The 242,500-nt window shown below is 39.7% G+C and overlaps 15 protein-coding genes, 2 long non-coding RNA genes, 3 other non-coding genes and 3 pseudogenes across 21 annotated transcripts in view; 14 read left to right on the top strand and 9 right to left on the bottom strand.

The window, feature by feature from the left end:
• The first annotated feature begins 4,669 nt into the window (after positions 1–4,669).
• LOC145460182 (E3 ubiquitin-protein ligase RNF123-like) lies at positions 4,670–51,329 on the top strand. Its single transcript, XM_081444922.1, has 39 exons — positions 4,670–5,038; positions 5,120–5,224; positions 5,755–5,834; positions 8,001–8,110; positions 8,591–8,645; positions 9,933–10,018; positions 11,337–11,423; positions 11,715–11,782; positions 13,006–13,131; positions 13,984–14,083; positions 14,853–14,954; positions 16,004–16,129; positions 16,448–16,540; positions 17,482–17,555; positions 18,209–18,305; positions 18,822–18,897; positions 19,643–19,707; positions 20,913–20,987; positions 21,436–21,559; positions 22,778–22,838; positions 25,011–25,051; positions 25,834–25,988; positions 26,549–26,632; positions 26,835–26,942; positions 28,428–28,605; positions 38,899–38,973; positions 40,195–40,282; positions 41,036–41,123; positions 41,893–41,959; positions 42,397–42,420; positions 42,744–42,883; positions 43,276–43,371; positions 43,999–44,088; positions 45,221–45,296; positions 47,197–47,281; positions 47,712–47,845; positions 48,980–49,077; positions 49,826–49,914; positions 50,537–51,329. Exons 2-39 carry the CDS (start codon positions 5,157–5,159, stop codon positions 50,646–50,648), a joined length of 3,501 nt encoding a protein of 1,166 aa, XP_081301048.1. The 5' UTR covers positions 4,670–5,038; positions 5,120–5,156; the 3' UTR covers positions 50,649–51,329.
• Trnat-ggu (transfer RNA threonine (anticodon GGU)) lies at positions 26,144–26,216 on the top strand. The gene has a single exon. It is a non-coding gene; the product is annotated as a tRNA-Thr (tRNA).
• Positions 29,285–31,698, bottom strand: LOC145460213 (carbohydrate sulfotransferase 10-like). Its single transcript, XM_081444955.1, has one exon. It carries the CDS (start codon positions 31,654–31,656, stop codon positions 30,868–30,870), a length of 789 nt encoding a protein of 262 aa, XP_081301081.1. The 5' UTR covers positions 31,657–31,698; the 3' UTR covers positions 29,285–30,867.
• On the bottom strand, positions 36,942–38,647 carry LOC145503357 (carbohydrate sulfotransferase 14-like; annotated as a pseudogene).
• A 3,751-nt stretch (positions 51,330–55,080) lies between the features above and the next one.
• Positions 55,081–66,126, bottom strand: LOC145503356 (carbohydrate sulfotransferase 11-like). The gene is made up of 2 exons (XM_081482823.1): positions 66,048–66,126; positions 55,081–55,904 (listed from the first exon to the last, which is right to left on the bottom strand). Exons 1-2 carry the CDS (start codon positions 66,124–66,126, stop codon positions 55,081–55,083), a joined length of 903 nt encoding a protein of 300 aa, XP_081338949.1.
• A 13,114-nt stretch (positions 66,127–79,240) lies between these two features.
• Positions 79,241–81,918, bottom strand: LOC145460236 (uncharacterized). The gene is made up of 3 exons (XR_014039817.1): positions 81,693–81,918; positions 80,988–81,045; positions 79,241–80,595 (listed from the first exon to the last, which is right to left on the bottom strand). It is a non-coding gene; the product is annotated as an uncharacterized LOC145460236 (long non-coding RNA).
• Positions 81,919–86,583: 4,665 nt separating this feature from the next.
• On the bottom strand, positions 86,584–89,259 carry LOC145502746 (polyadenylate-binding protein 4-like). The gene has a single exon (XM_081482105.1). It carries the CDS (start codon positions 89,194–89,196, stop codon positions 87,886–87,888), a length of 1,311 nt encoding a protein of 436 aa, XP_081338231.1. The 5' UTR covers positions 89,197–89,259; the 3' UTR covers positions 86,584–87,885.
• Positions 89,260–90,411: 1,152 nt separating this feature from the next.
• Positions 90,412–101,395, top strand: LOC145502968 (uncharacterized). Its single transcript, XM_081482386.1, has 9 exons — positions 90,412–90,570; positions 92,288–92,583; positions 93,106–93,137; positions 93,794–95,556; positions 96,694–96,765; positions 97,120–97,313; positions 98,088–98,165; positions 98,812–98,888; positions 99,750–101,395. Exons 1-9 carry the CDS (start codon positions 90,517–90,519, stop codon positions 99,953–99,955), a joined length of 2,772 nt encoding a protein of 923 aa, XP_081338512.1. The 5' UTR covers positions 90,412–90,516; the 3' UTR covers positions 99,956–101,395.
• Positions 101,396–101,514: 119 nt separating this feature from the next.
• Positions 101,515–103,406, bottom strand: LOC145503355 (uncharacterized; annotated as a pseudogene).
• Positions 103,407–112,628: 9,222 nt separating this feature from the next.
• On the top strand, positions 112,629–119,758 carry LOC145460122 (uncharacterized). The gene is made up of 2 exons (XM_081444854.1): positions 112,629–112,911; positions 118,875–119,758. Exon 2 carries the CDS (start codon positions 118,903–118,905, stop codon positions 119,620–119,622), a length of 720 nt encoding a protein of 239 aa, XP_081300980.1. The 5' UTR covers positions 112,629–112,911; positions 118,875–118,902; the 3' UTR covers positions 119,623–119,758.
• A 9,285-nt stretch (positions 119,759–129,043) lies between these two features.
• LOC145502872 (uncharacterized) lies at positions 129,044–133,748 on the top strand. Its single transcript, XR_014051397.1, has 3 exons — positions 129,044–130,117; positions 130,591–130,709; positions 133,533–133,748. It is a non-coding gene; the product is annotated as an uncharacterized LOC145502872 (long non-coding RNA).
• A 1,390-nt stretch (positions 133,749–135,138) lies between these two features.
• Positions 135,139–139,555, top strand: LOC145502935 (uncharacterized). Its single transcript, XM_081482345.1, has one exon. The coding sequence runs from the start codon at positions 135,684–135,686 to the stop codon at positions 138,039–138,041; it is 2,358 nt and encodes a 785-aa protein (XP_081338471.1). The 5' UTR covers positions 135,139–135,683; the 3' UTR covers positions 138,042–139,555.
• A 1,520-nt stretch (positions 139,556–141,075) lies between these two features.
• Positions 141,076–146,798, top strand: LOC145502937 (uncharacterized). 2 transcript variants are annotated; one of them, XM_081482347.1, is made up of 2 exons: positions 141,076–143,195; positions 146,262–146,798. In XM_081482347.1, the coding sequence occupies exons 1-2, from the start codon at positions 141,645–141,647 to the stop codon at positions 146,292–146,294; spliced, it is 1,584 nt and encodes a 527-aa protein (XP_081338473.1). In that variant the 5' UTR covers positions 141,076–141,644; the 3' UTR covers positions 146,295–146,798. The 2 variants fall into 2 exon arrangements, with proteins under 2 accessions (XP_081338473.1, XP_081338472.1); XM_081482346.1 differs by lacking the exon at positions 146,262–146,798 and having other exon boundaries at positions 141,076–144,510.
• Positions 146,799–150,848: 4,050 nt separating this feature from the next.
• On the top strand, positions 150,849–152,903 carry LOC145502933 (uncharacterized). Its single transcript, XM_081482343.1, has one exon. The coding sequence runs from the start codon at positions 151,302–151,304 to the stop codon at positions 152,901–152,903; it is 1,602 nt and encodes a 533-aa protein (XP_081338469.1). The 5' UTR covers positions 150,849–151,301.
• Positions 152,863–167,627, bottom strand: LOC145502931 (putative helicase MOV-10). Its single transcript, XM_081482341.1, has 16 exons — positions 167,608–167,627; positions 167,367–167,514; positions 165,043–165,481; positions 164,178–164,693; positions 162,933–163,194; positions 162,039–162,193; positions 161,513–161,707; positions 159,863–160,010; positions 159,042–159,209; positions 158,814–158,914; positions 158,070–158,265; positions 157,683–157,838; positions 157,191–157,466; positions 156,033–156,209; positions 155,065–155,153; positions 152,863–154,721 (listed from the first exon to the last, which is right to left on the bottom strand). Exons 3-16 carry the CDS (start codon positions 165,465–165,467, stop codon positions 154,520–154,522), a joined length of 3,066 nt encoding a protein of 1,021 aa, XP_081338467.1. The 5' UTR covers positions 165,468–165,481; positions 167,367–167,514; positions 167,608–167,627; the 3' UTR covers positions 152,863–154,519.
• Positions 167,628–167,665: 38 nt separating this feature from the next.
• LOC145502932 (GRIP1-associated protein 1-like) lies at positions 167,666–220,811 on the top strand. The gene is made up of 33 exons (XM_081482342.1): positions 167,666–167,773; positions 167,849–167,915; positions 169,741–169,802; positions 170,223–170,249; positions 170,429–170,479; positions 170,697–170,753; positions 171,241–171,367; positions 171,631–172,113; positions 173,222–173,277; positions 174,213–174,332; positions 175,149–175,196; positions 176,748–176,779; positions 178,747–178,794; positions 179,533–179,578; positions 180,617–180,670; positions 181,444–181,521; positions 182,352–182,398; positions 182,717–182,762; positions 183,425–183,463; positions 184,319–184,414; positions 184,690–184,785; positions 185,914–186,018; positions 186,590–186,631; positions 187,238–187,351; positions 187,696–187,806; positions 188,136–188,267; positions 189,047–189,146; positions 190,574–190,622; positions 191,083–191,140; positions 191,752–191,859; positions 217,178–217,271; positions 217,584–217,738; positions 218,329–220,811. Exons 1-33 carry the CDS (start codon positions 167,732–167,734, stop codon positions 218,467–218,469), a joined length of 2,931 nt encoding a protein of 976 aa, XP_081338468.1. The 5' UTR covers positions 167,666–167,731; the 3' UTR covers positions 218,470–220,811.
• Trnah-gug (transfer RNA histidin (anticodon GUG)) lies at positions 193,335–193,406 on the bottom strand. The gene has a single exon. It is a non-coding gene; the product is annotated as a tRNA-His (tRNA).
• On the bottom strand, positions 193,869–193,940 carry Trnam-cau (transfer RNA methionine (anticodon CAU)). Its single transcript has one exon. It is a non-coding gene; the product is annotated as a tRNA-Met (tRNA).
• LOC145502934 (uncharacterized) lies at positions 206,401–207,676 on the top strand. The gene has a single exon (XM_081482344.1). It carries the CDS (start codon positions 206,401–206,403, stop codon positions 206,896–206,898), a length of 498 nt encoding a protein of 165 aa, XP_081338470.1. The 3' UTR covers positions 206,899–207,676.
• A 3,929-nt stretch (positions 220,812–224,740) lies between the features above and the next one.
• Positions 224,741–226,248, top strand: LOC145460522 (uncharacterized; annotated as a pseudogene).
• A 4,375-nt stretch (positions 226,249–230,623) lies between these two features.
• Positions 230,624–233,817, top strand: LOC145502735 (uncharacterized). Its single transcript, XM_081482094.1, has 2 exons — positions 230,624–231,477; positions 231,615–233,817. The coding sequence occupies exons 1-2, from the start codon at positions 230,654–230,656 to the stop codon at positions 232,678–232,680; spliced, it is 1,890 nt and encodes a 629-aa protein (XP_081338220.1). The 5' UTR covers positions 230,624–230,653; the 3' UTR covers positions 232,681–233,817.
• A 2,153-nt stretch (positions 233,818–235,970) lies between these two features.
• On the top strand, positions 235,971–237,131 carry LOC145502043 (uncharacterized). Its single transcript, XM_081481343.1, has one exon. It carries the CDS (start codon positions 235,971–235,973, stop codon positions 237,021–237,023), a length of 1,053 nt encoding a protein of 350 aa, XP_081337469.1. The 3' UTR covers positions 237,024–237,131.
• A 4,344-nt stretch (positions 237,132–241,475) lies between these two features.
• Positions 241,476–242,500, top strand: part of LOC145502652 (uncharacterized) — a 2,390-nt gene continuing 1,365 nt past the window's right edge. The window contains exon 1 of the mRNA XM_081481996.1: positions 241,476–242,500. This exon is cut by the window's right edge and continues 370 nt beyond it. Within this exon, the coding sequence (XP_081338122.1) occupies positions 242,198–242,500 (303 nt within the window). The 5' untranslated portion in view covers positions 241,476–242,197.

Genomic DNA, 242,500 nt, shown 5'->3' with positions numbered 1-242,500 from the left:
GCCCTAGAAGCGAAGCTATCCATTCGGCTATTTGTCTCTCCACAGGGGAACAATATGGCGTCACGTAACCAATTTAAACCAATAAGAATCGGAGAATATTTAGTGGTGAAGTATAATACGTTACTCTAAATTCTAGAATTCCTTTAATCGATGAAGGTAATTTTTGCTTTGGAGACTTAAGACCTACCTAGCCCCTTTATAATTAGTGACCTTTAAATGTGTATTTCAGAGGTTATGTCAGTTTACATCAGCACTCGTGCCCGATGAAGGCAGTCAAATGCTATGTTCTGGGATGTAAAACAGTGACTCCGAGAAACGACATGAGGACACAGCTATATGATGCTGCCGAGTCCCACTAAGATTTACAGCATGGCAAAAGACAGAGATTGCCGGCAATGATAAAAGCAAAGGTAAGGAGTCAAAATGGCATTAATTTATGCACATGAGTAACAGTAACAGTAAGATTGCTGAACAAAAAACATAACTACAATATAAAAATACTAGCTTGTACAGGAAACTAATAATGAGGTGATGAATGAGAAGGAAGAGATGGTAATCTCGTTCTCGTGGCAGATCGAAAACTTCCATGCCCATTTCGCTGCTTTGATGGAAGAGAGTTCGGATCCCCTATCAAGTGGACAGATCAGAGAAAATACACATGGAGAGCGATTTTGACCAAGGACCTCAATTTGTTTCTCCAGCTGGCGAGTGCTACCTTTAATTTCCAGCTACGGTGGAGATAAGGTGAGCAGATCTTCCGAAACAATGGCGCTGTCTGTTTCTTTTATCATTGCGCACGATAATACACGTGTACCTATTGAATAAAAATTACAGGGGTCTTAGATCACAAAAGTTTGCATATTGCCTAAAAGGAATATTGAAAATCTCTCTAGTTTAAAGAAAATTGTCGAACAATATGGACTAGCATCCCATTAAGGGGAAGATAGAAATACTCCTAGTCGCTTCATGCGGAAACCGGGAGAAGCACCAGCCTGATGAGTCACTTGGCTGGTATGTAGACTTTACTTTAACATAAAAGCTGATGGAAATTTAAATCATTTCTTTTAACACAGAATGGTGCTATTGCCTGGAAATGAAGATGAAACAATTTTCATTCTCTAACCAACAACGCTTAAGGAGGGCGAGATGTGGGGTCGCAACCTGTCAAACTTAAACAAATGGGTGGATGGCGACGGGAACATTTCAGTAAAGTTTCTCGTTTTTTATATGTACCTTTGATGTCACGATCACCTTTTACCTATTTTAACTTTAAGCATGGTACAATTCGGTGAATAGAGAATTATGGGCGCGCGTCTTCAAGTTTCTATCAGTAAAACGATCACAGTGGGCTTTTGCCAAGTCAATTTGTACATACTTGATATAGATCTTAAATTTAATTGGGTATGAAATAAATAAAAATCAAATCAAGCGGTAGGTGATAATCGTCACGCCTTGAGTTCCCCAGGGAAGCGAGCTACATCGTTTATATCAGCCGAAATAGTTGTCCCGCAAAATTCAAAAAGGGTTTTGTTGGAATTCCCAGAAAGACAATACGTTAAACTAAGATTCCGGTGAGGAAAGTCGTGAACGTCTGAAAACGATACCTTAAAGTGATCGTTGTCTTTTAGAAAACCGCGCAAACTTTCGCTTTTGTCCTTACTCAAGAGCACATAGTCATAGCCCTCTTGGACCTTCCCTTGGGATAGCTTCACCAAGATTGGAAAGACATCGAATCTCTTTGTCAAGGTCTCCAATATCTCGGCTAATTGAAGGTGCTTTCTCAAAATAGTCTTTTGCTATGTCACATTCACCAAGAGACTGAAACACAGTTTTTAAGTTTCCGTAAGCTGCTGCTTCTCCTGCTCTGTCATCAGTTTCTCTCCTCATGGCAAGTGCTTTCTTAAAATAATCATTTGATTTGTCATACTGACCAAGAGACTTAAACACAGTTTATACACAGTTCCTAAGTTTCCGTAATCTGCTGCTCGTCCTCCTCTGTCACCAATTATAATCCTGATGGCAATTGCTTTTTCAAGATATTTGTTAACTTTTTCATATTCACCAAGAGATTAAAACACAATCCCTAGGTTTCCGTAAATTGCTGCCTCTTCTTTTCTGTGACGAATTTCTATTTTTATTACAAGTGCTTTCTTAAGATATTCTTTAGTCTTCTCATATTTACCAAGAGATTAAAACACATTTCCTAAGTAAACGTAATCTGCTGCTGCTTCTCCTTCTCTGTTACCAATTTCTATCCTAATGGCGATTTCTTTCCCAAGATATTCCTTAGCTTTGTCATATTCACCAAGAGATTTAAACACAGTTCCTAAGTTTCCATAACAGCTTCCTTCTCCTTTTCTGTGACCAATTTCTATTTTTATGGTAAGTGCTTCTCCAAGATATTCTTTGAGCTTTGTCATATTCACCAGGAGATTGAGACACAATTCCTAAGTTTCCGTAACAGCTTCTTTCTCCTTTTCTGTGACCAATTTCCATTATGGCAAATGCTTTCCCAAGATACTATAGTCACCAAGAGATTGAGACAAAGTTCCCAAGTTTCCGTAATTTGCTGCTTGACCTGTTCTGTCACCAGTTTTTACCCTGATGGCAAGTGCTTTTTCAAGATATTCTTTAGCTTTTTCATATTCACCAAGGGATTGAAACACAGTTCCTAAGTTTTCGTGATCTGCTGCTTGTCCTGCTCTGTCACCAATTTTTATCCTGATGGCAAGTGCGTTCTTGAGATATTCTTTTGCTTTGCCATATTCACGAAGAGATTCAAGCACAACTCCTAACTTTCCGTAATCTGCTGCTTCTCCTTTTCTGTCACCAATTTCTATTCTGATCGCATGTGCTTTGTCAAGATTTTCTTTAGCTTTGTCATATTCACCAAGACAAAACACATGGTTCCAAACTTTTCATAAGAGAATGCTTCAGTTCTCCATTTCTGTTGCCCATTTCTCTCATGATTTTCGTGGCGATCTTGTAAAGTTCTCTTGCTTGTGCGTATTTGAATTGCTGTTCACAAATGTTGGCTAGTATTAACGTGATCTTTCCTTTTTTGCTGTTTCGCCACGCTCGCAATGAATGTCAAGAAGTTTCCAGACGTATTTTAAGGCATTTATATAATCAATTACAAAACAGTACACTTTCCAAAGGGTTTTGTGTATAGCAATGTTAACTAAATTGAAAAATTTGTATTCTTTTTTCGGCACTTTATTATTTAGGAAAATCAAGCATTCTTTGCAGACCTTAATGGCTTTGAGACCACGACCAGTGTTGAGAGGGAACGTTGCAACAACCAAGCCAACACAGATGACTTGTAAAATGTGTTCTATGTTGTTCATAGCTTTCTCGTCTCTAAACCCTGCGAAAAGATGATCTGGAAAATCAAACTTTATTTAAATGTAAAATAACATTATGTCTTTGCATCTTTTCCACCCAGACGTACAATTTAATACCGGTGATCTTGACAAGCCTAAACCTATCTAGGAGAAGGGTGGGAGGAAAGCGGGAGAGCAGAAATACTCCTAGTCGCCTAGTGGTCCAAGCTCACTATGTTTGCGTCATTATCACTTTACGAGACAAATATACAGTATAACAGAGTGCATGGTTAATAATTACCTTCGTTGTAAGAGATCGTATGGAAAATACTGCAGTTGCTGTAAAGTGTGCGAAATTGGCAATAAAAAATTTTCCTTTAAACTCGTCTAAGTTGTAAGTTGTAAGATGCGTTGGAAGATGTCAGGGCACTGAGAAAAATTCTTTTTAAGTCATCGCTTAGCTTTTCCAGAAAAGATATTGTTGAAAATTCCAGTGTCACCAGCAAGCCCGGTGACTCCTTCTTTTTATTATTTTAATAGAATATTATTATTGAGAGGAAACGTCAGGAAAAAAAAAAAAATTCTACGGAGGGAAATTTGCACTTTATGCAAATTGTCGTTTTACCAAGTTTACAAGAAATCGTCTCCGTAAAATTATTTTAGAATTGTCCTGCATTTTCCTTTTCAGATGCCAAAAACTATTGGTCACCGGGTTAGTTTTTGGTTTTTAGTTATTAGTGACATAAGCTAAAAATCAGGTCTGGAAAATTCTTTTGGAACGTTGCTGTATAGCTAGTTTCTCCGAGAAAAATAATAAGTAAATGAGGTCAAGTATAAATTATATAATCAAACCCACAGTAATAAGGTCAATTATTGTATGGCTGTGTCTCAAAAGGACTGGGAACTACCAAATTCACGAATTGGATTGGCTGAAATCGATATTGACCGCGGTTTAGATTTTCCCATCTGGACCGGCATCCAGACCGGTTTCATTTTGCGTTGAAAAAGTAGCAAACTAAAACACAAAAATGTCCATCATTTTCGTTTATTTTCCTCTCAATCATTTATGGAAGTGCCAAAAAGCCTGATGACACACACACAAAAAAAAAAAAAAGAAAAAAAAAAGTAGAGAGGACGAGCAAATTTCGCAGGTTTAAGTTAAGCTCATCGCCGTTCGCAAGCAAAATGTCAGCTAGTACAAACCAATTACATTAAATGAATTAAAGTTTTCTCCTTTGCCATATAATAAACATCTTATGAACCGAGCTAAGTCAATCTGTATGGGAGAATCTTGACCTCGGTCGTGTGTACAGACCTCACTGCGTTCGGTCTGTGCTCGCGACCGAGGTCAAGATTCTCCCATACAGACCGACTTAGCTCGGTTAATAAGAGCTAAGTATAAATTATATAATCCAAACCTACAAAAATATTACAGAGGCACTGCTCTGCCTTTTTGTTTTATTCTTACAAAGTTACGAACTGTCAAAAACCTGAAAACTGGTACGAGCCACCTTAAATCTAATCTTCCGTTTGCCGGGGAGCTGCGCTGAGAACGGTCGGTAAATCGCGCGCGGTCTGCGATGTTTACCTCACGTGACCAGTTGCCCCAAAAAGGCCTGGTAACAAAACATCCAATATGGCGGCTCGGTGAAAAGTCTGCAGAATATTTTTGCACATATCTTATTCTTAAACCACCCAAGCCTCGATTCATAATGGTAAAACTTTGTTAAAGACTATCTAAGGCCGATTATTCAACGTACGTCTGAAAAATTCGTTTGTCGGAGTGGTGATTTTAGATTTCTCGCGACAATCTTCGTGGAGTCTTCGAGCTACATGGATGTTGATCAGTTCTTGTCAACTGTCTTCCCATCGAAAAGGGACGAAAATATCGCCACCCCGAGGTAACTAGCAAAATTTCATAGTGCTTAATTTTTCCTTGAACTTTTATTAGTGCAACGGAGGGACGTGAGATCACTTTGCAAGGAAATTAATCGTGACAAAATCACTCGTAATCATATAACTTGCAGTGCAGAATTTTTTTTTTTTTTGTAATTGCTTACATGCAAGCTTATTTCATTTAACCATTACTCTTATTTCTATGCGTCCATGAACATCCCTATAGTTATGTATGATTAGCAATTTTTTTCTAAGATCAGTCATCCAGAGAAATTAAAATGCGTAATTTAGTTTGTAAGGAGCTCGAGTACCATACATGTACAGATGTAGGACAATGTGATAAAAGTCCTTTTCTGTAGCCCAGGGAGAGTGGATTTTTTCTGCTGTACTGGGAAACTAACATTTATTTGAATATTTACCTGACATTATTAACAAAAGGCTTTCAGGTTAGCATGCACTGACCCCAACTTGCTCATCAAAGGGTAACTGGCAAAATTTATGTTTTGTTCACCCTGTGATATTCCCGCTTTTGTAGACGGCCGTTATTGGAGTATGGGACCCTTCAGGATCATATTGAAGAAATTCTTGCTCAGTATGACGAGGAGCCTAAACCAGGTATGTACATCCATTATATCTGATAATACTTATTTTAAAATAAAATTATTACTCCTTAACATGCTCTTGTTAAGTTATTCAAATCAGTCATTATTAATGAATGGAAAGAAACAGAATGATGAGAATTAACCCTTTGGAGTCCACATTAATTTTTAAGGATTTCAGAAAATTTTGACCCAGATAATTTAAAACATCATTTGTTTTTACCTTTTTAACATTATCAGGTTCTGCAAAAAACATTCCGATCCTTGATAATTGCATTTTATTTTGAGTGCAATTAGTAACGTGTCTGATGAGACATGAAACCATCATAAGAGTTAAATTTTTAACAATTGTGTCACGCCATACTCAAAATAGAAAAAGTTATTAACCTTGAAGGCCAAAAAATGAAAATGAAAATTCCGATAACTACACAGAATGATAGAATAACTATCAAGGATTATTCTGACACCTCAGTTGATATATTCACTCAACTGTAAGACTTCCTATGCCAGACTTCACAAAACTGGGTACTTGTGTGACAAATCACTTAGTCTTAACAGATGTTACTGAATATCATTGTTTTTGAACTTGAGCTGGGTTAAATGTTTTGTCCACTTGGAACCATCAAAAGAATAGTTATACATGGCTTTCCTGCTGCTCTTGAACCGTAAAGATCTAGCTCCTCTGCTTTTTCGTCCCCAATAATGACATTCTCAAATAAATCTGGCTCCCGAGGCGGCATTTGTGTGTTAAATCATTGTCATTGTCACTTTTGAATTCTTCTATGTCAGATTCAAAACCATTGACTGGAATAGCGAAGTTTCTATGCAAATAGTCAAGTATTTCTTGAGCACTCGCTATACTTCACAGACCTGCTCATGTTTATAAGTGGTCTTTAAATCATGTCTTGTCACCAAAAGCAAAAATTTGCAAAAAAAAATGAGATGAAAACAACTCTAATCGGACTGAAATGGTGTCTCCATGTTTGTTTTGTCTAATTTGGCCGTTTGGGAGCTGGTAATGACTAAGGGGAAGACTGCTGGTTAAAGGAAGTGCTGGTTATTCTGCTGACCGATATATGGGACACTGGCCCCCAAAGGGTTTTAAAGGAATTCAGGCTGGGATTATGGTGCATTTTACATGTTACAGAGTTGCAAATAAAGCAGACTAGAGATGCATTCTACAATGTTTAGTTTTAACCCCTGAATAAAGTGACTTGGGCCTGGTTGTTCAAAATGTGGATAACGCTATCCACCAGATAAATCGCTATCCACCGGAGAAGTATTGTCAAAGCAAACCATGCTATCTGCTGGATAGTGATTTACTTTTTGAACAACCAAGGCCTGTATATAACTATGTACGTAAATCTGAAATATACTTCATGTAATAATTTGTACAGGTTCCTGAAGTAAATGGTTCCAAGATTCTAATACCAACCTCATAGAGTAAAATAATCAGAAATATGCCAGGATTAAGAGCAGTCAATTATTCAGATATGGGATGAATTGCAGCCTAACAGTGATTTTGTACATGCTGTGACTTGTTTTGCTTACATGTACATTTGTTAATGGCAATACACTGCAAGTAATCTTAAACTACAGGATATGTCTCTGAATGGTCACTGTAAAATAGGCCTTATCATGGTTTTCAACACCATGTAGACGGGTATGCAATTAAAGTAATCAGAAATTGCAGTGTTTATATGGGAATCTGATGGATTGGGTAGGTGCGGTTCGCGGGTAAAACAAATTACAGACAAATACAAATGTATGGGAAATTAGAGAAATTAACTGAGCATGTTCTAGCCAAGTTACATCCTTCAGACTTGGTGAATACATGTACAGTCTTCTACCCAGTATTTTAATGTTGAGATTCACAAATTGTGTAGAATTCAATTTTGGAAAAAGTTATTTGCCATCGGATTCCCATACAAACACTGTAATTTCTGACCACTTTGCCTACCCATCAAGATGGCATCAAAAACTGTGTTAAGGCCTATTTGAGGTTACTGTAGACCTTCAAGGGCTGATTTTGTCCAAAATATTTTTTCACGCTAAATTCACGACTACTACATGTACTTAATTTAAAGTCGAGGTAAAAGAAATTGATTTAAAACTTAAAATGTGAAAGAGTTAAAATCTGTGACTATACTACTGTTGTCTCTAATACCTGTATACTGTCTAGAGCTGGATGCTGAAGAAAGAGCTTTAACAGATGGAAGAATTGGACCAGAGACAGTAGGAATTGATAGAGCTAGTCTTTGTGGCTCTATGAATATTAATGATGGCATCGAGGTACATGTACTTCAAGAAAAGTATTTCTTTCAATAATATTGCTGGCTAATGTTTAGTTTTGAGTACATGTAATTTCGAGTTTGGTGTGTTTGTCACTCCACGCTTGATGCACAAAGTGGGTGCTTCAATCTTAAATTTTGAAGATGTAATTATTAAACTGAGTGAAATCCCTTTTGAATGGAGACTCTAGGGCACTTCCCTGACCCCAGTTGTTCAAAGGGTGGATAGTGCTACTGAACAGCAGGGAGGTGATGTCCTTTTAATAGAGGGTTGTTACATGTATGACTGCCTAATTACAGTAAATAATGTTAACAACTAACATTTTGCAGTTTATCTATTATTAATAATGGTAAAGCATTCCAGATCGACAGTGTTGAATTTGTCCCCTGTCAACGATAAGTTCCCCTTTTTGAGGTTATAAGATTGCTGTGGCCAAATTAAGTTAACAGATGTCTTGTGTAAATTTGTGTTGTTTACTAGATTGAAAGCAAAAGCAACTTCGGCAGTGTTAGAGCAAATCTCTGTGTTTGCAAAGGTATTCATGAATTCCTTGATAATATATGATTAATATATGTAAATTAGTTTAGGTAATTGGACGGTTTCAAGTTCAATTTGGAATTAATTTGCACTTGTGAGTTTTTCAAAAAGCTGAAATTGCACTCGCCGAAGCGGCTCGTGCAATTTCAGCTTTTTGAAAAACTCACAAGTGCAAATTAATTCCAAATTGAACCAGAAAAACCGTATGATTACTTATTAATAACATAAACATGAAAATATTTGCGTAGAGGAAGTGCCAGAAGACCTTTCTTGAAGCCATGTTTTCTCATTTGAGAAAAATTTTTTCAAAGTTTCTGCACAAAATTTTTGTCCTCATTGTACCTAATATCATTGTCTTCAAAAATTTTCTATTGTCTTTCAGCCAATCGTAATTCAGGATTACGATGTGTAATTTGCACTGGTGTTACACTTTTTACACTGGTGTTACATTTGAACTGCCTTGCCCTCAGCCAATCAGAACTGAGTAATTTTTTCATGTATATTATCAATTAATAAATTATGAAAAATAATATAGATGAGTCAGTTGCAATCTACTGTAAACACTTACTTATTAGATTGCAAAATGGAATTTGTAAGTAAACTTAGAATATAGCATGCACCTAAATTTATACTAACAGTATTCATGACTGTGTATTATTTTTATAAAATATACAGTCATTTTCAAGGCCACAAAGTGTTTTGCTATGAAAAAATGCTTGAATATATATCATGTTCTCATCAATGTAGGGGGCAGAGGGCTTGTTTAATGAGGTAGACCGCTGGCACTAATTGAAGTGCCAAATGGGCAAGCCTCTAGGAAGGGGCATACTCCCCCAGAAAAATTTGAATTGGCATGCTCTGAAATGCCATTTTAAGCATTCTCTTGGAGATATTTTGCCCCAAAAAACTGTTTTGGAAAAGGTCAAACTACCAAGAATATTAAGAGATTACAGAGACTGTCTTTTCAATTTTTTATATACATGTAGTGCTAGAGTAACTGAAAACATATACCACACCCTGACCCCGTGCCCCATCTCTATCTACAGACTTGACTTGACTGTCCTGAGACAAGGACAGTCAAGATTCAGTTACGTTCCAAAACAGGTGTTTTCTCCATACATGTATGTAAATTACCACTTTACAGGCATTACACGTATTTCACAAAAAGTACATGTAGACAACTAAGAAATTGAACTTGCTGTTTTTTAGCCAGCAGCTGGCACTTAATGAGAACCCTGGAATATATAGTAGTTAAATTTTAGTTTCTGATTGTATTGTTTTCAAGGCAGGTGGATGTATGAGATATTGTTAGGGTCCAAAGGGATCATGCAGCTGGGATGGGCGACTTTGCAGTGCAGGTTTACTAATGAGGTCAGTCTGGAAAAATGATGTGAGAAAAAAAGGTCACCTTTATCATGATTCCAAAAATTTAATGACTAAACTTGCACCAGGCCAATGGTTATTTGAAAGATACATATAACAAGTTGATCTGATTTGAGAAGCCAGGAGGTCAAATCCTCACCATGATTTTTTTGTTGTTGTTATTTCTATTCCCCCACTGAATGGTTTTTGAAATTTTGAAAGTCAGGAGTTATTAGGGGTGACAAACTGCAGGATGTTTTTTTAAATTTATTGAAGGAGTGTGTAAAGCTCAACTGGAATGGGGGTGCAAGCTAAACAAAAACAAGGGAAACAACAATGAAAACAACACCTCTTCTGTGAATGTTTGGTACATATATACTGTACAGTGTATGTGTGATGATTCGAACAATTTTAAACTCTTGATAATTTACACAGTTGAACACTGCTATTTCAAACTCTCAGGGGAAGTGAAAAATACAATCAATTGTACGGTGCACATACATGCAGTTTGAAACAGTGGGAGTTTGAAATAGCCTATAGTAAAGGACTGAAGGGCAAGTTCGAGATAATGGGGAATTCAAAGTCTAACTAAGTTCGAATTAGCGGGATCCAACTGTACTCTTTTAGCATTAAATCTAACAGCAGCAGCAAAACTCAGTCTACAAAAATTAATTCAGAGTGTGGCTGGAGTAAAACTGCTGGCCTGGTGAATTTTTATTAACTTTGAAGGGAAGCGCGGTGGCCTCATGGTTAGTGCGCTCGTCTCCGGATCGAGCGGCCCGGGTTCGAACCCTGGCCGGGGACATTGTGTTGTGTTCTTGGGCAAGACACTTTACTCTCACAGTGCCTCTCTCCACCCAGGTGTATAAATGGGTACCGGCGAACTTAATCCCTAGGGTAACCCTGCGATGGACTAGCATCCCATTCAGGGGGGAGTAGAAATACTCCTAGTCACTTCATGCTACAGAAACTGAGATAAGCTCCGGCCTGATGGGCCACTTGGCTCGTATACAGACTTTACCTTTACCTTTTACCTGGTGAATTTTTATTCTTGATAAATGGTGGACATTTTCCACTCTCACTGACACTTAATACTGTATCTCCTGCATAAACATGTAAATTTAGCATTCCTTGTACATAAGGAACTATCTAAAATGTACATGTACTACATACACCATGTAGATCGCAGCATTATTTCAGATAAAAGTACTGTATATAATATGATTGTTATAATAAATACCTTATAGAATAAGATGGCAGATGACTTTGATGAGTTCCCTTCTCAGTTCTGCAACTAATAGTGTTATGCTAACCTGTTTCTCCACAGGAAGGTGTCGGTGATACCAACGACTCCTTTGCCTATGATGGCCATCGGGTTAGAAAATGGAATGTATCCACAGCAAAATATGGAGAGGTACCAGAATGTGCTCTAAGTTTTATTTCATTTTAGTACAACAAGAAATACCCAATATTTATCACTTACTGTAAAAATATTAAAAACTTTCACTGCCACATGAGTTGCTTACTATAGAAACAACTGTTTATCATGAAATGAATTTGTTATCGCAAATAGATGATTGACTTATTGTACTTGATAAACTACAGTGATTATATTAAACTTTTGTGAATGCTACAAAAACTTTTATATTTTCTAATTTTATGACTGTAAGAATGAAACTTCATTTAAAATTGTTTCGATGTTCAGGAATGGATGGCAGGCGATGTTATTGGATGCTGCATCGATCTAGATGAAGGCACAATTTCTTACAGCAGGTTGGGTGACTTAATGTAATAATTGCATTAGCTTCCTATAAAAAACGATTTCAAAAAATATTTAAGCAGAAAAATTAATGCAAGTAAAGTAACATGACGTTTCGACGACTTCATGTCAAATTAATTTAATTTATTCATTTGACAATGATGACATGAAGTCATCGAAATGTCAGGTTACTTTACATAGTACGTTAATTTTGCTGCTTAAATTGCATTAGCTAGTAGATATTGTTACAGATATTGAACAGATACATGTAGTAAAGGGTTTGAACCCAGGAGTATCAATAGTTCATCTTGTGTGAGCATGTGGGCAAGGGTTAACTTCTAAAAAGAACTGCAATTGTCGATGACCAACAACAGTTCTTTTCAGATCTACATGTACCCTCACCCGGATGATCATACAAGATGAATTATTATTACAGATATTAGTAAATAATTCAATTAATTACAGACAACGTACATCTGTAACCCTTTGAATTGAAAATCACCTAGCTGGAAATGAAAAGATTTTGGTATGGCATAATCATACCCAGCTTCTGTAAAAGAATGACTTGGCATATTTTCCATAATAAATAAAGTGTAAGGATTGGAGCCAATCCAAGGACATGTAGTGGCAATGTAACTATTATATAAATGACCAAATACAGATGAATATCAGGTGTTAATTATTATTATTATAGTGTTAATTGTAAAATGATAACTGAGATGCATGTAATACTGGTTGACTGAATCTTTTTTCTACAGTAGATGAACTGCGAATGTCATTTGGCATCCATGACATGCCAATGTTCTTCAGAACCTTTTTTGAATTAAAGTGTACATCAAGAAAATCGAAGACTGAAAGACTCGCGCTTCAAAATTTTTTAACAATGACATGTAGATCTTGACTGAATGCAAGTGATGACAAATTATAAAATCCAAGACTTGCTGAGATGCCATGATCCTTGTTTGAAAATCTGCAACTCATGAGACTTGCATGTACATGTAGTGATCTAGACTCTGAGACAGAAACTACTAGAAAAATGAAACTTTGCGGCTCAACATAAAGGATTCCATGATTTTATACGTAATAACCTAAAGCTACCATTTAAAACCCCTAATGCAAATTAGTGGACCCTTAACGTAACATTTTTATTTACAAATTTAGCCTACCCACTTTTTAAAATCGAAGTGGGTGTTGGTAATGCTCTACCTTCAGTTTTTTTTTTTTTTTCTTCTCCAAGGAATGGGCATTCTTTAGGCATGGCATTTGACAATGTGCAGTATGGTCCAGGTCTTGCTTATTTCCCTGCAGTCAGTCTTTCTTACGGCGAATCCTGCCAGATGAATTTTGGGGCAGCACCTTTCAAGTATCCTTTTGTCTAATATTTTGAAGTGTTGAACAGCTGAAGTGAAACATCGTCTTTTAAACATTAATTCTTATGTTATAGTTTAACTTCACAAGTAAGCAAGATGAATCAAATCCTGTTCCGGGATTGGCTACGCAAGTGGTAAGATGGAGTTTTCTTGCCTGCTTGTGATTACCCGCTGTATCCTGCAAGAAAGTGGGGGTACCTGAGTAAAATAAATTGATTGTTCAGTCACTATTCAGCCATCTAGACCTTATACGTGGTCCATAACTCATGCAAATAGTTGCCTTACCTACTTGTGCACAGTCAAACAGAATCTACAGTCTTAGGCTAGAATAGGACCAAGTCAAAATTAAGGCAAATGCACTGGTCAATACTTTTAGAATGGACTGACAGTATTAAAAAGCTGTTTGGCTGAGTGGTCAATGCATTGGTCTTCAAATCTAGTGGTCCTCTTCTGACCTCTACCTGGATTTGTTTCATGGTAGCTTTGAGTTCAAATCTTCGAACACAATAGTAAATAGCCAACTGGTTTGCCTCCAGCCAGTTGGGATTCTCAACAATGTTTAGTTTGAATTATTTGTTTTTAGTAGTTTGCTTGGCTCCAGTAGCCTTTGTGCTATAAACACTGCCAAGGGAAGATAAAGGTTATTATAAATTCATTTGTATTTTGTATTTTGTATTTTTTTGTCTTTTGACAAAGATAAAATCTTTCTACCTGCCTCTTGTCACATATATTTTTTTTAAAGACAGAAGAGATGCTGAGAGTTCTAGGCACTGAAATTAAATTGTAGTTATAGCCTGAATTGTTCCATTCAAGAGTCAGCTGGCATTTTTCTTAACTGTTGAAAGATTTCCTGTTGAAGATTACAAGCCTCTTCAAGATCCTCCGTTCTCAGATGTAGCCAAAGCTATGGAGCTTACTTCGTGTTTAGAGAGACTTTTACCAGCTGTAAGTTTAACCTTAGAGCTTTCTTAAATTGAGAACTTTCTAAATAAACAAGCTTGACCCAATTTAGACGCTGCTATCAAATGAACATTTTCATCCTTGTTTTTCATGTGTCATCGTCACTTCAAATATCTGGTCGACGTTTTCAAATTCTGTGATCATTACATCTTGGAAAAATCGCTAATACGATTAATAAGAACTTACAGTACCACACAATGCATTCTCTTGATCGTTTATTAGACTTAACACGTACAAGACATTTTAACCGTATTTTAACATCATGTTCTAGAAGTGTCAGACTATGACTACAATTTAATTTCAGCATTTTAACATCATGTTCTAGAAGTGTTTTGTGCAAAAGCGAAGGTACTTAGTCATAACTTAGCAACGCTTTGACCAAACCGGCAGAAGAATCGCCATGGTAGCTCCCCTTAGTTAAGGAACAGTTGCTAAAATTTCAGCTTCCTTTCTTTGTTTTACGAAAACATCCATACCCCTCCCATGGAAGTTTTCAGTTTAACCCCCCCCCCCCCCCACCCCCAATGGCCCCTCTGGATATTCTGGTTGTGTTTCGTACTTTCCTTAAAAAACTTTGGCTTTTGAAACCTCCCCCTTGGAATTTCCAATAACCTTCCTTGTATGGATATTTTTCTGGCACTACACAATATACATCCGATCTTTCTTGACAATTTGTTTCCTACGATAATTATTAACATAAGATAACTCCTCGGTATGTATTATCGCTTATTTTCTTGTTGTTTTTATCTCACAGCCAGACAGAGTTCCTTGGTTACCGCCTTCTCTTCATGGTCGCTCTGATACTCTAACTCTCCTTACCACTGCGCATGTCTTTGAAAAACTGGGGCCTCTGTTGGTAAATAATTGTTATGCTATTTTCTGACATTACTAACAGTCTTAGGTTGCTTGTTTTTTTGGGAGAGTAGTAAGATATGTAGCGAGCTAAACACACTAAACGGTTTAAGCCCTCAAGCACATGTCACGTAATTTACTTGGTGCTTAGCTTCTAGCAGTTTGGCCATTCAAGAGAAAAAAGGAGGAGTTGTTGGACATAAATTAAGCCGCTGAAAGTGAACTTCAGTTACCCAATTTATCAACTGCATGGTGTAACCATCAATGTAATAAAAGATATGAAGTTCTCAGTTTTTACTCGGGGAGTTTATAGAACAAAAATTATTCAGATTTTCGACTACAAATACAACATCACTTTTATGAAAGATGAAAGATGAGTGGGATTTCATTTGAGTATCGAAAAGTAATTGTACTTACTACACTACACGATTGGCTTAAAAAAACTCGCGCCAATTTTCCATCCAATCAAAAGTAAAACCAAAACCGATCGTTACTCGTTCGCACACGTTTTCCCGCGCTTCCCATCAGTTACCTGTAACTACTTCGAGTTTTGATTGGTTGACGGTATTGTCTTTGTCCTTTGTAATTGGCTAGAGTGATAACTTTGGTTTTGGTTTTACGACACTCAATTGAAAACCGCTCTAAACATGCGTTCTGTTTTTCCTGGGGCGGGGGAAAGGTTGAAGATGCTCGCCGCCTCTTCCAGAGGTATAAGTAAAGGATTTTGGTCTCATGTAGAGTGTTCATGAAGAAAAGCCACAATTTTTAGCTTTCAAAGTATTTTTAAGGGTGCACTCAAAGAAATATTAACAGGAAAAAAAAAAAAAAAAAAAAAAACGCTTTTATTTCCGTTTTTGGGCTCGATTTCTGCGGGTAGCCACGCTCAGATTAGTTTCTAGTAGGGGTTTAATTTAAACTTTCCGACGATTATCCCCGACCTTTTCATATGAGTTCCACCTCCCCCCTCCTTCCCTGGGCTAAGGAATCTCAATCTCGCAGGGTACCTACTGATTGCTCGATGTAATCTGTACTTTATGGTGCGGTATTTTATAGACTGGAGGTTATGTGGTGGAAGAGGTACTCCTGCCGTTTTTGCTCAAATCCTGCTCTGGAAGTAATCCATTGGATCATCAGCCAGGCGTGCACAAAATACTGGATCTTATGTGGGTGTGCATGGAGGTGAGCTCATACATATTGTAAACACGTAGCAAGATTGACGGAATCTTAGTTGAATAAAGGTGCAGCATTTGCTGTAATAGCGAGGTACACGTAGTGGAATTTTCACAGGTGGGCAGAACTATTTGAACTGAACTGGGCAATTTGCCTGGTGCCCAGCTCTTAATGAAACCCCTTTATTATATGGGTCCGTAGTCTCTTACCTGCCAAAGTCGCCATCTGCAAAGTTCCAAAAAAGTTTTCTTTGAAAGCTTAGTAACTTTTTGTGTGAATTTTAGTCTCATTTTCTTATGCGTTTCCTTGTTGTTGGTTTGTCTTTAGGAATTTGAAATCGAACCATGTCTGAGCCACTTGCTGAATGCGCTTATCAAGGTTTACTGGTTTCAACCGGTTACGTTGGATTTCAGGTCACAGGTATGGGTACCGAACATCTCAGTGTGATTTTTGCGCAAACCATTAGATAATGCGAGAGAACGACTTTCTTACTTAAACTTCTTCCAATGGTCAGTCTTGAACATTTATTTATAGACAGCAGCCACTTTATAGAAGGTGCCTGATTGGTTAAACGTTGTCACTCATTTCTATATATCGTGACTGCATCCGTCGCTTATCCAAAACACGCGGAAATTCTGATGTTGTCGAGCTATGACGTCTTATCTTGTGACGTCATTGTTCATGAGCTCAAGAAATGTGGGAAATTTGAAACTGGTTTGGTTTCAAGTTCACAGTGAACTTCAGAAGAAAACCACTCCAAATGAAAAGTTAGCACTTTCAAGATCCCCCAGGACCCAAAACTTAAAAGAGAATGGCTTATAAAAATGAAAAAAAGAATGCTTCATGCCCTCGAAGCATTCGCGCGTTTGTATAAAACACTTTACCGAAGACAGCTTCGAACAGAATTTTGTAGTAAGGAGTTTGTTGGGACCCTCTTTCAAGCTTCGTGAACTTGTAGTCAAGAAAGACGCGGTACCGACGATTTTTAACTTCACTATAGAACGTTGCAAGCCGGCAATTGGACAAAAAACAACGAAAAACAAGCGAATAATGTCCGCCGAACAGCGGGCGAACTCCTCTGCCATTTCCAAAGTAAAATAAGGTTTGTATTTAGGTCCAAAACCGTCCCCACGAAAGACTCACTGACCCAGAAACGCACAATGTTCAAGACAACAATGACGTCACAAAGCAGTCTCAGTTCCATTCCGTCCGTTAAAGTGCGAGGTCATTTCGGAAACGTTTACGTGAAGCCATCGGCTGTCTTCGTACGTTAAACATTTTTACTCCTTTTCACGGCTCAGAAAGAAAAATATCCTCGTAAGTTTCCTTTTACATGTTTTCTTTTCTCTCTTCATCTCCAGGTTCGTTGTCTGTCCTTGGCCCTTGCTATCCTTAAACACGAGAAGACTCGCAGGCTTTGGATTGCTTGCAAAGCATATCCTTTGTCAGTGAAATTAATTAACTTAAGTGGACTATTTTGGTTGTAAAAGAACAAAGCCCACTGCATGCCCCACATGTCGATAACCTGATTCCTGCCTCTTTTGTTCAGAATTGCCACTCTCCTATGGTTGCGCTCGCGTTATGAAGCAAAAATGGTAGCCGTTTGGAATACATTATACGTCCCATCCGGAATCACAAGGGACTTTATACCATGACATAGAAAATACAGCCAATCAGAATACAGGAAAGCTGTTGTACACTTGACGGTATTACACCTAACGCTCCGTTATTATTACGCCCAACGTTGGCCACTGTATATTTTATAGCATGGTATGAAATAGTTATGCAACGCTCTCTCGTGGTATACCATGCATACAAATGCTTGTATTTTTTTGTTATACACACGAAACTTTTAGAAGATACAAGTGACTCGTGGGATATTCCATGGTGTACCATTGGAAAACATTGCATAACTTGGATGTATAAAACAGGCAGACTATCTGTTTTAAGCTTATTTGCCATGACATGCACTTGTGTGAATGTTAAATGTAAAAGTGTTTTTTAAACTTCCTTTAAACTTACATGTAACATTGCGCTTAATTTTTTTTCTTCTAGCACTAGTTGTTTAGTTTCCTTGACTATGTAAACTTTTCCTCAGAAGTTTAGTTATTTTATGCATATCAAACCGCCGGATGACAACATTCTACAGTCGTCGTTTCCTTTGGTTTGGTGGGAAAGCGACGATGTGAGTACAATACGCTAGTTATTAGGCCGTCGCGCTGCTCATAGAAGCTCTCATGCTACTTGAAATATCGGTCATATTCCCATCCCTCAAACAACCGATCTGTAAGCCTCGTATGCCACTTTGCATGGAGTTGTTATATTCTGCCGTGTACAAATCCTGTGGGGTACTCCCAGAAAAATCTGGTGTGGGTGTGCGGCCAGTTTCCCAAAATCCTTACTCTATTTAAGACCAAAATCTGTAATTTTCCCTACCCTATCTATGACCTGGCCAAAAATGGGATATTCTATTTAAGACCCGATCCCATACTATAATCAATACTCTGTTTCAGACCTGCCTTAATCTTAGTTTTCTAGTTCAGACCGATGTTAAAGGCATTGTGAAGAGCTTTTGTTCAGGCAGGCAGGCAGGCACGAAGGAAATAAATATATAAATAAATAAACAAAGAAAGAAACAAACAAACAAACAAACAAACAAACAAACAAACAAACTTATGACTTATTTTTGAATCTCTTTCAGGAAACTTCTAAGCCAAGTGAGGCATCTAAAAGAGAATACACGACAGCCTGTAATAAACTTAAAAATAAAATTCAAGGTATGGAATATTTGTTAGAGATATAGAGCACTTGTGAACTTGTTTAGTTAGTACAGATCTTTTAGATTGATGTCAAAGGAAAGCCTAAGACTGAGAGTCGGTTAGAAGGTTATTCCTCTCTCGCGAATTACTATAAATCTAATAGCGTTCTATCACGAGCGCCGTTCTCTGATTGGCTACGCTACTCACTATCTGTTCTGTGATAGATAGTGAGTAGCGTAGCAGTGTGCCCTTGTTAACAAAATGGCGGCCGCTTCTTTTCGTTTTTGAAGTGTATGTGAAGAGGTGTTAGATAAAGTTTTGAACGACTGTTAGATTTATACGATAGAAATCTCGAACTCATAATCTAATTGATAAATAGTATCGTTGGGACTTCATGTTCGTGACAAAACTGAATTGTGTTTGCGAGGATGAACACACCCTGGAGTGTACAAGTGCATAAGTGAAGTTGCAGTTGTACAGGGCTCGCACAGGAGCGATAAATCTGAAGGCAATGGCGTTGATATCTGCGAAAAAAATCTGGAATTTTATTCAAGCTTCTGCAGGTTTATTGTCGTTTTAAAAGCTAAGTATATGTCTGCAAGCAGTTTTCATGCCGCTCATTACATTTTAAATAATTTTCTTGGAACAAAATAATGAAATTGTTGGCAGGGGTTTTAAGTTTTTTTTTAGGATAGTTCTAAACACGAATTTAACTTGTTTTCCTAAATATACAATCCAGTTGTTAATCGTATTGTCATTTCAGTGTTGGAGAATATTCAGGTGGAGATTTGCAAGATTTTGTTAAAAGGCGATGATCGACCCACGCAGGTAACTGGGGCCCGTTTCTCGAAAGCCCCGGAAACTTTTCGGGCCCGTAAAGCCATTTTTAGTCCGTGTGTATCTAAAAACGGAGAAGTGTATACACCTGAAACTTCTTAATTGAAGGGAGCTTCTCTTCATATTAAAAATATGTGAATAAAACAGCGCTGTAATCGTAAGGTTCGAGATTTTGCCATAGCTTTACGGGCCTGAAAAGTTTCCGGGGCTTTCGATAATACATTTTCATTTTAATTTTATAAACAACGCTAAAACGCATCGCACACTCCTCGGTCGTGCTTGTAAATAGCCAACTGGTCTGCCTCCCACCAGTTGGGATTTTTAAGCCTGTTATGTTTATTTGCAATATTTGTTTCATTCAGTTTAAGTGGCATGCCTGAAAACTAGCGAGTTGTAGCGAAGTGCATCGACCACTATAAATATTCAACGTTTAACATTTAACAATGCCCGGTTTTAAATATGAAACATAGCCGCAAAGAGACGTCTGAAACTCTTTATATTTTTAGCCGTGTTAAATTTGCCCTGAATTAATTTTAAAAAAAATATCGGCCTGGCCCGGGCAGTTCGAAAGGTGGATAACACAATCCACTGGATACATCCCTATCCAGTGTGTTGACATAACAAACCATGTTATCCACTGGATAAATCACTATCCAGCGGATAGCGTGGTTTGTAACACTTATCCACTCAGAGATTTATCCAGTGGATAGCGTTATCCAGCTTCCGAACAACTGGGACCAGGCCTTTCATAAGACCAAACTAGTTTAAAATGAAAAGTCTGAGATTTTTGTTGGTGAGTTCAGTTTAAAATCGACTATTTTGGACTTTTAAGCCTTTTGCCATTCTCATTCCAATTTCTTATATTTGGGGATATTTTCCAGCCCTGGGCTTTGCGTTTCCGATCTATTTGTCCTCAAAGGCTCTACACACTCGCTGCGGAATAGTGATTTCGTATTACCACGGTTTAGAACTATAGCTATGGCAAACACTCTGTTAGTTATCTTGGGCCATTCTTATGGTCAAAACTTACCGAAAATCAAAGAGATTCAGAGTGTAATCATGGTCGTAATTAATTTCAAATCGGCGTCGCGCTGGGCATTCGTTCGATCTTGAAATCACTCGCGCGATTACTCCCTGAATTTTAACTCCACTTGGTCCAATTACTATTACTAACCACGTTCCTTTGGTTTTTACAGGACTCCAAATCAACAAGAGTGCTTTTTCTTGAAAAGTTTAGAAAATTCCTTCAGGAAAATATGATGACTATTGCGGTAAGGTGGACTTACGTTTCATCTCATTTCACACATAGTTCTCTTTTTTAAATGACATTTTCCTTAGCCATTTTCTCCGTTCTCGGCTTTCATTACTTTATCATCACTCCAACTGGAACCATCAGCTGTGTAATTTTCCAAAAATGAGCTCTCATCTCGAACGTTGTGCGTTTCTTTTTTCCTGCGAGCTGTCAAATATCACTTAGAACTACAAAGATCCGACTGGTGTCTGCCATTGGCTGATTTTTCAAATCGAATCTCGGGCTAATCTCAGCTTCAGACTTCTTGTGGGCGACGACCACAAGAGCTCTAGGAACGAGTTTAATCTCAGAGGCCTTTCTCCCTGGAATATGGAACTTAGAGACGTCAGTTTTCATTCAATTTGTTATCAAAATTGGAGATGGTCAAGGGCATTGTACTGTATTCTGACTGCACTCTTTCCGCACAGCTTCAGCCGTCCAGCGCATGCGCAGGACCAGTGATCACGTGTTTCTACCACAGACTGGTGCAAGCAGTCCGCTGGCATTGGGAGCAGTGGGCTCATGAAAACAAATCTCCAATTAAAACTAAAGGTATGTGTGAACCTGGAACCTACTTGTCAAAAACGTAACTGCATGTGTTTGTTTACATCATGTGACCTTTCCTTGTATTGGTGTACTCCAACCACAACTGGATAAAGATTTCAAGTGAACCATTAGTTAAATCGATAAATTGAGCACATGTTGCAACCAAGGTAAAGCATATTAAGACGGATTCTGCTTAAAGTTCGAGCAATAAGTGCAAAAATTCTTCTCTAAAAATCTACTCTAGTTCATTTCTCAAGCATTCTCCAGAAAGTTAATGTCAAACCTCGTAAGAATGGTTAAAGCGTGTGTTACTGTGTTTTTAACTAACGCGAAACGTCTGTTTTAATTGAAATATGGATAACTTCAAGTTCAATTTTCTCTCGCGGGGTCAGCTTGAGAGCTTAAGTCTCGATAATTTCCTTTTAGCTGTATTCAAAATATTGCCATGCCATGAGATTTAACTTAATTATTGCCATTATTGCTCGAATGTTCTGTGGAAATCCTCGTAATTTTTTTTTCTATCTGCTCAGCTTGTTCAGTTTTCTTCCTTTTTTTAGTAGTTTTTCTTTTTGCTTAATTAAGTTCATTGTTTTATATGCTGTATTTTTTTTCTTTTCTTGTAAATGTGGCAAAATACAATGGTTGGTTGATTTTTCGGTTGTTGCCAACATTTCCTCAACACCCATTCAAACAACAGGTTGGGATGGTATAGATGGGGTTAACTGACAACTGACAAACACCGGGAAATTTAAATTACAACAGACATTTGTTCTCAGATTTACTTACAACAAACCCAAGGGCTTAGCCCTTGATATTCGTTTGATATTCATTGCAATATTATTATTTTAAGTCGGTAAATATTAATCATTTACAATTGGACCCTCATACTGTCTGTTACATGATCACCCATTGAAGGCCACGCGCTTCAGCCGGGTCACAGAGAAAATCGAGATGTCAGCTGTTATTTTATATTCCCGGGATTTTCGGTTGACTGGTTCGCTTTTCAAAAATTCAACAACTTCTTGAAACCTATGTGGGAAATTTTCTTGCCCGGCATTTGTCACCGTTTCGAAATTTTCGGAATTTTTGGTTGAATTGAAAGTGTCCTAGGAGAGGTTATAGGTCTTCAAACAACCTAAGGAAACCTGTCTCATTCTCCCCATTATGTGGTTGTCAATTAAGCTCTAATGATTTATTTGTCTGATTTGCTTTGTTTGGGTTTAGATGCTTACATCCCCAACCACGTTTTCCTCGACGACAAAGTTCACTTTTGGGACCTTCCAAGGTAACATCATACACAAGATAGATAATTCCAAAAAAACAAAGTTTGCGAAGCTGTCAATATAACCGTTTTGGAAGCTTTGCACTTTTAAAAATATAACAGGGGAAAAAAAATTACTCTAGTTGTGTTGATGGAAACATTATTGCTTAAATTCTTCTTGGTTCAGAAGAATAAGGGGAGGAAACTTTCTGGATTTTAAATTTGCCATATTCGTACTTAATCCTCCGTAAGAAAAAATACGGCGACTGGTACATTTACCCATAATTCTTAGCACACGTTAACATAAACAATGCTCATAAAATCGAACAGAAACGTTCTAACATCGTCAAACCGAGCAATCACAATGTCATTAGCACAGGGACAAATATTGCAAGAAACATGACTTTCCCTGTACCTTATGGGCTGTGCAAGGTTCGCATGGTATTGTGGTAAAATGTACAACTGCCATATTTTTTCCTTAGGAGAATTTCGCGATTTCGGCTCAGCTTTTATTTACGAGGTTTAATTTCGCGGTTTCAAGAAGGCAAAATGAAAATAAAAAGAGCCTTAAATTTCGCGAAAGTACGTCAACAAAGGTTTTATTTTTATGAACTTTACAAAGGTAATGAATCCTCAATATACCGTACAAGCACAGCCAGTAATTCGCTTGTGCAACACTTTTGTGAGACTTCTATTTAAGCGGACACCCTCGGGACACTCATTAGTGACCGCTTAATACAGGGTGCCCACTCCACTAAACTGGTTTTAATATGTTGTGCAATGATAGTTAACTAGTAACCCTTTTATAACACGGTGTAAGACAGTGTAACACAGTGTAAGACCAAAGACTGCTCACAGCACAATGTCCAGTTAGTTGTCAATGCATCAATCTGGAATAATCTACTTCGCTTTAAAACAACATCGCTGAACGGCTTTTAGCAAAAAGCCCTTGAAAAGTCTGCTTATTGCAGGTTTTGTCAGGTTTTGTGCAACAAAATGGCTTAGTATTGGTGTTTGCGTCCGCCTAACAGAGGTGTCTGCTGAATGCAGTTTATTTTACAGTAAATGTGGGGGGAAAAAAATTTAGGGACTCACGCTGGTGTCTGCTTAATAGAGGGTGCCCGCTTAATATGAAGAGGGAGGAATAAGGGAGGGTCGTTAATCTTGGGACTTTTCGGTGTTATTTAGTCCAGTTCTGGCCCTCTCTGTGTCATGCAACGCTACGTTCCTAAGAGTGTACCGTTGCGTGACAGAGAGGGTGAAAACTGGTCTTGCTGTTGTTTAAGGACGTTCGCGCTAATTGTTTCTGCGCATCCTTACTGTGCACGCAAATTCGTACGCCACGTCATGCATGAGAGCGCGCGCTAAGTAATAAAATGAACAATGACAGGGCAGATGGCCAATGCTATACCTTTGCCTGGATTTAACGATCTTGGACGTTCGATGACCCCTATTTTTCTTTTGATGGATCGTTTTCTCTACCGATTTCCTACGTTTAGCGAAAAAATGAAGAAAATCTCTGGACTAAAAGTTTGAATTTTTTGCAAAATGCACCATCGAATTCCGTTCTTTTTAGCTCTTCGTTTATCTGTGCGACAGTTTCAAATGCTTCTTGAAGGGTTAAGTTTTGTGAAAACGTTGGTAACATTTGGAATTATTTACGCAACAGACCCACTTCTACAAAATATGACTAAGATCGTTTGCCTCCGTTGACTCACCTTCGATATTTTTAACTATAAACCCCTGTAGACCATGCTGAATTACGTGCACCAATTTTTCGAAATCAGCCGAGTAGTTTTCCACGCGCTTTATCTCTGAAAGCAAGTCGGTGACTTCCAATTTTTTTTTACATTTCTGACACAAGTAACTCATTATCTGACTGCAGTAAAAATTTTTAAAAAATCTATCGACTGGAAAATTTTCGCGCGAACGTCCTTAAAACGATAGCCAGCAAATCATAACACTAGTATAATAGGATAAGGATCTATCTCAGTCATAAGTTGTCCTTAAATTTTCGGCGATTTCTTAGCTATCGGTTAACAACCCATTTCTCAGGTATCAATTAATTTTGCAGATCTCAGATCTCACCCGGTAGAAACCGGACCACTTCTCAGCTGACAGTTGATATAAACATTTGACCAATTCAAACTCCATCCACACCCTCATAGATTGCTCTTTGTTGTTGTCTTTCCATAGACTCGGTGGCGTGCTGTCACATCTCAAAAAAGCCTACCCTGGTAAGTCACATAATCCTGACATCGCTGCGTATTGTAAAATGATATTGGGAATTTGTAGGCCAACGTTGCGCTAATTTTGTTCGGTAAAACACGTTGTGGGAGACCTGGGATTGAGGACCAGACCCCTTTGTATGCACCTGCCGCGCGATCATAACTATTTGGGAGAAAAATTGTAGTCGGACCAAAGTTGAAAACTTTCAATTCTTTCCAACTCGGAGGATCTAAGGAGTCTGTTGTTTTCCGTCTGCTGATCGTTTCCTTTATATATCATATTAGAATAAATCTACCAGCGTTCTATCACGAATGGCGTTCACTGATTGGCTACACTACTCATTATCTATTCTATTGCAGGTAGTGAGTAGCGTAGCAGTGAGCGCTTGTTAACAAACTGGCGGCCGCCTCTTTGCGTTTTCGAAGTGTCTGTGAAGAGGATTTGGATAAAGTTTTGATCAACTAGTAGATTTATACTAATTAGAAACAATATTAGATTACTCGCCCTCGATTTCTATGCGTGATAGTTGACTCGGGCTGCGCCCTCGTCAACTATCGCGCGATAGAAATCTCGAGCTCATAATCTAATTGTTAAATAGACCATTCTAAGTTAACCTGAGCATGGGTTTACATTAAAACACTCGATCCGAAATTTCACTCATTAACCTTCAGGGCATCGCGTCTCACTAAATTAACTTTTATACGTAGAGGTTTTACACTCTTGAACAGTGTTGTTACAACTTTCATGATTGTCTCTATCACTTTTAATTGACAATTTATTCTCTTGTCAGATGCCATCGAAACATCAGCCAACCGAGTGAAGTCTGGTGAGGCGGACGAACAATCTTTGACTTGCGAAGATCGCAATCTCGAACCCTCATTGGTTGAAATGTTGGATGGCGTCATCATGCTGTACCACATTGCTGTGCACAAGCAGCTATCGAAGGTACGTTCTTGGGTCCGAGTTTCTAAATTTCATCAAATTAGGAGCTAGATCTCGTTTCAAAACCGCAGTTCAAATATATGGTTTTCATATATTCACTTGTATTCTTCACCATCTACGGGTATATAACGAACTCACAACATGACCAGATCCCAGTTGGCTTGATAGCTCAGTTGGTAGAGCACTGCACCGGTATTGCAGAGGTCATGGGTTCGAATCCCGTTTAAGCCTGAATTTTTTTCAGGCTTAAATTTGACAACTGCTTACGTTGTGTAAATAGCTGCGATGATTAATAATGTCTTCATGAATTAATTTGGCAGTCTACTTTCGAATTAATTACACTATTTAGTGACTGGAAGCCACATCAGCTTAGCTAGTTTTCATGCGGTCCTCTATCCTGGTCGAATTGCAATTTAGAGTGTTGGTTGACTGTTGCAAGCTGTGATGAGTTGATGGGCCAGCATTTCATCCAGGGGTAGGGAAGGGGCGGTTACAATACATGTCCTCTAGTAGTGAAGGTCACTATGGGTTATGTGTAAACAAAGTTATTGTTCTCATTTCAGGTGAGAGCGGTCCGGGACAATATGAAACAAAACATCAAAGCTCTGGAAGAAACAATGGGGAAGATCAGACGCTGTGAAGCAGAGGTATAAACAACTTTATATCAATAGTAATCCACAAGTGATTTCTCTCTCTCTCTCTCTCTCTCTCTCTCTCTCTCTCTCTCTCTCTCTCTCTCTCTCTCTCTCTCTCTCTCTCTCTCTCTCTCTCTTCCATCATTGGTTAAGGTAGGCCACGTGGTAACTTTGTACCGAGCTATTAAGAATGACCCTGAGTGTTTGCTTTCAGAGAACAGACGTGCTAACAGAACTGCAAAGATCTAAGAGAGTATTCATGCAAGAAAGCACGAACTGCGCAAGGCACATGGCTTGGGTTTCCACTCTTATTTTCACTAAGGTTCGTATCTGTGTACAAGGACTGCATCACACGTCACAAGCTTCTTGTGGCTTTTAGCAAAGCTAAGCCACCTTTTTTGCGACTTAAATCGCTACTCGTCCAGCAGCAATATCGTTCTAGACTCCGCAGTCCTAATTTTGGTCAGCACCAAGAATATATCTTTTTAGCTTGGGTGGTTTGTTTTCCCATCACAGACCACGTGATGTTTTCTCGAGAATAGCTGGTTTTCACGTGACGTCACTAAAATTCAAACAACAAAACTATTGATCTTCCTGCGATTTTACTTTAATGATGTATGAGAGCAGCTGAAAACTAATATTCATACAAATTTTCGCTCCGAATAGGTTCTTAGTTTTGTGATACACTACGCTTGAATTTCTAAGCTTTTGCGTGACGCTACATTTACATGACGGCCTAGAGAGCTGTCATGATCGTTAAAAAAGTGACTTATTTCGGGGAACTTGACTATCTGAACAGTTCATGTCTTAGAAAAAAGTATTATTTTAATGTTTTAGAGTTTCTCGAGAAATACATTTACGCTTTTGTAGCAAAACTCAGTGACAGATGTTTCTGTTGGTTTCCGGCCGCCATGTGGGTGCCCATACGGATGGGCACCAACATGGCGTCTCCATACAAATCTCTGTAAATTTGGGTAAAAAATTTCTTCGCATATCTCGCATAAGAAAAATTTCTGTGACCAGAATTTTGGCGAGAGTCTTTGCATATTTGCCTTCTTTTATTTCCCAGATTCTGGACTTTATCTATTGACTGGTTTTGTTTTTTTATTTTGATCTATTTTGAATTCCGTGACACTGAAAACGAGCAATTGTTCTTTAATCCATCTACAAATTATTTATTAACTACAAGCGGCTACTTGAAAATTTGAAAGCAAGAATTCTCAAGATTATGATCACATGGTCTTAATTTGGGAAAGAAACCTTCCGAGCTACCCCACCAACCCGTGCTTCGAGGATTTTTTTTTGATCTCGCTCCAATTTGCGCTCGGTCAGAATGCAGAAAAAGCTCTTCGTACGGGGACGCTTGCTACGGTGGCTAAGCTTGTAGGTTCTATGGAGACCTCTCGGAGAAATTGGAAGGTGAACCAGCATGTTATGTGTACAATCAAACCACAACCAGGACTTAACGGTTTCAGTTTTTTGATTTGCCCAGAGCCCCCAGGCATTCGGTCACCGCTGACCGAAATAGCGTGGGGTCTGGGGATGAGAGTGGCCTGTCAGGAACAAGCTGGAGTATTTAGAGCACCCACGAAACAGGTGTGGGGATCAAAATTTGACTCTGTTAATATGGGCATGCTTTTTATAAACGCTCGGTAATAGATGGTTCGAGGTGCGAGATGGTAACCCTCATACTGAGTATCACTTGATATATACAGCATTTTAGATGACGAACTTCTATTTTCTCGTTACCTGCTTGCTAGGCATTATATTGTTATTCTAAGGAGAACTCGACTTTTGATCACTCTAGGAGAAACAGAACGACGTTCACTGGATGTTGAATTATATTGTGTCATCCCTGGAGCGGGGATCCTCTAAAGAACCTCTCTTTGAGTTCACGCCTGAGTTCTACATGGAGGCCGCTATCAATGCGTTTCACGGGCTCAGGCACTACTTCCATCCTACTACAAACTTCGACGATATTCCAGGTACAAAGTCTTCTTTTCTTTCGGAATCTTGTAGGCTAGTGCTTCTACTGGTCATAATCTTGAGTTTCAAAACATGGGAATCTTGCCTCATAAGCATACGACTTGGGGTAGAATTGACTCCGAAAGTTAAAATAGCTTTAGAAGCTTAGTCACAGGCGAAAGTCATGGCTCTATGTGAGTACTATTAAAAAAGATATTAGCTATCAAACACTGCAAAATTGCTGGGTGGCAAAAGCGATAATGATAATTGTTGATTTATTCTATTAATTCTCATGGAAGCAAAATTGTGAAACGAGTCGCCTCCGAAAGTTCAAAGAGCTTTTGAAGAATAAGTCCTATGTGACTACTGTTAAAAGAGATATTAGCTCTCCAACGCTGCGAAACTGCTGAGTGGCAAAAGCGATAACGACGCTATACGATGTTTGTAGTTTTTAAACCCGCATCAATAGCTTGAACTACCTTGAACTAAGTGCCATTGATTTGTGTAATGTAGACGTTGGTTGGGTATAGCGAACTGTTGGTTGAATTTTTCAAAGAATGAAGCTAGATGTTAGCTCGGCCTGTGTAACTCGAGGGGAGGTTTGTGTAGGGGCCCTTAGCTGCTACGACCAAGGCTAAACACTGGTAACGTCACTTTTTTCAATTTAATTACCTTTGCCAACTCGAAGTTGATTATCAGCTAACTCTTTCAGCTGCAAGGAGCTAAATTCTTGTAAACTCTACCTTTTTAGTGCGGTCAAACTTCAAAAAATCGTCGCATTAAACCCTAAATAATTCTGCAATCCATCGAAACAAAGCGTTTCTATACATTGGAGTCCCGATTTCTCGAACCCTCATTTTCTCAAACCTCTCGATAACTCGAACCAAAAGTCGTTTCCCCTCCTCAGGCGAACACTGTAATTTTACCCCCGATTTCTCCGAACTATCCGATTTTTCGAACCAATTTTCGTTTCCCTTGGAGGTTCTATAAATCGGGATCATGTTACACCGTATGTATTCATGTTGCAATGTATAATCTTTCTGAACTTTAATTTATGTCTTATTTCTGGATACTACGTGTTATTTCTATTTCCGTACGAATACCTTTGGTTAAAGTTCAAGTTCAAGGTTCATTTCAAAGTTACCACTTAACACACGAGGGGACAAATTTCTGAGACCAGTCCCGGAAACAAGTCGGTGGAACAAGTCTCTTCATGTGAACTAGTCACAGATCTAGTGGCAGGGACTAAAGGTTGGTTTTTCTGACTTGTCCCACGAATTCAAACTGACTTGAACTGTTCGTGTGAATTTTTCGTGTGAACTGTTCGTGTGAAGTGTTGGTAGAAAAAGTAAAATTCGAGTTTGGCGACTTTGTATCATAAAGTAAGCATCTGTATCCCAAATTAAGCCCCGCAATAGGCCTCTTTAGTTTGGACGGTTTGTTTTCCCATTGTAGACCACGTGATATTCTCTAGAGAATTTTATTTATCCATCTTAAAATTATTCATTCATATAGATCGTTTTCACTGTCACGCAATAAAAAATAAATCGAAAACCATTCAGTGGATAAAGTCAAGAAATTGTGATCTTATAGGAAATAGATAGAGAAGATACTTCTCCAAGTTTAAGGTTTGTACGTTTTCCCAGACTGCAGATATTTGTCGAAATGTTTCGCAAAAATTTACCGAGCCCAGTATGGAAACGCCATGTTGGGGCACCTCTGTGGTACACCAATATGGCGGCCGGAAAATAGTGTGAACATCTAGAACTTATTTTGCCTATCTAGGCGACTGATTATCTGTACTGAACAAACAAACATTTACATAAACACTTTTCCTAATGATCTAACTTCTAAAAAAGCTAAAAATCATGAGATAGGTATACATTTTTCGATAAATGCGATCGTAGCTTTGTGTCACGTACCGCCTAACTCTGAAATTCAAAATACGCTGGGTTTCAAACGAAGCACACTATTGAGCTGTAACATTGTAGACATATATAAATTTACCCCCTCTTATGCCTGATGGGGATAAAAACTTTGGTGGCTCTTTAGTTTTCGAATTTATAAAATGATGACGTCACATGAAAACGATCTATACATGAGACCATTTAAGAATTTGATAGCAAGAATTCTCAAGAGTATCATCACGTGGTCTGCAATGGGAAAACAAACCGCCCAAGCTAAAGAGGTCGATAATGTTACATTCTGTTTATACTTATCTCAACTTAGCTAGCCTTTTTGGCTCTAGCTCAAACTCAGAATTGCTGAGAATCGTAGTTTACTTACGTTTTGAAATTTGTTCTTTGCTTGGTTTTATTGAGGAGGGGTTGTACATGACCCAAATAATCATAGCCAAACATTTCAAAGTCATTGCGATACTGCTCGCCCAACTGCTTGATATACCGAGGAGGAACCTGGGAATAGTACTCCAACACTTCATCCGAGCCGGTTGATTTGTGGATTGGCGGGAAAGTTACGCGGTCGTCAATTCCCGCCATTTTTAGTAGCAGAGGTGCGTCGTCTTTCAAAGTCTCTAAGTGACCAATGAAATCGTAATCAATAACACACGGATGACAGAGCTGCTCGTATTGTCGCCAATGTTGATCCCGCGGCACATCATTGGAAAAATACTGAATAAACTCAGCGAAGGTGATATTGATGTTATTATAGTCTCCATTGGGTTTATAATCATGTGGGCGGTATGCTTTGACGATTTGTTTGCGAGTTCGTTTGCCGTATCTCCTATCCCTTCCAATAATCTTATCTTTGTAAGCAGAAAGCAAGCGATGCAGGGGTTCCCGAACGAAGAGAAACTTGAAATAAGTTTGAATGCGCTCAGATCTTTGCTTGTCTGTATATTGAGATAAGCGCGGCCACAAATTCTTGCGATGGATCTTTTTTATGTTCTTGTCGAGTCCACGAAGATCCCCTAACACTCGTTTCCACGTTGTTGAACTCACTTTCGGAATTGTACAGTAGATGATCTTGTTTTCATCGTCCACAGTAATAAAGTGTAATTCGCTGGAATTTGGCCTCGTCTGGTATGAATGTGTGAGACAGTATTCTCTCATTAGCTTCTTCCTGGCAATCTGTCTTCCTGCAGCATCTAAAATGTGGACAGTTTTTTGGTGATCAGTTGTTTTTTTTTTTGTTTTTTGTTTTGTTTTTTTAATGCCTAAAATTCAGTATCAGCGCTTGTTATAGGCTGCTTGCTAAATTTCTTTGAAGTTTCGAAAGTACATGTTAACCTACTAAAAAGATACACATTTCAGTACGAACCGTGCAATTTTCAAAAACGGAGATCAAAACATACAGTTGTAAATTCGAATTTTATTTACTATCTGCCGGTTGCGGCCTGCGGGTTGCCGCTAATCTTGAAACTGCTCAGTATGACTGTCAGGTGTGATTGGATTAGCGGGGATTGAGTGATTGATTGATTGTTGATTACTCTTGGAAATTAAAGAAAAGCTCAAACGCTTTTAAGGTTTTCAGTGTTGGTTGATTGCCTAGCAGCATCTAAGATTTGCAATTTATTTGGGAATAAAACGCGTTATACGAGTGTAATTAAAAGAAAATTTATTAACACAGACACTAACACGCTTATGATGCAAATTGGTGTATGCTCATTTATTAGCATATGCGAACTGTACTAACCTTTTTTAGTGTCTGTCAATGTTTTACTATTGTTCTTATATATTATATATTTGTATTTTAGTATATATATTAATGGAACTGACCGTAGTCAACTTATCTGACCGTGCCGTAAATAATATTTGCAGGTAATAATTATTAGTTGTTTACCTCCATTTCAATGAATACTAATGATTTGAGTTTACTTGCAATCGAATACAAAAGCATTGAATATCCTAAAGTTGATTTTAGTGTTTCATTTCTTAACTTGTCGAATCTATGTAAAAATGTATGTAATGTCTGTATGTAAAGAGTTATAATAATAATAATAATAACAGTGAAGACTGTGTTAAATTTTGGTTGCTCAATGCACGGGCATTTCTGAACGAGTTCTTCTGAACTCCTTGGTGTTCCGTGAGTAAACAAATGATATATTTACATATTTGCTGTTGATGAGATAGGGATTCGAGATTTTTGTTTAATATGCCAAAGACGCGTCCAATCTTTTTGGCGGCTTTCCTATTTGGAAGTGGGGCATGAACGTTCAGAATTTCCGCAGAAAGATTCGAAAACCAGTGTGCAATTAGATACTTTACGGCCAAAAGGTCCACAATACGTCTTTTTCTTTAATTTGTTGTTAACATACAAAGCCTAGTGGCGGCTTAAAAAAAAACCTTTGTGTAAAATTCGCGTTAGAAAGCGTTTTCCTGGTTGCGAAATGAATAATAAATCAAAAACTATTGGATGGATGAAGTCAAGAAAATGCGATCTGATAGAAGATAAATAAAGAAGAAACTTCTCCAAGTTTTAGGTCTGTGCGAAACTACAGATATTTTTCGAAATGCTTCGCACAAATTTACAGAGCCCAGTATGGAACCGCCACGCTCGTCCGTACTACACAAATATGGCGGCGGGAAAATAGTGTAACCATCTAGAGCTCACTTTTGGTTATCTAGGCCACTGAACATCTGTACTGGACAAACAGACGTTTACATAAACACTTTTCCTACTACTTTCACTGCACAAATGTCTAAAACTCACGAGGTGTGTGTATATTTTTCGACAAACGCAGTCGTAGTTCTATGTCACACACAATCACAACTCTGAAATTCAAAATACACTCGTTTGCAAACAAAGGACGCTAATGAGTTGAAAAGTTTTCAACGTATATCCAATTCACACGTCTTATACCTGATGAAGATAGAAACGCTGGAGGCTGTTTGGTTTTGGATTTTAAGGTATCGTGGTAGGTGGATTTTTACGAAAAATGCGATAAATCTTTTTTTGGCTCTTCAAATTGAGAAGACTGAGATAAATATTTTGCAAAAAGAATGGGGGAAAGGGCTTTTTTACTTTTTAAGTTAAAGCAAAAAAACTATTTTTGAATATTATTAACCCCTTACAGCGCGTTGACACCTCTAATTAAAATTCACCGCCAGGTGTCACAAGCAACGCGAATTTCATTTGTGCACGCCACAGGCGGCCGAAGCTCACAATGCGAGGAGTTTTTTTTTTTCTTTTTTTTCTTTTTTTTTTTTTTTGATCTTTATGCGAACGTCCAGCGCGCGAAACGTGACACGGTTACCGCCGACATCTACTATTACATAACGACCGAGTTTGGTTACGCGAAACGTGACCTTCGCCTTGCAGTATGTGGTGGTGTTGTGTTACAACGGTTTGAATTTATAAAGGTTTGTACGGGGAAAAACGGTAATCGACATTATAGCTGAAATTTTGGTATTTTTGCAATAAAAATGACTCACCTCAATGCCTTGTTGTCTTTTCTATTGTCATCTCGCTTCTCAGCTCGATCCGAAGCCTTTTAAGCGAGTTATCGCTTAATAGTTTTCCTCTACTAAGAAAGAGTAACTCTTTTTTTGTAGAGGAAAACTCGCATTGTGAGCTTGGGCCGCCTGGGTGTACGCGAACTGTTCTTGATCTGGTTGTTTCATCGCAAGTTTGGCTTTCGTTCTTGTCAAATTTTCTGTATGTCAGGACGAAAAATTCTTGTCCATTTTTGTCTTCGAAGAGGCCGAAGAGGCGAAAATCTGCTGGAACCCACAGGTTTGGCGTCGAACAAGATCTTTGGCTCTGAGCGACCGTGGTTCGCACTGTAATCAAGAAGAATGGTTGAAGGAACTCGAGGACACTAGTCCCGCCAATGAAGCTAAAGGACAAAATACAACAAGTGCTAGTCGCACGAAATTGTTGTAGAACGGACGCGATTCCGAAACTTCCACAACGAGAGAGTCAAGCGCAGATGTAGATGTTGATAATGTAGACCTCAAGATTTCCTCTTTTTCATGCTTTTTGGCTTCACGAGACATGGTTTTCAAAAAAATGTCTGGAGAACAAAGCAGCCTAAACTTAAGCAACATAATACCAATGCCGCCGACGACATCTTTTAAGTAAAAGTGGTCACAGCAGTTTAACATGTAGTTTGTCCCTTCTCGGACGACTTCACTGCGACGCGGGTTTCCGCGCCAGAATGTTAGTCGTCTGTTTATTTCAAGTTGTCATAACCCATTGTTGTGGTAAACTGACCCATGCCGACATCTGTCAGTGAGAAGGGGATTTTTAACACCTATTCATACAAATCTCATAAAAGGTTTTTCGTGTTTTTCTCGATAAAATAAAACTGCATATAAGGATGAACATTTTTAGTTCGTTTACCCGCGTCTTCCGATGGAATTGGCCGAAAATCGGCAGGTATGTTCTAGGATACCTCCTTCGAAAAAGCGTGTCGGGCTTTGTTTAATTTCGCTTCAGTTTCAAAGTTATGACCTCTTTTGTAGAAGGAAACGTCCGCATTAAAACTATCAAAGTTTAGGAGAGTGTAGAAAAAAAACCAAACCACATCTGGAAAATCGCAGACACGATTTTTGAGGGTGATGTGTGAGAGAACATTTCCGATGTAAATCGCGCCGCTCCGATAATTCACGCGCGGAAGCGAACCAGTTAAGCGAAGCAGTGTTTCTGAGTATTTCTTTTATATCACTGCGACAATATTTTTTTAGAAAATTTCAAAGATATGATTGTATTCTATAACTATTAAGCTTTCAGAAAATGTATAGGTTGATGGGGTTTTCTTTCAAAGCTTAAAAGCGCCAGCACAAGAGCGCGATTTCCAAACACTGTCAATCCACCTACCATGATACCTTAAAACTTTATTACATCTTGTGAAAACGATCTATCATGAGTTTACCGAACTGTAAAATGAGTTGAAAAAACTAGTAATAGAACTAAATACGATGTTTTACAGCGACTGTGGTCAGCAATGAGTTTATATGAGTTCCTTATTCAAGATGTCAAAATCCTTACCTAAATTACTTTCCACTCGATTGGACGTCATTATCCAACTGCCGTAGTAAGGGAACAGTGCGAATGGTAACAGTATGAGGAAATATTTTCCAGCTCCAAATTTCATCTTCATGGTTGGGCTTAAAAACTTGCTGTCAGAATAATCAATGTAATCTTGTGATTACATTTACTCGTCACGGTTTAGTTGATTTACAGCATGTCACGTGTTGTTGGTGTTTCAGTTTAGGCCAATGAGAGATCAAGAAGAGGCATTAGCATTATTTCTGTCAATCAAGGACCTTTTGATGTTCAATCGCTTTCTGTAAGGTGTTGCTGGTGTTTTAGATTAGTCCAACGAGACTGAGAAGCCATTTGAATCCCTTCCTGCCAATCAAGGTTTTTCTGATGTTTCTATAGCAACGGCGTTTTCAATGGCTTTTTATCACCGCATCATTTACGATATTATATTTCAATAGTAGATTTTTCACTTTAAAAGGTTCAAAGTTTCTTCACACATCAACGTTTCATCTCTGTCCATTAACTGTATTCCCGGAATATAATTAATGGACTGAGATGAATTCCGCGTAAATCATGATTTTGCTGTTTGTTAGGTTAGGTCGTAAGAAATTGTTTCTTTCGTTATTTAGGTAGAATACGATACCTGTGAAAATCAGATTTTTACTTTTGATCTTTTTTTGTTGTTGTTTGTTTGTTTGTTTTTTTCGCTCCTTTCGCTCAGGAAGTGAATGTTAATTTTGTAACCGGCATAAGCTCTTGCTTTCTTTACCAGCGCGTTAGTGAGTAAGTATGTCCGGCTGAACGTGGCTCTAGTGTGTTTATCGACGTTTGGCGCCTTTTCAGTGCTTTTGCTCCTCAACTTTTCGAGAAAGACAAGGAGAGGTAGATTTTTGGGGGAGCGGCGATGGGGATTGTTGCTAGGATGGTGAGGTGGAGGATCAAAAGAGAGAGGTAGACGGGGTTATTTCAAATCATAAACCAGCCAGCGTTCCACAGGGAGGAGAAGATTCATATTTGTCAGTATATTCAGCTATGTAAGTGATGAATCTAAGTGTTACGGTAAGCATCTGTTGAAGTTCACTGCTTATATATGGAGTATTTACTCGCGCACCCCCATTCTCTCTTGTATAACCAAATACGGAAATGTATGATCAGCGCTCAACCTTGCTTACGGCGGCTCCCTGCAGTACCTAGGGCAGTTAACACCGTACTCTCTTATCGAGACGAGAATTCTGAGATTATTCTTTCTCACTTTTTGTAGGCCCTATTAAACAAGTTTTCATTTCTTAATTTTAAAATTTTAATTTAAATTGTTTTAGCTATATATTTAGTTTATTAGAATTCTAGGTTTTTTTTTATGTTAATTCATATCGTATATATTTTTTTAATTTGTATTTTTTATCTCGCACTCCTCATTTTCGGAACAGCCATTGTTTTCCTGCTTATAATTTCGCCTTTATAAGGAATTGTCTCTGGGCTCGAGAAGCAGAACGGCTAGTCTTTCGAAGATTGTTTCAAAAGCTTTTTCACAGGACCAAGATATTCGTAGCCGAACATTTCAAAGTCATTGCGATACTGCTCTCCTAAGCGATTTATATACTTCAGGGGAACTGTTGAATAATACTTCAACACTTCAGATGGAACGGTTGATTTATGGATTGGCGGGAAAGTTACGCGGCCGTCAATTCCCGCCATTTGCAGCAACAAAGCCGCGTCCTTCTTTAAGGTCTCTAAGTGACAAATGAAATCGTAGTCAATAACACACTGGTGACAGAGTTTTTCATATTGTCGCCAATGCTGATTGCGTGACATATTGTCGGAAAAATACTGAATGAACTCTTTGAATTTAACGAAATTTTTTCCCTCTGGCTTAAAATCTTGAGGTCGAAGAGCTTGTACTATTTCTTTACGGAGGTCTTTGGTGTAGCTGGAAATTTGTAGAAACTTTTTCTTGTTGGCTGAAAGTAAGCGTTGTAGTGGTTCACGAACGAAGACCAATTTAAAATGAATTGTAAGTCGTTCGTTCCTTTCTTTCTCAGTGTAATTACTTAAACGTTTACACATAATCCAGCGGTTGATTCCTGGCTGAATTTCGCGAGATTTTGCTATCACTCTTTTCCGTGTTGTCTTCAAGTTCCTACCTTCGGGACGACACAGTAGATGAGTTTTGAGTCGTCGATCCGAGGCTTTCGGGTCAAAACTACAAATTTTTTAAGTTTCCTTTGTCTTTCAATTTCCAAAAGAGACTTGGATACAAAGAAAACACCACCATGAGAGTCAAGCCCGTCAACTGTTTTGTGTCAGTTATCTGTTCAAATTTACTAATGTAGACTACTTTGATAATATTATGACGAAATTCATTGTCAATAACAGGATAGACGGGTGAAAAACGGACGTCAATTTGTTTTTTACAATAACGAATTATTAAACTGTCCGCTTTCGCTCGTTCATAAATTATAAATTCATGTGTCTGTCCTCTTACTGACAGTGAAAATTAACTAATGAGCGCGAGAGAATTTCTGCAGTTATTGCAAAAACATGTTTTGTTTTTACTTATGAGTGGATGACCAAGTGGCGTGACTTTTGCACGGCAATTGGGTAGCGTGATAGTGCAACACCAAAGTACAAAATGCATATTACTTTTGACACTTACGTGAAAATCGTTCTGTCACCGGGCTTAATGTATAGAAACAACGTACAATAAAAAATTTGAAGTGAAAAAAATCACTGTGATTCACGTTCTCACAAAACCCAGAATTTGTTGAATTCAGGTCCATTGCTTTTTAAACATTTTTTTATTATTTCAAATAGTCGTGCATACTTCGCATCATTATGGGATCATTGTGAAGACTTTTTTATCGCCTCGAGGACAAAGCGTTTCTTTGTTGCTTTGCTTCTTTTTACTGACAAAGTAAACGCGTCATAGAGCTCAAAAAGCGAGTGGTTTTCTTGTAGTGAGCATGTGGGAAGTTGCTTAGCAAGGTGTTTTCTGCTTGCATGGAAACATGCCAAGTTCTCGTTCCACTTCCAACTGAATTACACGGATATTTATTGTTACAAACAGACAGGGCTCCACTCAAACCCAGTCTCTTGAGGTGTTCTTGCTGACGTCATTGCATAACGCTTTTTCTCGCGACCCGAAAGTTTGCGTGACGATCTTGAACAACAACAACAACAACAACAACAACAACAACAACAACAACAGCATTTATTTATACCAGAAAGGAAATAAATTTTGAAAACTTTTTCACTGCCTCACTTACATTGCGAGCTTTTATCTTGTCTACAGCTTCTACGATTTATGAATTCAGTTCTCACCAACAGACGTTCCTCCTGTTATTTTTATTTTTTTTTTCTCTCGTTAGATGCCAATGGTACTCTTCAAAAAATGGCGGTCTTTTTGTGCACGCACTTTATCAACCAAAAAATTATCAATCCAGGTACGTTGCAAGCAACAGCTTATTCTCAATTCACTTGGTCGTCTTTCTCCTTTTCTGACATGTTGCCTCGGTATTTCCCGTGGTCCCGTGCTCCCATGTTTCCATACCCCAAGCTCTCTGATCAGCATACTCTCATGCTCCCATGCTCCCATGCTCCCATGCTCCCATGCGCCCATGCTCCCATGCGCCCATGCTCCCATGCTCCCATGCTCCCACGCTCCCATGCTCCCGTGCTCCCATGCTCCCACGCTCCCATACGCCCATGCTCCCATTCTCCCATGCTCCCATGCTCCCATGCTCCCATGCTCCATTCTCCCATGCTCCCATGCTCCCATGCTCCCGTGCTCCCATGCTCCCATGCTCCCACGCTCCCATACGCCCATGCTCCATTCTCCCATGCTCCCATGCTCCATTCTCCCATGCTCCCATGCTCCCATGCTCCCATGCTCCCATGCTCCCACGCTCCCATACGCCCATGCTCCATTCTCCCATGCTCCCATGCTCCATTCTCCCATGCTCCCATGCTCCCGTGCTCCCATGCTCCCACGCTCCCATAAGCCCATGCCCCCATGCTCCCATGCTCCCATGCTCCCATGCTCCCATGCTCCCATGCTCCCATGCTCCCGTGCTCCATTCTCCCATGCTCCCATGCTCCCATGCTCCCATGCTCCCATGCTCCCATGCTCCATTCTCCCGTGCTCCCATGCTCCCATGCTCCCATGCTCTCATGCTCTCATGCTCCCATACTCCCATGCCTCCCTATTCCCATGCTCCCATGCCCACAAGCTCCCTGATTAACTTGCTTCCACGCTCCCATGCTCCCATGCCCCCATGTTCCAATGCTCACATGCTCCCATGCCCACAAGCTTCCTGATCAGCATGCTCCCTTGCTCCCTTGCTCCCATGCTCCCATACCCCCATGTTCCCATGCTCACATGCTCCCTTGCCCACAAACTTCCTGATCAGCATGCTCCCTTGCTCCCGTGCTCCCATGTTACCATGCTTCCATACTCTATGCTTCTATGCTGTTATGCTACCATGCTTCCATTCCCCCAAGCTCCCATGTCCCTATGCTCCTATGCTCCCGTGCTGCTTTGATCCCATGCCCCCATGCTCCCTACCCCCCCCCCCTTCCTTCCTTCTTTCTTACCTCCCTTCTTTCTTATCATCCTTTCTTGAGGCTTGTACCAAATGTGTGATCATTTTCTCTTTCACCCTTAGATTTACGGGATGTTATTATTCAAGCTTTAGCTGCATTTGTCTGTTACCCAGACAGTCTTGCAGCACTGGAGAACATGCCAGAAGCTCTGTAAGTCATTTCTGTTTTTTTTTTTAGTTTAAACCGATCAGTAACCAAATTTGTTGTTGTGGCTGGTGCTGCTGTTGTTGTTGACGATAATTGAAAACGATTCCTAAAGATAAATGTCTGAGAATCTAAAGCATTCATGAAGCAAAAACTGCTTAACTTCTTCGTGTGGGTAATGCGCTGACCTAAGGAATTTAGTTTGTTGTCAGGGATTTGAATTTTAAATTACATGAGTAAGATGCGACCCATAAACTGGGCAAATTAATCTTTTGTACTAAATCGTTTAAGACTCGAAAGACAAACATGTAAAACAGGACCTCCTATTGATTTTGAAGAGTGATAAAGGAGTACGATGACTGAGATAAACAAAGAAATCTAGTTATTACAGTAAGATAAGGTAAAGTCTGCATACCAGCCAAGTGGCTCATCAGGCCGGAGCTTATCTCGGTTTCTGTAGCATGAAGCGACTAGGAGTATTTCTACTCCCCCTATACAATGCGATACTAGTCAATCGCAGGGTTACCCTCTGCATTTAATTCGCCAGTATCCATTTGTACACCTGGTTGGAGAGAGGCACTGTGAGAGTAAAGTGTCTTGCCCAAGAGCACAACACTATGTCTCCAGCCAGAGCTCGAACCCAGACCGCTCGATCCGGAGTAGAACGCACTAACCACGAGGCCACCGCGCCTCTTCAAGGTTGTTATAGTATTGTATGAAAACTGCCCTTTTAATTTAATAATTTCGACAAACAATCAGGTTGGAAAAATGTGTTCGTTCTCTTATGGCGGCTTATGACAAACGATCTTGGGTTCAAACAACATGGATTCTGGTGCGAATATGGAAGGTGAGTTAAATGAGTAAAAAGAAAACTAAGAACCAACTTACAAGTGAGTTGGCAGCCTTTATATTTATCACCCCGAGTAAATTCTCCCATCTAGCACACAGAGACATATGCGGACACCAGTAACGAGAAGATGTATTTAAATACAGAAGAGGGATGGACAAGATGTTGTGAATTACTCACAGCCCGTAGCTTTTACCCCTAGTTCTTGCCCCTTCGTTGGTGGTCGCTTCCTCGTGGCGCATTTTCTCTTGTAAGATATTATCCAATGTTGAATTTCTCTAGTTCTCTGAACGCTTTCCATTCAACCAAAAATTCACAAAATTTTGAAGTTTGGGAAAATGGCAGGAAAATTTTCTGAGAGAGTTTCTAGAAGACTGGAAATTGCTGAATTTGCGAAAAGCGAACCATTCAACTGAAAATTCTGGAAATTCCGGTAGGGAAATCAAATAGAATGGAGATTGACGGTACGAAATTAGCGAAAAATTTGTGTATACCTCGCGAGGTTGTCCTCTATTTTGGAAATTACAGAATATACTGCACCATGCGTCGCTGGAAATTTCCGGAAATTCAAACCAAATTATTCATCGGAAGGAAAGCGTCCTTCATTTTTCCCGGTTCCTGCCACCTTGAGAATCTGTCTTCCCACATTTTCCCATCTACCATTTCCCATAGAGTTCCCCCCCCCCCCCCCCGCCCTCCTTGATTCCCATGTTCCTCCTTCCCTCCCTCCTAAACAGAACTTTCATGTTCCTGTTTGTTTGGGTAACAGGGCTGTGGATTTGCGTTTCGTTACACGAGTTCGCCAGACGTCATTACGCTGGGATTGCCTGAGCAAGGTGAGTTGACAAAGTGTGTTTTATTTACGCGGCATTATCTTGCATGCGATGTTTTTACTTAATAATTGACAGATAGACACTGGAATAGCCTACTACCAATCCAAAGTGCCATCATGTGGGAGGGAATCTTTTTGTTTGGGTGTTTTCATCCTTCTACATCTAATTCCTAGAAAAATCACTAGCGATTCTTCCTTAAGACGTTTTATCCATGTGCTTGGGTACAGTGCTTCGACTTTGCTCGTGTACCAATAGGCCAATTTCGACATATTATAATACTCACATGGCTCCGAGTCTTGGATGAAATGACTCATCCATTCTCACAGCACGATGCGATTTATTTTGTTATATTTTCCTAAGCCTCGGAGCCCAGTTAGAATTTTAATCAATCAAAAATGGCTTACGAAACCGTTCTGACATGCACTTTTTTGCATTTACAGGCCATTTGCGAGCCAGTCTTCAACGTAAGTATTTAATGAAGTTTCGGCGAAGCTCTTTAAATTTACAGTGCAAAGAAAATGGCTCAGAGAAACGCTTATATGTTACAAATTCTGCCGCATAAATGAAGTCACTAAAGACTAGAGACAACTGTTCCTGTGTTTCCAAATTTGTGAGGGCTTGGTTTTTCAACGCTAAGGATCCTTGAAATTGACAACTGTAAAATATTGCTAAACGTTTCAGCCCTCACGCTAGTACTTCCCTCCTGAAGCTCAAATGAAGTAACTTCGTCCTAATTCCCAACCTTTTTTCCCAACCACGCTCAGTGCTATTTGCCTTTTTATTTCAGCTCCTCATCCTTCTAAGAAATGCCAGCGACTCTTTGGTCAGTTGTGCGTTAAAGACAACCAACTGGCAAACGAGTTTCTTAACGGCCTGCTAAACCAGTTGAACTGGTCTTTCTCGGAGTTTATAGGAATGTTACAAGAGGTATGGTACTTAATCAGTTTTGTGATGATAATCTCAATGATCAAAACGTTTAGTGTGCATAGTTTTAACTGCTTTTTTGCGTAACATTTTTTAAAATCATTTTTATTTCTTGGAAATTACCTTGAGGTTGCTATTTTTACTAAATATTACCTCTCACCAGCAAGAATGCTATTTTTGAAAATTAGTACGAAAAATGCTTTGCAGATATTTAAAAGAAAAATTGTATAATGAGAAATAAATAGTTCGTGGCAAGTCTGACACGGCGTTTTGCAGTCTCGGCCTAGAGACTCTTTAGACGCCTTCAGTGCCATGCTTAACGAGTTTGCTGTTAAATTCTAAAAGATCTCTGATTGTAGATAGCAAAATTTGTAAACATTTTGTATATGTTATAGATTCAACAGGCCACTCATCGCATGGAGACTGTACTGGACTCCCGCCAGTTACGAACATGCGCAGTTTGTTTTGATTTGACTGTCGGGTTAATGCGGGTGAGTTGTTAATTCCTACTCTCGATCTTTTCAGGGAGCGTTCACACTACGCCGGAGAAATTTGAAAATGTGGCTTAATTTCTACGGTCAGGCCTACCGTCCACACTAATCCGTCACGAAAACGGAGCTTCTCGAAAACGCTCTTCAAACTGGAGGAATTTGAAGACGCCTGCTTTTCGTTTTCGTGCGGACAGAAAACATTTTGAAAACGGAGCTTTTTGAAAACGATGAACTCATGATAATCATTTCATTTCCCTTCCCGAGTTTTTTTCAAACACAAGTCGAAAACGACCGGTGATTGTTGCGTTTTTGAATTTCTCCTGCGTAGTGTGAACGGAAAACATTTGATGCGTTTTCAGAGTGAAACCTCCGTTTTCAAATTCCTCCGGCGTAGTGTGGACAATAGTTTATACTCGACGTGTGTTGGCATTTAATTGTCGATCACACAATTTTTTTTCGTCATCGAGAAACGGGGAAATTTGTTGTCGCACTTTTTTTTTTGGGGGGGGGGGGTGGGGGTATTTTTGTGAAAAGGCTTATTTTATCGTACGATATTTATCCTCCGCGAATACATGAAGGACCTTGAATTTAACCGTAGTTGTTCATGCTTGTGTTGTTTACTCTTAGGTGCTAGAGATGGTCGCCACAGCTGCTCCTGAGGTGTTCACCGACTGGAAACGACAGTCGGCTGAACTTCACATCGCTCGCCTTTTCCAGGTAAATATACAGAAGCTTTGCAATTTCTCCTTAAGTTTGCAAGTTCGTCGCTCTTAATCTTCCCAAGCATGACCATCTTTCTGGTTTACTATTTACCTCTTCAGATTTTCTTCCAAAGTAACATTTGAGATTTCCGGCTGTCGACCTGCGGCTGGATTAAAAGTTTTTCAAACAACTTGTTTAAGTCATCTTTGGTGTATTTTTTGTGATGTACAAAATCTCCTTCAGGTTAGAGAAAATCTCAAAACAGGAGTTTACTAATGTAGAGAATTACACCTAGGGGATACCAAGGGAAGATAAGGAACCAAATAGTTAATCTCCATTAGACCTTATAACTAAGGTCACTAACGGTTTCCGGAAACCCCAGCGACGGTCTAGAAATAGCCATTTCTGTGATACCCGCGGATTTTACTCACGGGTGCAGCCCAAACGGCCTTAGGCGCGGTTTCAACTTCCGCCGCGAAAACATCTACACAGCGCGCGTGGTAACATCCGCGGAATGACCTTGCACCATCTCTAAAACTCACTTGAGAGGGAGATTGAGGGAGATTAGGAATAAAGCCTATCTCTTGTCAATAGGGAGTTTAAGAAAACCACGACGGCAATGGGAACGTCGCTAAATCAAGGATTTAATGAGCAGGACAATGGCTGTGCACGCGCGTTGTAATTCTCGGTACAATTCTTTGTCGGCCTCTGCAAAATAGCAATGGAAATGACCAAATTCTGCGTTGTGTGGGGAACGTGAACCACGACGGCTAATTTGTTTAAGTCTTTATTGTGATTAATCGACTTCGTCCTCGGCGTCGCCGTCGTGGTTACTTAAAGTCCCTACCGCTTGACCAAAAAAGGGATTGTGGACTACCAACCAAGAACGTTTGTAAGATGCGCCAGATGCGAGAAATCTCATATAAAATAGGAATAGAGGGGAAGTGGCGCGCTTTACGCTGAATTACAAAAAGTGTGTCAAGGTACACAGATCTATAGACAACCAGCTATGAGAGCTAGACGTGTTAAATGCGACTTTCGACAGTAAATCCGTTGCAGCTATCCTTTACGTCTCATGGCATTTTTGGTGGAATCATGAAATGATCTAGATATCGATTATACTGTATTGTTGTTTTTCTTTTTCAAGTTGCTAACTCAGGTGCTTAATCGTGTGACAGCCAGTTCAAATCTGTTTGAGAACGTAACGAGGCTTCATCTACCAGGTAATGTACAAAACGAATTATTGTAATGCTTTCAGTAGGGTTGCCACAGGTCAGGAAATGGTCAGGGGAAAAGAAAAATTCTTCAAAGTCAGGGAAAAGTCAGGGAATTTTACTTTGAGTGAGCGAAAAGTGACATTTCAAATAAAAGTCAGGGGAAATTAGAGTGTGACTACTCGAATCAGGCCACTTGGAAAGAGTTAATTAACCAAACAACGTGAGAACAAAAGATAGCGATCTGTTTCTCAAAGAAACCAATAACATTGAAGAATACGAACAATAGTTCTTAACAAAATTTAAAAACCAACAAAGTGCGAAGTGTTGCGAACCTCTAAGGTAACTTTGCCATTGTTGATTGGTTAATTTTGATGCTAAATTTTGTATGCTTTTCAACAGGTTTAGTTTAGACTTTTGTATTTTAGACACTTAATGTATATTCTAGACTTTTATTTTTAAGAGGACCGTCCTGAAAACCACCTCTAGGTGATTGGAGGCCTCCTCTTAAAATATTATTAATTATTATTATTATTATTATTATTATTATTATTATTAATTATTATTATTATTATTATTTATTATTATTATTATTATTATTATTATTAGTTGTCGCAAAATGAGTTTTTAAGCTAAATTTTTCGAGCGAGATTTACAATTATGATAATTCGCCGTGAAAGGAGTGTATATAACGCAGAGGAGTCGATAGTGTTTATATTTTCACGTGAAACAGACCGTTACTTGCCGTCACAAGAAGCTACCACTCCGTTGTTCTCAGTTTACGTTTTGATTGATTAGTGTTCTTCTGGGCGGCCCGATTTGAGTTGTCGTAGCGTAGAATAACTTTACAAGGGTGATTTACTACCATCGAAGGCTGAGAGAAACATTTTGGTTCAATGATGATGGAAAATTTGTTGAGAACTTATCATTCTTAATAAATGCATGGAAAGGACAGCTGTAAGGGAGGCAAGAAGCCGCTACAGTACTATATCTGACGTTTTATATTTAGTATTTGGTCAAGTAAATTTTAGTTTCATTAGGAAAAACAAGAAATATAAGGAGTAACGCAATTCGACGTTTCGATGTGGCAACCATGTTTCATGTTATACACTGTATTTCTTCCAAACAGGAAAAGATCAATTTGGTATCGCAAAAGTGGCAAAACATTGCCCGTTTTAAGTTTATCTTGCCGCAAATTGCTCGAGTTCCGTATCGTCGCTATCATGTGAGAACTAAAATCGCCACGTACAGCTTAGAGGGGCTATGAATCAGTATAAAATGTGAAATGCGCAGCTGCTTAATGATACGGAGGCCTGGGTCATAGCCTCGTCGAGGTACTTTTTGTAATAGATCAAACACGAGAGAAAGTGTTTCATCGGGATATCCCAACATCGAGAAGAGAGTTGAAAACACGATGCACAGCGGAGTATTTTAGACGAAATTCGAGGTGTTTGGATTGCCGATGAAACGCTGTCCCGAGTGTTTGATATATCTTCTCAATCGGAACAAAAACTAAGGAGTAGACGGAGAAGTAAAATCGTCAAAATCTATGCTAATTAAGACCGGGTATCCGAACCACCGTCACGGCCATGATTTTTTTGTTTTAACTTGAGGAATTATAAATGAGTTTCAGAAGTCGTGTTCTCGGAAGAGGGGAGTTTTTTGTGTCTTTCCACCCAGGCTGTCCAGATGGTTTGCATAAGCACAGGCGGTTGAATTGTTAGAGAAACCTCAAAGAAATCTTGGAGGGGGAGGGGATGAGCAGAGTTCAATTCTTCTAGTTTCTGTTTGCTAAGATCAAGATCAAACTCATGCTTAGAAACAGACTTTTCATCTTCATTTTAGTATTTTTTTGTTCTTGTTTTCTTTTTTTTAATTTTATTTTTCTATTTTTTCTTATTTTCCTCAGGACTGGAAACAGTAGATAGGTTTCCAATTCTTGGTGCTGTTACTGGCATCCTGCTGACGCTGCTTATGGAAGGCACAATTGAAAGGTTTGTTTCAAACTTCAAACGTTGTTCATCCAAAAAAGTGCTCAAATTGGAATGGAATGGTCACTCGCTAGAATTTCAGTCACACACGTAATATTTAGAATGACCTTGAACATACAGCAATACTACATGAAAGTACTGCTCGATAGCTTTCATTTGATTGGTCACACACTAGGGTTTTATCCACAGACTTAAAGTTACAGCCACATTGTGCAGCATAATAAACAGTACCACATGAAAGTACCACTCAATAGCTTTCATTTGAATGGTCACACACTAGGGTTTTAGTGACAAGACAAGAGCCACCTCCAATGATTAATAATTACTAATAATTATTGTTATAATAATAATAATAATATTATTATTATTATTATTATTATTATTATTATTATTATTATTATTATTATTATTATTATTATTATTATTATTACAGCAAGGAGAGAGCCACTTCAGCCCTGTTAGCGGAGCCTGGGTACAGTCTGGACACCGTGTGCTTTTTAGTTGGCGGGAAGACAGCTGCTGGCGAGAAATCGTCTGAATCATCACAAAAATTCTCCTTCAAAACATGTACTTTTAAAAATTGTTTTTTTGTTTTGTTTGTTTTTCCTCTAAACAATTTTAGTTCTCATGTTTACAACCATGCGCGCCTTGCGTTGCCACTCGAGAACGTTAGGAAGTTTTTAAATAATATTTGACCTTTTTATTTTGTGTCTCATTTGATCTGGTCAGCCACAAACATGCGGTGATTCGAGTTTAGCAAGTCAAAACCTAACTATGGGAGGGGGGGGGGGGGCTGGCGGCAGTTGGCATGGTGATACATCATCTTTTCCACCCACTGGGAGGAAGTCTAACCTCAACCCGCCCAATTCTGACATTTGATTGGTCAATTGAAGCAGATCTTTAGAAAACTCGCAAACGGGAGGATGCTTATACGAAGAGTCAGTGATCAACTTTCTCGAGTATCAACGCGAGGTGTGCATCTTTTAATGACTTTCTCTGTCTTGGTTTTGTCTAGTTTGCTGCTTCTCTAAATGCCGTAAATCGTCGAGTTAGCGTCCTGGCGCATATTTCAAATTTAGGAGAAGATGGGGGCGCTTATACGAGGGGAGGCGCTAATTCGAAGATTTATCGTATTAATTGTTTTAACCAAAACGTAGTCACCTCTAAGTGGCAGATCCACTTTTTCGGCGAAGAAATAAGGCATGACCAAGTGATTTGTGAAGTGCGGTCCGTAGATCCTTCCGGGTCCAGTTATTTACTGGTCTCCACCTCGTGTACAAGTCTGAAATTGCCATTTTTACCAACAAACATCGACGAAGAGATATTTCAAAAAATTCAAGAAACATATTTCATGTTCGTTTTGGTTAATGACACATCAAGTTTTGTTTTTCTTGCGTGTCAGTATGATGTTTCTTAAAACATCACGCAATGTAAACTCTAGGCAAAATTTGCTTCCATCTGATGATATACCCTTAGAGTTATCTCCCACATTTCATAAAATTGTGTTTTTTCTTTCCTCCGAAAAGAATAAAATTGTTTATCGAGATAGAACTCACTGAATGTTTTGAACAGACTATTAAGTATATTGAGCGCCATTAAAACTGATTTAAACCTTTGACAGTTGGGTTGAGAGTTTCCACGGAGAAATGAAACTAATATGCGCAATAGCCTTGGATAAATTCATGCTTTACTATTTTACAGTGGTAAACAAAGACGTAACGACAGAGGAGGTACAGCGTGTCGAAGATCTAGTGATGTATCTTGACGGGCAGAACTCGGAGACTGGGCTCCAGAAACAGGTGCTGTTGTTGTACTGCTTTACGACTCGTCACGTCAGAATCTTGTCAATCATGATTGTGCTAGAACGTGCTGTGATTGGCTATTAAATCACTTTGACGTAATCCCCTTTTTAGATATGGTTCGAATTTTGGGCTAAGGAAAGCGTTGTCGTTCGCCATTTTTATTTCATTACGATACATGCTGAAAACGTTGTAAGATTTAGGCCTCGTAATTCAGGCGACATCTTTTTGTCGCACAACAACGTTACATTTTTAGTCGAGAAGCGCTGTTGCGCATATTGCAGTACGTGTTGCAACTTACGGCAACTTGTTGCGCTAAATAGACACGAGTTCAATTAGGTGCGATATTTTGCTGCAACTTGCAACAAGGGTTTAATTTAAATACGTGCAATAACGCTTTTTAACTTTCTATGGAAAACACTTTTGTGATATATTGAAAGAAAGTGTCATTTTCTTTCTTCCTATTGTTTGGCTTTTTTAGCCCGTTTTTGGGTTTCTTTGTTTTCTGTTTTATTTCTTCTTTGTTTGTTTGTTTAAAAGAAAGCTGTATAGTTGTACAAGCTAGTACACAATTTTGAATCTTGTGATCCGGTGTAGTTTGAAAATTTGGATTTGTTGATGCGTTTTTAGAGTGAAACCTCCGTTTTTAAATTCCTCCGGCGTAGTGTGGACGGAGCTGTCAACCACATAAATTGTGGTCGGTAGTTCGGTAATGAGACATTTACTCAATGCGGCTCGTTTCCAACAGGAATCCGTGGATGTCGATGAATTATGTCCCATCTGTTGCGCAGTCAAGATCTCCGTCAGGTTCATTCCGTGCGGTCATGCATCATGCAGGTTGGTGCACGTGACAGTGGGTACTAGAGATGTCATTAGTATTAGGCGTTAGAAATATATTACTTTGTTTGTTTATTTGTTTATTTATTTATTTATTTATTGTCCTTTTTTGTTTTTGTTGTTGTTGGTTTTTTTTAGCAATTGCGTATTGGTCAGGGCATTATTTGTTGTCTTGTAAAATTTTTGGTTTACGTCATTAGAAATTTCAATAAAATAGAAAATAAAAAAAAAATACAATGGAACCCACAACAACCTTAGATGGTTTTCATGCGGGTTCTCTATCCTGGTGGAATTGGAATTTGGAGATGTTGGTTTTAGTGGGGGGAAGTGGGGGGGGGGGGGAGGGGCGGGGAGAGAGAGAGCAAAACTGGAGAACCCAGTGAAAAACCCTCGGAGCAAGGCGAGAACCATCAACAAACTCAACTCACATATGGCACCGGGCCGGAATCGAGAATCGGGAGCAGGGCGCTCTCATCACTGCCTCATACGTGCTCCCCAATTCCAATAACACTGAAATGAAGAAAAACCTTGTGAGTTCTCTCAAACGCGTAATTTTTAATTAAATGGAACTTTACTTCAGACGGTAATCTTTTCACCCGCAGTTCTTGTTTTTTCTTTGTAGATCCTGCATATCTCGCCACCTAATGAACAACAAAGAATGCTTCTTTTGCAAGAATATCGTGAGCGAACTAGAGGAGATTACTGCTGAAGCTGGTGCCGGCAAGAAACAGTGAACTGTAGAAATTGCTAACTCAATCTGCTTGATGCTGATAACTTAAACAAGGCTTGTAAATATGTTGTCGCTGGTTATATTTTTGAACTGCGGGAGTAAAATGAACTTGCTTTAACCAAGCGAGAAAGGAAGCAAGCAGGTTCCGAATGTTCGAAGGCTGGATAATGCTATCCACCGGATAAATCGTTATCCAGTGGATAAGTGTTAACAAAACAAACCACGCTATCCACTGGAGTGATTTATCCGGTAGATAGCGTTATCTACATTGCAAACAACCCGGGCCAGGTGGCTACGAAGGTTGCCTGGCTAGCAATTAAAAGACGGCACCTGGAACTGGTCGATTGTTGAAAGAGGCTTCGACGTGGCGTTTTTCTAAAGTTTGTCACAATTAAGAGGAACAAGTGCAATAAAGACGTTAATTAGTTTTAGGAAAGTTTCTTCAGAAGATTAGAATTTTAATTGGAAGGTTGTAAATTGTTTGAATAATTTACAACCTTAGAAAGTGTCATATTTGGACATCATCAGAAGTGCTCAGCTTAAACATTTTCGGAGGTCGTCGGGTGGTCTTGCGAAATCTCGAAGTAGTTTTTTTTGCCCTTGACGATCAGTATGCGACGAAGCATATCCTATATCTAAAGTAACTAGTGAGACAATCTCAGATAGTGCAGAATGCAATGTATAGCTCTGGCACGACAGTCACACATGTCGTGTTCACTACCGATTTGAATTTACTTTGGTACCTAGGGCTTTTTCCCTTGCAGAATATGATCGAACAGAAGGGGGAGGGGAGTGACCTGCGATGGACTAGCATCCCGTCCAGGGGGAGTAGAAATACTTCTAGCCGCTTCATGCTACAGAAACCGGGATAAACTCCGGCAGCTATGAGTCAGTCGGTTCCAAGGCTTCTCTTCAAGACAGCTTTCAAATTTTACGGTGGTATTTTACGTTGATTTTTGTTCATTTCAAAATTCAATAATACGTTGAAGTAGCAAATGTGACAATTTTACTTTTCACGCCAACGTTTGTGACTTGATACTTTTGTTTTCCTCGCAAAGGTATGTAACTTAAAACCCTTGTTTTCTCGAAAACTTTAAATGGAAGAAAGTAAATATCTTATGAGAAAATGGAACAAAGTTAAATATCTTATGAAGAAATAGAAGAACGATTTTCTTTTATTCAAAACTTTTCACCGATAAACAAGAAGTAATTTAATTATTAAATAGTCACGGAATACCACGTTCTTATACAGTTAAAGAATTTTTGTCTCCTCACTCCCAATAGAGATACCTTTTATATCTTTATTTTGTCGAATCGCAATTGCTAATGTTTCTATAGTAACTACAAAGAGGTAAGGAGAGAGCGGGTCCCCCTGTCGTACCCCACGTTCAAGCTTAAAGTATTCAGATGAAAGTCCGTTGTTTATCACACAGCTTTGTATGTTTCTGTAGAACGTTTTAACCCAATGGATGAAGTTAGGGCCAAAATTGAAGGATTTCAAACAATAGAGAAGAAAATCCCATTCTATGCTATCAAATGCCTTTTGAAAATCAATCAATATCATTAGTCCCGGAATACTTTCTTTTGCAGTGAAATCCATAATATCAAAAACTGATCTAATTGTTTCGTCGATATAACTGTCTTTCACGTATCCAGTTTGGTTATGGTGTATAATGTTTGGAAGAACATTTTTAATTCTTGTGGCGATCACCTTAGACATAACTTTTGTGTCAACGTTTACGAGAGAGATTGGACGCCAGTTCTCAATATAAGAACGATCTTTTCCTTTTTTTTTTCTATTAGAGTAATTACCGCTTGTTTTTGAGAACAAGACATTTCACCTTTTTCAAAGCTTTCGTTCACGCATTTAAGAAAAGGATCGCTTATTAAAGGCCAGAACAATTTGTAGAATTCTATAGGAGTTCCGTCATTCCCGGGAGTTTTGTTGGTTTGAAAACTTTCGAGGATATTGTAACATTTCTCAGCTGAAATTTTGCCTTCGCAGGTTTACATTTGTTCTTCGGTTAATTGAGGTATATTCAAATTCTCTAGAAACTTTACAATGTTCTGACGGTTTTCCGCATCACTATTTGAATTTTTGTATAGCTCTCGATAAAATCGTTTTTGTTCTTGAAAAATGCCAAAAGGATCTGTCTTTACGATGCCGCTGATGACTAGTTTCCTTATATGCTTTTTTACATGATTTCTTTTTTCTAAGTTTAGGAAATATTTGGTACTTTTCTCGCCGTGTTCATGCCAACGTGCTCGGGCATGGATTATTATTCCGTTGACTTTTTCATCATAAAATGATTCGAGCTTATCCTTAGCCACATTTAAATTGTTACCATTCGAATCATTGGGGTCCGTTTCGAAAACCTGTTTCGCTTCAGTATATTCTTTTTCAAGTTTTGATCCTCTTTCGTTTCTCTCCTTTGCCTTCTTTTTGGAGTACGTTATAGCATGAGCTCTTATGTTATATTTTATCCAGTCCCAAATATTACAGTGGTCGGAAAGTTCTTTTCGGCCTTCCGCGATCCAAATTGGTACCATTTTTGTAAGGTCATCAATGTACTCATCCTCCTCCAATATGGAGGTGTTCATCTTCCAGAACCCAGGACCTTTAGCCTCTTTGTCCACGTTCCCAAATTCTAAATAGATAGCAGAATGGTCAGTTCTGATGGCGGGGATTATATTTGTGGCTTTGACCCAGTCATGTAGATTGTTAGAAATCAACCAATAATCAAGGCGACAAAATATCGGCGGAGATCGTTGACTCCAGGTAAAACTTTTAGTTTGCGGGTTTTTAACTCTCCATATATCTACAAGATCTAGTTGACTTTGGACATCGTTGATGCAATTTATCACAGATTTCCTAGGCGTCATTATGCCACCTTTTTTGTCCAGTGTAGGATTCAGAGGACAATTGAAATCACCTCCAATCACAATATTTTCTTCTGAATCTAAATTTTCGGTTTGCAGCTTAGTTAACACATTTTTGAGGAATTTAATGATGTCTTCGTCTTTGTTTGGTGCATAAATGTTTACAAGAACATACATTTTATCTTTGATAGCGGCTTTAACAACGATGTACCTCCCCGATGTATCTACAATTTGAGAGTGAATAACGCAATCAAGACCTTTTTTGATTAAGATTGCAACACCTCGAGAGTTTGAGCTCCCATGGGAGCAAATACGTTCTGCACCCCATTCGTTTTTCCATTTTAACTGTGTTGACAATGTCGAATGAGTTTCTTGGAGGAATATATCAGAGTTTCGTTTTCGACAGAACGTAAAAATTGTTCGCCTTTTTCTGAAATTGCTTAGCCCCTTCGCATTGAGAGAAAGTAGATTATACAGTTGCCACCTCAGTGATATTGATTAATACAACTGAGAAGCGTTAGCGTTTCAACAAGAACTATTTAGGGCCTGCGCTACTCAGTTGACCGAGATTATATATCCTACATCGTGAACGAATTCCCTCAAAGACTGATTAAATTAATTTACGTTTTCATTACGTGCCACGGAGTCTGTAGCAATATTTGAACACTTTCCTTGGTCACAAACTTACAATTTGACAAGTTTTAGTGCCACTAAATCGGGAAAGTTAGGCTCTTTTATGAAAGAGAAATAAATAAGCTGCTAGTGGGAGCAAAACGTTTCCATTCTTAATTTGAACTCTGGCAAAGTTTGATAATAGCAGATGATATTTGTTGAACCGGGCTAGGGGTAATTCTAAAAGATACTAAGTCACAGTAGCGTTTTTTGTACTAAAACGAGAGAAGTGACGTTACCCGAAAAATAACTGCTGTTCTCGGTCACATCACACGACAAAGAAAAGACCACGTGGCTCTGGGGATGAAAACGGAGTACATCACGCTAACAATGCTAGAACGCATGCGTCTTACATGTTGGGTTCTACCACAAGGAAAAGCTCTCAACATTTTTGCTTCGTGTGATCTCAAATGAAATGCATCTTTCATCTAATATATAGTCGGCACGAGCGCTAACTAATCTGCGCATGCGTTTAGGGAAAATTGGTTTTGTTCTGAAGAGAATAGCACCACAAGGACGACAAGAGGTTTCCTGAACCAAATATATAGTTTTGTGATATTACAGTTTTATTAAGCCAGGTTGTGTACGTTTATACTGGTGACGTAGTGAACTCAGACACCTACCCTTCCCGACATCTTTCTTGCCTGAAAGTTAATTAAGTAATTGATATTAATTAATTAAGCAGTAATTAAAGTTTCCACCTACTGGCCTATTTACTTTATTGCCATAACAGACATCAGCCCCCAAACCATCCCAATAGTGCACTCTGCACTAAAAAGGAGTTAGAAATTTCGCCAGTCGTTGTTAAAACGTTCAGTCCCGAAAGTCCTGTTAGCTACCGATCAAAGGTGGTATTTTTACGTTTTCAGTAGATCCACTATACTTTAATGACTATTGAAGAACGACTGATTCAAGAGCTTCTTAACAGAACCAAGATACTCGTAACCAAACATTTCAAAGTCATTGCGATAGTGCTCGCCCAGCTGTCTGATATACCGAGGAGGAACCTGGGAATAGTACTCCAACACTTCAGCTGAATCCGTTGATTTGTGGATTGGCGGGAAAGTTACGCGGTCGTCAATTCCCGCCAATTTCAAAATGCGGGGTCCGTCTTCTTTTAAGGTCTCCAAGTGACCAATGAAATCGTAGTTTATAACACACGGGTGGCAGATCTTTTCGTATTGTAGACAAGGGGGGTAACGTGATACATTGCCAGAAAAATACTGAATGAATTCAGAAAAACTGACGTCATAATCACCATGCTTCCCTTCTGGCTTGGGATCGTTAGGTCTCAAGCGTGACACAATAAGTTGTCGGTTAAATTGGTCCAAATGGCGCAGTGGTGCCCCATCTATATATCTCTCTTTGAAGGTGGAGAGCAACCGTTGAAGAGGTTCACGGACCATAAGAAACTTAAAATAAGTCTGAAGTCGCAATAACTTTTCCTCTTCCGTGTAGTCACCGAATCTTCGGAAAAACTCCCATCTCATCACCCTTTTCTTGATTCCATGAGCTCCTTCCAGTAGTTCAATCCACGTTCTCGAGCTTACTTTGTGGAGTGCGCAGTAAATGATCTTATTTTTATCATCCACAGCAATGTACTGAAGCTCTTCCTGTGTTGGTTTCTTGTTGAATCTGTGTGTCAGGCAGTAATCATGTAGGCGTTGTTTTCTCGTCTTTTGACTTAAATCAGGGCTGCCTAATTTTCCTGCAATGTCAAAAATGTAAGATTTGAGAGATTACTTATTTTCACTATATAGTAGCGGTGGCGGTATAGTGGTAATGATATGGTAGTGGTAGTTTTTCTACAACATTAACAGGTATATTCTTGATTAGGCCTTATTCTGACATTTCCGCTGCTGTGTTTACTGTGGCTAAGCCCAGGATGGGTGTCAAAAGAGTTCAGAACTCGATGGTGAACCGAAAAGTCATAGTCTTTGGCATACACTAACATGTCATCAAGGCTCTGCTTTTTGCATTACATGAAATTAAGAATGACCATGAGTCTTCGTAGCTCGACGAGGAATTACAACTTGGTGATTTCAAGGACAGGAACCATTGTTCTTAGTACAAAATGCACTATTGGGATGGTGAGGGGGCGTTCGTCCCTGATGGTGTTCGCAGGTTCCCATCGATATAATTCGCATTACGTGTAGTTCACGAAAACACTATTATGTCCAAACCATTTATGTTTACGCAAAAATTTTCCGTTTGTGCACCCAATTCTCAGTTAAGTAGCGCTATTCACGAAACAATAACGGAGCTCCTGCGCGTCCATGGTGCGCGAGCGGAGCCCAAAACCTTAGAAAATTTGGTAACCCATCGATATAAAAGGTTTTCATACCCTTAATTTTCCCGCGGCATACAAGAAATTTCCGTACGAAGACACTTTTTTTTTCCACATACAATCTTTACATATTGCATTCATATAAGCACACCACTGCTGAAATATGTAAGCAAGAGAATCCCTCAGCAGTAGACTTTTGTCGATTGTGCTATTAAAAATGGAATATTATGCTTCTAGGTTTCTTCAAAATGTTTGGAAATTATGCCAAAATTATGTTAGTTTCTCGAAATTATGCTTCCTATACCATCAAAAGTATGCTACCTGGTTTTGAAGCAATATAATAACAGAACGGGGTGAATAAAGACGAAACAAGGAATAAAGCCGTTTCGAAGACGTAGACTTTACTCTGGGAATTGTTTAATTCGCTCGTAAAGGCATCCGTTTTTTTGCATCTGAGGTACCTCTCTCTCGCTATATTTTCCCGCTTTGGTCGGTTTGATTAAACGCTCCGTAAAGATGGAAGCTCTCTGTGCGACAAAGCCAACTGCTGAACTGACTGAACTTGAACTCGTGAAGTACTCGAATCGACGACGAGGACGCCATCTGAGGACTTCGAGCTCAGTCAGCTCACTGCCGAATCGTACGCGCGGGGCCTGACACCTAAAAACACCACACCCACCACACGCAGCCCGGAGCCAACCAGGTTTAGAGAAAGAGTTTAAATAACAGCGTAAAAAGAAGTATATTCAAAATGAAATTACGTTACTTTTTCATTTCGTGAAAGTGGAAAAGCTGAATTATGCTAGCAGTGCTAGAGTTAGATGAAAACTAAAAATTATGCTCGGTTTGCTAAATTATGCCAAAAGGTATGCCAGCACAATCAGCACAATCAGCCAGCACAATATGCCTTGTTTTTTGTTGTTGTTGTTGTTGTTGTTTTTTTGGTTGATTATTGACATACAAAGCCCATTGGCGGCATAAAAAAAGCCTTTGCATAAATTTAAAATTCGCGTTAAAAATCGTTTTCCCTGTCACGAAATGCAAAATAACTGATCAAAACCCTTCGGTGGACGAAGTCAAGAAGTGCGATCTAATAGAAGATGAATAAAAAAGAAACTTCTCCAAGTCTTAGGTCTGTGCGCTAGCCCAAACTACAGATATTTGACGAAATGCTTCGCACAAATTTGCAGAGCCCAGTATGGAATCGCCGTGCTCGAGCGTACTACACTAATATGGCTGCGGGAAAATAGTGTAAGCATCTGGGGCTTACTTTGGTTATCTAGGCTACTAATTATCTGTATTGCACAAACAGTCATTTACATAAACACTTTTCCTACTGCTTTCACTGCAAAAATGACTTAAAATCACGAGGTAAGTGTATATTTTTGGACAAACGCAATCGCAGTTTTATGTTTACACACCGTCACAACTCTGAAATTCAAAATACACTGGTTTGCAAACAAAGGACGCTATTGAGCTGAAACGTTTTCAACGTCTGGTGACTCTTTCGCTTTGGATTTAAAACTTGATTGCGTCTTGTGAAAACGATCTGTCGTGAGTTTACAGAACTGTAAAATGAATTGAAAAGTTAATAAAAAGAACTAAATACGACGTTTTACAGTGATTGTGGTCAACAGTGAGTTTTCAAGAGTTCCTTATTCAAGAGGTCAAAATTCTTACCTAAATTACTTTCCGCTCGATTGGACGTCATTATCCAAGCGCCGTAGTAAGAGAACAGTGCGAATGTTAACATAGCCTGCGTAGCAAGCGTTTCCGAGGGGTTTGGAAGCAAAGAAAGACCGAGGAACGGGGTTTTCGGTGTTTTGTCTGCGCGGAAAATGGGGCGAGAACCAAAAAAAAGAAAGAAGGGGGTGGGAGAGGGGAAGGAAGGAAACGCTTGCAGACAAACCCCTGGATTTTGAAAACCTCCGTTCGCCAGCGAACGGAGCTCGTGATTGGCTGGGCTAGTCCAGTATTATTGACATGTGTCGATGTGAGTACCAGACAAAAGGGAAAGACGCGTTCGAAGCTTGGTTACAAAAAAAATCCTCGCTGAACGACGATTTAGTTGTCAGCTTCGACAGTACGGTAGAAATCCTGTAGTGCAATGCCGACGCACATTATTGCAGAAGCAAGCGCGACACAATTTGCAGCTGTTCCTTTAATTTTAACATCACTTTCTTGAATGCCACATGCGCCAAGGACAAGATAATAAACCACGGGACAGAAAATTCGCACGACTGCGTGGGATAGTGATTTCGTCTGGCTTGTTACATAGCAACATGTTGTCGTAGGTACTCTGACATTTCATTAGAAGCGTTTTTGTTGACAGCATTTAGAACCTCTGGGTACAATTCTGAATGACTTGTTATGGTGTTAGCTGCGGCATGCCAGTTATTGTCACATATTTGCCTTACCAAAAATTTAGTCGTCTCGTCGCGGGGAATTCTTACGAGGACATTTTATAAACAACTTTGACTTGGAGGCCGCCTAGGGGAAGATTATCTTTATTCAGATACTGGTCAAGATTATCGTTATTTCCCCTCTCAGATGTTTGAAGCCTCTCCTGCCCAAATTCCAAAGTTTGCCGAGAAGACTTTCCGTTGTTTGTTTTTGCTGTAGGCGATAACATTCGAACCGATTTGCGGATCTGGCGTTTCCAGCAAACGCTTCTTTACTGGAATTGCCTTTGTGAGAGTTGACTTCCTAATTTTACCTTGTATCGATTCCTGGATGAATGAATACAGTGATCCAAGATTTCGAATCATGCGAGCACAAGGATTACTAACGCGACTGGAATACTTCTCACATTTTAACTTTCTGGCAGATTTGTGCTAAAACTTCACCCTTGCAGTCCTTCCTTTTAGATGGATTGAGTAGAAATATAGCTTGATTATATATTACCAAATTTAATTCATCGAGATTTCTCCGTTCCCACCGTGCGCTCGTTGTTTCAGACATATCTTGACAAGTAAAGTTTATTTTGGTTCAAAGTTCACTTCTGCTACGGAAGGCCGAAGAATTTATTGGTTAATTTATGACAGCCGATGACAGCACGAAATCTCAGTGTGTGCACTCAGGCATGAAAGGCCAAGTGGGCGGTTTTCAAAATCCAGGGGTTTGTCTGCAAGCGTTTCCTTCCTTCCTTCCCCTCCCCTCCCCCCTCTTTTACTCGCTCCATTTTTCGCGCTGTAAGTCTTTGCTCCCGAACCCCACAGAAACGCTTGCTACGTAGGCTAATGTTAACAGTATGAGGAAACATTTTCCATGCAGCTTCAAATTTCATGTTGATGACTGAGCTAAAACTTGCTGTCAGAGAAATCATTGTAATCTTGCGGTAGAATGCGTTATCTGCGAAAATTTATTTATTATTTGTTGTAGCTTCCTGGTCAAGAGCGGTTGACATAGAAAGCTCCAATGCTCGCCTGTTCTCTATTGTCGAATGGGCAGAATAAATATGTAGTGGTAAAAGCAATGCAGTTAGATAGAATCTGTCTTACAGATTTCTTTAAAATTATGACTCTAAACGTGATTCACCCCTACAAATCAATTGTGAGAATTTCATCATGGGCTGTACGGTAGGTTTTCGAGCAATCCTCGATGAAAGACCTTCTTTTACAACCTTGTACGAGAACTGAATTGCGCATGCCCTTTATCTAAGCGCGCGCTCATGTGACGCCATGTATCGCGTGCGAGAAAGCAGGAGTAAATTAGAAGTCTTTTACCGCTTGTTTATCGAGATTTTTTGTCATATTTTTTGGCCCTAGGCTTAAACACATGTTTGAACGGAGTTTGAAACTATTGCTATGTATACCGAAGTGATTTAACGCCTCTCAAGTGCTGAAGTAATTTTCGTTTCTTCTTAGGGTTACTTGCGTCATTTGTGCACGTGGGATTAACACTGACGTCTGGCAGGCAATCATGCATGGCGCGCGCTACTGAGTCTCTCTTAGGTCTCTAAGTGACCAATGAAATCGTAGTCGATAACACACGGTTAACAGAGCTTTTCATATTGTCGATTGCGTGACACATTGATGGAAAAATACTCAATGAATTCTTTAAATTTTTGGCTTCAAATCTTGAGGTCGTAGAGCTTGGACTATTTCTTTACAGAGGTCTATGGTGTAGCTGGGAATTTGTAGAAACTCTTTCTTGTTGGCTGAAAGTAAGCGTTGTAGTGGTTCACGAACGAGGACAAATTTAAAATGAATTGTAAGTCGTTCGTTCCTTTCTTTCTCAGTGTAATTACTTAAACGTTTCCACATAATTCAGCGGTTGATTCCTGGCTAAATTTCGCGAAGTTTTGTTTGCTTGTTTGTTTCCTAGTTCACACATTGCAGTACTTTGTATATACTTACAAAGATGACTTTGTATATACTTAAAAACTTATGCTAACAATCTCTTATTGTATATATCGCTGACTTAAGTTCAAACGTTTTTTCTGTAAATACCCCTAGTTTTTAGTTTTTAGTTACTTAGCGATTAGTTAATTGCAAACGACCCCACAAGCTCATGTAGCTTTAATACTCATCGCTTTAAAATAAAGGTTATCTATCTATCTAAGTTATCTTTAATATAGCGAATGTAGTAGATAAAATATTCGCGTGATATCTGTATGGGCGTTTACAATGGCTCGCCTTCGGCTCGCCGTTGTAAACGCCCATACAGATCTCACGCAAATATTGTATCCTACTCGTGAAATGAAACAATATATTGAATGAAAGGATTGTTTTGCGATTCAGTAATAGCGAAGCGCGCGAGTTATGTCATAACTCAGACAAACTCAGACAAACAAAATGGAATGGTGGAAGATTTGAAGCTTTTTTCAAGGGCGTAAGCAAGTGTTCCTAACACAGTTTTTAAAGCGAAAATTTGGCGTTCATTTGCCTCCTATTTCTCTCAGAACATGCTTATGTTGTCTGACTCTCGCGGGGTTCCAATAATTTGCATTCTATTTCTAGACTTCGCGCGCTTCGTTATTGGACATGCATGCCAAAACACTGTAAGTCCCAGAGGAGAGAGTTCATGGGACAACAATGAAACTAAGAATAATTTTCAGTCACTGATGAAGCGTGATTGTGGCGACAGGACGGTTTCGTTCTCCGAAAACTGAGAAGGAAGAAATTGCATTGTTGTCTGAAACGGTACCAAAAAATACGAAATACAATACAAAATGGCCGGTGAACGCTTTTACTGCCTGACAGAACACAAGAGTGAACAAACAAGCGCAGCCAGAAACAGACGGAGGCAAAGAACTTGAGTCGATCGGAAATTACAATGAGTAAGTAAACAACATCTGTACAAATTCTGTCTTCAATAACTGTACAATTAATTTTGTAGTTAAGAAGTGAATAGTTGCTTGATATTTAGGAGATTGTACAGGAAATACAAAGACAGTGCTACATATTGTCAGAGAGTAAAGTTGACGGGTAAATCAAATTAGATGCATGATGAAAATATCTCCATTGTGCTTTGCATTTTAATCAGTAAAGATCTGTATCAAAAGTTAATGAATACTAATTTGTATTGGGGTTTACAGAGGTGCACATGAGACTCAAATACAGCCTATTGATTGGTCATAACTCTTATGAATTATTAATGAATTTTGCATTTTATATTACCGAGTAATAGAATCCCTATTGCATGCACTACTTGGATGTTTTTAGCAAGTCATGGTTTCCATAGAGAAAGCGTTCAATGTTTGAGTTTCATTAGCTATATATGGGTGTTAAGATATGTCGCCTTGAATTATTCTTTAATTTTAGTTGCCTTTAACGAACAGAATTGTAACGTACTGCCCGTAATGTTACCATTTTAAACTGATATAGAGCAAAATTTAGGGTGCAAGTTTTTTGATGCTACTTTATTTAATTTTCAAAGTCCTTAACATTCGTTTCACATTCATGTACAGTTTATCTTTTAATGGCAAATCCGTTTGGAACAGTTGACACTTAAACTTTCGGTATTTTAATAATGCAGAGAAAAAGGCTTAAGTTTGCATTGCTTACTATTTTATTGTCAGTCAGAGACTACTCGACCCAACAATTGCAAATTTACTTGTAAAAGTTTTTTATGACTAATTCCGGCCTTGGATACTGTATCACCGCGTACCAAACTACAGTAAGTGACTTTCGTTAATGTGTGGCACTTTCCGGACTTATTTCCTAGCGATTTAAAAACAATAAGCTACTATAGTAAAAAGGAAAGCAAATTAAGAAAAACGAAATTACTGAACGGACAAGAAAACGAGTGGCAACTGAGCGTGAGAATTTAAATTCGTAATATTTCAGAGAGCCCTTACTAAAGCAAATGTTAGCAAAGCCAGATATCAAGTTACAGTCATGTTTAAATTGAAGCGCTCGCTAAAATGGTAATCACTTCTAACAGAGACAGGAAGAAAGAAAATACAAAACTCTGAGGCGATGCTCGTACCTAAAACTCGTGAAACTTGGAATTGTCTAAAAGAGAATCAGAACTATTCAATTTCTGTTAAAGCCAGAAACAGGTCTGTTGAACTAGTGGAACATCTGCTAGACACAAATTCGTCGCCGCCTTTTACCGATCTGTATTATTTCTGTTGTTCTATCGTTGCCGAAAATACATGTGACGGGCGTTGATAACAGGCCGATTGGTGTAGGTTTGTGTTACGTTCTCGGTTATTCGGAGGCTCACACTAGCTAAACGCTCAAAATCGGCAAATGTATCCAATGTTATCGTTCTGCTTATTTTTCGTTTTCTTGTGCCGTCAGTAACTGTTTGTCTTGAAGAGTGGCTCTTCTGCGTTAGCAAATTTTAATTTCATGAGCTCTGAGCTCATGAGCCCATCAACTTTTTTGTGTCATTTATCCGTTCAAATTTATTAAGTAAAATAATGGGAAAATGTCAGGGGAAAAATATAGCAATAGTGTTAAAAACAGGACTTCTACTTTGTTGGAGCATTGTGTTACTGGTAATTGTCGAATATTCTTTTGTGTTCAGAACTTAGATAAACAGTGACTTGCGATATGATAAGCACTCTATATTGTGTTTTAAGTAAATAAGTCTCATTACACTCGCGTAACGGTCGTCGCTGTTCAAATTCTAATATTGTGAAATGAGAAAAACATTGGAAAGTAATTTTCTTTTAGTTTCAAGTTTCGTTTTACCTTAGCCGGAAAATAATGTATATTTATGCAGCTTTCTACGCCAGTGAGTATACAGCCTACGCATATATATTTTGTTGAGTTTTGTTGGCAAATTTATTTTGTAAAACTGAGTTTAGTTAGTTGACGATATCAATGCAGCCAACTCTATTCATGTCATCTAGGTAATCATTAGTTCTCCTTTCATAGTTTAAGTTAACGTTGTTTAGCTGTGCGTTGGTTTGCAAACTTTCCAGCTGAATCCGTTCGTTCTGTTTTAGTTTGTAAAAGGATTTTATTCAGTCTCCTTCCATTTGTTCTGATGTTTGTTGTCTTTAATGTTAATTTGACTTGTGTGATACAAAAGCAATGCTCGCACTCTTGTAAGTCGATTTTACATGAACGAATTGTACATCGTAGACGTATAGCAAAGTACGAAGAATAAACGTGTGAAGTCCAAATTCTCTGAGTGTCCCGATTTCAGTTGTAGCAGATCCGACGGTACTTTGGAACCCGAGGCAAGTTCCTCTACCGTAGCAAGCGAGTGTCTGTGAGCTAATTCCCCATCAGTCAAGTTAATTTCATAGAGTCAAGCACACAAGTTTCCAGCCAGTTAGGCCCCTCAACGCCCGTCTCTCCAGTTTAGAATTCAGAGCGAAAAAACCCGTTGTTACAAAAGCTTCTCTTAACATGCTGGCATTAGTTTCTCGTTAATAAATTAAGTCTACATACCTGAGATGTTACTCTTTGTTAGTAAGTTTGATTTTGAACTCCAGTACGAAATCAGAATGACAATGGAAAGAACGACTGTCGCAACGAAAATATTCTTGTAATTCATGGTTACCAGCCTGTAATGGTTGAAGCCTAGTGAACGATCAATTGCACCTTCTACAAAGGACGTTTCGTATTTGCATAACAAATTTTGTTGGCAAGGAATTTTGATCTCACGGAAAGCATTTCATGCAACCATATTGTGGAAATAAAGAAAAAAAAAAACAGCAAAGAATGGTTCGAAAATTTCCGAAAAATCCGAAAACCTTTGAAGATGCGAAATGGGAACCATTCAAACGAAATTTGGACTATTCCAGGAGCAAAATCGAATTTAATCTCGTTTCTCGTATAGTGTGATCGTCCGGGTGAGTGTAATTCTGAAAAGAACTGTTGTTGGTGACTGACGTTTCGACAACCTGAGCGGAAGTCATCTTCAGAGTCAAGTGAATAGTGAATAATCACGTTCAACGGACCAGACTTATAACATCATCGACTGACAAACACTATTCACTTGACTCAAGATGACTTCCGCTCAGGTTGTCGAAACGTCAGTCACCAACAACAGTTCTTTTCAGAACTACACTCACCCGGACGATGACACTATACGAACTACTGATACTCCTGGGTTCAAACCATTTACTGTGTTAATCTCGTTTGTTGTAATATATCTGTTGTGGTTCAATTTTACCCTTGTTATTATTTGGCATTTTCCTTTGTTTCTGGTGTATGGTAATTAAGAAATAGAAAACATGTGCCTTGTTTCTATCGCGTTATAGAAACACGAGTGGAGAGAACGAGAAATTAAATGAGTTTGGGTGAACGAGAAATGCTGTGGGAACAAGAGCCGTAGGCGAGTGTTTCCACAGCTTTTTCAAGCGTTTCTATAACTCGATAGAAACACGGAGAACATGTCAGTTTTCTATTTCTTTTAGAAAACACCTCGACGAAAAAGAGGGAAACAACTTTGTTTACTTTGATCATCAAAATGTAAATTCTCTTTGCTCGCGCCATCATTACGTCAACTAGTCCGTGGGCCAGGACAACAAAATTTCGAATTTCTTACCACTCTTAAGGACACACGCTATCATACCTTTTTAGAAACCTTGTTCACTCTACTTTATCTTTATGTATGATAGCCACGCTAACGATGTAGCTTTCAATTGAAAATCACGTGGTCAAATGACGTCACTGATATTGTTAAGTGATCACCTTTGTTGACTTACTGTTGCAATATATAAAATGTTCTACTTTGAAAAAGTGAACTAACTCTGGATTAAATACAATAAATAGGTGCATGTTTCGAGGTTGAGATATCTTTGTGAAGGCGTTTCTATTTGGTTGCTATGGCAACCAAGCTTCATTTTTTAAAAAGTTTCTCCATATTCTTTTTCTCGATTTTTTTGGGTTTCTCTTTGCGACCTTCTAACAAGAATTCTTCACAGTTTAGCCGTATTCTTGCCAAGAACAAAACAACCACTCTTCTTTAGCATTTAAATGTTAAACCTGAAGCACATTTGAGTGAAAAAGACACTTCTGTGGAAGCTGTATTTCTTGAATACATTGATACAGATACAGAATAAATAAACATAAATCTCTTGTTTTCTAACATGACGTAGAAGCAGAATGTACCTCTTCAAAATCGCAGTTATACTGGTAAGAGGATTTTACATACGGTCATATCTTTCATCGCTACAAGACCCGGCTTTAGATTTTTTCGATAGTAGTATGTGTGTAATTGTCTTCCTCGTCATCTGTGTCAGTGACAGCCTCAACGGGGTTCTCATATCGATTGTCATAGTCTCTCAATATACACAAATCCGTGCATTGTAAAACATTTGAAAGATAAGTGCAGTTTGGCAGTTGACAGAGCCTCTCACAGCGGCACGATAACAACTCAAACACAGCCACGGGCGCTGGCTCCCCACTCATCCAGTTAACTATCTTCCTCGAGACTCCACCCGTTTCCAGCTGGTGAGGGTATCTGTGTGTGGCTCTGGAGACTCCGGCGCCAGATCGCGGCCTGGTAGTTGGCTCTTTCACGTTGCTTGCGCAGAGTGTCGACAAATGGTGGCAAGTGGTTAAAGTCAAGGTCCCCTTTCTTGGCGTAGAAGGGCCAGTACCGCAAGTCATTGACATCTTTCATTCCTGGATTTGAGCTGTACATGAAATAGGCGAATTCTTGAAGACATGAAAACAGCTCATCTGACACATCCCAATCTGTACTCACCAGTTGGAAGAACTCTCTCAATCTCACGTGTCGCTTCGTCAACCTCAAATGCTAGCATTTTGCCTTTTCCGCAAAAGGCACTGACAGTGTCACAACCAGTAAAGGCGTGTGGTCCAGGAAGACATCTACACACCTCTGAACCATGGTGCTGGACAACATACGTGATGTCAATATACCTCTTTCTGGCCTGTGTTTCGCACTTAATATACACTGAGGAAGGAAAGAAACTCTTGAAAGCAAGCGCTAGCACGAACACATCGGCATCGTCAGATGAAATCACAACTGTGGTAAATCCATTTCTTCCTGCAAGATACGCGTGTAGTAACAGCTTTGTGTCTCCCTCCGCTTGTGTAGATCCAAGCTCTTCGAACAGTTCTGATCCACCTGATGTTACTTTATAGCACTCCTCCGCTACTGGGGCGTATAGCTTCTTCCCTGCAAGCTTGACACTATAACATTCTTTCCGCCATTCGTTAACAATAAAGTGAATCAGTTGCTGTTTGTTCTCTGCGTTGAACAAAAACGGCCTCCACTTCTGTACACGATAGTCAGGGCGGATACTCCAGTATGTATTACCCATTTCGGTTCCTCTCTTCTCTCTTTTCAAGTTTTTTATCGATATTTCTCGATAATTATCAAATACAACATCGATCCTGGTGCTGCTACCTCCTTCACGAAGAGCCATGGCGAACAGCATCTCTGTAATTTCTTTAAACGTTTTTTGATCCCCTTTAAGACTTTGAACCATTGCCATGCCATCGATAATGCAAGCCGAGCGGTAGACGACTTTCAACTACCGGAGCATATTTTTGCAACTCTTTGGCTAATCATCTGACCGAATAGTGCACGGTCGGCGTTAAGAACAATCTCTTAGCATTTCGTTCAGTTCGGAGCTCCTCTTTCTTGTTCATGTGTTTGAAGGTCTTCAGCATTATTGCTTTGGACATCGAATCACGAAATCTTACGTTTGGGGGATTAGCCTCCAGCCTTTCCTTGCTAAAACTTTGGAATGCTAATTCGCTCAAATGTTTGGCTTGTAGGAGATCACCAGCAACATCCACAGAAGCAATCTTACCTGTGGACAAGCCGATAAGGTCTTGCATGTCCCCTGAAAAGGGTTCATCCAGCCCTCCAGTGTTGTCAGTAAGGACTGTATATCAGCTTCATCTCTTGTAATTCTACTCTTTTGAAGGTCATTGTGATGACAGCTTGATTTTGCTCAAGTGAAGCATGTCCTTCAAATTCCTCATAAAAATACTTCTATATTCAGCAACCAAATAATATTTATTGACTGCTTTGGGCTTCAGGCTAACGCCCTTGGTGCCTCAAGGGGTTTGTGTGTCCTTGTTCACTGTCTCTTCGCATGCTTGGTCGACAGGGATCTCACCGAAGGGATTGTCCTCTCTTGACTGAACAGCGAACTCAACAGACTTCAAATATGTGAAAATGTCTGGATGTTCATCTTCCAGGTGAAACATTTCCGACAGATATGACGAGAGGTATCTCGCGTAATTTATGTTGTCGTAGGCAAAGCACCACGGTATGGGGTTTCTGATGGATGAAAGGTGAAGATCACAGTCACCCTCTCTTGAGACTCTTATCATTGCCAGCAGAATATCTACTAAGTCAAGATAGGAGACCCAGAACTCTGACAGCTTACCATTCTCGCAGCGAAGGAATGACATGTATCTTTCAAACAGCTCGGCAATCTCAGCGAAAGAGTTTTCGCAAAGTTTGTTCTTGAACTGAGCTTCGCAAACGTTATGACGCAAGCTCTGAAGGCCAGAAAATATTTTATCTACTAAAGACGTCTTCTTATCGTGCTTCTCTGCTACCCACTTTTGGAATCCAGACCACATCTGTCTCATTAGGGCCTCGTACACAAGCTTGTGCAACCGCACGGCACGGTTATATTTCCGTCCTTCCAGCACTCCGACACTGAACCCTCTGCAATCACTTGGGACTCTACACAAAGGTCTCTCAAACCAGCACCCTGGAACCTCTTTCCGATTATTCCAAGTAAAGTGCAGATGGCATGAAACGCTCCCGTTCTGACAATGATATCTCTAAATTGCTCGCCATATTGGTTACCCATGATGCATAGTAAATCAAGCATATCATTATATCATTAAAAACGGTGTTAAGAAACCCATTTTTGAACTGAACATTGCAAAAGTATTCAAAAACTAGACGCTCTAAGAGCGTTTACTCGGGCTTCGCACCGCGATATCAAATCGTGCTTTACGAAAACGCGTATTAGACACAATGAAAACAAATTAAAGAATCGGGATATTTTAGTGCAAGAGTTCCGCTTGGATATTTACTATTCAAGTTGCTTCATTGAGTATCCTCCTGATCCAATCGCAAGTTGTGAGTTTAAGCCATTTCGGTTCAAGAATCAAGCGCAGCTGTCTACGCATTTATGGAGAACTTGTTTGGAAAGAATTTTCCAGGTCTTTATACAACTTATGGCGATTACATTGTACATGCTGGCAGAAATTGTACGAAGTTCATTTACTGGTCGTGGCGATCCGAGTGAATTGTGCAGCTGAACATCTTTGCCGTGTTGCGATCTTAAAACCTTTTCAAGAGTCATATCTCCTTTGGAGTGCGAATAGATAAACTCCTTCGCAAAAACAAGAGCCCTATAACAAGGCACAAATTGCATGGCACATAACTTGCATAAACTTTTGAGTTGTGTTTTTTGCGGATAACTTCCGAGAATTTGCGACCCTTAACGTAGTTTATGAAGAAATATTTAACCTACATATTTTTATTGAATCAAGGCAGGAGTATTTTTTAAAAGGGAACTGCTTTATAAGGGGAGATGCGGCATTCCGTTTTGCTATTTATTTTGGTTTCATACTCGTCTAGTTCAGGTCACGCAACATGATTTTCTTTAACAGTCAGACAGAGTTTTCTAAAAGAATTGGTGATTGCTAAGACTGCTAAATATATTTGAACTACTAGTGAAATAAATTTGGCTAAACTATCGTCATGATCAATGCAGATTTTCCTTAGGGCTTGGCAAGAACATTGGTTCGCCAATAATCCCGCACAATTCCCCGCACAATAGAAGTTTTAATTTTCCCGCACAATTTGCCTCCAAAATCACGCGTTATTTTTTTTTTCCTGCACCCTACTACAAAGCCAACTAACTTGGAGGTAAGATATTTAATTTAAGTTACCGAAAGTCTTTTCTTTACAAATTTGGAGATCGACATATTTCGCGCGGTACAAGAAACAAGTCGCATGTTTTTAATGAGCTACCAGTCCAAAATCGTTTTCGTGTTTAGCTCGTTTTGTTGCAATATGATTTGTTTTACTGCAGAGTTCTAGATAATAACAGCAGTAGCCACGTTCAGTCATTGACTGCCTATTTTTTGTCAGTGTTTTCGTAGTTTGAACTCATACCGCGATCGGCTCAGTTGTTATCTTACGGGACCTTTGCTTACCTGGGTGGTTTTCAAGCCATATAATTCGTGGACCGACCCTTTCCGAGAACGATCGACATCTTGGTATGCGAGATGAACGTATTAGGCGCGATTCTCACCAAAACTTTCTTCGCAAAACACCGCGTTCTGTCACGAAGAGTGAGCAATATAATGTCGCGTTTCTCGCCCCCAGTTTCCATGGTCTACGCATGGAGCGCCTGGGACCATGACCTTCCTTTTGGCGACGAAAACGCTTGCGTTTTATGACTCGGGCTTTCCTACTGAAGCCCGAGTAATAACATATTCTGTTTATTTTTCTTCCTGTCTATCGAACGACTTGACATTTCTGCATATTTGAGACACTTTTATTTTAGAGCCTCGTTTTCACACCGGAGAGTAATCTTTGAGATTTTAAACTTTAAAATTAAACCCTTAAGCTACAAATTGTAGATGGCTATCATAATTTTGTTTCAATACTTTGGTCCATTCTTCAAAATGACACTACTCATAAATTGTCCCTAAAACTGGTAAGAAAATTTATTCTGGCCCATGGACTAAACAGCTCGTGCTAGTTCTGTGTTTCTATCGAGTTATAGAAAGACGGTTTTTAACCAATCAGCGCGCGTATTTTCTAAGGGCTGTTTTCTATTTCTAATATGGGAGGTACTCACTCTATGCTCTGCAATGCAATTGCAAAAGAAATATGACCGTGGACCATGACTCAAGGTGTATGGATAACCATCACCCATATTCCTGGCAAATTAAATAAGGAGGCATACTTTGGGTCAAGAAGTTTTAATGACAGAACAGACTGGTCATTAGATCCCAGTACTTTTGAATTAATTACAAAGAAACTGGGACAACCAGAGATTGATCTGTTTGCCTCTTATTCTGATGCTAAAGTTGCTTGTTATTATTCGTGGAAGCCTGACCCAGGGGCTGCTCATGTAGATGCCTTTAATGTCGGTTGGAGTGGACTTCTGCCTTTTTGTTTTCCACCTTTCAGTTTACTAGCCAGATGCCTGCAGAAGATTGCTATGGATCAAGCAGAATGTATTGTTCTAACTCCGAATTGGCCAACACAACCTTACTATTCCAAAGTCATTGAAATGTTGATGAGTCTACCGCTAGTTCTTCCAAGTCGACCACAGTTACTTCAGCTTCCACACGATCCTCACAGTCGGCATCCACTGTTTCCAAGGCTTCAACTGCTGGCATGTAAATTATCAGGAAATCCCTTGAGAGCAAAAACATTTCAGGACACTCTGCCGAGATTCTCCTCGCATCTTGGCGCTCAGGAACACAGAAACAGTATCACACCTATATCAACAAGTGGCCTAACCACTGTTGTGAAAGGGAACTTGATTCACTTCATCCCTCTGTAGCAGATGTTATTCAGTTTTTGACAACATTGTTTGAAAAGGATCTCAGCTATAGCTCACTGAACACTGCAAGGAGTGCACTATCTACCATTATCACTGTTGATGGTATGTTCATCGGCAGCCACCCTCTTGTAGTGCGGCTCCTGAAGGGTGTCTTTAATCTACGACCAGCAGTACCAAGATATAAGGAAGTGTGGGATGTATCTATTGTGTTGAGATTTTTGAAGGCATTGTCACCAGTAGCATCGTTGAGTTTGAAGAACCTTAGCCTCGAACTGCTTATGCTTCTTAGTTTGGTCACTGCTCAGAGAGGACAAATTTTACATCTGTTAGATATTAATCTTATGTCTACTTATGACCCGAGTATTGTGTTTACATTTAGTAAGCCCCTTAAGCAGTCTAATCCAAGGACACAACTAAAACCTCTGGTTCTCAGTTAAGGCCTATACTCATGTGTTTTTTCTACTTTAAAAGAGTACCTTCAGAGAACCGAGACTCCTCATGTTACTGGTTCTCAACTCTTGATCAGTTTTCAGAAACCTCATAAAGCTGTATCGCGAGACACCATAAGTAGGTGGATACCAACTGTCATGCAAATGTCTGGAATTAATTGAGATGTTTATAAAGCACATAGTACCAGGGCAGCTTCATTGTCTGCTTCCCATAGGGCACAGGTTCCTATTCAAGAGATTCTCAGCAAAGCTGGGTGGTTATCTGCTCAAACTTTTGCCATTTATTATGAGAAGAATTTGGACACTTCAGAGAGTAGTGCCTCTCAGTTTCAGGAAGCTATTTTGACACTGTAATGATTCCTTTTGAGAACCTTGTAATAAACGGGTTGAAATCTATCTATTGTGTTTGTTAGTTGCCATTTGGCACATATTTTTGTTTTCCCTGATGTGCCAACTTTGGCTTTGAAGTCTCATGGTATCTCAGGTCACGTGACAGTGAGGTAGAATTTAAACTTGAACGACACTTACCTAGAAGTGGAAGTTCGATGATAATTCTACCGATCTGTAGAGAGACCATGAGATTGCATGCACATCCCTTCCTTCCCAGAGGAGAAGTCAAACCTGCATTGAGGTTTTAGGTTTTGGGTGGTTGGCACATCAGGCGTTGGAAGGTGATCGGTACATAAGCAGCGCATATCTCATGCAATCTCATGGTCACTCTACAGATCGGTAGAATTATTATCGAACTTCCACTTTCAGGTAAGTGTCGTTCAATTTTACACTAAAACGGACAATCCAATAGAGGAAACGATCATGGACTTAGGGATTTTTAATGCCATCATGATTTTCAGCAGGTAACCAGCACCATGTCCTTGGTTCCTAGCGGTGTCTGTATTGTACACAGGGTAGATTTCTCCTGAGCACAACTTTAATAAGAAAGATACACAGTTATATGGCGAGGTGAATTCACAAATGTACCACTCAAGTGAGGCCATTCATTTGCAAAGATACAGCTATATTGCTTTATAGAGCCACATTTTGATTATTGCTGTCCTGTGTGGGGCGGTCTCAACAACGACTTAGCCGACAAATTACAAAAACTACAAAATCGCGCCATTAGGGTTATCACTAATTCTGATTACTATTCTAGCGCCACCGCCCTCCGCGGTAAGCTAGGATGGGATAATCTTATATCAGAAGGAAAAAGATAAAATTGAAACTGCTTTATAATTAGTTATCTAGTTCAGACAAGAGATTCAGACCGATGTTAAAGGCATCGTGAAGGACTTTTGTTGACGGTCTTATCGATAACAATGAAAAAGTAGCTTCTTCTAAGAAAAGCACACCCAATTCAGGACTATCAATAGAGTGCAATAACCATACAATATCTGTGACCAAAATGTCCAAAATCGATACCCTATTTATGATCAAAACGGCTGAAGAACAATACCCTTTAGGGCTGCACAATACCTTATTGTAGTAGTTATTAGTGATTTATTAGTTAGGTAGTTAGACTAATTTAATTCAATATTGTTAAGTCCTGAGGGAAATACCGTGTTAAAATAAAGATTTTACCGTTACCTTTACCTATATAGCCCATATAAGAGAGTACCCCTCCTCCCCCGGGGGAGTTATCACTATCACGTAATCATAAATAAAAACTACTGTATCCATATTAAGCGTTAAATTTGCTACCCAATTCAAGGAGTTCCCCTGTAGCCCAGTGGTTACATTTCCGAGCTTCGGTTCGGAAGGGCATGGCGTTCAGCCCACGCTTGTTTTTTTGTTTCAACCAAGTTCGGAATGAAAAGACCTTTTAACAGAGGACAAGAAACCTTGCTGACCGTAAAATATATTCAGCTTATTATTTCTTTTTTGATGGAAGCTGTTTTTATCAGGTTGTATCCAGTGGGCGAAGATCTACAAAAGAACGGATCTTGATGGAAAAGTTTTTTTTTTTTTTTTGCTTGGGAAAGATTTAATAAGGGATTTTAAAAATACTCTATAACTTAAGCAAGGTCTTTCATTCTTTCATTGCATATTTTCCAAAGCAAGCTAAGGCTGTCAATTAAAACTACATTTCATTTGCCTATAGGGACCGTTAAATTCGCAACCCAATTCAAGGAGTCCGCCTGTAGTCCAGTGGTTACATTTCCGAGCTTCGGTTCGGAAGGGCATGGCTTTCAACCCCACAGGGGGACTCCGTTTTTTTAATATTTGTGTTGGACTACATTTTTTTTTTTTCGTACAATCTTTTTTTTTTTTTTCAACCAAGTTAGGGATGAAAAGACCTTTTAAGAAAGGACAAGTAACCTGGCTAACCGTAAAATATATTCAGCTTATTATTCCTTTCTTGATGGAAGCTCTTTTTATCAGGTTGTATCCAGTGGGCGAGGATCTACAAAAGAACGGATCTTGATGGGAAAGTTTTTTTTTTTTTTGCTTGGGAAAGATTTAATAAGGGATTTTAAAAAGACTCTATAACTTAAGCAAGGTCTTTCATTCTTTCACTGTATATTTTCCAGAGCAAGATAAGGCTGTCAATTAAAACTACATTTCATTTGCTTATAGGTACGTTAAATTTGCTACCCAATTCAAGGAGTCCGCCCTGTAGCGCAGTGGTTACATTTCCGAGCTTCGGTTCAGAAGGGCATGGCTTTCAGCCTCCGCAGGGGGACTTTTTGTTTTTATATTTTTGTTGGATCCATTTTTTTTTCCGTAGCGTACAACCTTTAATTTTTTTTCCACCAAGTTAGAGATGAAAAGAACTTTAAAGAAAGGACAACAAGGCTGGCTGACCGTAAAATATATTGAACTTTATTATGCCTTTTTTTAAGTTCCCTCTATTAGCTTGTATCCAACATGAGAAGACTTGTATGAGAACGGATCTTGATAGAAATGTTATTTTTTTTTGTTTGTTTATTTATTTATTTATTTTTTTGCTTGGTAAAGATTTAATAAGGGTTATAAAAAAGACTATAACTTAGACAAGTTCTTTCATTTTTTCCTTTTCACATTTTTTTATTCAAGAAAAACTGCAAAAAAGATTTAAAATATTTGAAATACGACCTTTTGTGTTTATCAGCCTATAAGCGGGTTCACGTGGGCTCCATATAATCAAAGGAAATGCAAATTTGTAGCAAGAGAAAACGTGCAAAGGGTGTTGTCATTAAAATTCGTGACGTGCCTGCTAGCTGATTGGTCTAATCTTATTTTGCATATTTATGATGACTATTGCTGACCTGAGGTGCTTGTTTTTCATTTTGAGATGTTTGCTGTCGGAGTAAGATGTGTACCGTTCCCTACCTCGCCAGAGGCGAATTGTTACTTTGAAGAAGAAATGGTCTCGACGTTTGGGGAAGAGAAGACGGTTGACACCCATTTCTGCCAGTGGTTAGTATTAATTTCTTTGCATTCTACCTTTCGTAAGTACAATTTCAACCAAAAATATCGCTTCAAAGTCCCACCACGTGCGCTTGCCGAACTCGGCTTTACATTTCTTGTTGAACTTAACAGTGTGGAACGTACCGAAAGAAGCTAGTTCAGGAACGATACGGGAGGCTAGGTTCTTAATTAGTGTTTTTTTCGATGAAATTTGACCTTCCACGTCAAAATGGCGTTTCTTTGCCAAACTTTGTCTTGTACTTATCAACGCGCACTCTTGTTGAAAAAAATCATTGAATTCTTTTACTCCTCATTTAGTCGTTTGTTTCTACACTTGAGTTTGTTTCTTATACAGTTTTTACCTATTCTATTTTCAGGGTTGTCAGCAAGACGGGAGGAGATCAAAAGGACTCGAGCAAGGAGGATGAAGACAAAGTTGAGAACAGATTTCGAGATTTTGGTTAAATTGAAGTTTCTCCGATAATAAATGGCAGTCTTGAAACTAGAGAAGATACCATCGAGTTCGAAACTTCGTAGTTCAATGAAAATTGTTTTTTTTTTTTTTGTTTTGTTTTTTTTGTTTTTTTGTTTTTCTCGGCTGAAATATTTGCATTCGAGTCGGACATTCGGGCGCGGCAAAAAAATAAAATAAAATCAGTCGGCAGTGACTGTTAATTAATTCTGCCATTTTTGACGGAGAGGTTTTAACCGCTTTCCAGTTATCATTTAGTACATGTTTTCAATTGGTGGGGAGCTCGAGCGATCATCAACTTTATTGAACTATATTTTATCGGTCGGCATTTGCATGCTTTACGACGTGTACTTTGTTAAGTCGAGTATGTTTTGATTCTTTTTTTTGAAAATTGCAAATTCGTGTATAACCGCTTAACTCTCCACGTTTGAAAACCTGTTTCTAGGCGATAACATTTGTAGAGTATTTTAAGGTAGCGCTGCATGTGGGAACCAAACCGTGATAGTAACTATTGGTTGCGTGATCATGTCAAACATAACAAATTCTGTTTTGATATAAATTGGACAAACAGTACAACGCTGAACATTTAATTTGTCGTGTTCTCCTAAATCGCATTTAAGCACTAAGTTCATCTGAAGGTCTAGTTTCAATTCCTGATGTAAATTGTCTGTTGAAGAGAAATGCGGTTGCTAAAAACAATAATGACTGGTCGTGGACAATTGCTTCAGTTTAGCCATCAAACTTTATATACTAGGAGAATTATTTCTTTTCAAATCTTAGCTTTTTTAGAGACGAAATTAAAGAAGTTTTTGATTGATTCCTCGAACAGCAGTCAATAGACCCGAACATTTAATTTTTTTTTCTTAGAAAGGTCACGGTGGTTAATTCATCTGAGTTAATTGTGTATGTTAAAAAAGCAATTTCCTCGCTCAAAATTAATCAATGACCCAATTGATCTGAAAATGCTACAGCTTGAAGTTAATTAACACTGGTCAATGAAACTATTTCTATCGTTCTTTCATCATCTGAAATTTTGAAACACTTCAAAGACTCGTTTGCATATTTGAATTTGTTCGACACGTTAAATGGAAGATATTTGTATACAAACATTGTTTTTGTTATTTAAATGTTCAAAACTTTAAGCAAATTAAAAAATTCTTTGTTTCACCAACCAATAGTTCTCTGGTTTGCTATTCAAGAATTTAAATTTGAAACATTTATTGACATGATCACAACAAATTATTTCACGCTTTCTTCGTTGTTTCGATCATGTTTCTTTTTTTCGATTAATTCGCTTTAGTAAAAAGTGCAAACATTTGTTGTGTATCTGCATACAGAGTCACTTTGAACATAAATAACTCTAGAAGAGAACATTGGGTTTCTGGATTGAGCTTCGTATCCTGAAAATACAACATTTATCGGCAGATATTCTATATTTTGTTTGTTTCTTTTTTTTTTTTTTTTTTCAAGACGAGATATTCTTTTACACATTTCTGTACGGAAAACGTTCGGTTGATATTTTGTTTTGTTTTGTTTTGTTTTTTTCGGAAGGGAAGTAAGCGCAAAAAGGTCAACCAGAAACCAAATATATCCTCTTGTTTAACTTCCAGCGAGGCTGTAATGAATTATGTCTGGTATCAAGCAACTCTTTCCATTATCACTTTTCAAAAATGTAGGTCTAATTTTTTAAATTGTTTTTGCTTTCATTTGTACTATCCGATATATCGAGTTTTAGAAATATAGCTTCAATTGTCTGAATATTCTAAAATGTTACAGTTACTATTTGCACTGATACACATTTTTATCGAAAATGTTCACAAATAGATCTGTTGTTTACAAAAATTTGTAGTCTCAATTGTTTGATTGTTCTAAAATGGTATTGCTTTCGTCTGCAACCGACAGACAGAGAGAATTCACCATTACATCCCTGATTTTCAAAACTTATCTCTAATTGTCCGATTCTTTAAAAATTTTATCGCTTTCATTTTCTCTGATTCACTTTACATTTCTTATAAAAGAACGTAGCTCCATTTGTCTGATTCTTCTAAAATATTTTCGTTATCGTTTACTACCATACGGACAAACTTTTTCCAAAGATGTTATTCCAATTGTCTGATTCTTCTAAAATGTTTCTCATTTCTGACCCGATAGTTTTGCTGAAAGTGTTTAACAGAAGCCATATGATATATCGTGGTACAATTTGAAGCTTGATAACCAGATATTAATCTTTAACACCTCGCTGGAAGTAATTTCTAGTAGATAACGAAGCAAGCCATGAACGGTTTTTTTTTTAAATTGGCCTTCAATTTTTCGGGTTTTGCTTTTTCATCTCGGCTGGAAGCGACGGAAGTTCTAAAATTTTTGAAAGGCGGTTTATTATTTCGTAGGAGGTATCGGGTTCATCGCTTGCCTTTGTTATCTTCTTGAAATATATTGATATCATGTTAAATGGTTAAGCTGTGAATGACGGGCAGCTAGAAATCTATTTACAGGAATGAGACGAGCCAGTTAAAATATCTACAACTGCAACTGATGGTGGCGACATTTTAGAATCGTTATAGTTAAGAGAGTTTATGTAGTTGGGGCTCAAGTTACCCGGCTTCAACGCTTAAATATTTCGGTTTGGAAATGTTTTCATCCTCTCAACGTTGCGTAGAAACGCTGCAGTTGTAGAAATTTTAAATTGCTCTTGTCATTTTTGTAAATAGGTTTCTAGTTGCTCGTCGTTTTACGGCTGACTATTTAACAAGACATCATCATGGAATATACCATCTTAAACACAAACAAATATTCACTGAATTCAAAATCGTGATTTTTTTGAAAGACTCCAATTAAATTTTTTTCCTTAGTTTGTGTTCAAGATGGTATGTGTTTAAATTTTTTGGCGGAAAAAATTCAAGGGGGGAACCCCTTAAAATTTTTGTCAAACAAGTTGTCAGGGGAAACGCTGTGCAAATATTTTTAAATTTTCCCGCCAAAAGTCTTAGTATATATAGGGCAAACTTTTTGATGACGCCTTTGTAATTAACTTAATTGAATTTTACTTAATTAATTAAGATTTGTATTAGAACAATTAAAGAAAATAAAAGACTTGAAAGGAAGCACTTGTTGTTTATTCTTTATTAAGATATGTGCTTTTAGTTTAATGAAGATTACAAAAGAACTTCACCCTTCATTACACTATTGCACTTATTGACAACAAATAAAAATATAAATTAAGCTTAAGGATGAAATATAATTTAAATATCATCCTTGAAAATTAAAAAATAATTGGCGCATGCGTACGTTGGGCGCCGTATTTTTAAGTTTTTTGGCGGGAAAATTAGTTTTTTTAAACGGAGTACACGAAGAATAAGACAATTTTTTTTTTAAAAAAGTTGGCGCATGCGTATTTTAAGCGCCCGTATTTTTTCTAAGTTTTTTGGCGGGAAAATTAAAATTTTCAACATGGGTAACCTTGATGAACATATAGAGACAAGCATTCGCTGAATTCCAAATAAAGCTTTTACACGACACTTGTCCACGGAAATTTAATAACAACTTTAAAAATTTTGCAGTTCTAGTGAAAAAAGGAAAACTCTTGAAAACAACAATACAAAACGCTATGTTTGGAGCAACGTTAAGATAAACTTCAACAATATTGTCAAAAAAAAAAACAACGCAATGTATAGCCGCAATAAACAAGTTGGCAAAATAAACTTGATTTGTCAAAACTTTGTACTGAAATTAAAGCGTTATTCCGAAGAATTTGCACCATTACGGCTGCAGTTTCTTTACGAAGAAACAACCTCAGCAATTTTGCAAGGTCTTCTAAAAAACGCTTCAAAATCACGACAATATTAAGATAAATCAATCTATTTTACCAACTTGTTTATTACAGCTATACAATGCGTGATTACCCTGTCAAGAAAAAAATTCTACTACCCAAATGCCTTAAACGTTCGCGAGGTTTAAAATTCAGAAACTAAACTTTGTAAACAGGTCGCTCGAAACTCCGCACGGCATCAAAATGTTTACAATGTGACGAGCCACGCACGAAATATTTCTCGTTTCTCTAAAGATCAATTTTTAGTGCTTAATTTTTAAGACCTTAACATTTCCTCCGCGAAAATAGAAGGCAGTCGGGCAGTCAAAAGTATTACAAGCTTTCCTTCCTTCTTATAAATGACTCCAAGAGTTCGAAACTAATTATTGGTTCCGCAATATTTTGGCAAATTCATTTCCGTTCTGAAATATTTCATTGGAAAACTGGCAATAACAAATCTGGCTCTCGTTAAAACCTCGATAAAAACTCGATAATATCCCGCGAGCGAAGTTCTACGTTTCAAGAATACAAACCCGCGGAGTCATTTTAAGAAACACGGCAAGCCTATTGAAATTACGTGAACATTTTGAAACCAAAAATCCTAGTGAAAAGCAGTATTCGAGGCTCGTTTGTCAAAAAACAAGACAATTAGAATTCAGCAACGAATTTTTAATTAGAGCCTCGCACAAAATGGCCTAGTTAAACTTTTTGATGAAACAATAAACTTAATGAAACTGAAACGATGAAATTTGTTTTCAGTAGTTCGAAAATTCTACCTTTCAATTTGCATGGCTCTAGACCATCGTCTTCTCTTCAAATATTTCTTCGTTGTTGCTGTTTAATTCAAGAGAAAAAAATCGTCACCTAGCCGAGCCTAATATTCTTGAATAAATTTCCAGATATTAACATCTTTTCGGCTGGAATAAAATCTAACAATCTATCTTACTTTGCTCCATCGTCTAGTATTCTCTTTAGTGTTTTCTCGTCATTATGTTTCCTCCATATATTCAGTTTGTTTCTAACACCATAGAGCATTGCTTCCATTCTTCTCATTGTCACAAATCCTGAAAAAACAAACAGATTTGATTTACTGAACTTGCTCAAGAAAATGTCGCCGGAGCTTCAGCTTTCAGTTAAGCGTACGTATTCATATAGATAAAGGTAAATATACATTAAAGCACATTAAATTTTCATAACTTAAATGTTCAGTTTTTCCTAAAGCTGCCGCTTCATTTCTATTTATATATGTTAAACTTGATCAAGATCTGATTTCTCCTTACGAGATCGTTAAATGTCAAGTAAAAAGGTGGTGGGAATAAAGCAGTTCACCAACAAGGGAAACTGTCTCGATGTAATGACTCAAATTCCCACAACTAGCATAGAAAGAAATGTGTGACTACCAGGCGGGAGAGTTTAAATTTTGAGCTTTGAAGTGAAAATTAAAGAGTCAAGTTACCTGAAGTCATTATGTCATGGTACCATGTAGCGTTCCATTGCAATCGATGCATCGTCATCTGAAGAAGGATCAAAAAGACTACTTAAGCGACCCATTTACAGCCATTTCCCGTATTTTGTTAGCATGTAGGTTTATAACCCGTCTTGTCACCTAAGCAACCCAAATTGGGTTTATGCTCTCTAATACATTATGACGAACAAAATTTCTGAGCTTTTCTGAGAAACCTTTTGCGTGAAGCAAACCGCAAAATATTAAATTGACAACCCAAACAAAAATCATTGGAGTAAGCCAATCTCGAACTGCTGAGGGAAACGATGAAATATAGTTAAACATTAAAATGTGTAGAAGACTTTGTGACAAAATAGAAACAACGGCTTTTACGTAATAACATACAAGTCATAACTTCTGAAGAATTGGGCAGAATTTAGATAGTAAATTAAATATGATCAGCTCTTCTATGGGATTTTTCTGCAATAACTAATATTTTCAGTAACCCCTGTTCAGCAAACTGATGGTCAGAAGTTCTTAATGTAACCCAAATATATTGACTCAGTGAACGAGGAATATAATTTGCATGTACAACTGACAATATTGGCCGTCGTTGACATTTTTCAGTAACATATCTTGTTTAGCGCCGACTAACTAGGGCAAGAAAATTAAATCAATTTTACAACCTACAACATTACGCTCGAGCACAATTTTTACCTTGAGAAGGATTCAAAATCCATTTGCTGCGCAACATCTTGGTTTCTTTAAGCACGTGCTCTCAGAGTTTGCCTGAAGCAAAGTTCCTGTGACAGGTTTTTGTGTTTCGTCACAGCTCCAAGCGTAAAGGTCATCTTCAACTGAAGCTTGGTACTCCTTCGAAGCAATAAGCAAAGCCAAAGGTGGATTTCTGCAAGTTTAAGTTTCAACATGGACATTTCACCTACGAACGAAATGAACGCGAGAAGAAAATTCATCATACGCATAATTTGCAATTATAATTTCGTAAAGTTTGCAAACACGCGCCAAGTAGAATGCACTTACCTGATTGGCTCGTCTTCTTATGTTTCTTATTGTAAGTGAGCGCGGGAATTATTCAAATTTTCCTCTTAGAAATGATATTTGGTTTTAAAGTGTAATTTTTTTTCTCAAAAGATCACAAAATTAACTAAAATTTATCTTTGGCTAATATTAATCCTCTTTAAAGCACACGAAAAGGGTGGTTGCAAGCTTTCAAAGATTTTTTGGGGGTGGGGATGGTACGGCTGGAGAAAGAGGAGGCTTCTAGAGAGAGAGAGGCGCTTACTTTGATTCCAAAATCAGCCTGCGAATCTGAAAATAAACAGAACATCATGTCTGATAGGAATTTGAAAATTTAATATGGGAAGGGATGAGGCTAAAACACCACCACCTCTAACCCCCCCCCCCCCCCTCCCACCTTCCCCAAAAATTAAAATTAATTTCTTTACTACGCGATTCAAACGTTACAGGCAATGATAATTAAATGAAACAAGATATTTGTCACGTCACTTGACTTCATTACATAACGTGTGACAAAACCTTTTACATCTCATTGGCTAGTTGGCGGTATGTGGACTGGCTTCTGTATTGCGGGACAGTCAGATCACATCGGGTCGAGTCAGGTCACATCGAGTCCAGTCGGTTTGGTTCGGTACGGGTCGGGTTGGACCCATGCCGGTCCGAACATGATCAGCCTGGCTTAAATAATTATATTGATATTTTGCTTACTAAATGAGATATCAATACCTTATAAGCCACCATCTTTAGAATTTGTTTTCTAAAAAGTTGAAAAGGGGTTTCTCCAACGTCCCTTCATAATTTATATTTTTCCGTCCAGATAGAAATTGTCTGACTTTTCCGTGGTCTAGAGCAAAAAAAAAAGAATACAATGACTTTTCATAACCCAGGGTTCGTTGATGTATTTGAACTGACAATCCAAGCGTTTTTTACTTTTTTTTCTCTTTTCTTTTGTAGGATCAATGCAACGAGTGTAATCACTTGCCTGGACTAAGGGCACACCCGACTTCATTGAAAAACCTCAACCCTGAAGCTGGGACAGCCAAGAACCCAGGCGCCTAGCTCCTTCCACGCGATTTGATCGATGACGTCAACAAATGGCACCGACAAACAACTCGTTCCCAGCCGCTGAGGTGTGCTTCGCGCTCGACCAGAATGGAACGGCTAGGGAATTTACTGAAGATGGGATAAAGTTTGACTCCTTGGCTTTTTCCCAAAATTCACTTCCATACTTTTCCTAGATCTAGAATAATTGACAAATTGTCTCATCTTTATATACTTGTTATGAATCCTACTTGTACATGACGAACTTTTTGAATGATATCAAATACTCTTAGAATGAGACTGAGATTGGGTAAGAAAATATGAAACGGGAAAAGATGGAAGGGAAGCAGCAATGTACAGTTACGTTGTGGAGAAAAGCTTTGAATGTAAAGGAAAGAATTGGCATAGCACAAGAAAAAAGTTCTAATTCCGTAGAGCTAGCAGCAGTCAGAGGGTAAGGAGTGAAAATTCCTGGAAGGTACCACAGGAATGGATGGACGTGGTGGGGTGTCTCAAATACTAAGACCTAAGAACCCCCACGCACCCACCCACCCCCCCTCCTCTTCCAAATCTCAAGAACTAAGACCTAAGACCTAAGATCGAAGACCTTAGACTTAAGACCTCCTCCGAATCTCAGAAACTAAGATGTAAGATCGAAGACCTTAGACTTAAGACCTCCTCCGAATCTCAGAAACTAAGACCTAAGATCGAAGACCTTGAAGTGAAGTGAAGTGAAAGACTTTATTTAATGAGGGTGACCCGTGACAGTAACTCAAGTTACTGATAAACTTGGGGCCCTCAGCTTAAAATAATTAGAATGCTAAAAATATATTATTTACAATAAAATGCTAAAATACGATATTATTTACAATAAAATACTTAATTAAGTTACTATTAAAAATGGTTACAAATAATAAACTGGACGTACAATTTCAAACACACTACGAATAATGAGTCAAAAAATTCCATTAGTTTTCTGAGAGTTAAGAATGGTATTACATAATTTAGCCTTAAACGATTTAACGGACTTCTCTGTTTTTAAAGACCGGGGTAAACTGTTCCAATCTTTAATAGTTCCGACGGCGAAAGTGCGTCCTCCCTCAGAGGCGTTTCTGTGAGAGGGGCATAATAAATTTAAATTACAATTTCTAGTACTTCTCGAATGGACGTCAGAGTTTTTCCTTAAAGATGTGTTCATGTATTCAGGTAAAGTTCTGTTTATCCTTTTGTAGGCCAGTGCACGTCGATTTATATCAGCTTCTTTGTAAAAGGGGATCCAGTTTAGCTTATTAAATAAAGTGACAGTTCGACTAGTACGTTGTGCTGCAAGAATAATACGCGCAGCCCGTTTTTGCATACGGAGAACTCTCTCGAGTGCCTCTTTGTTACACGATGTCCATACTGTGCTTGCATAGACTTAAGACCTCCTCCGAATCTCAGAAACTAAGACCTAAGATCGAAGACCTTAGACTTAAGACCTCCTCCGAATCTCAGAAACTAAGATGTAAGATCGAAGACCTTAGACTTAAGACCTCCTCCGAATCTCAGAAACTAAGACCTAAGATCGAAGACCTTAGACTTAAGACCTCCTCCGAATCTCAGAAACTAAGATGTAAGACCTAAGATCGAAGACCTTAGGCTTTACATCTTAGTTTTTGAGACTCCTGGGCATGGTGGACTTAAGTTGCTAAATTCCTGATTGAAAAGCCTGAGTTTGGACACTGGCCGGGTTGTTGCGGCATTTCGTTCACACAGTGGACCACTAGATTTGCACTTGTTGGGTATAAATGGCTAGGACTTGAAGAAGTGGTTGGAGGTGGGGGGTGGGTAAGCTGTGACACACTCACATTCTTTCGAAAAGGAATACCTAGCAGCACTATTAGTCTTTTGTATCACAACTGGCGAAAAGGACGCGCCTGGCTAGCCTTCTGACAACCCCTGATTTGTAGGATATGAGCCAAACCTTGTTCAATGGCTGCCTACCCCAACGAAATAGTCATATCTCTTCACATGCCTTTCTCCATCTCCCTCAATTACTTGATTTACTGCACAAATGAAAATTCATAAATGAGCAACAACCAAGCACAGGGATAGTCACATCAACTCAAAGGATGAATGACAGGTAAACCTGTTGAGTGATGGTCATTTTAAATTTGTATACACAGTTATCTGGCGTGAGGTCTTGAACCGGGAAATGTTTCAAAACTGCTCGGAACAATTCCTGGTGCGTGATCAGATGCCCGAGAATATCCAAATACTGTCGGCCATCTCAGACATGTTAATTTTTTCTGCCCCAGACCTTGTATCAGAGGACTGCATGTTTAAAATTTAAAATGGCTGTCATGAGCTAAAAAGATGTATTGTCTCATCTATTTATCCTCCAGCTGTCTCTCTTTTGATTGAAAATCCGTAGGGAAAGAATAATGCAAAGAATGCAACCCGGAAAGAAGAATGCAGTTCACTCTCAAAGTCATGCACGCATGCTCACTTGTTTTGTGTTCTTCCCCACGGATTTTCGAGGAAAAGAGAGACTGCTCGCAGTGTAATTTGATGTAAGAGCTCCTTTGGCCAAGCAGAGACATTACATAACTTGTTTGAAAAAATGGATCCTCTGTATGATATAGAGTTTTTCATATAATAAGTTTCAAAACGTTGTACGCTAACACGATGTTGATGACGGAGATCATACTTAGACTCTTTCCTTTGGATTAAATGTTCCTTTTCTGTCTGAAAGAATGGGAGGGTCTTTAAATATTTCTCCAAGCACAGGCTGATTCTTTATTACGTGCCACTTTGTCATCATATTCTTAAGATTAGGCACAGAAGGGCGATATTATGTAACAAAAGGTAAAATTCTTTTGCGCATCTTAATTATTTTGTAGTGCTGACAGTCTATTACTAAATTTAACTTCTGAAAGAATCGTCTCCGAAAGATTATCTGGATGACCCCTCGCTCGCAATCTTCGTTTTAATTGTCCAATGTTTTCTTCAAAAGTTCTCTTCGAAGAGTTAGTTCTAAGCACCTTTAAGGAAGCCTTTTCTGACACCTGGATGGTGACAGGAGGAAAATTCTGTGAATCGGAAATATTCTGTCGGTTTAAAATGTGTGCGCACATCAAGAATAGATTCCCTTTTGAATCTTTCGCCCTTATAGAGACATGTATCCAGTAAGGTTATTTTTGTCTGAAATCACAGCCGTAAATTTTATGATCGGATGGTGATTGTAAGCTAGTTCTATATGTTCTACCCAGCAGGCTCTATGCTGGAACCCTCAGGGCAAGAGGACGAGGGGTTGCCCAGGGAACTCCCGGAGAAGGGGTGTGGAGTCTGTAATGAGGAAGAGGGGGCACACCTAGAACATGATAGGAAGGCTTGCTCAGGACAGAAGCCGGTGGAGAACTGAACTGGTCAATGGCCTATACTCCAGCTGGAGCTAAGGGGCAAATCATCATCATCACCCTCATCATCATCATCATCATCATCATCATCATCATCATCATCATCATCATCATCGTCATTGTCGTCATCATCATCATCATCACTATGTATATTTAACAAATAGATTCCATTGTTGTCACGCACCTGTTCATTAATAGCTCACATATGACATCAAACTGTGGTAAGAACAAAGAGTAACACATGAGCCATTAGGTGAGTGGGCCACTGATGTTCTTACCACATTTTTATGTCTCCTGAAATCTAAGTTAATAAACAGACTGACAGTAACATAGAATCTACTTGTTTTATATGGTAAAAAACAACAAAATTGTAAATGACGTCATCTATATGTCCATCTCCCAATAGATTATAAGTAAGAATCAATCAAACTACAAGAAAAATTGGACATAAAATTTATTAGATGCTGCAAGCTATTCATTCAAAAGTGCTAGAATTCATTGTTATTCAGTACAACTCTGGTTTCCTTTTTTTTATGACACATTAATGTATGGCTGTGTCTCACAAGGACTGGGAACTACCAAATTAACAAATTTGATTGGCTAAAATTGGTATAGATTTTCCCATCTAGACCGACATCTAGACCAGTAATGTTTTGCGGTGAAAAAGTTGCAAACTAAAATGCAAAAATATTGACTCTTTCCTCTAAAAATACTTATTTATCGAAGTACCAAAAGGCCTGATGAGAAAAAAAGTAAAGAGGACAAGAAAACTTTGGTAGAATTAAGTTCAGCTCATCGCCATTCACAAGAAAAATGTCAGTTACCTACAAAACAGTTATCACAGTTACATTATACAAATTAAATTGTTTTTGTTTGCCATATAATAAACAATTAACCGAGCTTAATCAGTTTGTATGGGAGAATCTTGACTTCAGTTGTGTGTAGAGACCTCACTGTGTGCGTTCGGTCTGTACTCACGACCTCAGTCAGGATTCTCCTGTACAGACCTCCTGCTCGGTTAATAAGAGCTAAATGATAAATTAGCATCAGCTTAAGTTCATTTCATATTAAATAAGTTACCAACAACAGAAGTCTCTTGGTGTTATTTCCTGACTGTCAGCAACATAAAATGTAGGTAAATTCAAATAAATTGACTTATCATGACTTAGATCTAGAATTGGTGTGAAAAAGGCTTGAAGCAACATAAATAAAAACCTTGGTCAATAATTAATCCTGGCATAGTCTAAATAATAATAAAATAAAAATAATTTGATGATAGAACTTTGTACCATCAGGATCTAGTGTGTTACCATTCATTCCAAATTAAATTCATGAGCAGTACTGTCATGTGGTATTTGTTTGCAATTTTAAATTTAACACTGTAAAGCATGAAAGATTGAAAGCTATTAACAATATAATAATCCTGTCCAGATTTATTTCTTCCAAGCAAGTCGACGGAAATACAATGGAAATCCATGAAAAGATGCCTTGGGCTCCCTCAAAACCTTTTCAAGATCTGCTTGGTTGGAAAATCGGACGATACAGATCATTTTCTTAGTAAAGAAGACTCCATTTAACACTATCCCGAAGGTTTCTTCAAAGTATTTGTTTACTTCTTTAGGCCCTGTGACAAGAGGGAGCCCTTCTACTGAAAGCCTCAGCTCTCTTGCCTCCTCTGGAGGAAGAACATGCATGCTTCTATACCTTGAAACTTGGACCTCAGAGCCATTTATAACATGATCCTTAGTTTTTACAATTTTGCCAACTATGGCTTCATCTAAGAATCGAACAAAAGCTGTATTGGAATCTTTTTGCAAGTAAGATCTCTTACCACCTTGCACAATAAAGTCAACAGACTGAACATCGCCATATTGTTGGAAGTAATCTCTTAAATCCTCGACAGTTAAATTGTCTGGTACTGAACTAATAGTAAGGCAGTTTGTTCTTCCAGTATACTTCATTGTCACTGGGGAAATCTTTTCTAGGGCCACCACTCGAGAATCAATGTTCTGCTCAGCAATCCGCTGGTTTGGTTCTTCCAGGGCGTTTGTGGCACCAGACAAGGTTGAAAATAAGACATAATAACTGTTGAGTTCATTATCACCTTCCTTAGCCAAAATCACTCTGTCTACTCTTCCAAATTGAGAGAAATGTCTTGCAATTGTTTCCCTGTCGATGTCTTTCATAATGTTAGTCACAAGCACTGTCAGGTCTCTCTTGTGATTAGCAACGTTCTTCTGCTTGTTCAATGCAGCTTCTATCTTCACGTTTCGGTTATCGATGAAGTGAGATTCAGCCAGAACTCTTTCAACGCTTTTGACATCACGGAAAGTTACAAATGCAAACCCTCGAGACAAATTGGTAAACTTAGTACGAAAGAATTCCAACGCCTCAATTTCCCCATATTGCGAAAAATATTTGCATAACTTATCTTCGGTGGTGTAGTTTCTTCCCCTCAAAAGATTTCCAATGAAGATTTTTCTGTTCTCTGAAGTCTCGCTGCTGTCTTTGCGTTTTAGATCTTCTTCCTCTTTGGGTGTTACGTCATAATTTGGACTTGACGCAGACGATTCCTCGCTGAATTTGGACAAAGCAAGACCTCTCTTCTGAAAATGTTGCATTGGCGAAGAAGCTAAATGTTGAACGAACGAAAGCCTCCAGGTAGACCTATGACATTGTGAAATTATCAACGTTGATCGCCACAATCGAGACATGTTCAACAGCATGTGTGTTATCAGCGCCATTTTGATTATCTCTTGCGACTGCAGTTGCTGACCAACAAGATCGCGGCTTCGGGAGAAAGCATTTTCGTACCCAGTACTCTACGTCGTTCTTGACAACACAGTTGTGATACGGTGGGAAATGTTACAGAAAGTTGCCTGGATTCATTTTCAACAATATTTATTCGTTATGCATTATTTAATTTGTTTTTACATGCTATTGTTATACTTAATATGTTTTTTTTTTTTTTTTTTTTTTTTTTAATTTGAAAACTAGACTAAAGCCGGTTTGCTAAAACACTCCCATGGAAAGGCAAAGTATTGTGGTTTGCAAACAACTTGATACGGCGTTGTATGCATCTAGAAAAAAAAAAAGGTTTTATTCTCAAAGCCAACTTTGAGCAGCAAAAAAATACCGATTATGTTTTCAATAATTAATATTCAAATGTCAAATGGCACTTTTAAATTGCCATTCTTTTCAGTCTGAAAATAACATTTGAAACATCGAAACACCGGAGTACAATACAATTTGTAAACGAACATATGATTATTATTATTTTTTTGTTTTTATTATCATTTTTATTTGCTTTTCTTTTTCAGAATGAAGCTAAAGGTTTCATGGTTTTAGCCTTCGTGTAAGTCTTTGTAGACTTGCCACAAGTCGACCTTTGCTTAATCCTTCGCTTATTTTCAGTGGAAAGGACTTTTAGAAAGCCTAATGTGTTTGTGACAACGTTATCAAATAACACTTTACTGTGTGAATTGCCAATAAAATTTATTCCACCGTTTTAGCCAAGTTATAGTCATGCAAAATCTTTTTATGTTGTTTTTATTTTTTTTTATTTTTGTTCGTTCCGAACATTTTTATTAGTTCATCAAACGCGTATTTTATTTCAAATCGAATTAAATGTGTACAATGGACCATAAAAAACCAGAAGTGATCAAATCAAGCATTACTTATCACTATCAAATTGCGAATTGCTCAAATTTCTCCTCCTTTGTTTCGTCTAAATTCGATTAAATCATTCGCACTTAATTTATTCAGAATCGCTGTCGACGAGATTATCAGATTGTGTCTTTTAACACAAAGGCCATGGAAAAATAATTTCCTAATCTATACATAAGCGGCGGTGCTTTTAAGAACTCGTAACTCATTCATTATAATATCTACCAATTGCAAAGAGTATTTCATATTTCTAACTTGTGACAGTCGTGAATAATTTATGTTAATGTATTCGTAGTTCGGCCGGATCACCTGCTGTCCATGCACGCTTACGAAGGGAGCTTTGAGAAATCAGAGTCGCTTTTGATGAAACGCGTTACGAAAAAACTTCGACAACTAAGATGCTGGCTGTTTCATTTCTGGGCAAGAAATTTAGCTGCGATGCACAGTTTGAGGTATGTAATAAGGTTTACGCTCGCGATATGCTGCCCATCTACCCTCAAATTTGAATATTACCTCGAGTATACACAAATGTCATGACAAAGATTATATATTTTCAATTTACAGTTATATCTTCGAGTGATTTACCCATAAGCAGGACCTGTACAACATCAACTTGCCAAAAGCTTAGGTTGCCGTTTAAAACAACGCTTTAACATCCATATTTCAAATTGATGAAAACTTGTGGTTTCTCCCGACTGTTTCAAAATCTCATTTTATACTTAAGTACATGCTAGCGAAATTGAATTGTCACAAAGTATGTTTTGCTCCCGTAGGGAAGATTGTTGTGGCAGTTAACGCGACTCGGGTGGATATTTTGAAGAAGCATATTAGAGAGAAAGATATTTTTCCTTGCTAAATTATTACATTTATTCTATTGGTTTTATTTCTCCAGCTAAAAGTGCTAAGTGAAAACTCCGGATATTTCGTCGAGCGTTGCAATTTTCTTTTTTCAAATTAATTGATGGAGCGATAACAGCTTTTGTGCCATGAATACTTAATAAGCGTTTGTTTTTTATTAAAATTTCATTTCGACGGTCCAGAGTCAGGAAAAAACACAAATTTTGAAATCTGGGATAGGCCTTCTTCAAGCGCAGTGACTTTAGTAAACAGGAAGAAAACAAACATGGAAACACTGCTGTTTTAATTAACATGCCAAGATTGCCGTCGCCTGGGCGTACAGCTGGCCAAGAGCTGGTAATTTTTAGCTCGCGCTGATTTTTATCTCCCCTCCATATCACAATTTCACATTTACCAATTATCCGATAGATGAAGCCGACAGCAATATCGTGTAGCTATTAGCATTGTAGCAGTGATTAACAGGTTTGGTTATCAAGCTGCTTTCGAAAAAAAAAGGCTCAAAGAAAACTGAAAAACTCTCTTTCTGTAGATCAGTCCAAAAAAATTTATTTACGACTGATATAAAAAGACCAGATCGAATGCATGTCGGTACCGTATTGTAAATACTCATGAAATGACTGACAAATGAAAAAAAACAAAAAAAAAAACATGAACATGGGGGAACTTAAAGAAAAAAGTATGGAAATTGGGAGGTTTAAATCTCCTTCCTTGCATACGGCTGGCGCCTGAGATTTGAATTGGCCAATCAAGATTAAGCAGGCGAGAAAACACTGTATTGTCCTGACATCAATGTATGTTTACGGGAAAAGCATTAAAGTCAGGCAACTTTTCTCACTGGAGACGGCATTAGTGAATATACACGAAAAGGGATTTATGATTCAAAAAAGCATACCAGATCCTAGCTAAAAAATGAAGAATATGAAAATGTATGTCTCCAAGCTTTTAATTAGGCGCCAAAACTGAGTCGCCTGCGTTCGGTAACTCGCTCGTCGCTCTTCGAGTGCCGCCAGGTAGTTTTGTTACTTTGAACAAAATATATTTTTCCTTGTCAAATTAAACTCCATGTTCTCGAGTTAAACATTAAAAGAGGCCAGAGAAACTTTAGAATTGCCTTTCTTTCGTTAGCTGCAAAGAGAAACACTATTATCGTGTCGTTTTGACAGCTGAGTTTCAACTGTCTCTTGTACTGCGGGCGCAGTCACCATATGCGAGGTTTTTATCCACCTATCCAAATTTTGCCTCGCACATATTCCCCACCTTAGATTTTGGGATATCCTTTAAACGAACGCTTTACATTTGAATCTTGCCTAGGTTGCCAATGAAAACGAAGGCGACGGACTGAAACTAAATTTAAAAATTCGTGAAACATGCAAAGAGTTTCTGAAACCACCAGGACCCGTTCTCGCCACACTTCATGTGACCATCAGCAATGGACGACGGAATGACTTCACGAAGTGTAAAGAACTGTTGACGTTTTTAAAGGAGCAAGTTCTGCCAAGGACTGTGAAGCTGATAAACTTGAAGACGATTAAAAAAGTCAAAGATGAAGAAAAAAGAGACAGAGTCAACTTATTAAGCTGTATGAGGCCTGGGAAGTCAAAAAAGAGGTATGTTCCAGAGGAGAACCTTGATACACATTGTAACAAACCCTTATATGAGAAGGCCCTTTGATAACGGTATTCTGCACCAAAGTAATCAATCGTTTAATGCACGCAAAAGAGCTTTGCTATAACGAACATATTTTGCCATTATCATGGTACTTTCTTTTATGGGGAATCTCCTAAAATTGTAAAAATATAATGAAATAAAATTGCTTGAGTGAATGAGCTTCTACATGGGCGCGATACATGCATTATATATCTATACATTAGATCGGCTACCCGAGCTTGTAAGATGGGGATGTCTTGCCCGCTCGGGATTTCCCGCTGTATCCCGCAAGGATATGGCGTCCTCCATACCATACAAGAAACCTTTATTGAACAAGCTCGTTCGATGATGGTGACTATGTATTAGCCTCGACCTTTCTGGCGTGTTAAAGGACCAAGAACAAATCCTGGTCAATACCCAACCATACTGATCTCACGTTTGGTCAATAACCCATATATCTTTCTGCTTGTTCTTTTCTTCAGAAAAGACGATGCCAAGAAGAACTGTTCACGAGGTATCAGTTAGAAACTAAATAAAAATATAGCAAGTGTTCTTCACACTTACGCACATATGACATCAAATATGTTTGTTGGCCAGATTTAACCTCGTTATCTCTGCAGCTTCAAAAGGCCACTCCAGAGCTCATTGGCTTCTTTAGCAAAATTAGTTCAAGTCCTTGCTAATTTCCGTACACCAACCGTCATAATTTTCTACAAGAAGAGGCTCTTTTCCCATATTGCCCCTGTCCCTTTTAAAGCAAGAAATTTACCATTCTCCATTATTTTTTCTAGCATCCATTAATAAGATTATTATTTATTTATTTATCTATTCATTTATTTTTTTTTCGGAGTGCCCACAATTAGTTATTTGAGCTAAACACTCCGACACTTAAATAAAGTTCATTCATTAATCCATCCATCCATCCGGCCGGCCGTCCGTCTGTCCGTCCGTTCGTTCGTTCGTTCATTCATCCATCCATTCATTTATCCAATTCCATCGCTAAACGTACCTGTGTATATCGGCGCCATCTTGAATACCGTCTTGAATATCCAGGGACCAGAAAGCGAGGCTTGGGGGAGAGAAAAAAATTCACCTAAGAGCCTACTCCTAGTATCTCGTTTAACTATGTTACTGTTATCGTACTACTTTCTTAATTTATTTTTTTCACAGGTTACTCCTCTGATACTGAAGGTTTAACACAAAAGTCTCTTAGCCTGCAAGGCATTTCTGATACCGATGATAGACACCAGACCTCAAACGCCGGTATCCTGGCCACGCCCATGCTTGTCCGTACAAAGCTATGGCGCAGAACAAACCTTAAAACAAAGGAGGGCGCCGTGAAAGACACGCAGAAAAATTCCGGTAACGTAAATGTTGACGATGAAAACAAAGCGTCCCATCACTCAATGACAACTTTTGACAATGTCGGGACAACTCTAAATGAAGACCAACGAAAAGCTAAGGAGGAGAAAGTATGGTACAAAAAAGAGACACGTCCGCAATACGTGCAAAATAAACAGTCAAACAGCTCTATTAAAACTACTGGAAATTCTTTAACTGACAAGGAGAACACTTTAACTACAAAACAAGGAGGCTTCAACTTCGGACAACAAGATGATTTATTATTGCAAGAAGTTGCTCAAAACAGCAGCAGCAGTGTTTTGGAATTGTCCGGAGTTCAGAAACACAAGATAGATATCTTCGCAGCTGAGCACGTTGGTAAGATTTGCGAAACAGCCCTTTCAAAGATAGTGATGGAGAAATCTCAGGAGGTGGCAAAGGACTTTGTGACGAACGTTATTAGTCTAGCCAAGCACAGAATTAATCTACAATCTCAAGATGAAGACGTTAGTTCTCAAAGCAGAGATAATATGGAAAAGAATGATGGATACCAAGAGAGTCCAAGCTTTAGCAAGGTGTGGAAGTACTCACAACTTTTCGCGGCCGACCATGCACATGAGATCCCTGAATCATTGAGACTCGAAAATTCGCGCCTAAATGGTAGCAAATTTGACACATGTTCAAAACTCCGAAGTAAAGGGGACGCACAGGTTAAAAACAACAACCGATGTGATGAGATGGGCAATGAAGTTGTAGAATCACCAACGTCGAGTAATTGCAGCCTGACAGCAAACTCCTCCAATTCGTCAAGTCAGTCACTGGAGCTTCATAAACCAAATACGAATAGCGATTCTTTGCCAACGTATGTGCTTGATAATGAATTAGATACCCACTCTGAACTTAAAAAAGCGACAAACAATTCTCAACCTTTGCAAGGAGTGAGCTCTGAATTTGAACACTCACATGATGAGCAGGTCTTAGCCAACGATCAGCTTGACACAAAAGCGAAGTTTGACGAGAGTGCATATTCACTAGAAGGGGGTGGTGTGACCTCTGTAAGTTGTCACACTTGTGCTAAAGAAGTTTCCGTCGAAGGAAATGAGGATAGTAGAAAGACAGAATCGGAGAAAAGCATTGATATCGGCATTGTTACTTCTGTAAACGATTTGGACGAAACAAATTACGAGAAAGACTCAGAAAGTGAGAACAACACTTGTTCCCTAACTGATGAAAGCGGTTTTTGTAACGAATTGAACTCAGAAGAAAACGAAAGGGCCAAAAAAGAAGATGAACATGCTTCTCCAAGCATTTTTGTGGGAGACTTTTCCAGTAACGCAGCAACGAAAGAAACAAATAACTTACCAGCAAAGAAGCACGACAATGGTGGCAGAAACGAGTTCATCTATCGTCGAAAACCTCTTTACAAAAGAACTGTGTCAGAATCTCAAGCTTCGGAGAGAAGGCAATGGTGCGCTACGGAGCCTGGAGGCGAAGATTTGCAGGCAACTTTTCATGGTTTCCATTCCTCTTGTCGGCCGGATAGTACCGCGTCAAAGTTTGTTCGATCAACGTCGTGCCCTGTAGTATCAGAGGTAAGCAGAAATCTTTGCTCGAGTTTGGTTAACGCTTGGAATCACTCAATGAACCTGAGATAATCAGTTTTAGGCCTTAAGTTATTATAGTTAATTATTGTTCTATACAATTGCAAATCATAAATTTAACAAATTGACGTCAGTTTTTTATACGTCTGTCCTCTTATTGATGATAAATTGCGTCATAACATTGTCAAAGTGGCTGTGGAACCACGAGCCACAGGCGAGTCGTTCCGCAGTAAACTTTGACAATGTTATGACGTAATTTATCATCAATAAGAGGACAGACGCATAAAAAACTGATGTCAATTTGCTTTTCACAATAACAAGACCCCAGAATGGTCAAATGCCGGGAATAAATCAGGGGAAAAGACGCCGTAAACTTGCCGTAAACAAAGATACCGTACGTGAATTTTAATCAAAATGATGCGAGCATTGTCAATAGCTTTTCTCGCTTTGTGATTGGCAACTTAAAAAAGTCCATAAAATCTCATTGGTTAAAGAGTTGACAGTTTGACAAATGAAACTTGAACTTGAAAGCTTGCATAAATTAACATTTTATCCGTGTGTACTCTTACTGATGATAAAAATGAGCCAATCAGCGCGCGAGAAATTAGACAGTTATTGTAAAAATGATATTTCATAAGGTATGTTCACACACTTTCATCAAGTTAAATGGCAGCTAAAACCATCCATATTCATTTGCAAGAAGGCCAGTTAAAGGGTACATCAAAATTAATAGATCTATTAAAACGAGGCTCTTTACGGATCAAGAGTACCACTGATTAAGAGTTAATCATTATAATTGATAAACAAATCGAAGGAAAATATCGTTCCGCTCTCCTGTAACAAATACAAAATACCAAGTCCATTCTAGTTTTTTAACGAGACAAATGCGTTACATACTAACTAACAACAGTCGATGAATACCGGCTGAGCTGTGGAATAACACAAAAAAGAAGATACAGCAGCACTGTCGTGTGGTTCTAATAGAAACTAAGATGGCGCCGCCCGCCTCGTAACATTAATAGAAAACGCGTGAATGCATATTTTGACAAATCGTTAACAAAAAATAAGACAGCTTCAGACCCTCTTTTCGTCTCGACAGTAAGATTATTTCATGTTGTTCATTTTTAGGATGATATACTGATTGAGAGCATGCTCAGTCATCATCAAGATGTGCACGATTCACTCGCCAAGAGAACCTGGGTGAGTGTTAATCCAATCTACTTGAGGCGTCTTGGTTAGTGCACTCGACTCCAGATCGAACAAGTATGAAGCGGCTAGGGGTGTTCTACCTCCCCCCCCCCCCCCCCTTTTTGATGGGATGCTAGTCCATTGCGGGTTACCCCGCAAGCTACAAATTTGCCGGTACTTATTTGGTACTCATTTTATCCACCTAGGTGGAGAGAGGCACTGTGAGAGTAAAGTGTATTGCCCAAGAACACAACACAATGTCGCCGGCCAGGGCTTGAACCCAACCACTATTCAGTATTTTATTAACAAAGTGTCCAAGTCCGGTTTCAAAAGAGCACATAACATTTTCTTTCTCTTCTTGATTAGATCATACTTCACGTACATGAACTGTGGAATGGTGGGAAACCGACGGACGCCATTAAAACCTGCATCGAGCTGACAGGAATGGCGGATGTCGAGAAGGATCTGGGCACTACTTGTAGGTTCAACTCTCCGTACGCCCTGATGTCACGTGATTATGCACTATTTCTGAACATTCTTCAGCAGTTGCCAAGCAGCTGGTAAGATAAAAGAGAGGTGTACTTGCCTTCCTTCTAAAGTAAGGTCTTCGAAGGTACACTAAGAGTTCCCTCTCCCTCAGGGTCCCACGACCACAGGTGAATGATAAGCTGAGTATCCTGAAAGGTGACCTGGGAAAGAAGATCGGATTCTAACAGTCTTAACTCGTGCTTACGGCCTTGATTCATTTTCTCGCGTGATTGATAAAACAAGAGAACCTTTTCTTTTGGTTGTGGCGTAAAGTGAAGTGTCTACAAGCAAGGTTACTTCAAGTTTTTTAGTGACAGTTTCGTTAGGGATCTATCGATAGAAAATTGACAAAAAACAACAAAAAAAAAAACCAAAGTACTTGAAACCGTTTTCAAAGTCTGATTCTTTATCAGCATCCTGCTGATTGACTAAAAATTTATTTGAAGTGTATTTATACATGTAGCAGTGCGGACTTGTAAATGTTATTTGTCAAATCCGCCGAGCATTTAAAAGATGTGACGAAACTAGTTTATTTGAGAGAAAAGTAAATATATATCACACTCAGCAGCTATTTATATATCGTCTTTCATACTTCCATTTCGTTTAAATCCCCTAAAGAAATTAAAAAGAGCAACTGCCTGTGACATTTGAAGGTGGTAATGAGAGTTTGCATGTGAATCACCGGTTACAAAGCTATCGCTGAGTGGAGCTGTCCTGCAAGTATCTTGTAAAATAAAAACACTGACCTCACAGTAGGAAAGCACATTTCAATTTCAAACCTTTTTTTTTCTGTCTCATTTTGACAGCTCGATGTGGACACTAGATCTTTGTGTACTTCTCCTTCCAAAGCTTAAAGGATTTATTTCTAATCAACATCACACGAGGTATGGAACGACTCTGTCCAGAAAATATAGTTTTCATTTTTTCTTTTTGCGATCGTTCTAAGATCCTTTTTAAAATGTTTCGGAATCAGATTTAGAATAATAAAAAAATGATTTTATTGTCATTAGTTCTCATACCCAGCTGACCATCTTTACCTTAAGCTTGTGCTATAACGAGAAAGCCTCATATCATATGACTTAGTGTTTCTAGGCAAGCACCCTCGCCCACTCCCATTCTATAAATTTATTTTATAATTAAAACTATTTCCTTAGTTCTTCGGTCTCGTAAATATATCAATAAATGAAGGAAATAAAGGAAGCCTGATCGGAAGAGGCCTTCTAAAATCCACCTGGAGGAGGACTGTAGAGGCAGCACTTCAGGCCCTAAACCTTAACTTAGAGTGAGCGGCACGGCTTGCCAAGGACCGACAGAGATGGAGGAGTCTCGTTGATGCCCCATGCGCCAGTTAGCGACTAAAGGATAGCGGATGAATCGAAATTTTACCTTGCAAATAGTCTTGCACGAGCAAAATAAAAACGTTTATAAGAAAAAGCAAAAGAGAACGAAAAAGAATCGCGGACGTGAACAAGGGTCAACTATTATATGTCAGAGTTGACTTGTTCCTTACTTCTCTCTTTTCTCTTTCAGTCATGTTGATATGGCCTGCAGCATCATTCACGTTGTATTGAAGAAAGTTGCTGTTGTCGCTCGTCGCACATCAAAGGGTAAGAAGAAACAAATTAAATACAGTGTTTCTTTCTTCTTTTTCAAGTTTACACGGCTGAAAAAGGAATAACTTGCAGTTTAATTCTGTTTATCCTGTAATTCACTAAGAGTGAAGAACATATACCTGGGGCGGATCCAGGTTTTTTGTTAGGAGGGGTGCACCATTAGGAATGGCGTAACTGACTGTTGAGGTAAACAACTTTCCAAAGCGAATACGAAGAAGAAGGCTTTATCACGGGGACGGGGGTGCGCAACCCCTGCACTCTCCCCTTAGATCCGCCCCCGATATGCTATAAGTAAATCGGACAAAAGTGTTTTCAACAACAACAACAACAACAAAAATAACTTTATTTGTACTCAGCATAGAAATTAGAGTTAGGGCAACAAAAATCAGTTAAAATAAAAGAGTACATGGCTGCCCGAAAAAACCCTAATGGGCTAATAAGACTGAGCAGCCATCCTTAGTGATTTAAAGTAATTATTAAATTATTCAAAAATTTCCTACCATTTTGTTTTATTCATTGCTAGTTTGGACTCAGACATAGACATATACAGTTTGTTTTACTTGGTCACACACATGATAACGGTGCTTTAGAAGAAACAAAACGCAAACCGCGGTGATAAACATGGAACCAAAACGCATGTTAAACAAAGTTAATTTCCTTGACGTTTCGTATGTACAACATACATCTTCAGAAGTGACCGTTAACTAGATTACAATCGAAATTTAAACGCGAAGAAAAAGAAAAAGACTGGTATCTAATAATATGTAACGGTGCGTCCCATAGACTTGATAAGCAGAGTCTACAGGACGCACCAGCTAGTTTACAGGTGCTCCATTATTTTTTTCATATCTCTAGGATCAAAGAACAAAGAGAAGGAACAGAAGGTCAAATTCTGCACCAATGAGCTGAAAGAAATCAAAGACATGGCGTGTGACGTCATACAAGTGGTAAAATCCTGCAAGAAAAGCAACACAGAAGATTCCGGATCTATGAAATTAGTGCTGAAGGAACTTCAGTTAGCGTTAGGAACATTTTTGAGCAATACAACTCCTACCAATTGATGCCATTACTTAGACATCTATTTTGGTCAACACGACATTTCTTTTGTTGATATTCGTTCTGAATTTCTATGAACTTTAGCCTACATTTCAGGCTTTGGCTCTTAGTTTAGCTATCAGCTGAAAGACCTATCAGGAAATTTACTCATCGTTTGCTAAGAAACGTTTTTAATAGGCTTTATGTGTCCCTTCTTTGTTGAAAGAAGCTGGGAACGAGGTAATCCGCTGAGAGAATTAAGTGCAGACTCGAGTGTTGATTCCCGTTTTTGCGCCTGCACTCACCTAGCTCTGCGTTTCTCCACAAACTCATCTCGAGCCACTGGAGAGAAAACTGTTTTAATGGTTCTTAGATCTTTAAGTTAATATTAAAAACAAGAGATAAATTTAAACGCAATATGGGACCTGACTAGAATAATGGTGATTGTAAATAGGCATTGGTAAGTCATTGAATGATATGTTTATCTGAGTTCTTGACGGTCCCGTAATTGGTATGGCATGAAAAAAGAAATGACTAACTGAACTTTTTTTCGGGCTAAAAGAAAGAGCTGAAATAACGAGATCCAAAATGTCGGTGATCTGGCCTAGCGTATTAGTAATAGTAATTGGACCGAGAGGAGTACAATTCAGGGAGTAATCGCGCGAGCAATTTCAGAATCGGACGAGCACGAATCGCGAGGCCGATTTGAAGTACGAGCACGATTACTCCCTGAATTGTTCGACACGAGGTCCAGTTACTAATTAATCATATCTATAACAAATTTCGGTTAAAAATGTCTTTTGAGAACTTCTTTTGAGCGAAAACGTCTGTAACTCTTCTCATAAGTTATGAAAACTGTAGGAAACAGTGCGAAGCAAGCCATTAAAGCAAGCATGATTGACGTGCGAATCACGTGGGTATCCAATTACAGGTATCCAATTACAAAAAAGTTCAAATTGGATACCTGTAATTGGACACCCACGTGATCGCGCGCCGATTACGTGACAAATAGGCGCTCGGAGAACCAATCACGATCGAGAATTTTGTTATAGATACGATTAATAGTGGTAATGGGACTGAGTGGAGTCCAATTCGGTCTGTAATCATACTCGTGATTAACAAAATCAGACGACCGCGAAGCGGGAGTCCGATTTCTTAATCACGAGTATGATTACAGATTGAATTGGACGACACGAAGCCCTGTTACCAATTAATCAAAACTATGACAAAATTCGAGAGACGAACAAACCATCGATTGAGCGCTGAGGGATTAAACATCGTTATGAATGCTGAAAAACACAGCAGTTTACTCAACAAAGTGCACTGCAACAGCGCGAGCAAAATGACGCGTAGTCCAATTACAAGCAGGACGTGTACACTGTCCAATTAATGCTCAAATCGGGCTGCCGATAGCCAATCACGCTCGAGAATTTTGTTATAGTTTTGATAAACATGGTAATCGTATCTATAACAAAATTGTCGATCGTAATTAGTTCTTTGCGCGCCTATTTGTCACGTAGTCGGCGCGCGATCACGTGGGTGTCCAATTGCAACTTTTTTAAAATTAGATACCTGTAATTGGATACCTAAGCAATTCGCACGTCAATTACGTGCACTTTACGGGCTTCCTTGTTAATGTTTAGCTCTACTAACGTTGTCAGTCAAAAGAAGTTCCCAAAAAAAATTTTAAATTCGAAATTCGTTAGAGATACGATTAATTAGTTATTGCACCTCATGTCGTACAGGGTAATCCTGCTTGTAATTTCAAATCGGCCTCGGGCGATTGCTTCTTGAATTGTACTCCACTCTGTCCAATTACTATTATTAATCGTAAGGCGGGGTTGTAATTGCGCTACCGGATGTGCACTTAAACCAGTATAAACACCGGAACACATAGGAACTCACCAGGTAATTCCTGGGTTTCACCCACGTGACCAATAGCTTAGCAACGGTTACTATCCGCCATCTTGGTGTCCCTCAAGCGTAAACAAAGCATATCCAAAGGAGAGTTCATGTGAGAAAGAAGGGATGGTTTTATGCGTTGTTGTCGGCTGTTCGAGCAAAAGTGGAAATCGTAAAGGCTTAGGGGTTTTGCGTATACCTAAGATTAAGACAAATCAAGGGGAAGAACAGGAGGAACTCATTATTAGGAGGAGAAACGAGTGGATTCCTGCGGTGAGTCGCGGCGACGCTACAAACAAGAGAGTGCTAGAGAGTGAACGAGTTTGTAGCAAACACTTCGCTCTGAAACTACCGGAACAGAGCGGCTTTGGTTGATAAATTGGTCAGCAAAAGGATCAATTAAATTTAAAGCTACTGCTTTAATTTTGCACTGGTTGAGTTTGGCATAAAGCTGATCCATTTCCTCTTTCGAAGGTGCCGATGCGCGCTGTATTCGCTGAGGCGCCGGTTGATGCAGTCCCAGAACTAGAAGCTGCTGCATGCTTCGAGGCTTGCGGCTGTTGTAGATCCTCAATTTTCTGGTCGAACTTTTTTTTGAGCTTGTTAGCCGATAAAAAATCGATGTCCTTAGCCCTCGCATCCGGCACTTTATTGACATATTTCGGCAAAATCCATGAGCATTTTACCTGTGTGCAAGCCAGCTTGCTATGAATTCGTGTAGTTGCCTCTAAATAAAATAAAACACTCGCGATATATGAGCATGACTCAGCCAGTCCAGCTTTGCATCCCAACCAATGGGCTGACAAAATAGTCCCATCGTTTTCGGAAATGACGCAACTGTTCACTAAAGGATCATTCATACGCTGTGAATACCGAACACTTGCTCTCACGACATACTTGCCGGCGGTTACTTTGCCTACAACTGAGGTTTATTTAATTAAACGCCTTCAGACTCTTGGACGCCTTGAACTGCTTGTTGGTGTAGAAGCTGGTCTCAAGAACGAGGTAACTCAGCAAGCCCGAGACCACAGGAGGTAAGCATTCTGGACTGAACTGCTCGGCTGACCCCGGTGACCGAGATCTTTTGCGAATATCTTTCCTTTACTCGACTCTCTAAGCTTTTGGCATACTCAGAGAGCACTGGGATACCTTAAGATGAATGCCCGATACTTTTATCGTTTTTTTCTTTCTGGAAATTCATCTAGTTGTCGAAATAATAGAGCGATAATAGAGAAGCTTCACGGTAGAAATGGACTATTATTAGCATAAATTTGACACCCGACGGAGACCAACATGGCGGACACTGATTTGATCAAAGCTTGTGACGTCACGTGAAACCCAAGAATTCATGCCGGTCCCTTTCCACAGCCGTTAACCAGTTCCCCGTGGGGTACTCAACAATGTTAACAGTGGGAGGCTCTGCCCCATGGTCAAAACCCCTACCATTATTATCAAAAAAGGTAACCCTTTCATATACTGAGATAAAAAAAATGCATCTATCTTAAATAGCTACACTGACACTCTGCATCCCTTTTCTATACGCTTAGAATTGAGTAATGCGGGCTGTTTATACATATTAACTCGCGCAATCCATACTCTTTCATATTTATAGTTTATTATAGGCAGAGCCCACCCCCCGAAGTAAACAGTAATTCAGCCAACCAGTTAGTTATTAGAATACCCTTTTAGGCCCTTATCCAAGTTCTTTTTAGAACAAGCCCGGTTTTAGAAAGTCTAGAAATCTAGAAGGAGAGTCTAGAAATCAGTAGGTCAATCCTGTGCAACGGAATTCACTCCGGCAGAGAGCTCAAGTGGTTTTACCCGAAGAATTTTTATCGACTACTAGCCAGACTGCGAGCAGGCTCTTTGTCTTCCTAGCGTGCGACGCAAAGACACGAATTCAAAGCAAAAGAGCAATGATCGAGCGGCGAGAAGCGCATGCGCGAAAAGAAGGAAAAAAGGAAGGGACTCTTAAGGCATTGTCGATCTTTTCAATCCGCCTCCTTTGACACCCATTTGCTTAATAATTCCTCCCAGTTTGCAAAATAATATCATTGTTGCTCTTAAATCGATATAATGCCAGGTTTTGTAAGCTAACTGGAATGCCGATATGATTTCTTGGGCGAAGACAAAGCTTTGGTAAATAATTAAATTATTTAGGAAATAAAAAACATGTACTGTGTTTCTATCGACGAGTGGAAGTTTGGGAGAACGAAAAATGTTGTGGGAACACGAGCCGCAGGTACATGTACAGCTTTTTCGAGTTCTCCCAAACCTTCACGAGTATTTCTATAACTCGATAGAAACACGGAGAACATGTTTTCCCCTTCTTTTAGAAAACACCGCGACGAAAAAAAGGAAAACAACTTTTTAAATTTGATTATCGAACTGTAAATTCTCTTTGCTCGCGCGATCATTACGTAAACAACTCGTGCTAGTTCTGTGTTTCTATCGAGTTTGGAAACACTATTTTTAACCAATCAGCGCGCGTATTTTCTTAGGATTGTTTTCTAAAAGACTATTTCGAGCGGGTTTTCATTGAGTGTCGTTAAACGAAAACTTAAGTAATCATTCTAGCCAATCATCGAAGATACAGACAATCTTGTGAAAAAAATCAAAACTAGAAGCAGTTACACGTATCTCATGTAAAGCGCGGGAAAACCAGTGCGTGCGAGTCATGATTAGAATTAGATTTACCTCTGATTGGATGAAAAAGTGGCGCGAGTATTTTAAGCCAATCGTGTAGTGTAGTCAGGGGCGGGGGAGAACACTCTGCGACGCCTGGCACTTTTTGTGTATCTGAATCATCCAACAAAAAATGACGTCACATCCGGTAAAAAAAAGCGCTGAGCGGCAAAATCAAATTTGAACATGGCATAATCGTTCTCTCAGTAAGGAAAATGGTAATATTTTGCAATCGGCCGGATATTTTTAACGTTTTATTTGGCCACGATAAACAAAATTTTGTCTTCTTCCTCGTCATATCAGTTTGTTTGAAGGACAGGGTAATTATTTATTCAAAAACACGCTGTTTTGAAGGCGTGTTTTTTACGAAATGTCGCCATTTCCTCCTCGCTGAATTCCACAGGAGTCATCGTTTGTGTGGAAATAATGAATTCTAGGTAAGTTGCACTCAATTCAAATAGCCCATTCTCTTAGGTAGGCATCACACTAAGAAAAATGCACAATGACAGGTTTCTAGACATGGGGGAACCTTATTAACAGAAGCGCCTTTTTTAAAATTTACTGTTGCCAAACACTCGAGAGTACTTGAGTGCTGTTAATCGTATCACTGCGAGAACAGACCCACACACATAACGCGCTTTGCAGAACTTTCTTGCCGATCGACACTAACACAAACTCGTGTGTTTGCTCATGACTCAAACTGATGCCATAAAACATGTTACGATTGGTTAAGAACCTTAAACAAGATATGTTTTCCCTAAGCAATCCCTTAATTGATAAACGCTTCGTTACAGGCAGGCCGTGAACCCCTTAAAACAAAGCAAGAGGATTAGTTTTAACGGCGATTAAGTAATTTGGACATGTCGTGGTTTTTTCTCATTTATAATCAAATTTATTTTTCCGTTTCAATAGTGTTAGACGTCAGCAGCGCTAAGTTCCAATACCCCCCCCCCCCCCCACTGAGGTCAAGCATGCACCTTTAATTTCTTCAAACCCTCTCATTTGCCCTGTTTGCAGACCAAGTTCCTCATCTATTAATCCCTGTCATATTGGCAACCCATTTTGAAAGGTTACTAAAAAATTGTGCATTATATTTCAGTGTGCTTTCTCTTTGTAATCTTACATCAAGATATTTCAATCCCTAAGGAAATGAGAGAACACTAGCAATACTGACAATTTTCAGTAATTCATCACTTTCAATATGCCATCTAAACAAATTGTTCATAAACAGCAGTGAAATTTCATGCCCCTACACCTAGCCATAAAAGGAAGTCTGGGAACAGGCAATAGCAACAGTGACAGTGCCAGGCTGGTGAATTTTACAAGCTAATGAACTCATGTCTAACAATGATGAGTGATGAAGAAGCATGGTGAAGTGAAACTGAAGAATCAGACTGTGAGTGACAGTGATAGAGTCAGTGTCGTGAGAGTGATGCTAGTGTCTGTGAACTTGGACCAGATCAGCAAAGAAAAGGTTTTGTACTAGAAATTGACGGAGAGCAACAAGTTTGTGCTAAAAAACTGAAGAAGCTGGCTCAGACCAGTCTTAAAGCCAGCATCTACTTACAGTACTTGTCAAGAGTTCCTGACTTGTGTAGGTGGGAAGGCTCTCTGTAATGACCTATATGGGGAGGCTCAGCTCACGATGAGTACCTTTTTCAGGCGTCAGGTATAAAATTAATGATAGGGATTTCACAAGTTGAGGTGTACGAAAGGGTAGGAAAATCTGTCATTTAGGGATTCCATTCTTCTGTTTCTAAAATGTTGTTGAAAAGCTCTCATTTACTCTCCTCAGCCTGAATGAAGAGATTCTGTAATATTATTTATTAACTTCTTTCCAAGGGAATAGAAAAGGGATGCAGTATTCTTAAATAGGTTTGTTAAAGGGGTACATTTACCCTTTTGCAATGTAAGGTCGACAAAAGAGGTGCCATTTCTATCAAAATGGTACAAATGTATACAAAAGGGTAAGGGGTAATGGACCTTGAGATAAGGCCTTTCCATTTAAAACTTTGTAGAATACCCCTTCCCTCCCCCCCCCCCCCCCTCCCAGCTTGTGAAACAAAGATGTTCAAATTATTGTTTTGTGAAAAAAGGCAATTATTAAAAAACAAAACGGTGCCAAGAGATTAAGTGATTGTCAATGCAAGTTTCCATTTGTATTTTGAATTAAAATGGGTATAACATGATCCTAGAGTATACTATGCAGCTTCACAGAGAGGCCCAAACTGATGATGAAAACATATGTTTTAACACTTAAAATTCTATTTTTGCCTCTTCCCTTGTACCTTGTGACCTTTCTAGGGAAATTCTGAAAAGGTCCCCACCCCCACCCCCACCCCCAAAAATTCAAATTTTATATACAAATCACTTTTTTATCTTGAAAATGGTCTCAGAGACAACAAAACATTTTTATGGCTAGCTAAACTACTTATTAGGAAAATAAAAATGTTCAAGGAAAAAATGAACAGGAAGAAACAACAACAAATTAACTTTTTTTTTTCAGAAGAGCTACTACTTGTATTTTTTTTTAACTTACATGTAGGTCAACATAATTTGTTTTCACAATTTACCACAAAAGAAAACACCACAGAAAGGAGAACTATAGTTGTGGCATCTGAGCTACATTTTTAAATGGAAACATTTCCCATAAAAATTTCCAAATTATATTCTTACCAGTACAACAACATACCAGCTATATTTTGCAGAGAAGTATACTTAATTAATAAAATTGATGTAGTGAAATTTTCTATTTAATTTTTGTACACCTGATCTTACAGAGTGCAACCTTTGGTTTAACTGGTTCACTTTACTGTTAAGGAATAATTAAATAAATCACACCAGAGTGGCTTTGTATCTTTATTATAATTCTCATTATCAGTAGAGAAATCACACTGGTACACTGGTCCACTGATCAATACTCTTACGTGTATGTTAAACATGGGAAAGCAGGTTGCATCATCTAAATCATAACATTGTATGCCTGTGTGGGGTGTATATGCCAGGAGGTAACCACCTAAGAAAAGACAAACATAAATTATGTCATTGTTTCAATGACTCACCCTAAGTGGGTATTATGCTCATTACCACCTTAATAAACAAGATATATTAAAGTATAATTTTTACCTCCGCTTTAAACTTTTCAAACCTACAGTTTGTTTTCACTTTCAGAGAGGTTCTTAAATTCACAAGCACACCACCCACCCCCCTCAGCCCTGATTCCTACTCTCCCATAGCCAGGATCCCATTTCAACCCTCCAATAAATCAGTAATTTTTTTTCTAATTTTGGTCTGACTTAGATTCATCTCCACTCAGCCATGAAAGCAATGGTGGTAGATTTCTGGATATTTGTTGGTCTAGTTCACTATTGTTCTCAGATTCCCACCTCCCTTTTGACAGAATTAAATTCCGTTAAAAAATAAACTACAGTAGTTTAATCAAATTAATGCAGAGGCAAACATTGAACCAGAAACTTACTATAATTTTGGTATGAACGATACCAAAGTATAACTTACATAATTAATATCACATCTTTTCTATTGTAATTTAAGACAGTGCAACTACTAATAGATTGACCCCAAAAACCTAAAAACATGACTTTAGAAACACAGATAAGTGAGAATATTACCAGTTTTGCTTTTGCCACCAAGCACTCTGCTTTTAAAAAAAATACATGGAAGATAATGACAAAGCAATAACAAAACCAGCCAACCAACCTCTGGAAATTCAATAAACACACCAAATTCCCCTCCAAAATTCTCTTCAACACCTTACAGTACATGTTAATGTCAGCAGCATAAATTCAACTCAATGATTTGGCATGCTACTATCATCAAATGTTTATCCCTTGATTCAGAATTTTTAGGAGTATCAAATAGAATTCCGCTATAGATTACAAATACTGTTTACCTTAACAAATATTTGCATTAATTCTGGAGATATTTAAGTTTAAAATGTGTAAAATATATGCAAATGAGAGGACTGATGATGTCATACACCAAACCCAATATTACATCAAGTGCAGACCATATATACAGCAGAGATCATTGAAACTTGGTAACCTTATAGTTCTACAAGCAACACACTAATATGGCTACAAAAAATGTTCCCTATTGGCAACTCAATCTTTTCCAGTCCCCTCTAACCCAATTTCAATAATCCAGTGATTTTCAGCTTGAAAAACATTAATCAAGGACATGAGGTGGCCAGAAAAGCCTAGAATATCAGGGAAGGTCTGAAATGCAGTCTGTTGCCATGGTAACAAAACTGTTACGCTCATATTATGTAGCACATCTGCAAATTGCATCGTAATAGCACTGTCCCCACTGGAGCCCATGGTTCAGTAGTTTACTTGGAGAATAAATTTCATAACTTTCCTGGGGGACTGGATGATCTAACCGGTATGTGGGAGACTCCCAGAATATTTGCAAGAATGTATGACTATCTCTTCACAGGTATTCATTAATAAATAAATAAATATATAAATAAATAAATAAATAAATAGACACTAACACTACTAACATGACTGAGTTTGGAAAATATATATTTTTTTAGTCTATGATATTTTGAAAAATTTCCCTCTCCCATCTAACACGCTGATCTTCTTTAATTTGGTACTTGAAATTGATAACAAGGATGCTACACCTTGGCAACTCGTTGGCCAGGATATGTTGCACAGTCTTCACATCAGATAATGGGTCTGTACATATTATTTATGTATCTATTAAACAGAGATCTCCCCATCCCATCCCTATGAAAATTCCAATTTTTATTAATAGTTTTCTTTAAAAAGTTTGGCTTTTGAGACCCTCCCAATCCCTGGAATTTCCAGTAATCTCCTTGGGGTGGGTATGGACATTTTCTAGAACCACACAATAAAACAAATAAACAAACTTTAAGATAAAATGTTGAAGTATAAGTCAGTGGGACATATATACATTGATCAACTTATAAAGACATGATTGATCATTGCAACGTACTATACACAACTTAAGCAAAGGTGAAATTATAGTCTGAAAAAAAAATTAGGTGTGAACTGGATTCTAACCCATGACCTCTGTGATACCGGTGCGATAACTTAATTAATTAAAGTTCTATGCTACAACATACCAAACTGCTAATTTATTATGAAGTGACACAGCTAAAGGAGAGTTGTCAAGAAATCAACTTTTTTGTGAATTCTAAGATCAATATGAGTCTTCTAAATTTAAGATTATTATACCTAACAAAAGACATATAGTAGGGCACTGCACTGTGTGCTCTCTCTACACACTCTTCCAGGCAGGATAGTAATGCATATACATGTACCTTTTTTTTTGTTTGGAATATACTGTTACTGCATGGTCATACAAGAGGTACTAGTTGCTGCTGAGTAGTCTTAAAATAAGTGAACTAAGTGTGACAAAATATAATGTATATTAAATCTGCACCAGTTCAGTACAATTTAATACCAAATTTTAATCAGCCGCAAAAAAAAAAATTGTTAGTACCTGATATTACATGTACTTTGTGAAGGCTTCTGGAGGGGTTATACTTTTATAAAGTACCTGGCAGCAAGTACTATTTTGATTTACTAAAGCAAGACTGTAGTAACTGCTAAGAAAATGTGTTTTGTACATCCCAGAAAAATTGGGTGGGGGTCAGTGCAGACCTCTTCACAAAAGTTAAACTCTTAACCTATTTATGACCAAAATCTGTGATTTTCCCTACCCCATTTATGACTGTTGCGACTGCTACAGTTGCCCTAAACATAAGTTTTGAAGGACTTTTGTCGATGGTCTTATCAATAATGATGAAAATTGAGGTAGCTTATTCTAAAAAAACATAACAAATTAAAGACTAGAGGGCAAAAGCCTTACCCTGGAGTATTTATGACCAAAACGACTGAATAACCATACCCTTTGGGGCTGCACAGCTGTATATAGCACACAGAGGAGAGTTCCCCCCCCCCCCCTACCGCTGGAGCAGGAATCAAAATATTATTGCCTTGATGACATAATAAAGATAAAATCTCAAAATAATCAAGAGTTACATATATGCATGGGACTTCACTAACAAAATGATGCCTGTTGCTTGCTGTAAATTGTATATAAATTACTCCTACAATGTGCCAGAATTCTGTTAATCTGGTCACCAACAGGTCACAAAAATCTGATTGTATAATTAATAAATAAGAAAATGACCGACTGAGCTTTTGTTTGAGCCAGAATAGAGTGGCCATAATAACTAGGTGGCTGTGTTAACAGGGGTGGCCATATGGTGAGGTACATTCCACAGTAGTGATAAAGATGACACTCTCAAACATCAGTACCCATAAAGATTTTGGACAGTATATTTTGCATAATCAGTTGGAAGAGGAAGAGGGAAAATGGAAATAAAATAGAATAGCTCTTGTGTACCAGAGACAACCCTTTCCCCGAGTTACCCTGGCGGAGCTATCTTTTCACTTATTTCTTTGCAAAATTCAACCAACCGTTTACACAAGGATGATGAACCAGACTTGGGGGTGAGACAATTCAGGTGGGCAAGTTGACTCACCTTGGCAGCTAAAGTAACCAACAACTTTTCTTTAAGTATACATAAACACTTTGGCTCGCCTAACTGGAACAACTCTCAGCATGGCGAGTGTCACGTAATGCCTAGATTTAAGATTTAAAGCAGCAATTTGTATCAAAGAAGAGAAAATTAACTCAGCAAAACCCACTCTGATCAAATGAGTGAGGGAAACTTAAACAAAGAGGGATAGTTGCACATTTGATTATTCAATAGGAGTTACGAATAATCATGCAGGGTCAACTTTTACTCGGCCTACATGGGCTACATTTTCTCATACAAACACTTGATAAAGTTGCCTCAGGGGGAGGGTTATCCCGGGTACCCGAGACCATACAAGTGAGACCTGTGTTACCTCAAAGAACACCCCCACGATTTTCAAAGGGGAAGGTCCATGAACAGGACCTTAACATAGGGCAGCTTCAATGGCAGATTCCCTCTGATGGCTTGGATTTGAATAATTGATTTAATTACTTTTAAAGAGGACTAGAACTCAAAAATCTTGCTCGAATTTCGACCCAGCGAGGCATAAGTTTCCATGTCGTGAATCAAGTTTTTACTGGGCGTTTTAAAAGCACTCACCAAAGAGAAAGAGACTGATGACCCCAAACTACCGATACATATGTACTGTATCTTACTGAAAACAACAATCTTCAACGAGAGATGTAGGAATGTGGGATACTGACCTTCAGCATGCGATCCAGCTTGTCTCTTCTACCAATACACGTGAGCCAAGAGTAACAAAAGTTCTGGTGACAGCGACTTTCGGAGCTAAACGGCTTCTGTTAATTATGTTCCCGTAGTACACAGTGCAAACTATGGCCAGCAATACTTCATCCAGGTTGTTGTTAACATTATAGGCTATTGCACTTATTGTTATCACTAAATCACGAACAACAAGAACCAAAAGTCGGAACAACACCAGTTTTACAAATGTGTAAAATTCGCCCGACGATGACGGAAGGCTCTCCGTTATTTTGCTTCAAAACAATAATAAACTTTTCTCTTTTCCCGAAATTTTTGCTTCAAAAGTCGAAGTAATGTGTCTGCAACATCCTTCCATACTCAATATAAAATGAAACGAAACTGATGGTTTACAAATAGAGGGAAACCACGAGTAATCGAAACGCCATTTTCTCGCTTTGTGAAACGAGCCGCGAAGCGCAGTTTAAACCGGATGTGACGTCATTTTTTGTTGGATGATGCCTATACGAAAATTTCAGGAGTCTTCTGCCCCGCCCCTGAGTGTAGTTGATGCAAAACCAATGACTTTTGGCTCTCCAGTGAAAACGGCTCTTTTAAAACCAGTCATGATCAGCAGCACGACATAAACATCCCTCCCATTTAAAAGCAATGATATTACTTCTTGTTGCTCGGGTGGCTTGTGGTTTCCAGCCTAGCATTTCCCTTCGTGCCAGCTCCTCGCGATCCAGAAGGCGCTTTTTACATCCACAAATCAGATAAATTCGCTGTCAGATTGATAGGCGATCAACCAAGGAGTATTCCTCGTTTCTCAATGAACGAGAATTTCATTAATTTCAATTCCGTAGCCAAAGAACATATTACAGTCCCTTCTCCATAGTCAACTGATATTTTTTCCTGTCTTGCCTCATTGCCTTTTCGTTTCTTCCCCTACATTTCAGAGGATTTCAGAAACGAAAACCGATTGCTCGTACCACAGAGTTCAGACGCCCAGCCTTTTTGCGAATATACTTGCCATTCAAGAATTGAGGACTGCACAGACAGTCATCAACGAATCCATTAAGTGAACGTACACTGACAAGAAAACATCTTCACGAGGAACTGCCAACGACGACGAATCCACGTAACCTTTCTTGCAAGGTATTTTGACCTAATATAGTACTTCAAAATATCTCACTATTGCTTCTCTTTCCATCATTCAGGCTTCAACCTACTCGATTCGAAGGTTCCCTTCGGTCGTTTTATCTATTTTGAACGTCACTCAGGGGAACCGTGCTATTGGCTTCATCAGAATATCCTCGCTTATTCACCAAACTGCCTTCCCTTTTTCTTCAGTTCTCTTCAAAACTTTCTCAATGCGAAATATTTACCGCGAAGAATTCTGAAGCTCTCGCTCATTTAATGATGCTTTTATCTTTTCTTTATTTAAGTCTTAATTTTTATGTGACTTCATTCGCGTTTTGAATTTTATCATCAACAAAAATTTATCGGGTGTAGTTGGCATAGCCTTTGTGAAACGTCTTACTCTTGAACCTTGAAATTCTGATTTTTGGTCACCAACTTTGAATTTTAGATTCCTTGTTTCACCGCCGTTCGCATCTCAAGCCGATTAAAAAACTTAAAGTTGTTTTCGAATTCAATATTTTTATCTCTCTCTTCGACGGGTGACATTTTCGTGATCTGTGCCCTGCGGGCATGATTATTCATACAGTGGAACCCTGTTAATACGACCACCCTCGGGCCACGAAAAAATTGGTAGCATCAACGGAGTGGTCGAATTAAAGGGTTTCTTTAAATAAAGAAATGACGGACTGAGTTTTTTTTTTGGAGGGGGGGGGGGGGGGGCAGAATAAAGTGGCCGTAATAACGAGGTGGTCGTATCAACGGGTTGGTCGTAAGGTGGGGTTCCACTGTACAACAGTTTAATTTGCTAAAACCTGTTGTCCTTGAGTTAAATTCGAAGCGAAAAATATTTTTAAGCTGTTCTTTCGTTCAGTTCCATCTTTCTACAATCGCGGATTTTTCTTCATTTTCTGCCGTGTAAATTCTTGTCCCAAGTTTCAAGAACTGAATGAACATTTTGCTGACAATCCTGATTTGAATCATGTTTCAACCCCCTCGGTGCGCATAATACTTCCTGTTTTTCCGTCGACAACTGTATATGTTTTTTTTTTTTTTTTTTCAATTTCCCCCATCACGATTCTCCGGTGAATGAAATCTCTTCTGTCAAGTGTTTTAAGTTCATTTACCGAGTGTCGTATTGAACCAAAACCAAACCAATTATTTGCCGATTAGACTGCTCAGCCATTCTCAAACCGTAGTAAATTAAAACCAAAACCAAAGAAATTGTCTAATTACTTTCGACGCGAAATTGAAAACCTCTTAATCTATGGTTTAAAGGCTTTAATGTATGCGAATTTATGTGTGCAAGCTTCCTTTAATTAGAAAACGTTGTCAGACCTCGCCATTTTTTTTGTTAATTGTGTCGCAAACGGGATGTTCATTACTGTATTTGGTTTGTTTTGTAGTTTAGAACACCTCACTGCTAGGCCAGAGACCGCAAAAAAGATTTCTTAATGGAAATGTTATTGACTGGAATCGATGGCTTAATTAATTCTTTAACTCTTTTTTCTTTAAATTATTATGCGCCGGCGACGATGACCTAACGTGTGCTATTTAACAATTATTCACCGAAGGCGAGGTGAACATTGGTGAATTTTCACCTAGACGAAGTCGAGGTGAATATGTACCAACGTTCACTGAGCCTGAGGCGAATAATTGTTTTAGTATAATTGTCAGAGGTGAAACACAGAATAACGACTAAAAGAGACTGTTCGTTTGCATAAACGCCTGCAGTGGTAGTTTTAAAGCTTATCTGTTGTGAATCAATTTACACATCAAGTTGGCCAGTAAAAAAAAACAAGCGAAACACAACGAAAAATAAATTCATCCCGTACCTTTGTTTTATCGTTGCTGACCTCATAACACTGAGCTGTCCTCATCGTCTACAAATGAGTAGCTTTAGTTTGAGGAAAAATAAATTTCGGTCAATCGATCTGACCTGCTGGCGATTAACGTAACCACTGCGTTGGCGATTCTTAAATTCCTTGAATACGAGTTCTTGAAAGAAATTTTGGTCCAAGGGCGACAGCAGTCATTTTGAAAATTCTCCATCCTTCCAAGTATCCTGGACTTGGAGTAATGTAATTGGAATAAATAAAAATTTGATTCAGCTACTGTCCGCCATGTTTATTTACTTGCCGAGATGGCAAACAAGTGCCGAGTTCAGTAACCAAGCCTCGAAAATGTTATATGTTATATTTTTCAGTCCGTGTTTACATAACCTCATCTAAACACTTGGGGGTCTGGGAGAATTCTAGAAAGTAATTCAAACCCTCGACTACGTCTCGGGTTTGCATAGCTGTCTCGAATTTGCCCAACTCCGGCCCTCCTTGTGTTTAGTTGAGGCTATGAAAACACAGAAAGAGTGCTCTATTGCTTAAACAATAGAACTTTTATAGTTAATCAAGTATCCTGTATTATATTCTGAGGAACTACTCTTTCAAAAGAGGTACAATTTGACAGATAACATCTAAACTGAGCTTGCCGCTTTCGAGCAAGTTTTTAGTTTTTACCAGTGGTGATGTTAGAAGGTCCATTTACTTATTTTAGAGTCCGCGTTAGATTCCGTTAAAGCAAAGAAAGGAAATTTTAGCTCACATGGAACTTTAGGCAAAACTGGACGAGTTATTAATTAACACGAGAAATCAATGACATGATTTTCACCTGCGGTCAAAAAATTGTGTTATATGAAGAAGCGATGTGGTTTTTAGAGAGTCAAGTGGTTTTGAGAAACAGTACGCGATGTTTCAACTCAGGGTACCTGCGGCTGGCTCAGTTTTCGTAATATCGTCGAACTGATAAAATAAGGCTCATTATTAAACTCTGGTCCTCGAATCTCTAGACTTCCTGGTTCACTTAATCTTGTTTATCAGCCGTTATACACATCCCAATTAACTCCGCTAAGTAGGGTTCGATACGAAAAGAGTCGAGACTGTTTCAGAATTAAATTACAATGCGTTCAAGATGATCTGATATGTTCGTGACAATAAGTTCATTGCATTTGCTATTGCACTTTCAGTTATGGCAAGTTTAAATAGTAGTTTTACTCGTAACTACAGCAGAAAAAAAGAACTGTATCCTTTGATATGATATCTTTTTTCAATAGAATATCCAAAATTAAAGGCACTGGCAACTAACTTTGAAAGCCTATTTTTACCGCAATTTTTTTTTCGGGGACCGTTAACGACAATCGTTACGAGCAACAAGAAAAGATATGATTCCAAAGGATGCGGTCCAGTTTTCATTTTGGTTTCGAAAAAAAAGAAAACGTCAGCTTGAGAGCACGAGGATGCGCAGATAAACCAGCCACCGGTCAATGAAATAACTCAAAGCGGTTCTTTAATATCCTAACTCAATTAACCACCGAAGGTCGACTTACATTTCTACTCAGTAGTATTCTAAGCACCAGATACGATTCACTGTAGCACGCCTTACTTTAACGGAGCAATTTTCGTTCTTAATTCTGAGAAGTATCCGCTCTATCTTAAGTTCAGGCTCGCATTAGACTCCCGTCATTTGTAGAGGAACCCTTTATCGACCAAGAGGGAACAAGGAAGTTAATGGAGAGAGTACGTTTTATGTATATGTTGCGGTTCAATGTAAGTTTCCTTTGTTTCATATACATTATAATTAGCATACATCGGAAACAAAGCAAAGTGCAAAATTATAGTTTGCCGGTTTACGAGAATCGCGTGATCCAAAATAATTCAACTAAGATCGACCGGGCGTTAGTTTGGAACCTATAAATGAGAAGGTTGAGTTCTGAAACTGGACTGGAAGTCTTCAGGTACGCAGTCTGATTAAGTCTGATTCTTTTTTATTAAGTTGATTGCAGTTAGTTTTTAATGGTGATAACAGGTTTCTCTGAACTGATTCTGCGATTGAGTTTGATTTCGCTTAGGGCTCGGCACCTCCGGTGTTTAGGAGGATTCGGGTTTTCCCACAAGTCCTTTCAAACACTGTTTTAATTCACTAACTTGACCAACCGGCCAAGAGCTGTCGTAGGTCGACCTCTTACAAGTCTACTTGAACACAAATAGTTTTTTCTGTTGCAAGCTTTTCAACTGAGGGAGTAATTTCATTCCCTTTCCAGGATATTAATTCTATCTTAATGAGTTCGAGTTAGGTTTCTGCCGAGGTGCCTCTCCACGAGTGGTCTCAAATTAAATAAAAAATTTTAAAGTGATCACGAACTGTTAACGTGATTTTCTATCACAAAATGGTGTCGCGTTTTTTTTCCGTTTAGGCTTCTCAAAGAATGGTTAAAGATGATTTTTCAGTTCGTACTGCGCAGTCTCAGTATCCCAATGTTTGTGAGTCTCACTCGGTGGAATACGAATCACTGTTATTCGTTACGAACCGCTTACCTTATCTTTGAGGCCTTTTAAATTCTTTTTCCAGCAGCTTCTTTGATTTTTACAGCTCAGTATGAATTCGTTTTATCAAGCGATGTCAGGAAGAATGAAGCATAAAGCTTCGCATCCAGGTGGGGTTGACATGAAAAGTTTAATTCACTTCATGTAACTGGTAGCGAAATGTTACATTTTGTGACGTCTTACATCAATCAAATAAAAAAAAACCTAAACAAACTTCCGAGAGTGCGCAGTACTGACTGGAAATCATCTTTAAATCGCGATACAAAACTAAATGCCATTTAAGTTTGAGACAGCATTACCGCATTATATAGGTGGCGTTGAAAGAAAATATATTTTTGTATTAATGGGCAGCTGCGGTTGGTGCAGTTTTAGAAACATCGTCCATTGAAAAAAGTCCATTATTGCTTTCAGGCCTTGTTGAAATTAATACAGCTTTTAAAATCTGTCAACTACGCTTATACACTTCACCTGCATAACAGAAATCCAAATGCAATGGCACAAATACGACCTTTAGACTTCTAGTGCAAATATTAATTGCATGTTTTAGTCCTATGCAGAGCCCAATTCAAATTGGACTGAGGCTTCGCGGTCGGTCTAATTTATTAATCACTCGTATGATACAGACTGAATTCAGAGACTCCACTTAGTTCTATTACCATCACTTATCACCATGTTCTAAATATGTTTCACTGATCTGAGAAAAACTGGAATAGTATTCAAAATAAAGCATATTTTATAAAGATTTAAAACTTCCTATGGTTTTTTTTTTTTTTTTTTTTTTTTTTGTAACGTTTTCTTAATTGAGTACACATAAAATTCTGTAAAAAACTTCAGTTTTTTTTTTTTTTTTTTAACGAAAATGAACTTAAGGTATTGAAGTTTTATTCTGAGAGTTTCTGTTACTGTAAGATATTTTGAGAAGGATTTGTCCAATTGAGTTGAAATTTTCAGGATTTGTTGTTCTAAGTACGTTTTGTGTTTTAAACATAGAACGTTTCCATCCAGTGTATTTTGTCGAAGTTATTCATTGAAACGTATGCTGGTCTATGCCGGATATTCCGTATCAGATTTGACTCAAAGGTCACCATTTCATGTGTTTTTAACTTTTCAAAAATCTCCATGCTTAAAACAATAAGCTATTTGCCTTCTTTTAAAAAAGTCAAAAAAATACTTATTTTGTTCAGTTCTTGCAGGAATTACCTTTTCTCAAAAAAGTACGCCCTTGAATACCCGATTGCAGATTGAATTAGCTGGTGTTAGGTTACAATACAGTTCTAGGGTGCAATTTTTTTTTTCATAATCTTTGGTCTTCAATCTTTCTAAAAATGAATACTTTGCTATGGTTTGGAATTAAATCTTAGCCAGGATAAATAAATAAAAAAAAAAAATTGAACAAAATGGTGTGTTTTCTTGTGCACCCCCGCCTTTTAAATTAGTCCGATCTTTATCTTTCTGTGGTTAAAATAGTTGAAAAAGTATAGTAGTGTTTCTGCCGCCAGTGTAAAAGCTATAACTTTTCTTTATCCAGTTTAGCTTTTACTTTTACACATGTTTCGGTGCTGTTGCAAAGCTGACTTAACTGCCATTCCACATGTTTTGTTTTAGTGGTTGAGAATACTGTTATCTGAAAACAATGGCGGAAGGAAGTACGAACTTCATGAAAAAATTGTTAACGACAGGAATTATAGGTACAGATTGGCCTAAAACAGCATATCTCATCGTCGTCATCAAGAACACGAGTGGAAAGGTAATCTGGAAGAAAAATTACCGAACATTACCACGCCAGGATTCCTCTAACCAAAACCATACAGAAAGCCAAATGCTTAAAGACCAAGAATTTAAAAACTTTATAGAGAAACTATATAGTTCAGATGAAACTAAAGAGGTCGACTCTATTCTTACGAGTAATTACTCGCCATGCAAAGAATGTGCAGACGACTTGATAAAATTTTATGAAGATAAAGAAAGCCCAGTACGGAAACTTACCATCCGATTTGCACATCCTTATCAAACAAAGAAAGACAAACAACGTCATCTTGATGGCCTCAAGGATCTACACAGAGTAGGGATCACTTTAGAGGCTATGACTGAGGAGTCCTGGCGTGACACGATGATGATTGACAAGTCCTGGTTTGACGCGATGACGGATGCGAAGTCCTCGTTTGAGGAGATGATGAATGAGGAGCACTGGTTTGACAAGGTGATGAAACTGTTTCGTTTGGATCCTGATAGCGTTAGGAAAAGAGATGTCGCTACGGGAGGAAAACTGGCAACATTGTTAAGTAAAGACTCCAAGGCTGAAGGACTTGTCGACAGATTCAAAACTCTGAGAGTGCGAAGTGCTTCTGACTGATAAATCTATAGTTAATGGTGAAGAGCCAAAGTAGGACTTTGGGATAGCGCATTAATTTAGCTGTTAGGTTTTATTACACGAGTGGATTATTAGTGAAATGTGTGTTGGACCAGATTGTCCATACCCCCGGAACTTATACCGCTTCTTTAGCATGACACGATTACCAGTATCTTTTGAAGGGATGCTGGTCACCCTCTACCTAGCATTAAACTAACACTAAAAGTAGTTAAACATCTGGGTGGAGAGAGGCACTGTGACAACACACAGTGACCCCGGGTACCTGGGTTTGAACCCAGGGCGCTCGATTCAGAGTCCGATGCGCTAACCATTGAGGGTCTGGTGTTATGAAGAGCAGACGTGAATATTTAAGTTTCTAGAAAATTCTAGAATGTCAAGTCACGCAATGTTTGTGCCAGAATCTTCTACTGTCACGCTATGGAACAGTTTAGAGCAATCTATTGAATGATGTAATTATGATGTAATGTTACATAAATAGAAGCTCCAGGAATGTTCTAGAATGTTACTAACAGCTATGTAGTATAGATTGCTACGTTAGTTGTTCTCGGCAGAGACCGAGAGAAGAAGCTATAAAGTCCCCGTTAGTAGTTCTCGGCAGAGACCGAGAGAAGAAGCTATAGAGTTCCCGTTAGTTGTCTCGGCAGAGACCGAGTGGAAAAGCTTTAGAGTGCTATTGTTATTGTCAAAGCCATTGAGGAACTTTGTTCAAGGTCAAGTGGACCGTAAGGAGATTTCTTTGGTGACACCGAGATTTGTTGTGAGTTCGTGTCAGTGGTGACTAAAGTTTAGCATTAGGCTTAACTTAGTTTGGTAGTAGATTGTATTGTTCAGAAATCGCTCCTTTGTAGCTAAGATTACATTACATATTGTTAAAGAAATAAGTCATTGGGTTCATAGAAGAGTTTCGTAGTGTATCTTTCTGTCGGTCAAGCGATACCGTAACACTGGATGGGGCTTAACTGAGCTGAAAAAAAGATCAGAATTTAAATTGTCAGCTGTGAAATGACGTGTGTTGGTTTCAACTGCTAGCTGAGATCCGAGGTCTGCAAGATTTACCTATCGGCTGAGAGCTTGGCTGCAATGTGAATTGATTGTTGAAAAATGAATGAAATCTTAACCGGTAGCAGTGAGATCGCTGAAAATTTAACTGTAGCAGACTTTCCATCACCCCTTCCTGACCATCACTATATCAGTTAACCGAGTATCTCGCGTCTTGGCGTCTTTTGCATAAAGTCCAAATGATAAAAGGACACTACAAAAACTGTATGACATGATATTTTCTGGAAACGTCCTATATCAATTAATTGCAAAGACTTATGGTCTTATGGACTTCTGTTTTAATATTTTATTTATTTTATTCTATTTTTATTTGTCATAAAAAAGACACAAAGAAATTATAATTGTTAGTATGCAAGAAATAGACAAAAGAAATGACGAGGGAACCTAATAAAAACCACGGGGCTTGTAAACTTAGCTTCCCTCCCAAGAAATACACGATGACTAAAGCTGTACATTATTATTATAGTAAATGACATATTGACAAGCCGTATTTTACGCTTAACAGAATTAGTAATTGCTGATAATAGATGTTTTATGTTTTTTCCTAAAAGATGCAAGAGATGAATAGCCAATAGATAGATAGACAATAGATAGATGCGGTTTTTTTTTTTTTCGATCTAGTATGAACTAAATAATTTATTTACTTACAAATTTGTAAGGAGGAAATATTTTTAACGTTGTTGGGGCTAAGTTAATTGGGGCGTAAAGGACCATGTAGAAAAATGTTCTGAGTGAATGTCCTTATTTTAAAAAGTAATATAAAGTCAAGAGACAATGATGGCAAAATGTCAGCCAGCCCCTTAATAACAATCATCTGTTCTTTTCGTGTCGGTATTATATTATTTTGCTATCTTAAACAATTACATTACGAGCCTGAGATTTCTATCGCGTGATATTTGACTAGACCGCAGTCCGAATCAACTATTACGCAAATAAATCGAGAGCAAATAATATAATTGTTTTAGTATAAACCTACTAGTCGTTCAAAACGTTATACAAATCCCTTCACAGACACTGCGAAAACGAAAAGAAACGGCCATCCATCGTGTTATTCACAACCGCACACTACTACGCTACTCACCATCTACAACAGAATAGATGGTGAGTAGTGTACGTAGGCAATCACTGAGAGAACGCCATTCGTGGTAGAACGCTAGTAGATTTATACTGATATGTAATAGAATATCAATAAGTTTAATATAATTATTTTTCATGTGTGATGATTAATTTAAGTAACACAATTTTATTCACTTGACGAGTAAGCTGTCCAATTAAATAAGTACGTTTGCCTTAAACAACTGCGAGAACCTCGTGTCTGTTTTTATAAGAGGATCCAACAAATTTGATGTCTGTTTCCAAGCGGAAGTTTTGAACAGGACTGACAAACGCAGGGGTACCCAAAAATTAACCTCATCCCAACTCGCAAAATGCATTTTTTTTTTTTTTTTTTTTTTTTTTGCAGGAATTAGTCGCTCACTGATTGAAACGCGTACGATTCCTTTTCCTAAGCGAACTGCTAATATCTAATGCAGGAAGTCAGCTCTGCGAATCAACCTTCCTACCTTCCCCCCACTTCCCTTTCCATCTCGCCCCACTGAAGGTGTCTCACCTGCGACCACACCCAGCTACCCAATTGGTGAGTTTAGTGTGTGGTAAATTTCAGTCCGCTGGTTGGAATTTTGGAACTTCCCGGCAAAAGGGAAATTTAGACATGTTTCACCTTAGCCTGTGTAAAGCCGCCTGCTCTGCTCCAGAAAAATCGGAAGGGAGCGTCTTTGCTCCGATTTTCTCGATGAGAGTGGGTGGGTCATTATATAGGCTAGTTTCTCCTGGGAGAAAGGAAACGATTAAAATTTGCCAGCAACTAGAAAATGGTTTAGAAATGTTTATTTAATCGTTACTTTATACTGAGCCATACTGTTTCCGATGAATTTTGACAAAATGGCTCGTTGTGTGGCCCTGGTTATAAACGAACAATAGTACATGATAAATTGAGATTACCCGTAGCATAGTTTGACCCATGGTGTCCAGCAGCTACTGCAGTTGCTATTATTTCTAAGTGAACGGAACTCGGAAATCCGCCTTTCAGATACTCTTATTAATTCATTATTTCATTGGGTTTACTGTGAATTTCGTTGCAGGGTTTTGAGTGTCTCAAAAACAACGTCATTTACTAGTTGATTCCCTTTTCTTATTTCTAAAGAGCGTATTAAATGTGTTTTACATTCGGCGGAACTAGACTTTAAGTGACAGTGACAAAGAATGTATATAGTAATAGATGTCCAACAGTAGCAATTAAATGTAGACGTGATGATAGATGGGAATGCAGCCATAACACTACTGGAATAGAGACCTGAAAACATTTTCAGGCTATGAACGGGATTCGAACCCACGACCTTTGCGTTACCGGTGCAAAAAATGAAAATTGGGGGGGTCTTTTTTCCAGTAGCGTTATGGCTGTATTCGCATGTATCATCATGTCTACATTTAATTGCTACTGTTGGACAGCTATTACTATGGAATTCACATACTTGAGCCGAGTATTACGTCCACTGAACGTAAAGGGTCAACCCACACATGTCCGCTTTCATGTGGCTTTGATAGCTCAGTTAGGAGAGCATTGCACCGGTAGCGCAAAAATTGTGGGTCCGAATCCCGTTCATAGCCTGAAAATGTTTTCAGGTCTTTTTTACAGTAGCGTTATGGTTGCATTCGCATCCATTTATATCTTTTGTTGCATTCGCATCCATCCATATCTTTTGTTATAAGCGTATGTTAGGTTTGACAGTGGCAATGTATTCATCCCAGCTCTCAGACTTTTAAATTTTGTTTTAAGTTCTATTCATACCCTGAACGTCTGCAAATCTTGATATCAACTTAGCCCCGGAAGATGAGAGAACCTGGGAATGAGGTTGTCTTGATATCACCTCCAGGCCCCAGAGGTTGGCACGCCTGCTTGCATTTTTGTTGAGAAATAAGTTCCCATTTTTTTCACTGGTTTCGGGGGTTTTTGTTTCAGGCTGTTGCACAAGCTTTATAGCCTAAGTGGTAGTTATTTTGTTGTGTACTTAGTAAATAGTATCTCATTTGAGCTATGTAACGCTACACTGGTGGTACAATCAAGCTCAGAGTTCGAGCTGCACACCCATCCCTCATCTGAATATATGATACGAAGCATGAATATAAATAGGAATTGAACAATCACAGCTAGTAAGAAACCTCAGTAAAAAAAAAAACTCGAACTTTTAGCCCAATTGTAAAATAGAAGACTTCAAGCTAGATCCCAAGTTTCACCATACTTATTCTAATTAATTAACTATTTCTCAAGTCAGTATTTTACTTGTAATACCGTCATTAAAATGGCCAACAGTAAAGTCTGCATTCGAGCCCAGTGGTCCACCAGGCCAAAGCTTATCCCGTTTTTTTGAAGCATGAAGCGACTAGGAGTATTTCTAGTCCCCCCTGGATGGGATGCTAGCCAATCGTAGGGTTACCCCCTGCATTGAATTCGCCCGTATCCATTTGTACACCTGGGTGGAGAGAGGCACTGTGAGACTGAAAGTGTCTTACTCGAGAGCACAACGCAATGTCCCAAGCAAGGGCTCGTACCCAGACCGTTCGATGCGGAGTTGAGTGCACTAACCACGAGGCCACCGTGCCTCCCATAAAAGCCAACAGTAATATCGCCTTATACATGTAACCTAGCGCTTACTATGAAAAACAAGCTCATCAAACTCCCAGATAGTTTAGCTTGTGCCGGAGTTAAGGAAACCTTAAGTGTAAGGGTGTAAAGCCTACATCCTCAGATTACTGGCGCTTATATTACAAAGGCGACAATGGCATAGGGTGCTAACCCTGTAGCTACCAAGAGTGAGCCTAGAGTATTAGCAGCCACGGAAAGCTGTTTCGACCTTGCTAGGCCTCGTCAGTATGGCGTAGCTGATACTTGGGCTCGAGGTATTTGGTTTCACCTCTGCAAAAAAAAAAAAAAAAAACATAACGCGATTTTATAAGCAATCTTCGAAAACTTTTAAATGTGCCGCAATCTTTGCTCGCTATTTACCTTAGTCCGTCTGTCCATAAACACGCGCATTAAGAACTTGGCCCGTTGAATATCCAGCCATCTTGATTGAACAAGCTTTGTCAATAACCCATATGTATATATACAAAAAAAAAAGAGTTTTGTTCGATTAATTCACGAATGCTTTTCTCATGACTTCTTTGGGTGATGTGAAAAAAAAAAAAAAAAAAAAAACATAAAAAAAAATAAATAAATAAAATTAGGTTATGGACACTTAAAAACCTTTTTTACTTCCCGATCGAATAAAAACGACAAAACCTTTTTAAGTACACAGAGCCGACGTTTCTTAGGCATTTTAATAAGGCAATTAAAACTGGTTCAATTTCTCGATCCAAACAAAGCTATTCAACTAAGTGAACGAGGCAGGAGTTTCTTGGGAATTTCAATATAAGTCAGCTTTAACTGTTTTGTTTATAGCAATCATTGACGACAGATGGAATTTTTTAAGACAAAAAGTTCTCACTTAATGAAAAAACTTCCGATCGACGAAAAACAGATTCTTTACGGAATGGAAATCTTTCCACATACACTAATCGAAATTTCTCGTAATTTCTAGTTGAGACCATGGATAAAAAGGTGTGACTTCGCCGAACCGTAAGTTTCCGGCTGAGCTGAGCGTTTTAACATTCACTAAATACCTCAGTGCATTTGTGAATATACCTCTTTGTTGTTGAGCGTTTAAAACAAGCAATATTATCCAGGTCTTTACGTTGCTCGTAATTTTACAAGTCTTGTTCAGTCTCGTTCGCTATTTCATTTTCCTCCATGTCCCAGCTGTTTCAATACCTCGCTTGTGAGAATTAATCCTAACAGGGCCTCGTTAATGCCGAACAGTCAAATATTTATTTCTATATTGTTTTTATCGTTTGCTTTGCTGCCATTTTCTAAATAGTTCAGTAAAAAACAAAGGTTCGTTTAGTTTTCTGCGCGGCGTGTAAAACACGCATGTGCTTGTTTCTTACCAGTAATGAGTCAAACTAAAGGTATAAAAATAAAGTAATTGTCGACGATTACTGTTTAAAACTTGAGCGCTCTGAATGGTCAGCCTCAGTATATGTCTTGGTAAGTACTTTTTACAGTCCATATTTGCACAATTATCTAGGTCCAAGGATTTCTTGGCCAGGATTTGATACGTGCACGCTTGTGACAAATTTCATTTGTCATATGTGTTTTACTTTTCTAGCCGGTACGAGGGGCATCGTGTTATGATTTAAGCTTTCAATTTATTTTATGCGGTCACTGAACTTAGTGGAACCTGCCTGAAATGGTATATAATTGTTATTTAAAGGTAGTTCGTGTTATAGGAAACCATGTTCAACGATATACGATAGCTGGGTAAGTCAGGCAGTGAAAATTGATGATACATAAGGTCATGCATGTAAGGTTCTCAGTAGATCCGTGAGCGGCGAAATCGAAAACTCGGAATTTCGCAGGGAACAAACAACTTATTCGACCTGGAGGGGATATATTTTTAGAAGCTATTTTACCTTTTTAGGTATTAACTTTGAAAATTAGAATGGCGTCAAGAAAACAGAGCGAAAATTAAAAACTAAATATTAAATACTACTGAACTTACGCGAACGTTTTCATCCAGTTGGTGCCGTTTTCGTCAGGGTCTTAGAAATTGTTTATTTGCATGAAAAAATATCAGAACAAACCATAGCTAACAAATTATAAAAAGAGGAAAGAGCCAAAACAATTGCCTTGTATCATTTTTCACAACAAAGTTACAGGAAAAATTAGTTTGAGAAAATTTCGGTAGTAAACTTACAGCCGCCATATTGGTGTTTGTCTTTGAGGCTAAAAGATGGCGTACACAATATCTTTATGCTAGAAGATCAGACTCTAAGCTCATTTTCTTTAACTTCAAAGCTATTTCAAAGCACCTCTAGATTATGCTCAGGGCTTAAAAAATATAAAAAAAGATAAAATATACTTATCAGTTTTAGTGATAGTTCAGAAACATTCAGTATACCCAAGACATCACGGTTTTTGACTTGCTCGATTTCTGAAGCGAAAGGCGGAGTCTTTATTGACATTACTGCTTTTTCTTAATTCCGAGCATATGTAAAAGGAATGGCTTTGTTTCAGTAGATCTTAGACATTTCTCGATGATGTTAGATGAAATTTCCGAGCAACTGTTAAATCGGTAATGTTTGCATTTCAGCCAGTGTGCCTAATTTGTAATTTACTGGAAAATATGGAACATTTGCAGACTTAATGAAATGTCTGTGGATCCTGAATGTAAACACTTGGTACCTTTCCATGTTAGAAACAAAACGTTTGTAAATTTATTACCTAAACATTTTGTTTAGGTTTTAGCTTTGTTCATTGAAAAATTTTTGTAAAATGTTTGTAAATTCTAGTAGCTATAACTAGTCGCCTTGCTCAGTTCTATTGTCAGCAGTTTCTCGTTTCTTTATCGAACTTTATCTAGTGTTCAGATCAGAGGCGTGATATTGGCTTGATTATTTGTCATATTCAGGGGGTCAGGAAATTATTCTGAACAGACTAGGCGAAAAATCAAAATCGCTAGCTAAGAATGCAATCCGGAAGCATTGAATGTTGTCTTTTGGTAGCATATTGGGTAGTTCAGTGTTTTTTTCTGAAACCACATTTATCTTTGGCCAAAGGCGGTCACATGACTGCAAAGTTTCTTCGCGTTGAATGCATTTCTAACCATGAACAAACTCCAGAACAAAAATTGATAATTGCGATGTGGAAAATAAGAAAACAGTTTCACGGAAGAAGCCGAAAGTTTTATAAGATCGGCTATCTGACAGCGAAGATGATCGAACAAAATTGAAGGCAAGTGAAACGCGTTAGAAACTGTAATGAAGAAGTCTCCGTCAGTGTTCCGAAACCAAACCTGGTTTTACTCACAACTGAATGTATTATATTTATATTTACTCTGCAAAAAATGTGTAATAAAATGATAATTGAATCCGGTTTTTTTTTGGTAATGTTTGGATAATGAAGGACTAAGAACTGCTGAGTGTTCCTGGTAGATGGAGGAGGTTGAGCGGGCTGATATCACTTCAGTATCTGGCCCTTGATTATTCTGGATATAACGAAAGACCAGCCAGTAGATGTTTTTAATGTTATGTTTTCAGTCATTTGAAAGACACACAAAAAGGCCAGATCTTAACTCTTCTCGCCAGGGAATTGGCGATATTTAACATAATGAAATAAAAACGAAAATGGCGAGGCTGCTATCTGAGACGAAAGAAATTGAATTTCATTTTGCAAACCTTCCATATATCTCGATGCCATGACTGTTCTAAAATCATTATATTTAACACTCCTATCCATGAAATAACTGTTCAAAAATTCTCTTCCATATGAAAAACATTTTAATAAAACGGGAAATAAAGATAAATTTAGCTTATCAGTGAAGCGACCAGTCTGATCTTTTCTCGAAATCAAACGTGTCATTTTTTACTTTATTGACCAAAATACGACACACATTTCATGGCAGAAAGTGCGGGCATAGAAAAGAACTTAACATGGCGCGTTTGCAAATTGTCGAAATAACGTTATTTTTTTAAGTCTGGTGCGTGCATTTTTATCGTTTTTGTAATAAAAAAGATGATAACATAAGAACAATTTCTTGGCGGTTTCTGGAGGACTGTATTTGAAATAACCAGTACTGTAATTAGTACGGTAGTTTGATAACCTATAAACCGCATGATAAATGTAAAAGCTCAACACAAGCTAAGATAAGAAGAAAAATACAGCTAGTTTCTGTTCCCTAGAGCAACACGTTTTATACAATTAAAAAACCTTTTAATTCTAAAAGGTTTGTTGAATATCCCTGCTCTATCACATTACATCAGAGTATATCTCTGTAACTAATTCTTCGCATAAAATAAGTAAAGATTGTTGTTGTTAAAAGAAATGTCATGATCACATTTGGTAAATCTTGGAAACTCGAGCACGAGGATCGACAAGAAAACAGCTGGCGAAAAATCTATTATTTAAAATACATCTTGAGAGGAAACTTCTTGTATCATAGCATGTTAAGTGCTTCTTTTCGTCATAAGAAGTAACTTTTAAGTGCTTCAAAATTAGGCTTTAAGCTGAATTTTCGTGCTAAGAATTATCTCTAAAACTGATTTTAATTTATAACTCTGGAAATGTTTGTTGGTCTCTAGTTTTTTTTCTGAGAATAACGTTCAGGGTTTAACTTCCATTTAATGTTTCTCGTTTTTTTTTTTGTTTTTTGTTTTGCTACAGAAATGTCAGAAAACATACATTGTCTCAAAGTCTTATTTACATCTGCAAATCTATTCAGTTATTGCGTGCACTTAAATGACAGATCACTCAATATTTGTTTGTTCATAATAACCAGATATCAGAAATTTGCGATAGTTGCCACTCGATATGTCAAACAGATCATCTTTAGCCCTTTTCCATTAGGGTAAAACCATATGGTTCCTTTTGTACGCTTGTGTTGTAAATTTTGTTTTTTGTTTTGTTTCGTTTTTTTGTTTGCCCCTGTTGGCCCATTCACGCTAATTATTTCACACCTCACAGTTGTAAGTTTTATCTCACCTAACAGGACATCGTGAACTGAAAGATCGATTTCGTTAGTAACAAGTTATACCTCCAAGCACCTGTCTGTCAGTTATATTTATTACCTGCCTCGTTTTTGATAACCACAGTTGTCGGCCGATTGCTTTTATTGACATAACTAATTATGAAAAGTGTCCAAGAATTGTTAAGCATTGATCACTGGTATGATGATAACTGGCAGCTTTAATACAAATAGTAAAATAAGCAGTGAAACAGTCACCATGTGTCTTTTCACCAAATTACTCCCTAACGTCACAATTCACTTTCTTTGGAGCTCATTTTTTATTAAAGATATTACCAACTACTTGATTCGTTTCCTTAGAAACAGCAGGCATGTCTTCTTGGTCCACTCCAGTTAGAAAGTTTTCTCGTCTTTTGTTTGAAATCATTAACTTTGAACGCGATTTTTAAGAGCTTTCGGGATCTTTTAAAATGTGTATAAAATGAGGAACGTTAAATACTTTTTCACTGCCTCACGAAAACGCAGAACAAAGATGCAGTAAATTATAAGTGTAGATATGAACAACTCCCTTCCGTAGTGAAAAACCTGTAGACATGTGCTGTATTGAGCCAAGCTGTCTTCTCTGAGATCACCCACGCTTCAGGTATCCATTTATCACTTGTCATATGTCAGTTTTATTTTTCTAATTAGATCTACAGGATCCCTTAAAGACAACGCCTATGCCACATCCCACATCACATTCAACAGAGAGCCCTGCAATAATGAAGGTGCACTTTCGGAAGAAGAGCTGCACCAGATTAGTAAGTTTTGCTTACCTTCTTTCACGGGTAAAACGTTTTGGTGATGTATAGTTCACGTAATTAACTGCTTTCGATAGTGCAATTCAAGCGCAAACTTGTAAAAGAACTTACACTAATCCAATTTCTTCGAAGACAAGTTTTAATTATATTTTATAACAGATTAAGGCCAAAAAAAATGGCATATAAAAATTCACATTGACTACATGTTTGTCGTCGCAGTTTTTATGCCTTTCAGGATGGTAGAGAAAATGCCACGAAGAACGTACAAAGCTCAGTGGGAAATTCTCTACAGACGTAGAAACGTGAGAGATTTTGGGTTGTATTTTTCTATGTTCAGTCCATGTATTGCAATTATTCAAGTTTTGGGGGGTTTTTGGCATGCTTTTAGAGCCTTTCAGAATTAAGTCGTATAGTTTAGAACACAACGGAAGGCTGCAATTTATCCCATACCTTTGCTGCTGCTGTCCTTGCAGTTGTCCTTCGAGAAATATAAAAAGGTAAAAGAATTATAACGATGCTAAATGGTATAGATCGGCGCAATATCACAGCCATGAATACCACAGCCTTGTCAGGATAGGCGAGAACTTTGCTTGTAAGTATTTGATTGTTGGTTCCCTGGTCAATTCTGACGTTAAGGAGACCACTTTCTCAACTCGCGAGTAAATTTTGAAACTTGAATTGATTGTTCTTTTAGCTGTATGTTCTTTTCTTTTTACTAACCGGCTGAGCAGACAAGGGTTTGCAGTTCAGCTGCTTTGGTTGTATGTGCAATCACTTCGCAGTATTACACTTGGTATCTATACTAGTTACTGAATAGTTCGCAGAAAATGTTGCCTACTATAATGATATATAGTTTTAGATTTTAGTGCTTCCTTTCTCCTTAAACTTAATGCTAATATCAATGTTAGATTCTTGCCCAAAGACTATCACAAGGAGCAATCAAATTTTTCAGTTCCGTTCCTTCTTCTTCTTCACTAATCGAAATCTTTTGGATCATTGAGTCATTTACTTTCGTGGATAGGATTTTTAGAAAGAAAATCGTTAGGAAACGTACAATGAAATTGTTACAAATTTTAAGTGACACAGACAAACTTTTAACGTGGAGCATGCTACAGAAATTCTCGCACTGACGAATGCTGACGGATTATTCGGTAACCAAATCAATAAGAGATTTCGATTCTATCCCAATGGAAAGAATTAACGTTTCTTCAGTTTACTCATACACAATTCCTTGATTGAAAACTTTTTTCGGAGTGCTATGAACTGATGAACGAATATTGTAGGAGGAAAAATGTTGCCATCCTTAAATTTCCATCAACAAATGAAACATGGCACAAATTATAACTTCTTTCCTCACTGCAGTTATAACCTTCAAGTCTAAAACAAGAAAAAATTCAAGAACAAAAGAAAGTAGTTTTCTTACCTATGTGCCCAGTGACATTGCTGTAATCGTGGAATCCCGTAATACTAGACACTTTTTGTACACCTTTAAGGTTATGCTAACAAAACGGCGGAAAGAGCTGATATCGCCGAAAGGTTATTTGATGAATTAAATTACCAACTACTAAAGAAACAATTTTCAAGGCAAAGTTAACAAAGGTAATAAAAAGACAACTGGACTACACCAATTTAAAGAGGCACTATATCAGTAGATATGCCGCAATTCCTGTTAAGAATGGAGCTGAAATTATAACAAAGTATTTGAGGTTACGCACAAAATGTGCCTAAGACATAAAGATGATGGAATAAGTGTAGTTTCTAAGGGACAGAAAATTGAAATTAACAAAGTCCTATTTACTCTTAGAGTTGTGATCTCTGTCTTGTAAATCGATGGCCTCAATCATTCCTACTGAAAAATTTCTCGCCACACAATGTTATTAATCTGGATTTGCTGTGCGAAATGGTTCTCTGGAGCATAGATTCCAGCGAAACGTTTCGTAAAACAAATCCAGAACAACTATGGCATATTTTCGACAAAGAGCTTGGTGAGAACAATGTAAGAAGGAGGCGCAACACTAATGTACCCAGCCAACGGGTTGCTTCAGTTAGAACGCGTTTGTTTTCGCTTAGGGCTTGATCTCTCTGATGTGGAAGCTGTACATGAGGCTATATCGTAATTACTTTGGCGAGAGGTAGATTTTAAGGGGCATCACATACATCTTACGACTCAGACGCTAAAGTTAATGAAAGGAATAAAAAAACATGTAGCAAATATATTCGAATAATCACATTTTCACCCCTCAGAACTTGCATTAAAATGTTTCCACACAGCTAAACTAAAGATAATTTTAAGTTTTAATCACTAAATTTATTTTTAATCAAGCTAATTGTAAACACATCTTGATTAAAATAACGCTGGCTAAAGGGTTTCCAGCACTTTAAACTAAGCCTCAGAAAGGTGTAATTTCTATTAAACAGAGAAAGTTTGCGACTTATGAAATAATCGGCGAAAGTTTTATTTATGATAAAAAAAAAAAAAAAAAAAATATTATCTTTCTTTAGCCTTTATTTAATTTAATCATTTTAGATCTCTGATTCACCCTTCATGTTCCTTAGGTTCAACAAACCTTTTTTTAGCTTGGGTGGTTTGTTACTCCATTTTTCATCAGACCAAGTGATGATACTTGAGAATTCTTCCTTCCAAATTTTCAAATATTCGCGTGTATATGAATGGATAGTTCTTAACTGGATCAAAGAAACATTATCTTCATAATATCACGTGGTATAAGAATATAACGGAGGCAGCGTGGCCGAGTGGTTTAGGGCGCTGGTGTTGTAATCCGGAGGTCCCGGGTTCAAGGTCTCCACCCGGCCACCATAGGGATTTGTTTCTCGGTAGTCCCGAGTTCAAATCCTCGGTCACGCTTTGTAAATAGCCAACTGGTCTGCCTCCTGCCAGTTGGGATTTTTAACTATATTACGTTCATTTGAAATATTTGTTTCCTTTGTTTCAGTGGCATGCCTGTAAGCTACCTAAGCTTAGTGCTTGTATAGCTAAGTGCATGGCCACTATAAATAAGGTTTACATAGTTTTTACATTTACATAACGAGAAAACAAAAAGCTCAAGCTAAAAAGGTCTTGTTGAGCTACCCACAGGGTCAGTGATTAATTTCCAGGAAAACTACACGAAAAAACAAAAAGGAAAAAAGTCTCACAGAAGCGTTGTATGTTTGTTATGTTTAGTTGATATATACTTGTTTCTTTCAGTTAAAGTGGCATGCTTGAGAGCAAAACACATTTTCCATGGATATCCACTAAATTTCTCGAAAAGATAAACTGTCGTATTTCTGGCAATTTTTAAGTTATAACCGATAAAATGAAAAAAAATGGTCAAAATGTTTGTCACCTGACCCCAAGCTTGAAAGGGCCTATAGTCGATGATATTATCAGCATCTGTGTATACTTTCATTTCAGGTCTGACTGTTAACGAACCAGATTAAATTCAGTGACATACTGGTGATGGAAGAGACCATCAACGTGTGTCACCCTCGCCAGTCCAACTCAGGAGAGTTTTACCGTTGGAGAGGGTGCTTTCAAATTTGAACCGAAATGCAAACGGGATTGGAAGTGTTGTTAAGGTCTATTTTGCGCGTCGTTAGTTTAAATCCACAAACTAATACGCCTTTAACAAAATCGACGTATTGTGAGGTATATGATAAGTCTAATTATTCTCGTATTTTGATTGGTTCTTACTTATGATCTATTGGAAGACAGACGCGTAGATGACGTCATTAATATTCTTTTTTGTTTCTTTATTATATAATACAAGTAGATTCCATATTGCTGTGTGTCTGTTCAGTAATAGATCACAGAAGAGGTCAAAATGTGGTAAGAACATCAGTTACACATTCGGCTATTACCTCGTGTGCCACTTTTTTTCTTACCACATGTTGATGTCATTTGTGATCTGTTACTGAACAGATGCACAGCAACATGGAATCTGTTTGTTAATTTGAAATTTGCTACCCCACAAAACCGCATTTTTCGCTCTTTTGAGCTCTTTGTTAAGCTGTTCGACATTGTTAAAGTATACTTTATCACAAGGAGGGTATCGTTAGGAATTATGTAAGTAAATTTACGCAACAATTAACCGACTTGTCTACATAAAACACCACTGAAATATAGTTTGCTTCCATGGACTCATCTTCAATATTTTTAAGTCAAAACCCTACAGACCAGGCTAAGTTATCAATTTCTCAAAATCAGATGATTTTTCCACACGCCTTATCTCTGAAACGCCGTCGGTAATCTTCACTTTTTTTCTTGCGTTTTCGACACAAGTAATTCATTACCTGACTAGAGTGGAAGTCTGAAAAAAGCCACGGGTATCTGTAAGGAATTTTTTTACGTAAATGTCCTTTAGCTCTGTTATTGGGAAAGTCTTGGCACGTGCTGAGGTATCGACGTGAATGTTTTAGTCTCCTTCGCAGCTGTTATTAGGATCTTTACACAGCGTCTCTCCGTGGGAAGAAAGCGTTGCGTGACTATTCTAATAAAGGGTGCGAAGGAGACTATATATGAATATTTAGGAGAAATAAAAAAAGTTGTGAAAATGTTCGTCTGTGTCTTGTGTGCATGTGTTCACAGCTGTTCACGTTGTCGAAAAATTCTGTTTTCTTCAAATCTACAGAAACAGGGGAAATGTTTCAATTATAAGACAGCAAAACGCCACCCCTCACCTCGTCAAGTCTCCCGGTTTGCGCTGGGGTCCAGTTCTTTCGCGATTCTGTCTGCGCATTCAACCATCGAATAAAAATATGAGGAAACAGAGGGTTGAACAGTCTAATTCACTGGTTGATCCTTCCTCAAAACTATGTGACTACAGTAGCTACAGATCTAGTTAATCAAGTCATGTGTTCCCAGAGCCACTAATTTTCTCGTGCCAAGGCCCCACGTCGCAGGTTAAGAGCGAAAGGCGGCCTATGAACGAGGACGATTGGAAAGTAAAGAAAAATCTAGCCAATCAAATCATGCATCTCCAGAGCCACCTATTAACTTGTTCCAAGGCTCCGCCGAAAAATAGTGAAATACTTGCTCGAGGGGACTACAAAGGGAAATCTAATCTATTTGCTGGATTGACGTCAATCCGGCTGATATTTACAGTTGAAACCCTATAACTCAAACCTTTAGGGGTATACGAAAAAATAGTTAGATATCCCTAACTCTCAAACGCCCTAAACAACACTGAGCGATCCCTAGATCCCTTATTAGGCGGGAAGGAGAGGCGCTGAGACTAAAACACAAGAAATAGCAACCCCCCCAAGCACCTTCCCCTTACTCGGAGCCCTGAATTCTCCACGGTGGACCAGTCCACTAGTGCTTCAACGCTTTGCATCCCAGCTTCAGGCGTATACACCTCTCCGTTTTTAGATACAGATGAACTAAAAATCGTTTTAAGGGGCCCGAAAAGTCTCCTGGGCTTTCAAGAAACGGCTCCCAGGAAAGGCGTAGCAAAATCTCAAACCTTATGATTACAGAGCTGTTTCATTCACATATTCTAAATACCAAGAGAGGATTTCTTCATACAACAAGTTTCAGGCATATACACCTCTCTGTTTTTAGATAATGGCGTTTCCGGGGCTTTCGAGAAACGAACTCCTGCTGGTTCCATTGCTACAGCTGAGGCGGAGCTCTGGGTACGAAAGTGGTATTACACGCGGTTTTGCCTGGAAACTAAATGTGTGCAATATGGCGGCCGTGTCGATGTTGTTTGGTGGCCGAGTGCGATCATGTGTTTTACGGACTTATTTCTTGAAACCCTGTGTTACATTTGAAACAAGATTGCTCTACAAGTTAAGTTTATGTAAATGGAGACCTCATGGTGGAAGAAGATGGAATCCGCTTCGACATTTATCAACGAGTGTCTCTGCTAGAAAGCAAGCCGATCACGAGGACAAAGATCGAAGAATCATGGTTGTGTTAAGAAGGAAGAAAGGAGAGCTAGTACCACAACTACGCGAGGTAGATCTGCTTGAATACTTCTCAGCATATGGAGAGATTGAAGATGTGAGTTGGGTACAACCCAAGAAGAAAGATCTTGATGGTGGTAAAGGATATGGGTTTGTTTCATTTACTAGTACAGCTTCCCTCAAGCAAGCCGTAGCCTCCAAACAACATACGTTGAATGGCAGGCAAGTTTTGGTGTTTCCAGCATCTGCACAGACGGCATCCACCCAGTCAGATTCCTCTGGGGCAGCATCGGTGGAAACATCATCTGAAAGAATGCCATTGGCACAGTCTGCGTCTGCTCGGTCAGTATCAGCACAGGCGTTAGCTGCATGGATGTCTGCAGAGACAACACCTGCAAAGGAGGCAGCTATACAAACAGCATCTCCACAAGCAGAGTCTATGCAAGCCGCATCTACACAGGTGGCATCCACACCGATGGCATCCACACAGATGGCAACTGTACAGGCAGCATCTCCACAACCAACATCTGCGCAGGCAGCATCCACACAAGTTAAATCTGCGTTGTCAGCATCTGTGCAAACACAATTTGCCCAAGCATCATCTTCATGGACCAAAAGCCCCGCAGATGAGAAAAGAAAGATTTTAGTCTCACGACGTAGAGGATCTGGAGGAGAAATGTCCTTAAAAAGTGTGCGTGATTATTTCTCAGCATTTGGAAAGATAGAAAGTATTCATGAAACCAAGGATCTTATTGACATAACTTTTGAAAGTGCAGATAGTGTTGAGCGTGTCATGTGTGTGCCGCACCATAGAATCAATGATGTCATGGTTCTGGTAATCTTAGCATATTCTGATAAAAACCAAAAACTGCTGCGGCTTGAGAGAGCAATGGATGAAGTGAAAGCCAAGCAAGATCCAAGGAATATGAAAATTGCCGAAAAAGAAGGAAGGAAAGTTGTATTCATGACTCCCTCAAGGTTTAAACATTCTATCAACAAAGAAAGCTTGGAAGAGTATTTTTCTTGCTATGGAGAAATCGAAGAGATATTCATCATGGATTCTAAAGGTTACGGTTATATTACATTTAAGGAGGTCCTTGTTGCAGAGCAGGTCTTGAAAGATGGAGACCACAAGGTTGGCGATACAGACATTTATGTGAAAATGTCGTTGGCAAGCCGCAAGAATCATCGGAGTAGTCAAGAAGAGGAAAATAAAATCTGGGTGTCCAATATCACTGGAGAAACATCAGAGAAAGAAATTCAGGATTATTTTTCGAAATTCGGGAAAGTAGCAGAAGTCCTGTTTATCAACAAACATCGATCTGGTGACACAAGAGATTCCTGCCTAGTTGCCTTTGAATCTATTGATGGTGGAATTGGATCTTTAAATGATACATTTCATCAGATACCTTCCCAGGATCAGGCTGTTGTTGTGAAAGTTGTAGATGATAAATTTTCAGGCCGACCCCACTTGCCAAAACTACATGTGAGTGATGTTCCTGAGGATGTGACATTGGAAATGTTACAAAACTATTTTGAAGGGTTCGGATCTATTGAGTACCTAGGGTTCACAAATTATCATTCTGAAAAGGTAACATCAACATTGACAGGCGTTTCTGTGGCTTTTAGCAATGAAGAGGCACTAGAAAATGCCTTGAACAGGACAATTCATGAAGTAAATGGGTGCAAGCTGAGAGTACAGAAAGCAAACCGCTCATTTGCTGGTCAGCCGTCTGACTTTCTGAGTCTTAGAGTATTGATGACCAAATTACCAGAAAATCTTGATGAACTAGCTGTGAAAGATTATCTATTGGGACAGTCTTGCAGAGTCAAGTCGGTGAGATTTCTCTTGCCAACAGTTTGTATCGCTAACTTGTGGAACTTGCGTGATGTGAACAGATTAGTGGACATTGCTGGTTCAAAGGGGCATGTCATTGGTGGAAATCCAATTTCACTGCGTCGGTTTCACTGGGTCAAAGCACAAGAGGAAGGAGTGAATCTTGGTGAAAGTTAATCTTCACAAATCAGTGGTGAAGCTTGTACAAACTTGATTTGTTTTTCAGATGAGTTCAATAGTTTGAATAATTATTACTAACATGTATTTTGAGTGGAGGCATTCACCCTCAATCCTGGGAGGGTTGAGACCCAAAGATTTTTGATTTCATATATTCCATCTGTTTCAATTTGACAATGTTCAATTATGTTGTTTTAATCACAGCATAACATTGTCTCATTTGCTAAAAGAAAGGTATCGACATGAGTGCTTTTCAGAGGTTTGTACACATCACTCATGTTTAGATGCCCATATTTGTTACCTCTGTGTGAGAAATAATTTTGTTATATAAACACCAATGAAACACCAGGCGAGCTTTTGTTCAAAAACATGATATCTTCTCATGAGAAAATAACATATATCTTCACTTGAGAAAAGATTGTGTTGCTATGGTAACATACTTTTGCAGCAAAAGTTAAAAGGTTTGTTATTTCATTGGTGTTGATATAATAAATAGAATGTTACATGGTTGCTTGGAGATACAAAATTTATCGAAAATTCTTTCACGAGTGAGCGCAGCAAACAAGTGAAATATTTTTCAACACTTGAAGAGAAATTTTGTATCTCTGCACAGCCATGTAATTTTGTCTATATACTATTATAGTTCCACATGCAATCAAAGTTGAGACCTTAAGACATTATGTTTGTGCATAATTGATGCAAAGTGCTTGGCTTATTTATGAAAACAAGAACTTAAGAAGTGCAATGTAAGTGAGTCATATAATTATTCTAGACAATAATTAAGAAATAGAAAACATGTTCTGTGTTACTATCAAGTTACAGAAACACAAGTGAAAATGGTGTGGGAACACAAGCCAACAAGGGAGTGTTTGCACAGCTTTTTCAAGTTCTCCCAAACTTCCATGAGTGTTTCTAAAACTCATAAGAGACATTGAAAACATGTATTCTATTTCTTTTAGAAAACAACTTGTTTACTTTGACCATGAAAATGTAACTTTTCTTTGTTTGTGCCATCATTACGTTAACAGCTTGTGCTAGTTTGAGTTATAGAAACATGATTTTAAACCAATCAGCCGTGTATTTTCTCTTGGCTATTTTCTAATAATGGTTTATTCCACAACTTGTTTGTGGTGTTAATTTGTTATCTCAGTTAATTCTAGATTTCAGCTATATGTCATTCATTTTCTTCTAGTTAGTTACATTTTTTTTTTCTTTTTTCAATTTATCCCTGGTGAAGAATAGTTATTTTCCAAGGATAAATTGAAAAATAAGTTAACTAGCTAGGAAAAAAAAAATAAAATAAAAACCTGCGATCAAAAATTAACTACAACATCCACTTGGTGGCTTTTTAAGACCTAAATAGCATATGCTACTGGAAAGTAAGCTTAAATATTATGACAGTGAATGACTTACTTATCTACAAGACTGCAAGAAAGTATTGCGGTGAGAATTAGGGTTATCAATGAGAATTTAAACATCTTGCACTTTTATTTACTGAAATAAAAACTTCCATGTGACATTGCAAGTGGAGAATCATTTTTCAAATGTCTAACAATGTTTGGCAGAGTGTTGAATGATTGAGCATCCATTGAGTAAAACAAGTGTCTGATTTGTCAGGAACACAAAGTGTCAGCGCGACCAACAGTTGCAGATATTAGTAATAACATAAAGTGTGAAAATGTAGTTGAAAATGGTTCAGAAAGCTCTAATAGTTAAACAATGCCTTATGACCCAATTTCAGCAAGCTCAATAGTATTCCGTCCTTTCACATGGAGGTAACCAATTTAGTTTAATATCACTCCAGCTACAGTGTTGTCCTAGGATAATGCGGTAAAACTTCTTTGAACTTGCTGCAAGCAAGAGATCAGAGATCTTTAATTTATTGTAGCCGGGTCTTTATCCCTGTGTAACTGTGTTCTTAGGTGAAACCCTTTGTTCTCTATTGTCTCTCCCCATTCACGTCATGGGAGTCTGGTAAATATTCAATGTACTACCCATTGTCTAACTAGTGCATTGTACTTCCACCAAGTGAGTGATCTGGGCTTGTGTTCTTGCTGGGATAAGAGCATAGTGTTGCGCTCTTAGGCAAGACATTTGGAGGCTTGCCCGGGAGTAGAAATAATCCAAGATGCTTCATGCTCTGCCTTAATGGGCCACTAAACTAGCGTGTAATCTTAAATGTCTCTCCCACCCTCCCATATTTTACTCCATCTTAACCTGCGAGGGAGTAGTACCCATTCAGAGAACAGGGGTGTAGCTAGGGAGGTCCTGGGGTACCTGAGTCCCCCCCCCCCCCCAACCTTTTGTAAGCCTTCTTTAAGCAATCAATTAAGTTACAATAGGTGGCGAAAACAAAATGACAATCTGATGAATACCGTCAGGTTGACACAGTGTAATGCAAATGAAAAAAGTCAACGGAGAGATCGGCTGGTTATTTGTGCTTAAGGTGTTATGGTACCCTCAATATGGACCAAAAAGTTTGTTTAAATATGGTGAAGAAAGATCAATTGTGTGCTATTGCACTCAAGAAGAGAAATTAAATTTCTAGAGTTTTACTCAAAATGGTTGCTATGGAAACCAGCCACAGCCTTTTGAAGTAGTATTTTATAGTATTGACGCCAACACTTCCTGCTCTTTTACAAAACAAGAATTGACTGTCAAATAAGCATATCATGTAAGTTTCTGTTTTGTTCTGTGATATGAACCTAAGTTTTGACAGTTAACTCTTATTTTCAGTGCTTTTTACAGCTTTATTTGGAAATAACCTTATTTTTTACCACCCCCAGTGGACAAAATCATCTCATGTCACGTGACAGACCTTAAAATGTTACGATTTTTTTGGTTTATATCATCATGACACTATTGGTCTTTGATGAGTCCAAGTTTCAGAAATTCTACTTAAAAAACCTTGCAAAGTAGAAATGTTGGCGCGAAGTCAGTCGGTGCAAAAGTAAACTTTTGAGAAAAATGCACTTTAAGTTTTTTACATGAAGTATTAAGCATTTAACGAGCCACAAATAGTGGGGACGGGGGGGGGGGTGCAGATTGGATCTCGGGGGAGGGGGTGCAATGGTTGTTCTATTTTGTAAAAAGTTACCGCAGTTGTGGGAAATATTCCTTGTCATAAGGGAAATGAATGAGCCTGTGATGGCAATTTGAGGCACGGCTTTTCACAAATAATTATACCAATCGAGTTGTGCATGTCTTAAAAGTTTTTTCTAAATAGTTTCGTTCATATAAGTTAAAAATAATCTATATTTTTGGTCACGTTCTTATAGTAAACAGTCGTTGCTATGGCCGTTACCACGTGAAAAAACTTATACCACTGTGTACTTTCCTTAAATTTCACACTCATCTGGAAGGAAATTCGGCAAGATCGTTTCAAAATGTTTTTGACAAGTCCTCAAGGGTCTTAAGTCTGGTATTTCCAAGAAATTGAATTTTTCATGAACATCGCCATATTTTAGGGTACCATACCACCTTAACTAGCTTGTGTCTGGCCCAGTCATCGAGGAATCTGGGTACGAGCTTGTTGCTGACCAAAACGACAGAGGGCGCTGGGTTCAACATCGTCCTTCCCATGATGCTAGCAGGGAATTCAACATGGCGGCTTCAATGTCTTTTGCGAAGAGATTGCAATGTTCATTTTTCAAGATTTCTTTGGGGAACCCTGGGCTACCGTTTACTCACACTTTAAGTCTAGTTGGAAATAGTCAGTTGCTTTTTTCCAGATGTTTGTGTTACGCTTCTAGAAATCTTTACCCCGAAGATCAAGGCCGGAAAATAATGGTGGCTGGATTGAGAGAAGGCAAACATGAGACAGACAGAGAGATATTAGAACGTTATTTTAAATCTTTCGGACACATTGAGCGAGTTAAACTTGTTCGAGATCAACTCACTGGCAGATCGAGAGGTTATGGATTCGTTACGTTTAAGAGCTCAAATGTTGTCGACAAAATTTTGTCTGCCGCAAATCACGTGATCGACGGGAAGGGTGTTAGAGTGTCTTTAGCCGTTAAAACTGTCTCAAGATCTGGTGACATTTCGGGTGTAAAGCATGTTTACTCGGGGGAAAAAGAGGAAAGAAAGATTTTTGTGTCTGGGCTGAAAACAGGAGTCCACTGTACAACTGACAATGACTTGAAGGAATATTTTTCTGCTTTTGGAGAAGTGGAAGAGGTGAAGATAGTTGCTTCCAAGAGCTATGGTTTTGTTACATTTAAGACTCCAGGAAGTGTTACGGAGGTGTTGTCAAAGGGTTTGCATTCGATCGCTGGTTGGAAAATCAACGTAGAACTGCCCTTTCGTGGAGATGAGAAAACTGAAATTACAAGAAAGGCAAAAAGGGCTGTTAATGTTTACAATGTATCATCTGCAACTTCTGATGAGGAATTAGTAAGCCACTTTTTAGCTTTTGGAGAGGTTGAAAAAGTTCTAGGCAGAGATTCAGACAAACATAGCAGTCAATGCATGGTGGTGTTTAAGACAGAAAGTGCTGCCAAAATGGCCATGGAGCAACAAGTGCATGAAATTGCCACTGGAGGAACAATCTATGTGAAGCCAATTTTGTGGAAAAGTGCTTCTAAAACTATTCTGTTGCGTGGTACATCTTCAGACATTACATTGGAAGCATTACAACTTTATTTTGAACAGTTTGGACAGATTACGCGTATGGATTTAACAAGTGATCATCACCGACCCACTCATGTTAATATACATGGAGTGATGTTCAGGACCCAACCAGACTTGGCGACGATAGAATTTCAGGATGAACGCACCATAGAGAAGGTGTTGCAGCACATCCATGTTATTTGCGGCAAGGAGGTAGAAATAAGGAAGGTTGATGGAAGAGCCATGAACAGTGGTGCATACAGTAAAGAAAGCGATCGAAGTATGATGGTGTTAATTGATCATTTACCTCGTAATGTGAGTAAGAAAACTGTTGTGGATTATTTTACTTCCCTGTCCTTACCAGTCCAGTCCATAGAATTCAAAATGGAACAAGCCCAGACCATGTCATGTGTTGTCGGCTTGTGGAACTTAGATGATGTTGATCAAGTTATCGATCAAGTGGCACCAAACGGCGGCATTATAACTATTGATGGCGCTACAGTACTCGTTCGTCGTCTTCATTGGGAAAGTACACAGGAAGAGGTAGAACATGATTTAGATGTAAACACAGAAAATAGTTCTCAATGTAAAGAATGAGTCTTGTAGTTTCCGAGTACAATTAATAAGTTAGTCCATATTTTTATCTATGTGTGAGAAGTACCAATGTAATAATTTTTTTACTGGTCTTTACACAAATGATTTTTGTTGAGACCTTCAGGTATTAGACTTGCATTGCCATAATGCATGAAAATTACCTGCCTTTATTATATTATGTTACAATGAAGATGAAAATAAATAAGGCACTTTGGAGAGAAGTGACTCATATAATTATTGTACAGTTCCAGAAAATATCCATACTTCCCCACAGAAGGGATTGGAATTTCCTGGGGGTTGAGGGTTCTCTAAGACCAAAACATTTCAAGAAATGTATCAAGCTTCATTAGAATTTCCAGAGGGGTGGGGGGGTCTTGGAAAAAATCCCTGCTGTGGTGGAGGTATGGATATTTTATAGAATTATACAATTTCTAGACTCGTAAGCATGGGATTTTTGTGTATCAGTCAGAATAGTTAATGCGTAACTGTCCCCTTGTCCCTCTGTTGTTTACTTGGGCTGAAGACACTTCGTTCTTACTGTGCCTCTTGCCATCCAGTTCATGAATGCAAGATGTCGTGGCCCATTGTTTAGTACATTGGACTTGGGCCAAGTGATCTGGGCTTGAATTTTGGCTGGTAAGAGCTGAGTTGTATTGTGCTCTTGGGCAAAGTTTACCCATTGGGCGAACTAGCATTTTAACTGGGGGTGGGCTAGAAATACCCCAACTTGCTTCATGCTACAGAATCTGTAGATTAGGACTGGGGTGGGGTGCCACTAATCTTTTCTGCCCTCCTTGCCATCATTTGCATCCATTCACCTGTTAGTTTATTTTATGATGGTATAGGACTCTTCTGGAAGGGGGTGGGGGGGGAGTAGTCGTATCCCTTGTTTCTGGCAGTGTTCTTGTTAAGGGTTTTCTAGCTTTCTTCTTGGAGGATAAAGCTTGGTTGTGTATTGTACTGAAGTTCTGCAGACCCATCTATTTTACCAGAATGATTTGATTGAATGCTGGGTACTACATGTAATTTGGGAATCACGAATAGTAAAATCCGAGATTGCTGGACATTGGGACTTTTGTTTCAAAATCCAGGACTGTGACTTCATACAATGTTAGACTCTGAGATGGAATGAAACACACAAAAATGAGACCTTGTGACTCAAGACAAATGATAAAAAAAAGTCAGTATTGTCCTGAATTTACTTTTGATAGCTTAATTCTAGGAAGGGTGCTTATTAGAGAGAGAAAGAGATGGGGGGGGGGGGGGAGGGGGCGATCATCTGAAATGGGGCACTTATTTCTTTTGAAACATACAAAATGAGAATTATAAATTATTTATCATACAGTAGATAAAATAATTACTAATAAAAGATAGTGTAGCAACAGTATCACAACCTAACACCATGTGTTTTATCATTGGAAAGAGGCTGCTAAATTATTGGAAAGAGAATGGCAAATACATTTGAATCACCACTGGAAATTCGTCTTCTAATGAGTCTGGGTCAGCTAAATCCTGCCCAGTCAGAAATCCATAAATCAGTAACAACCCCTCATCCCAGGGGGGGGACTCCCATTTGAAAAGGTCAGGACTGCTTGTTGTCTCACTCAGGGGTGTAAAATTGAGGAGTTTGGTCCCGCCACTGTCTAAGTATCTTTTTATAAAGGTGCACTTAAAGAAATAATGATAATAAGGAAGCCTCTTATTCCTGTTTTTAGGTTCCTAGTGCAGGCTAATTTCCTGAACAGTGGCTGTCATTGAGCCTATTCTGTTTTAAGTAGTTTCTTTTAGGACTCAAATAAAACTCAAGCTGACCACACCCAAATTGGTCTCCTGGGCCGGGTTGTTTAAAGCCCAATTAAGCTAACCCAGGATTAGCAAGAATTTTGATTTCAGTTTTGTGACTTTTAGGTGCTGTTTTCTATTTATGTTGTTTGTCATTCAGGTTTGAGTTTGAAAAATTTCAAACTACACAAAACATGAGCAATGAAAAACATTTTTATATAAGATCAAAGGCTCCCTGATCATGGATGAACAGTGGACTTCTGCCTCTGTGGCAAAACGAGTCTTTGTGCAAAACTGTTTGTATGAAAATGCACGTCACCTTTGCATTCATTCTCTTGAAAATCAAGTCATTTTCATGTGAAATGTTTTGTACAACCATCCAGGCTAAAAAGAGGCAAACAGCAACTCCGAAGTGGAAGTAAAGTCTGCATATGAGCCAAGTGGCCGATCAGATCGGCATTTATCCCGGTTTCTGTAGCAATATCAAATTTGCCAGTACTTATTTATACACCTGAGTGGAAAGAGGCACTGTGAGAGTTAAGTGTCTTGCTCAAGAACACAATAAAATGTTCCCAGCAAAGGCTTGAGGCCAGACTGCTCGAAATAGAAAAGAAATACAAAAAATCAAATAACAGGTTGTTTACACAGACAGCTTATAAATTTTAAAATGAATAATAATTAATTTTGATTGGAATTGGAACATTGTTATCATATTAACTTGTACATGACATAGTGTCAAAGAATAACAACAGTCTGTTTCAAAATGAAATCATTAAATGAGTTCACCATATTTACCAGTCACTCCAAAATTGACAAGATAATTATGTATATGAGTCAGCAGTGCATTTTGGGTCAAGGTAAATTGGTTATGGCCCTTGTTCAGTTAACATTATGAAACAGCTGTATAACAATGATTACTATTATGCAAAAATTACAATACATGATTTTGAAATTTATTTTAGACAATCAACTTGAGAATGCCAGGACTGCTAAGAGAACTTTGCCCAATTTCACTTAAGTGAGACGTGTATATTGGCAAAATCTTGCTTACTTTAAGCTAAGTCAAACATAAACAATTTGATTGTAGCTCGTGGGTAAACAGGAAATCTATAGAAAAAATAAGTATTTCCTTCAATATTATAGGAATGATTTCAGACAGTTTTGTTTCAATCATGAACCTGAAGTGAAGGGAATGTTTCTATTTACAATTTATAAGGGTTTTTTTTTCTATAGAACTATGTCCATGGAGAGGAAGAAGGGAAGTAACAAAGTTTTTTACAAGGAGGCTCTGGCCCAAGGTCAAAAACCTATCCATTTTACACTGTTTTAAACAGGAAAGGCTTTCTTTCCATATACATGTAGCTTCTAGCCTGAAACCCCTTTCACGAACCTAATGTGGCCCACTAGATCTCATTTGTGGGATAAATAATCAATTGCTTAAAATCCCTGTCTTGTTAAGTCTTATAATACCTCCAGCTTGAAAAAAAGTGCACCTTTAGTCAACTATAAGAAGAGGTCCCCCAGCTTGGTGCAATACAATAACGGTACTACATAAATTATTGTACTGCATGCAAGTAAAATAACAATTTTCTCTCCTGGAAACAAAAATCATGGTATTTTAATCCTACAGTGTATATATCTTGGTAATTGTTTGTGCTAGTCTCACTAGCAATGCAGTAATATTCAAAAGGATTGCAGATATGTCTGCTAATAGATTTTTGCAATGATTACAGAACATACTTATGTTGACAAGTATCAAGCATTCTTTTCTCCATAATTCAAGTTTTGATGTCAATTTGTTTAAATCTCTTATTCCTAGGAGCAAAAAAAAAAAAAAAAAAAAATCTCTACATCACCAGCCACCATGCATCTGGCTCTTTGACACAATTGGACAGCATGTCTTTCTTGCAAAACAATAGATCTACACAGTCTTTTGGACTTAATTTGTTCATCCATCACTAAAATATTGCAGTGTATATTCACTCAATCATACATGTAGGTTGCCTTGAATATCATCCATGAAGAAATTTTCACTCTGGTCGAACTGCATGGAATACAAAAGAAATGTAGTGTGAATGACAACAAAACTAAAAGATACGGCAATTCAAATTCTTTTTCCCTTAAGTATTTAAAACAGGATGTAACACATCAATAATTCCGATACTCGATCAAAATCGATCAAAATCGATAAACATCGATGATAATAATTGATTAATATCGGAAATCAATCAAAATTGATGGCCAGGTTCTTTGTGATTATTGATTTTGATCGATTTCGTTAATTAAAGTTTGATTAGTATCGCTTTTGATCGATTATATCAGGGACTGAGGAAAAGCAACTTTCAATCAATCCTGACGTGTAATGCTGAAAGAATTGCAGTCGCTTCGCCTCCCAGTTGTTTTGCTAACGGTCAGTCAGATCAGTTCACTAACGTTGATTTCAGAACAAAGAATATAACACCATCAATCCGCGAAGAATATACATGTACGTTTGCGAACTAACCTAAGACGTTCGGTACAACAGGATTATTTAAATTGGCTGTTACTTTTTACGTCTAGCTCACAGTGTGGTTTAACAACCAGCGGCGTAGAGCAAAGCAAGGGACATATAGGCCAGGGCTGTTTGGGGGGGGGGGGGGGGTCGCTGCTGGAAATAGCATAATCTGGCATAATGCATCTGAGCCTGTGCAACAAAGCAGACAAAACACAAGCATAAAAGAACAATAACAAGTTTTGAAGCAGCCCAATACAATCAAGGTACCTGTATGAAGAAGAAGAGAAAAAAAAAGAAATTTAAATGACGCGGGTAGACCCTCTCCTTAGTATCCCCTCCTTTTCATATGGTGCCTTGCTCGCGCATGATATGTACAGTACTTTTCATTCAGATGCAAACTGTTTTGACTGCTCCACCCCATAGTATAGCAGTATAAGTAACCTCGGCTATGAAACTGATAAAGGTGCTCTAGCCTGGTGGATGAATGACTACATTTTCATAATGTAATGAATGGATGCGTTTATAATGAAAATTATATTTTTGCTGAGAATCATGGCTTATGCTTGCTTACGAAATGTGTTTCCTAAGCTAGCATTTCACACCTGAGGTCACCAATGTAAGGTAAGAAGTGACGGTTAACAAGCTAAACCTGCAATAAGTCAGTGTCCCCTATTCGTGACAGTATACAGTATTCCTGATGCCTTGATATCACTGACACTCTCGACACTATTGTTTTGATCAAATTGGCTTCCTGAGTATATTATTAGCCGGTGTTTTGTCGTGGCATCCTTACAATTTCTCAAAATCGATAGAAATCGATACCCGATGCTTAAACTACTGTAATTATCGTTTTTGATCGAATAATTTGCTTAATCGATTGATTATTACCGATTAAAATCGAATAATATCGATTTATCGATTAGGTTTCCGATGATCGATTTCGATCGGTGCGTTACGTCCCGTTTTAAAACAAGCTTACAAATTTCGAGCTTGCAATAGCGACACAGGCAGAATTTCAACGTGTGCGTACAAAATAAAACAATAAAGAAACAATGAAACTAAAGCCTAACAAGAATTTAAGCTTACCTTAGGCTACACAACGAGAGAAAGCGAGTGGAAACCATCAAATTCTCTTGCCAAAAAAATAAGCTAATCACGATCTCACTTAATTCTGGCTTTCTCTTCCCGGGTGTCTTGTATCAATTCTTTGACCTCGCCGACCGTGCTGTTGTGAACGATACATGACCACGGTCATAAATACCTCTACCAGCTTTCATCTAGGTGTGAGCAAAAGCCGATAGGCAAAAAACAACATATTTACGAAAGAAAATCATATGAAGCCATAGTTACTAACTACGATGAAACCAAAATGGCCGACTTCAATTTTCCCGGTGTCACAGTGATATGTGTATCCCCGCACACATATCACTAGTGATATGTGTATCCCCCGTGGGGATACACAAAACACTGATACGCGCCTGGGCATTCAACGAACAAAATGGCGACTCGGTTGCGAGGTTCCAACGAGCGCTGTAAAGAGTAGGAGAAACCAGAAATGAATTCGCGCCCAACGGAGCAGATTAGGATTTCTTGAGTTTGGTTGAGTTCCAACCGACTCGATTGTATATCTGGCTAAAACTTCGAACAGCGGATACACATATCACTAATTATTTCATGGCGCAGTGATCTCAGTGTGTATCCCCTAAACACAGCCTTTAGATTGGCTATCTTAATCTACCTGATCGAAGAAAATCGCCAATTATTGCCGAAACGTGCTGGCTGCTTACTCGCGACGACGTTTATACCCAGGTTGAGGTTTGCGGAGTTTGCAACTCGAATGTCTAAATATCTAAACTGAAATCGCGTGCAGGGGATACACATATCACTAATTATTTCATGGCGCAGTGATATGTGTATCCCCATAAACACAACTGTTATAATATAGCGCATCAACGTTGTCAAAACTGCAGGCAATATTAGCACCCGACGTTTTTACACGGCTTGGGTTTACTAGAGTTTGAAACTCGATAATTCCACTAAAAACGCGTGCACGCGCGCACGGGATAAAAGGGATACACATATCACTGATTATTTCATGAACTAGTGATATGTGTATCCCCATGGACACAGCTGTTATATTGGCTTTCTACCCAAGAAGAAAAATGCCCATTACATTTGCATTGTCAAAACTGGCTTGCTAGAAATATTCACACCCGGTATTTATTCATAGCTTGGGATTTCTGGAGTTTCACTGACCTCGGTTGTACACGACCGCATGCAGGGGATACACATATCACTAATTATTATATGGCTAGCTCCGCGAGCGGGCAAGATGAATCAAATCCTGCGCTGTGATTGGCTACCCGAGCGGGCAAGATGGAGCTATCTTGCCCGCTCGGGACTACCCGCTGTGTCCCGCAAGAAAAATTTCCCCGAAAGCCATATAATAAATCCTTTATTGACCAAGCTTGTTTGGTCAAGATGGCTGGATATTGGCCTCGTTCTTTTTTTACGGGTTTATGGACCTCGACTCCGTCTCGGTCCATAAACTCGCAAAAAAAAGGACTTGGCCAATATCCAGCCATCTTGACCTCACACTTGGTCAATAACCCATATTTATTACATGGCGCAGTGTTATGTGTATCCCCTGAAGACAGCCGTTATCTAGGCTAACTGCCGAAGAATAAACGTCGATTGTTATGAAACTTGTTAGCAATGTTCGCAGTATAGCAATGTATACAGCTTGAAACTTAACATATCTTACAAAAAGTCGAACTGAAAAGCGGGTGTAGGGGATACACGAGTGCCACTAATCATTTTATGGCGAGCGGGTCGAAGCAGTGATATGTGTTTCACTCCACGAATAATTCAGATGCAAACAAGGCGATGAACAGTGGAGAATATGCGTTACTCGATGGGTGAGAATGCACCGCGCAATTAATATCGTCCTAGAAATCCCGTGCCGTGAAACTCAAATTGAAATATATCTAGATCCATTTGGTGTTCAACTTCAAATTCATTATATCCTGCTCGCAGAAAACCAGTTAGGATCAAGAACACAATTCCAGCAGCAGATACGTATGCTTTTTCAACTACAAAAATTGAGATCTGTGTTTTAAGTCTGTTTGGGTTAGTCGTTCATCCAGTAAGCGACCGGACGACGAGAGCGCTTTCAAGAAGGATATTGCTATTTAAAGTAGAGGGGAAGGGGGTGGGGGATACACATATCACTGGTCGCCATCTTGGAGGGGATACACATATCACTAGTGATATATGTGCGGGGATACACATATCACGGGGATACACATATCACTGTGACACCGGTGTTCGACAATCTCGTACCCAGGCTCTCAATTTATCAGGCAAAAATGTACGCCTTTCTAGTCCCCCCTCGTCAAAGAACCTCACTTAAGACGACTGAACACCCTCAGACAAAAGCAATACTTAGCAGGGGAGGTAGGAGAAAATAGTTTAATCCAGGTTTAATGAATAAATTAGTTACAATGGAGTGAGTCAGTGAGTGAGCGCCATCCGACTGTTTCCTAAGCTCACGGATGTTACATAACATCCATGAGCAAAAAATGGATACTTCGATTAACTTCTTATCCTGGGTTAGCGTTAACCGGCTTTCGAACAATCCGGCCCTGATGAGATGAGACTGTGCCTGCGTAAATCGTCTGGTTGTGTAAGGATCTGCGAACTAGCTTATCGCTGAGCAAAATGCCCGAGGGCGCTAAGTGCAAGTCCATCCTACCCATGATGCAGTCGGGACATCCAATATGGCAGCAGCAATGTCCTTGTCATTAGAAAGATCACTTCTAAGGATGCCATTTGGAAAACGTGGACTACTCAATACATACAATCTAGATCCAGTTGGAAAGAGTATGTTACTGTTTTCTAGATGCTTGTTTTACGATTCTAAAAGTCCCGAAGACCAAGGCAGGAAAATCATGGTGGCTGGATTGAGAGACGGGGAACACGATATAGAGAGATCGAAAAAGAGTTTGGAACGCTATTTTAAATCTTTCGGACAGGTGGTTCGAACTCAAATAATCCGAGATCATCTCACTGGTAGATCAAAAGGTTATGGATTCGTCACTTTTAAGAACTCAAGAGTCGTCGGGAAAATTTTGTCTTCATCAACTCACGTAATCGATGGGAACGGTGTTAAAGTGTCTTTAGCCTTAAAAACTGTCACAAAGTCCGGTGAAATTTCTGTTGTAAAGGATAATAATTCAACGGAAAAAGAAGAAAGAAAACTTTTTGTCTCTGGGCTCAAAACAGGAGTCCATGGTACAACTGACAATGACTTGAAGGAATATTTTTCAGCTTTTGGAGAAGTGGAAGAGGCAAGGATAGTTACTTCTAAAACCTATGGGTTTGTAACATTTAAGACTCCAGAAAGTGTTAAAGAAGTGCTATCAAAACGTTTACATTCAATTGCAGGTTGGAAAATCAATGTGGATCAGCCTTTACGACAAGAGGACAAAAATGAGATTACAAGAAGAGTGAAAAGGACAGTTAGTGTTTATAATGTGTCACCTGATACTTCTGATGACGAATTAGTAGGGCACTTTTTAAGATTTGGAGAGGTCGAGAAAATTCACGGAAGAGATTCAAATAATAAACATAGTTATCAATGTATGGTGGTGTTCAAAACAGAACTTAGTGCAGATATGGCCACAGGGAAACCAGTTCAAGACCTTGCCACTGGAGGAAAGCTGTATGTGACGCCAATATTGAATAACAATATTTCTAAAACTATTCTTTTACGTGATACACCTGCGAACATAACATTGGAAGTATTACAGCTTTATTTTGAACAGTTTGGTAAGATTTCATGCATGGATTTGACAAGTGATCATTACCGATCCACTCATGTTAATATTCATGGAGTGATGTTCAGGACCCGACCAGGCTTGCCGACGATAGAATTTCAGGATGAGCACACTGTAGAGAATGTTTTGCAAAGTGCTCATGTTGTTTGTGGAAAGAAGTTAGAACTACAAGAAGTTGACATTAGAGCCATGGACAGTGACACACACAGCCAGGAGAGTGATCGAAGCATGATGGTGTTAATTGATCATTTGCCTCGTAGTGTGAGCAAGAAAACTGTTGCAGATTACTTTGCTACCCAGTCATTATCGGTTCAGTCTGTTGAGTTCAAAATGGAGCAGGCCCAGACCATGTCATGTGTTGTCGGGTTTTGGAACTTGGATGACGTTGATCAAATTATCGATCAAGTAGCACCTAACAATGGTGTTGTAAGTATTGACAGTGCCACAGTGCTTGTTCGCCGCCTTCATTGGGAAAGTACACAGGAACGTGGAGAACCTGATATACATGTAAACACAGAAGATAGTTATTTATTCAAAGAATGAAACTTGACTTTTCAGACTGTGCATGTGCAGTTCACGTCCTAGGCGTACTTAATTACAGCATTACACTATTATTAGTATTCCCTGGTATTTCTAACAGTGAAAATGTATAATTTACTTAAAATTAGGCATTGAAAAAAAAGTTTATTAATGTGAATTAAGTACCACTGTGTACATGTCACAAAAGAGAAATTCAAGGGATGGGGAAAGGGGAATTTGCAATACTGTGACAGTGATTTCAGGGGGGGGGGGGTAGTCTGTGCAGGAAATGTTAACAAGAGGACTTTGCCTTAGAGAATCTTTCTAGTCCCCCTGATCAACCCAGCTGGGAATTTCCCTATGGGGAAGCCAATTTGATATGTTCATATCAGCAAGGCTACAACAAAAATTACATGAAGTGTCAGTCGTCTCCTGCACTTATTACTCTCAGGCGAGAGATGGCTTGCATTTTCATGACGGTGAGATGACTGACATTTTGGGCTACAACAAAAACATTAATAAAAGAAATAGAGACCAGAAAGAAGAGTTAAATTCTTGATACTACAAACAGCTCTTTTCTACAATATGCAAGTGATGTAAAAGTTAAGTTCACCAAATTATCTCCAAGCTTGCACAACGATATTGTTCCTTTTGCCAAATAATATAATATCCCATATTTGTGTTCCCAAGTGTACACTTTACAATTAAAAACTAAGGTAAAACTAATTAACAGTAGAATATAAAAGTGTGCTTTTTTTCCACCAAAAAATCCTCTATACATTATAATATATATGCAAAAAATTGTATTCTGGAACATGTCTTTGACAGCCAGGACAATTAATTCTGGGATCAACAAGTTTATAATAAAATTGATCCCAGCTAACTACTATACATCTATAATAAATAATTTATGATATTATAATTTTCATAAAATAATTGTTACAGTAATTAAAACAGTCTATTTAAATACAGCAATGGCCAAATATATGCAGTCGACTCTTTGACTTAGCCACTCAGGAATGTTCAATTGAGAGACATGACAACTTTACAACAGTAAGCATTTGCAAGCCCTTACATGTAAGTCATGCTCTGAGAGATGCTACTGAAAGCAAACAAGATGTGTTAATAAAGAATTGACTGTAGATCTGGTACGAGAAGACTTGCACTCTTCATAAAACAATGTATTTAAAACTAGTGAAAAGAGTCCTTAGCTTGAAGGTGCTGCTAGATAACTTCCATTTAAAATGGTCACACACTAAGGGCATAATAACCAGTACCACATAAAAGTACTTCTCAATAACTTTCATTTGAATGATCACACACTAGGGTTTCATCCACAGACTTAAAAGTTAGAACCACCTTGTGCAGCATAATAAACAGTACCACATGAAAGTAATGCTCAATAGCTTTCATTTGAATGGTCACACACTAGGGTTTCATCCATGGACCTGAAAAGTTAGAACCACCTTGTATGGCTGGCCTAATAAAGAGAACCACCAATACCTTCAAAATTTGACTTTAAGAGAAGTGGTGTTAACATTCTTTTTCTCTAGTGCTAAGCAAAGGTCCTAAAACAATGTAATAAGTATACATAATGGTATTTCATAGCTTAGCTGTAACAGCACAGTAAAATTTTCTATCTAAAACTCTTCATGTCTGTGCCATGCTGGCTGTTCTGCTTGTGTTACAGTATCATCTGCAACAGACTCCACAGCATCTAATGCTTCTTTAGAATCCAGATGAACACGTCTCAGGCGAGCTATGAGGTCCTGGTCATCTTCTGATGTAGGTTTGAAATCACACCCACGGTAGCCTTTTGAATCGATGCAGAACTGAATGAATCTGTGAAAAAAAAAAAAAAAAAAAGAAAAAAAACTGAATTGAGCTTAAAAGTTAAATAATTTATGTACTTATGTACAGGAGGGGTGGTCCTTCATTTACTTATTATTATTATTATTTTTTTTTTTGTGATCAATACCATCACAAATAAAAGTCTTGATTTCTTTAGCAAGGTGTAGATAGTCTCAGGCTTGTGAAATATGTCATCTGTTCTGTAGATGTCTTGCAAAGAATCAAATTCACCATTTGTTGCCCATTAAAGTAAGTGAAAAGTGGTAAATAAATGTTTATTTGCTCAGACAGGCTAATAAAAATCCTATTATTACTTTAATAAGAGACCAGTTACCTATTCCAGTGTCTGTCCTTACAAAGAACATGAGGATTTCCCACTACGATCAGCAGAGCTTGGGCTCTTGTGATAGCAACATTAAACCTCTGAAAAATGAATTTGGATAGAAATGTTTCTAAAATTAATGTTAGTGCTCCAAGCTTTTAATTATTAATATCTTATGGTTGTGGAAAATTTCATTTTAAATTAATTTAGCACCTAAAATATTTACCGCCTGTGCATGCGCAGCACCTCAAGGGGAACTTATAAATAGTAGGGTTCTTATTTGTACAGTATGCGTATGTGAATATTGGAAAGCGAAAAATGGAGGAGGGATCTTTTGTTTGAAAGAATTATACTTGCCCTTACATCTAGCCTGTGTCACAGCCGCCTCTCCCTGGAATGTGACACAGGCTACCTTACATCAAAAAAACAGTTGACAAAAAAATATGGAACTTTGGGGAATGGGGAGTAGTTCTTTGTAATGCAATGATGATGGGAGAAGTTTACAAGGCAGCTAAATCATGGATAGTTTTGGAGTGTATGTTGACGGTTCTGTTATTGGAACAGAACAGGGGTGCTAATTTTTGAAATAGGGGTGCTTATATAACAGTCGTTATAGGTATCATTTATTGAAATATACAAGAACACATTCAAAAGGGGTGATGAATGCTACCTACAGTTCATTGCCCAGTCTTGAAATCTCGAAGGCCTTCACAATGAATCACAAGGTCTCATTATTTTTTCTGAGTTTCATTCCTTTTTGTGTCTAACTTAAAGTCGTTTAAATCTCAGTCTCTGATTCTTAAACAAGGGTCTTGATATTTGAAGAGTGTCAGATTTTTCCAACTGTCACCCCTTTCAATGGCAGGCACTTCAATACTACTACAAAAGGGGTCTTATTTTTATAAAGGAAGGCACTACTAAAAATATTATTTAACTGTAAATCAAATCATTACAATATTTAACAGCTGCTTTTAACAAACCTTTGGGTTTTTCAAGAAACCCAGTTTGAACTGTGCATCAATCTGTAGATACTCCTGACTACTCCTGACAGTGGAAATAATAATCACTCGTCTTTCTTGTCCTTGAAATTCTTCAACAGAACCAACCTTCACATCTGAGATGTTAGCCTTGTCAAGAAGAGTCCTTATCTTTTGAACCTGAAACGAGTGCCACAGCAAGACAATTAATCACAAAGCAAGAAACTTTTCAAAGCTGGACTAAAATTAACATCACTGAAATGACAGACTATGAGCAGTCAGGTCTTGTTCCTGTAATCCTCCATGAGACTGAAATGGCTAAACTTGTGCAAACATTTAGGGAAATAAATGAGAACAGAATGGTCTTGCTTTCGCTTCACATTCATGCATTTTATTGCTTGCTTGGAAAAGAAAGAGACTGCTTAAGTAACGTAGTTAGACTAGTGATATGATTACAGCAACTTAATTACTAGTAGGAGAAGGGAGAAATATGAGGCAGAAAAGGTTGATTCTCCTACCTTTCTCCACGCATTTCTAACCCCCACCCACTCCCCCTTCTATCATTATTATTATTATTATTATTATTATAAATTATTATTATTCATTATCATTATCATTATCATTATCATTATCATTATCATTATCATTATCATTATCATTATCATTATCATTATCATTATCATTATCATTATCATTATCATTATCATTATCATTATCATTATCATTATCATTATCATTATCATTATCATTATCATTATCATTATCATTATCATTATCATTATCATTATCATTATCATTATCATTATCATTATCATTATCATTATCATTATCATTATCATTATTATTGGTCATTTGATGCATTGGTTGGTTGATGGTCGATGCCCAGCTGGGTGTTTGGCAGGTTGGTCAGTGGGTCAATGGCAAACAAATCTCCTAACATATGCAGCAATGATTCGGGTTGTCACGCGACACTCATCCTCAATAAAGGAGTGTTGTGAGACGACCTTAATAGCTGCTGCATAGGAGACTATGGGTACGTTAATTAGGCTAGATCTCTTTGTTGGTCAGTATTAATCATAGAAAAATTAATACTTAAAAAAACACATACAGTAAAGCATGAATTTAATGTTAACAACATTAAGATATTCAGTTTAACTGTACCTGTTTTCTATAAGGCGAGATGATCCCAATCTGGGAAGGAAGCACGTTGATTCCTCGGGCATCCTTCAAGTCCTTGACGTATTGTGTGACCACAGCTGCTTCCTCTGGGTTGAAAAATGATGGACTTTTCTCTTCACGCATGTCACGTCCCTTGATCCCCTCAAAAATGATCGGGAATCCCTTGCAAGGAAGTCGGCTCCAGTTACACAGTGATTCTCTTTTCAGCCTGTCCGCACAAGTTTCCAGTTCATCATCATAGAACATCTCATTGGGAAGCTGGAAAAATCACAAATTCAATTAAATTTATTTAATAGTGGATATTTCTGGAACAAGGCAGTAATTATCATAATTAAAGTCAGGATTAGGTTTAACCTACACACTATTCAACAGTTCATTTGTCGATGAACGAGGTTGTAATACATTGTGCTATTACATACTTTCAGATGTACATGTACAATGTACATGCACTGTGATTTCAGATCTAGACTTTACCTCCAAAATCGATGGATGTGACCTGTAGTTCTTCAGTAACTTTGTAATAATCAGCGGGTTATAATCACCAAGTTCATCCTCTTCATCTTGTGGTATTCGGCCATAGAAAGGCACCTTTGTCATCATCCATTCCAAGAGAGACATACCAAGACCATACTGAAATTAACAAAATTAATTTAATTCAAATTACTTAGCATACATGAACATCATTCAGTAATCTTTGAAAAAATAAAAAAGTTCGTGAAGTTCAACGAAAAATAATACTCTGCTGCATGTCACTTTTTCAATTTTCTTCTTGATGTTCAGAAATGTAATGAAACCCCCTGCTGTGTTTGATATATTACTTCACATTGCATGTCAAAGTTTTAATTATAATCCTTTTTTTACCTTGATGGCTATTGGTGATCGAAGTATTGGACCAAGCTGTTGGGGATCCCCTGCCAAAACCAGCTGGCCCCCTCCTGGAGTCTCTGTACTGAACAGTCCTGCCAGGGGGACCAGGCATTCAGGCTGCAGGGAGTGGCCTGCTTCATCAATGAACACATGAGTGAAGTGCTGGTCTGGAATCTCTCCCGATACTAATCTGGAAAGGCAAAAGAAAACATATGTGAGGATAGTTTATCATAGATCTGAATTTGAAAGACCTGGTAATATTAGTCTGACTAACCAATGGCCAATCTCCTCTATGGGGTGTTTCTACGGGGAATCATGGTACATGTGGTTGCATTCACCATCTTAGACTGGATATTTGTAATTTGATGAATACAACAACTATGATTCCCTGCAGGCATGTCTCATAGATGGGAATTGGCCATTAAACGTAAAACATGACTTGCACTGCTTAAAAAGATCCAAACTTTTGAGACAATAATTAGTCATTAATAAATAAGTATTATTTATTAAATAAATGGGTTTCAAACTTTTTGTTAATGAACATCAGGCTATGTCATCATCAGGGAGGGATCCACAAAATGAAGTCAATGATATCACCACTTTTCAACCAGTCAGAGTGCATGTTATGAAATGTTTGAATCCATTAACTGTTAATTACTTTGTATGGATATCTCTGTTACACAGACACTCATGAGGTTAGACTGCAAATTGGGTGACAAAGAACTTATTAATAGCAACCTTCCTGCTGTGATCAGTGTGGAAACCACAAGGCGCTTCTCCATAATGGCTTCTTTAGAAGGCATAAAGAAGTCCCCACCAGATGTGATGCAGCAAACATCCTGCAGTGAAGAAATTTGATAGGTGAATGACTGTAATCTGGATAAAATAAAATGCCAAATTTACAACCATTTTCATATGGTTATTAATTCAAGATGGTTCAAATCAATGGTCACATTTATAGCATACCTTGATATCTTTTGGAAGAGAGAACGCTGACCTGCCAAAAGCATTCAGTCTCATCATCTGTGACTTGGGAATGACTGTGTGCTCCATAACTCGCTGTAACACCAGGTCTGCAGCACTGTTGGATGGGGCGCAAGCAAGGACATGGCTTGTTGGAAACTGTTTCAATATCTGGTAAGCGAATATTACAAATAAATAGACTACTTATAGACAAACAACAAACAAACAGATGGTCACATTACTGCACATGCAAAGGAATGCAGCTGCTCGAAGCGTATTGCTCTTTGCCCGCGTTAGGGATGGCAAAAATGTTTCTTCAAAAACCCTGGGTCTTGCAAAATTTTGGTCAAAATTCATGCATCTTGTGGTCCGATTTTTTTTAGCAGTTCTGTACAGATGTATGTCTCAGATGTACAGTCTTGTTTTGACAAGGCTGTCTAAGAGAATAGATTTTTACAAGGCTGGATCAGAAATTCTTGAAATGTGGATTTGTTTGTTTGTTTTTATAAATGACATCTGACCATCTTGCTCTTGCATTCAAAACACTATGAAGTCATGTAGACCTCACAATTTAAAAGGTGAAAATGTCTCGGGCTAACGCTAGTCTCGTCTCCTTGCAACGTCTTGCATTTATACCATTCACCATACTTCACATTGTGAGTTTATTGATGATATCTAGAATATATGTAGGGCTGCAATGTGTCCAAAGGGCTGCAATTACAGGAGACATTCCTGCATACATACCAGTAATTTATTAAATACAATTATTGCATATAATGCTAAATTGTAATTGTGTATAACAACAAGGCAATGGTATCTTATACCTGTTTGATGGCCTCCACAATGGTAACAGTCTTCCCTGTTCCAGGAGGACCAAACACCAAGTAGGGAATTGGTCTGGATGTACCAGTAACAATGTTTTTTACCGCCTGTTCTTGTTCTTTATTGTTGTGAAGTTTTGCATCATAAAATCTAGAAATTGTAGTAGTAATATGTCAATCTATTGATTCTTGCTACATATAGAGGGAGGCAGAGTGACCTGATGATTTATAGATCACTGGATAGTACACCAAGTTTGAGCTTGGTTGCATCATTGGAATACATTTACTACATGTAAGTTCTTGTCAAAGAATATTAATTTGTACAGTACTTCTTTCAACCCAGATTGGTGGGGACCAGGGAATTAAGGCATTGGGAAAGAATAAGGGGAGGGGGAGGGGCTAGTGGTGTGGAGGTATCCCTGTGATAGACCAGCATTTTGTCCACGAGGGAATAGAGATACTCCTGGTTGTTTAACCCTACCTGTAGAAACCAGAGTTGAGTCATTAAGTGCTGGCTATGTGAGCCATCCTTGTCTAAGCTTACACAGAGTTTACTCTTACCGACACCACGTTCACTTATTAACCGTGAACTGCGCGGCCATGGGCCGAGTGCAGTTCTTGCTCTGCACAGGATTAATTAATTAATTTTTTATTAGTTTTGTTGGTGACCGGACCCAAACTTCCTCTCAGCCAAATTTTGAATCATGCAACCTGTGATGTTTATTCGCCAAAAGCTGTTGAAACATTAATACACGGACAATGTTACGGATATTGTTTTCTTTTTTGTGTGCAAAATATATTTTCTTTTGGTTTTATCAGAGCATTGGATTCGAGGGGAATAATAAATACGCTAAAAAAAGGTATTACATCAGCCATGGAATGCGCTGACGTTGCGGCTTTCACTTTCGCTATGTGACAAATACGATCGTGTTTACTTTGCAAGTTTGTTTCGCCAGAAGCGACAGCCTTTTTAGTTTTCCAAGTATTTTTCGTATTTTTAGACAAGAGAAGTGAATTGTCCCGCTGTTTTACCAAAGCGAGTTCAGAGATTGGAAGGAAAATTAAATATTTGCAAGCCAAGCAAAGAAAGTGTCAGAATGTGCAAGGATTACATCATTGGTAAGGAAATAACCACCATACTAAAGATAGCTGTGGATAACGTAATTCTTGAATTATGTGACTTGTGTGATAACTTTGCTAGCCCTTTACTCATGGAAAAAACAATTAAATTTAAGATTTCACAAAGGCTAAGTGCGATGGTGCAATAAGACAGTTTGTGTTGATCAAGTGATGTGGTGTCTAAAGTAATCAATGAATCTTTGGAAAGTGCACTGGGTTGCGACTGTAGTGCTAAGAAGACAGTTATTACATAAAATTGTAGAAGCGGTTATAAGATCTAAAGGATCTTCTTGTTAGTTATACATGTGCACATAATTATGCCAATTTAGCACTTGTTAATGATGGAATTGAATTATAAAAAGTTCCTTTTCTAAAAATGGTGTAAAGCAGGTCTGGGTTCACATCCCACAGTGTTCTCTCTCCAGCAAGTTGACAGGGCAACCTTACAAGTACAGACTTCTGAGGGTACAGATCAAAACTGATTCAAAAGCAAGGGACCAGGCAAGGACCAGAGATCCTATATTGCACACTTACCTAAAATCTTGTTCTTTCTCCTCTAAGAGGGGGTCTAAATGTTTGCCAATCGCTAATTGTAAAGAAGCAAGTTGTGTTTTTTCTTCCATCATCTTGAATCCAATTTCTAGAGCTCTGTGCATCAGTTTTAATGGTGTCCTGTTGAATGTGAATCTCACATTCACCTTCATCCCTTTAATGTACTTCTTGTGAAAACTAAAACATCATTCATAAGCAAAGTAAGATTAGTACTCAGGCAGAACAAAAAATCCAATACAGTTAGTATGTTGCAGTGATTAACAACTTCTGTGGTCTGTCAACAAGTTAGTGATCTTCACCACATGAGTCTATACCAACTAATAATAATAATAATAATAATAATAATAATAATAATAATAATTTTTTAAAAAAAATCTTGGACATAAAAGATCACTCTGGCAAAAGTACTTACTAATGAGTAAAAGTTATTACATTTATTTAATATCTTGTTAAGATGCACAGTGAACATCACTGATTTATCAAAGCCTGACATGACATGTAGTAGTACCTTGGAGAAAACTTAAGACGAACATCACTTAATCCCACAACATGAACAAATCCTTGATACTCTTCCTTCTCTAGTTGTCCATTGCCATCTTTGACTCTTACTAAGATCTGATCACCTTTGATTACTGATGGGCGATTCTCGGCAAGACCAGGAACCTAAAATCAAATAATGAAGTCAAACCCATCTGTTAAGTGGTCACCCCTTATTAAGAGGTCACCATTCAAATTAATAAATTGCGTTTCACGTATTTACTGTATCTTTGACCTCCATTAAATTGTAGATTGCGCATATATGTGTACTTTTGTTTTCTTGTTCAATTTTCTGCACAATAGTGCACTAAATTCTGATCACCTCTTATAAAGGGTCAACCTCTATTGAGTGGTCACCTGGCTACTTCTGGAGGGTGACCACTTAATAGAGGTTTGACTGTATCAATAGAATCACCGTCTTGATGGCAGCAATAATATTATTTATATATTTATTTACACGTAAGTTATAAATTTGAATTCTTTATACATGTACTAGTAAATTATTTATAATTTGCACATTTCATCAGGTTCATCATTTGGGTAAGTTCTGTGTAACCGTAATAATCATTTTCATTCTGGTTCCATTAACTTTTGTTAATGAACTGTCAGGCCACTCTGACCCCAACATTCCCCCTCTTAGGCTTCTACCCCTGGGTGGAGAGAGGCACTGTGAGAGTAAAGTGTCTTGCCTAATAACACAATACAATGACCCAGGCCAAGGCTGGCTCCTGGACTACTGCTCGACTACAAAGTCCAGCACACTACATGTAGCTAACCATCAGGCCACCAAGTGCTACACTTCTCCCTATTAACTTTGCACCAAAAAACAGTCCCTTTTAGCTTTACAACTCTCTCAACACCATACCTTTAGAACAAGAAACTGCCCTTCTGGTATAAGTATTGTGTCCTCCATATCATAGTGTCGAATGTCTACCTCCATCTGAAGCTCCTCGATGTGGAGAAGGGATGCAAATTTTTCAGGATACTGTGGCATTTGTAAGCCTACTTCTTGTTCAAGCAGCGTTGACAGCTCTTCACCAGGTTGGCCTTGGTTTAAACCCAAGCGTAATTGAAAGGGAATGTGGTAGTCTTTGAGAGGGACTGGGTAACGTAACTTACTGTCTGGTCTGTGGATGATAAGGAAATACATTCAATCTTTCCTTACTTTTGTTTACAAAAATTTACGTCTACTAGAAAATAATCCAATTCACAAGACAAAGCATTTATATCATGTTCCATTATAAATATGGGATTGCTGCTTATCAGTTTTTTTTTTTTCCCCTTTCTCTTTTTTTTTTTTTTGGTGCTTTCTCTCTTTTTGGCGCTTTCTCAACTGCTGGAATCTTTCTTGGTACTTCCCCACCCCCCCCCCCTCTTCCTCCCTTCTGCACACACACCCCACCAAAAATTATAACTTACAAATTATTATCCATTTCTTATGTCAGGATCACAACAGGCTAATGGCTCATGAATACTGCCGTTCAACTTTTGAAGAAGTTTTTCCCGCACAACAAGACATGACTCGCCAGGGGTATCATGATTATAAGACTGCAATTGTGGGTGCTTCCCGATTGCAGACTACATGTACCAACATTTCTCCAGCCTGGTTTCTGACACCAACAACTTGGTGGTGGCATGTTCAGCATGATTTTAAAATGTTGGTTACACATTACCTACAGTGTATTGTCAAAAACATATAACACTCCCATTGCAGGAGCAATCAACACAGTACAAAAATAATTACTAGAATTTTCCTTTTTTAAGAAAACATACATGTAAAGCAGATTCAAATAGGTACTAGTAACAAAAGTAAGACAAGGCAGAAAATGGAGGAAGCTTTTAAATGGGACAGTTAATTGCCCTTCAACAATTTGACATAGACATAGCAATTTTTCTTGGACAATTCTGTCCAAGGGGAAGGGTGCAAAGAAGTTAACCCATGGATATGAAACACCAACCCATGAGACAAGGCCACACCACAATACTGGGAAATCCATAATCTTTGCAATGAGTGTGTGGGTTCTTTAATATTGCTGTACAAGGGCTGTTACCTTCCACATATCTTATTAAAAGCAGTTTCAGTTATCACAACTTGCACAAGATAGTTTACCGTAGGGGAGGCACTCCACCAATCACTTGTACCTTCGGGTCTACCACCCTTGCAACAGGCTTGGGATGCCGATACTTGTGGGTTGGCAGGATACTCTCGACGTCCTCGCTAGTTCCTTGTCCTGTTAGAAACCGTGCTATATGGTAAGTGTCGGTTGTCGAGCCTTCCTCTTCAAATTCAAAGACAATTGGCTGTTTGAATTCACCAAGACCGCTTGGTTTAAAGAGTGCCGATATCGTGTAAGACTTGCTGGCCGGAATTTTGAGCACTTTGGATTTGGTTTGCCCTCCTGTAAATGTACTAACGTTGTGTTTGTCAGAAAGCATGAAATCACTCACTGAGTTCAAGGCTACAAATCGTTTCAGTCTTACAGCACTGGTTCCAGCATTGTTGACAATGATTTCTGTGATTTTTGCACTCTCGGTTAATTGCATTTGACCAAAGTCAATTAATCCATGTTCTCTGTCTAAATCAGAACAAACCCGTATTCCATTCTTGTCTTGAATGAAAGATTCTCTGGAAATAAATAAAATAAAAAAACAAAGACAAATAATAATAAATAATAAAAAAAACCGTAACCCTAACCGTTAAAATAACATTAAATAAATAAGAATCAAAAAATGACAAACATATAATAATAATAAAATAATTTATTACAATTGGTAAGTCAGTTCATCAGTGTCCGTCCATCCATGTATTCGTCCCTCTGTCTGTCTGGCCAACTGTCCGCCCAATGTCTATCTATCCATCTATCCACCCATCCGTCAGTTAGTCAGTCTTTTGTATTTTCCTCTCAAACTGCATGGTATCCCAATTACAAACTGTGTGATACTGTATATCTGACTAAAATACTAATACCACTTACTTGTGTTTAAGAAATAACTTCTTCAGCTCTAGCACTGGATCATCTTCCTGTTCAGAGAGTTTTTCTCTTTCAGTTTCATCAACATCTTTTTCATCATCTTCTCCTTTTTCTTTTGCTGCAGTCCTTTGCTTTCGTTGCACAAATGACTGGTCTACAGCCAAAACCAAACGGCGACCCTTTCGTTCAAAGTACAACAATGTGTCAGAACCATCTTTGCATTTTACCAGTTTTTTCATCCTCTTCAGTTGAAACAAGATTGTGGAAAAGGAAACTGTGGGGATGGAATGATCCAATGTTTTCTTGAACTGATCGTAATACACCTGCCTGAGCTCCATCTTTGTTGACGGCCTGAGCCGCTCAGTTGATAGATACTTCCAAAACTGTTTGGTAACATTCTTTTTGTAATCATTCTTTACTCGAGGCATTTTAATGGAAAATACTATCAAGAAAAAATAGAATAAGGTTAGATGGCATTTCTTATGGGTAAATCTTTGATTCAGATTGTCCACTTCCACAAAATATCCACACCTAATTGCACTGTACACAAAAGAAGGGCACTAGAAAGTCCAAAAGAGTGGGGGGTGGGGGGAGGGGGGATGTGGATATTTTTTTGGATAAATGCATGTGTATCACAACTGGGAAGGGGGCGGGGGCAGGGGTATCATAGAGGGAGGTATCATATATATTAGGATATTTTCTGGTCAACAAATACATTGTACATGTAAATCACAAGGACCTATAACTTGGTTTGTTTTATCAAAAGATCAAGCTCCTATATAGAGAATTTGGTATAAATATAGAGGTGTAATATTAATACAGTCGAACCTCCAGTTGTGACCACCTCTCCTCAGCGACCAGTTCTCCAAAATACCAAAAGTTTCCACACCAAATCACTACATTTGGAATCTCTTGTAAGTGATCACGACCTCTATCAGAGCTACATGTAAAAGTTTGAAATTTTCTTTAATTTGTTTTTAACCTTCCTTAAGTGACCACTTAACAGATAATGGAACAGAAAATGGATAATAAGATGTAACATTATCGCATTCCTGGGTAGTACAAGAGACGGAAATTTCTCAATGGGAAGTACCAGATGTTTTCTCTAAATTGACTTTTCACAGGAATTAACCATCTAAAATTTTAAAGAATAAAATGTACATGCACTTTTCTCTGTCAGTCTTAAACGAGGCAAAATTTTGACCCAATATGGTCTAAGCTCTCGTAAGTGACCACCTATCCTTGACATTTTGGGTGGTCGCTTATAGAAGATTCAACATATTTTTACAGTATGACTGCTGTGTGACCACTATTTAGAACTGGGCCCCTTGAAAAGTAATTCACCAATCAGAATGTTACTTGAGAACAAAGGATAGCTATCTTTTTTGAAATAATACTATCTAATGATTATTTCCGGTAAGGACTGAATCTGGTCCAAGTTGTTCGAAAGGTGGATAATGTTATCTGCCATATAAATCACTATCCAGTAGATAATGTGGTTTGTTTTGCTAACACTTATCCACTGGATAGCGATTAATCCAGTGGATAGTGTTATCCACCTTTCCAACAACTGGGGCCTTTAGTGTACATAATACAGGGGAGTCAATAAAATTCATGTACTCATATCAAACAGACCCTTACTTGTCTTCACGAGAAAGGATACCTCTCTGCTGTTCTCAGTTTACATTCTGATTGGTCAGTTTTCTTCTAGGTGGCCTGGTTCAAGTAGTCATACTCTAATATCACTGTTTATACAAGTACACTACCAACATTTCATTTTCATTGACATTCAATTTTCACAATCATACTTTCTTTACGAATCGACATAATGCCTTGTACTGCTTCATAGCTGTAGCAACATACATGATTATAAGAAAAAGGTTAACAAAACATTTGATGTCCTCACAGCTAGGTAAGTACAGGTGTCTCAGAAACTAGACCTAACACCTAAGATCTAAGACCTAAGAGCCCCTCTGAATCTCAAAAACTAAGACCTCGAAAAAAAAAAAAAAAGAAAGACCTTAAAGACAGTGGCGTATCCAGACCTTGAGCTAAGCAGGGGGCCTTTGTTTTGCTTGACCTGCAAGCTTTTCTTCCTTCTGTGATTTTTTCTTTTTTCACCCTAATTAAAAGGGGGGGGGGGGGGGTCCCCGAGCCCCTCCCCTGGATCCCCCACTGTAAGTCCTCCTCCGAATTTCAAAATTAAGACCTAAGTCCCCCACTGAATCTTAAAAACTAAGACCTAAGACCTAAGACCCTCCGAATATCAAAACCTAAGACCTAAGACCTCCGATCGTTTAGAGTACAGTACACATATGTTCACTTACCTTTTAGTTTTCAGTTCATGTATTTAAACTTAAGCTTATGTTTCCTTGCGTGTTGATCCTTCCCTGGTGTAAGCTGGCGTAATTAGGCCGGCGATAACCAGCAGCGAAAGTTCAAAGGTTTAGAAGTAAAATTGCTTTTTCGCCAAAGCTAAATATCATGAATAATAGAATCAAATATAAAGAAATGCCACCTGATTGCAATTTAAGTTGGATTAGCTAGGATTCGTAGAAAAATAAATACCTTTACCATTTCTAGGAAAACGACTGGTGGCCGCCATGTTGGGTTCCCAGGATCCGGAAGTTAGCGGCAAATCGAGGCTTTCTGAACTGCAGGGGATGCTGGGAGGAAGTTGCCACTATCCAAGATGGCGTCGTCTTTATCAGATGAGGAGTTTTCTCGAATGCAGGTAGTGTGACAAAATATAAGCAAAACCTTTGATCTAGTTTTGACTGGTTTAATGTTTACCTCTTGTTCCATGCAGACACAGCTGATTGAACTGCGCACCTTGAACTACGAATTAGAAGGCAATTGTCAGCGACATCAGGCTGGTAAGTGAATAATAAAACTTATCGATCATTGATTAAGAATAACTTAAGGTTAATTACGTTTGCCTTTTGGGGATTCTTAATTACTTCTTAATGATTCTGAAGCTTAATAATTTGAGCTTTAGTTGAAGCCAATAGAGGAACACGGAAGCTTTGCTGTCAGTTTTAAAGACAAAGTTGTTTGGTATCATATTACACACCGGTAAAGAAACAAAACAAAAAAAAAAAAGCAAATAAGATGTGGAAAGTACACTGCAATCATGAAGACATGTCCTTCTTGATAAAGCTATTTTGCCTGATATTTTAAATTTCGACTCAAAGCATGTAGTAAAGTTTCTCAGTTCAGGGCTCGAAATTAACTCTTTCGTTCGGGAGCCAGCTGGCGACTAACGGGAAAAATTTGGTCGCCAGATCGTAAATTTTGGTCGCCAACTTATTTTTTATATAACTCACATGGGAACACTAACATGATTTTGTACGTTACTTTGCATGCAAGAAAGTCACAAATGAAGAGCTAAAACTTTTGAAAACAGCACGAGTAGGACTTATAAACTGTTATAAAGATACCGTTGTTCTCAGATTATAGGGAGCTTAAGCACGCGCGTTTTTGAGCAGCGGACGGCAACCGGAGTAGAAGATTTCGCATGCTTAGACCGTATTGTCCCCCAGATTTTTATACTACTCATCTCTAATGAAGAAAAGATACTTAGCAATGTGAATATGGTTGTGTGAGGACAAGTTTAAAGTGAAAAATGCTCACTTCCGGTTACCGTCCACGTCTCAAAAACGTGCGTGCTTAAGTTCCCTGTTTCTGGTTCGCAGGTGATGGTTTTCTTCTAAGTTATTTTAAATGGAGCGAAGCACAAAAGCTTTTACGTCCGTGGTTTTCGTAATGACACAAACACGGGTCCTTTCGTATTTCTTCAAAACGCAGTTCTTTATTTTCATCGCCTTTCGCCGCTGATAAACAACACTGTGCTTGGTCTAGGCTCCTACACAACTGATCACATCTGCTGCCATTGTTCTCGCATCAACTGAAAAGCGCACGGTGTTGTAGTGTGCCCGCGATCCCAGTTTTGGAAGAGGCCGCTGAAACAATATGGCGCTTGGCAAATGCAGTTTCGACGTGTAGAAGTAATTTTTACGATTTTCTTGTAATATTCAGACATTATTTTAGTGGGGACGGAAAGGTGAATTGTCTACTAGCTACCAGATCCGAATAATTTCCCTATCTAAAGATTTAAAAACAAAAGTTGTGTTGTGGTCATCTTTACTTATCGTACAAATTGCGAGTCGCCAGCTGGCGACCAGTTCTGAAAATTTAGTCGCCAGTGCTCAATTTTTGGTTGCATTGGCGACCAGTGAGTCGCAATTTCGAGCCCTGCAGTTGATATCAAATTTCGATGTCAGTTCTAAAAAGTTTACAAATTAATTTCAGTTTGTATATTCTTATAAATTAGTAAATAAATAAAATTGCACAGTTTAAACTAGGTATGCGAATCTCATTGTTATCATGGGTCATCCATTGTGATGTAGACAGTTATTAGGTGCAAATAACTCGGGTAATATGAGCATTCAAGACATACATTGTGTACTGTAAAGTTGCCTCTATGATCTGAAAAACAAAAGGCTTATCAATATTGTTAGTTATTAAAAATGCCCCCCGACTCCTACTTATATAAGCTATATGGGTGTGATATGTGTCGCCGTGAAGGGTATGGTTTTCAGCCAGGGGGTCCTAATTGGTCCTTGGCAACAAAGTGCGAGGGTGGAATGAAATGTAAACTTACAAAGTTTTAACTCCATTATTTTTATTTTTGATGAACAGAACTTGATCAGCTTCAAGAAAAATATGTTAATCAGGAAAAAGAACTTCAGAAGGCTAACAAGGTAGAGTGATTAACTTAGACTGCACTTATAAAGGACAAGAATTTTACGCATCAATAACAGTGCTTTTACATAATTGTAATTCCAACTCCACTTGTCAGATCATGAATTAAATTATCCATTCATCAAATCAAACATTTACGTTCTCTTCTTCTGATGGAATCTAGTCGGCTGTATTGGACATGGATGCAAATGATGTACTGTACATGACAATCCTTGGTATTAGGGTGTGTAGATGCACCTGAACTATATAGAACTGTAACCTCAGCTGCAAGTTGCATGCAAATAACAAATCCTGTTACCAGACTAAGCACAGCAACCCATTGTATCAGTTCTTCTTTTAACATAAACAGAAGCCAACAACACATCAAACTTCCTTTTTGAACTTTTAACATGATTGTGCATATTTTTTCATTTGGACAGATTATAAACAAAAGCAAAAACAGAAAGGTATGTTTCTTATAGACTGTTATGTATACTAGTTTTTAAGGGGTGTTTATTTTTAAGTTCAGCAGTATCTACATAATGCAGTGTTCTGAGTTTTAACCATTTGAAGTAAATTATATGCATAGTATATAGTTAACTTGAGAATGGTTCTGATCATAATTTAATGTTTCTTTGGAATACAGGAATATGCTGTTCTTTTGGAGGAAAATGAAAATTTGCAGAGACAATTTCAGGTAATTTATTTATTAATAATCTTATACACAATGACTTCTAATTAATGATGATCAACTTTGACGAGATATACACATATATGTATGGTAAAGAAACAATCATGTTTTTGTACGATTCTCTTGGACATTCTTTCCTAGCAATCTGGCATATTCACTTCCTCTCAAAAATTCTGGAGGTTGACTAATCTGATGATGGAAATTGTTTGTCTTTAAATTTTAGGCACAAGAGGAAAATTTCAAATTACAAAACCAAACTCTTCTTGAGGAAATAAGCAAGGTAATGTGATTCCCTTTCTTTTGTTTGTTTGTTTGTTTGTTTGTTTGACAGTTTGTCATTGGCCTTGGTCAGTCAGCCTTCAGTAAGTCAGTCAGCAGTCGGTTGGTCGGTCAGTCCTTTGTCAGTCAGTTAGTCATCCAGTCTTCAGTAAGTTAGTCACCAGTCTGATTGGTCAGCAGTCACTCAGTCCATCTGTCTACTCATCTATCCATTTCTCCCTCTGTCCTCTGTCCTCTGCTGCCACTCCACAAGTCCACCGGTTCCCCAATCCGCCGGTCTGTCAGTGTGGCTGGCTAGCTGGCATTCACTGCAGCAGTCTGTCAACCAGTCAGTCAGTCAGTCAGTCAGTCAGTCAGTCAGTCAGTCAGTCAGTCAGTCAGACAGTCAGTCAGTAACTGTTACTTGTTACAGAATAAGTAGATGAAGACATAGTCTTTATTTTGTCATAATCACTAATTTACATTACTTTTTTTGAAATGGCATTTAGCTGAATGATGATAATGAAAAACTTCAGAGGCAAGTAACTGCAAAAGAAGGTGGCCATGATTTAGGAGCTGATACAGAAATAAGAAGACTTCGAGCTGAAAATGCTGCTCTTCAAAAAAGTTTAACAAGTAAGTACATCTTGTAATCTGATCTGTAAATTCCGATTTTTTTACGTTTAGGAATACAGTCTCATTTTAGCTGTAAGTTGTATTATCTCGGTAAAGTTCTATGTTTTTGCTCAAGCCATTCGATCAGCTGAGTTACCTGTATGTAATGTAACATAACGTAATGTAACATAAGGTATGGTAGCATAGCATAACGTAATGCTACCTGACATAACACAACGTAACATAGAATTATTATGTTACAAGCTACTTCTGCAAAATTTCAGATTCTCAACAGAGGCATGAAGAAGAACTATTACAGCTGCAAGAAAAGCTTCAGTCTTTGTCTGACGGACATGGTGACAGCTATCAGTCAGAGTTACAAAGTGATGGTACTCCTGATAATGCGGATTTTTCCAAGAATGGAGAAAAGCAAGATGCTGACAATGGTCAAACGCTTGACAAAAGTGAGCAGTTAGAGACATCGAAAGAGAAACTACGTGAAATTTTAAACAGGGAATTGTCAGTATTTTGTGAGAAAATGTGCAGTAGTAGAACTGGTGATGTTTCTAAGGAACAAGAAACAAATGAGAGACATGAAGTGGCAGAAGGCTTTGAGGGAAATGCAGAACATGAGGATAACACTGAAACAGACAGCAAAGAATCTACTGCTAATCACAAATCAGGCAATGAAACAATTGCAGAAGAAATAGATAATATGAAGAGAAAACTCACTGATGATTTGATTGGTGTTCTTTGTTCAAATGAAGGTAAGATCTATTCTTTATTCCAAATTATGGCCACCTCTTTGATATTAAGACACCCATATATTACCAATACAGACAGTTCACTTGGTTTCAGAGAAACCTGGATTATCTTTAGTCTGTATTATACAGGTTTGACTGTATTAAGGAGGCTGGCAACAGTTTCCAGCACTTTTCCAACAGCTATTTTTTTAAAGGATAAATACTACCACTGTTTAACAAGTAATGCTACAATACCAGTATGGCTCAAATGCCTAATCATTGGTAAACAAGTTGCAATCATCCTTTTTAATATAACAGGTTACCATGGCAGCACTGCAACCTATTAACACCCTTAGTTTTAGCTTTAAGTGCTTATATCTCAAAAACAAGTGCGGTGACCCCCTTTTTTGTTATCAATTTGTGATAAGCATGATGAGATGCAACTTTTTACAAAGTTTAAAAAAATATGCAGAGAAGGTTGAAAGCCACCTTAAATTTTCGAAAATTTTCAAGTCAGACAGAATGACGTCACATAAACACGGTCTGGTTTCCAAGACAGTTTCAAAATGGTGGCCTCCGAAGTCGATCTTTCAAGACGAGTTTCTTCAGGATAGCAGGCACTTCAGAGGCTGAAACTTTGGCGAGTGGAAAAATCTGAATGCTTACTTGCTATAGGTGAAGATTAAAAAAGTTAGCTTTCTGGAGTGACCTGCTTCTTTAAAGTGGCACTGCTTATCACAAATCAATGGGGGTCACTGTGATAGATTTTGAGATAAATGCGCATAAAGCTAAAATTGAGGTTGTTTTTAGCATGTCATGCTGTTGCTATGGTAATTTATCGTGCCATGAAATTGACACCAACATGTTCACCAATGATTGGGCATTTTGTAGATACCATGATTATGGCTTCAACTGATAAAGAGTGGTTATAATGAGCACCTACGTCTTGGAAAGTTCTGGAAACTGTTTTGAGCCTCGTTAATAGCCGTTTTGTTGGATTTTGATTTTAATTGCCTATACAAGTACATCACTACAGAGAAGGTTCAAGCTTGGAAAAAAAAAAAAAAAAAAAAAAGGATTAGTTTTTAAAAATATAAATGTTGACTTCATGTTTGAATTCATTCATGGACAGATGTGCTAAATAGAACATCATTAGTACGGAGTCCGCCAAGAGAACGCCGTCAAGAGGTCAGTTTTTAAGCGCAATTCATTACTTAATTTAATGTTTGTTACAGTATATGTTCATTTTCAAGTGAAATCCGGCTATTGACCTGTACCTTTACTAACAATTCGTGCTTTAGCGTTCATCTTGGGGTTTGTGATACGGACGGGAAGTGTATAGAGCACGTAAGAAGCGTAAAGAATTCGACACACACTATGGGCCATGTTGTGGGGACGTGAAGCGAATACAGGCCTTCATGTGTATATGGGACGCATGTTGCAGGGAGTGTAAGCAAGCTAGTGCACACGAAGCAGATTGAGGCATAAGAATGTGTTGTAATGGAGACAGTTTGCAAGAGCAATGCACACCATGCGACATTGAAAATTCAAGTCCTTTTGTCCCTGTTCCATGGCGCACTAATTCAAACGAGCTGAATTCCATGCGAAATGTTGCGGGGAAAAAAGTTTGTTTCTGAAACAGAACTTTATTAGCAAAAACGGGCATCTCACACGACAAAAACTGTTGCTACAACATGTCCCAACCTCATGATCCCGAAACATATCCTCTGGTGTGTGCCAATCTTATACACTTGGTTTAACTTATGGAGTGCTCTCCAAACTTTCCAAGTGCATCATAATTCGATGATGGACGACCCAAAGCGGCATCAGTCAATGATTTGTTTATTATTTTATAATGTTGCCAATCGAAATGGCGAAGGGAGAGTGTTAACTTTGTTCACGCTATGAGCGCGCACCATTGGACTATGATGATGGCTTACGGTTGTTACATCTGCCGGATAGCATGGCTTTGCTAACTATTGTATAAAGCCGTATGTACATAGGTGTCCCCGATGGCTCCGTACATGGACAGTCGGCCAGTATTCTATTTCGATGCAAATGAGATTGATTGGCTGTTTGATTGGTTGATTGATTGATTGATCGATCGATTGATTGAATTTTAGGTTGAAATTAGAAGTGTGACTCTGGAGAAACAAGTTAAGGAAATGGCAGGGCTCCAACTACAACTTGACACAGAACGGGAGGAGAAGAGGCTCCTTCAAGAACAGCTACAAGAAGCCGAGGTGCGTAATATAAAAAAATATCTGTGCAACTTGTTGGTCACTCGTTCAGCTTATTGTCAGGGTGTACATGCAAGTAATCATCAAAATAATGTCCAGGTCCCGTGACAATCGTTTTTATAGTTCACCACTAAATTTTCTCCGATTGTTATTGGTCTAAATTGATGACGTGACGCGATAGCGTTCATCGGCGGAGAAAAACCCACTGCCCATAGTTGGATGGTACTCGAACAAGAAAATTTTCTGTAAACAAGCGGGCTTATTGGAAAAACAAACAAACGAACAAACAAATGAAAGACGCAATTTTTCTGTTTTCTTTTTTTTCAAATTTTACATTCGACTTTCACGCCTTTCATCTAAAAAAGTTGAAAATATTCAATATGATTTGTTAACTGGGGCGCGGAAGAAAATTTAGTGGCGAACAATAAAGACAATGGAGTGTTTATGTCTCGAAACTATCGGTTTGATAGCTGTGCATTGGAAATTTGATGTTCTTAAAACTTCGTTTTAAGAACATCAAATGTCCGTGGGGCAAAGTCTATCAGGCGATAGTTCCTCGACAGAAACACTCTATTGTTTAAATAGGACTACCCAAGCTTTACGTGCACTCAACGTGACCACTTGGTGAAATCGCAATCCCAGTCCCCTGTGCAGCCAAAATGTTTTCATTGTCAAAAAATAATTTATCGTGAGAAAGCAAAATGGATTCTCGTCTTGCCCTGCAGTGCTGAAGTGCTTGACATCTGAATTCCATGTAAAGCTTTCACTGAGTGACATTAATTAATGATGCTTATAAAACGCGTTTTGATTTTCTTTTAGACATCAAGCAAACTCGAAATTACAAGGCTCGAACAAGAACTGGCCAAAGTAGGTGTTCAATATACATTATTATAAAATAAATGAGATACTACGTGCGCTCTCATTGGTCGATAGGGTTTTAATAAACATTACCATAAAATAACTGAGATACTACGCACGCTGTCATTGGTCGATAGGTGTGTTAAGATGAGAGTATGTAAACAGGTTTGTGACGTTTCATATTCGCGCGTTTGGGGGGGGAACATTTTTTAAAAACAATAGACTACTTATTTCCGTGTTTACATAGCCTCATCTAAACACTTGGGGAATTGAGAGAATTCTGGAAAGTTATGCAAACTCTCGACTGCGTCTGGGGTTTGCATAACTGTCTCGAATTCTCCGAATCCCTTCGTGTTTAGATGAGGTATGTAAACACGAAAAAAAGTGTTCTATTGCTTAACTATATACACACTCAATGATCTCTATCTCGGGCTAATTACAATGTAATAATTATTCACGAGCTGCGCATTAAATATGAGATGGTAGATAACCTATGAGGCACGTAGCATGGATTTGGCTATGATGATCTCATATCCAACAAGCGCGAGTGAAATAATTGTTTATTATTTACTTCCCCAAAATAAAGAAAACGAAAACAGAATAAAAAATGAAAACGCCACAAAAAGGTATGCGGCACTCACCATGTTAATAGAGCATTGTGTAATGGTTCTTATACTTTGAAGGTGATTTAATGATCCAGTCTTTAATAATCGACATTATAAACCTCCTACTGAGTGGGTATTGCGGGAAGAAAACAGAGACCACATGGCCGGCGTGAACTTGCGTTTTGGCAGTGTTTCAGAATCAGACAATGCGTTTCGGAAATACTTGATAATGTCTTCCCAGAAAGCACGAAAAATTAGGCAGCAAAGATTGGCCTCGAAATGTATAAAGGCAAACAATAAATAGTTTTGTTACGAGCTATTCTCGCTGATAATGATCGATTATGCAATAACTACAACAACAATTTTTTTTCAGCTTAAACAATTTCATTTTTGTAGATTGGTTTTCTACAGTAAAACGAATCCTACGCAGACATAGAGAAAATGGAGAAAGGCGAATTAAAAAATAAAATGTCTGCGAAAATTCTTTATGTCGGCCACAAGGCGAGAGGGAGGAAATTACAACAAAAAACAGCACCTGTTAACCTGGATTTTAGAGAATAATTGTTGAATATGGTTAACATGGTTTGTGTGCATTTGAATTCTTCACATTACGCACATGCACATACAGTCATGATCTGTGGAACCTGTCCACAACGGTCACCTTTGGGGAGGAAAGAGGAAAGTGTCCGTTGTAGAGAACTGGCCATTATGGGGGGGGGGGGGGGGGGGTGGGGTATTGGTGCAACCTTACATCTTTTTTTTTTTCCTTTTTGTTTCGAGGGTGCAAAATTTCTTTTCTTAAAACAAAATGGTTATTTTAGCATATAACTTTTCGTAACACAATCAAAGTAAGTCAATAAAACAGAAACTACACGGAAACAGCTTAATTACAGGGTTTATTCTAAAGCTATGTGATCATTTAAAAATCTTTCAATTTGACTGTATCTTTCCACAGCTGACAGAGAAAGTAAAGCGAAAACAGGAAAGGTAATAAATAAACAACAGTGATCTGGTTTTAAAGACTGCGCTTCCGGGCTTTGTTAGGCCTAGGTTTAACTAGCGACATTAAACATAGAGCTGTAACGACATAGAAAGACGTTGTGTCGTCATGTTTGCAGCGTGAACATCCTGACATATCTACATAGCAACATAACAGCATGAACATAACGACATAAGGGAAAACCTGATATTTTGTTTATGGCTTGGTTCACATTACCGACATAACGACATTGTTATGCCATTACACTAGCGACATAACGACATGACATTAGGAAAAGATCAGTTTTATCTTTATGTCGTTATGTTCATGCTGTTATGTTGCTAATATGTGATTATGTCTACATGTTCACACTACAAACATAACGTCCTTTTTATGTCGTTCGTGACGATGTCGTTAAGTCGTTATGTCGCTAGTATGAACAAGGCCTTACTATACAAACGTTCATCGCGTTCTTCCCGGGATTGTCCCGCGGGAAACGTGTTTCTCTCAGCGTTCTCAATGCACCTTAAAGGTCTGAAGTAACGAGGTAGAAATAAGTACTGCGTAGCGCCTTGAGCTAGATAGATTAAGTATTTTTTTTCCTCCGGGCGCTAAAATACTGCCGAAGTCTCAGGCCATGACACTACAGTACACCGGAGGAATTTGAAAACGCAGCTTTATTTCTACGGTTAGGCTTACCGTCCACGCTAATCCGTCACGAAAACGGAACTTTTCGAGGACGACGACGTTACGATAGTCTTTTGATTTCCCAGTTCGAGTTTTCCTCAAACACAAATCCAAAATGACCGGTGATTGTTAAGTGTTTCTCCGGCGTAGTGTGGATGGAAAACATTCGATGTGTTTTCAGAGCAGTGAAACCTCCGTTTTCAAATTTCTCCAGCGTAGTGTGGACGGTACTTCACACATATCTGGACAAGCGCAAGTAGTTTGCCTACGACTACAAAATAATGAATTGAACTATCAAGTAAAGAAGGCAGTAATGCCGAAACTTTGGTATTTTTATCTGACATCTTAGCTCCTCCCCCCCCCCCCCCCGCCAAAAAAAGAAAAAAATTACCTCATATTAGTTGAAATAATGTCTATAGTTACTTTACTATTTGTCAGCTTTTTCCTGTTCCTGATGTTGTATGTAATTCTACAGAATGAATCAGTTTGTTGTGTTATACACAGAGGAAAAGAATGTCTGCGTATTGTACTGTCCAGTATAGAATCAATGTTCTGGAAAAACTTCAAATTACCAAAAACTACAAAATTAACTTCAAATTGAAGGAAATCTGAAAATGATAGTTAACTAAGACAAAAAAAAAAAAAAAAAATACCAAAGAGATGATATTAAACCATAAAGAACAAGGATGGTTAAGCATGGAGAAGATTAACGCGGATTACAGACGACGAGCCTGAAAATTTTTGGCTAAACCTTTCAATATGCGAAAACCGTGATGTACAGTGTAGTTCCTTTAAAAGCAAAAGTAGAAAGTCAAAGCAGTAACATATTGTTTGTACAACATCTGCAAGCAAAGGGTTTTGAATGACTGAAAAACGATAAGAATGATCCAACAATCCAAAATGATGCAATGTATCAAATGTTGTTCTGTCACCCCTACACATCTTATTGGCTTTTTTGCCGTTTTTGTTTTTGTTCTAAAAATAAAATCGAATTGACTCCCAGTTTTATAGAGCATGCCTAAAAGGTTTTGCACTGTTAGTCGGGCCAGTAGTGCACGATTACAACGAGGTTTTATTGAATTAGCCGTAGTTCTCAAAATCTTCATTTTACCTTGCTGGTTCAGGGCTGAGAAGACTCCAGGCAATATTCTCCCGGTTCGGCCCTTGTGTTCGGTCAATAAGAGTTAAGTAGTTCATACTTAAAGCCAGGATAGTGCTAAGCCTATTTCAGTTATGTGATAAACGTTCAATTAAGTGAAAACATTGTTACCTGTTTATCTTCTCGCAGTTATCTTCAGCTTCAAGAAGAGAAGGAGAAGCTCTACTCAGAAAACAAGTAAGATCAACCTGTAACTTCACCTTAAAACTTCAATAAATCATCTGGTAGACATGTGTTGAGAAGAAAGAAACCAATCCACTTGGTGTTATTGTCTTGATGCAGAGCCAAATTCTCAAAGCCAGCATTGATAGCAATCTACGGCAAACGATTACGAGAATTATAATTTTTATCGCGGGAGCTCAACGACTTTGCCTGCGTAATAAGGAATATTTTTGGAAGTATTTAATGTCACGATTTTGGAAAATTACATTTTGGGATACTTAGCTTACCCATGTTTAGAGGGGGTTGGCGGGGGTGTGTGTGTGTGTGGGGGGGGGGGTGGGGGTGGGGCGATGGGGGTGATTTGGTGCAGGCACCCATTTTTTTTCAACCCTTTCATACATTAGGATTTTTTTTTTCTTGAGACGTATGTATGCATGATAATTTTTTTGCAGTATAACATGCTTTTTTTCGTTTGTTTTTTTTCTTCCATAGTGGTCCGGTACATGAATTTTACTTTCCACCCTTCACTCAAAAGTCAAAATAATGATCTACCCATTAGATTTAGAACTTTCCCTTTTTGGCAACATCGAATTTTCACGATCTTAAAAAATGCGAGAAACGCTAGCAGAAAAAAACTTTATGTTGGGAAAATTTTATTTTGATAACTAAAGGTAATATCAAACAGAGGGGTGGGTTTGGTAAATTATATATTGCGAAGCGAGAGTTTTATTTTTCTTTGCTTTGCTACCTTAGGAAGTCGCTGGAAGAGTTAAAAACTACTAAACAGCAAGAAATAGAGGTAAATAACTACATTTCTGTAATTATTTCTTGCACATAAACGCGCTTTGACTTGGTTGAAGTTTGAAATTCTCTTTCCTGATTTTTCTGACAACTAGACGAAACATAGCCTCTTTTTATTAAGTACAGAACTAATGCAACACCATAAAATTCAAAGTTTTCAATACAATAGTAAAGTAATAATTACTACTCCATGTTATCTTCGTGCGATACCATTCATATGAAATTGTCTTCCGTCGACAGGTTCATTTTCACGCAAATCAAATTCATTTTCGTATCGAATCTTTAGCACGAGGACTCGTTTTGAAACAGAGGCAAAAGGTAACTCGGAAACGGCCTTTCAGTTTTGCATCAACTACGCTACGTGATTGGCTTTAAAAACTCGCGCCACTTTTCATCCAATTAAAAGTGAAACCAAAAGCTATCGTTACGCGTTCGCACACGTTTTCTCTTCGAGTTTTGATTGGTTTATTCGATGTTCTGTGTCCTTTGTGATTGGCTAAAGTGATTACTTTGGTTTTGGTTCTACGACACCCAATTGAAAACCGCTCTGTAGTATAACTGTGTTCTCCTTTGGGTCGTCACGAACCTTATTTATAAAGAGAAGAGTAACTTACGTAAATAACTCTTGTTAATCGTATTTCGTAAATGTGATTTAAGTGTGGTGGTAGAAGACAACAATTACTCAAATTGCACTCTGTAATTCTTGCAATGAATTTTTCTTTCCTATAGTTTTTTTCCCACTTCTTCTTTTTCTCCTTAGCTAAGGTTTTAATCGTATATCTCATTAGTTAATAGCTGGTAGGATTTTTGCTAATTTATTTGACACTAGTTAGTAGGCTTTTGATTATATTAAGTGTCCTCAATTAGTAGAAGGGTGTTTCCTCTCAGCAAACAAAATTTCGACACGTTAAGACAGACAAAGTATGGAAAATGTTTCAATTATGCCAGCTACTTGTATGTGATGTAGTCATGTGAAAGTGTTGTCTGAAAAGGGTTACGGACTTAATTCTTACTGAATTCGTTTTAATTACGACAGACCCTTACTGAGCAAATGGCCAAACTGCAAGACATGTTAAACACTGCTAATAAGGTTTGTACAATATATCCAGTTGTAATGTGATAAAAATAGTATATATGCTTTTATTGGTTGATTGCCATTCACTATTCACTAAATGGACCACGTGTAACTGAGTCTTAAGATTTTGAGCTACATTTGAAAAAAACAGATATTCACAATTGTGACCTCTCACCATAATGTTACGGAGAAACACGAGCAAGCTTGTGCAGACATTTGAGAATCAAAATTTACATGACAAGTAGATTACATTTTGCTATTCATTTTTTTTTTCTTCCATTTTGTTTCAAAATTTAGCACTGAAGAAAGGCCAGGGGCCCGTTTCTCGTAAGCCCCGGAGACATTTCGGGCCCGCAAAGCCATTTTTAGTTAATCTGTATCCAAAAACAGAAAGGTGTATACGCCTGAAACCTCTTGTATGAAGGGAACTTTTGGTCATATTAAGAATATGTAAATAAAATAGCCAATAATGATCATGTTTGAGATTTTGCTGCGGCTTTCCGGGTGCCAAAACATTTCGGGACCTTCGAGAAACCGGTCCCTGGCCCGAAACTTCAGCTAATAATTTAACTTTTTTACACATTTATTTAAATTTACAATGTTTATAAGTTTTGAACTTTTCGCACTGTGTCATGCAGCCCACCCATCCATTTGGAACACCGATATTTGTTTTCCATTTTACTATTGCCTGTTCATTGTTAGATGTACGCGAGATCACAAAACAGCGCAATTGAGTCGCTTATGTTCGTGTCAGCCTGTTTTTGATCGAGTTATTTTGTTGTAATCAGCATTACATGGAATTCAAGGAGGAAGCAGAGAGAAAAATTAGAGGACTTGAAGAAAACTTGGCTTCCCAGCTCAACCAGGTATTGTGCAAAAAAACACAGGCTGTAGTTTGGGTTGATGAGGAAACACCTGAATTAGTACATAAACACGACAGCTGTTACCAATTGTTTCCACGAGTAAGGTTATTGGAAGATACGCCCTCGAAAAATCATGTTGTTTGGTATTTTTCGATTTAGTTCCCAGTTCCCTTAGTTGCGTGGTAATAATTTTTTATTTGTTATTTGAGCGAGCGATTTTAACCCTCGCGCGCATATCTCTAAAAGAAAGTTTGAATAGCCAATCAAAGCAAAGATTAATCATTCCGACTGGGCCAGATCTCGCCTTTTACTTTTTTCACGAGACATCTGGGAACGAAATTAGGTAGCCAGCTGGCTGGCTGGGGACTTTCCTCCTAGTACCTCCAGCGATTATCAAAAAAAAAAAACTGATCATTCAATTTTTCTATTTTGATTTTTGTTGAAATCGTATTTTATTTAAAGAATATTTTCCCTTGACGTGCCCTGTGCTCCAAGAGCGCGACATGCTCATAAGAAAGCAAATACTTGCAATAAATATTATACTAAACATGATAAGAGTAAATTGTGAGTAATGAGTTTTGTCAGTTTGATTTCAGTATATTAAACTGAAATCGTACCGGGCCGAGTTCTCCAATGTTGAGAATTTGTGGTTAAAGCTCCAAGCATTAGCCAGTCATAGTTTTGCTTTGTGAGGGCGGCGCATAATTCAAACTCTCTGGCCTTGTTTGTATTCTCTCTGTTATTTTTTTTTTCCGGCCTATTTCGCTCGCAGTCGACCTGAAAATAGAAGACCGCTCATTGACCAGCTGAAACTCTTGTGCTTGTGATTTCAGGCCTCGTTATCTGCGGAAGAATCAGAACAGGTTTTGGCCGGTTTGAGGTTAGAGTGCATCATAGTAGCTTTACATATACATGTACGCTTAAAACACAACTCATATCGCTTACTCGATGCAACTGGGGAGAAATCAAACGTTTCATTTGGCAAACATGGACATTGAAGATGATTGTGTTGCATGATTAAATGAAATGACAAACAGGAAGGAATAAAAACTCAGCGATCGTTTGCTATGAATTGACGGTGATTTGTAGAGTAGACTACTTCGCGAGTGCCAGTTAAAAAGGGTCAAGTTAGTTTCTTAGTCGAATAATGCTTGCTTTTCGAAGTCATTGTTTTTTTCTTCTACTGCGTCATTTCTAGACAAGAAAATGGCTCACTGGTCACTGAAGTTCAAGCGTTAAAAGAGGTGAAATGTTGTCTTTATGCTGCTACTTTATATCATTGGTCTTCTTGTATTGATAGTAAAAACCTAGCTATTCATCACCTAAGAACAAATTTAGGCGGCGTCCACACTACTCCTGAGAAAGTTGAAAACGCAGCTTTATTTCTATGGTTACGCTTACCGTCCACATTAATCTGTCACGAAAAAGGGAGCTTTTCGAAAACGCTCTTCAAACCGGAGGAATTTGGAAACGCCGGTTATACGTTTTCGTGTGGACGAAAGAACATTTTGAAAACGGTGCTTTTCGAAAACGATGGCGTCACGATAATCACGTGATTTCCCTGACCGAGTTTTCCTCAAACACAAATCCAAAATGACTGGCGATTGTTGCGTTTTTAAATTCCTCCGGCGTAGCGTTGACTGAAAACATTTGATTCGTTTTCAGAGTGAAACCCGCGTTTTTAAATTCCTCCGGCGTTGGACGGGGCCTTTGCAGATGATGTGCAAGGGATTTCTTCTTTTCTTCTTTTCAAACTTTGGTTTGCTGGTCACCTAACGTTCAATGCAGTTGCCATTAATAACCGCTTTAGTTGCATGTTTCTATCGATAGCCCTGACTTCCTGACCTTCGTCTCGATCGTTACCTTAAGTTTATTATATACTTTTTTTTAATTTGTTTTCCTGTAGAAAGTAAAAACCGCCAGAGAGGAACAAGAAGAATCGGAGGTAAAATTTTGAACTTGAAATTATGGTTATTTCTATTTTATCTCTTTAAAACTCTTCAAAGATTTGTTTAATTCTCTGCGAGGAGAATCATAAGTTAAAGGTTTACGTTTGACACGCTGCTATGTACCTCATTACAAAGTTATTGTAAGCATTGTTTTGTGCCCTGGGCATATAACGATAGATTAAGCAGTTGCAGTGAATATAAGTTTCTTTCCCGTTATTCCTGTTTGATCAACGAGGTGCTGTTCATCAAGAACATGAAACCAAAACTTAACACGGAGGCCAATTCAGTTCGCGCGAAATGTTTTACATAACAATTAAATACGCTATTACCTCCGAACTTTTTGATGCTATTTTTCCTACATAGAATCAATTGGCCATATTCTTACCCAAAACAACAGCTCACTTTAAATTCAGAATCGGCAAGCATCAGCGAGGGTTCAATTTGCAGTCATCTTGATCAGCCAAGCAGGTCAAATAAGGTATAGTTCCAATCCAAAAAATAAAATAAAAGAAAAAAAAAAACAATGACAAATTAAGCAATATTTTATGGTACAAACATATTCAAGTTACAGTTTGAAAAGCTTGGCTGAAAAGACTTTTGAGTGTCCGTTAATTTTTCAATAGAAAAGTAATTACTCGGGTAGTTAAAAGTTACAAGTTTCTATGGAAATAATCCAAATACAGTATATTCATCGCTTTAAGAAAAAGAGAGAAATATACAGCACTAACCTGGACTTGAAATAATCAATCACAACTCACTTTCAATTTATTCTCCTGACTGGGGCCTACTTTAGTGTAAACTATTTCTCGTATGCACTTGTACTAAATAAATAATCCTGTTCATTTGGTTAGGACTTGATATCTCAGTTGGAAAACAAGGTTTCTTTAACAGAGACTCGTTGCGCAGAGCTCGCCATGGAAGTAGATGAGCTGACTGCCCACTTAAAGGTAAGTGTATGCTTTAGTCCCAGCTAAGAAGCCAATTTCAACTTGTTTTTAACCGTATTTTGTTGTAATGTTTCTGGCTTTGGTACTGCAGTGACCGAGCTCTTTATTTTGGTTCACAAACTCAAGCAATTTTTCGTTCTCCTTTGTAGAGATAAGAAAGTTTAAGCAACAATCAGGGTGACGCCTCGAGGAAGTGATTTTTGCTTAAGTTTCATCCATTCACAATTCAAACGTATTTTATGGAACAGGATAGCTCTTTCTTTGTTTCAACACAGGAGCAAAACACGGCAGTGGATGGCTGGAATGAACAAATTTCACAACTAACCGCCGAGTGCGATCAGCTGAAGGATTCGTTGCAGGAAATCACTAAGGTATTAGTTTCTATTGTTTTTGTTGTTGCCCTTTTCAACCTACAAACGTCAAACCTCAGGGAAACTGTAGAATTTTTGCTTATCGGTTCCAGTCAGGAAATGAAGCGGTTCATTTAAAAATGGAAAATAGCAACTTCAGCTGAGAAAACAAATATTGCTTTTAGCTTATCCCTGGATAACACAAAGATTTTCCGCTTCTTGCGATAAACATTGCAAGGAAACGGAAGATTGTCCATTAGCGGTTTCAAGGTTTCCAGGGTTTCAAGGCTCCTCAATTAGGAATTCTATTGATAGTGATATAAAGTTATCATCAATATCTGTGTTCAAGAAAAAGATAAAAGATCAATGTTTTGAAAGATACTAGGAAAAGCCTGCAATATGAGATTCGTACACCGGACTGCTTTTCACGATATATCTAGCTATTAAATTATTTTGTGTTAGTATGTAAATTAATCATTAGTATCTAGATATATAGACTCTTTTGCTCGACATTTCTCCTATTTATTCTTTAGTATTACCATTAGAGGATTACAAGCATGCTGTTCAGAATGCCTAGAATATTCGGTTTCTTTGTTCGCTCGGAAACCTGCTTTCGACATTTACAGTCGAAACTCCATTTAACTGCCACCTCTCTACAGCGGCCAAATATTTTACTCCAAGTCGAGAGATTTGCTCTTATTTTATTCCTCCCAACAATGGTCAGTAAACTCTGTCCCCTGGGTGGCGGTTGAAGGGAGGTTCGACTGTGGTTACAAAAGGAGATTTGCTCTGTGCCGTTTCGTATCAGCGTACATGTAGTACTAAGCTAACAACAGTAACAAAAACAACAACAAGCTTTGTTTTCCCCATTCGGTCAACATACAGATATTTGTGCATAACTTATTGAAAAGAGAGATTTAGGAGGGGTGGTTACCTGAAATAAACTACATAGTTGAAGAGGGCAGCAAGCCATTTTTACAAGTATATTAATACAAGTTTAGGTCGGTGCACACTCGAGAGAATACACATACGACACAGAACACACAGTAAACACAACATAAATACTAGACTACGTTTTGCCCGTAAAGGCCTTGGAGTTGAAGCTAAGTGATGCATTAATCTTTTCTTTTGGGTGGTGCTGTTTTTCAGGTCGCTGAAAGTCGTAAGAACTTGGTTGATGAGCTGGCCATAGACAAACAAACAGCAGACACAAATCACAGAGAGCAGCTGGACAAGCTACAGGAAGAACATAAGGTTGGCGGATAAACTTTGCTTTTAATGCCTTGTCAAAAAAAAAAAAAAAAAAATGTAGTGTCATGTAGCCGTTAGTAAGGGCGGCAAGAAGATGTAACTTCCATCAACAGCGGGGAAACGTGTAACGGATGGTAAGCGCGGGAAAACGAGTAACGAATGGTAAGCGCGGAAAAATGTGTAACTGGTGCTAAGCGCGGGAAAAGTCGCGTGAGCCAAGGCACAGGTGAATCATACCCAAGTCTTGTGTCTGATTGATTGGCAAAACACCGGCTCTGATTGATGATTGTAGAAGTACGTCTCTCTCTCAGGGTATTTCCCGTGAAGTGTGAAAAAATATTCCCAAACAACATCTGAAAACGGGGAGAAGTTCCTGTTCTGTAAAATCGAGGCAAAGAAAATTCGATTCTGTCTTCTTAGAAATATGTATGACTGAGAAGTGAGAGGTAGTTCAGATCACGTTGAAGATGTACGAGATGCTTTTATCGACTTTGACTTTGCATTTAATTTTACTTAGCAGAGTCTATTTCGTGTTAACCTATTAATGATGCCATTTATCTGCTGTTTCTCGTAGAAAGAGCTTAGTGAACTAAGGGAGCACCTAACAGGAGAAAAGGTAATGGAAATGGTTTCTACTTCCTCAAAGTTAGTAGTCAACAGCTAACCTTTAGGTCCACATTCAAAATGTCAATTTTCCCTCATGATTACTAGGCCTGTCATTGAATAGCGTTTGTGAGAATTTTATAGTTCCCTTTGTCGGTGGAATAGTATTTTCATTACCTGTCGGCTTAACAACCCATTGTTTTATTTCAAAGAAATATTGATTGCCTTTTGGTATACTTTGATGAATTACTCTAGCTTGGAGTCACGTGCAATTTTCCGCTTTGGCACGACACTGAAAGTGTTAAATCAGTGACGACATCCTCTACTGCAATTCTTAGTTTTACTGAACCAGTCGTCTTTATTTCTCTTTCAAGGGTTCTTTTTTTGCCCTTTAGTTTTGTCTTAAGCTACAGTAGTTCCTCTTAGAGCAACAAAACCGTGGATGAAAGTTCCCTTCATATATATCCATATGTAGATAGCCCGTTTTGAGCTATCCACGAAGCTTCCCACTGATAAAATTGTTTCGTTTTCAGCGTTGGCTTTTTTTGACCTTTACTTTGATATTGTACAGTATGGGGAGTCCGAATTTAGTGATATTTCATTTGCTTTTTGTTGGCAGAAACTACGCAAAGAAGTTGAAGAGACCCAACTGAAGTTAGCAGAAGCGAAGGCCAAAGTACAGTCACTGGAAAGCAAGAGTGGCTGGTTTGAGAGAAGGCTCGCTGAAACAGAAGTATGTTGTGCTACTGTTCGTGAAATACGAATATCAAAAATATAGCTTCAATTACGGGCAGCTCTCGTGTGGGAAAGGGTGTTGGTTTGAAAGATGGTACAGGGTTAACAAAGTGACTGCTTGTGAATAACGATTCGTGTTCTACGTGAAAACGGCAAAGTTCTGTTTTCAAAAATTTACGTTTTCTCTTAAATTACTTTGAAGCGCTTTTGTTGTTTACGTTTGAAGTGAGGCAGAAGCGTTTAGAGCCGGAATGTCTATTGATATGCGTGGTATTCATATTAAAAATGTACTGTGCGAGTCTTTAATAGTGGTTGTTTATATTGTTGTTTTTACTTCACTAGGATAACTTGAAAGCAGAGAAGGAACGGAGTGAAAAATCTTTGGCCGAGTTACGGGCAGAACGTGAAAGTGAATTGGAAGCATTACAAGAAGAACGAGACAGAGAAACAGAGGTTAGTAGTCACCAGTCCTTTGCAGGAAACTATAGTCTTGGAACACTTGAGAGTTTGAAAGAGAGCATGACAAGACCTGGCACCGTACTCGTACCCAGATACCCAGATATGACCCAGAATAGGGTTGCCTTCCAAGTGTTAAAGAAGTTGCAGCTGAACACAATAACGTTAGCCACCTTCCTCAAATCTTCTCATATTTTAGTCTTTTTTCACAGTTTCCATTGTTGGCCACTCTCACTTTCTAATAAGATCGTGTCTGTTGCTCAAGAGGTAAGGTCCAAACAGAGTTTGGTGAAATTTTTTTGCTTATTTTATTTTTCTCTCCTCAGGTTTTTCAATCTCAAATCACTGCTCTTCAAGACGAAATGGAAGAGAAAGGTCAAGAGATGGACAAACTGCAGCTGGAACTTAAGGACAAAGAAGTGGAGAATAGGATCGCTGGAAAGAAAGGAGATCAACTGGTCAGCGTCTGCTTATTTGTTTCTTGTTGTTTTTTGTTTAGTTTAACGATAATTGTTTGTTTGTTTTGCTTTTCCCTTAAATTTGTTTTGTTGTTGTTGTTGTTGTTGTTGTTTTTGGGTTTCATTTTATTTTGTCTTTTTGCTTTTGGTTTTGTCCTTTTGTTTATTTGTTTGTTTGTTTTGTTTTGTTTTTTGTTCTTGTTTTTTTGTTTTGTTTGTTTAGGGTTGCTTTTTATTTTGCGTAGGGCAGAGAGCAGGGGAATGATGCATTGCTTGCGGAGGGATCTAAGTCTGCGAGCCCAATTAGATTTTTTTTAGGTTCCCTCGCCGTTGATTGATTGTTTGCTTGCTTGCTTGCTTGCTTGCTCGCTCGCTCGCTCGCTCGATCGATCGATCGATTGATTGATTGATTGATTGATTGATTGATTGATCGATTGATTGATTTTCAAAAATTCTTCATTAGTTTATGTACAATGAATGGATAATAAAGTAAAATACAATACAATTGACGTGGTATATTTAAATTAGAGTCAAATATGCCCTGTTACTTCTTGTCCCTCACTTTGCAATTTAAAACCGAAACGTGCATAAAACGATTGTAGCTTTACTCTACAAAGGCTTGACGGGACAGGACGGGAAGAGAAGGGACGGGACGCGAAGGGAAGGGACAGGACGGGAAGAGAAGGGACGGGACGGGAAGTGGTGCGACTTCTTGCCGACCCGGCGGGATGTACCAGACGTCGATTGTCTTACCATTTGTATTTATATTTCCACTGCAGGTTAAAGATCTCAAGCGTCAACTCAAACTAGAAAGGAAAAGAGCCGAACAGCTACAGCAAAAATTACAAGAAGCTTTGACTGAGAACAGAGTCAAACCTGGTGCGCTTATTATTTTATTTTATTTATTTTATGCATAAGCTTGATCGGCCGCCCTGCTCCATACAAGTTCAAGAACAAAGTAGTGAGAATTAAGGCAATCATGACAAGTAAGGAAGTGGCAAACGTCTTGATATTTAAGCAATTTCTTCCAAATAATACTATTAGTAATAAGGAATTGGGACTAGTTAGGGTAATTTATATGTTGACCATCCATGTGCACGTGGATTTAACAGCAAGAACGCCAAGTTTGTGGATTACAGACCACTGGCCCGTTAACACCCCGTCCACACTATCACATGTTTTCCGTTCACACTACGCCGGAGAAATTTGAAAACGCAACACTCACCGGTGATAAAATCTTGAGGTAATTCCCCTGAAATAACACTGCACATAGATTTTTGTTCAAACTTTGTCCAATGAATATTTATCATATGAGAACTTAAATTATAAAATAAAAAAGGGGGGTGCCCACGCTCGTTAAGGAGCAGTGAGGCATTGAAAATGTCCCATTTTAGTGTTATTTAATGCTTATTACAAGAACGCATTCCAAGTTATTGTAAACTCTTTGTGAGCCCAGACTCATGAAAACACGCCTCAAACTACAGTCAATACTTGTGTCTGACATAAATAAACTTTTTAAGTTTAATTTTGACAGACAGCTGAATCTTTGTTAAAATATTAGAACCAAATTTCTTGTCACGGCTATCAAACTGCAAAATAAAAAAGACTACAGTGCAGCTGCTATTTTTATTTATTCAATTTTTAAACATAGAAATCAGATCAGTCTTTTCTCACGCAAAGCTAATGATTCGTTGATTAAAATGACTGGAAAAAAGATTTGGGGTCCCCGAGCTCGTTAGTGAGCTATGACCATTTTTCAACTGACAGAACTCGATATCAAGGCAAATCCGCCATGTTTTCAATGTGCGCGTGCACGACCGCGCGCTTATGACGCCGTAAATTATGCGCAGTAAGAATGCGCAATGCAAATGTGAGGAATCGCCTTAAGGGAAAGGGTTATGGCACGATGGTTATGGAGACGTCATCGTTTTTGAAAGCTCCGTTTTCAGCGGAGAATTTTTCTGGCTTGTTGTGGACGGTAGGCCCAGCGCAGAATCTAATAAAGCTGCGTTTTCAAATTTCTCCGAGGTCCCTGTGTTTTGTTTTATGTTAGACATTGCGCTCTCGATATGCCTCTTTCCACCCATTAGCTTTAATGGGTCTTAGTAAATTGTAAGGGCGACCTGACAGAATATTGCATGGGGAGTAATATACATTGGACTTGCATCCCATCCAGGGGGGAGTGGGAATGCGCTTGAATAGCACCCTCGTGGTAGGAAAACCGGCTGGGATAATCTCCACTACTGTTTACCTGAGTAATAATTAATTTGAGAAACTTCTTGCTGATATTCTCTTTTCTCGCAAAGCATTCGACGATTTATTCTCTGGCAAAGAAAATCAGAGGCGAAACAGTGGGTAAGATGTCTTTATGTATGTTGTTGTTGTAAAGTATGAGATAAAACTTCTCTACATATGGTGATTTGTCAGCAATTCTCGTTACCTAACGAAGTAATGTTATTGTCACTCTCAGTAAGCCTTTCTTGTACCGTTTAGTCTCGGTTTGGTTTTCAACAAGTTTAGAGGTTTTGCGTCATATGACGTCATTGACGTTCTATATGATTAGCAGGTCCTAGAACTCTCAGACCCCCTCCCCCCCCCCCCCCACCATCCCTCCCCCAACTTACTTCCCCATGGATAGGGTCTAAATCTGTCCGTAACCTCTGTCATGGACGTCAAAGCAATGAGAGGTTTCTTTATTCGCAGGCCATGTCAGATGTGGCGTGACGACATTTTGTTTAGAGATGATCCGTTTGAAAACGACCGAGGCGGTCGCTATCTTTATAGTGCTTATTCTGTTTGTTTTGTTTATTTTCAGTGACTCATCAATACCGAGTCAGCCTTCGAGGAGTGAAGTGGACAGTCCTGAATTTAGGGTAATGAATTAACCTTTGTCAACCTCATGTTATGGTCTATTCCAGACCAAAAGCTGACAAAATCTTTTGGCCAATTATCAAAACCGAGTTTAAAACATCAAACACTCGAGATCATGCTCGCTACTTTCAGATATCGAGAAGAGAGTTACGACGAAGTGCGAGATGGAAATATGGTAAAACACTGTCTCCAGTGTCTGATATATCTTGTTAGTCAAAACTAACACTAATTTAAAAACGGTAAACCAAAATGTCGAATCTTATCCAAATAAGATAAGACAAGAACACCAACCTCCGCGGCTAATTTGTCTTTGTTGAAACCTGATGAATTATTAGTGAGTTTGGGAACAGAGCATTTGAATAAAACGTGCTAATATAAGCAAACAGTCATCAGCCTATACTTGTGTAACAGGAACTTTTGATGGATTTGAAAAAAAAAAACGTTTAAAAAGACACGTCAAATCATAAACGATACGAGCCTAAGCCCATGGAGCTATGGGGATAGATAAACTGGGGTGTCTAAAATTATTATGTCCAAAACGAAAATCTAGGGACAATTTTTTTACACAATGTTGTTCAAGTAATTTTTGCAATTTGATTTTATGTATTTCCAGCCCCCCAGCCCCACGGCTTCCACGATCAGCATGCTGAATGACGATACAACCGACTTGATAGAACGACTTGCAGATGCTCAGCAAGACAAGTGGTTACTTGAGGAAAAGGTACATAGCATTTAAGAGCGGTTTTAAAACAACTCTTTAAAGGGGCGCCTTTACGAACATGATTTTGAAAATTCAAGACCTCAAAAACATATTTCCACTGATGGAAACCTAAAACGAGGGAAAGCGTGCAATTGGTATCAGGTGCGGGAGAGAAGAAAATACCAAAAAAAAATACGGTTCATGATGAATAAAGTCTGGCCACACGCTACACCAGGCGAATTTCAAAAAGCAGCTTTATTTCAACGGTTAGGCCTACCGTCCACACTAATCCGTCACGAAAACAGAACTTTTGAAAAACGCTCTTCAAACCAGAGGAATTTGAAAACGCCGACTTTACGTTTTAGTGTGGGCGGAAAACATTTTGAAAACGGAGCTTTTCAAAAACGATGTTGCGACAGCAATCACGTGATCTCCCTGACCGAGATTTACTCAACCTCAAATTTAAACTGATCGGTAATTGTTGCGCTTTCTAATTTCTCTGGCGTAGTGTGGGTGGAAAACATTTGATGCGCTTTCAGAGTTGAACCTCCGTTTTTAAATTCCTCCAGCGTAGTAAGGAGGGGGCTTAGGTGTGTCCAAGCCAGTAGTATAGGACGCTTGTGTGGGCGGTAGCCAATCAGAAGGCCGTGCATATCATTAAAAAAGGCTCTCGACCAATCAGAGGGCCGGATTTGCTCATTAATATATTCATGAGTTAGGGGGTTATCAAAATATGCGTCTGCAGTGACGTCACAGGTCAGCAGTCTTTTGCATCCCAGGTCACGCGCGTGCCCAAATAAGGGCAACATGTCCAAATAAGGAGAAATATGAAATCGAGGTTGTGACGCGCATGTCCAAATAAGGCGATAGCCAATCCATGAGATCGAGGTTGTGACGTGCATGAAATCGAGGTTCGGATGGGAATAAAAGGGTTTGCGTGAGTGTCGAGTGAGTATTGTTGTTTTTGAGATCGGCGACTAGAAGATGTCTTCAGAGGAGAGCGAGACGAAGGTGGAGGTTTCTGAAGAGGAGAAGATAGAAGAACTTGCCGCGAGGGTGATGGATGCTGTTCATGACGGTATTCTTGGAAAGATAATGAAATGCGCCGTTTCTCACGCTATGGATGTCCTCCTGAAGAAAGAGGTGACGAAGCTGACGGATGAGGTGATGAGGTTCAGAAAAATGCTGTCTGAGAAGATGCTTGCTGACCAGTCCATCTCGTTTAAAGACCCTGTGTGTTTGGAGAAGTTGCCGGAGGGATTTGAGGACGGATGGGAAGCGTGGAAGAGCAGTTGGGACAACAGAGACGAGTTGGCGTACCGAGCATTTGTCAAACAAATTGTAAAAACACCACCACCAGAATCAGAGGAGTGAAAAAACATTTTTATTCATGCCTGTAACAAAAACTAATAAAGATCCTTTAACGAGAGAATGTACATGGTTTGTTGCGTGATTTTTTCATCGTCTCTATAGGGAATAAAAAAGAAAAAATTTAATGCCCCGACCAGGAATCGAACCTGGGTCTTTGAGGCCACAACTCAACGTCTTAACCATTAGACCATCGAAGCGCTTACCTCTTTAGGACTTGGTTTTGGGGTTGTCATCGGGAGGCAGTCCGAAATTCACGGCTTTGCAATGAGGGCAGAGTCTTTCCGAGGGTTTCAACCGCTCAGTGTGGAGGGCTTTACAGGTTCCGTGAAAGAATTGGTCGCAACAGGGTGTCAGGAAGTAGTCTCTGATACTGTGTTTGAAAGTGTATCCTTCCTTGCACCATAGACATTGAGGGTTAGGAAATCGAGACATGGAGTCTGAAAATAGAACAAAAACAACTTTTTATTGGTCATTCCACTTATTACAGGGTGGGACGTGTGCACGGTCCTATTGACCGGCGCCCTCTTTTTCTTCGGGATATCAATCAATAAACGATTATTATAGTACTTTCAACCATTGTGATCAAGTAACGATGCGAACCATGATCGACGCGGAGGACAAATTACCCATCGTGTAAAAAAGAAATGTGAATTAAAAATGGGCGGGGCGAGGTTTCGATCCTCGGACCTCTGGGTTATGAGCCCAACGCGCTTCCACTGCGCCACCCTGCCTTTCTTAGAAACTGAAAAAATAATGTGAAATAAAAATCGGAGTGTGTTTTTACAAAAACTGTGTCTGTCTTTTTCTTAGTTTGGGGTCTGTCCATTAATCAGTATGGCTTCGGCGACTCCTCGTGGGTATTCGTCGATCCATTGAAAGAACTTGCAGGTACGCTTGGGACACTTGAGATAGAGCCTGTCTGGGTTGGACTGGGAGTGGGAGGTGGCTAAGACCAGGGACTTGCTGCATAGACATCGGAAACGAGCCGGGTCGATGTTCCTGTAGCAGGGGTGGGTCTGTTCTTCGACGCGTCTCAGGTAAGTGCCCACCTCTTTGACGCCACAGGTCACATAACACTTGGTGTAGAATCTGGAAGAGGGGCATCGGTAATATTCCCAGGTACCACCGTCTGGGGTTCGCACGCTTCCGTATGTCAGGGGTACCATGCAACGTGGGCAGATGGAATCTTGTGGTTTCAGTTGGTTCAGGAACTGATCGGGGTCGAATTCCTCCAACACTTGGACTTCGGTGAATTCTCCTCGGTCGTCCACTTCAGGGGGTACTTCTACGAGGTCGTCTTTCTTGAATTTGTCGAGTCCCATGGCTTCCAGGACTTGCATGGTTCGAGGAGGTGAGTCTCTGATCACGGTCATGCATCCGCCTTGAATGGCAGGTAGCTTTGAGTCTGTGAAGATAGAGAACGAGTTAGTATCCCAACAAGGTGTTTTCACGTCGCATGGTTTCTAGGATGTGGGTGGTTTTTCGCTTGTCATGGTTACTTTTCATTTGGCTTTTGACTTCTTGGCGTTGGATCGAAAAGGCGCTCCAGGGTCGCGAGAAGCCTTTGAGAGGGACGGTGGTCCAACTGACCGAGTCCTGGGGTGATTTCTTTGAAGAGGACGCGTTCGTTGAAACGGAGTCTGGCACGAGGTTTTTTGAATAACCATCTATCTAAAGTGGATTGTAGTTGTTTACCTCCTACTTCTCTTTCCACTCTCTTGGGTAAGAGCAGTTCCAGTTTCTTTTTGGACAATTTTTTCTTTTTCCTGACGGGTTCGACGTGTGAATCCATGACGACTTCTACTGAAAAGTGACTCGTGATGGAATGCGTTGTTCGACTTTATGGACGTTTTTGACCAATCAGTGACGTGTGGTGTGATGGGATCATGTGACGGTCTTCGTTCCGATTGGCGGGATCTGAAGTGGGCACGTGATCCGGGAAAGTACGGAGTGAAAGTGGATCCACGGCGCGGGTATAAAAGGATCCAGTTTGGACGCAGCGAGTCATTCTCGACTTGCTGTTGACGCGGTGATGACCTGTAGGATTTTGGATGAGAGAGACGTGCAAGAGATCCTTGAAGATCTTAGACAACAGTTGAATCGAGCTTCTGACGTAGTGGATACAATCGAAAAAGAAGGCGAAAGACCGTTACACGCTAGGATAATTGAATTGGAATTACGTCTTGTCTCTCCTTTGTCTCTCCTTTGTACTATAGGCTCCAGAGGCACTTGATTGACTGGGGCGTTCGTAGTTGCTATCCTCATTTGTCGGGCTTGGAGATCACGAAGCGAGCGGATCGAGAAGGAAAGAAGTTTAACGAGTTTGTCTGAGGGTGTCAAGATGACTTACTATAGCAACTCGAACCAGATTCGGGACCTCGTGGAACAGATCGCGGATCAGAAGGTACACACTTTAAGAGATCTCGATGCCATTCCAGATGCCAAGGTGGACCTGTACATTTTTGACAATCTCTTCGAACCGTTAGGTCAAATACCCGATAGTCTGTGGTCTTTTGAGCTCTTGATGAGACGTCGTCCTGACTGGGGGTGGTACGATTTTGGAGATGATGAAGAAGAACGAACACGTGTTTTTGTTCTGTGGTGAGTGGTGTCGCGTGATGTACAGAAGTGGTAGCGGTCAATTCAAATTCATTCATTGTCGGGATCCCACCCTGGACGCTGAGCGTGTCTGTTTGATAGCCACGAATCACCTCACGTACAGGATGAGTGAGGCCATCCGTGATCTGTTTGAACCCTTGCGTTTTGCTCGTGACCTATCACGACGGGTGTTGGAGTCAGACGAGAGTCCCATGGTGAAGTCGTTACTGACTTTCAGCAAGGGAGATTACAAGGAAACGTGTCTGAAGATGGAAGAGTTGATCTACGATATTATGCATCAACGTGATGTGTGGAAGGATCGGTTTTTCTTTCGTGCCATGGACACTGATCGGGAGGACCTGTGTGGTGAGTGTAAAGAGAGTATGCGACAAGCATTCTATGCGAAGGGGGACGAGCAGGAAGCCCTGAAGTGGAGACCCGGTAAAGGGGAATGTTGTTGGAGAAATTGTAAATATTATGCCATGGATACCTACGAGGAAGACTGTGATGATGAGTATGGACGAGATCTTAAGAACATGGAACATGTTGATTACTTTACAGATTCAGACTAAGTCTTTTCTTCGCCTTCTTTTTCGTGTTATCCAATCAGAGTCGATTTTTCGTAAGAACCAATCAGGCACGACGTTTTTGTACATATAAGAAAGTGTGAATAAAGAATTGGGTTCAAATCATTATGTCTCATGCTTTGAGTTGGTTGATCTCGAGAATGTGTACGACCATAGCCGATCGATGGTGTTGGACGACCTTGTGTTCCAAGTGCGCTAGTGTCTACGAGCGATACGGTCAGGGTGAACCCATCCCCGACCATTTCAGCGATTCGCCCTTGGAGGTGTTTGACTATACCGACGTCGAACCCAACGTGATGCGTTTTGTCGTTTATATCTTGTGGTTGAAACGGCAACCCGATTCATTTAAGAAGTATCTCGAGGTACGGGAGCAACGTTTCGAGTTGTGGAGACAGTGCGTGTACAAACTTTATCGACTATGAAGAAGAAAGGTCAAAAGAAGAAGAAGCAAAAGCCGCTTTCGACCGGAAGGTTACTGGGACGGTATCGGGATCCTTCCAGACCCGGTAGTCTGGGCGGTCTGACGCGATTCGCCCAGGCCAATAAGATCTCGGTACGACGTGCTCGCGAGGTCCTGCAACGGGATTTGGGGTACACGTTGCACAAACCCAGACGTCGTCGTTTTCCCACGGTCCCGGTGGTGGTGTTCGGCATCGACGAGCAGTGGACGGCCGACCTGATCGAGGTGATCAATATTTCGAGGTACAATCGAGGGTATCGTTACCTCTTGACAGTAGTGGACGTGTTTTCCAAGCACGCCTGGGTCCAGCCCTTGAAGAGCAAGACGGGTAAAGCGGTGACGGAGGCCATGGCCAAGATCCTGAAAGGCGGTAGAAAACCCATCAATCTCCAGACGGACGACGGGAAGGAATTCTACAACAAGACGTTTCAGGATTTGATGAAGCAGAAAGGCATTCATCATTTTTCGACGCGCGGGGATACGAAATCCAGTGTAGTGGAACGGTTCAATCGGACCCTGAAAGAACGTTTGTACCGGTACTTCACCGTGAAGAATACGATGACGTATGTGCCCGTGTTACAAGATCTGGTCCGAGGGTACAATCGATCGTATCATCGCAGTATCAAGATGGCTCCCGATCAAATGACTTTGGGCAATAGCGAGGCCGTGTGGGAGACTCTTTACGGAAAAAAGAAAAAAGGGAAATTGAAGAAACCGCAACTCAAAGTCGGGGATCGTGTGAGACTGAACAAGAAGTTCCGTCAATTCAAGAAAGGGTATTTACCCGGTTGGACCGAAGAGGTGTTTGTGATACGTCGAGTGCGTCCTGGGAAGGTCACCACGTACAAGGTGGAAGAATGGGACGGTACGGCGGTGGAGGGTACGTTTTACGCGCAAGATTTGCAAAAGGTGGACGTGAAAGACGACGATCTGTTCCGCATCGACAAGATCGTCAAACGAAAAGGGGATAAAGTCTTGGTGCGATGGAAAGGTTGGCCAGTCAAGTACGACAGTTGGGTGGATAAAAAGGGACTGTACGTGACCCAAAAGCCCAAGACGAAAAAATGAAGGACTTTTACGTGCAGTTGCTGAGCAATGCCAGCACGAGCGAGTTCACGGACAACAAGTCCAACAGTTTCAAGAACCGTCTGCCGTATCCGCTCCTGTTTGAGTCCGACAAGGAATGGAAAGTGGGATTGGCGAGCGTGTCTTACCCGATTCCTCCGTCACGACCGCATCAAGTACCCGTCACTCAAGCGCACGACTTTGACGACGACGACTACGTGTTCGGTATGGATTGGACCATTGAAACGTTCAGGTTGCTAGACGACGGGATTACGTGGCGTCCATATCGTTACCCCGTGACATTTTACGTCACCGGGAAGGAACTGAACCGTGACCGACACAAGGTGACGACCGGTAAATCTCTCATGCAATACCTCATCCATCGTTTTCACGAACGCCTGTATCATTACATGGATCACGCCAACGAAAGTCTACGAGCACCGAACGGGAAAAAATACTACCCCGTGTTCCGATGGGAGGGGAACGATTTGATTATCGACAACACCGACACGTTCCTCGACGAGTCCGGAGACAGAAAACGTCCCAGAGTGTATTTTGGTACTAAACTGGTCAAGAAGTTGGGTTTGATTCGCGAGGAATCGTATTACTCCGTTCACTTGAACGTGAACATGCTCAAGATCTTTCCCGACGACAAGGTCCCGTCTGATTTCAAGAAAGACTGGACCAACCATGACAGCAATCGATCTCGTGAATTTTGGAATTTGGACAGTCACGGGACGTTACAGCTCAGTCCCTATTGCAACTGGCGCTTCAGTTACTTGGACGAGGAATACGCCAAGACCTACAATCGTGGAGTCGTCGTTCATCCGGACCTCCCTCCGCCTCGGAGTCCCATGTACCTGTATTCGAATGTGGGTCGTAGCACCATCACGGGGAATCGCGTGACGGATCTCTTGAGAGAAGTCCCCCACGACCCGACCAAGACGACGTACGAGCCGAATCAGATTCAATATAAACCTGTGCGCAGCAACGTTTTGGATATAGTGGAGGTGCAATTGGCCGAGAACGACGGACGATTGGTGGACTTTACATCGGGCGTGACCTCGGTGACACTACACTTCAAGTATGAATGAGTCTGTCGACGACTTTTACGTGCAACTGATGAGCAATGCCAGCACGAGCGAGTTCCCGGACAACAAGGCCCACAGTTTCAAGAACCGTCTGCCGAACCCGTTGCAGTTGAGAGAGTCGGGATGGAAAGTGGGTATCAGCGACCTCTCGTTTCCGTCCGCGACGCGTAAGATGGACTTGAAAGATTCTCTTCTGTTTGAAATCTGGTGGATCGACATGGTGAACGCCTCCATAAACCTATACAGTCGGGTCTCTTCGGTGACGCGAGAGGGCGATTTGGAATTCACACCGCGGACCGGTACCGAGTTAATGAACGCGATACGAGATCGATACCTGCGTAGGATGAGAGATCGAACGGATGCCGACGTGACGATGTACAAGAAAAAGAGTAAACCCGACGATCCCACCGAATTGCTGTACACGGTCATGCATCGGGCCGAGCATGGAGAATGCGTCCTGGACAATTCGAGAACGTGCCTCAGCCTCCTGATCAACGGTAAACGCGTCTACCCGCAAATGAACATCGGCATCGAATTGGCCAAGAAGATGAAATGGGTCAAGATGGGAACCTTGCCAAACGGTCGACCGGGTTACGTCTTGGGACCTCACCTGAGGAAAGAATTTCCCAAGGAAGTCGTACCCACGGCCACGGACTTGATCATAGGACAGAATGACGGGGACGAGACATTTTACAAGATCGACCCCGACACCTTACATTTGAGTTGTTTCATCAATTGGGTGTTCACGGACCTGGATCGCAGTTACGAGGAAGCGTTCGGTCACGAGCGTCGTTCCTTGTTCGTGTATTCGAATGTGGGACAGAGTATGGTGACGGGGAATCAAGTCACGGACCTGTTGAAACAGGTGCGTTACGATCCGGACGTGGTCGACCTTCAACCGAGACACATTCTATATCTACCGGTGCGCACGACCTTTTTGGACATTGTCGAGACGCAGGTATCTGAGAACGACGGACGACTGGTGGACTTTGCGTCGGGCGTGACCACGATCACGTTGCATTTCAAGAAAGGATGAGTGATTTTTACGTCAGCTTACCCAGTCACAGCAGTAAGAGCGAGTTCCCGGACAACAAGTCGAACCATTTCAAGATCAGGTTACCACACCCCTTACGCCTGAATGGAGACGGAGGATGGAGAGTGGGAATGAGTAGCATCTCTCTACCTGACGCGAGAGTGACGATCTCATCCCTGTCGAATGAAGAAGGTGAAGCTAAGGTTGTATTGGCTTTCACATTATGGCGACGAGTTGATCAACCTACTTCGAACATCTATACGGTGGGAAGAGCCTCATTCGACACTGAAGACCTCAACGAGGTATTTTACAACGTGAGTGGTGTTGGATTCATGAAATCCATGATCGCTTATTTCGAGCGACAACGCATCTACGCGAATAATGGTCCTAAATTGGGATCCCAATACTTCAACAGTGATGGTAAAAGAACCTACGTCAAGTTCAAGTGGGAAGGCGAAGACCTTGTTACAGACAATAATGACATCTTAAGGCCCTACAGTGACCAGCCGGCCTTGTGGTTCAACGTCGCTTTGGCTGAGAAATTGGGATGGATCAAGAAGGATGGAAATAATTACAGTCTGGGACCTAACTTACAGATTGAATTTTTTGAAGATAAAATTCCTGATATTGGCATCGTGTCTGACTTACATGACGATGATGGCTTTCCTGTGTTTTGGTCTGTCTCATTACCTATTAAGGGTCAAAAATATTTGAAACTCAGCATCTATTGCAATTGGCGTTTTCTGAACCTGAACAAGGCTTTCGAGGTCTTGGTGGGAAGCAGTTCGCGTTCCTTGTTCGTCTACTCGGACGTGGCTAGAAGTGGCGTGGTGGGAAATCAAGTCACGGATTTACTGAGAGAGGTCAACTTGATTCGAAGAGGTGCGGGTGTCCAGTATTTCGAGCCTTACCACATTCAATATATTCCCGTGCGCAAAGACCTCATCGACATAATAGAAGTGCAAGTGGCTGAGACAACTGGAGAACTGACGACCTTTGGAGACGGCAATACGATCGTGACGTTACACTTTAAGAAAGAATAATGATCGGCGGAACGCTGGTACGATTTCAGCCCGATAAAATAAAGCAATCCGGAGACGGATTCGGCATGGCTTGGAGAGGTGTCAAGAAACGCGGTCCCGGCATTCTACGAGACTTTATCACCGAGGCTGCCACGGAGGGTCTGAAAGGTTTAAATTCGGGCGGTAAGGGAGGAAAGCCCAATTGGAGAGGTGGACTCGCCGGGGTCAAGAGAGGAGCGACACGAGCCGTGAAACGTAAAGCGACGCAAGAGATCAAACGGGCGTTGGCGAAAAAAGTGAGAAAAGACCTCTTTGGAGTATGAATCCCATTTACTCGAGGCGCGTGAGACTTATTCCGATACGACGAACGTATAAAGGCGGATCGATCTTCCCGTCCCGATCAAAACGCCTGAACTATCGTTGGGTGCAGTCGGCCCTGAGACGGAGACGAAGACGACGACGACGTAGACGATGACGGACCTCGTGGCTCATGCCCGGTCGGCGGGGGTTCGTAACCCTCGCCTGAACATGTTCAGTACCCCTCCCACGGATGTCAGCATGTCGTCTCGACGTTTGGTGAGAATCAACCCGTTCAATACAGGGATCAACCCCGTGACCTTCCAAGTCGATCCTCAAGAAGACTTTATCGACTTGAACGAGAGTTTCTTCGAAGTGGAATTGACCGTCAAGAAAAGTAACAACACGAATCTGTTGACAGCGGATGTCATGGGACTCGCCAACAATCTGGCCCACACCCTCTTCAAACAGATCAATGTGAGATTGAATGGGACTCTCATCAGCCCCCAGACCGATACTTACCACCTCAAAGCTTACATCGAGACCCTGTTGAACCACGACCGAGACGACGGTGAAACGATCCTGACACCTAGTGGTTGGTACAACTGTCTCGGCGTACCCGACGACGGAGATGCCGATGAATTGACTGCCAATATGTTGGATTTTGGCACTCCTCATGCTCATTATACTGCTTTACCTCAAGATCTCAAGAACGTGGTCCTGGGACGAGCCCAGTTTCTGGATGGAGAAGCCGTGACTTTGAGGTTCAAACCTTTCCTGGAAGTGTTTCATCTCAGCAAGTTACTGTTACCTGGCGTGCAGATCCAGATCGACATGTACTTCAATGCCCCAGCCCTGTGGACCATCCGATGGGACGGTGCTAGTACTCTCAGACTGACTGAAGCCGACGTGAAAGTGAGATTGTTCCTATCTCAAGTGAGAGTGACTCCCTCGGTGTACCGAGAGATCATGACCAGCTTGAAAGGTGGAAGAGTGGCCACTTACCCCACGGTGAGAGGGGAAATTCGCACTTACTCGCATCCCAACGACAATCGTCACTTTGAGTGCAGCAATCCTTTCCACAGTAAACTACCTAATAGACTAGTGGTGTTGTTGATGAAACAAACTGCCTTCAACGGAACTGTGACGATCAATCCGTTCAATTTCGGAAAATTCAATCTGGCTTCCATCAAACAATTGGTGAGAGGTGAAGAGTACCCCTACGAGACCTTGGAGCTCGATCACGATGGGGACAGTAAAGATCAGAGAGGTTACTACAGATTCCTCCAAGCCTCAGGAGCGTTGTGCAGGGGAAAAGGAAACATGGTCCGGAAAGTGGATTGGGGGGACGGCAAGAGATGCAACATGTTTGTATTTGACAACACGGCCAATGGATGTTTGGACAGTCCAGTGTTGAACCCCAAGCAAGAAGGTGAACTGCGTCTGGTGATCGATTTTGGAGCCAATCCGGGAGAAAACCTGACCATTTTGTTGTACGGCGAATTCGAGAATTTGCTGGAGATCAACGAGAACCGAGTCGTCATCTACGACGTGTACCAATGAGAAGAAAAATGGAGAAAGTAGCCTTGAATAATATACAATTGGATCATTTGGCCCGGACGAATCCGTCCCTACGCTGTGTCTTTTACGGCACGGTCCCTTGCGATCGGCTTCCAAGGACAGTCCCTCAAGAAGGACCGACCGCTTACATCGTGAACACGGACCCTCACGACAAACCGGGCGTGCATTGGATCGCTTTGTGGGCCGACAAGAACAAGTGCGAGATCCTGGACAGTTACGGTCTACCGTTGGACGCGTACGGAACCGCCGAACCGATCCAAGCATGGTTGGATCGTCATTTCAAGTACCAGATTCACAACGGCAAGAGTCTGCAGTCCCTGTTCAGCCAGAGTTGCGGCGGTTACGCCCTGATGTTCCTGATCGACCGAGCCGAAGGTCGGGACATGAACGAGTTCTTGAATCGTTTTAAGAAAAACGAGTTTGTGGAGAACGATCGTAAAGTAGGACACATGGTAGAACGTCTGATCGTGGACGAGTTGGCCTGGCGCAAGATTTGTAAAACCCCGTGTCACCAGGACACGTGCGGTTCCTCCCGAGGAGTGCGTCATTTGTTATAAAGTAAGCTGTTCGAAATAAAAGAGGTTCATTTTTGAAAAAGAGGTTGTGTGGTAGTCATGGCTCTTCAGTTTCAAGGGCATAGACATTTGGACGACGTGATAGCCAGGTTAGAGAAACGCTATGGAAAAGCGGGTGGAAAGACGCCTCAACCCAGTGAGGCTCATTTCAAGAAAAACCAACCGCCAAAACGACAACTCAATCTGAAAATACTTCAACCCGCCAGAAGACAAGTGTCTTTTCAACCGCCGTCCGTCCTGGACACCGGTGCATTACCGGCGACGGTGACCACGCGTAGGAAACGCAAGAGAGCCGCCCCTGCCATGCCGAAGCTTTCCGAGAAGGAAGATAGGAAAAGAAGAATGAAAAAGAGGCATTGGTACGAAGACAAGTTCGGAGACTTGAGTAAATTCGCCAAGAAAAAACCTCGAAAAAAGAGATCGGCGCCTGCCAAGAAAAAAGGACGTCCCAAGAGAGCCGCTGCCAAGAGGGCCATGGCCAAGATCAGGAGTTGGGCCAAGAAAAAACCCATCTGTTTCAATCGTAAGGTCACCCTATTGGGTCTGTTGAAACGCATCCAGGCCGTCAAGACCCCATTGGCCAAGTTGTTCAGATAAAAACGGAGCGTCTCGAGACCCTGGACCATTTCATGATCATGGAACGACGCAAAGCGTTTCAATTTCACACGCCGTCGAGTTTGTTGATAGCGGGTCCGTCGGGGTGCGGCAAGACGGTGTTCACCACCAAACTGCTCTTGGAGAACGGCGACTTGTTCCAACAGACACCGAAGAGTATTCATTACTGCTACGGATCGTGGCAAGACGGTTTCCAAAAGCTCAAGAAGGGTGGAGTCAAGTTTTACGAAGGCATCCCCGACAGCGAACAGTTACCCCGATGGTTTCCCGGAGGGGGTGTGTTGGTCTTGGACGATCTGATGGACGAGGGTGGTAACGACAAGCGCGTGTTGGATCTCTTCACCAAACATTCGCATCATCGGAACATCACGGTGATCTACCTGTGTCAGGATCTATTCCCCAACGGAAAATTCGCCAAGACCATTTCCAGAAACGCGCATTACATCGCAGCCTTCAAGAACCCTCGGGATCAGTTGGGGATACGGAATTTACTTTTGCAATCGTTTCCCACGCAATGGCAAGAGGTGTTGGACACGTTTCGCAAGGTCACCGATCGACCTTACGGTTACATGCTATTGGATCTTCATCCAGCCAGTCAGGACGATCAACGTGTCCTCAGCCATGTGTTAAAAGACGAAGGATTCGTCCGATGCCATCAGTTTGCAACCCCGTCATGTTGAGGAGCGAGGTCGAGTGGTTTCCGCTATTCATTCACCTGTGTAAAAACAGGCTCAAATACATCATGAATCCCCACGAGCTGGACTACGAACCGATGAGACAGGTCACGGAATGCGAGAGTTACCGTCAAGTACGGTCCATCATAAACGCATATAACGGTGAAGGTTTCGATTATTTGGTTCATAAACAACGAGAACTCGCCGAGAAGAAGATAGAAAGAGAAAGGTACATGGATAAAAATGAGCTCTTATGGTAGTGACGATTTCAACTTCTCGGCTCTGGAAGATTATTCGCCTTGGGGGACACCGGCTCGGACGAGTACTCCGATTCCGCCTGCCGCGGGTGTGGGTACGAGTCTGAACACGCCTCCTTCACCGCGATCGTCACTGGCGACACCGCCCCTGCCCAATGTCTCGCCCGTCGGAGTGGGCACCGCTGGCTCGGGTGCACCGCAGACCAACGTCACGGTGGGTGTCGGCAGTGCTGGATCGGTGTCGCGCGCCAATGTCACGGCAGGTGTCGGGGCACCCAGGATAACAATGTCCACACCTTTGGCACGAGCCGTTCGAGGAGGGAAACGACCGAGACGCGTCCCACGTCAAAATACACCCACGTCCTCCAGTGATTCCGGCAGCCGCAGACGAAGTAGCGCTAGTGGTAGCGGCGGTGGCAGAGGCAGAGGCAGAGGCAGAGGCAGAGGCAGAGGCAGAGGCAGAGGCAGAGGCGGAGGCGGAGGCGGAGGCGGAGGCGGAGGTGGAGGCGGAGGCGGAGGCGGAGGTGGAGGTGGAGGAGGCGGAAGTGACTCCACTCCGCCTTCGTCGATTCGATCGGGTCGAGGAGGAGGAAGAAGAAGGAGGCGAGGAGACCGTGTTCTCGACCAAGCCCAGATGCAACAACAATTGGAAGAGATTTTGCGCCAACAACAACAAACGGCCGCGGGTCGTCGCATTGCGGGCATCACGACCACCAACACGATTACGACCCCCTATAAAAACGGACAACGTCCTACCGTCACACGCAATTCGACCAGTGTACGTAACTGAGAACAACAACCATGAGAAGACGCCGTCGTCGACAGAAAAGGAGAAAGCAATGGGGCGGTGCTCTTGCGAATGCCCTGTCTGCGATGTTACCCATTGGTAAAGGGGCCGCCTTGGGATTGGCCAAAGCGTTGGGTGGTCGCGCCGTGAAAACAGGCATCCGAGCTGGAACCACCGCTGCCATTGGTGGTGTGGGAGTGGGCGTGGGTCGCGGGATCCGAAGACTCGTGAGGCTTAAGAAAAGACGACCCCCTCGTCGATGAAAAACCATTCGAATCAAGATGTTGAGGAGTGAAGTCGAGTGGTTCCCCTACTTTTTGCATCTATGTCGATGCTCTCGCTCTTACTGGGATGCGACCAGCATGGATCACGAAGACATGAAACGGATCGCGGACGAGTGCGATAGTTACCGACAAGTCCAGGACATCCTGAACCAGTCTGTAGAAACCGCCTTCAAGGACGAGATCTGGGAATACAAGCAACAAGCTAAAAGGATCGAACGTCCCGACAGAAAGTCAGACTACGTTTGGCACTGGTTAGAGAAGAGTCATGAGTACTTCTGTCTGTTTATTGGATGAACCTTTCAACACCGTAGTGGATTTGGATTCCCTGAAACGTTTGGACGTCTTGTACGCGTTCTACCACAAGTATTGGTGGTGTCGAAGGCAGATGTTCGGTTACTACAAATTGTGTAACGCCATTCTCAACGGACTGGCCTTACTGACGGTGGCCGTGAGTATCGTCTTGGGATCCGTGTGGAAAGACGGGTACACGGTGGTAGGATTGACGGCTTTCGCCACCTTACTGAAAGGATGGAACGATTTCAAGAAGTATTCGTTCAAGATGGACATGGCCCAATTCGCTTACACGACGTACGAAAAGACGTTGACTGAACTCAGGAACTACGCTTTGGGTGGCGTGGAGGAATTGGATGGGTTTTTAACCAAGATGCAAACGTTGGACGACGTGGTGACGGATTTTACATCTCCCACGTACGACCGATACGTTCGAGACTACGCCCTACGATTTAGGCACGTGCCGCTATAAAAAATGACATCTCGGGCATCCTCTTCATTCAGAACCAACATGCCCAAGAGGTCGAGGAGAAAGAAAGCGTCTTCGAGAAGGCGTAAAACCGCTAAAACCACTAAAAGAAGACGGTACCAAAGGGGAGAAGGGATCGGCACTGTGGTGGCGGGTTTACCCAAGGCGGCTTGGGGTATCACCAAAGGCATCGAAAGCCTGAGAGCCAAACAAGAAGCTAAACATACCAAAAGGATGTTGGAACGGATGAGACGAGGCGAAAAGTGGGATAGCAGTGGCGAATCGTTCCGATGCTCCATCATGTGAAAAAATAAAAGGACGAGGATCGGCGTCGTACACCTCACTCGTCACCATGACAGCACGGAGGAGGAGGAGACGAAGAAGGAGACAGAAAGGGGGTGATTTGGCGAGTATGATGAGAGCAGCGGGTTTGGGTTCTTTGGCTGGACCCTTCGGTTTAATGGACAAACATATCCATAAGAACAGGGGAAAGATCGAAGGAGTCTTACGCAGGATACCATTTCAAACGGCCTTCAGGCGTCGAGGAAAGCGATAAAAAGAGTACACCAATCCGCTCGTACGCATAAGTCCACGATGAAGCGGTTACGACGACAACGTCCTTTCCTGACGCGCGTCCTGAAAGAAGCCAATCGAAACAAACGTCAACGGATGTTGCAATTCGCCGACAAAGATCAGATCAACGCCATCAGCGAGATGGTTCTCAATTTGCTGAAAAAGAGGATCCCCATCAACGCAACGACTTATGGGAAACTGAAAAGACATAAAAACGTTTTGCGAGAAGTGGGTGGACGCAAAAACTCCCTCAAGCGTCGAAGAGAACATCTCCTCACCCAAAACGGAGCGGGGTTCTGGAGCGGATTGCACGGTTGCTTCAAAGCATGTTGTGTACGGTGAAAGGACGCAGTGAGGACGGTTACCCGCTGGAGGGGATCGACGTCATACCCAATTTCCCACCGAGAGAAGACGAGTCCCACAATACCATTCCTAAACTCGTGCAGTTGTTGCAAGACGCCAATCGTCGCGAAGCCCGATGGAAAGACTCGTACGAGTACTTGAACAAGAGGTACCACGACCTGTATCAAGAATACATGGCTTTAAAGTTCAGTGACTTCTGCCAAACCTGTCAAACGAAACGAGATACCACGCCGCCCGGTGGGTGCATCGAGTTGTGCAGGGAGTGCGGTAAAGGCAAGCGAACCGTTCAAAGTCTCGAACTCGAGTTGGAAAAGAAAGACGAATCCATACGGTACTGGCAAGACTGTTACGAGACGGCCTTGAGAGAATTGTCCGAGTTTCCTGACACGACCTTGAGTCAGAAGGTATGAACGAAGTCATGATGGTGCCCGTTCAAGAATTCAATCGTCTGCAAGATTATTACAAGGGGAAGATCAGCCAGAATGCCTTGTTGAACAAAGCCGGACGTCTGGCCGCCGAAGAACATCTCATCCTGAACGACAAACGCATCCCCGACAGCATGGCCGTTAAGATGACCAAACCCATCGCCTCTGAGGAAGGGAAACTGGTGAAACGTATACGGACGGGTAAAAGCGGTCCCATCTCGTACCAGGGAACGACAGAACCCGAAGGCATGGTCGACGCACCCGTCGAAACTCTGTTGAAACAGATCCTCAAGGGAGTCAACCAACCAGCCGCAGCCCCTGTGATCATCCCGCCACAACCCCTTTCTACGACAGGACTGAAAAAGGAGCTGAAAACCCCCATACCCTCCACGTCAGGTTTTAAAAAGGAGAAGAAAACCCCCAAACCTACCATTCCACCCAAACCAGTCACGCTAGGTAAAACTCCCCTATCGTCCAAGAAAAAAGCACCCATCTCCGATAGAGCCAGACGTGTACTGAAATCACTCGGTATCGACTACGACGACGGTGGTTACAGTCCCAAAGGCAAGGCAAAGAAGTACAAGAAGGTCAAACCGTCAGCCGCAGAAAAGTTACAAGCAGGGTGGGAAGATTTCGAAGACCCCTGGAGAAGGGGACTGGACTATGACTCGGATTAAGAAGAGGAAAAAGGCACCTCCACCCCCGAGGAGAAGTACCCGACGTCGCCGTCGCCAACGAGGGTATGGGATCGACATCCAAAAATGGTTGGCCAAGACTGGGATCGAGTTTCATTGGCCCGGTTATCAGTACATGGGACCTGGTACCAAACTGAAGAAACGTCTGGCTCGTGGAGACCCCGGGATCAACCGTCTGGACCGACTGGCCAAACAACACGACATTGACTATTCCAGGGCCAAGAACTTACAGGACAAATGGGATGCCGACACCAAGATGATCCAGGCCATCGACAAATTACCCGGACGTAAAACCATGACAGAACGCATTGTTAAGAAAATCATGCAGACCAAGAAACGTTGGAAATTGTAAAACCTTTTATTGTTGTTGTTGTAATTAAAGTTACACACGCTTTGTTGTTTTTCAAAAAAGAGTCTCTTTTGTCCTATAAATAGTGTTCCAACTGATTCATAAGTTCGGCGGTAATGTATACATTGCGCGAATATTCAAACTGAGTAGCCTGCTCTACCTTATCCTCGCGTTCAAATTGTTGAAACCATCTACCCATGTCGTGTAACATAAACGACATCTTATCAAGCTCAGCAGCTATTTCAGTTATCATTTTTTCTGTTTTCCGTCTTTCTTGCATTCGTCTTACTCTGTTTTCTTCTGCTTCCTTCCTATTTTTCCTGATTTCCGAAAGTCTCCGTTTTACAGGATCCTCGGGTTCCGCTAACATGCGTTCTAACTCTGCTACCAACCCTTCATCAGGCTCAGAGTCAGAGTCAGAGGAGGAGGAATAAGACAACCGCCTCCCACGGCGTTGCGGTGGGGGTAATGCCTGTGGTGCTGCAGTGGTATTGGTGGTCGTGCTCTTAGCGGCGGTGGTCGTGCTCTTAGCGGTTGTGGGGGAATAAGACACCACCCTCCCACGGCGTTGCGGTGGGGGTAATGCCTGTGGTGCTGCAGTGGTAATGGTGGTACTAGTGTTGGTTAGTGGTAGTGTTGCAGTGGTAATAGTGATCGTGCTCTTAGCGGCGATGGTCGTGGTGTTGGATGGCGTTAGTGTTCCCCTGAAATCCCTCAGCTCAACCCGACCTCCAAACAAACCCCGAAGAATTTCATCCGGATCGTAATCATGCTCTTCCCACTGTCGTGTTGCAGTGGTAGTGCTCTTAGCGGCGGTGGTCGTGGTGTTGGACGGTGGTATTGTTTTCCTGAAATCCGTCAGCTCAACCCGAACTCCCAACAAACCCCGAAGAATTTCATCCGGATCGTAATCATGCTCTTCCCACTGTCGTGTTGCAGGTAAACGGGAGCGACGTTTGCGTTCCCTATAACGATTTAACGCGTCGCGCACCATGTCACGCATCTTGTACCGTGCACGATACCGTCTTTTCTGCTCGCGAACTTTCTCCGGATTTCTTTTCTTCCACTCTCGCACGAACTCTCTTCTTCTCACTCTCTGTCGTTTCAATGCTTCAGCGGAGCGGGCAGGCATGGTCTTCCGTAATGGACGCTCATACAAGTTCTAAAATGGGCGTGGAGAATAATCGTGCTCTATCTATCTACTATATCTCTCTATATCTCTATATCTCTATATATCTCTATATCTCTATATCTCTATATCTACTATATCTACTATATCTCATTTAAAAGAGCATAAAAAATACTCTCTAGAAAAAAAGTTTTCCTTCATGGAAGCTAATAGTAATTTTTAAAACAATTTAAATAAATTGAACTTCACAAAAAAAAAAAAAAAATCTCGCAAAAAAAAATCTCGCAAAAAAAAAAAAAATCTCGCAAAAAAATCTCGCAAAAAAAAAAAAAAAAAAATCTCGCAAAAAAAATCTCGCAAAAAAAATCTCGCAAAAAAAAAAAATCTCGCAAAAAAAAAAATCTCGCAAAAAAAAAAAATCTCGCAAAAAAAAAAAAAAAAAAAAAAAAATCTCGCAAAAAAATCTCGCAAAAAAAAAAAAAAAAAAAAAAAAAAAAAAAAAAAAATCTCGCAAAAAAAAAAAAAAAAAAAAAAAAAAAAAAAAAATCTCGCAAAAAAAAAAAACCCAGCGGGTAAGCCATCAAAATTTGCATTAATACTACAATATTTCTTTCAAAAGATTAAGCAAGCTATGGTGGCCGAGTGGTTTAAGGCGCTGGGCTGAAAATCCAGTGGGAATGTTATCCTGCGCAGGTTCTAATCCTGCATGCAGTGATTACATTTTAAAAAAAAAATCTCGCACAAAAAAAAAAAAAAAAAAAAAAAAAAAAAAAGAAAAAAAAAAAAAAAAATCTCGCAAAAAAAAATCTCGCAAAAAAAAAAAAAAATCTCGCATTTCCGTCACCATGGCAACAGCCAGTTGAATATTAACTCGAATCGAGTTACGCGTCAGAGTAGTATAGGACGTTAATAGGGGCCGTAACCAATCAGCGTGCAGGGATTGTACCACGTGACCAAAAAATTCCCATACATTCTTTTAAATTGTAAAATCCAAGATGGCGCCTTGGTAGGCAAAACATGGCGCCCGTGACGTCACACAGGTCGCGCTAACATTACTACTGTACTGTAGTAGTTTTTAAACAATTTAAATAAATTAAACTTCACAAAAAACAAAAACAAAAAACAAAAAAACAAAAAACAAAAAACAAAAAACAAAAAACAAAAAACAAAAAAAACAAAAAACAACAAAAAAAAAACCCAGGGGTAAGCCATCAAAATTTGCATTAATACTACAATATTTCTTTCAAAAGATTAAGCAAGCTATGGTGGCCGAGTGGTTTAAGGCGCTGGGCTGAAAATCCAGTGGGAATGTTATCCTGCGCAGGTTCTAATCCTGCATGCAGTGATTACACTTTAAAAAAAAAAAAAAAAAAATCTCGCAAAAAAAAAAATCAGTATTTTCGATTTGCATAAACAAGGTGGTGCCTTTGGTAGCAAAACATAGCGTCCATGCCCAAATAAGGGCAACATGTCCAAATAAGGAGAAATATGAAATCGAGGTTGTGACGCGCATGTCCAAATAAGGCGATAGCCAATCCATGAGATCGAGACCAAGTCACGTGTTACCACCGACCCAGGGGATAGGTGGATATACCCCTACACTCGGTCGGAGACTGGACACCATTATACCGTGTGTATAAAAAAAATCGAGTCGAACCGTTCGAGTCACTCTGAGTTTTGAACTTGTATCGAGCGCTGGAAAGAAGAAACCATGGCACAGGAGCTGACCGACGAGGAGATGAACCAACAGATGGATCAACATGAATCAGTGACCGATGAAGAGATGAACCAACTGATGGATCAATATGAAGCAGTGAGTATGATGTGTACCCCCTGTAAGAAAGTCATCTTTAGAACTCTAACCCTAATCTTTTTTCATAGAGTTACTGGGATTGGTTACCGGAAGAACTAAAGCGTTACGTACTTGACTTGGCAACTTGGCAACACATACGCGATAGAAGAAAAAATTATCGACTGAGAAACCTTCACAGAGAAATCTCGAGATATAACTATCTGAAAAGACAATGGTTTTACGGGCACATAGAACTACAACCGTCTAAAAGCTGCAAAAACTTCTGTACTTGTCGCGTGGATCCTGACATATATGGATTTTGTGACGTGGACACTGTAATATTTAGGCATTGTAAGGAGGATTATGAAATATATGGCCATTGTACCAACAAGCGTGGCGAGAAAAATAGTTTCTATCTAGGAAGTAATTTCAGTGACGCGTTATATGACTTAGAAAATAAAAAGCGATGTTGTCGGCTACTTTTTGGAGACCTGACAATAAAAACTACCTAATTAAAAAACGTTGTGTTTGTTGTCTTTTACAGAACAGACGGACCTACGACGAAGCCTTCCCCTTCGACGACGACAATGACGACCGAGCGATGCTCCAAACCGGAGGTGGTGCAAGACCACCTCTAGAATTCGAATTAAGACCCATAGGCGCTCGACGTCACTGGAGAAACGTCCTCAACAAACAACGGTACGAAGCCACGCTCAGACAACACAGAGACGTGACTCGCGAGGACAATCTAGGCCAAGAATTGACTCAGGCCCTTCAACGATCCATCGAGCAACAAATCGCTCAGGATCCTACCCTGACACCCAACTCCACGGTCCATTTCACCATGCAGTCCCGTGCCTTCACGCACGCCTTTCAATCCACCACCTTCACCGTGCGAGAATTCGAAGAAGGGAGTGAAAGACTAGCCACTTATCTCCAGTCTCTCGCGGCCAAACTGAACTCCAACGAAGAATTCACCCCCGACGACACGTTTACCATGGAAACCACTTTCATACGTACCCCGGGTCGTGGCAGCGGGAACGGAAAACGATACAGGCCGAGTTGCGCCGCCGTGCGGGGAATCGTCAAACGGTCACGCGTGACCATCCGAAACAAAGACACTCTCTGCTGCGCCCGAGCCATCGTCACCATGAAAGCCCTGGTAGACGCCGACATGAATACGCGTGACCAAGATTACCACAATCTCAAACAGGGTTATCCTGTCCAAGAGCGATTGGCCAAAGACCTCCACCGTCGAGCCAACGTTCCCGAAGGACCTTGCGGCATTCCCGAACTGCAACAATTTCAAAAAGCGTTACCTGGTTACCAGCTCAAAGTCATGTCCATCGACCCACCCCACATGATCATCTACGCGGGACCCGAACCCTCGACCAAGATCATTCGTCTCATCAAAGAAGACGATCACTACGACGGATGCAATTCGTTTAAGGGATTCCTCGGCAAATCCTACTTCTGCGACGAATGCAATCGAGGCTACGATCACGACGACTTTCGTCATCATCCCTGCCTCGGTCAATGGTGCCCCGCCTGCAAACGAAAGGACTGTCCCGATTTCATCGAGAAAAAACGACCCCTAGCTCCAGGCAAGTTTCCCGAACCCACCGAGATCTGCCGATTGTGCCACAGACAATTCTTCGGTGACCGATGCTACAACGACCACTTGCAACGGCAGAGTCTCAGCATCCCCTCCATCTGCAACACTTACAAAAAGTGTGAGAAGTGCTGCCACGTCTACGAGCTTAAACGCAAGAACAAGCGAGGAGGGCGTCCCCGTGGTCACAAGTGCGGATGGGGCGAATGCCGCATCTGTGAAAAACAAGTCCATCTGCCGAAGCACCAATGTTACATCCAACGCGTCCCCAGAGACGAAGACGAGCCCGAAAGGATACGCGTCCCCCGCGACCAAGTCAACGGGCGACCCTTCGAAGAACCCGGACCCAACGATCCAGACACGAGCGTCTGGGTAGACAAAGACCCTCCCCTTCAAGTGTACTGTGACTACGAAGCCATCACCGACGCCGAAGGGAATCAGACACCCATTCTACTCTGCCTGGAAGACGACGAAGATGAGACATGCTACTCCTTCTACGGGCCCAACTGCACCGCCGACATGTTCGAACACCTCGAATCCCTCACCGTCGACCAGGACAATAAGGAACGGAACGTCATCGTCATCTTTCACAATCTCAAAGGCTACGACGGGATGTTCATCCTGCAACACTGTTACGCCACCCATCGAGAAGTCACGGACCAAATCCCCATAGGCACCAAGATACTGTCCCTGAAATCCGACAGACTGACTTTCAAAGATTCCCTCTGCTTTCTCCCGTTCCCGCTGGCCAACTTTCCCGCCACCTTCGGAATCACCGAACTGCGTAAAGGATTCTTCCCGCACAAATTCAACACTCTAGAAAATCAAGCGTACGAAGGTCCCATGCCACCGCGAGACATGTACGATCCCGACGGCATGTCCGCCAAAAAGAAAGCCGAGTTCGAACAGTGGTACCAAGAGAAAGTCGACAACGACTACCATTTCGTACTAAGGGAAGAAATGGAAGCCTACTGCGAGTCGGACGTCAAACTCCTCAAAGCAGGCTGTCAAAAGTTCCGGCAAGAATTCAAACAAAAAGCCGACTTTGACCCCATGGAGAAATGCCTCACCATCGCCTCCGCCTGCCAACGATTCTGGCGCAAGAAACTCGTCCCGCTCAACACCATCGCCTCCAGACCCCCGCGAGGATGGCACGGCGCACGATCCAATCAGTCCGTCGAAGCCCTGAAATGGCTAGCCTGGCAAGAACACTCGTTGCAACGCACGGGTCAAGGCGATCGTATCCGTACCGTGCGAAACGGCGGCGAAGTCCGACTAGCCAATCAGCTCGTGGACGGATACGATCCGACCACTCGAACCGTCTACGAATTCCACGGATGTCTATGGCACGGGTGTCCTCGCTGTTTCCCGACCCATCGAGACCGATATCCCATCTATCACGCCGATCGCACCATGCAGGAAGTCTACGAGGCCACACTCCGCAAACACGACCTTCTCAGTCGCCAAGGTTACCAGCTCTGCGTCAAGTGGGAATGCGACTGGGCCCTAGAAGTCAAAACCGACCCTGATCTACGTCGGTTCCTAGACACGTTCGAAATCGTCCAACCGCTCGAACCCCGAGACGCTTTCTTCGGAGGACGCACGAACGCTGTCAAACTACATCACGTGGCCGACGTGGCTCAAGGAGAGAAAATCAAGTACATCGACGTGACGTCGCTCTACCCCTGGGTCAACAAGGGAAGCAAATACCCCATAGGACACCCGCAAGTCATCGTCAACCCCGACGACCAAGACATCCATCACTACTTCGGTATGGCCAAAGTGGACATACTACCACCTCACGAACTTTACCATCCCGTTCTACCTTTTCGGCACGAGAAAAAACTCACCTTCCCACTCTGCCGATCGTGCGTGGAACACGAAATGAACAAACCCCTCCTTGAGAAATCACATCAATGCTCTCACACGGCCGAGCAACGCACGCTACGAGGGACCTGGTGCACCCCCGAAATCGAGAAAGCCGTTGCCATGGGATACACGCTCATCAAGATCCACGAAGTCCACCATTTCCCGGAAAGACAACGCCGTACAGGACTCTTCGCCGATTACGTGAACACCTGGCTAAAAATCAAACAGGAATCCGCTGGATACCCTAACTGGTGTCACACCTCCCAAGACAGGGTACAGTACGTGCAACAATACCACCAGAAAGAAGGCATCGCTCTCGATCCGGACATGATCCAGAAAAATCCCGGACGCAAAGCCACCGCCAAACTCATGCTCAACTCTTTCTGGGGCAAGTTCGGCGAAAACCTACACAAACCCACCACCGAAGTCGTCTACACCGCAGCGCACCTCTTTGCCCTCGTTTCCAATCCCTTCCACGAGATAAAACAAGTCAGAATCGCCAACGACGAAGCCCTAGAGGTCGTCCACGCCGAACTCGAAGACAATCAACCCGACAACGGACGAATCAACATCTTCGTCGCCGCTTTCACCACCTGCTGGGCTCGACTCAAATTATACAGCTACCTGGAACAATTAAAACAACAAGTCCTCTACTTTGACACCGATTCCGTCATCTACTCGCACAAACCAGGTCAAGCCGACGTTCCGCTAGGCGATTACCTCGGAGAGATGACCAACGAGCTCGACGACGGTGATTACATCATCGATTTCACCTCAGCAGGACCCAAGAATTACGGGTACAAGACAAAAAATGGAAAAGTGTGCTGTAAGGTGCGTGGCTTCTCCCTCAATGTACGAGGAGCCCAACAACTCAATTACGACGTCATGAAACAAAATCTACTCGACGAACTCGAACAACCTCTCGAGGACGGTGAACGACGCAACATCCCCGTCGTTAACCCCAACTTCTTCTACAGAAACCCAGCCACCAAACATCTCAAGGTCATCACACACACCAAACACTACGGACTCGTCTTCGACAAACGCGTCGTAGACACGAACACTTTCATGTCGTTTCCATACGGATACACACCATTGTAATTTTTTTACTTCCTGTAAAATCAATAAAAATCATCTTTGAAAACTCATTTCCTGTCTATCGCCTTATTTGGGCACGCGCGTGACCTGGGATGCAAAAGACTGCTGACCTGTGACGTCACTGCAGACGCATATTTTGATAACCCCCTAACTCATGAATATATTAATGAGCAAATCCGGCCCTCTGATTGGTCGAGAGCCTTTTTTAATGATATGCACGGCCTTCTGATTGGCTACCGCCCACACAAGCGTCCTATACTACTCAAGCCAAACAAGCGAATTTTTTACCTAAGTCCAGTTTAGCAATTGCTTGTCACGCAACAGTCTCTTTTGTTTGGAACAATTAGTTGGAATTCTGAGTTGTTTGTTTCTTACAGGTTCGTCACCTTGAAGAAACTGGAGCAGCATTGGCGGAGGACCTGATACAAAAGTCAGCCATAATTCAGGCCTACGCCATGGAAACCAAAATCGGTGAGGTTATTCAAACAAACCAATAATTGTCGTGCATTGCAATATGTGCACTTAATCTTAAACTGTGGGCTTTTGATAACGTTCGAAAATTTATTTTTGTAAAGGATCCTTTTCGGCAACCCTTGTGAGACTTTTTCGGAAGTCTTCGGGTCTACTCAGAAATAATAGGCAATCTTCGGTGTAAGTTTTTCCTCGACGATCATAGAGAGCAAAACAAAAAAAACAAAACAAAAAAAATGCCCTCAGTGTAAACCAGTCATAATTAGTAGTTTTTCGTATGTTCTTAAAACTATTTACGTATCTTTCATTCAGGTCCCATTGCAGAGTCTCCTAAACCATCTCCAGTGGCATCGATTTCTTCGTTGAAAGAAAAGATTCGCTCTCCTTTTGCGAAAGGCAAAGAGAACACGAGAAAGATCCAGCTTATGTTGGAAGAAACGCTCACGAAGAACGTACAACTTCAGCGGGTAAATAGATCAAATTAATTAGACAAATACGCGGCGGGAACTTTTGAGCAGATTCAAATCAGCCATGCATTTCCAATTTGCCTTTAGTGTATGTTTCAAAACGAGTTCTTTTGCTTGCAAAGCTTTTGTTATGAAAACGAGTTGATGCGCATGAAAATGAACCTGCAGATGAAACACGTTTTCATATGACTGGTTTTGTGCGAAGGCTAGTTTTGACAAAGCAACAAAGAGCAATAGGCCATTTTACAGTTATGTGCTTGGTTACCTGGCCTATGAATGCAAGCGAGGTTGGAGGTGACCTTGCTTTCATACAGACCTCTCTGCTTTCCTCATTTAAATGCCGACAAGCTAGCATAAGAACAACTTGATTTACACAACAAAAGTAGTGAGGTCTGTATCAAAACAAGGTCACCTCCAGCCTTACTGTCATTCAAAGGCCAGGTCACTGAGCAGACAACTGTAAAATGGTCTATTCGGAAATGGCTTATTCCATGAGAGTGGCAAGTAGTAGATGGAGGTCTATGAGAACCCAAACACGTAGATTTAAAGATTCTCTACATTGAGCCTGTTTTCTTCATCTCCCTTCGAAGGACATGGACGTAATGTCAAAAGAACTTCAAAACTTCAAGCAACAGGAAGTGAATATTCCGGAAATAAGCGAAGCTGCCAATTCGTCACTAGATTCCAGCTCACCGCAAGCTACAGATGTGCAGGAACCTGACGTTAGTTAGTAGTTACGGGGCGGATTGCAGTTTTCGGTAAAAGTAGATAGAATTCAAATTAAGTATTTTTGCATAATATCATCGGTATAAATATACATGTATATGTTGTAGATTTGATAAACGTATAAGGTTAATTCTAATAGTAAATGTTGGCGTTTGCAAATGTGCAGAATTAAAAAAAAAGTGTCTACCCTGGTTGCGGAAGGTTTTTTTATTTTTTTGTCGTTCCGCTAAGCTCAAACGAAATGGAATTTTGCTTAGAAATATATGTAAAGGAACCTGTAGCCGAATCCAGGGTTAATTTTCAAATATTTTAAAATGGTTGTTACCGATAAAATATAAAGCTGTCGAAGAGGGAAATAAATCTGGTATTGCACCAGCGAAGTGGACATCCTAGTATTTTTGCAGATTTTATTTTAGTGTCCTCCTCCTCAGAATATGATCATTCCTTTTGGAGGACATCGAACATTATTTTTTATAAGTTCTTGACGTATAAAGAATACGATTTATAATTCAACAAACTTACTTGTAGTCTTGGGTACCGAAAATGTGACAGGGATGTGTGTTTAATTTATAGACACTTTCTGTATTTTTGGGGTGTACGGTGGAGTTTGTCTGAACTTATGAAAGGTAGCGTTCATACAAGGTTTCTGCGTAAGTTTGTCTGTTTATTAAGATATAGATTTTTCACAGTTAGACTAGTGTAGCCACGAGGTAACTTCAAAAGAGGATGGAGAATAACGGAATAAACCTCCATTTATTATATAAAAGTTAGCAGTGTACCAAGTGGTAACAAATGTAAAGATCTGATATCCTCACATGTGAAGATATAATATTGATACCAATTTTTCTTGTCCCTTTAAGGTCATTCCCCAGTATTGCATTGCGCATCCCTTCTGCGCATAATTTCACGCGTGATTAGCGCGCGCATTAAAAACTGGCAGCTTTTTCTTTACGGCTGGACCTCGCCATAGAGGTAAATCGTCATTTTCTCGCAAACGAGTATGGTGACCTATCATTTTTGTGGGGGCTTCAGCCTCCACTATGCAACCGTCGGCGAAATTTATTTGTCTACGTGTCGCGTATCGCGAGGTCTTCTGGGAGGAATTGAGTAGGCTTATATGTCGTGATCGTTCGATACGGCGGCCATTGCTGTGTACATGTAATATTTCAGATATTTTTCGACAGCTCACCGTCGCGAGTCAAGGTAAGTTATTTTCCATTTCTAAATTGCTTTGCCTCGTTTTTGATATATATTATCTTTTTTCTCGCACTGCCCTCGAGAACTGTGTTCTCTTTGTTATTTCAGTTAGATCTTCGTGGGAAAATTTCTTCGGCGAAACAAGATTTGTTTTTCTCACGCAAGCCATTAAACTTATCCAGGCTCGGCTCGTGTTCAGTGTGGATTGCACGGGAAAAGTATTCGCTTTCGCAAGCACTCACCTTCTTTACCCAAATGAGTGTCAGTTATTGGACTCTACTGTTATCACCTAAATCGTGTACATGTATTTGCACTGTGCAGTTATTTTGAGCAGCTGTGAATGCAGTCAAACTGCTGAACTTACATGTACTGAAGCTGTTTGTTAACTACATGGCAATATTAACTGCGAGTATGGGGACATCAATTGAACAATACCGGTCGAGGAAGCGAAGGATGCCTTATCACATGTTGAACGGGGATGGAAGAGTTTCGTTTTTTGTGAGAATGTACATTGAATGCAACGTAAGGCTATTTAATACATTGTTCATTATTCTTACTCTTGACATCAAACAATGCCCAATATACGTCTCTTAAAAATTCACTTGCAGAAGCATTTTCAAATAATTTTCTCAAACTCATCAATAACTCATCATGTTTAAACAATGTAAATCTTAACTGTGATGGTGTTGGGATATCTGATCTTATTTGACATAGATGTTGTAATTTTAAGTCGCCTTTTTCTCCTTAGTTTTAGTTTCAATTGAGAAGATAGGTGTACTTGTGTATATGGTGTGTCAAATCACAATTTATTTAACATATGAAATAAATTTCAGTTAATCAACAACTATTGTTTCTATTTAGAGCTATGTGCTTTGCTAATCATCCATTCATCGACCTTGGATGACCTCACGTGAGAATCCTGAAAGCCACCCAATCAGAGCGAACTTTAACATCTTGATACGTGCTTGCTAAATTTGGCCACTATTTTTTGCTCTCACACGAGATAGACTACAGTGCGACATTTTGCGGTTAAAGATCTGAAGCGTCAACTCAAACTAATAACAACTCACCTATGTTGATACCCAATAATCAATATTACTTTATTTATTTAAATTTATACCTTTTTCTTTCTAGTGGCCTATTCACTTGTAGTACTTTAACTCCCGAATACTAAACGAACATGGGGACCCCCCATTTTTATTTCAAAATTGGTTCCTATATAAACAATCAATAGGTAAAGTTTCACAAAAATCTCAGTACAGGTTCTATTTCAGTTGAATGGCCTTAACTACACTTAAATATGTTGGTGTAAGATCGAAGCATCTTCGGATCTTCTTCGGTCGTCTTCGGTCATCTTCGGTAATCCTCGGAAAATGTTCGGAAATCGGAAAATGTCCGGAAAATTGCCACAAACGGTCTGTATTGTGAATATTTTATATAATAAGAAAATTACATGGTCGCTTGGAGATACGAAATTTATCTTCTCGTGTCAGTTGGGATAAGTTTCGTATCTCCGCGCGGCGATGTAATATCCTCTATATATAGGCCTGATTCGCAAGGTAATCTTTCTCTAGTTATTTTTAGTTCACCCCGTGTCACGGAAATCTCAGGAAGGTCTAGAAACAGCCAATCCTATGACGAGAAGCTTGGTCACGTGGACAGCCCGAGCGGTTTTACACGCATTTTCATCCTCCTCGAATAAATCCGTACCATGTCTAAACATAACTTGAAATGGATTACTTGAGAATAAGCCCTTTATGGGGAAAAACTCACTCACACTTGATCCTCTCCTGGTAATCTCAGTACTATGGCAAGATAGCCGCCATATTGGAAGGGATTACTGGCGGCAATCCAGCATTTTGTCGTCCTTAATAATTCCATTTCCGCTTTTGGTTTTCGTTGGAAAATGGCAAACAGTAAGTTTGTATTGTGTTGTGTCGATGTTAAATGTTCTTATTTGTTAATTTGGCAAATGTTCATAAGACACATGGACCCTCGTGGACCCTCATGGAACCTCATGGGCCCTCATGGACCCTCATGGACCCTCATGGGCCCTCATGGACCCTTATGGATCACGGACCCTCTGTCTTGTGTATGGCTCAAGGCTACAGACCGAGGACCATAATCAAGACCTTGGGCACCTTAAATGAAAATGAAAAGTGACCATCTTAGCTTAGATCTTACAGGGAGTTCTCCATCTGAAGAGGAACGAACTTAATTGTCCCATTACTTTTTCACAATTTGGTCAACTAAAATTTGTCATTACATTAGCACAATGTTCTAAAATGCCAGGCAAGGACTTATCTTAAATGCACGTGGCCGGATTTTAAGATACACTTGAACACAGATCCGAAAGGTGTTCAAGACAGACTGTGATTAGCAATAATGTTTTCAAAAAACACCAGCAACACTAGGGAGGCGCCAAGTCCTCTTATAGTAGGGAGTTTACGAAACCACGACGGCAACGGCACCGGCAACGGGAACGTCACTAAACAAAAGAATTAATGAGCAGAACAATGGCTGTGCACGTGCGTTATAATTCTTGATACATTTCTTTGCCGTCCTTTGCAAGACAACAACGTAAAATGACCAAATTTTGCGTTGTCTGGAGAACGTGAACCACGACGGCTAATATTTTAAATTTTTATTTCAAACTTATCGCTGTGTTCCAGATTTAATTGTGGGATAGTTTTGACAGTGGTAAACAAAGTAAATGACTTAAGAGTGCTGCGAGATTCGTAGGTAAAAATATATCCCTTTTTTAAATCGACGTTGTCCTCGGCGTCGCCGTCGTGGTTTCGTAAACTCCCTAATGATAAGAGGACTTGAGACCTCCTTAGTGTTGCGTGACAGAGACCGGGCCAGAACTGGACTATGAGGTTAAGGGTTTTTTTTTTTTTTTTTTTTTTTTTTCTCTTGGATTGACAATCTGCCTTTGTTTACCATTCAGCTACGATAAGCCGTAGCCGGATTTAATTTTAAGTTACACTTGAACTCAGATTCCAAAGGTATTCAGAGAAGATAGCTTTGGATTCGAAGCACAACGTGATTAGCGATGTTTTCAAAAACACCAGATATCATTATAAGCGGACTTGAGACCGGTAAGTGCCTTACTGGCGGCAATCCAGTAATTTACCGTCATTAACTACTCTATTTTCGTTGCAAAAATGGCAAACAATAAGTTCGTATTGCGTGGTGTTGATAATGCTCTGAATTGTTAGTTTTGGTAACGTTCATGAGAGATGTTTCAAGCGCTGTTTCTTCCCAACCAACTTAGCGGCTTGGAAAAGAAACTATTTCTATATATTTTTCTTGTTAACTTAGTTTTGGCGTTAGCCATTTTCTACTCTTAATTTGGTGTTTCTTTCGAGAAAACACTCGCCTGCTGCTTGCGTTTTCTACATTTCCCTCGTGTTCCCAAATGCCCGTCGTGTTTTATCACAGTGTGATACACGGCTTAGGCTTCTTTATTTGTTAAATATGTGACTAAGAACAAGAGATCACAATAAAGTAAATTGTCATCATGACACTTTCTCAACATGCGCGTACAAGTTGTCCTGGACTCTTATTTTTCCTGCCTAAAATGAGCCACAAAAGTAGCTGAGACACTTTCGGAGAAAATAACGATTTGATATTTAACATCTTACTCTATTTCACGTGCGTCTAGCGTCAATTCTCTGATATATCCTTAACCTCTTCCCCCCCCCCCCCCCCTCCATCAACGTTGTGTAGATACTGTGGTCTGCGCAGTCTCAGAAATAGAAAAAATCTCATTGTTTGGAGTGGGGGCACGGGTGAAATACTTTAGTCGCTCATTGTATGTTTAACACCTGTAAAAGGGGAGTTCAGGCACTGGATTAACCATAACGGCGACGGGAACTTCCCAAAAGAAAAGAATTATTTAGCAGTACAATGGCTCTCCACGCGCGTTTAAAATCTTGGCAGATGTCTGCCGCTCTCTCTTCAACTGCAAGTCAAAAGAGACTCTGCTTCGACTGCCAACACGAGCCACAACGGCAAATATTGTAAGTTACGTTTTCATATTAAACGCTGTCTCACAAGCTCAGTTTTTAAGATAGCTTTGACAATCAGTAGACAAACTGAATGAGTCTTAAGTATCCAGAATTGCAGGTAAAATATAACTCCGTTTTTAATCGACTTTTTCCTCGGCGTCACCTTGATACTTGCTTAAACTCCCTTCTCTATGTCAAGCCAAACGGAAAGAGGCGGTATAGACAGTCCCTTGGGGAAAGCTCGATCACTACGGTACCAAAGCCAAGAACATTATACAAAACACCTTAAAAAAATTGAAATTAGCTTCTGGATAGGGACCAGGCATAAACATTTACCTTCAAGTGGGCAGTCAGCTCATCTACTTCTATGTCGAGCCGTGCACAAACGATTCTTTGTTAAAGAAACCTTGTTTTACAACTGAGATATTAAGTCCTAAATAATTGGACAGGATACCGTTATTATTAGCCTTAGTACAAGTACATATACAAGCAATTGTTTACGCTAAAGTAGTACACGAATAAATTGAAAGAATTAAAGGTAAGCTTTGCTTATTTGAAGTCCGGTGCTCTATACTTCTCTCTTTTTCTTAAACTGGAAACAAGTTAAATTCAGGCCTGACTGTTTTTTTCAGGCTTAAATTTCAAAGCTGCTTAAGTTGTGGACATAACTGGGATGATTAATCATGTCTTCATATCTTGCTCCTCGGTTCCAACACATATGATCTTTCATATATTCACTTGTATCTTCGCCGTCTACAGGTATATTACGACAGAGCAGTAACGTCAAAGTCCAAGTGAATTGATTTTAATTAACGATGCCTTTAAAAATGGTAAAATTAAAAGTGTTTCATTTTGTTTCTGTCTGTTTCCTAGCTGGGGCCAATCTATGGGCAACAAATGAGCTGAATCAATTTTTCTACTTGTGCTGGTGTTTGGTCAATATTTACAAACATTGGTTCCCGTATTCTCGTTTAGAGTAAACTATTGCTTGATTTTTAATACGCTCTCGCTTGATCCACCTTGGAAAACTTATGAATATTTCAAATACTGATGGTTTACTAATAAAATAAAGCAAATGTAACTTCATGAAATCATGATCCGGTGATTAATACATTATTCGAACTCAAGGGAAAATGATAATCTTGAGCAATGCCTGTTCAAAGCGATTGAGTGGCAAAACGTAACAACGCAGAAGAAGCCTTGTCGAGTCAGAATCAAGCAAAGATGAATCACACTACATTCAACATCACTTTCTCCAGAACTAGTTGTGGTTTTTCGCTTTCTCCTCTAAATCCCGCAAGCATTTCTTCTGATGTTCGTGCTATATTCATCGCCAGAATCGCCGCTAATGCTCTCACCTGTCCCCTCATCATTGTGCTCAACATCCTGGTGATGGTTGCAGTGAAAACTAAAGCACAGCTTCGCACCAAATCTAACAGAACACTCGCCTGCTTATCCACAACTGACATTGTAGTTGGATTAGTTCTTCAGCCTCTACATATTGCCAGCACAAGTTCACTTCTCAGAGGAGACATCATGTTTTGTACTATAACCGATATATCAGAAACTGCCACATTGTGTTGCGATAAAACACCCCTTCTTCCACGAGAACCAGGTCGGTGAAGTACGCATCAAAATGGCCTCTGCTCTGGTGTGGACTACAGCCATTATCCTTTCCAGCGCAGGCCTTCCGCCCACAGCAGTTCTAATAGTTTCTGAAACATTGCTTGTCATTCTCCCCATTTACTTCAGTGTCTCTGTATACAAAGAAGTTCGTCGCAACAAAAAACAAATTGCTGCTAACCAAGTTTCAGTAGAAGCCAAGGAGAAGCTACTCAAGAAAAGGAAAACTTTCTGCACGACTGTTATTGTACTGCTAGTTATTTTACTGTGTCATATTCCATCAAATATCTGTGCTATTTTTCTGATCTCTTTCAAGGAAAGAATCCCTCCCAATATAATGATTTCTGTTTTTTTTGTTTTTACTTTATTGCCAGTTCTGAATTCGTTGTTTAATCCGTTGATTTACGCTGTTAGGATAAGATATTTCCGTGCGCCGTTAATTCAGTTGTTGTCAAGAAAAACTATTTCACAAGCTGAGGAGCTCGAAAAGAAAATCTTTGGACCAAGACAGAGTGGAGTCAACGGTAATGTAAATGCAGGACAAGGATATCAGGCATTGAACGATTAACAAGAACCGACAAGGCGAGGAGAACCTCATGATGGATAAGAAGAAACACTTCTGTGACGAAAATCAAAGCAATTCAAATCTACGAAAAAATTAATTAAAAAGTGCAAACGACAGACACCCAAGTAGTAGTGAAAAAGAAATGGAAGTGTACTTTCCTACCCTGTTGAAAATTTCTTTAATGTTTTGATTTTCTTGTTCTTGTTTAATTCCGATAAGATAGGATATCTTTTTATTTATTCGGGGTAGGGAACAAAACAGAAATTTCTCCATAAAAGTTGTGATAACAAATTAATAGCCAGGCCTTTTACTTTATACGGATGTGTATAGTGTCAGTTTTTAACCTCATAATGTGCTATTTTATTATCGTAGACAATAAGAACATCATTTTACTGCACAAAAGTAACTATTGTAAATTCAAATAGTCGTTAAAATCTGATTTTTGAGGGACAATGGTAAAGGCGAAAAAAACAAAAAAACAAAATGAAAACAAAACAAAACCGTGAACCCGGTAACATTAAATTTCAATTTTATAAGCTAGTGAAGAAGCAAACTACCAATGGCATTTTAACATTGCGCTACTGTTAAATTAAAACTACTGAAGAGGCAGCAGACGAGAGTTAAGAAAAAAAAAGTCGTGTAACTGCCCTAGTATTTAATATTCTGTTCAAACTCATCAGACACTAAAAAGTCTTTCCAGCAAATCTTTTTAGCAAATCTTTTTAAACTGCAGTTTGAATATGCAAATGCAATGAAATTTCCACTGCGTGCAAACTATTGTTTAAGCCGTTTTGATTATTTAATTTTATTTTATTGATGTTATTTTATTTTTCCTTGGAACCATCCCTTATTGACAGAGATTGGCCGGTCAAGATGGCAACAAACAAACGTTGTCCCTTTTAAGGCGAACGCAAAAAAACACGCAAAACGTATCTGAAGCTGCTTTCATATTCATTTGATTATTATTTCATGATTATGTTGTTTTCACGTGTTCTTCTTTTAAAAGTTTACTTTGCTCTCCTTTTTTTATGTTAACAGTGGCTGTTGTTTCAAAGAATTGAAACTTCCTATTGTTGGATAGAAGAAAGGTAAAGCTCTTTTAAGCTAAGTTTATCCCGTGTTCTAGTATTGTGAATTGTTTCAATGCGAATACCGAGAACTTTGTCAATTTTCCCGATATCTTTTTTTTTTCGGACGAATTTTTCAGACTTTAAATTCTCAGAAAACCGGAATAATATTTTCAAAACTAGTTCCCTAAAAGTGTTCTTTAGGCAAAGTTTCAGGATTTTCGATTATTCGAACCGTGCCAGCGATTCTCCTTATTCAGTCTAGTCAGTGACTCTTAATATATTTCAAAAATTGTTGTAGGTCCCAATCGATTGGACCAATTAAAAAATAAAAATAAAGAAACAGTTTCTTTCAGGCTGTTTGGAAGACTAAAACAGAAACGACAATCATGTATTGCGAAAGTAGGCAACATTATTGACCATAGACTGAAAGTAGGCAAGTATTTTATAAGACGAAGTATTTATATGGCTCAAATGTCCGCGATGAAAAGGAGAATTCTGATCGATTCTCTTAGCGGCCCACATTTTGCAATACAGATCGCTGAAAAGGGCCACTCACGATTTTTTCCGTTTTTTTGGCGAATTGCTTTGTCAATTTAAACAGAAATCTTTTTAGAAATTTTCAATTTTAACTCAATATGCATAAAAGGAACCTGAGATACGTAACCGAGAATGAATCATGGAAACGCATCAATTTATCAGCAGACTACAAAGAATCTTTGCAATAATTAAGTACTTAATTGAACTAGCTTTTTCGGTCCGTGATGGAGAATATTGATCTCGTTCATGTCTTTTTTTTTTTCTTTTTTTTTTCTTTTTTTAATGCTTTTAGACTGATTTCGGTTTCCTTGGAGGTTGTAATAATGTGCTCTACAACAATTTCCATTTTCACCGCAAAATAAATTATTTCAAAATGGAAGTCCCAAAAATACTGAACGGCAAGGGGAAAAGCAGCGCAAAAATAAAAGAAATAAAAAAATTCAAATTAACAACAACAAAAAAAACCTATAATCAAAATAAACATTTATAGTGCAAAAATGAATTTTCCGTGGCGCTTTGAGGAACAGTGTTACGTGATTGCATTTTAAACTGCGTGTTATTTTCTGTGTAAAAGGCGTATACCTTTTTTTTTTCTCCTTAGCAGCTGATACACATTATTATCTTACAGCTGTTTGATCAACAAAAGAAGGAAAGAAGAATACATCAGAAGTATATTTTATTTGATTTAATTCCATTCTTATTTAATTTCATTTATGTTAAAGTTTCCATATAACGCGCGCTCTGATTGGACGAAACAACGTGCTTTATCAGAAAACAGATGCACGGTAAGCTTAATTTCAAATTTTTGCTTCCAAAGTTAGACAAATTTGATTTAAATCAAACGTTCTCTGTGACTCAGACCAATGCAGTTTTCTGCTACCTAGCTGCATGGAGGCCAACTTTAACAATAGCAACAGAAGTGTTAAAATGAGATTTTACTGTCACGCCAGTAAAATATAGTTAATGGAGCGTGACGTACGTTCTGAATGAGCCGTTCATGGCGGCATCACTTTCTATAGAGCTATTGAGCAGTTATATTCCAAAGGTCAACAAACTGTAAGCGTTATTGTAGCTAAAGCTAAAACATTGTAGCTTTGTTATCTTCTGAACGTTATAACGTACCATAGCATTGGTGCAAAGCATTAAAGCACTATTCATGTTTAAGATGTTACACGTGTTAGGGTAAGCTGTTCGGTAGTACAGCCTTTTCTACTGGCTTACAAGCAGACGAACGTCTCCGTATAAAAGCTCGGAAAACTATTCGGAGTCCATTCTGAGTTCGTCTAAGCAACGTAGCTATTACTTATTGTAAATCTATCGTTTAATTTTTGTAAACCTTCCATGGCTCGCTCTCGCCGCTCGTCGAATACTGCTCGGGTCGCTACCAGAAGTGAGGACCTATCGAAGCTATCCAGCGAGGTCCTCAAACTTCGTCTTCAATCGCTGAATTTGCCCATAACAGGCTCCAAAGTGCAACTCCTCGCCCGGCTCAAGCGAGCATCGACGGGAAAGGCCAGTCAATCTAAACGAAGACCTGGTCGGCCTCAACGCACTCGTCATACGGCGAACAAAACATCCACACAACAGCCGTCCACTACAGCCAGTGAAATCGACGCCACTCAAGGCCGGCGTCTCAGCATTCCGGAGGACAGCGCCCTCTCCGACCGCGCCTCGTTGTCTTCTATTGAGGACATGCTGCAGTCAGATACAGAGGAAGATCTCTTCCATACTAATCACTCTACTGATCAAAGAGACGCCCTCAGTCCAGCGCAGCGTTCTGCCATTGAGGACATTGTATCCCGGTCCGTACACAGCGCTCTGGACGCCGTTCGTACAAACAGCGCCTTCAGCCCAACGCCCTCCAGCCAAACTCTCGCAGCTTCGGGTATGGCGTCTCCTTTGGGTCTGTCGAGGCCAGTGGACCGTAATATGGAGGACAAAATACTCCGGGGTGAGTACGTTGATCTTGCCTTACTCTTACCTGACAACTTGTATCAGTCCCAGGCCCCTGAAATTCAGCTCCGCTTAGACGACTCGTCCTCAGGTCCCCTGGGTTCCCCGGTCACCATGGTTAGGAAAAGAAAACCCGTTATAGACTCTTTTCAGAAGTGGCTGGAGGCCTACATGGTGTACATGTTGGTCATTGTAACTGCCTATCCAAGACGGGCCCTTGAGCTGATTAAGTACCAGCAGATAATTAGTCGCGCGGTAACTAAATTCAAGGGTCTTGCTTGGCTTTCCTACGACCAGCAATTTCGTCGCCGTGCCTCTTCCAATTTGTCCCTTCAGTGGGACAAAGTAGACCTGGAGTTATGGACGGTGACCTTCTCGGGCCTAGCTAAGCCCCATTGCGGTATCTGCTCGAGTCCCTATCACGCTGAAGATGTGTGTCCTTCCGCTGACCCCTACAGAAAACAGCGTCGTTCCCAGACGGTGTGCTTTGACTTCAACAAGTCCTCTGGGTGCCGGCGCCGAAACTGCAGCTACCCGCACGTGTGCCGCCGCTGCTACTCAAACGGCCACACCGTCCAAGACTGCCCTCAGCAACAATCCAGTGGCCAAGCCCGGAACGCGGGAGTCCCCAGACCCAGTGAGCGAAGCAAGAAGTAAAGTGGAGCAGCAAAGGCGTCATCAGAAGCCATTAGTATCCTCACCTATTGACATTTATCGCTTAGATTTAGAATTAACCGATCACCCAGATCGTAATTTTGTCTTTAATTTGCTAAGTACGCTTAAAGAAGGCGCTCGTATTGGTTATTGTGGGCCGCGTTCAGCCCGGATTTCCCCCAACCTTATATCTGCGACGCAGCACCCTGATGTAGTTTCTGCCAACCTGCAAAAGGAAGTGAACTTAGGACGGGTAGCCGGTCCCTATCCTGCCCCTCCCTTAGCAAATTTCCAGTGTCATCCAGTGGGAGTTATTCCTAAAAAACACTCAAATGACTGGCGAACTATCTATCACCTCTCCTACCCACAGGGAAATAGTATAAATGACCACATTGCCAAGGATCCCTATTCCCTGAGCTATGTTCGGGTAGACGATGCAATTCATATCCTCCAGTCCCTGGGAAAGGGAGCCTTTATGGCTAAGACTGATCTTAAATCAGCCTTTCGCCTTATACCAATCCACCCCGAAGACTGGAATTTACTGGGTATTTTGTGGAAATCTCAATACTATGTGGACATGTACTTACCCTTCGGGCTTCGCAGTGCCCCGTTCATTTTTAATCAGCTCTCCGATGGGCTCGAGTGGATCCTAAAACATAACTATGGTCTCCAGCGGGTCATTCACATCCTGGACGACTTCTTCATCGCTGAAAGTTCTAGATTAGCTTGTCTTACTAGCTTCAGCACTCTTTTACGGGTATTCATGTCACTTAGGGCCCCGGTAGTAGCGTCCAAGACCATAGGCCCCTCCCAAGAAATAGAATTTATGGGGGTCGTTTTAGATAGCATTCGCATGGAGGCCCGCTTACCCCAGGACAAACTTTCCAGGACTTATGACTTGCTGACATCCTTTAAGAAACGCCGCTCCGTGCGCCTGGTTGAGTTACAATCACTCATTGGTACTCTCCAGTTTGCATGTAAAGTGGTAGTCCCCGGCAGGACTTTCCTTCAACGCGCCATTAATTTAACTAAGGGTGTCCCTAGTCGTTTTCATCACATCAGGCTTAACAGGGAGTTCTTTAGGGACCTCGATATGTGGAAAGTTTTCCTCTCCAAATGGAACGGGCGCTCCCTTTTTCTTGAGTCCACCACTACCCCTACTCCAGACCTAGAGCTCTACACTGACGCAGCGGGCTCCGTGGGGTTCGGCGGTTATTTTCAGGGAAAGTGGTTCCAAGGGCACTGGCCTCCCCTTATGCTTTTGAACCGAGAGCGGGGTATAAGCATTGAGTGGCAAGAACTCTTCCCCATCGTTGTTGCCTGCGCTATATGGCACCCACTTTTCAAGGGAAAACGTCTGCAGTTTTGGTGTGATAATGAATCAGTGGTATCTATCATAAATTCGGGGCATTCAAAAGCTCCGCTTATCATGGAACTGGTCAGAAAGCTTGTTCTCCTATCCATGGAACATAATTTTCTTGTACGGGCCCGTCATGTCCCTGGGGTTTCAAATGAGATTGCTGATGCCCTCTCCCGCTTTCAGATGCAGCGTTTCTGGGCCCTCGCACCCGATGCCGACCAGATTCCTTGTACCATCCCGCCTTCACTAATGACCCTTTGAGAGAGGAAGTGCTCACCTACGCTTCTTGGGGTCTTTCCAAGAACACAAATCGAGCCTACAGCTGTGGGGAAAAACGCTTTTTACAATTCTGCCTGATGAATCGTCTCCTAGGTCCAGACGGGGATGTCCTACCCACCTCCGAGGGTACTCTTATTTATTTTGCCTCCTATCTCGCTAGAACGGTACGTCATAGCACAATTAAACTCTATTTAGCAGCTGTTCGCAACCTCCATATCACTGCTGGGTACAGTGACCCTCTGAAGGGCAAGCTTCTTCTCCACAAGGTTTTACGCGGTATTCTCCGCTACCAAGGCGAACAGCGTATTCGCCGTCAACCGGTTACCCCTCAGGTTCTCTCGGCAATCCGTCCTGTTCTGCAATCATGGCTTAGCCCCCGGGATTTCTCCATGATCTGGGCCGCTTTCAATTTAGCCTTTTTCGCCTTCCTGCGATGCAGTGAATTTACCTACAACAGTGTTCGCAAATTTAGACCGCTTTTTGATCTTTCTACTGATTGTATAGCCTTTCATCCAACCCTGGCATGCCCGCAGCGCATGACGGTGCAGCTAAAATCTTCAAAAACAGATGTTTACAGGCGAGGGCAATCTCTCACCATCGCTCGCACTTCGTCCACCCTTTGCGCGGTCTCGGCTATGCGAGAGTACTTTCTCTTAGCACGGCCGCAACAAGGTCCCTTATTTTACTTCCAGTCAGGTAATTTGCTTACTCGGGGAGCGGTTTCGCACCTTCTACGGGACAGTTCGAGGGTCGCAGGTCTTCCTTACCAGAGTCTCAAGGGCCATAGCTTCCGCATAGGTGCTGCGTCGGTTGCCGCTGCTGCCGGCTTGCCAGACTGGCTTATTAAAGTCGTGGGTCGCTGGTCCTCAGACTGTTACCAGCTTTATATAAGAACTCCTCAATCTACATTAGAGTCAGTAGCTCCCAGGATGGCTAACATTGTTGAACGTTTCTCGCCGAACTAGCTTCTCACCGGCTTCCATGGCTTGGGGGGATGCATTGCCTTGCATGCATCAGTGGCGGTTAAGTCTGCGCAGCGACTTCCCCCAAGCTTGTTGTTTTTTCATCGCCTTTGAACATCGCTTGCTAACCGATACTCTTGTCCGATCCAGCACGTGCTGTCTGTCATTCAGCTCGTAGTGCTGGGGAGATAAGTGAGGTTGTTTTGTCACGCTATCGCCGGAAGTCGCATGGGCTAACCAAACGCAAGGCAGTGTTCCCCCATTAACGCCATCACGAGTTGTTTGTATTTGAGTAATAGCTCTGGTTCAATCGCAAGTCACCACGGTTAACTTACTTTCGCTAGGAACAACGACATTAAATGAGATTTTACTGTCACGCCAGTAAAATATAGTTAATGGAGCGTGACGTACGTTCTGAATGAGCCGTTCATGGCGGCATCACTTTCTATAGAGCTATTGAGCAGTTATATTCCAAAGGTCAACAAACTGTAAGCGTTATTGTAGCTAAACCTAAAACATTGTAGCTTTGTTATCTTCTGAACGTTATAACGTACCATAGCATTGGTGCAAAGCATTAAAGCACTATTCATGTTTAAGATGTTACACGTGTTAGGGTAAGCTGTTCGGTAGTACAGCCTTTTCTACTGGCTTACAAGCAGACGAACGTCTCCGTATAAAAGCTCGGAAAACTGTTCGGAGTCCATTCTGAGTTCGTCTAAGCAACGTAGCTATTACTTATTGTAAATCTATCGTTTAATTTTCCCTCCCTCCCTCCCTTTGGAGACGAGGTTGGTCATGTCTTCCTGCATAATAAACAAGGGGTCACTCCTGTGTGGTGCGGTTAAGTCTGCGCAGCGACTTCCCCCAAGCTTGTTGTTTTTTCATCGCCTTTGAACATCGCTTGCTAACCGATACTCTTGTCCGATCCAGCACGTGCTGTCTGTCATTCAGCTCGTAGTGCTGGGGAGATAAGTGAGGTTGTTTTGTCACGCTATCGCCGGAAGTCGCATGGGCTAACCAAACGCAAGGCAGTGTTCCCCCATTAACGCCATCACGAGTTGTTTGTATTTGAGTAATAGCTCTGGTTCAATCGCAAGTCACCACGGTTAACTTACTTTCGCTAGGAACAACGACATTAATAACAAGTTTTGCTAGATTCCGACAAAACGGTAATCAGGTGCGAAATAAACAAATTCTCAACCCAGCGAATAAAAGACATTATATTTGTTGCTAAGGCAGAAATTATACTCTAGAGGTAAAACAACGACAGGAAACATCAATTGACCTGTCTCTGTAGATGATGAGAAGCTTTATTTTCGTAACTTTGTAACGCTCGTTATCCAAACAACGATCTCCGGTCATCTCAGCGAAGTGAAAATCAACAATTACAACGCTCACCCGACGAGTATTGAGTTGAAAGCTTGCTCTGATATTCTCTCCTGTACTTGGAGTAGAACCAGTTGGAGCAGTTTAGTATTTCAAACTTTGACGCTACTTCGGGAAATATTACTGCAAGCAGTAAATAAAACTGTAACTCGTTTCAAATACAGCTCAGCATTTCGCATTTTCATCCGCAAGCTTTGAGCTCATTGTTTTGCAATGTCCATTGGAAAAGTGCATATTTTCATGAGCCTCAATGCGGCCGCATTCCTCTAGACCAGCAACTTTTAGATCCTTATTTTTAAATCAAACTAAAAAGCGAACTTTGAAGCGATCGTACTTCTCTCGAAAGCCATTCGAAAACGAAACTTTAGCTGAAGTCCAGTTTCTGGTTGACAGCTGTTGCCTCGTTAGCCAATCAAATTATTTGACACTTCTAACAAGGATTGTGATTGGCTTATTTTAGTCTGCTTTATATGAGAACAGCTGCACGCCAGCGCTGACGCCACTTTTCCTCGTTTTGATAGTAAAGTTCGGTTTGAAAATATTAGCTGAACGTGTGGATACATTAATGGATTCTTTATCGTAAAACAGATATTTAAAGAATTGTACTGTTTTTGAATTGTGCTCTGTTGCTTAGGAAGCAATAGAGCGCTCAAGAAGTAGGGAGAAACACTCGACTACTTCTAGTGTTTCCCCTACACTTCTTGAGTGCTCTACCGCTTCCTTCGTTCTTTATAACAGAACAGAGCACAGTCGAGGCTTCTTTATTTGTTAAATATAGCTTAATGTAAGTTTTTTTTTTCTTGGGGAAAAGCAAAATAAAATGTGAAGTACCAATTATGTTAAATGAAAACTGCAGATAGAGCAGACGAGAGTTATGAAAAAATTTTTGGTGTAACTGATGATGTAATTGCGCACTGTAGTATTCTGTCTAAACTCACTGGGTACTCAAAAGTGTTTTGAGCTCAGCTCTTCAATCTACAACTTGAAAACCTATTTACCTTTATATTACCGTTCGGCGCAAACTATTGTTTAAATTTCATCGGGATCGCTAGCACCATTCTTTTTGGACCACGCTTTGCCGCTAAAGATGACTGGAAATTGATCTTGTTCTCTTTGAAGACTGCGCCTCGATCTAGGCGGTACAGAAAAGAAATAGCGCACTCTTTGATTCAAAAACTAAAGCCAGAAAAATAGCTAACGCTAGAAATAAGTTCGATAAAAGAAAATTTTACAACTAGTTTCCTGCACGCTGTTAGAGTGGCTGCAACAATCGCAACCTAAATGACTAACGAAAATAAGCAATATTATTAATAGAGCAAAATTATAATCAATTTCTGTATATCGGATAACTTCAAAGGTAACACAGATTTTTTTGTTTTTAAATGCACACAAAATGAACAAAACAACATTGTTTCCTATTCGCAAAAAAATGACTTTTGTGATGGGTAGAGAAATGCTTAACGCGCCAAGCATTCGACAATACCGCTTTTGCATGAGTCTTATTGAAGGAATATTTTAAAACTACCTTGACAGAGCACTTAGCGGTTCCCAATCTCATCATGTTTTTTATTTGGACTTTGTTGTGTCTTCTCTACTGAATACTTTTCATTCAGGATCTTGATTTAAGTGCATCATAAATTCTGCCCAATATATGTGTTGAAGATTAAAATTACTAAATACTTAATTGCACTTTGGAAATGAAATGATGCAAATGTAAATTAGGTCCATGAAATTGTGATCAGGTGATTAAAGCAACACTCTAAATGAAGGAAAATGACACTGAATCTTGTCCAGTGCCTGTTCAAATCAATTAAATCCATCTAAGTGGTAAAGTGCGAAACGCAAACAATTAAGCCGTTTCAAGAACGCAAAGTTACAAGGCCTTGACAAGTCAGAAATGAGCAAATATGAATCACACTGCATTCAACACCACAATCTCTAGTTGTGCTAATTCTCTTTATTCTATAAATCTCACAAACATTTCTCCTGATCTTCGTGCTGTATTTATCGTCAGAATCGTCGTGAACGCTCTCTCCTGTCCTCTTACCATTTTGCTCAACATCCTGCTGATGGTTGCAGTGAAAAGCAAACGACAGCTTCGCACCAAATCTAACATAGCACTCGCCTGCTTATCCACAACTGATCTTATAGTTGGACTAGTCGTTCAACCTCTACATATTACCGCGACAAGCTTACTTCTCAAAGGTGAACTCGTGCTTTGTACTATAACCGACGTATCAGCAACTACCACATTTATATGTTTACTGGCTTCAATTCATCATTTGGTTTTGATGAGCGCCGAGCGTTATGTTGCAATAAAACACCCCTTCACACACGAGACCCAGGTCACTGAAGTTCGCATCATCATGGCGTCTGCTCTGGCGTGGGCTGCAGCCATCATCCTTTACATCGTAGCCCATCCGCAAGCAGCAATTGTAGTAATTTTGGAATTGCTGCTTATCATTCTCCCCGTTTACTTCAATGTCTCAGTATACAAAGAGGTCCTTCGCAACGAAAAACAAATTGCAGCTAACCAAGTTTCCTTAGAAGCCAAGGAAAGGTTACTCAAGAAAGGAAAAGCTTTTTACACAACAACTATCGTACTGTTTGTTATTTTACTGTGTTATATTCCATCAGGTATCTGTGGTGTCATTCTGATCTCTTTCAAGGAAAGAATCCCTTCCAGTGTAACGGTTGCTGTTTTGTTTGCTTCTGGTTTATTTCCAGTGCTGAATTCGTTGTTTAATCCGTTGATTTACGCTGTTAGAATAAAATGTTTCCGCGTAGCTTTAATTCAGTTGTTTGCAAGAAAAACTACTTCACAAGCTGAGCAAGTTGAAAGGAAAATCTTTGGGCCAAGGCAGATTAAAGTCAACGGTAATGTCGATGCAGGACAAGGAAATCAGACATTGAAAGATGAACACCAACCGACAACGCAAACAGAGCCATATGGTGGATGAGAAAAAATACTTCTGTATAAAAAATCAACGAGAAATTTGCAAAATACAAAGACAGACACCCAATTAGTTGATAGAAAGGAATGGAAGTGTACATTTTCAAAGTTTGAAAATTTCTTGAATTGTTATTGTTTCAATTTTGTTGGCCTTGCTTAATTCCATTAAGATAGGACATATATATTTCAATTTTTTTCTTACGCGTGGTAGGCAACAAAATAGAAACATATCCAAGACAGTTCTAGGAACAAATAAATAGCCAGGTATCCTACTTTTTCAAAGATTTGGATAGTATCAGTTTTTAAATCCATAAGTTTCAATTTTTCTTTCGCTTGACAACAATCTATTTTTAATTCAAATAGTCATGAAAATCTGATCATTAACGGACAAACGTAAAGGCGAAAAAGAAAAGAAAAGAAAACCGTCAACCCAGCAAACTTCATTATCGCTCGCCCTCTTCGCTTTTTTGCAAGACTAGACTTGGATGAGGGCAGTTTGAAATTATGTTTATTTTCTGCGCTAAAATGCGTAGAAAACATTTTTGTTCTTAGGTGTGGATCATAAACAGCCTACGTACAGCTGACAGATGTTTAACGGAAAATAACGGCGTTATGTAAAAAAAAAAACCAACAACAACAACAAAAAAAAACAACAAAAAAAAAAACAACAACAACAACAACAACCAAACAAACAAAAAAACGAAACAACGACATAAAACAATCTCTTATTTGACTTGGTCTGAGTTGAATTCACTTCATTTTCTTCATTAAAACTTTCAATTTTAAAAACCAATGAAATAGTAAACTACCAAGGACACTACTGTTAAATGAAAGTTACAGCGGCAGCAGACGAGAGTTAAAAAACAAAAAAAAAACAAAACAAAACAAACTGACTGACCGCCCTAGTAATTAATTTTTCGTTCAAGCTCAACAGAAGCTAAAAAGTCTTTTCAGCGAATCTTTTTAAACTGCAATTTAAGCTTGTAAATGCCATAAAATTTCCACCGCGCACAAACTATTGTTTCATTTTTAATTATTTTCTATTCTTTTATGTCATTTTAATTTTCCTTGAAATCATGCCTTATTGATACAGATTGGCCGGTCAAGTTGGTAGCAAACTGACCTCGTCCGTCTTAAGGCGAACACTTAAAAACACGGAAAAAGTAACTGAAGCTGCTTTCATATTCATTTAATCATTATTTCGTAGTGTTTTCCGTTCGCATTCTTCCTTTAAAATGGTCTGATGTTTGAAAAAATCAAAACTTCCTTTTGTTGGATAGAAGAAAGGTAAAGCTCTTAAGCTAAGATGATCCCGTGTTCTAGTATTGTGAATATTTTTCAGTACGAATACCGAGATCTTTCTCAATTTTTCGATATTTTTGCATATTTAATGAGGCAGAGAGATGTATTTTCTTTCTTTCTTTTAAGTTCTCAAAGACTTTGAATTCTCAGAAAATCGGGATGATATTTTCGAAAATAGTACCTTAAAAGCGTTCTTTAGGCAAAGTTTTAGGGTTTTCGATTCTTCTTATTTCCAGTCAGTGACTCTTAATATACATCAAAAGCAGTTTGTAGGTCTCAATCAAGTGGGATCTAACGTAGTTAAAAAATAAAACTAACGAAAGAGTCTCTTTCAGGCTGTTTGGAAGGCTAAAACAGAAACGACAAACATGTATTGCGAAAGTAGGCAACATTATTGACCATAGACTCAACAACTTCAGTACATCCGATGACCGGGAAAATAACAGAGCAATTTATGCTTTTAAAAGTTCGTATTAAGAGCGTGTCCGTGTAATAAGCGTGCACTCAAATTTTTGCGGCCAATGCACTGCCTTCATTTTTTCCACACAAGTCAAGCAACACATATCATGAACGAAAATGGCCTTTATTTCGACAAATTCGCTTTCCTTATTTTTTGAGGAGTTTTTTTTTTTTTTTTTGTTAAGGTCAAGTCTGCATGCCAGCCAAGTGGCCCATCAGGCCGGAGCTTATCCCGGTTTCTGTAGCATGAAGCGACTAGGAGTATTTCTACTCCCCCCTGGATGGGATGCTAGTCCATCGCAAGGTTACCCCCAGCATTAAGCTCGCCGGTACCCATTTATGCACCTGGGTGGAGAGAGGCACTGTGAGAGTAAAGTGTCTTGCCCAAGAACACAACACAATGTCCCCGGCCAGGGCTCGAACCCGGACCGCTCGATCCGGAGACGAGCGCACTAACCATGAGGCCACCGCGCCTCCCTTTTTTTTTGTAAGCACTTCAAAAACCACACAAGACCAGGAGCCATGATCGGGGACGGAGACCGGAAGTCTTGAGATCCGCGCGCACCTATGATATGGGACAATTTTTTTATTTTTAGATCAAACTGCGCCACCCTGAAGACACATCCGCGCGAATCCGCGTACATGTCGGGGGTTCTCGCGTGGATGCTATCACGATGCGTGATCAAATGGTGAGAGTTACGAGATTCTCTTGCAGATTTTTCACAGCGATGGCAGGGAATAAGGCAGGGAATAAGAACCAGGGCTCTTATATGTAATTTTATGCTCTGAGCTAATGTAAAAGGTGAGTTTTTCAGCGTCGAAATCAAGTCTTCAATTTCGCGCTGTGAATGAATAATATAATATCTCCTCGCGCTAGTTGTACGAGTAAGCTTTTGGGTTTGTTCTGTAAAAAAAGTTATGTAAGAAAACCCTTTACCTTGGTATCGAGTTAATTTGTGAGTTTCCCAAACAATGCTTAATCATAACCAAAACCTGTTTCTGATAGTTTCTTATTGTTTCTGCTTGTTTGGCGAGTTTGCAAAAGTTTTTGAAAGGAAAGTCTGACGCGTACATTAAGTAGCTCACTTGCATAGTGCAGTGCGTGCACTTTCAAGTCCGAGTCGGTGTTTTCAATTGCCAACAAATCTTGACCAAGATTTCTTCCGTTGTCTTTCGTGCTGCATGCTGCAACAATTTTTTACCAAAGCCAAAAAGCTACTAACATCATGTGTGTTTCTTTAACACAGTGAAATTTCACAATGCGGAAATAAAATAGACAAGGAGTTTTGATAACTCAACCAACAAAATCGAAATCGTTGTTCGAGTTAATTCTTGGGTTTCACGTGACGTCACAAACTTTGATCAAATCAGTGTCCGCCATGTTGGTGTCCCTCGGGTGTCAAATTTATGCTAATAATAGTCCATTTCTACTGTGAAGCTTCTCTATTATCGCTCTATTATTTCGACAACTACATGAATTTCCAGAAAGAAAAAACCCAAAAAAGTACCGAGCATTCATCTTAAGGTATCCCAGTGCTCTCTGAGTATGCCAAAAGCTTAGAGAGTCGAGTAAATAAAAAAAGGAAAGATATTCGCAAATGACCTCAGTAATCGAGGTTGACCCCGCAAGCATAACAGCCGAGAAGTTCAGTCCAGAATGCTTGCCTCCTGTGGAAGTCTCGGACAAGCAGTTCAAGGCGTTCAAGAGTCTAGAGGCGTTTAATCAAATGGTGTCGGGATTTGTAACCTCAGTTGTAGGCAAAGTAATCGCCGGCAAGTGTTCGGCATTCACAGCGTATGAATGATCCTTTAGTGAACATTTGGGTCATTTCCGGAAACGATGGGACTATTTTGTCAGCCCATTACTTGGGGTGCAAAGCTGGACTGGCTGAGTCATGCTCACTTATCGCGAGTGTTTTATTTTATTTAGAGGCAAAATGCTCATGGATTTTGCCGACATATGTCAATGAAGTGACGGATGCGAGGGCTAAGGACATCGATTTTTCATCGGCTAACAAGCTCAAAGAAAAGTTCGACCAGAAAATTGAGGATCTACAACAGGCGCAAGCCTCGAAGCATGCAGCAGCTTCTAGTTCTGGGACTGCATCAACCGGCGCCTCAACGCATGCAGCGCGCATCGGCACCTTCGAAAGAGGAAATGGATCAGCTTTATGCCAAACTCAACCAGTGCAAAATTAAAGTAGTAGCCTTAAGTTTAATTCATCCTTTTGCTGACCAATTTATCGACCAAAGCCGCCCTGTTCAGGTAGTTTCAGAGCGAAGTGTTTGCTACAAACTCGTTCACTCTCTAGCACTCTCAGGTTTGTAGCGTCGCCGCGACTCACCGCAGAAATCCACTCGTTTCTCCTCCTAATAATGAGTTCCTCCTGTTCTTCCCCTTGATTTGTCATAATCTTAGGCATACGAAAAAACCCCAAGCCTCTACGATTTCCACTTTTGCTCGAACAGTCAACAACAACGCATAAAACCATCCCTTCTTTCTTACATGAACTCTTCTTTGGATACGCTTTGTTTACGCTCGAGGGACACTAAGATGGCGGATAGTAATCGTTGTTAAGCTATTAGTCACGTGGGTGAAACCCAAGAATTAAAGAAAGCGTCATCCTACCTTTACTGATTATTTCTGCTGTATTCACATATTTTCAACCAAGTTATTAATAGCGGAGCTCCGGCGGAGCCCCATACTCATATGAGAAAGAAAAGGAAGCCCATGAATTGACTTTCTCATGATTTTCATGGCCAGCGGTATTGCTCGAGGACGCGTACGTACGACGACGACGACGACGGTAGCGGAGTTGCCCAACATGGCGGCCATACTCTAGCTAATAGGTTGACAGAGACATGCACCCTCGGTCTGTAGCGGAAGAATGCCATTTTTCTTGGCGGGATGTTTAAAGAAAAGGAAACTCATTTCTATTTGTTATGTCGACAAACGATAGCGGAGGTTGATTGTATGTTTTTAAGATAGGGTTACACTGAAGCAAAAAAAAAAAAAAAAAAAAAAAAAAAAAAGGAAAAAGAAAGCAAGAATTAACAGGCAAAGAAGTAGCGAAGAAGATCGCAAAAAAAAAAAAAGCCGGCTAGCTCTGGATAAGGAGGCGAAACATTACTGAACAATGCCGTGAATTATAGTGAGTCAACGGCTAGAGAAAGGAGGTGAAATAATACCGAACAATGCCGTTCACCAAAGCTAACGAGAGTCATAGAAAGGAGGCGAAAGTACCCGACAAACCCGGGACTTTAAGGTACCTGGACGGTTGACCTCGAGGACGGTAATATTAGACACGGAGGACTGGGCCGAAACCGACGTTCTTGGCGGGAAACTCTCCACGTTAAGGAGCGGGTTGTTTGAACGGAGGACGGCAGCGAACCTGAAGTTTTTAGCACTGTTCGTAAATCATGGCATCTTTTAAAAACACTCGCGAAATGATTTTTATTGCTTACGCACAAAAGCTACTGACCGACGAGGAGTTCCTGTTTCTGCGCATGCACGAAGCTAATAAACCTGTTAATTTAGAGCTGCCTTACTACGAGTACGAAGAATTTAACTTAGAAGAAAACATTAGCGAGGCCGAATGCAAAGCCGGGTTTCGATCTGAAAGGGGAGATATCGAGCGTCTCGCAGATGTGCTTCAATTGTCACCCACATTTGAGTGCCCACAAGGAAGTGTTTGCGACCGAATAGAGGGACTTTGTATCTTT

The sequence above is a fragment of the Orbicella franksi genome, chromosome 11 (genome assembly GCF_964199315.1).
Source record: "Orbicella franksi chromosome 11, jaOrbFran1.1, whole genome shotgun sequence".
NCBI classification, from domain to species: domain Eukaryota; kingdom Metazoa; phylum Cnidaria; class Anthozoa; order Scleractinia; family Merulinidae; genus Orbicella; species Orbicella franksi.
The sequence above is the reverse complement of the archived record's forward strand: the minus strand, read 5'-3'. Positions and strand labels throughout refer to the sequence as shown.

Coding starts and splice junctions, on each gene's coding strand:
- LOC145502931 (XM_081482341.1), bottom strand. CDS start 165,467: ATGCCTCGAGTAAAGAATGATTACAAAAAGAATGTTACCAAACAGTTT. Junction 157,839..158,069: donor GATCACCAATAGCCATCAAG/GTAAAAAAAGGA, acceptor TGTTAATTTCAG/TATGGTCTTGGTATGTCTCT. Junction 157,467..157,682: donor CACATCCATCGATTTTGGAG/GTAAAGTCTAGA, acceptor TGATTTTTCCAG/CTTCCCAATGAGATGTTCTA.
- LOC145502043 (XM_081481343.1), top strand. CDS start 235,971: ATGAATCACACTGCATTCAACACCACAATCTCTAGTTGTGCTAATTCT.
- LOC145502934 (XM_081482344.1), top strand. CDS start 206,401: ATGAGTACTTCTGTCTGTTTATTGGATGAACCTTTCAACACCGTAGTG.
- LOC145460182 (XM_081444922.1), top strand. CDS start 5,157: ATGGATGTTGATCAGTTCTTGTCAACTGTCTTCCCATCGAAAAGGGAC. Junction 20,988..21,435: donor AAAATATGATGACTATTGCG/GTAAGGTGGACT, acceptor CTTTCCGCACAG/CTTCAGCCGTCCAGCGCATG. Junction 45,297..47,196: donor AACGAGGCTTCATCTACCAG/GTAATGTACAAA, acceptor TATTTTCCTCAG/GACTGGAAACAGTAGATAGG.
- LOC145502932 (XM_081482342.1), top strand. CDS start 167,732: ATGGCGTCGTCTTTATCAGATGAGGAGTTTTCTCGAATGCAG. Junction 184,786..185,913: donor CGTTGCAGGAAATCACTAAG/GTATTAGTTTCT, acceptor GCTGTTTTTCAG/GTCGCTGAAAGTCGTAAGAA. Junction 191,141..191,751: donor TGGACAGTCCTGAATTTAGG/GTAATGAATTAA, acceptor ATGTATTTCCAG/CCCCCCAGCCCCACGGCTTC.
- LOC145503356 (XM_081482823.1), bottom strand. CDS start 66,126: ATGACGAGGAAGACAATTACACACATACTACTATCGAAAAAATCTAAA. Junction 55,905..66,047: donor TAGCGATGAAAGATATGACC/GTATGTAAAATC, acceptor TTGACATTGCAG/GAAAATTAGGCAGCCCTGAT.
- LOC145460122 (XM_081444854.1), top strand. CDS start 118,903: ATGGCGGAAGGAAGTACGAACTTCATGAAAAAATTGTTAACGACAGGA.
- LOC145502933 (XM_081482343.1), top strand. CDS start 151,302: ATGGCAGCAGCAATGTCCTTGTCATTAGAAAGATCACTTCTAAGGATG.
- LOC145460213 (XM_081444955.1), bottom strand. CDS start 31,656: ATGAGAGAATACTGTCTCACACATTCATACCAGACGAGGCCAAATTCC.
- LOC145502968 (XM_081482386.1), top strand. CDS start 90,517: ATGCTGGCTGTTTCATTTCTGGGCAAGAAATTTAGCTGCGATGCACAG. Junction 92,584..93,105: donor CCTGGGAAGTCAAAAAAGAG/GTATGTTCCAGA, acceptor TCTTTTCTTCAG/AAAAGACGATGCCAAGAAGA. Junction 97,314..98,087: donor CAGCAGTTGCCAAGCAGCTG/GTAAGATAAAAG, acceptor TCATTTTGACAG/CTCGATGTGGACACTAGATC.
- LOC145502735 (XM_081482094.1), top strand. CDS start 230,654: ATGTACTTACCCTTCGGGCTTCGCAGTGCCCCGTTCATTTTTAATCAG. Junction 231,478..231,614: donor TCAGTGGTATCTATCATAAA/TTCGGGGCATTC, acceptor CCCTCTCCCGCT/TTCAGATGCAGCGTTTCTGG.
- LOC145502935 (XM_081482345.1), top strand. CDS start 135,684: ATGGCGTTTCCGGGGCTTTCGAGAAACGAACTCCTGCTGGTTCCATTG.
- LOC145502746 (XM_081482105.1), bottom strand. CDS start 89,196: ATGGCGCTGATAACACACATGCTGTTGAACATGTCTCGATTGTGGCGA.
- LOC145502937 (XM_081482346.1), top strand. CDS start 141,645: ATGGCGGCTTCAATGTCTTTTGCGAAGAGATTGCAATGTTCATTTTTC.